This window comes from Pleurodeles waltl, chromosome 3_1 (genome assembly GCF_031143425.1).
Source record: "Pleurodeles waltl isolate 20211129_DDA chromosome 3_1, aPleWal1.hap1.20221129, whole genome shotgun sequence".
Lineage (NCBI taxonomy): Eukaryota > Metazoa > Chordata > Amphibia > Caudata > Salamandridae > Pleurodeles > Pleurodeles waltl.
Window position 1 is genome coordinate 290,520,939 of NC_090440.1, and position 288,358 is coordinate 290,809,296.

Here is a 288,358-nt window from a genome sequence, read left to right on the forward strand (position 1 = left end):
TGAGCTTCAGCACTTTCCTGTCGCAGGCACCAGGCCTAGCCACACAAGTGAGGTAGCATGCTTCTCAGGAGACTTGGGGGAATGCTGGATGGTAGGAAATGTGTGGCTTCACACAGATACCAAACGTTACTCACATAAATTTGTGGAAATGTGTGTTTTAGTCGTATTTTGAGGTTTGCAAAGATTTCTGTGTAAAATTACTTGTTGACAGCCACCCAAGTCACGCATCCCTGAACCCACCTTTTGTCTAGTATTAACACATGTGCACATTTGCTAGGTTTACCTAGGTGCTGGCTGAGCTACGGCCCAAATTCCACAGCTACCAACATTGCAAAAATGTGATGTGTCTTTTTTACGCTTGAGTCCTTCCCTGTCATGGGAAGTGGGCCTACCCTCACAAGTGAGGTAGCATTGTTATCAAAAGACTTGGGGGAATGCTGGGTTGTAGGAAATTGTGGCACCACACAGATTACAGACGTTTTCTTCATATAAATGTGTGGAAAATATATGTTTTACTCTGATTTTGAGGTTTGCAAAGATTTATAGGTAAAAATACCTGCTGAGCTCTATGCAAGTCACACACCACTGGACTCCCCTAGTTGTCTAGTTTTTAAAAATATGCAGGTTTGAGTAGACGCTCTACCTTTGTTGCACGTGGGGCCCTACCTATCATAGGCACTAGGCCTATCCACATAAATGAGGTAGCATTTTTATGTGGAGTCTTGGAGGAATACTGGGTTTCCTAGGTTCGCCTAGTTGCCGGCTGAGCTAGGGGGCATAATCCACAGCTACCCAATTTACAAAGTAAACTGTCAGTTTTCAGTGCACAAATGTGATGTGTCTATGTTGCGCATGCGGCCCTTTCCAGTTGCAGGCACTATGCCTTCCCACACAAGTGAGGTAGCATTTGTATCACAAAACATGGGGGGGGAATGCTGAGTGGTAGGACATTTGTGGCTTCCTACATATTCCAGAAGTTTCCCACACACAAATGTGTGGAGAATGTGTGTTTTTGGAGCATTTTGAAGTGTGCAATGCCTTCTGGGTAAAATTATGTGATGAGAACTACACAAGTCACACAACCGTGGACTCTCCTGGTTGTCTAGTTTAAAAAAATGTGCAGGTATCTAGGTTTGCCAAGGTGCTGGTTGAGCTAGGATCCAAAATCCACAGCTACCCACATTGCAAAAACAAAGGGTTGGTTTTCGGTAAACAAAAATGTGATGTGGCTTTGTTGCTCTCAGGGCTCTGTCGCAAGCACTAGGCATACACACACAGGTGAGGTTGCATTTATATCTGGATACTTGGGGGAATACTGTGTAGTAGCAAATGTGTGGCTCCCTACAGATTCCAACATTTTCCTTACAGAAATGTGTGTAAATGTGTATTTTTAGTTGAACTTTAAGGTTTGCAAAGGGTTCTGTGTAACATTACCTGTAGAGAGCCACAGAAGTCACCCCACCTTGTATTCCTCTAGATGTCTACTTTTCCAAAATGTATAGGTTTGCTACGTATCCCTAGGTGCTGCCTCAGCTACAGCAGAAAATCCACAGCTACCCAGATTGCAAAAAATGGTCAGTTTTTCTGTGGAAAAAACGTTGTGCCCAGGTTGAATTTTGGACCATTTCCTTTAGAAGGCACTAGGCCTACCTGTGGCATTGTATGTGGTAATTTCTGTTATTGGTCATTAAACTTCATTTATTATTTTCTTTCTATCTGTTCATGTATATAATATTTGGCAGTTGGTATGTTCCAGCCACCCCTGCTCCAGCTTTTGCATTGTCTGGAATCCTCCTGCGGATTCCATTCGGTTGGAGCTGGGAGCTGTGTACAGATGAGGCTGGAGTTCCTCCTACCCTTTTATCTGGAAAATAAAAGAGAGTTTTTCTTCATCAATTGGATCATTGTTCTTTCTTCTCATAAGGAAAATACTACACTACCCTCCTAAGTGGGGTACCATTTTTATCAGGAGACTTGGGTGACTACTGGGTGTGAGGAACTTTGTGGCTTCCTTCAGATTCCAGAGCTATCAATGACGGAAATGTGAGGAAAATGTATGTTTTTAATCAAGATTTGAGGTTTGGAAAGAATTCTGGGTAAGAAATCCTAATAAGAACGATGCAAGCTGTAATAAAGATGAATCTTGATGGTACAAAATGTAGGTTCTTTAATAGGAGTATCTTAGCCACATACAGATCTGGTCAAGCCAACAGTCAGCTCCAACAGCTTCTTCGGAATCCCTTCTCTCTCACACTCTACTCTGATGTCAGATATGACATCAGTGCCACATCAGTGCCAGAGAGAGATGAGATCCCTCACATTCTAATGCTGCATTGTATCATTACACTCTACCACACACCTTCCCCCTTTTTTTTTAGAACAATTACAAAACCCATGAGAACAAAAGAAACTATATAAAGGAAGAAAATATAATACCAAAACAACAAACTGTAAACTGGAATAAAATTGGGTTACATTTTCTTTGAAACAACCACAAGGTTGAGATTCCAGACTCTACCATCTTTAATTCTCACCGCATTCCTGAAGAGTTTGACCACTTCAAAAGGACCCATAAACTTACTTCCAGAATTGCTAACTCTAGGGTTTCTAATCAAAATCTTATCACCCACTTTCACCTCAACATTGCATGTGCTTTTCCTCCTATCATAGTTTTCCTTTCTTTTCACTAAGCACTTTTCCTCTTTCGCCCTTTCCTCCCTATTTCCGTCCCACCATGTAACACACTCATTCTTATCCCAACGCACCCAACCTGGTGCCAAACGTGTGTTAGCTTTCCGTCCCCTGAAAATTTCAAACAGTACCTTCCCTGTAGTGACGTGAGGAGAAAATCTATATGCATGGAGAAAATTCTTAAGACCATCTTTTTCCAATTCCTGCCAGCTGCAACTTCCAACTGTATACATTCCTTTATGCACTCATTGAATCTTTCTACTGTCCCATTACCCTCAGGATGATACAAGGAACATCTTTTATGCACAATACCCCTGGATTTACAATACTCTTCCATCTCATTTGAAACAAATTGGGGCCCATTGTCCGTGAGAATGGTGTTCGGCAAACCTTCACGGCTGAAAATTTCATTAAAGAAATTAATAACTTTAGTAGTCTCCATGCTACTACCCATCGCTATTTCTGCCCACCTTGAAAATTGGTCCACTAAGACTAGAATATAGTTGCAACCACCTTTAGCAAATATAGGTCCTACTACATCCACTGCCACAACATCCCACGGCTTAGAGGAACATCGGCGGAACTCTGGTTTTATAAACCCTATCACTGTTACAGCAATCATAACATTCCCTTACTCTCCTTTCGATCATAAGATCCATTCCTGGCCACCAATAATTAATATTAAGGCAAATTCTTGCTTTAGTTTTATTCATCCTTTGATGACCCTCATGTGCTAGCTCGATAATTTTTTCTCTCAACAATACCGGGACAACCAATTTTGTTCCACGCAGCAAAATTCCATTCTCCATAGATAATTCCTCTCTCACCTTCCAAAATCTGCCTAACTCTTTATCCCCCTTGACAGATGAACTCCATCCCTCACTATGGGGGTTATTACAACTTTGGGGGAGGTGTTAATCCATCCCAAAAGTGACGGTAAAGTGACAGATATACCACCAGCCGTATTACAAGTTCCATAGGATATAATGGACTCGTAATACGGCTGGTGGTATTAACACCTCCTCCAAAGTTGTAATAACCCCCTATGTTCCTTACACACGTGTTGTAGCACAGCATCTTCCATAACCACTCTCAACCACTCATTTTGTTCACCAATACCTCTTGTCACATTACACACACTAATGACATCATCTTGACTTTCTTCTGAACTTCTCTCAACTTCAGTACTCAATCTTGATAGGCAATCAGCAATCCTATTGCTTGGACCTGGTACATAAAACACCTTAAAAGCAAAGTCTTGTAGGCCAACAATCCACTTACTGATTCTTCCAGAGATCATATCCAGACCTCTCTTCATGAACACTTCTTTTTTTTTAAATTCTTTGACCTCATTCCCCATAGGCTATATGAGAAACCTCCTTTGCTTATCAACCAAGACAAAATAATTTTTTCTCGGCCAGGGGTTGCCCTCTCCTCTCAAACAATCCTCAGACTGTCCCGATTCCCTAAGGATTTCAGAGCAGGGTGTATAATCATTGGACAAGTAGCACAGAACCATTTTAATTCCTGCATTGAGTTAAGCAAAATTATATACATCAATGACCTAATTTCCAACTCAATAATGGTACCCAAAAATTCCCCCGCATCCTATCCTTTTCCCCCATTACTTGATCCAAATCTGCTGTACAAAAATCATCCGTAAGCCATTCTGCGTGGCCTGGAGGGGACTTCGACATCCATTTTCTTCAACATAGGAACTTCATGTCTATGGATGTATCCCGACCAGGCCGCCCCTGCCGATCATGGGATTGACCAAAATTATTAACTGTAAGGAGGGCTCAATTTCCCGATTCAATATACTAGAAATTGTTACACATACTCCTTCCCAAAAATGTCGAACATCAGAACATTCCCAAAACATATGAATATCTGTTGCTTGAATTAAACCACACTTTGGACATTTCACCTCCTGCCCTCCTTTCATTTTGGATAACTTCTCAGGAGAGATATAAACTCTATGTATCGTGTAGTTGTGATTTTTTCTCAGAGCGGCAGGTTTCACAATACCATAGAGCAATACTAGCGACTCTTTCCACCACCTCTTAACTGACTCTTCTGGGAAAAATTCTCTCCACAAGTCTATAGGAAGTTCAAACTCACCGTCTACCCCTTCTAGGATCCCCCAATACCAGGCTGACACTCTGTGAGGACCTACTAATGGGCTCGGAATGATCTCACTCAAAGGATTGGACATACCAACACCTTCCTTAATCCCCTTAGCCCATGCTCTTATTTGCAAAAACTTCCACCTAGACAAAGAACCCCCCGTTTTCAGCACCAATTCTTCCCAGGAAAGAAGAACCCCCTGCAGAAACAAATCTCCCTTCATGAACACTTCTACCAGGGGTTTGCGATCAGTAAAAATCTGAAACTCTTTTCCCCACAGGAATTTTTTTAATTTATTAATTGCCCAGAACACACTCAAAGCTTCCTTCTCTATTGTCGAATAATTCACTTCTGCTCCTCGCAGAGTTCTAGAGCAGTACACCACAGGTCTTAAATCTTGCTCCCCCAGGTCTTGTAAAAGTACTGCTCCTAACCCTTTCATACTCGCATCGGTCATGATCACACACATTTTCTTAGGATCAAATGAGCTTAAACTTCCAGCTGATGTCAATTCTTTCTTTATACTCTCAAACTCTACTCTGCACTCATCATCCCACACAAACTCCTTCCCTTTCTTCAACAATTTCCTCATGTTTGTGGTTTTGGATGCTAGATTTGGCAAGAACTTTGCCTGAAATTCAACCATTCCCAAAAAATGTTAACAGTTCCTCCTTTTTCTCAGGTTCCCGTAGGCCTAAAATGTTCTTAATAAGTTCTTCCTTAGGATACACCCCATTGGGAGTTATTCTATGACCTAAATATTCTACCTCCGGTCTAACAAATGAACACTTCTTAATTTTAAGAGTCAACCCATGTTCTCTTAAAATTCCCAAAACGTTCCTGATTATTCTTTCATGTTCCTCTTCAGTCTGAGCATGTATCAAGATATCCTGAAAACATTTAACGCCTGGTTCTGAGCCAAACAATATTATACATCAAACGCTGGAAAACAGCAGCAGCTGAAACCAGACCAAAAGGCATCCTTTTGAACCTAAAGGTCCCAAAAGGTGTGACAAAAGTGGTATAGTCCCTTGAGTCTTCATGTAACATGACCTGATGGTAGGCCGACGTGAGATCCAGCTTACTGAAATACTTGGACCCATGTAGCAAAGTCACCATTTCTGTTATATTAGGCAAAGGAAATTGGTCACTCACTACACATTTATTAAGAATCCTCAAATCGACACACAGTCTAATATCACCTGAATGCTTCGGTGCGACTACAATTGGTGATACCCATTCTGATGACTCCACAGGCTCAATGATTCCATCTTTGCACAATCTTAGTATTTCTCTTTCTACATCATCTTTCATGGCAATTGGTACAGGACGCACTTTGGAAACTACAGGAACTGATCCATCCTTTATTCTAATGCGGTGGACATATTTCTTAAGACATCCCAATTTGTCACTGAATACATCCTCATAGTCCTTAACAAACTTTGGTTAGACATTTCCTTTGATTTCCTGCACAGGAAATTCACCACCATCCTGCACTTTTTTGATGAATTCATCCCTCAACATTATCGGAGAAGTTGAGTTAGGATCTAAAATGACGTTCAAGTCTCATTGGTGCGGCCAACTTAACACACTGTCCCCTTTAACTGGAACATAAATCTTCCCAAAAATAGTATTTCCTCTGAATGAAATTTCTGATTCAAAATAGCCCCTCAGTTGAATGGTTTGGCCACCATATCCTCCTGGGATAACATCCGGTTCTTTTAAATGGATCTTATGAGTCAAATTTTCATCAAAAAACTTATTTGAAATTAGACTCAACCACGCTCCAGAATCAAACAATATTTCCACATCTTCATTTAAGATCGAAATTGTGTCTCTCGGATGATTTTTCCTTTGAGCATTTGCTGAAATCGACAAAATGCAATCTTCCACCACTTTCACCGATGTTGCACTTTTGCTTGACTTACAGCATTTAGCAAAATGTCCCTTTTTATTACACAACTTACATATGCTGTTGATTGCTGGACATTTCTTATATGAAGCAAAGTGACCTGCATTCCCACAACGGAAACATTTCAAATCCTTAGATTTTAACCATTGAGCATGAGTCACTTTATCTTCCCCTTTGTCACCAGATGCTTCTTTACTATGATCTTCTTTTTTTGCATATATCTTATTTACTGAATTATTCTTTCCTTTCTCTAATTCTTCTACACATGCCAAAGTGTGCTCGACACCCTTTGCTAATACAATGACCTCTTGCAAAGAAGGATCGTCCTTGCTCCACAATTCCTGATGAACTTTATCACTCGAGCATCTCAACATAAACTGATCCCTTATACGTTCCTATATGGTTACTCCAAACTTACAAGTAGATGCAAGTTTCCGCAAAGCTGTAATATAATCCTCAACACTTTCTCCTGGTTGTTGCTCTCTCATGCCAAAGTGATATCTTTCCAAAATGGTACTGACTTTTGGTAAATAGTGCAAATCTAATTTTTTTAAACAAATTTCAAATTCGTTCAGATCTGTTCCCTCATCACCAGTGTCATGTAAGTTCTCAAAAATGTCTTGTCCTTCGCATCCTAGACAATGCATCAGGAGAGCTGTTTTTCTTTCATTAGAAAGATTAGTTCCACACACCCTGGAATATTGTAGGAAGTTTTTTTTCCATTTAGACCATTTTATAGGATGTTCCCCTGGTGTAGTGAGGAAAAATGGTGGGGGCGAGATGTTTTGCATACTTCCTTGTGATTTATTTCCAAAACGATTTTAACGTTGAAAAATATGTGTTAAATATGCTTTTACTATAAAGCTTGAAAACGACCAAAAATGGGATTATATTCCTATTCACTTCGTTGTATGAATTTATAAACCAACAGATTGTTTTCTAGAGGAGGTTGGAATTAAGCACCTTCCTATTCACTTAGTTGTATGAATTTATAAACCAACAGATTGTTTTCTATAGGAGGTTGGAGTTAAGTACCTTCCTATTCACTTCGTTGTATGAATTTATAAACCAACAGATTGTTTTCTAGAGGAGGTTGGAGTTAAGCACTTTCCACAACAAAACAAGTTAGAGACGAAGAGGATTTGGCTGAAAATCAGATTCTGCACGCTTCACTGTAAGGTAGGAAATCTTCAATCTTCATTTAATAGTTGCTAAAAATAGCGCGCAAAGATGTTCAAGAAAGAAAACGTGAAGAGCGCGGCCAGGGATCTGCGTGCAGATAGTGTTGTTATGCGCGCGCTGAAAAACGAATCAAAATAACACAGAGCGGGTTAAAGGAATAACTGAACGATGCACGATGAGCATAGTAGCGCTGAAGTAATGAGCGTGTAGTGCTGGAAACAGTTAGTGTCCTTCGATCGCAGCTCGGTATTTAATTACGGGTGGTTATAAAAACACACAAAGGCAGCTAATAAAGACGCTCTAGAGCGTTTCTTAGCGCACACTCATAAAAAGGAAACGCTTGTAAATCCAACATACACAAGGTATAAAGCGTTTCAAATTTCAAAATGAAAGCGTTTCAATCCAAAAAGGGAAAGATGTTTCTCACCGTCTTGAATTAAATATCCAGCTCCCTCGATGTAGAAATCCTAACGGTCTAATTGTCTGGAAATGAAGGCTGGATTAGAAGTGCTGGATAAAGTAAAGTCCCAAAAATATAGTGTTAAGATACTCCTGCACCTCTCGTCGCCAAGTGTAATAAAGATGAATCTTGATGTTACAAAATGTAGGTTCTTTAATAGGAGTATCTTAGCCACATACAGATCTGGTCAAGCCAACAGTCTTCTCCAACAGCTTCCTCAGAATCCCTTCTCTCTCACACTCTACTCTGATGTCAGATATGACATCAGTGCCAGAGAGAGATGAGATCCCTCACATTCTAATGCTGCATTCTATCATTACACTCTACCACACAAGCCACCCCATGCTATATTCCCCCAGCATGCCACCTGAGCTAGGACCCACAATCCACAGCTAGCAGCACTTGAAAAAAGCTGTCTGTTTTCGTGCAAAAATGCAGGGGTGGGGGGCAGGGCCAACCAACCTGGCCGGTCAGATGTGAGCTTCGATGGCTCTGTTGAAAATCCCCTCAGGCCATGAGTGCAGGAGTGTTGTGGGGGAGCGTCATGTCGCCACCGACCCAGTAGAGCTGCTGTGTGTCCTGGGAAGGGGAGAGACCCATCGAGAGTGACCCCCCTGAGAGGCGTGGGCAGTAAAGTGTGAAGCCCCGGCCGGGCGGTCGGTCTGCCTCTTGGTGTGGGCCCGGAGGCGCTGAAGGAGGAGCGGAGCGGGCGAAATTGGGGGCTGGAGCCCCGTGAAGGAACCGGGAGCTGCTGGCGCCACGGGGAGGGGGGCCGTCCCCCTCGCCCAGTCCACGAGGAGTTGAGGCGGGCTCCGTTGGCATGGGAGCTCGCGCGGCAAAGAAGAATGGCTGCTTAATCCGGTCGTCTCGGGCCCGGTGATTCCTGATGCTGTGGCCTCTCTCCCGCTGGTGGTGGCGGCCTGGCGGCAGAGTGAGGACCACGGGTGGTGCCCTTGTGGGGAGGGTGCTGGCACCCTGGAGCTTTGGAGGTGTTAGCGCGGACTCCCCTGTTGTGATGGGGGCCCGCGCAGCAGCAACGTGACCACACCCTGGAGGGTGCTGAGGCCCAGGGAGACCGGGTGCTCCTGGAGGGGTAGGAGCTGAGGGCGGCGGCGCGAGTGAGGTGCCCAGCAGAGTCTGAGGGTGGCGCACCGGGGTGAGATGGTGAGTCCCCAGCGCCTATTGGAGGGGCCCCTAGGAGAGAGGAGCCGAACCCCCGAGAAGGCTTTGGGTGGTGGACCTACGAGAGAGCTGGCGCAACCTTGAGGGGGGGAGTGGTGCCTGTTCCCCCCTCTTCTCGGTGCATGTGCAGGAGCCTGGAGGGGGCCCCCTTGAAGAGCTGAGACACCCCAGCGGGACAGTCTGTGGCCCGGTGCGAGAAAGTGGCAGTGTGCATCTCTGAGCGAGCGGACCCCGGGAGGAGCATCTGCCTTGACAGAAGGCGCAGGCCAACAGGCTCTCCAACTATTTTACCCCAGTTGGAGCGGGAAGCGTAGGTCTGTCGCAGGAGGGAGAGATGGCGCGCACGAAGGAAGACCTCCTGGCCTCTCTTTGCATCTTCAAGGCCGAACTCTGGGAGGAACTTACGGCCGACTTTAAGGCGACGTTGGACACGTTTCAGGTAGACGTCAATGTGAAATTATCCTTACTTCAGGCGGATGTGGACACAGTTGGAGCCTGCACTCTAGATCTGGAAACACAGATGCAGGACCTTCAGCAGAAGGTTGCCCCGGTAAACAGTGAGATCACGAGTATTGAAGCACAACTCCACCTCGCCACGCTCAAGTGCAAAGAATTGGAAAATCATGTGTGCAGGGACAACATCAGAGTGCGGGGTCTGGAAGAGGGTTCAGAGAGGCCAGACCTGGAGGCATTTGTGGTTGCCCTTTTCTCCACCCTCTTGGGAGAGGAGCAGTCGGAAGTTCGGGTCGAGAGGGTGCAACTTGTGAGCAACTGGGCCGCAGGCGAAAGGGAGAAGGCCTAGAAACATATTGGTAAAATTAAGCTTGTTTAAGGTCAAGGAACGCATTCTCTTACGGGCGAGATGACAGGACACTGTCTCCTTTCAGGGAACACATTGCACTCTCTATCAAGACATTGCGCCGGCGATGCTGGCTCGATGGCAGCAGTTCCACCCTGTGACGGAAGCCCTAAGAGCAGAAAACATAAGGTATCGTTGGACATTTCCCTTTGGCCTGGCTTACGAGCTTCATAACAAGGCTTGCCACTTCACGGCCGTCGATGAGGCGGTGGCTGCGCTGGGCCTACAGTCGGAGAGCAAGGGTGGAGGCTTCGTCGCCGCTGGAGCCGGGCACTGGGGGGACGGCCCCTCCCCCTCAGTGGAGCAATGGAATTTTCCAAATGTCTTGTTTCTGTGATGGTTCTGGAGAGGTCCTGGGGGGGAATTTTGGAGCGGCCCCAGGTAGGGGTCCTTTTGGAGGTAGGGCGGCGGGGGAGAGGCCTCTTCATGTGAGAGACAGTCTGACTCTGAGGGGCTCGACATGGACTTGCCCGCTGGTGGCCTGATTTGGCGAGACCCCATTCTTGTTACTTTCGAGGGGCCCGGGGACGTTTCTCCATTCTTGTTGACTTGCGAAAGAGGAATGGTCTGGGGGGAGGAGGCGGTGTCATACCTCGTATACACAATGCAGAAAGTAAGGAAGTTTGCTATTCTGTGTTTTTTTTGTTCTTGTGTTTGTGTTTTGTAAGAGTTGTTTTTTCTATTTGGTCTGTGTTCATTATCCCTTTTTGTCACGTGGGGCCTGGGGAGCATACGGGACGCTGGGTGGGGGACGATGTGGGGAGGTGGGCGAGAATCCAGAGATGCTGTAGAACGCTTAGTCAAGAACTTTTGGGTTACTGTGATATAATGTTGGAAGTGTTATCTTGGAATGTTAAAGGATTGAACTCCCCCAATAAGAGGTCCCAGTTGAGGAAGCCTTTCGATAATCACCATTATGATATTGTGGCCCTACAGGAAACGCATCTGAAGAGGGGGCAGGGACACCGTCTGTGTCACAAACAGTACCCCCAGATATTTTCGGCTTCTGCGCCAACGAAACACTGTGGGGTGGCCCTCTTGTTTCACAGGTCGATTCACTTCCGGGAGGCGGGATCCAAGCATGATAAGAAGGGCAGATACTTAATGATAAAGGGCAGCCTGGGGGGGAAACAGTGTACAGTAGCTACTTTGTACGCACCTAACAGTGGTCAGACCCAATTTCTTCTGAAATTTCTGGGAGAGCTGGAGGGTTATGCAGAGGGAGAGATAATCTTATTGGGTGATTTGAATTTAGTTTGGGATTCAGCGATAGACACGTCACACCCACAGCGATCATAGACAAGCGTTTTTGCCAGATCAGTGAAATCCGCCTTACACCACATGGGGCTCTTTGACGCCTGGCGTGCCCTTAAATGCACGGAGAGGGATTACACCTTCTTTTCTCATTCTCATCGATCCTACTCGATAGATTATGGCCCTCATTTTGAACATGGGGGTTCGGCCCGCCATGCCGGCAGTGGCGGCTTGAGCCAGCTGGCATGGCGGGCCGAACCGCCATATAATGAACATGGTGACAGCTGCCAGCGGCAGCCGTCACCCACCGCCAGGCTCCCGCCGTCAGGCAGCCTGGTGGCGGGATGAAACACCATCTGCCCGGATAGCGGCGCTACCCTGCGGATAATGTTTCATTTCCCGCCAGCCTTTTCCCACCAGGAAAAGGCTGGCAGAGGGGGTGCCCCTGCACTGCCCATGCACATTGCATGGGCAGTGCAGGGGCCCCGGTGCAGAGCCCCTTCCCGCAGGTCACTGCCGATCTGCGCGATGGGTGCAACTGCACCTGCCGCACAGAGGCACTGACGTCCCGGACGAGCCTTTCTGCGAGCTGGCGGGCCGAAACAATGTTCATTATTTGGCCGGCGGGTTCTGGGGTCGCTGGCGGTCAGTGTATTGACCGCCAGCATGAACACAGCGGTTGTTTCCACCATGTTCATAATGACTCCCTATATCTTCCCGAGCAGGCCGCTGTGACAGACTCTGAGACCTGTGGCCATCCACCTGATTATTATTTCAGAACATGCCCCTGTGGAGGTTACTTTGGAGTGGTCTCTGGCACGCTCCACCGCCAGGTGCTGGTACTTCCCTAATGTCCTGATTCGTGACTCGGCGTCTCGTAACGATCTGCAAAAAGCTATCAGAGAGTACTTCCAGCATAATGAGGTGAGGGACACCACCCACCCTGTTGTGTGGGATACTTTTAAGGTGGTTATCAGGGGCACGTGCATCTCCTTGGCGTCAGCGCTTATTAGGTCAAAGTCTGAAGACCAGACCTCTTGGAAAATGAACTTAAAGCAGCTGAATGGGCCCATAAGCTCTCCCTGACCTGGCAGGCCCAGAGGAGGGTGGTCGCCATTAAGGGTAGACTACAATCTATTTATACAAATAGGGTGGAAATGGCACTGTTGAGGCTTCAGAAATCTCATTATGACAAGGGTAATAAGATGGGCACCCCACTGGCGAGACAGCTGCAAATTAAACAAGCTAAGGAATATATGGGACAAATTACCGACGAGCGCGGGGAACATTTCACTGAGGAGGGGAAGGCATTGGCATTCAGAAGGTTTTACACCCGTCTCTATCAATCAGATCACCCGTCTACCCAATCTCAGGAAAGATATTTAGACGGTTCCCAACTTCCACAGGTCTCCAGGGACACAGATGAAATGCTGGAGGCACTGTTTACAGTGGAGGAGGTCCAGGCGGCTATTGACGCACTCCCCCTGCACAAATCTCCCAGCCCTGACGGGTTTACTGCCCAGTTTTACAAGTCCTTTAGTGGGGAGCTGTCAGAACATCTTGCTATACTGTTTAATCATGTGAGGGGAGAGGGACTGGTGTCCCCCTCTATGGGAGAGACTCTGGTCATACTTATCCCCAAGGCGGGGAAGGACCCTCAGTTCTGTGCCTCTTATTGTCCTACTGCTCTACTTAACCTCGATACCAAATTATACTCTAAATTTCTGGCGAGGAGATTAGAGGATGTTATGCCGGAGTTGATTCACCCGGATCAATCAGGCTTTATCAAGGGTCACCAAACGCATGACAACTTGCGTCGGGTCATTCATCTGATGGAAAAGGTGGCTAAGTAATGGGTCCCCGCGCTTTTGTTGGCGCTCAATGCTGAAAAAGCATTCGATAGGGTGGAGAGGTCATGCCTGGTGGCTACAATGTGGCGATTTGGTTTCGGGGAACAATTTATAACAATGGTGATGAGCAACTATTCATGTCCCAGGTCCCGTATTCTGGTGAACAGTGTGTCTTCAGATTTTTTTGATTTATCGCGGGGTACGAGGCAGGGATGCCCTTTTTCCCCGCTGCTCTTTGTGCTCAGTGTTGAACCTTTGGTAGCGTGCATACGAGCGTGCTCCGAACTTCCGGGCATTAAGTTTGGTGCCGACTGCCAGAAAATCTCACTGTTCCGCAACAACATTTTAGTGTTTGGCACTGATACCCGCCCGTCGCTTCTGGCAATTCAAGAAGAGTTGACACTCTTCGAACAGGTGGCAGGCTTTAAAGTAAACATGGGAAAATCATATCTTCTTAATCTGTCAGTGCCCGCCGCTGTAATGGCCCAGATAACTTCCAGGTCCCCATTTACTTGGGCTAAAAAACAAATCACATATTTGGGCATTAAGCTGGTCCCTAGGGTGTCCGATCTGTTCTGAGCCAACTACCTACCCTTGCTCAAATCATTGCAAGAGGACTTTAGGAGGTGGTCATCGCTCTGGCTCTCTTGGCTTGGGCGTATTAGTAGCGTCAAGATGACGGTGCTTCCTCGCTTTCTTTATCTCTTTCAGAGCTTACCCGTTGACATCCCATCAGTTTTTTGAGGAGGCCCAGGCGATGTTCACAAGGTTTATTTGGCAGGGATTGAGGGCTAGATTATCTTACAAAGTGCTTATGTGCCCCAGAGAAGAGGGTGGATTGGCACTCCCCCGGTATTATCGAGTGGCTCAGCTGTGCGTTTTGGCTGAGTGGTCCCTCCGAGAGTCAGATAAGTTGTGGCTTCACATGGATAAGGCGGTGACAGGAAGGACTCTGTGGGATATCCCGTGGAGGTCCAGAGGGGCACACCCACAGAACGTTTACCTTAGTACCCCCACTGCCACTACCCTTAAGGTGACGAGGGCATCTGCGATTACTTCCTTCCCTTCGCCACATACCCCCATTCATTTCAACAAGGCTTTTCCTCTGGGGGAATCTGCGGGCCCTTCAATAGATGGAGGAAAGGGGGGTGCTTGCGGATTGCAGATTTATTCCTTGGTGACCAGCTCCGTTCGTTGGCTAACTGTTGCAGGGATTTTTATCTCCCATCTTCTGAACACTTCCATTATACGCAACTAGTGCATTGGGCCTCACAACCTCACATGCGGAAGGCGGCCACCAGGGAGCTTCTTCCAATGGAGCATTTTCTACAGCGAGGAGGAGTGGCGAGGGGCAGTATGTCTACGCTGTACAACATGTTGGCTTCAGCACATAGGGCGCCGGCCCCTCGGCACATCCCCTTTTAGGAACAGGTATTGGGCACTTTGGTGAGTGAGGAGCATTGGCAACACCTATTTCATGACATAGCCAAACATAATCGCTCGATGGGCGCCAGGGAAGCACACTATAAAATACTCTACAACTGGTACCTCTATCCAGAGAAGCTTAAGAAAATATACCCCCAGGCGTCTGACAGGTGTTGGTGAGGGTGTGGCATGCTGGGGGATTTTAGACATGTTTGGTGGGACTGCCCAGCTATCCGTCCCTTTTGGAATGAAATTAATTCCCACCTGAAAGAGATATTGGGTTACCCCGTGCTGACATCAACGGAGCACATCCTGTTGGGCCTTCGCGCCCCGGGGCTGAAACATCAATCGCAGGGAGATCGAGCCATTGGCTGGCGTTGGGGGCTGCAAAGACCACTTTAGCATCCTTCTGGAGGAAGGTGGACCCGTCCCCAGTGGCCCTGTGGTTCTCGAGGTTATGGCGAGCCTTGCCATGAAGCGTCTGGCTGACAAAATGGACGGCTCGCGCAGTGGTTTTGATTTTATTTGGGACCCCCTGGTCAGGTTTCTCTAACAGGGCCTTCCCCTTACAGCATGTAGTCCAAGCATTCGAGCGCTGCATCTTTTCCATGTATAGGAGCCAAGTGCAGAGAGTGGTTGAGTGTGATTAGGGCTGTTCCTTCGAGCTCAGGGAGGGGGCTCTCAGTTCCATGGCCTTTAACTTCGATTCAGACAAATCAAAGGGTTGAACACTTGTTCTGCTGTAAGGTTTTTGTAATTTGTTTGTTCAGATGCCGGAGGCGGATGGCCGGGTCCACCATTTGGGGGTGAAAGGGTGGTCTTAAGCATGTGTTTCGCTCTGATATTTGTTAACCTTGCCTTGAAATGGGAAGGACAGGGAGAATGGCACATAGTATGGTGGGACGCCTGAAGTCTTATGTACATGAGCATCTTTATTTTCTTGTACTGAAATATTAATATAAACAATTTTACAAAATAAATGCAGGGGTTTGGAATTTAATCATTTATCTTCTTGCCCATGGGACAAGTTGATTCATAAATGTACTTGTCCTGTAAAAAATATACTTGTCCCTTTGATGCCATGTTGTGCAGCAACAAATTATAGCATTAATCTCATTATAGAAGAGTTCTGATAACAGCTTCACTATTGATGCCAGGGCTAATACTGTAGTAGGGCTTGAATACTGGCAATTTCCTTATTTTGCCACCTTTGCGCAGATCTACATAGTGGGATTGGAGGAAGCAGTAAGCAATAGTCCCAGGGTTGGAATGCCTTTTTGAGTCTGTGCAAACCTGCTAACTTGCATATTTTAAGGATTTCACCAGCTGTTCTCTATTCTTTTCCCATACTGAAAACGATTGAAAATTTGCTCCTGACAAGGGCAGTAGCAGAATTTCTTTCAGGGTTGGAAAAAAAGTGGTTGGAGGGAAAGTGAACTTGTAAACGCTCAACAGATGTTCGCATGAGCAAATCTACACATTAACATTTTCTCATGCTAAAATATAGTTCACAAATATTTTCTAGGAGTACAATTTCCTATTCTTCTTCTGTAAATTCTTGTGAATTCATGAAATACATAAATCTACACTAATGCAAACACATATACCATGGTTGCATTTTTGTGACTTTCTTTAAGAACTGGTCCCCTTATTAGGCCTGGTGTGAACGATCTTTTGTTTTTATTACAACTCTATCTACCTATCGCCTGGCTTCACTATCAGTGATGGCATTCTGCTCTTTCACAATGCGCAAATTGGCACACAAAGTAGTTTCATTCAGTGCCAGAAACTACTGTGGCAATGTGTGTTTTTGAGTTTTTTTTCTTTTTGCCAGTGTTTGTTACAATAGTGAGGGCCTGGCAGTTCCCACAACAGTAACGTTTTACAAATGCCATGTCAAAAGCGCATTGGCAAAACCAAAAGAATGGCCTCCCTTTATGCCAATGCTTGTTTTTTTCATGTTGCATATAACTTTGTTGAAACTCATTACACTGATAGGTGAGAGCAGGTGGGAGGATGAATGCATGAATGATCGAGTGATCAGAGGATCACGGTTACATAGAAGAATGAGACATAAAGTTGTCTAGTTTGCACCAGAGTTTACCATTCTTTATTGGAGTTGTCTTCAAGTATAGGTTTAGTGACTTACAGGCAGTTCTGGTAAAATGGATCTATTCCCACCATGTGTGGGGGGATAGTTTGGATGATTCCCTCCATTCATTGAGGATACCTTTAAGGCCAGTTGTGACTAGACTGTCCCATAGGAGATGGTCCTTTTTGTTTAAGATCTGTATAATGTCAGTGGGGAGGATGCGCAGTGTAATAGAGGCTAAAGTAGGAGTCCATTTTGTATGTAGTATTTGAGATATTGTATTTCTGATATGCTGCCAGAACCTTTTGGTGGAGGTGCACTCCATTACCATGTTTTTGAAGTCTCCTGTTTCCTTCTCACAGCTCCAGCATGTGTCGGAGGACCGGATGCCTAGTTTATAAAGTTTGGCCAGAGTCCAGTGGGCCATATTAGTTTTCCAGTATCTGCTTTGTGTTAGTTATGGAGGTATTATATTGGAAGTGAGGTTACTCCAGGTTGATGGCCAGTCCGGTGAGACGCTTGAAGTGTTGTTGAAGTCTGATAGTAGAGTTTCCCACTTTTCTTGTGTTGGTTTATTTAGTGAGGTTTTTGTGGGGGATAGAAGGGAGTACAGTTTGGAAGCTAGGTGACCACCTTTGGTAAACTTTTCTAATGTGTTGGGTAGGTTAGGGGGGGTTGGAGGTTTATGTTTGGCTATAAGTGATTTTATTTTAAGGAAATGGTAAAAGTCTAGGTCGTTTAGGTCAAATTTGTCTTTGAGAGAATGGTATGGCTTCTGAGGGGGAGCAGATATCTCTCACCAGAAGAATATCTTTTTCTGACCATTTCTCTATATACATTGTTCTCCCTTCTAGTTTTAAGTTTTCACTGTGCCACAGTGAGGCTAGACATGAGTGTTTACTTTTATTGGGTAGCCTGTGCTGGATAGAATGTTTATAGAGTGGTGTGTTTACATTTTTTTGACAGTTAGAAATGAAGTGAGGGATAAGGGTGAGGGAGAGGCCATTTCAATAGCGAGGCATGGCGGCGAGGGGTTGGTGGTGGTTAGGAACCAGTGGCTCCCCTGTTTGCTAGGAAGGCATGTTGGTATCTCCGGTAGTCAGGTAAGTTTAGACCACCAAGTTTATTAGAAAGTCTCAGTTTCTTTAGGGCAATTATGGGTTTTTTAGACTTACAGAGGAATTCAGTAAGTAATGTGTCTATTTTAGTTTTAAAAAAAAGAGGTGGCTGGGAGGTATATGTGGGACATGTTGATTAAAAAGTTAATAAGGGGGTAATCATTATTTTGATAGATCATATTCTACCCCACCAAGTAATGAACCTGGTTGACCATTTGTCAATGATGTGATGATATCAAGTGTATTTTTCTCATTGAGCTCAATGGAGTCTTTAAGGTTATGGGTGAACCACATACCCAGGTGTTTTATCTTATCTGGGGCCCATTTAAACCCATTTGATGTGTGAGCTGTTGCAGTACACATTGAGAGGAAGAATCTCTGTCTTTTCCTTGTTAAGGCAGTAGCCTGACTTCTTACAGTAGTCATTGATGGTGGATATGATGTGCGGCAAGGCTGAGTCTGCCTGGGAGGTAAAAAGGAGAATGTCATCTGACTAGGTGACTAGTTTTTGTGGGCTGGTGAGAAAGGGATACAGGGGATGAATGTAGTTTCTCAAATCAAGGTAAATAGGGGTTCTATTGTAAGTAGAAATAGTAGAGGGAGAGAGGGCATCCTTGTCTGGTTCCTTGTTGGAGGTAAAAGGGATTAGACAACTTTCCATTGATGTTCATTCTAGCTTTTGGTTCTTTGTATAGAGCAAGGATCATTTTTGGGATTGCAGGGCCAAAGTTGAAGGAGGTGAGTGAGGCTTGGAGGGAGGTCCACAATACCTTATCAAAGGCATTCTCTGCATCTAATGCTATTGCGCAGGTTGGTTGGTGCAGGAGTTTGCCTATTTCAATAGCACAGCTAAAAGGTCTGATATCTGCGCTGAATCTCCCTTTGATAAATCCTGATTGAGAGGGAAGTATTATGTTTTTGAGAATAGGCTCTACTCTGAGGGATAGGTTCTTTGCGCATATTTTGCAATCTGTGATTATGAGAGCTAATGGGCCGGTAGTTCTTGGGAATGGATGGATCTTTGCCTTCTTTGGGTATAACAATTATGGTTGCCTCCGCAGCGGAGCCCTTAATGGAGCCAGTGGAAGAGAAGTAGGTGAATAAGTCTTCTAAGGGAGCAATTAGGAAGGCACCCCAAGTTTGATAGAATGATACGGGGAAGCCATCTGGCCCCTGAGCCTTCCTAGCTTTCATTGTTTTGATAGCGTTTATGACTTCTTTGCGAGAAATCGTTTGTTCTAGTGATTCTTTTGTTCTTTCATCTATCTTAGTTACATTAATTTTTTTGAGGTAGTTTAAGCATATGTCATAAGATGTGTTATTACTTTTGGAGTAGAGGGTATGGTAATATTTTTCAAAGGTATTTAGGATGTCCTTCTTGTTTGTCGATGTGATGCCATGTTCATTGGTTATAGAGGCTATTCTTGTTTTCAGGCGTTATTCATGTCTTGTTTTAAATACGGCTCAAGTATTTTGCCAGCTTTATTACGTCTACGGAAATTGATGCCTTTTTATTTTTGGACTATTAGAGGGGCTCTGTAATTTAAAATCTTGTTATATTCACATTTGAGTTTAATTAGATTGTTTAATTGAGTTTTGTCTTTGGTGCATTTGAGATCTTTCTCTAATGCTTTTATTTTTAGTTCTAGTTGGACTAAGGTTTTGTTGTCTAGTTTGTATTTCTTTGCCATAGATTTAATTGTGTGCCCGCGGATAGTGCATTTTAGGGCATCCCAGATGATTTGTGCATTTTGATCAGAAGACCTATTGAGTTCTATGTATTCATTGATCTCTTTTTTGATTATTTCCTTGAAGGAGGGTTCCTCTGTGAGGAGGTCATTCATTGTCCATGTTTTTGTTCCTGGTATATTTAAAGCGATATTGTACAGTCATGAAATACAAGCATGGTCTGAAACCAAGATCGGTTCAATAGTTGGGCAAGAGGTGGCTAGGACGTGAGTTTCATCAATTAGGATATATATAATCGATGCGAGAGAATGTATTGTGCGGATGGGAGAAAAATGAGTAATCTTTCCCTGTCGGATTGAATAGTCTCCATATGTCTTTAAATTCAAGAGGATTGCACGTGTTGAGTATTTGTTTATGGGATATGTTGGTCTTAAATTGACATGCAGAATTCCTGTCAAGGGTGGTGTGCCAGGGTAAATTGAAATCTCCTTATACAATCACTCTGCAGTTGAGCGGTAAAGTTGAGAGTTTTTTATTGAGATTAATCCAAAAGGTAGGGTTGTCGTTATTGGAGGCGTAGATGTTCATGACTATAATTTCAGTGTTATCTCTCTGTAATTTAGTAAGAAGTCATCTGCCTTCGGTGTCTGCTTCTGAGGACAGGATAGTGAGGCCAGAGGCTTTTGAGATAAGGGTGATCAGCAAATATGTTTTTGTTTGTTGCTTGGGGCGCATAATAAGTCACTAACCCATGCATTTTTTAGGAAGATTACCTCTTTCAGGCCACCTTGGTTTCTTGAAGGGGAATGAGGTCCCTCTTAAGTTTGTGTGTATAGTTCGGGATTTTCTGTTGTTTGGTAGGGTGATTTAGACCCCTGACATTAAAGGAGATTATTTTTATGTTCTGCATTTTTGTGGGAGGTGGGTCTTCTCGTCAATGTAATCAGCTAAATGCCAGTTGTTGTTTGCCGGGGAGGTGGGATAGGATGGGGGTGGGAAGATGGGTTTGAAGGAATGGTATGAGTGAGGGGAAACAGAGTGGGTGAGAGAGGAAGGGGAGGGGGCAGGAAGAAGGGAAAGGGGATAGTAGAGTAGCACAGTACAGGACAGGAGGAAAGATATGAAAGGTAAACAGAAAATGGAGAAGGAAATGATAGTATAGTGATTGATTAAATATTTGTGATGAGAATCTAGATACGATGGAGAAGTATCCTGTAGAAAAGTACCCTCTTTTTGGCATGGTTACCCCCACTTTTTGCCTGCGGTCAGTGTGTTTTGACTGTGTTCCTTTGGATCCTGCTAACCAGGACCCCAGTGACTGTGGTCTCTCCCTCTCAATCTGGTTACTTAGGATTTAGCACACCCCACAATTGGCATATTGGTGCCCCCATGTAAGTCCCTAGTATATGGTATCTAGGTACCCATGGCATTGGTGCACCAGGGGATCCTCATGGGCTGCAGCATGTATTATGCCACCCATGGGAGCCCATGTAAAATGTGTCTGCAGGCCTTCCTGTGTGAAAAGGTGCATGTACTCTTTCACTGCAGGTCACTGTAAATCACCCCATGGCAGGCCCTCCTAGCCCAGAGGGCAGGGTGCAAGTACCTGTATGTGTGAGGGCACCCCTGCATGAGCAGAGGTGCCCCCACAAACTCCAGCTCCATTTTTCTGGACTTCGTAAGTGCGGGTAAGCCATTTTACCCATGTCCAGCTACATAACGCTAACTCCGAACTTGGGGATGCTTGGTATTAAACATGTCGGAATCATACCCCAATACTGTTGCCAGTATTGGTTGTATGATTCCATGCACTCTGGGGGCTCCTTAGAAGATCCCCAGCATTGCTCCTACCAGTCTTCTGGGGTTTTCCAGTCACCCCACACTGCTGACACCCCACAGACAGGTTTCTGCCATCCTATTGCTTGACCAGCTCATGCAGAGGAAAGCAGAACAAAGAATTTCCTTTGGGAGAGGGAGGCAACACCCTCTCCCTTTGGAAATAGGTGTTACATGGCTTGGGAGGGGTAGCCTCTGCAAGCCACCAGTATGCTTTAAAGGGCACATTTGGTGCCCTCCTTGCATAAACCAGTTTGCACCAGTCCAGGGACCCCGATCCCTGCTCTGGCGTGAAAATAGGCAATGGAAAGGACAGTGACCTTTCCCCTGTCCATCACCAACCCAGGGGTGGTGCACAGAGTTCCTCCAAGAGGCCACTTGATTCTGCCATCTTGAATCCAAGGTGGGCAGTGGCCCCTGGGAGCATCTGAGTGGCCAGGTCAGGGGGTGATATCACAGCCCTCTCCTGCTAGGTGGTCACCCTGCTAGGTGACCAATCCCCCTTCCCGGGCTATTTAGGGTATACCCTCCCAGGGTGGGTCTTAAGAGTCGACATGGAAGATTCCAGCAGGCCTCCTCTGCATCATTTACTTCATCTTCTGGCCACCGGGACTGTAACTGAACCTTCCAGAAACCGACAATCTGCAACTCCACCGACTACTCCGCTCTGCAACATTGTTTCTCCAGCTCCTTCCAGCAATTGCAACATTACCCTGGCTGTGCATCCTCTGAGGGCGACGAGTCTTCAGCCTGCACAAGAAGCAAGAAGGAATCTCCCTTGGAGTGATGGAGTCACTCCCCTGTATCCGCAGGCACAAACTGCAACGACATCCGGCTGCGTGGATCTTCTATCCTGCAAAACTGTGTGGATCCTGCAACACAGGTGGTGGTCTGGAGTGGTGCTCTCGGTCCTTGCTGTCCAACTTGGGAGTCAGTAAGCCCTTGCTTCTCCTTGCAGGACAGTACCTCTGTGCACAGCAACTCTTGCAGCTACCAAGACTTGTTTGTTCCTCCTCCAAGGTATCTTCAGGCTCTGTGTAGCCCCGGCCTCCAGCACTCTTCCCTGCAAAGCACAGTCTCCTACCTGCTGCTCCAGCAACGGCGGACTCCTCTCCGGGTGTGCTGAGTGGGCCTCGATGCTACTACTGTACCTACTGCCTGTCAGTTTCCTGTGGGGGCTGCATCCTCATCTTCCAGCTCTTCTCACTGCTGAGGGTCACCTGGGACTCTCCTCTTTGGGTTGGGTCCCCCTGGACCTTGCTCGTCCCTGACAGCTCTGCAACTCTTCGTCTGTGACTTTTGCCTTTGCCAAGGCTTATTAGTGGTTTTCCAACACCACTGACGAACTGCAACTCTTTTTCCATTGTCGGACATCATCTGCATCACTTCTGGAACTCTTGTCCTGCTCCAGTGCTGCACAGCTGACTCTTTGTCTCCACCATCATCCTGGTCCTGTATCCCCAGAAGGGTGGGTAGTGACTCCTGCCCCAATCCGGACACTCCGACTCAAACTGGACTTGGTCCCCTTCTTTTGCAGGTCCTCTTCTGTCAGGATCCACCTTTGGTTTCTTCCAGTCTTGCTTGGGTCTTGCACAGTCCTTTTTCAAAGTTTAACTGTGGGTTTGGGGATAAACCAGGTACTTACCTCTTCTCTCTTGGTCACTGGAGGGCTCCCTGGTACTTACCTTTTAGGGTTCCTAGTTCCTCCAGCTCCCCTCTACAGATTCCAGTTCCTGGAGTGAGAGACTGCCTTTCGCATTCCACTTATTTAGCATATGGTTTGGTCTCCCCCTAGGGTCTTCATTATTTTCTATTATTTTACTGTTTTCTATAGCTTTCTATGCTAATCCGTGACTTTTATGTGTTTCCCCACCTCCTGGTGGAGTATTGCCTGTACAGTATTTTAGTAATTGTGTTACCATAATAAAGTATTTTTCTTTTTGTAACACTGTGTGGTTCTTTCATGTGTGTAAGTGCTGTGTGACTGTAGTGGTATTGAAAAACCTTTGCATGTCTCCTAGATAAGTCTTGGCTGTTCATCCACAGCTACCTCTAAAGAGCTCCCGCTTCCTAAACACTGTCTATATCTCACTAACAGGTGCTCACCACACACCAGGCCATCTACCTACATATCTGACAAAATCTAACTGAGGAGAGGCGATGGAGGCCACGAGTGGTCAAGCCTAGGTCCGGAGAGCAGTCTTGCCGTTCACTATATAGAATGGGGTGTGTATTAAGAATCACAGCAGTTCCTAAGTATGGTATGTTCATCTATATTGTATGGTGGCTGGAGTGCCTGGCGTTGTTTCCATAGTGGTGCCTAGTGAGTTAGTTGCCATTAAGTGGGAGTGGATAATAATCTGTATTCTTTTGTTTATGTTAATGTGTTTGCAGATATAGCAGTTGTAGTATAAATAGAAAGTGTGATATTTGTAGTGAGTGATGTGGCTATTTGTAGGATGGGTGTTAGTTGGTGACACGTGTCATTATTTCTGCTGAGTTAAGTTTTTCTGTCAACAGTTAGGGTTGTGAAAAATGGTACCAGATGTATTTTATAACTGTGCAGTGCAATGTACAGTTTGCAGTACATTCTTCACGTTCTGTCATTATAGGGCTAACATAATATCAACATGGTGTCAATGAAGAGCCAACAGAGTTCCAATGAGTTATCAGTAAGGTGTCTACCTAGAACCACCATATTATCAACCTAGTACCAGCATAATGTTCACATAGTGCCAGCATAATCTCAACATAGATTCAACACATATTGAAGTGAGTCGATCAAGTGACCACAGGTTACTGCATTGCAGGTAGAGAGGGCAAACGTTAGTGATTTTTGTATTGTCCAACCTGTGGGTCAAAACACAGTTTTGGTAAACAATTGGACAACAGCTGAGTACCCATTAGATGGCCCTAGATTTGAATGATATTATTATAAATATGAGGCTGGTATCAATAATAATTAATGTCAATATGAGACTTGATAATTCTAAATTAGGTTGAAAGTGAGAAGATGAAACATTGCAATAAATCTGTCATCGGACTGAAGGCAATTATAAAACATCCAATTTAACCAGGTCGTTAAAGGGATACAGTACCAGTCATTGAAGAAGAGAAGTGAAATCTTACTACTGGTTAGAGTTAACAGTAGGTTGTTAGGTTTACTGTTAGGTTACTAGGTGCTAGTTAGTTAGTTAAGGTTTTGTAGGCTGCTGACCTCTTTATTTATTATGTCTTGGTTTGAAGAAGTGGAAGCAACTCAAACAAATATTTCGGCCTGTTATAGTTGTTATGGAAGAATAAGCTTGTACGTCTGTGTGTCGATCCCATGGATCAATTAGAGTTATTCAGCATTATAGGAAAAATGTGAATTGGGTTTTGTTTAAGGCATTTGTGGGCAGCCCTGATTATTGTATGATACTAAGTAAATAGAAAGTTAGTGAAAGTTAGAAGGAAGGATGCGTGTTAAGTGCTCGCCCCTCCTTCGGACTTTTAAAGATTTTTTAAGAAGTCATTTTCAGGTCTTGGATTTCCACAACGTAGGAGTCCAATTTCTTAGGATCTTCAAAAATGATGGTTTTGCAGTTGTAAGTTGTTTTTATTCGTGCAGGACCAATAAACAAAAATTGTGTTGACAAATCTTTCTTGACAGTGTCTTTGGAGTAATCTTGAGCAATTCCAATTGAGGCACCTTGCTACTTGATTCTCTGTATTTTCTTCATCTTTATGAGGATGGCGTCAGTATGTCAGCAGTGGAGGGGTCTGAAAATGAGGGTTCTTGGAGCTTTGCCGTTTGCATGCTTATGTGTGTGTCTTCCAGGAGGTTTATTCATGATTCTATTTCAGAGGGTCTGCCACCCAGTTTTATCATTTCTTGTTTCAAAGATGCAAGGTCGCTCTGTACAGTTTCTTTGGTGGATTTTGTTGATTGAGCAAACAAGTGTAGCATGTCCAGTTTCTGCATAAGTAGATCTAGAGCATCAGAGTTCTCAGATTTAGATTTGATAGGGGAGTCTGGGATGGAGGGATCCTCCTTCTGTCTCTTTTTGGGCTGCTTTGGTGTATTTCAGACCTCCCCTCACTTCTTTGGGGTTGTGCAGTTTGGAGTCTGCCAATTAGAGAGGGAACCTTACTGTATAGTTCGCGCTGGGTGCACCTAGTGGAATTTCGGTAATCCTTGAGGGATTTGACAGAGGTGCTGAATGTTAGGAGGTAGGGTGAGGTACAGAAGGCGGTATCCTTTGTGGGTTAGTAACACTTAAATAATTTTATATGGTGCCACAATGCAGATTATTGAATTGCAAGGTACAGCACTTTGGAGTGTAAGGAATTATTTTCAGCCCCCTCCTGTGTGCCATTTGGGTTGATGCTGAGGTGGAGAAATTCAGGATCCAAATGTGTGTACTTTAGAAGTAAAAAGGTTCTGGAGCATGCTTTAGAGAGAGCTGTATGAAATGGAGGTGGCCGTCTTAAGGTCAGGCATAGAATGGGAGGGCCCATCCATATTTGCTCTGGTCAGTAGGTTTGTTTTTTATATTATGGGTTCCTATCCTTATAGAGCATTGTAGAGTAGTGCTACTAAGTGCTCACCTCTAGGGGTAGGATGTTCGTAGTAATGCTGGGATAGTCAAGTAGAGATTCATCCACATGGAGTCCTGGTGTTAGCCATTTTAGGGTAAGGCATTGTGAGGCAGCTTCTGGAGCACTTGGTTATAAGAGGTGTTTCTCTTGGAGTTTTTTCACCAAAACTGAGTGACTGAAAGCACCAAATCTTCCGATATGCTGGGCACTGTTTAAAGTGTCTGTGGAGGTGGTGTATCAGCAGAGCGGGACATTTTTGGCCCTCAGCACAGTAGAGCTCTCTGATTATGTGGCCATTTCCCTCAGGCAGTAGCTACACCCCCTCCCTTCCCAGCTGCTTAATGTGGTCCAGTAAAACTGGCAACCAAAGATTTTGTGCTGCAGAGGCTTGGGGCTACTTGTCCCATGAACAAAGTAATCTTGTTGTCCTTGACCCCAAACCGTATGTTCTGGTCCTTGGGCTATAGAAATTCTACACCCTTGAAAAATGTAATGTGTCCATGTTGCATTTTGGCTCACTTCCTATCGCACGCACCAGGCTTACCCACAAGTGAGATACCATTTTTTTTCAGAGGACACCTAGGAGCATAGAACAGTAGAACATTTGTTATTACCAATTGGATTTCCCTGCATTCCTGCCTTACATATGAAAGAGAGTGTATATGAAAGAAGACATTTGAAAAGTACTCTCTAAATCATATGCTAGTACGGGTACCCTCAAATTCAGAGATGAACAAATAACCACTGTACCTAAACTCCATATCTTGTGCCCATTGCAGAAAAACTTAGGTTTCCTTGATACCCATTATCCACTCTACATATTACATCATATGAATTAGTCTATACTTGGATCACAATGAAAAACCATTTTATGGCACAGCTCATCTGTTGGCTCTGGGTACCTCGGGATCTTGGAGAACCTACAAACTCTTTATATCCCCACAACCAGAAGGGTTTAACGGATGTTATGGTATATTGCTTTTGAAAATTGGCCATTGTTACAAAAAGTTACAAATAAATATGTTGTCACAAATGGTTATTTTTCCTACTTATTTTCAATACTTCTTTATTTTAACAGTTAGTTATCAGGGAAAAAAAACCTTGAGAGATCTACACACATGACCCCTTCCTGAATCCGGAATGTTGTCTACTTTTCAGAAATCAATAGCTTTCCTGATCACACATAGGTTTCACACTGCTGACCAGCACACAAAATAAAAAAAATGGACAACCTCTTTGAAAAATGCCGAAACTGTGGAAAATATTTTTTTGGGATTCAGCTCTGCAAATCCCTGAAAGCTGAGATGATGACTTTAGCAAAGCAAACCATTTGTTGGTGCCATTTTTAGGCCAAAATAAACCCGACACTTTTATCAGGAGCACTTTTTTACTACTTTTCCCAAAACACAAAGGAGCATATTTGAGACCCTTTGCATCATTCTTGCACCATGCAACTAGGTGCAAGAGTGACACAAACGAAAAATGAGATTTATGAAGCCATGCTAAGCCACCTTGTGTGGCCCTGTGTGGCTTCATAAATCTCGAGTACTGTAAGGCAGCGCAAATTGCATTAAAATTATATAAAAAGCCCTCTAATCTTCTCATCCCAAAACTGATGGTCTATTCGCAGCAATAGATAGCATACCAATAGCCTGCCTTTTTTTTAACACACATTGTCTAAAAATCAAGCATACTGATTTCCAGGGCAGCTCGATGGACTAATGTCACTCAACCACGAATGAGATCCTATGAAATGTACAGAGCAAAACATTTTCTCTCCAACATGCTACATATTTTACATAACCTACTATGAAGGAAATGTATTACCCTATCGTCCTCCCCTCGCTTTCCTTCATTACATTTGAGTCACCCGGGCCTCATCATACCAATCAGATGCTATTTTCTTTAATAAAATACCTCTCCACCCCCTTCACGCCTGTTTTTAGTTTGTCTCATCAGGAGTTTCATGCGTTGTCAACGATGGCGGGCCTCGTTGATGGATATCACGGATGACAAAACAGTAGTAGTTTTAAATAAGATTTATGGATTAGCTTTCCAACGGGACTGAGTGGGAAGTCTCCAAGAGCTGTAAGTGGAGATTGGCCGCCTATGAGGCAACAGCAGTACGAGAGAGTGCAGAGCGCCCTGACAAGGTCAGGCAGCTGTGCAACGTCTGAGGCACTGCTCCTGGGTGGCGGGCTAGCGATGCAGCCTGTGGAGAACTGTGGTGCTATGGCAGCTGGTAGGACTGCTGCAATTTTTACTCCTGTATTCTAGGAGGCAGTTATTCCTTTATCATCTCTGTCAATAGGTGATTGGCTGGACATCAGGGAGCTGGCAGTCAGGGATAGGCTCATATGTAGCTTTCTTTTTGTATTTAAGGAAGAGATTTGCTTAGGGTTTCTTGGATGCAGCATGTTATGTTATTTTGATTTATAAAGCGCATGGCTACCCGTAGGTTTTTCAGCACTGATATTGAGACAACCTAGACCACCCTGAGAATTATGCTTTGAAGAACCATGATTTTAGAGCCTTCTGGAAGGCTAATTCATTGTTGGTAAGGCGAATGCTGAGTGGAAGAGAGTTCCATAGCTTAGCTCCCTGATACCTTAGCGATCTTCCGCCCCTCTAGTCTTTCTAACTCTGGGGACCTTTGCTAGGAAGGCAGCAGTGGAGGATCTAAGGTCTCTCAAAGGAGTGTAGCAAGAGACTAAAGTCCTAAGCAAGGATGGACCTCTATTATACAAAGCTCGGTGGAAGTAACAAAGAGTTTTACATTCTATTAATCATGCAACAGGGAGCCAGTGAAGGGAGGAAATAGCTGACTTAACAGATTCGTACCTTGGGAAGTCTAGGAGCAGCCGAGCCGAGGCGTTCTGTACCACCTGCAGCTTCTGGATCACATACCTGGGTGATCCAACGTATAGAGCATTCCCGTAGTCGAGCCGCGAACTGATCACGGCCTGTATTATAAGTCTTTTGGGCTCAAAAGTAAGGATTCCGAAGACCTTCCTCAGAAGTCTAAACAGGCAGAAAGCGGTTGCAGAGACCTCATTGGCCTGATAAGCCATGGTAAGTTGCGGATCCAGCCACACTCTCTGGCTAATGCGGTCTTTAGGGGGCGGAAGATTGCTCAATTCTTCCTCGGAGGTGGTGTAATTCGGTTTCGCCTGTGCATTGTGTCCAAGTACCATAACCTCAGTCTTGGTATCATTAGGTTTAAGCCTGTTTTGGGACTTCCAAACTGTGACTGCTTGTAGACAAGGGGCAAGTGCGGAGACATTTGCGCTGGAATTTGTAGATTGTATCACTATCAGCTGTGTGTCATCAGCGTATGACGCTAGGGACAACCCAAAAGGCTTAACAACTTCAGCTAAGGGTAACATATAAATGTTAACTAGAGTGGGACTTAGAGAGGACACCTGGGGTACTCTGCAACTATTCTTCACTGGTAATGAGAAGTTTGACCTATCCAGGACCTTGTAAGATCTTCCCTTCAAGAAGGAAGTAATCCAATCTAAGGCAGATCCCTCGATTCCTATGTCTCAGATTCTTTCCAGTAGTATGTTAGAGTCCACCATATAAAATGCAGAGTATGAATAGGAAGCACTTAATTTATTCCTCATTTTCTGAGTCTGGGGGTCCTATTCCGGCAAAGCGTCCTGGGAGACGTGATCAGGCCCTGGATAACATTAACAGTAATCCACCTCTCATGCACCAGACAGAAGTACAATACATGATTGAGGAGGGAGTGTTGAGGACCTGGGCTTCAGTTAAGAGTGGGCGAAGTTCCAACCATTCTAGAAGGAGAAAAGAGTGGTTTTCCTCCTCACTTGGTTCGGAAAAGTCCTCATCCTCTTCAGGGAAATACCTCAGACGAGAGGAGATGTGGGACACCCTTTCTCATGTACGGCAGAATCTGGGGCTCCCCTCGTTCCGATTGAAGATTAAGGGGATTCACTTTTTGTGCAGTATGTCAGGCCTTCCACAATTACCATATCCTTTCATGGAGCAATTAAAGACATGGTAATAAGTGAATGGAAGGAGGCGGAGAAGGTTAATGTGCTGGGTTTTCTGCAGATACTGTATTTACTGGAGTGTGATGATGTGTTACCCCATTCCGTTAAGGTGCGTGTGAATCTGGCCCATTGAATCGGAAAAACAACAATTAATCCGGAAGACTGTTCTCCTGATCCTGTGGATAAAAAGGTGGATACTGGATTGAAGAAGGCATTCGCTGGGGGGAGAATCTGGCTCTTACGGCCAGCATATATGCAGCATACAGAGCACAATCTTTGGTCAACGACTTTGGTAGGTTGGCTGTGGCTATTCAGGAGGGGCTGGAGTGTTCGGATTTACTAGCTGTTATGCATCTGTAGGCAAGGCTTTTGGCAGATACTTCCTCTGATGTAGTCAAGACTTTGGATGAGAGAATAGAGAACAGATGCTGTTGAAAAATCTGCATTACTCAAGTTTGCGTTTTAGGGTAAATTGCTTTTGGGGGAACAGTTGGATTCCATAATTTCCAAAGCATTTAAAGACCATAGGCATACACTATCATATAAAGGAAAATCAGAGGCACATAGACTTTGGAATAACAGGGCTAAGTCATTCCCACAGCAAGAATGTAAACCATATAGTGTGCGCAGGCAAAAATACTAACCTAGGGCCAGATGTAGCAGCGACTCTCAATTTGCAACTCGCAAAATATTATGCAGAAAGGTGTCTCAGACACCTTCTGCGACTCGCTATGGGGTCGCAAAGACCCACCTCATGAATATTAATGAGGTGGGTCGCAGTTTGCGACCCCATAGCGAGTCTAGGCACTCACAGGGATGGTGGCCTGCTGGAGACAGCAGACCACCATGTCCGTGACTGCTTTTTAAATAAAGCTGTTTTTTTTTCTTTTTGCAGCCCGTTTTCCTTAAAGGAAAACGAGCTGCAAAAAGAAAAAATTCCGAAACCATTTGGTTTCGTTTTTTTCAGAGTAGGCAGTGGTCTATAGGACCACTGCCTGCTCTGAAAAAATATTTTTTTGAGCATTCACAAAGGGGAAGGGGTCCCATGGAGACCCCTTCCCTTTTGCGAATGAGTTACCATCCACTTCAAGTGGATGGTAACTGCGAGTTGGTTTGCGACCGCATTCGCGGTCACAAACCAACTCAGCATGGCGATGCGGTCGCAAATAGGAAGGGAACACCCCTTCCTATTTGCGAGTCGCAGCCTCAAATTGCGAGTCGGTACCGACTCGCAATTTGCGGCTGTGCATCGCGTTAGGCCTTTTGCGCCTCGCAAACTGCGTTTTTCGCAGTTTGCGAGGCGCAAGAGGCTTGCTACATCTGGCCCCTAGTGTTTTTCTCCTAGGAAGAATGCGGGGAAGAAAGGACAGGCAAAGAGGTCCTGACAATTACAGTTCTTAGGCCAGGCAGCTGTGGGGGGCCATCTCCTTCAGTTTTTCGACATCTGGAAAGTAGACATCTCAGACACCTGGATGTGGGGCATAATCAAATAGGGTTATGCAGTAGACTTAACACAGACTCCTCCTCAGACGGGTGCCAAAGTGACTCCTCTTCCGGTGATAGAGCCCAAGAGAGAGGCTCTTCTGAAAGGATAGAGACCTTGCTCAGGAAGCAGGCAATTGTAGAGGTCCCCAAGGAAGAGAGGGGAAGGGGTTCCTATTCAATCCTGTTTTTGGTACAAAAACCATCAGGGGATTTCTGACCAACACTGGACCTAAGGTAGGTCATCTCTTGGGTCAAGACATGCCACTTTCGAATGGTGATGGTGCAAGTTATTTTTCCTCTCATAAGTTCAGGAGATTGGTTAACCTCAATAGATTTAAACAATGTTTATCTTCATGTTCCGGTATAAAGTTCATCCCAGCAATTTCTGGGTTGCGCTCTGCCGTTTGGTTTTGATTCCTCTCCCAGGGTCTTCACCAAGGTTTTGGCACCTCAGGTGGATCTTCTGTATTCAGAGGGAATCTTCGTTCATCCATACCTTGACGATTGGTTGACTTAGTCAGTGTCAAAAGACAAAAGATCCTCTGGCATTGCACACAAACAGAGTGCTGGAGGTTTAGCAGATACATAAGTTTTGAAGAAACTAGCAAAAGTCCAATTTAAATATGGTTCAGGATTTGACTTACATAGGCACTCAATTCTTGACTGTTCAGGAGATGGCCCGCTTACCTCATCAAAGGATTGTCAAAATTCAGGAGTTGTGCAGCCAAAGGTACCCAAAGGTGGAGTGATGGCTCAAGGCCCAGAGAGATTTAGCCTTCACAGTCTTTCTGGTGCAGTGGGCACAGTTTCATCTCCACAAGATGATTGCATGGATTTTTGATCATAGGGTCCTGGCTTCCCAGGATCTAAAGCATAAGCTTCACATGTCCCAGTGGATAAAAGGACGAAATTGCTTGGTGGCCTTCCAGCAACAATTTGGACAAGGGAGTTCAAGTTTTTCCACCAGAGCTTACTGTTATCACAATAGATGCCAGTCACTCTGGTTGGAGGGCCTGGGAAGAGGCGATGCCGGTTCAAGGGCTTTGGTCTCACGCAAAGACAGGGCAGTCCTCGAATTGGAGGCAGCTTGAGGCAGTGAGGCAGGCCCTGTTGGCAATCAAAAGTCAGGTGATGGGTCAGACTGTACTGATTTGGCATATTACCATCAAAGCTCACATAAACAAGCAGGCGACAAGGTCCAAAGCTCTGAACAGGATACTCTCAGCAGGGACATTCCATCTTCCCTGGACTTTTCTCCTGCCCCAGCAATGTTCTCTCAGGGGGTTCATCAGTGGGGTGTACCAGTGGTGGATCTTTTTGCATCCCAGACCAATGCCAAAGTTCAGAAGTTCTGTTCAAAGGTATGAGAAGAGAAGGCATGGGCAGCTGATGCCCTATCTTGCAGGTGGCCAAAGGGTCTGATTTATGTGTTTTCTCTATTTCCCATGATCAGAGGATTTTTGGTGAGAGTGAGGCATGAGCAGGCTGCTGTGGTTCTGACTGCTCCCAGGTGGCCTCGGCCAATTGGTTTCGTGGGCTGATGCTCATGATGTTGGTACCGGGTTAGGTGATTCCAATGGACACATATCCTCTTAACTTCCCAACTCTACAAAAAAAATCATTGAAGAAGCTCCACCTGACAGTTTGGAGTTTAAGAAGAAAGCTCTGAGGAGACAGGGTCTCCTGGGTGACTTGGTACTTACGTTGCAAGCATCCAGATGGTCATCCACACAGAGGTCATACAACTGACACTAGGGATTGTTTTCTCATTGGTGTGAAACCAGGGGTTTTGTCCCTCAATCTATGAGCTTGATGGTGATTATGGATTTTTTGCAGGAGGGTGTGTGGTTGGGGTTGTCCATTGCCACCCTTAGTGTACAATGGGCTGCTATTCAGGCAGCTAGGGCACCATGGAAGAATTGGGACAACAATGAGGGTTTGATTTCTAGGCAACTGAGGGGTCTGTCCAATAATTGTGCTAGGACAGTTCGTTCCTTTCCCACTTGATATTTGATGCTGGTTTTCATGGTTTTAACCAAGCCTCCATTTGAACCTTTGAAAGTGGCATACTTGAACTACTGGACCCTTAAGACATTATTTTTTGTAGCTATTACTTCTGCTAGGAAGCTTGGTGAATTGGGGGCCTTGTCAAAGAGGTTTCCTTTTTGTAAGGTGTTTCAGGACAGGGTGGTTTTGGTTCCAGTTCCTTCTTTTGTTCCAATGTGTAATTCCTCTTTTCATAAGGGGCAGGAAGTGATATTGCCAGCCTTTTATCCATCTCCTTATTCAAAGGAAGAATGAAGCCTTGTTTGCAAATTTTGGGCCAGGTAGAAAAGGTGAAAAGCCAGCCAGGGCCACTTTGAGTAGATGGATTAAAACCTTGATTGGTAAGGTTTATGAGATCGATGGTAAGCCCTGACCTGTTGCATGGCTTCTTGCAGCTGCAGAATTGCAGGGTGTGTCCCTTCAGGAAATTTGTAGGGCTGCTACTTGGTCGGACTCCTCTACCTTTGCAAAGCACTATAGGTTGAGAGAAAATATCAATACTCGTGGTGTTTTTGGTTATAAAGTGTTGTCCTCTATGAAGGAGTAGAGGGGCAAAGATTATGTTTCAAATAAAAGTAATGCTGCTAAGTAATGTAAGCATTACTCCAGTCTGCAGAACAGGCACTGCTCTATGGATGTCCGGAGAAGAGGTACTACTGTCCTGCTAGTTTAGGGTCTGAAGAACAGGCTCTGCTGCTCTCGGTTGTATGGGGCATCAGCAAGACACGCACCACTGCCCTCCTGTGTAGGATATGCTGATGTAGCACGGCTACTGTTTTTGAGGGTTGACAAAAGGCACCAATGCCCCCTTCCTTGTAGGAGATCATCAGAAGATGCACTGCTGTCCTGCTTTATGGGGTCCCTCAGAAGACGCATTGCTGTTTTACTGAGCCTGGCACCGAGCAGAGGGGCTACTACAACCCGAGCGGAGTTATGACATGAGGCACTGTGTACACGAGTTTTGCATAGTTTCTACCACCACCCTGTATGTGTGAGGGCCAGTATAGAGGCACTAATGTACATCGGGCTCTGGAAACCAACCACTGCTGTGTTTGGGGCTCTGTGGAGCAGGAACCGCTACCCCTTTTTTATCCGGAGAGTACGTCCACACTGGCAGAGAAGACACTTTATCTGGGACTCTGTAAATGAGGCACATCGGTCTAGTTGAATCAGAGGTCTCCGACCGGGGAAATTATTTGCTGCCCTCCGCTATACGGTCTCGTTCCTTCCAGTGTCCAGTGCTTGCTGCTGGCGGAGGAGGAGGATGAGGAAGAGGAATGCAGCAGGGACTGGGATCATGTGCACGTCAGCGGGAGGAGGCCGCCCCCAGGTGCCTGGTCCGGAGACAGGACTCAGCCCTTCCCCCACCCCTTTCTCAAGGGTCAAAGGGGAAAGAAGTCCCGGCCAGCGGCAGCCCCCTCCCCACCCTGCTCCCTCCGCCTCATTGATCGCCCCTGCTGTCCATGCGCTGGAGCTGCGGAAGGGGGAAAGAGTCCCAAGGGGAGACTGAGAGGCCAACAGAGCACAGGCTGGAGCTGGGGGAGCTGGATGTGTCGGGCAGGGCATGCGAACAGGAGCCCGGTAAATGGCGGACCTCAGGCGACAAGCGTGCGGTCGGATGTTAGGGATTTGCCTTCTAATGTCAGGTGAGTGCGGGCAGCAAAGTTTGTTGTTGTGGGTCAGAGCAAAGGCAGAAAGTGTCGGACCGTGTATGGGTCAGTTTCGTGACCGGAAATACCCAAGTAAACGCATCTTCCGATACTGACCCCGGCGACGTGCTGCTCACCGACAATGTGAAACCTGTGCAGATGTCTCAGAGCGTGAGCCGTGCCGATCTGACCCCAGGCAACGTAGCTAAAACACGGGGCATGTGCACCCATACCTACCCTACCTAACCACCCCCGTGCAATCACCCTCATTTAAAACTCCCATGCAACCACCAGATAGTATATGTTCCGTGCAAACACGAGAGGCCATACAAGCCCCTGAGAATGGAGATCCTGTGCTTAACCCATGCAGTGCGGATCTTTTGCAAGCTCCAGCTACACAGGCCACAGGTAACTGGAATCCCGTGCAAATCCCGAGCCAACCCCAGTGCCTCACGCACATTACGCACAGAGTGCGTCTCATGCAGCCCCAGGAAATGTGCTTCCCTTCCCATTCCGACCTCATGGACAGCATCCTAAGGAGGAGACCCTGGCGGCTGTGTCCGAGAAGGTCTAATTTAACACGAGCAAGGGTTCCCTGCGAACCACGAGTAGCCTGCCCGAGACTTCCTAATACCCCTCCTTGCTGTCCACTGCTAACTGTCCGTACGTTTCCCCCGCCTCCTCAATCTACTCATCTGCAGCGGGTGCCGCGAAGTCTTTTACCCAGTCTTTCCAGGAAAGAAGTCATGCCACATTGTAAGATTCCTCAAACAACCCCAATCATCCGAAGTGTTTTAGGGTCTCGTTGAATTGTCTGAAAGTGGGGCCGGGCTGCTCTGCCCATCTCCGGGCATCTGTTTTTGATTTCACGACCCGCGTGTGCGCATTATATGTCTCAGCCCAGCCCCAGTTATTTTATTGCCTCTGAATTTGCTCTCAGGGTTTAATCCTACTCACCAGTGACATTATGTGTTTTTAGAGTTAGTTCATTTCTCCACCGTAATCTAGAGGTTCATTGATTTTATTTGCGTGGCATGCTTGTTTAATCCAGCAGTTAACGCATGTCAGCATGTGTGCTGAAGTACTACTAGCGATGCCAATGCTTAGTTACTGAAGTACCACGGACGCGCCGGCGGTGGTACTCCAGAGCGAACCCTCTAAACAGGCTGCCCGCTCCCTATGTTTATGTCCCTTTCAGTGTAGGTTTTCCTCGCTCAATTGAAAACTTGGTCGTGTTGGCAGACAATCCCATTTTAACAACATGCCACCCTCTCTCTGCGGTGTTAAACTGGTTAGAAGGCTCGCGTTCCCCACCTCTTCCAATCTCCTATCACAATTTTAACGTTCAGGTAGTTTAAAAGCTTGTTATCACCGCCCCCTCCCCCCCCCCCCCCCCCTTCTTTAGATTTTCTGTCCCTATTAACGTTTAGCTTCAGCCCTGTCTCGGATTTGATTCCGGGTAGTTTTCGAGTTTACCCCCACCCCAGTGTTTTAGAGTTCAGACAGAGCGAGAGTCTCTATGCCTGCTCTGCCCCCTTCAATGTATGATTTCAGGTGTTTTGTAACATTACGCCCCCCCCCCCTTTCCCTTGAGGATATTCACTTTTCGAACTTGGTTGCAGATAGCTTGTTTTGAGCCGTGTCCTGGGAGCATATGCCCTCCACCCAAAGGTTGTGGCTGTATTTAATCGAATCGGCAATGTTAATTTTTTTAACCTTGTGGCTGTGTTGCATTTCACCCTTTCGGTCACTTAGTTCTGTGGAGCTCGTGTGTTTTTGAGATCTGCTTGTAGTTGCGAGTGAAGTGTGTGTTGCTACAGAGCCAGAGTGTGGTGCAATGATGCTCGGACTGCTTTCTGTTTCCCGGGTTCAGTCAGAGATTTGTGATGTCTAACTTTAACGAGATGTGCCCAGTATGTGAATTACCATTGTTGAAGATCTGTTAGTGTTGTGCTGTCTTTAACAATTATCGCTGGGGCGCCAAGAGGAAGACCCCTGTGTGCGCTACGTAAATTGTTAGATGAGTATATTGCAGGTACATGGGGGGGTCAGTGGGAAATCAGGCTCTCGTTTTCATTTGTTTCGAATGCATTTTAATAAGTCGGTGTAGCTCGGCTCACACACACTGTTTTTAGAGTCTGTTGAAGAACTAACGAGGAAACACTTTGCTCATGGTCCAAACATATAAAAAAATACATTTTGGAATCCCTTGCTTCGTGCAGCTAGTGATTTTGTTCACGTATGGACGGATTTATAGTGAGCTGCGTTGCACAGAGTGTTATTGTATGATTAGTCTCGGTGTCTACCGGGAACTGGAGAAAGAGTCGTGGTTCTTAAAGCACAGGGAAATATGTAGCCCAGGGCTCCGTTTAAAACTATTTGGATAAGCATTTGGACAGTGTGTGTGTTGTTTCAAACGGTTCGAGCCCAGTGGTTAAGTTTACGGCTCTGAAACCAATAGTCTCTTCCCATGGTATGGTGTTGGCTTGCCAATTTAAAATCTGTGACTGTGCCCGGGTTGCTGCCTCCTATAAAGTAGACTAAGCATAAAAATAGAACAGTAGTTATATAGTATTGGAGGAATCCGTTCAAGCTATACATTGAATTCCGACCGGAGGACACGACTTCTGCTGGAAGGAGTATAATTTCTTTAGGTCGTATAGCTTCCGAAACGGAGCCCTAGAGATGTGTATTGGGTAGTGAACCCCCTCCCCCTTGGACGTTAAGCAGCCCATTAGTTACGCATTTCTGGAAACGATGTCAATACACAAGTTGGGAAGCAAGGCTGTCTAATCCCTGCGCTCCTTACAGGGCCCTGTGTGGAAAGGCCGCATGCTTTGGGTGTAGGCAGTGCCAAGTGAGACACTGAAATGGAGCCGGCAGCCCCCCGTCCCTGCCCAAAGGGCAAAGTAACCACTAGAGAATTAGTACATAATATCTCAAAAAACACTAAAACGGACACATAAACGGACCTCTTCACAAACGCAGGCTCCTGCTAATGATTTCTTGTAAAATCAGTCTTTTATGACTTTGCCTGTTCAACATCTTTTTTGACAAGCTTGTAAAATTAGCAAGCGGCTTCTACAATGTGCCTCGCTTTCACGATGGACACAGAACGAATTCCGTTCTAACCTGTAGTTTTGAAGTTTTTTTTTGCTATCACCTTTGCCTACTGGGAGGAAGTTTGTCATTTGTTCTCAAAGGTGTAGTTTTCGAACCTGGGACTCGTAGCTGGTTTAAAATGTGATATTTCCGCAGTGTGGTTTTTATGGGGCTGTTACAGCTTTGTGAGTGGGCGTTTATTGCTTTGTGTAGTCTCTGAAAAGGAGTATTTGAATGGGACATGGCAGCCTTCAGAAAAGCACCCCCAGTCTCCCATTTGTGCTGCATCCATTGAGTCTTTGAGGTGCACAACAAAATGACCAAAGCTCGACTGAGCAACTTCAGGTGGATGGGATGGGGGGGGTCCATAGCCTGCTAATAAGCTTACCGGACACCACTTTTAACCCCATACAGCAGTATCACACACAGAAGTTCACTGATTAATACAAAAACAGAAATGTGATCCCATCAGACAGCATCGCGGTTCCACAAACGTTGAGCAAAACTAAGTGAAATTCTGGCAAAACGCAGTAGGCATAAGTATAGCGGCAAAAGCCCTAAAAGCAAGACTTCTTAGTGTACACTCCACAATTTTGGAGCCAGCTCTCCAATGGTATCTCGTGTGCCCTTTCTTTCCAGTTAGAAAACTGCTGAAAGGCCCATTTGATTAGTCAGTCCTCCCATTCTCCAGCATATACAAGGACCCACAGTAATGCCCATGAAGGTATCTCAACGTATTTAAAGCATAACATCAACACATCCAAGCACTGGCAAGTTTTTTTTTTGTTTGTTTGTTTTTTGCAGTCTCTGGTGACCAACCTCTAAAGGATCTTTCTAGGTTTGAGAAGTGACTCTAGAAATCCTCCCCACCCCCAAACGCTAAGGACCATTACAGAACACTTTGACTTCCACACCTGTGCATTAGATTTCACGGTTATCACTGAAACGTGAATAGAGTCCAATATTCCTACAACACCAGCAGCCCTATATATTGACTGACAAATTCTCTCTCCACACCTCCCCCGAAAAGACAGTGGAGTTGATCTCCTCATGAAAAATCTGTCCCATCTCATCCTGTTATGCCTGTCCCCTGCTTCTTTTGATCACTTTATTGTGTAGGTCAAGGCCGACTTCAGTGATCGTATAGTTATATATTGTTATGTATCGCCAACCCGGCCCAGTTGAAACACTCTGACAATATTGACTCCATGGTGGAACATCTGAATCCACCTTCTTCTACCACTCTTTTTTTTGTGATTTAACTTTAACCTGAAAAATTAAACCTCCTATTCCCATAATATCTCTCAGATGCTCCTTTCCTAACACTCTTACCTTCCCCACACTCCTACATAGTAACCCTGTCAATGGTGTTCTCATCTTCAGTACTCTCCCACTCTACACCAGTGTTAGGTTGTTCACCCTCTCGTCACAACCTACCTCATCCCCTCCAAGTTTTGCTCTCTGCACCCCACCACCTGGTGTTAAATCTATTTCAAGGTGAGCCTCTTACTAAACACCCTCATGGCTATATTCACCAAGTTCAAACAGATGTCACCCTCTTGTCTAACTCACAATCCTTCCATTGCTTCAGTCCCATTCTTCACTCCACACTGGAAACGCACTCCCTCTTTACTCACCATCAGCTCCTGCACACCTAATATCGACACTGATCTCCTATCAAATTAAAACCAAAAATGCAAGTTCACACACTATGAAAATGACTACATTGCATGCACTGTGCTTTACTCTCACAGTATAGTCAGCACTGTATAAATATTGTAAATATAAAGTTGAAAAGCACCCCCTTCTTGCACACAAAGAAGTACTCTTGATTTACAGTGATTGGTTCCCTGAGCAGCCACTGAACTTTGAAATATTTTGCAGACAACTTGAATGGTAACTTAAGTGTGTTTCTTATATCTGACAACTAAACACATATGTTCTCCTCTTCTCTAGGAGTATGCTGTTTCAATGAGCTGTTTTTTGTGAAAGAGCCTCAGGATGTTACTGTTCCAAGGAAGGATACTGTGGTTTTAGACTGCCAGGCCCGTGGAGAAGCTCCTGTTACTATAACGTGGCTGAAAAATGGGCAGAAGGTTTCTGAGAATGAGCGAATCTACAGTTTGTCCAATGGCTCCTTGTATATCCGTGAAGTGGAAGGCAAGCGAGGCGAGCATTCCGACGAAGGGTACTACCAATGTCTGGCGTTGAATAAGTATGGTGCTCTACTGAGTCAAAAAGCTCACCTCGTACTAGCAAGTAAGTCCAGGTCTCTTGCTTCCTTCTTACAATTTCCTCTGGAATGCCAAGGTGGGCTCTAAGCCCAAATTCACGTTTATTTACATGATGCACTAAGTATTTCCTGTTTCCTTCAAATCTGTCTCCTCATCCGTTGAACCCCTCAAAGGGCAAAGGCTTCAGCGCAGTTTCAGGTCTCAGTTTTTCACAGAACACCTTTGCGCGGATTCAACGCACGTTTTTTAGCAAAACCCCCCAAAAAATGTTGGACAAATTTCGTCTTGAACCTAGGTTTCCAGAAAAATACATCTATGCCATGCCTAAATAATGCTTTCTTTAAGTTTCTTGGTTGAGAGTTGTGATGACGTTGTATTCTCACTAATGCTACAGAAAAGACAGTACACCCAGCCTTGCAAAGAGTGTCTAATATCCCGCACAGCATGTTTATAGACTCGAGGCAAGTTGGAAGCACTTTAAAATACAAAGATCAAAACTCTCGGCCTGTGGTGTTTTTTGTTGATGTCACACACATTGTTTAAAAGCATAAGACTAGATCTTGCATGGGAGGGAAAATAAATCAGCTTTTCAAAAATAATTCAAAACTCCATTAAAAAAAACTTCACCAGATCCCCAAATTTCAATAAAGGGAAAATGTAGCTGTCAAAATCTGTGGAATTACTCTTAGGTTTACTTGCACAACCTCCCAGTGCCCTTCTTTTTGTGTACACATGTGCTATCACTCTTTAATCGAAGATGGGGGAGCATAAATAACCGCTTTCTGTCTGTGAATGGTGACCACATCATCAGAGACCAGGATGCCCTCTATTTTTTGCCTATAGTAGCTGGTATTGGCTCCTGAAGCATTCATGCACAAGGGATATTATAGAGTAATCAAAAGACGGCAATTTGTGCTGAGAAAACAAGGTACAGGTGGAGACATAGGTCTTTAGGGATGGGTGTGTATCTGCCAGCACATTTCCGATTTCACTTATGTGCTGATCATTTTGAGCGATCTTAACTCAGTCGGGCGTCCGACAAACATTGCTTTAGGGGCACTTCTCGGGCAGGTGAAATGCAACCTCTCTTAAATAGCCCTTTCCCGATTCACATTGTGAACGTTTAGTTGCTTCACTTCCCCATCTCTGATATCTGTGCATAGGAGAGGCCCACTAGTTCATAGGTAGATTAGGTTTCAGTGGAGTAGATACTATAATCCCAGTGTCTTTCTGAGGGGAAGGCGCCTCGAGATGACTATATGTTCCGTGAAGTTGGTGTTGAGAATCTCCAATTGCAGAGTTTTTGCAGCGGTCTGTTAAGGAGAAAACATTGGTTGAACTTTTTCCCATATGAGGTGCAAGGGAATATCCACGCCCTGCGTTTTTTTTTTTTAAACAAAAAAATGCATTCTAGTAGCTGCATTCTCTTTATAAGTGTGTGTGACTGCATGATCCAGAATGCAAAGTAACGAAATGACTAAGGTACTTATGACTTTTGAATGTAGTGCGGCGTCTTGAGGACTCTGCAACTGGGAATATTGTGCCAAGAAGGATAAGGTCGTTTCAATTATGCAAATAGGTCCAAGTCCTATTCCTTGGGCATTCTATATTGTTTTAAAGAATGTTGTCATAAAAGCACCTGCGAATTTCCTACTAGCAGATCATCATTCTGTAGAGGTTGCGATTCCGGGGGTGTCACGAATGCTGAAGACAGCAGGTTTAGAAATGACTTCGACTAATATTGACATATCTTTGGAGTACAGGTTCGTTTTGTCGTATGTCAAATTGAAGAGGAACATTTTTTCAGGAATTAATTAAATTGGGAGGGGGGCTCAGGGCACACATCTGTGATGGAGCTAATATATTCAGTGCCTCTCAGTGCGCCTGTTTCCAGGAAGCAAACATAAAATGTCAAATCCCATGGCTTTAACTGGTACACGCAGCTAATAACGCCTTCAAAGCATGTTTTTGTTGCATCACTTTGTAGCCAGAGTCAATGAAAGTAGCTTCTCTATCGGCGTAATTATTTAGTTTGAAAGTATTCGTTGTAAATTGTTGTGAACCCAAAATGACTTTGTCTCGCTACTCAGGGGAAGGCAGAATCTATACATACTAAACAGCGGAAGAATAAGCATTAAATGGCCATTCTTTCTTCGCCGCAAAAGCACAAAGCTCCCCTGGTAGGTGATAGCAGCGGGGTGCGAGGATGTGCTTTTTGTGCGGCCTGCGCTGAGCTTTCAGCCCTAGATTAGCGTTTGCCTCAGAAGTGTAGCGCGCCGCGCGCCGTCGGTGGAAGCCCAGCCACTTTCATCTGCGCCACAGTCCGGGGCCTGGACACACAGGGAGATAAGGCCCCGGTTTCTCAAAGTTAGGAAGTAGGAGCCCAGGGTTACCCTCCAGGCAAGAATTCCTTTATTTCGTGTGTAAATGAAGAATCCGCGGGGGTCAAAGGTCAGAAACTGGCCGGGGTGAGGTTTACCCTCGCGATAAAGAGCAGGCGACCTTCCCCCATTCATTGGCCAGGCCTTTCAGGGGCTCTTCTGCTAGGTTAGTGATTGTTTCTCAGGAATGCTAGGTTCACATGTGCCCAGCCTGGCCCTTTCTGCCGTGTCGCTATGGGGCCTTATCTTCTGTGTACATCGGGGCAGGCCTGGCAGTCCCGCTGCTCGGCAATGCAACAGAAGAATTTGGACGATCGTAGTCAGTTTCTTTTTAATAAACTTCTGCAAATCTTTCTGTTTAGAAGGGAGGCTGCCACTTTTTAACCCTGGATTAGACGTTCGATATGTCAAAATGATTGTTTTACTCGCTTCATCCTTAAAGTGCAACCAGAACGTCACGCTTTCTGCTTTAAAAGGCCCTTCTTGGGTGTTCCCGAATGCCAGTGTGTAAGGTTAAGTGGGCAGGTTTAAAGCGTCCTGGCTCTGGAAATTGATTTTTTTTTTTTCAGTTCGAGAATAAGTGAGTTTTTTCAGGCTTATCTCTTCCTAGGGGTGGAGGCAGATGGGAACTGGAAAAAGGGCGATGCGGCCCATGTGAATCCTTGTGTGGCTCGACGAGGGGTTAAAATGACAATAAGTGACTATGCAACAAGTGTTTTTTTCCAAGTGTAATCCGCAGCCGAGTCGCTGCTGGAGGGTGATGCAAAGGGAGGACACTATTAACTGGAGTCATACGATGTCTTGTTTATCTTTTTTCCCACATTAAAGAGCACTATATTGGCTGACGTATTAGCAAAATGATTATTGTTAATTGAGATGCAGATGTTACAGTTCTGGAAAATGTAACATTCTTGATTGTGTCACTGTGATTTGGAGGCAAAGCATTCGAGTATTTATGCTCTAGCAGAACTAGTTGTCCTAGTACACTATTATCAGATGGGTGTAGTGTTGTAGTGTAGATCTGTGTTTTGAACATGCATATCCATGCTGGGATAGTGAAAGGAGAAATCAGTAAGGATTTGCCTGGAAAGTTAAGAATGGAAGGATAGGGGAGATAGGAACAGAACAGTTTCAGGTTAATCGGTGTAGAAACAGACCTGCCATGCAGTGAATGTACATTTTCATGTTTAAAACGGAGGGCAATTAAAGTTTCTCATAATATACATCTTCAAGGACCTGGGGTTTATAAAATGCAGTACAATACTACATGTAGCACATTTTATGTTTGATAGGACATTGTCAATAATATTGTCCGATGTTTTATTAAATTGCATGTTTATTATGTATTAATTTGGCTGGACTTGTAAACTTTCATGATTTTTATGAAAACATCGAATAAAGTGTTTTCTGATCTCCGAGATCTGACCGTTGCCGCTTAAGTAACAGGTGTTGTAACCCAACTCTGTATTTGTTTTTTTTTTAAAGCTGTTTGTGAAGGATGTAGGCTGAATATGCCATATAGACCATATGATCATGTGATCTTCAGGTTGCACACCGAGCTCTACATGTGTCACAGAATCACTCAAAATATCAAATAGGTTAACAGGTATTGAAGTTTAATTTAAATAGTGATAAAAGCACCTACATGGTGCTGCAGGCACTATCTGTCACAGACTAGGCCACCACAGTACGAGGAGAACACAGACTTCCATTGGAGAAGCCGGCCTCAGAACTTGAGTGGTGGTGTTCGGTGTACCTGCATAAACAGATCACTTGAGCTCATTCATTTTTAATTATTGTTATGTTGGGACGTCCCATTGCTGGTGCGGTCAAACACCTCAGTGGAAATGGATCAAGCCCCTCACACCTGCTAGCACTGGTATGATCCACGTAGAGGAAAGCAGCGATATTAAAGAGCCCGGGCAGTTCTGCATTGTGGCTAATAACCCACCAACTTGTGTGTGCGTGTCAGCATTACTGGGCCAGTCCACACCCGCCCTTGGGCCTAGTCACCAACACCACAAACTGGCGACCAGGACGATGGTGACAACCCACATCGCCCTTCAATACAGCGTGATCGTGCCCTCGTCCTCTTGTTTGAATTTAAGCTGGCTGAGCACTGGAACGCACCACATCAGGTGTGTGCCTGAAGCTTGTCCCACTCACCAGGTGTGCCACATCAATAGCGGCGTGATTCTGGCCGCTCATGTCCCCTGGCAGCCGCCAGTGTCCGCTGCCTGCTGAGCCGCTCTCCAGCGGCAACACAGCGTAGTACGCAGCCCTGGGAAGACGAGTGACCCCACCCACTGCTCCCTGCACTTGCGTCTCAGCGGTGAGTGCACATGGTTCCTGTGCTCCGAGAGGGACACTACCAACTGTGACCCCATGCCAGAGTGCCTCTCAATGCTCATGTGCAACTCTTAGAAGACAAGATTTGGCTAATGTGCCTTTGCCTGCTGCTACATGTACACCCACCGGAGAGAACTCCTTCAGGCTCAGGACGAAGACTCTGCTGCACCCACACATAAATTGAAATAAAGTTGGAGCCCTGTGCACCCACAAACCAGCAACAAGTTTGGACAGGGGAGAGTGTCTGCACAAACCTACACGGTAAACTACACAAAAAAATAAATAATAATAAAAAGAGGGACATTCAGGTCTGCATGCTGGTCCCACCAAAAGGAAAATTGCACAACAGACAGACACCACAGTCAAACGTTTGATTTACTAGCTATCAGCCACGAAGAGGCTCAAAACAATCCTTCGTGACAACTACCCCACATGCTGCTTGCACACATGCCTTTCCTGGCTGCGAGAGCTGCTACTGAAATCTCATGGCATCCATCTCAGCGCTGGCATCATTTGTGACAGATGGTCCTCCATCAGCACAGGCAGCAAGATTGGAGGCATGGGTGGAGAGACTGAAGAATTATTTTGTGGCGGTGGCGTTGGATAACAGAAAACGTCCCATGCTCCTACATTTTTAGGTTGCCACCATTCACAAGCTAAGCAAATCTGTGACGGAGAAAGGACTTGGTGGTTATCAGAATCTGAAACGAGCCATTACTGTGCATTTCGAACCGCTTGCAAACCCTGACTATGAGCGGTTTCTTCTCCGTCAGGTCAGACCGCTTCCAGAGGAATCTGTGGACCCCTTTCACGCAGGGCTCAAGGAGCTTGCCAGCACTTGTACTCTGCTCACCGCGGCCAACGAGATTTGCGCCCAGTTCATCAAGGGTTCCACCCAGTGAAGCTGAGAGAAAACATTCTGCAGGTCCCAGGTATGAGCATGGCGGACATACCATGGGACAGTTGAAGGACCTGTCAAAGGTGCAGGCGGCGCACGTGGAAGCAGCTTTGCAGCAACATGTAAAGACAGAACCGGTAAATGCTGTGACGACAAGGGGGACAGAAAAGGAAAAAGGTCTGAGCCAAACCAGCCACAATCGCCATAACATGCTACACATGTGGAGGGTTATACCCCCACCAAGACACTTGTCCTGCACAAGGAAAGCGTTGGACCAACTGCAGTAAGCCCAGTCATTTTGCAAAAGTGTGTTGCAAAACACCACCAAGGCCAAAGCAGTTAACAGTGCTCAAACCCCCACGATTCCTGATGAGGAGGGGGACATGGGGGTGCTGTATATGTCATCCATTCGATGCAGCCCAGAAGAAACCCCAGAAGGTGCATTCCAAAGTGCAACATCTCCTTGGCTGGCCACCAGATTATAGCCCTCCGTGACACAGGAGCGTCAAACATCCTGGCACAGTCCGTCTTACAAACTTTGCCCATTCGCCCAGTGCTGCTTCCCACAACCACTAAAGTCTACGCATTTGGATCATCAACACACACTTCAGTGTGGAATCTGTGTTGGGTGTGTGTGTGGCCCATATCGGTGTTAGGTGTGTGTGGGGCCCATATTAATGTTGGATCTTTGTCCCCCATGTCAGTGTTGGGTCTCTATGGCCCATTTCAGAGGGGGGCATGTGGCTTGCATCTGTAGAATGTCATTGTGACCCTTACGAGGTTGGAGCCTGTGTAGTCCATATCGATGTATGGCCTGTGGGACCAGTACTGATGTTGAGTCTTTGCTACTTGTATTGATTTGGGTCCTGTGCAGCTGTGACTGAGTGTCCTGTGGCCCATATCTTTGGGGGGGGGCCTGTATGGCTTGTGGTTGCGGGTGTCTATGTGGACCATATCTTTGCTGCTAAGGTCAGTGTGATCTTCATTAATGGGCTGTAGTGAAATATGTGTTTTGACCAGTGACTGTTTGTTGCACCACTTTGCACCTGGATTAGCTGTCCAGTGTTTACCAGTTAGAGACTACATTTTGTATTCAGTTTAGCCGTGGATTCGTTCTGCCTATTGACTTTATCATAGTATTAGACACTGCCATGTTAAAGACTGCAAGTGATTTTCCACATTGTAAACTGTGCATTCTGTCTTGTTTCACTGCTTTTTCTCACCAAGGGCTTTGGTTGATAAGGATGTACTCAGACACTAGGGAACGGCCTTGTTTTGACTTGACATCTTGGGATCGTGGCCAAACCCCAACATGTTATTTTCAAAGCATACCTAAACTAGCCACCATGTTTGAATACTTCTTGCAAGGGTTTTTTTCCAGAAAGCTCCTTTTGTTTTTTTAAGATATAAAAAGACCCAGTGCGACAGTGAGAGATGGAGTGGCCTCAATCAGGATTCAGATGTCGGATGCCTGGTATAGAGTTCCCGTGAGGGCGGGGACCTCTCTTTCTCTCGGTCAAACAGGGTAAACGGCTTGCTGGCATTAGAAAGAGGAAGCACCTGACAGGCCCTAAGGTGTTGCATTTTTAATTCATTATTTGCTTTGACTTATAATATATATACATATATTTGCTGTGTATATTGCAGTGGAGAATCTTTTTGGTATGTTTTCATTTCATTGCTGTGACTATTTTTAAACGTGTACTTTCAACATGCTAATCTCCTTTTAGGAACCTTACGTGGTGAAATAATAAATGTCTTTTTTGGACTAAGAAGTGCATTGCAGAGATTTTTGTCAGCTCGGTCATTAGTAAAAAGCAGAACATGGTGGGACCGCTATCATTGGTAGGACCGCTGTGGACTGTATCAGTATGTAAACAGTGTTTCCTGTGTTAATGTGTGAGACCAATGCGACTGAAACCTGTGAGAGGACCAGTGTGATATCACTAGGATACTAGAGATGTCTCTGTTGGTGAGTAAACCAGTGTGGCTGAAATTGCTTTAGGTTTGCTTGCCAGGTATTGTTCCTTGACCAGCTTGGTGGAAAATGGTGCGTTATCAGCATGATGACATTAGTGCTAGTTCTAGCATGGCAGGATCATTGTGGCTGATATTGGCGTAGCTGTTGTAGAGGGTAAACCAGACTGGCTGGTGTCAGTTGAAAGAATAGTGGGCCCTTTATGAATTGGGAAGGGCCTACATAAGTCTTTCAGGTGGGGGTACCGGTGTGAGCTGCATTGATTAAGGAGACCAATGTGTTTTATATCCATGTGTGAGAGGGTAGACCACTGTTGCCATTATGAGTGGTAAACTAATGTGGCTTGTGTCAGTGGAAGACTAGCTTGTCTGTAAAGTACCAGTGTGCCTTGTATTTATGGTGTAGACTAGTGTAGTGTTCAATAATTAACTGTGACACCAATTTGGCTTGTATTTTTGGGGAAGGCACCTGTGGCTTATAAAAATAGAAGACCAGTGTGGCCTATGTTAACATTTTTTTTAGGGTGAAAGGGCAGTAAATATCTGTTTCATGCAGTGTGAAAGTTGTATTGTCAGATGGCCTATTGAAAGGTCGTCGGCATTGCCATCATGCCCACAGCTGCTCAGTTTCTTTATGGTGGGGGGTACAAAGGGAGTGAGAGGAAAAAGGAGGGATGCATGAGTGATGTACGTCTTTCACATTGAAACAAGGCCATAACCATCCCTTTCCGTTGCACTCCCTGCTAAGATTAGTGAACTCCCAAGTAGATGCTCTTAATATAAAGGCATCATAATTACGCTTGTTGGTTTTGTACACAAAGTGGTGTTTGGTGGTGTCTGTAGGTAGAAGATTAAATTATGTTTCAGGCTGCTACTTATTGCACAAGTGGTGCTTCGTTTAAGAAAAAAATTTATGTCACTGTATTGTGCCAGACCCATTAACAGTGGGCTAGGCTACATCAACAAGCTTGATCTAAAGAAAGAGAGTGCTTCGGACTTTGACTTTCCTCATTTTGAAGCACAAGTAAAATTCAACTAACTTTTAAAAACATTGTTCATTGATTTTAGTACACAAAGAAGAAATGTATATTAAATATAGCAACATAAAGGGATCACATGTAACCCAGAAATCCCGCAGTGGCATGTCTATCCCAAAACACACTCGGCCCAACCACAACTGCTACAAACGTGTACTTTTTAAGCCCGCTTGTGAGTCAAGAATGCATACTTTGATACTCCTCTGTTACACAGTATCATTCAGACTTTATATCAAGACGGTGCCATTTACAACAGATGTATTCAACAAAAGTTAAATGATCCTCAAGTGTGTAGAAGGGGGGCAACATTCCTGCCCATCATCTGAGAGCTTTCAATAGATTATTTTTTAACTATTGTGCACATATACAAATTCATACATAAGGCTTTTAATATTGGCATTCACTGAGACTCCCAAAGATGCACCAACCAAAGATTAATTATGTTGATATTTACTAGATTCTTTATCAAAAAGTGTACTTTGTTTTCCATCTGGCTGAGACAATATTTCTTCTGCACTAGCTGAACATCAAAAGCATGTACAGCTCCAAAACATAATCTTCCAATCTTGTGCTGGCTGACTCCTTGTTGTGTGGAAATGATATGACCACCTATTATCATTTTAAATGTCTCCCACACTCCCCTTGAGACCATGAAGGCCACTCGTTTACCTAGTTGTCATAAATCACCACCAATCCAGTATACCAGAACGCCTCTAGTCTGTCTTCACAATAATATACTTAGCCTGGTTACTCAGGTCTGAATCCACGTTTTATGCTGTGCCATCTGTCAGTGTGCAAGACCAGCCTTTGAAGTCTTTGCATCTTGACTAAGATCAGTGTTGGGTTCATCTTTTATTTGGCTTTCCTCTCTAGTCAGTTATGTACGTTTATTTCCAAGAGTTAAAACTTTTTTTGTTGTTCTGCTTTAATAGCAATTCCCCTCATCTTGTCCTTGTCTGGCACCAAAATGACGATATTATAGGTAATCTCCTTAAACGTTGTTTTGTGTCTTTGTTATGTGGGCCCGTGTTCGGTTTACAATTCATCAGCGTGATTCTTGATGCTTTCTGACATTTTGCTCACTTTATCAGCCCCCCATAATGTATAACTACTCTGTTTTGTTGCATTGCCGAAATTGGAGAACATTACTTATCAAGTAGGTGAAGACCAACACCATATGAATCTTTGCCAATCTGAAGTATCCATGATGCTTGCATTGATGTATACCATGGAGCAAACACTCCTGAATATCTATGCTAGACCCTATACGCTCAAGATCCTCCACTATTTTTCCAAGCAACACAAAACAATTTCCATGTGTCCACCCCTTATCTACTGTAGCCTACAAGCTGCAATATATAGTCCAGGCCAGGCAACGAACTGCTTTCACTAATCCATTGAGCAGTCATCATTGCATTGATGTTTGGGACCTATTGAAATTATACTTCTGTTTACTCTGTATGCTAAGAGCTAGCTTTTTTTTTTTGTTTCGCTGGAGAAGCTAGATTACTCCAAGATAGCTTCCATTGTATATTTGGTCTGGGCCCAGATAACACCCAGAGTAGGTCTTTGCTCTTTCCAAAGTTCCTGGGATATTTTTAAAATCCCCATCCCCGTCCACTCCCCACCCCCCCTGATACCAACAATGCAGCCTGCTTCCTGCCACGGTGAACAACAGTTAGAGAGTCTCTGTCTGTCACCCTGCGTGCTAGGCACCTTGGGATCCACAAAACAGCTCCTGACATTTTATTTAAATTTTAGTATCTCTTCAACTATTATTTTATATAATCACACTTCTAGAAACGATTCACTCTTAAAGACAAATTGATGAGATGGCATTTCATTAGATCCAAAAGTAGTCTATCAAATAAGTCCTATCCATTACTGCGCAGGTTTATATACCCATCCTTGGAGCCCACATTGACTCATCTAATCCTTTTTGTTGTTTTCACGACTGTTTAAGTTTGAGCCAAACTATTCGTCCTCAATCTTAATTTGATAATCCTTTCCATCAACAAAGTTTTTTGGTTCATGAGCAGTTTGAAATTCATCATATTTTTCGACTCTGGACCCAAATAGTCACAGTTATCATCAGCGAAAGTCATGGAACCCGAAGTCAGATATCTGCCAGTGAGCCAACATGTGTTTTGGGGAGTGCTGCTGCTTCTTCAGGGCTCACTCAAAATCTCAAATCATGATCTCCTCCCGGAAATACATGTCCATTCAATACTGTTTGTTAACTCCTCTCTTTATGTTTACTCTACCTCACATCTCACAGGTGTTTGATCGAACAATACTGCAAAACCATACACCTACACTTTGGCACTATAATTGTATGTACAGACACAGTTCAGCAGAGCAAAATATGGTACTGGGAATGGTTGTAAATGCACGTTTTCACAGTTTTAACCGAAAGAGTTGTAGGTAACATACAACATAAATAGATACAAGCCAATGATCATTGTGTTGATGGAAAGGCAGAGCTGGAGACTTTATAGCGGTCCCTGCATTCCAGCAGTCTTGACAAGGGGCTGACATGAAGAGCCATGTTTGGTGGTCCTTATCTGCTCTTTAATATCCACCCATCTTTCTGTCTGTATTCTCTGGTTGTGCTTGATCAGTCTCTGGGTGTCTTGATGTATCTAGGTATAGTACCAAGTTGTATCGGCTGCCTGCTCTATGGAGAATTGTAGTGATCTCTATCTTGGACCAGGACAGAATCTGCCCACACATTATTTTGTAATGGTTTTCTGTCATTTCTTCCACATTATGTTACTCTGGTATAGAGCTGAGAGGAAGCTCTCAACGTTGCCTCAGAAGAGTAGCCCTTTCTCTTTTTCATGTCACACAAAAGCTTGAATATTTTACAGGTACCGAAGAAGCGCGTTATTTTACGATGCTACATTTAGTTAAGGGGTTATTAAACCATCCGGGTGACCTGCCAAGGGCCCATCACCCTCTATTGCAGGCCCTTTATGGCAGAGCCCAGCACTAAAGCAGAGGGTGCCTCGCCCCCAGCCATTGTCCCTTTTCTGCATGGCTTATCCCAGGGATTGTTGACGGGGCATTCACCGTGCCCTCTTTTGTCCGCCTCCTCTGATTATCTAAGAAAAGGGATTTCACTTATTTGCCGGAGATTTGTTGTCACGTCTTCACAAGTGTAACAGCTGGGGCTATTGCTGAAGATCAGGACAATCTAATATCGGGACAAAAGAGAAGCTGCCCAAACCTGAATTCCTTTTTACTCAATACCTCCGAGAAACAAAAAGTTTTGATTTTTTTAAGTTTAGTGTTAGCGAAGTGTTGGTGAAGACTTGCGTGACTTTATAACTTCTGTATTTCTCCTTCCGGGGTACCTAGAGGTGGTTCCGCCTATAGGCAATTAGGGAAATTCCCGAATTTCTATTGAGTCCACCGCTTTTCTAAGCGGAATCTGGGCTCGCATGAGGTCCCACACACTCATCAAATTTTTTGGGGGCTTTTTCTGCTCTTCTGTACTTTAGAACATAACCCAGAACAGTAGGAAGCTTGAACAAAATCCTAAAAGCGACTTGCGAAATTTGACAATATATATCTTCTCATGAGACAGTGACTGAGTCATTGACATATTCTACTTATACGAAGATTGTGTTTTCTTGAGAACATATGGTTCACGTTTCAAAATCTAATCTGCATTTTTCTACTGTGATGCTAATTTACTTAACGATAAACTTTTGCTTTATGGAGTCTCATTCCTTATCAAGTGTTCTGGGGCAACTTTAAAGATGCCAGAGTATCAGGGTCAGCTGTCTTGGACCTTTTCGACGCGTGCGAGTGGGGGCGATGATTATGTTGTGTAGGGGGTTCCCGAAATGTCCTCTTCTCTGAAACTCCCTCGGGGAAATTTTCTGCTGGTTTACTTCATGGTCGAAACATCTGGAATGCAAATCAGTTGTCTTTGCCGTCTTCGGGTTTTAGAATGTGCGGGAACACTATAGATCTGCCTTACAGTGATTTGCGTCTCCTGCATGCTGAAGTGGGTGTGTGTGTATTCAGGGTGGCACAGTGGTGTACTAGCACTGGTTATAGTATACAGTGTCCTCACTGAAAGGCTCCGACAACCAACCATTCGCCTTCCGCGTTGTACGTCTTTCTGACCCAGTGCGTGATATCGGGTTATTGCATTTCCATTTGAACCATCCTCCTAAAGTGCACAATTAGGAATTGCTTGAGGTTGGCACATATAAGCGCTATATGCACTAACCATGGGAGTTACACTGACTGCTACCCCGGGGAACTTTGGAGACCGTTTCCTGGTAGCTGTTCTCTTGGTGAAAGAAGGCACGGGGGTTTAACCTTCCAGGCTGCAATTAACAGCAAGGAAGCGCCTGACCCAAAGGTCATTGTTCTATTTCTTTTTTTAAATGTTTTTCTTGCAGCGTCTTGCTCTGTTACCAGGGTAACTGTTTTCTTATCAGATAACGTTCTGCTTGCTGGACCTTTGTCCAATGAACATGCGCCTCTGGCTTTCCCTTACTCAAGCCACGCCCCGGGCTTAGAATCAAGGCTACTTGAGCTAGAAAAAAAAACAGTGCCCCCTGTTAAGAAAGTTGAAGGTACTCTGTGATCTGCAGCGGTGGCTAGTGGACTCTGACCTTGTCGGGCCTTGTAGGGGCCATATCAGTTAGGCGAATAGGAGGCACCAAAGCACTTTTTCCTCGTTTGCTTTCAAAGCCCAAATTACTCCATCGTTTTTAGGTTCGTTTAGAGGCAGGTGGTTCCCTTTTTTTTTTTTTCTCCTCTCAAAATCACAGGTGTTTGAGACATTGCAGACTCCAACGGTTAACCCTTAGTCACATATGTACTCATCCTTGTTTTTAAACTGATCTTGTTTGTATTTCAGCCAAATAGTTGATACCACGCAGCAGTGCAACTCCCAACTCAAAGCAGTCACATATTTAGATATGTCGATTTGTGGTGAGCTTCTGGGCATTAGAAGGTGGAGGAAGCCGCCATCTCCGCCCACTGTTACGGCCTCTTCATTAGGTAGCGCTGCTGGGTGATGGCCTCTGCATCCCTTGAGAGTGGATAAGGAGTTGCTCAAAGATTGGTAAATACACACAACCGCTGCTATAGTGCAGGTGTCCTTTGTGCAGAGTGCCGTACCAGTCTAGCCTAAAGAAGTCTAAACTACTCGTGTGTCTCCTATTGGACGAGTGAAGACATCCATACTAAGGTGGCAGAGTGTGTAGTATAGGGTTCTGCATAGCAAATACTTCTCTGTCAGGTGTACGGGAAAGACTTCTTTGGGACTTTAAAAATTGAGTGCATTGGACCATAGTACCATTCAGCATACAGCCCTTGGTTGGTCCACTTGTACAATATATCAAGCCCTACGGGTTTTTTTTCCAAGTATCCTGCGAGAAAGAGACTCTTATTGTTTCAAAGACCACTTTACTAACACAATATTATTGTTCTACTCCTCCCTGTGCTCGTGATCGCAGCCGATTGTATCTTTCAAAGTAATGAGCACTACATAGCAGCGGCAGAGGTGTGTTTACTCCTCGCATTTTTCAGTACCTCACGTTCTGTTATGGAGAGCTGGCTTTGGCCCTTATTTTGTGTTGGTGTTTACTCGAAAAGTAGCTTGGGAAGTCTTCTACGACTCAGTCATTTTGTGTCCCAGTGAGACACTTGAAGTGCAGCTTGCAGAATGTTCACAGTGCATGAGTAAAAGTTCCTCCTCCAGCCATGGAAGACAAGGGTTAAAAATACCTGCCATGTTTGTACCCAACTAAACTTCAATAAAGTGTGAACGGGAGAATGTGCAGGAGTAAAATCTATAGGCGACTAAGGGGCACTTTCAACTATGCAGCAAACGGGCACGCAAGCCCCCCTTCTGTAAATCTGTAGCAGCGATGGTGGCTGCAAGTTTCATTTTAGCACTGTGGCATTTGGGTATCGCATCAATGCGGTAGAGCGCGCACTGTGCTTATGACCCATTTAGTATTCCACCATCTAGAGATCCCAAGAGCGTAAGATATACACTGCTTACCTTACCGTTTTCCATGGGACTTTGGTAGAGTGCTCAGAATTCTTCAATTACCCTGTGGATTCTCTTAATATCTGCAGAAAGAACCAGATATTGAGGTTCCCAGCGGGTTTCAAACTGCAAACATATAAATGTAATATTTTCACAACTTAGGTGGCTTAATTGCAGAGGGTGATTGTCCAGTTTACTCTCTGATCACATCCACAGCATGCACAGGCTAGAAAGGCCTTAACGTAAAGATCACTCATACTTTTCTGGTAATTTGTTTTGTGTTTTGTTGAATGTTCCATTTCCCCTTGCAGACCCCTCCAATCACCAAATGGATGCTGTAAATACATACATTCAGACCTTCGGTTGGTTGGTAGTTGTGATTGAGTGACTGTCTGGTGTGTGACTGTCTAAACATTAGATTATCAGGTTTCTAAAAAAACAGTGATCATATAGTGTATCCACTTGGTGAGAACTAGGCTTGCATCATGAAGGGGTTGTAGTATGGTCGGTTGTGTGATACTGGTTCTGTTCTAGAGCTTTTATCTATTAAAAGTGACATACATCTGGGAATATATCCAGGGAGCATAGGGTAATGTTGAAAGAGAGTTCGGGTTGATAGGAATCTGTCTAAATTTGTTAATATCAGTAAAGTTAAAATGCTCATTGTTAAAGAATTAAACCCATTGAACCGAATGGTTTTTGTGAGTGTAACTTTAGAGTCCCTAATAAGGTGGGCGTGTTGACTTTTTGAGAGGATGTGCATAATATTGGACGAAAATGCAGGGTTGCTAAAATAATCTTAGGTGAGTGCACCCTTGGAAGATGGCTCTGTTAACTTGGTGGCATGGACCGGGATACGTTTTAGAAGGTTGTCTGTTGGGTTCCGAAGTTTGCAAGTTAAATCCATACTCTGAAGCAGTAAGTACCCATACAACCACACACACACACACACACACACACACACAAGTGATACTGCCAGACAAATTTCACTGGTGAGCCAGTATCTCGGGGCAGAGAGACGCACAGTAGTGATCCCCCTAGCATTCTTGGGCATGCAGTGTTCCCTTTTAAAGAGACCCTCGTCCGTTTAAGGGCCATTTTTTAGAAATCTGACATGTTTGCCTTCCAGCTTGTTTTAGCCTCAAAAATTAATTTCAGTATCCTCAAAACATGGAAAACATTAACGTGTAGGTCAAATCCTGAGAGGGCGATTGATAGAAATGGGATGGAACACTTGCCTCCAATAGCAAAGATGTCTCTGCTCTGGTGTATTTTGGTAAAGGAAATGGTCAAATCTGTAGATCAGTGAATGTGACACTAGCTGAAGATTTTAGATTTTACAAGGATTGGTTTGAGCAGTTGATGTTGGTACTTGAGGCTGCTCTTTAGTTCTCAATCAGATTGCTAGAAGCACTGCCCCTAGTTCCCCCAGGGCAGTGCCGCGCCTTTGGTTGTGAGAAGGCTGTGATCATCCTTGCAAGCACTGTATACCTTACATGTGATACTGTAGCTGCCATGTTACAGACCCTGTTAAATGTCTTGTACTCAGGCTTCCATGTTACCTGGCCGTGCATCTTAAGTACAGGGTGCCACCAGGTGGCTTTCCCAGTACAGCAGCGCCATGGTAGTCCTAGCCAGTAAGTAGAAAGGTCCCAAGTTGACTGACTGGAGGTCGTCAAGGAGGCAGACTACAGGCCCCTGTTTACTCCGTATCCTTCACTCTCCCTATAATGAGGTGTATCTTAATAGAACTGTAGTGTACATTGTGTGGTAAATACATTGACGGATTTAGGTTTATTTACAAAAATGGACAAAATATGTCTTCCATGTGAGTATTTTGTAAATTTGTTTTGAACTGGCTGATCTGTACAATAACCTTTTTTGCATGAATGAGTGTTTTGGTGGTTACAGATGAACTAAATGGGATTATCCTCATTACATTAGGCATTTACTGCCCTATTTTGGATCCGCAATCTGTAGATATAGTTAATAAAGTTTGCAATTGTAGTTGAAGTGTAGACTTTCCTCTGTGTACAGTACTACTTAAGTATTTTGAAAAGAACAGAAACCAGAAATAAAAAACCTGAGCTTTGTGGCCTAATGCAATGTAGTAGTCCCTTCACTTTTCTCTGCCCATCCTTTATTTCAGTGATCACTAACCAGGAGCAAACATATATATATATTTTTTTTTATTGGATTACTGATTCTTAGTTGAGATTTGTTTTCGTTGTAAACAAACCTGTAAGGGCTGTGCAGAGGCATATGTTGCATTCCCTCACAGTGGAACTTAAGAGGTACCACACATTTTGCAAAGTATGAGTAGGTATCCAGCAACTATTAGTGTTTACTCTGTGGCATGTGTTGTGCTCTTCAGATGCCTGAGTGGTGGTCTTTCGAAAAATATGTGTGCCTTATTCACTTCAGATAGAGATTACACTGTGGAATGCTCCTCAATTGTGATGCTGCCTCTAAGGATTGAGGGAGGCAAAAGGAACCACCCCCTGCTGCCCCTATTGCTCGAAGTCTCTCAGCTAGTACAGACACCTCTTTAGAGTTCACGGCAGCCATATTCCGGTAAAGTCTGTTGCAAACTAAATTAAATTCGACATGGGCATACTACCTAAGACCACCTTATCTGTGCAGCCTTAAACGAAAGAGTATTTTACTCTTGCACTGAAAAGCTGAATATTAGCAGGCCATATAAAGTATGCCGATTGATTTTTGACTCTTTTCATCCACATTTGCAAGACCTTTATTTAGCTCTACAGCCATAGGTCAAAGGCCAGCACCTTCTTCAGCCACAAAGGAAGAAAGATCTGCAGACGGTGCATCACTGGCTTTTGTGTACAATTGTACAGCTGATTGAAAGCCACCTAAGATGGATTGCAGATGCTCCATTGTCTCTGTGCATCCTAAGTCCAAATGGCCATATACAAGAAAGATTCTTTTTTGAAGCTACTTTTGCCTGCAACTTAGTCCCTCTCAACCATTTTTTCTAAAGTTAGCTGTATTCCATTCTAAAAGTGCCAAACTAAATGTCCCAGGTAATAATGTTAGGACGTTACCTTTCATTTCTCTGAGTACTAGCGTAAACAACACTATTTCTTCATCTTTGGCTATATTGTGTGCGATCTTTATTTATTGTGTAATCCGCATAGATTCACGTGAAGCATTATTGACAGACTTCTTCTATAGGTGAATTCAGTGAAAAGTGATGGTTGAAATGTCTTTTGCGAAAACGGTTTTGATTGAAAACGTGGGCACTTAGCACTACTAGTTGAACGTTTTTTTCCTTGAAAACCTTTAATTTGCAAATCACACAATCTTGCCTTTACGAATCTCTAGGTCTGTATATAATACTAGTCTATCTGCCGCCCTCGAATAATTAGAGCATGATGCTTGTCACAGACCTTGTCAGACTTCTGTTCACCATAAGGTAATTTATTATGGCAATTATATTAAATCTGTTGATACTGTTGTGATTTGAACAGTGTGACTAGATATCTTACTACTATAACTGCAGTTCTACAATATTTGAGGCTCAATGTATGCCACAGATCTTGTCGTAGTGGTTTTATCATATTGCAAATTAAAATCAAATATTATTTTGGTTATAAAACGGTTTTTAATATTGCTACGTAAATGTTTTATGTAAATAAAACTTTCCGCCAAGTTTTTTCTTAATAAGTAGGTTTTGTCTACTAACAGTAGTATTCTTCTACCAAAAGGTATACTGCTACAAGCCTCATAGCTTGCTGTTTAGAGATACACACTAGTTGGGTGTGATAGAGGTGACGGTAGGGCATCAAAGCAGCCCATGAAAACCAAGAGCTGATAAAAGATGTTCCTGACTAAATGAATAAACTATGCTGAGATGGCAGTAAACCTTGTTATTTGGCGCTCTTTCTTGGTGATATTTCCTTCTACCTCAAACGAAAATTCCAAGAACTTAATGGATAACAAGCTACTACTGCAGGCAAAGCGTTAAGATAGGAAGTCCACACACCGCATATGTGGTTTCCTCTGCTACACAAGTTTGTTAGTGAGAGAGAAAGTGAGATTGCAGCCGAAAGTGTGAAAGTTGGGAAGCTTTCTTACAACACCGCTGCTACCATGTGTTTACCATAAGTCCCAAAACACGTATCAATATGTATGTCTTGCCGGGTGTGCACTGGTGGAAGATGTGGCCTGTTGGCCAAGTTTTCGGCTGCCAAGTCTGCAGTGTCAAGCACTGACGCCTGCCTACCTTCCTGCTTACTGTACACAGCACTGTATATTTCTGTCTCGGATCCATTTTGTGTAACAATTGGGAGTACTTATAACCACATTAAAAAGTATAAATTCGCCATGGGTTGCCTCAGAAGACTAGCGGCGCCATAATTGATGCCGTTCTGAAGTCCTGAGAGGCAAGCCTGGGCCCACAGAAAGAGCCGAAACAAAAGGGAGAACGCTGACAGCTGAAACAATGATCTGGGCCCCGGGAGATTTCAGGGAACTTTAAATAACCAGTGGGGACCTTTGGAGGGGCGCACGGGTGACCCCGTGGGTCCTACGCTGGGCTATTCAAGGGAAACAGGCCTTTGTCCGATGGTGGCCAGTGGTCAGTGAACTCTGGCCAGCCGCCCCGCTGCCCCCAGACCAGCAGCTGTTGATGGATTCATGGGCGCTGTCATGACGCACATTCTTCACTCGAGGGCTTGCGGAGAGAGGGGGTAGCTCTATGGAGAGCCTTTCAATTTGAGGGAAGAAAGGGCAGGCATTATATGATTGAGTGGATTATGTGTGGGTCACATCCCTCTGTGCACTTGCAGGTTTTCAGTGTGTTCCTGCGCCCATGGGAGGTTGTGTAAGAACTTGGTGCTGTGCGATGGACCCTTAGTTTTGAAGTTTGCTTAGCACTGCGGACGGAAATTTGCCTGTTCACTAATCTAGGCAAATCGATACAGTAACTACCTTAGAGCGTGAAAACAATGGCCTCTGTGTCACGACAGAAACTGTCTATGTGGGAAACATAATTTTACCAAAATTCTGTGACGCGCATTTGTATTGTGCATGTCTGCCATTTGTTATGAGTCATTTTTATCAATGTGTGCCCTTAATGATGCTGTGATTTCCTTTGACCAGACTGGGTGAATGTTGTCCATTGTATGAGATTGTGTGTTGTGGCGTCTTGAGATCGTCAATGTTTAAATTGATCTGTTGCTTGGTGATGGATTATATTTGATATTATCTGGCTGTTTTGTTTTTATATAATCACACCTTTTGAAGTTCTTTTCTATCGCTAATGTGCATGTATGGGGTCTCATTAAAAATTACCTTATTCATCTGATATAAACTCCAACGCTGCAAACGTGTAAGTCTTTTCCCCCCCTCACCCCCCTCCCCTCAAGCAGCCAGTAAGGATACAATGAAAGGCTATAGAAGAAGAACCGAAAAGCCGCGTATTACATACAAAGCACTTTAGGGCCAGCATATACGCAGGGCCACTGGAATGATGCAGCAGGACAGGGCCGAATTATACGGCAGGGTTGAGTTATGTGTTAGAAAACACAAATTATGCGCCATAATGCGTCACATTTAGTAATATTACTAGGTCATTATTTCGTCATTTTTAAACTTAGTAAAGCTGTCTGGGCATTGGTTGCATTTGTTTCATACCAGATTAACACCCACATATAGCAATAAGCAACAGAAAGGTGACCAGTAAAGTTTTGCAAAGGGCCTTCCAGGGCAGGCAATACGTGTCGCTGCATTTTTAGTAACTTTTGAACCGTTAAAGCTAGAAACATTTTTTTTTTTTTTGTGGCAAAAATCTGCAGATTATTCAGCAAATAAAAAACTATGCAAAAATCGTCGCACAGTCACATAATTGCAATGGCCCTGCATATACGCCTGTGGAAGTAGACCCCTCAAGTTTTTTTTATACCACAGCACTCGACGACCGTGCCTATTGTCAGAAACCAAATTGCTGCCACGTGCTGTTGACTGCTATCCTCATTTGGGCTACAGGATGGTCACTCATTAAAAGTTTGGGATTAAATATGTGCAGTAATATAAATTCTGGTATCTTGGGTACCATACAGGCTATATTCCACATGCGGTGCATAGCACAACCTCTGCCACGGCCTGTTTTATGTTTAGGAGCTGCCTCTCTACTTTTCAGTTGTGAAATTATACTGCTCCCTCAGATGCACTGCAGTGTGATGGGAGAGTGGATAAGATGCAGAGGCCAGTTTGCCTGATAGGAAGTCATTCATGAAGCAACCTTCTGGCCGTGACAAGTGTTGTATCAGTCTGAACTGCCCCTTGTCTTTCTTGGGGCCCACTCCAGTTGGCAAAACAATGACGTTTTTCTAAGGCCATTCTGTGAACGGCCCGTGATCCTACTTTCCCATATCTCTTTGAACAATTTTTCAAATATTCAGTCCTCCTCCTTTCCCTTGGACCTTGGTATCCCAATTTAAAGCCTTCCTTGAAACCCTGTAGCAAAACCTCTGCCTTTTCCTTGTCTCCGTACCCCCACAACCAATAAGCCAATATAAGCAATTTAACTAGTGTGTGTGCTTTTCCTATAGGGTCTTGTGCTGCCCTGCCTCTCCCCTCTGTCCATGCTGCTGGAACGACCCCCCTGGCTGTCCTTAACCCCCCCTCCATCCCCTGTTAGTGGGCCACATTGTTTGAGCTGGTGCTTTTCTTCACATTTCGAGCATTTGTGGCAAAAATGATAGAACTCTTTGTTACAATCCCCCCCCAATTAAATACCAAACATATAACCCTTGCAGTCACCGTCCAGCTGCCCGCACCCCTCCATGGCTGGGACACCCTTAAAAGGGCTGAAATATAACTGGTAACCCACTGGCTATAAAGACCATTGGTGCTAGTCTACTGGGTGCCCAGCTATTTAGCCAGAAGTCAGTAGTCAGTTCACCCCATTTTCTTTCTGCATCCTCCGCCAGACTCACCTTAAACTCCTCATATCTAACTCTAGCAGACCCACCGAGCGTTATGTGAGGCTTCTGTATCTCATCCTTGTATTTAAACAGCACTGTGCATTTCTCTGGGTTTTTCTCGCAATAGACGCTAGAGTATATTAAAAATGCCCCTGTCAAGCTCTCAATAGTAGCCAGCACTCTGGGCCTATCTGCTCCCTGGCTTTCTGACTTTTATTACCTGTTCTCTGCCCCACCCCTGCTTGGAATATCCACTGATGACGCGCTTGCATGGGAGGAGACTTAAGTCCTCAAAATGTGCCCTCTGGCCACTAAGCGCCGCAACCGCTGTTCGTCCAGCGCTGCTGAGTCTCTCCTGAACCTGTCCCTCTCTCCCACTCAATCTTCTGTTTTTACGCAACCAAGTGAAGCAGCCTTAGAAATTAAGTCTGCATTGCTATCCACCCAACGTTCTTCTCGCAGCCCGCCTGCCCCTTTGTATTGACCCTCCCATTCCCCACTCTATGCCTCTGGATCTTCTGATGCTGTGGCGAGTAGGCCACTAGGGCCACCACCACACCTTCTGCTGAGCACCTTTTCGGACGGGCCTGCCTCGCTACACCTAGGACTTCTAAAAACACTTGGGTCCAACAAATCTTCTCCCCCTGCCTTGTGGAGGGTTCCGCAGTGCCTCCTCAATGCACACCCCACCCGCAATTATCACTGATGTACCACCCCAGTCGAACTGCCACGCCTATCCTAACCCCTTGCTAACTTATCTTCTCTTAATGCCTTACACTCCCATATACTACTCCCAGACCTCGAGTGACTACTGCCAACACCCGTTAGGGCAAACTAATTGGAGAAAAAATGCCTATACCCCACCACTGTGTTGCTTTTCAACCTAAAATGGCATTTGCCCTTAATGTTGCCCACAAACTAAACCCCCTTTAACACCTTCCTATTTGGTATCTCACCCAATTTGGTCTTGCAGTCCCCTGGACTGCACCCCTACACTGAAACAGCCGGAAAGAGGTGGCAGACCTTCATAGTCAACCACCACATAAGCACCCCTTTTAGTAGTAAGAATTATGGTAAACTAACTGCTCACAATGTAGTTGAGTCGGTCTCTACAGTTGTGGAGTGTAATCCGGTAATGTCCCAGTAAATCAAATTGTGAGCCGCAACCGCACCATTAAAGTTTGATTTCTTCAGTCACAATTTTTATCAGCTAAAATTTTAAGTTAAAAACAAGCATATGGCTTGCTGTGTTGGAGGTGAGATTTAATGAGCCCAGGACTCAGACACGATCCTCCCCGCATGTATGGGCGGATTCTGCAGCTGAAGCCAGATTGCATGGAGCAGTGGTGGACTGCTTCTTTCCACCTCCCTCATGCTGAAATGTGACTCCAGCCACCAGCAGCTGAAAACAGGATCCGCCTGCGGGCATCCCTCTTTACTGTCATTAACGCAGAGCGCCAAGAGACCCTCACTTTCTACAAGGGTCCGGTAAACGCAGCTTAAACAGTTGAAGGGCCACACGCAAGCGATTCGACCTCAAGCATCTTATTTCAAGAGCCATTCTGGGTCATAACTTTTGCCTTTCCTTGTAAGGGTGAATTCGTCGAAGAGAGGGTTGGGGTGGACACTTTAGGTTAATAAACCTATTCACATTTTAGCTCACTATGCATGATTGACATTATTTCACATACACTCTACTTTAAAAAGGGATTATTTCACGCTGTGTAAGGGACACGAAAGGCGAAAAGAATTGCGGCTTAGCAGTGAGGAATATAACTTGTTCTATCAATCTTTCTCTTTCTTACACTATATGGTAAAGTATTGTATTAAGTCGAAAGCCTTTCCACTGGAAGTGCAGGAAGTAGAGAGAAAGTAATAATAAAGCTTGGAGGAAGATAGTACAGTACATTCAGTAAATATGTGCGCTGTATCCAGATTTACACCCGCAGGACAATATTTTTTTTCTCAGTTTTTGTGTTTCTTGCCTCATAACTATTTTGCCATCCTGAAATGCACATTTGTTTCAGAGCTACATAGCCAGTAAGCACGTAACTCTGCTTTTTGCCCAATCTTGCTATTCTAAATTTCCAAATAGAAATTCTAAATAGTTCCTTAATCCTAAAGTTCCAGGAATTTTAGCTAACACTGGGAACAGTCTTACCTTTATAAGCTACTTTGACGTGGTGTGAGTGATTAGCCACAACACCGCGTATTCCTGAACTGGTATCGATTTGGTGTGGACACATGCCAGGGACTATATTGCTGCATTCAAGGGTACAGTAACGGGTGCCCCATTGATTGTGGGTTGCCCATTCCCTAACTCCCATTGGACATTTGCTAAATATTAAACATCATGAAACATGCTCTGCTGCTGAAAAGATCACTTTTGCTGGCTGATGGTAAATCACATTCTTGGATATGATTTTTTAAAAAAAATATATTGTCATCAGATTGTAATGTTGGGAACCCAAGTCTGAAGAATTGTGAAGGTTCCCTTGGCCCAGCGTTTAGACCATGCACCAAGCTATGCCATTATCATTCATAGTTCATTTTATGGTGTTTACAAAAGGCAAGGCATAAACCATGCATGCAGATAGATATGCAGATGTTAATCTGAAGTGTGTTTGTAAGTGTTTAGGGAGAGAAGAACCATCATGACCCACTTGCTGCTGCACGTTTAGTGAACCCTGATCCTCCCTACACTCAACAATGGTAATAAATAGGATATAATCTGTCCACCTAAATATACAGTGCACATGACAGGTAGCTGTGTAAAACGGTCCTATGTTTTTGTCAACAGGCTCCGATGACATCTTAAACCCTGAGGCTAAAGGCTGGGTGATTTGTAAATGACACCAGAAACAACCCAAGATGAAAAAATAGAAAATAGATACATTTTCATATTAAGTGTTTTATTTTTGAGTAGACACTTAAAAAAGGTATTTTTTCAAGTAAGGCAGTGCTTAATGAAAATGTAGGTAAGCATGTGCGATATTAGACAATAATATGCTTTGCTGAACACATTCTGTCTGTGGAAAGGTGAACACATTCTGCCTATAGAAGGGAGACGTTGTTGAAGGACCAACTGAAATCTGAGTTTTCAGGTGCTATTTATTATTATTCATGAGTACAATTCTGAATGACACTGTTAAATCTCCACAGAGTGGGCTGGGCTGTCTTTATGATGTCATTTCCGCAACATAAAAAAGTATTTCATGGGTCCCATTGAAATATGTTTTAATACTACTACATTGTGTGCAACAAATGCATGTTTATAATAGAAATATCACAAAAGGGAAAGAAATCCAAGCTCAGGTTTGATTTTGTTGAGAAGTTAAAATGAGTGTGGGTACCATGACAACATCTGAAAACAAAATGTCCATGTTGTTTAGTGGGGGGGGGGGTTACCCCGTTCTTGTCCATGAGAACATTTCTGATGGGCGAGGGGGGAACTCTCCACTTACTGGCTTGTCCATGAAAAGAACTCTGATTGATTAGTGAAAAAGAGGCCCCTCCTTTATTTGTTCATGAAAAAAGCTCTTGGGGATGAAGAGCGAACTCACAGGTTTCTTGTCCACGTGGCCCGACACAGGGGACGATGAGGGGACCCACCACTTCTTTACTCTTTCGTAGCTTTGTTTTTCCATGAAAACTATTCATGTGATTGAAAAGGACAAGCGGACTGTAGATTAAAAATGTGGTAGTGGGAGCTAGAAACCAAGAACCTGTTTTCTAGCTTATGGTTCTCGGTAGCATGTACAGTGAGAGTAAGCTCTTGTTTTACCTGTGGTCACCCACAACCGCTCTCCACAAAACGTCCCCTTTGTGAATACTTACCGATGTTCAATATGGTATCTGCTGGCAGTCATTATGCAAAAATATTTTCTGTTCGCTTTTGTACGGTGATGTGATGGGATGCCAGTAGGATTGATTTTATATGATGCTGTTGTACTCCTACGCTGAAAAACTACCACATTTTGATATGTACCCATATAAAAATCCATAGAATGCGTATAACGTTCAGTATACCTTAATTTCTTTCGTGTTGTTCTTTTGGACATGTTTTCCGATTGTATGTTTTTTTTTTTTTTTTTTTAAACTGTCAGATAGGGATTGCCTTTCACCTTGCCGCAGCATTACTGGTGGGTTTCTACTCCTCTGTCATAATTCCACTCACTTTGTAGGCTTTAAAATACTGTGTTTATTAATAGAAGGCTAGTGTGGCCTGAACGTGTTCACATATTACAATGTCATGTGAAGAATATTTCACTGTCGAAGAAAGTGCTTCAGTGAAGGTAGCTTCCTGCTTCTGCCTTACGTACATTGTGGAGCCCCGTGCAGTATGCCCTGTGTCCCCGCTGTTATACTCTGCGTTCCTGCGTTTTCTAAAAATAGGCTATTAATAGCGCACAATGCCTGACACGTATGCCAGAGATTCTTGAAAGCACATCAGTTGAGTGGTTTGGTAGATGCACCTTTGAAGACCTCAGCGGCTTTCTACACTGCCTTGTTGTATATGTAGTGCAGGCTTCGTTTTTCACACTTTCACCTTGATGTATAGTAAAGAAAACATTATTTTTTTAGTGATTAACCAAAAAGGGTGTGGGTGGAGGGACATCCACTGTGGTATGCGGAGAACTTCAGGGACTAGCTCCCCAGGACCAACCACACATTTTGCAGTTCCTGAAGAATTTTCTCTCGCCTCAGAAACCGTATCAGCTCAGGTGATTTCCTGAAACAGGGCCCTGCTTCGCTCCAGGTACTGATATTTTTGTATTGTTAATTAAACCCCGTCCTTTAGCAGCCTTAACACTAGACAATCCTCCACATTTTCAGTGATCTCTAAATTTCACGACCGTGGGGTGCATTTCGGTAGAGCACAGTTGTTTTTTTCCCCACTTTCATTGTCATCAAATATCACTAAAATGATTTGAGAGTCTGTCGTTGTTTTAGGGTGTGGAGCCTCGACGTGAAGTTAGGTTTCTGAGTTGATGTCTTAGAATGAGGTTATTTTTAGTGGTGTCACAGCCCAAGGTCAGATTTCTGACTTAAGGTCATACATTGAGGCTTTGGTTCTTTACTGATGCCATAGCCTAGGGTAGCTTTTTTTGGTTTGATGTCACAGCCCGAGGTCACTTTTTTTTTTTCTTCAGTGGTGTCACAGCCTGGGTCGTATTTCTGGAATAACTTGGTGAGCTCCACCGACTGAACATCAACCTGTGATCCCAAACATGTTGCATTTCTGTCTCTTTAAATCAGATTTTGGCTCTGGCTATCTGGTTTCTACTGTACCGCACATACTCAGATGAGACACATTTCTTGAAAGTTTTTAATTTTTTTAAGGGTCACTTATCCAGAGCGCCAGACCTCAAGCCATAGCCCTCCCAAATGCACCCCTGGCTGCTCTAATGAAAATAGTGTCCGACTACTTCTTGGTGTTTGTCCGTGCTGTATTAAATGCCTACAAAAAGGAGTTTCCCGGCTCTGAATCTTCTTTCGCCCTCTCTGGGAGAAGACATTTCTGTGCTGACAAAGTAATTTTTGCTGCTGGTTTAGTGCTGTAGAAGCTGTGCTGCTCGGTCATTGTGTTTTGAGGATGATGGCGCCACCGGGTCGTTGAGTACTGAGAAAGATGATGGCTTGACTAGTTCCTTGTACATCGAGGAAGTAGTCATGCTATGGATCACGAAGTCCTGATTAAGTTGCTGCCTGATGCTGTCGGGTCGTTGAATTGCTGCTGATCAAGGAATGTTTGCATGGTTCAGGCTGTGCTGGGGGTTCATTGAGAAGTCTCTGTGGTGCTGATACTTTGGGTACTTAAGAAGTCGCAGCCCTTAGCTACTGGCTGATTCCGTGTGGAAGATGCAACGTACAATGCTGACTTTGAACTGAGGAGTAAACTGCATTCCTGGATCACTGAGGATGCGACCATACTCAGTGGCTTATTAGTGCTGACTTAGGACTGCTTTGGCTTTTCGACTGCTGAGAAGTGTCTGCAGTGTGCTTCTGGCTCATGAAATGTTGAGGAAGGAAAGATGCCACTGGCTTGTGGGGCGTAGGTTTGTGCTGCGGGCACGTGGAATGCCTTGCTGTGCTGCTAGCTCTTTCGGTGGTGTAGCGTGGGGTGCTGCTGGGACGCTGCCTCTGGGAGAGATATTGAGAGCAGCATCTGCCAGGACCACACCTTCTAATCTCCCCTCCCTCCCGCTTGAGTGAAGGCGACAGGTTGCACTTCTGAAATATGACCTGCGAGTTTCTTTTACCCCACTCCTAGGAAGGCTGACATGTTTTGATTTGGCTTATTGAAAGCATTATAGGGATTTCCAACTGGCTGTGGGCCAGGATGTCACACTTCACTAGCAGAGAGCTCGACTTTAAAGAGCACGTGCGAGGCGCCGGGGTGCTTCTTTTTCGGGCTCTCATCCAAGCCAGTGGGCGTCTAGTTTTTACAGTGCTAACAGCACCGTGACGGTGCTCTGAACTGAAGGCAGGAGATAGGCGTCTTTGGTTCATCGCCCCCTACGTTTAGTGACCCTGCTATGTTGCGTGTCTTGTGCACGGTGCATGATTGGAAGGGTGGGTAGGTGGCTTTGTGAGGGCATGTCATGGGCAATCTCCTGTGTTAGATCCCACCTTAGCCGAGACGCCCCTTCTTATATGGTCTATCCAGTATAGGGGAAACAAGCAGTTTTCTTTCTATAGTCCGACATCTCTAATAATCACCAACAAAAGTCATTCAAGAATGTTACTTTGCTGATGTTTGCTTGGGTTTTGAGATGTAATAATGCATTATTGAAGGAATAGCTCTGTTAATTCCTTTGCATTTATTGACATATCGACGCAGAGACAATATTGGGTTACCTCTTGGTAAATTTTGTCTCAGAATATCGTGAATGTAGAGTTGCCTGATCACTCCATCTTTGCAGGTCAACTTTATTACCAACCCTGGGCTTTTCCTTTTACACATCATAAGGTACATCCGACCCTTTGGTTTAAGTGACGCAAGCAAAGAGTGCAGCTCCCATAGTGCACTCCTTTGTTAAAGATCTAGGAAGGAAGTTTGGTGCCCTGCTGGCATTCAGCCATGTGGCAACGCTTTTTATGTGTTTTAGTAAAACTTGTCTTGGACTGGTCAATGTGTGTAATTATATATGGAAGAGTTTTACACTGTGGATATTATTCTTTATGAGTAGATTTCGTCTAGCGGTTAAATTACCGATTTTGGAACTGAGCCATACAATGTATAAGATGGCTGTGTTGGTCCGTCATGGTAAGAACCTTGCCAAGTTTTCTGAAGTAAGCAATGACCATGTCAAATATTTATATGTAGATTAAATATACTTAAATGTATCTTATGGACATCTTGAAAACCTTGTGTGGCTCTGACCCGAGCTGTGGACCAAGGTTCAGCACCTTTTATCTACCCACATCTCATTTACCATTCTAAAGAATTGAGAGTTCTTAGAAATGGGTTGAACAGCAAAATTGAACACTGTTTAAAACAAGTTTGGGTAGCACTTATAGGTCATGTAGGAAAATTCCTCCTAATGCATGATCACCCATGGATTGTTTACTGTAAGGCGATCAGGAATTGCTGCAAAAGTGGATATGATTGTCACCGGGAACTTTTTTTACCAATTTGAGGAGTCCCCCCTACTCTTTCCCCCCCCCCCAACAAGCTAGTACTGGGCATAAATGTGGCACCCCTAGGTACCTAATTCGGAACACTCTTGACCTGTGGAAGAACAGAAAAAAAGACTGCATCTGCTGTTTAAGACCTGTGAGGAGATCTGAAGTTCTAAATCTGCTCCCACTTGCACCCAGGACAAAAAAGTGAACCCCGAGAGTCAGTTACATGAACTCCATGTTAATCTACAGGGACACAGTAAACTGCAAGAAGCTTTTCGTGGAGAGTCCAGCTGCCCTTTTCCAACTGGAATCGACCTGGGCTCTGCTCGTGGCTTCTGCTGGAATGAGTCTTTATTCCCAAGTGCTGTCCTGGAATGCTTGGCTGTGTCAAAGTGCACTCATAACATCCTGAAAAACCTGGGACTTTAAAAAACGCTTTTGCTCCAAAGGCTTTCAGTGGACTGGTAGAAACCTGACAAGTCAATCCGACAAACGTGTTGCGTTGGGCCAAAGATTCATGTACCTTCGGCTCAGAGCTTTTCCGCCACAGCAAATCTCTTTCAGTGAGGTGTGTCAGAGAGGTTTCCAGCCTCATGGAGCCATGTTTAGCTACAACTTACAGCCTTACCATGCTGGAGAGACCTGAGCGCCGAAAGGATGACAAAATCCGACAGTGAAATCTTCACCCAGTGAAGGCTCCAAAAGTATCAGGCCAACGAGGGACCTTCTTTAGGCGAATTGCTCCTGCTCAGAGCTTTCAAGCCAAATGTCAAGGGCTTTACCAGGGCCTTGTCTGATGGCTGTCTTGCCTTGTAGAGCACTTCTTGGCTACAGCCTGCCCACTCAATATTCCTGACTTCCTTTTCAGAGACTAAGTCAGAAGATAAAACTTCAACACAGGTTGCACCTGGTTTCTGTATCTGATCCACATTCCAACGCAGTCGGTCTTAGGTCGCGCCAAGGTACTGGACAAACGCACCCAGATGACAGAGCATGGCACTAGTTTTATTTAAAACTTTTTAAAAATCATACATCCAGTTCCTCTTGTTTTTTTAAATTTATTTTGGTATAATGTTGTTCATTAAATTATTCTCATTTTTTTTTTATTTTTTTTTATTGAGGTAAGAGTCTTTTAAATGTGGGGAATTTTCACTCTTCAAGTGATTTAGTACTTTTTAATGCTTTACACTTTTTCTTAGGTTAAACCTGTCTGCTCTGCCCCATAGGTGCTGGGAGTTGAGCTCAGGTTTAAATTACTAAAACTTTTACTGGACCTAACAAGATAGTGACATTATTACTTGTAGTGGACTCACATCCACCCCAACCAAAAATCCACTTGCTCACAGGCCTCGATTGCATACTAAGACATTTTTAAAAAAGCATACTGCACTAACAAAACAAAACAGGCATTGGCAAAGCCGATAGTCCTTGCATTTGGGACCTATTGGTTTTGCTAATGGTTTTAGCCAAGTTGTGCAGCACCCTGATGCTCTGCAGAACGACTAAAAATAGTGAAAAGGTTGCTTGTACCTTCAAAATAAGTCAAGCACTTTTTTCCCCTTTTTGTTCACCGTTCCGAGTTGGATTGGTAAGCAGAGAGGAAAAAAAGTAGCACAAGTTGGTGGCAGTAAGCAATGCTTGTAGGAGGAAGCAACATGGAGGGCAGGAGTGGGGAAGCAACAGGAGTGCGGGATGAGGAAGTAACAGGAGGGCTGGGAAGCAACACGAGGTAGGCGGAAGCAACTCAGGGCACAGGTAGGGGAAGCAGCACAGAATGTGCATGTAGGGAAATGGCAAGAAAGGAATCTAGAGTACAGGAAAGCATATAGGTGAGAACGTGGAGCTGAGGGTGGGAGAAGTGCACAAGTGAGAAAAAACCCTGGGGGGAGAAGCACATGAAGGCAAGTGCCTCAGAGTGAGGCTGGGAGAAGCACACAGTGAGAGAAAGAGCAACACTAGTGTGGCGGAGTGGGGGGGGGGGGGAATGCACGAGGGAGACAGCTAGAGAACACGTAACTCTCATCGACCGCTTAAAAAGAAATGAGTAGAGCCAGTAAAAAGAGCAGTTAAAGGACAAAAGTAGTGTGCCCATACTTCAGAGGAGCAATAGATGCACAAAAATGGAAGGAAAGCCTACACAGGCTAATAAATAAGAAGCAAGTAGATAAGTGACAATGAAGCCAACTAATAGGAAGCAATTGGTAAGCTGCAATCCCTCTAAATTGACTATCCATTGACCCACGCTACATAAACTGAAATCACTATGCCGTCTGCAAATCTCAGATGTGGTTTTCTGCCACCACATAAGGACCCTGGCTGTCAGACCGCCAGCACCATCGGAATCCATGTTCTCGATGTTCTGGCGGAGATCGTAAACCACCAGGGCAACGTATCCAGTATTATTTTGTTAGATTTTGCCTACACCGCACATGCGAAGTCTTATGTTACTTAAAAAAAAAAAAAAATCTTTAAAGGGATTTAGAACCCTCCCCTACTTTGCCCCTTATCTACCTGAACTTCCAGTTTGTTCATTCAGACGTCACTTGAATTTACTTGCTGTTTATTTGCTAGCAGATCACATCCTGCACTGTTCTGCTTTCTTTTCTGCTTTTGCCAATGCTGGAGAGTGCCCGAAGTACACCTTCCGTTTTTTGGTGATTGGTTACTTGTTACTGTTTGTAGGTGAAAAGAATAACAACGCAAGCCAATTTGCTTTGAAATGTGTGTAAACATATCGGCCATTTTGCAATGGAGTATCGAGTGCAGATGTAGAGCAAGCAGTAAATGGGCTCATTATGTTGTTTCCGTTATTTAATAATTATATTTCTGATGAATAACAGTTGTAATTATTTGTTTGTTAGTTTCTTAAATTACCAGTCACAAATTTTTTAAGAAAAGTCATTTGTATAATTGGGCGACATTTTATGTTGAAGTGTTATTCTCTCAGTGACTCAATCAATCAATCATTCGCATTTATAAAGCGCGCTACTCACCCATAAAGGGTCTCAAGGCGCTGGGGGGGGGGGGGGTCAGTGCTCGAAGAGCCAGGTCTTGAGCTGCCTTCTGAAGGAGAGGTGTTCAGGTATGGCGCGAAGGTGGCTGGGCAGAGAGTTCCAGGTCTTCGCTGCCAGGAAAGAGAAGGATCTTCCTCCGGCGGTGGCTTTACGGATGCGGGGTACGGCTGCCAGGGCCTGTCCGGCGGATCGTAGAGTGCGCGGAGGAGTGTAGAAGGAGACGCGGTTGTTGATGAGTTTGGGTCCGAGGTTGTGAAGGGCTTTGTGTGCGTGGGTGAGGAGTCGGAAGGTGATCCTCTTGTTGACGGGGAGCCAATGGAGTTTTTTCAGGTGTCCTGAGATGTGGTGGTGGCGAGGGATGTCCAGGATGAGTCTTGCGGCAGCGTTCTGGATCCGTTGGAGTTTCCTCAGTAGCTTGGTGGTGATGCCCGCGTACAGGGTGTTCCCGTAGTCCAAGCGACTGGTGACGAGGGCGTGGGTGACGGTCTTCCTGGTGTCGGTGGGGATCCAGCGGAAGATCTTGCGGAGCATGCGTAGGGTGTTGAAGCATGCCGAGGTCACCGAGTTCACCTGTCTGGTCATGGTGATGGATGAGTCCAGGATGAAGCCGAGGTTGCGCGCGTGGTCGGTGGATTGGGGAGTGCTGCCTAGGGCGGGGGGGCCACCAGGAGTCATCCCATGCGGTGGGAGTGGGGCCGAGGATGAGGACCTCCGTCTTGTCGGCGTTCAGTTTCAGGCGGCTGTCTGTCATCCAGTTCGCCACTTCCTTCATTCCTTCATGTAATCTGGTCCTGGCTGAGGTGGGGTTGTTTGTGAGGGATAAGATGAGCTGGGTGTCGTCGGCGTATGATATTAGGTCGAGTCCGTGTTTGCGTGCAATGTTCGCCAGGGGGGTCATGTAGATGTTAAAGAGAGTGGGGCTGAGGGAGGATCCTTGAGGTACGCCGCAGATGATCTCCGTGGCTGTGGATCTGAAGGGGGGCAGGCGGACTCTCTGAGTCCTTCCGGAGAGGAAGGAGATGATCCATTCGAGGGCCTTGCCTCTGATGCCGGCGTTGCTGAGGCGTCGTATCAGGGTGCGGTGGCAGACCGTGTCGAAGGCTGCGGAGAGGTCCAGGAGTATGAGGGCCACGGTCTCACCCTTGTCGGTCACGGCTCTGATGTCGTCCGTGGCTGCGATGAGGGCGGTTTCGGTGCTGTGGTTGGTCCTGAAACCGAACTGTGTGGGGTCGAGGGAGTCGTTGGTTTCCAGGGCGTTGGTGAGTTGAGTGTTGACAATTTTCTCAATCACTTTGGCGGGGAACGGCAGGAGAGAGATGGGCCGGAAGTTTTTGAGTTCGGTGGGGTCTGCTGTGGGTTTCTTTAAGAGGGCGTTGAGCTCTGCGTGTTTCCAGCTCTCCGGGAAGGTGGCGGTGGTGAGGGAGGCGTTGATGACATCTCGGAGGTGCGGTGCGATGATGTCGTCGGCTTTGTTGTAGATGTGGTGTGGGCAGGGGTCCGATGGGGATCCGGAGTGGATCGAGTTCATGACGTGGGTGGTCTCCTCGGTGGTGGTTGGGCTCCAGGTGAGGATGGTGGTGATGTCGGTAGAGGGTTCCGGGGGGGGGTTCGCGTCGGTGGTCGGGAAGCTGTTGTATATGTCGGTGATCTTGTGGTGGAAGAAGGTCGCGAGGGAGTCGCAGAGGTCCTGTGATGGAGGGATGGAGTTGTTCTCTGCGTCCGGGTTGGAGAGCTCTTTGACGATGCCAAATAGTTCCTTGCTGTTGTGGGCGTTGTTGTCAAGTCTGTTCCGGTAGGCTGTTTTTCGTGCGGCGCGGAGGTGTTGGTGGTGTTGGCGGGTGGCGTCCTTGAGAGCTGACATGTTCTCTTCGGTCTGGTTGAGGCGCCACGTCTTCTCGCGGGCGCGGCATTCTTTCTTGGAGTCCTTGAGGTCGGGGGTGAACCAGGAGTTTTTCTTGTGGTTGTTGGTGCTGGCTTGAGTTTTCAGGGGGGCCAGGAGGTTGGCGCAGTCGGAGATCCAGTTGGAGAGGTTGTTGGCGGCTTCGTTTGGGTTGGTGGTGCTGGTGGGTTGGTTCTGGGAGAGGGTTGATGCGAACTGATCCGTGGTGATACGATTCCAGTGTCTTCTTGGTGGTTGCTGGGTGTGGAGGTGCACAGTGGTCTTCTTGAAGATGAAGTGGACGCAGCTGTGGTCCGACCAGGTGAGTTCGGTGGTGTGGCTGAAGGTGATGTGTTTGCTGGAGGAGAAGATGGGGTCGAGCGTGTGTCCGGCGTAGTGGGTGGGGGTGTTGACTAGCTGATTCAATCCCAGGTTGGCGAGGTTGTCCAGTAAGGCGGTGGTGTTGTTGTCGGTGAGGTTCTCCAGGTGAAAGTTGAGGTCTCCTAGGAGGATGTAGTCGGTGGACGAGAGTGCGTGAGGGTTGACGAAATCTGCGATGTCTTCGCTGAACTTGGTGCGGGGTCCTGGTGGTCTGTACATGAGGGTGCCTCTGAGGGTGGTCTTGGGGTCGCTGTGGATCGTGAAGTGGAGATGTTCGGCGTTGGGGAGTGAGTTGTCGGTGTCGGTTGAGATGCGGATGGAGTTTTTGTGTGCGATGGCGATGCCTCCTCCGATGCGGTTGGTGCGGTCTTTCCGGATGATTTTGTAGCCGTCGGGGATGGCTATGGCGATGTCGGGTGCCAAGGAGGGATTCATCCAGGTCTCGGTGAGGAAGGCGATGTCCGGGTTCGTAGAGTTGAGGAGGTTCCACAGTTCGATGGCGTGCCTGTGGACGGATCGGGTGTTGACCAGGATGCAGTGGAGATAGCTTCCGGGGGGGGTCGTTCTTGGCGGGAGCGGTGCTGGTCCGTAGGCAGGTGAAGTGACAGTTGCTGCAGGTGAAGGGTCCGTGGGTCCGTTTGGGGTGGGCGTGGTAGCAGCCCGGAGTGCGGCCGGGGTTGAGTTTGACGAGGGTGGCGGAGTCGTAGGTCAGGCGGGGGCCAGGGGTTCGGGCGCCGTGCGCGGACGGGCGCAGACGGGCTTGCCTTAGGCGCGCCAGCGGCGCGGCCGCCATTTAAGGGGGCGGCGGGGTCAGGCGGGAGGAGGGCGGGTGGGGGGAAAAAAGCGGCGGGAAAAAGGCTCTGAAGGCGAGGAGGCCTAGAAAAATGACAAAGTGCCGAAAAGGCGCAGAAGCAGGAAAAACGAGGGGGAGACGGCGGGAGGGCAAGGGGGGCGGCACTCAGAAGATGCAGGCACTCTGGGATACAGAAGGAAAAAAGGGGAGCGCGATCACACAGCACAGGCACTCGGGGATACAGAAGGAAAAAAAGGGGAGCGCGAACGCAGACAAACGGCAACACAGACACTCGGGGCACAGTCAGCGATGCAGGCAAAAGAGAAGGCAGAACAGGGGATCTGGATCTGGTGGCGCTGTGAGGACAGGGGAGCGACCTACCCTGGGGTCAAGGGTAGTCACAAGTGCAGTTATCTTGCAAGCACTAGAGTCGTGATTTAAATGCTGCAGCAGGTGCAGTGGCACCAGTCCCAAAGGTTGTCAGAATTCCTCTAAACACCAACTGTTGCTATAATTTACTACTAAACATGCAGTCACAAGTGCAGTTATGTTGCAGGAACAAGGGTCATGATTTTAGTGGTGCAGCAGGTGCAGTAACACCGAGGCCAAAAGCTCTAGGAACCCCTCCAAACACCAAGTAATGCTATAATTTACTACTAAACAGGCAGTCACAAGTGGAGTTATGTTTTAGGCACTAGGGTCATGATTTAAATGGTGCAGCGGGTGCAGTGGCACAAGTCCCAAACATTGTCAAAACTCCTCTAACTAACAAATATTGCTATATTTTACTACTAAAGTTCAGTTAACTTGCAGGCACAGGGGCGTGGTTTTACTGGTGCAACGGGTGCAGTGGCACTGGTGTCACAAGGTGTCACAACCCCTCTAAACACAGATTATTCCTAAATGTTCCTACTAAACCGACATTCACAAGTGCAGTTACCTTGCAGGCATTAGGGTCATGATTTTAGTGGTGCAGCAGGTGCAGTGACACTAGTGCCACAAGGTGTCAGACCCCCGCTAAGCACAGACTATTGTGTTATATATATAATTTTTTTTACACTAAACAGGCAGTCACAAGTGCAGTTACCTTGCAGGCATTAGGGTTGTGATTTGAATGGTGCAGCAGGTGCAGTGCCACTGCACCCAAAGGCTCTAGCAACCCCAGTATACACAAATTATTACTAAATTTTAATTCTAAACCGGAAGTCGGAATGCAGTTATCTTGCAGGCATTAAGGTCTTGATTTGAATGGTGCAGCAGGTGCAGTGGCACCGGGGCCAAAAGTTGTGATAGCTGATCTAAACACCAAATATTGCTATATTTTGCTACTAAACAGGCAGTCACAATTGCAGTTAAAAGGGGCATGATTTGAATGGTAGAGCAGGTGCCGTGGCACTTCACTAAACTACACATCACTATACTCGAATACAATGTCATATTAAATAAGGTACAAATTACAGTTTGGAACCTTGGGATATTAATTCAACATATATATCACAACATAGATAACTGTTGGCCATTTATCACATTTAAAACAAACATTAGTATAACTTTTTTCTAATATTACTAATCAAGTTTCTGAGAGCGAGTACAAAAGAAAAGGTGAAACCTATTGGCTTTGCCAATGCTTGTTTATCGCGCCTTGATTGCAGAGGAGCCCAGGGACACTGCTTGGGAAAAAAGACTCAAGTTGTCTTTCCTCAGCTGTATAACTACAGTTACAGTACCGAAGAATCCTTTGGCCAGCTGTCCTTTGTCAACCAGCCTGGTGCCACTGTGGCCTAATATATTTACAATATGTGTGGTAATCTAGAAAACGGGTTTATTCCCTTTTGGCTGGAGGCTGGTAAACAAACATTTGGGGCAGCGGCGTGTCGGCAGTGAGCCGCATGCAACGATGGACCTCGTGGAATGTTCGGCGCCTCCCCCGGGCAGGATCTGTGTTTGCGCTCAGCTCTCCCACTGGTATTTCACAGATGGCCGATGCCAGCTTAAGCCTCCTGGCCTTGGTGTGTTAACATGGCCGATTGATCCGGCAGCCGCAGGCGGCCCTGTTATCCGAGGTGGGCTCACGATGACCCCAGCTTGGAGATTTCCTTTTCAAACGCAGGCTTCGTAACTGAGCTCAGTTCATTGGCAGCGATTCCGCCAAGCCATTTTTAGATGCCACCCTGTAAACTGCGAGATAATGAAAGCACGCCGAAATCTACTGGAGCACAGTGTCGGCCATCTAAAGAATTTTGGGGCACCGGACAAGTCATATTTTTAACTCCCTGGTCTGAACAACTTTTTTTTTTTTATTCTTTTTTTTTTTTTATCCACGTTCTCCTAATTCAAGCCCCCTTGATGACAGAATATTTATTTAAATATTCGTTACATTTTTAGGAGCTGGGTCACACCGACAACGGAAACATATTTTGTGTGGGGCCCAGATATCCTTCAGACGACATAGACATAGCCAGAGAGCAGGAGGATGGTACAGAGAGAAAAATCACTTTGTTGGTCGCCCGCCTTGGAAGATGGTGCTCCTGGGTAAATGCCTACTTCGCCATCCCTCAAAGCGTCTCTGCCGAGGGCAAGCATTTGATGGTGTAAAGATTTGAAGGGACACATTTGCCAAGATCAACACGTAATCGTTATTTTAGAAGCGACGAACAGGTTTATTGTTTCGTATGACTGAAGGAAGAGGAATAATAAAAAAATGTAAAAATCCAATGAAGATTTGGATGCCAAATCAAGGGAAAAAAACACCCAAATTTAAGATGGCCTGGGTCAGACCCAGTCCTACGTAAAGTACAGCTGGAGACACTTATGTTGTGTTATGAGTGTTTATGTAGTGCATAGACAGCTTTATAGGCCTGAAACTTTCCAGTTGAGTGGCAGTTTGGATCGTTTGAACGTTGTGTTGCTACCAGTGCGCACGTCACAGCTGCATTGAACATTTGCGTAGTGTTCTGATTGGGTTTTATTAGGTGTGTGATGCATGTGGGTGAATTGCTTCTCTTTAATGTGACTTAGGTTCGAGGCATACATACCGCTGCTGGAGTGATGGTGGAGATGTGTGTGGGACATTCGGCTTAATGTTGAAGGAGCTTGGGTGTTGTCTCATAGTGGATTAAGTTGTAATATATTAACCCAGCACATGACCTGTCTGACCTGTATTTGATAAGCATGATTTATATATATATTTTAGTTTATGCTTTCCTAAGCTTTGTGAGTGAGGGAATATGTTGTGGTGTTACTCTGAGGCATATTTTAGTAGACATGGATGCTGTGAAAGCTGGAGTACTGTGTAACTGGTGTTGTGTAATTCTTATATTTCTGCTTAACCTTTTTATGGAATGTTTTGTATTGCATAACTTAGTACCGATCACAGTTGTGAACTACATGTGAGCTTACAATAAGGATTATCTGTGTTCTGTTAAATATTATGTGGCATGCTCTGTTTAATTTTTTCTGTTGGATGTTGGACTGACCTTCGAGTCCAGGGCCAGCAATACAAACGGTAGTTTGGTTAGATTAGATGCCCATGGCTTCGCTACCGTATGGATTGAATGGAAATCAGTAAAAAGTTACAGGTAGTTTCATGTGAGGTAAATGAATGTGAGCGATGGACTACGCCAGTGGTTCCCAACCTGTGGTCCGGGGACCCCTGTGGGTCCGCGAACCCTTTTCAGGGGTCCGTGACTGCTCTGAAAATGTAATAATATTAGGTCCACAGCTTCATGGGGGGGTGGGGATCCCTGGATTTCAAAAATGATTCAGTGGGGGTCCCCGGGTTCCAGTACTGATAAAGTTGGGGTCCACAGAAGTCAAAAGGTTGGGAACCACTGTACTACGCCATTCCCAGCAATTATACTCAATGGCGGTAACTGTTCTCGCACTGGATCAGGATTTCGGCACAGCCCGCTCCAGGTGTTTTTTTACAGGTGATAAAGATGACCCAGAAATGACCTGTTGAGTAGTCAGACTACTTAGGGTATGGAGCAGTGATACTTGGTGGACAGCATTAATGGGGTGCTGTTTACGTGAGAGAGCACTAACATTCAGAAGGATGTTAAATAAATGGACGAACACTTATTTGAATGATAACTAAAGTAGAAAAGCAAATAAGATGTCCCGCACCACTTAACTTTGGAACTTTATTTATTTTTAAAGGCATCTTCCAATAGACATGTAAAAATATGGTAAAGTCTCTTCCAAATTCAAGAGTGTACTTGAGAAGCATTTCACCTTAGAACATAAGATTATATCACTGCATTGAGACACATTTTATTTAAAGTTATAGTTCTCAAAAATGAATGTAGAAACATTCATTCCTTTTCCCACCGTTACAACAATGCCAATAGTGAACTAAGAGGCAAGTAGGTTGTCATGTGGACCCTCTAAGTGGCCTGGATTCCTATTATACAAGGACAACATTACAATGTATTAAATCAAACACAAGAGGTTTTGTACAGGGAACACCCTGAATTAATGTATTTCAAGTTGCCCTTATATGGGATAATGAAAAAAGAGGATGCAAAGTGAAATAGAACAATTGCCTAGGATCACCCAAATTTCCTCAAGTGGGGAAGCTGGGATTGCTCCTTTTATTAAAAGAAAGAGGGCCCCTGAGCGTAATGTATGGAAAGGGTCAGAGGCAGGAAAGACTAAATCAAACATAAGAACAATATCGCCTGCCCTATAGATTTACATGATGCACTAGTCAAAACTTCAATACTTTTCAGTATTTGTGTTCAGCCAAATCTTCAATATAAGTATGCATGATGTGTTTCATTTTCTTTTTTATTTATTTTCTTTTTCCTTTTAATATATAAACATAATTAGACACTAATGTCTTATACGCCCACCTTACAACCATCTGTCCCCTTCCTCACCCAAAAACACCACACTTCCACCCTGCTGGCATCAATGCGGCTCCAGGGCATACCACAGACCATACATTTTGGTCCCTGGGAAAATATTAGCAAGTGAGTTTGGCCTGGAGCATCCTTATCCGTTTTAAGGTTGTCTGGCTTCAGATCTTTCCTCTTGAATTGTCTCGTGGGCTTTCGCAACAAGCTTAACCTTTTTATGCACTGCCTCGAAATCTCTTCATCTTCTGTTCTGTCCTATTGTATGAAGTAAGGCGTGTACGCAGTCTTCTTGGTGTTGAAAGGAACATGATTAAATAATTTTTTCAAAGGGATTGTTTAAGGTAATAGTTGAATGTAGCAATCCCTAATGATGTGCAAAACATGTCCCAAACTCTGCCTCGTAGAAGATAAACCTGTTTTAATTTAAAGAGTATTAAATGCGTGGTGATCTGATAACTTGGAGAAACAAGGCCTTGTCATTAAGAAAAGTGCACAGTCCCATGTATTTGAGTGATTCGCACAGAAGTGTAAGCAATTTCAAATCTCTTTTCATCCTCCTGTGAAATTAATACAACTGCTTAAAGCGTGGCCACCATAGAAGCCAGGACCCCTGCCAACTTTAGTGTTCAGCCAATGGTGTCTTCCAATGCTGCAGACTGCAGATTACTTGAAATAGTCTACATGGAACTGTTTAAGCTGCTAAGCAGAACTAATTCTGTATGGAATTGTAAGACGCCTTGAGAAAGGCATCTACAGGATTAGGCATCAACACTACAAGGTAATCACTTGGCAAACTACTTAAGGAAAAAGCTCTGCTGGCATGGTGCGGAGCAGTGTGCCCTGCTGCCCCATGTCTCAGCCAGCCACACAAGAAGCATGGCTTTGAAGCAGCCACCTAATAGTGCCTTGTTTGAATGCCACCTTCTCTGTCTAAGTCTGTGCTGGGGGGAGATCAAGGAACTCGCATGTGATAAGTCCATTAGCCTGTATTGCACATTTCTGTCGCCACACACTGCTGTGTATAACGATAGAAGGGATGAGAAGGGAAAAGGCCATTTGAGATGCTTTAAAAGGGGCCAAGATCAAATCTGCTTGCATCACAGAGTAGATGGATAGCTCTTTTGGTTAAGCGAGTCGACAGCCTGCTTTCACGCTCTAAGCAGCATATCAACCTCGAAAATCTTTGTCTATTTAGTTAAAGGAATTCTAGCTTCATGCCGTATAATAAGGAGAGAACCGAGGCCGCCTTGTCTAAAGGGAAATGTGGATTTTCTAGACAGGCCAAGGACTCTGATAGGCGAGTGTTATCAGACTCTCGAATATCTGGCCCTTCTTAAAATGTCTACATTCCCCATATTTTGGCCCACCATTTGCCCCAAACCACGGTCCTCGGTGGCTATCTCCATGTGTTTGTGTAGGACATTTGCCTTTGCAGAGGAAGGGTACATGTTTCCGCCTTTGGCTTTGCTTGCAACGCAATACCTCCGCAAACGCCAAGATGGCGCCTCACAAATCATTGGAGGCCATTTGTAAAACTACATTTGCAGTGGTTCCAGTCGGTGCCTTGGGATACTCAAGTCAGTGTATTTCTAGCCAGTTAAGTAGAGCTCACAAAATGACCCTGGAATACGTAACTACTGAAATATTTCTCATAAATTTCGCCCAGGAGACTGTTGGGGAAGAACTGTCACAGGAAGCTGTGAATCACGTTTAAGGAGTTGGTGCGAGGACTGGGTTGCTGGCCCATTGCTGAGTCCGAGTTATTTGCTCACTAATTAAATAAGGCACATTTAAGGAAAAGGTGTTAAGGGGCGCTCCTCCGGCCAGGGTTTAGAAAAAGAATTGAATGTAACAGGAATGGTGCAACATTCTCACAGTTGCCTGCAGCCCCCCTTTAGAAGGTGCTTCCCGCCCCTCCGTGAGATCTGAGCCTTATTGCCTTTGCCTGTCTCTAAATTGCAGTAATATATCACCGACTTCAAAAGCTTGTATCTTGACTTTTATTGCAGAGCTGCATGCACTGCGCTCCAGCAGACTTCACTGAGAAGCCATGTAAAACACACATAGGCAAGCAATGGCAAAGCCAGTAGGCCTAACTTTGTCAAATTGCCTCGCAAACAAGCCCCCAAATCACAGTCAGGTACGATGTTACAATAACGCTTTAAAGCTGCGACATTAAAAAAGAGACGGAAAAGTAATCTCCATGCAGGCAGGGGAAAACAGGCAGGGGATAAAGTTAATGTTAGAAATATATAAAATAAAAAAGCACATGTTGTACCAGTTTTTTCACTGAAGAGAAGGAACTATTTTTAGGCGGATTTGCACAGGCTTTGTACAGTGACCCTAAGTGAAGGGACTCAGTGGGTAAAGGTTACTGTTTTGCTCAGAGGCCATGGATGGTCTGTCCGACTGTCGGGAAAAAGCCATGTTACTTCAAAGGAGTCAGTTGGGGCAAAGCTTGCCGATTTCTACTGCTTGATCTTACTAGAGCGTTGAGCTTCGCCGTGAGATGCTGAGTTGTACTGGAAACCAAAATCGGTCCTAGCACAAAAGCTTTAAACTAGTTCAAACCACTAGGTCACAACTAATGTGGAGCAGTGGAGGTACGATTGGGTCACTGTGGCCTCTTTCTCAGAAGCAGCCCTCCTCGCCTTCAGACCACAGTGGCCAGTCCGGCACTGATCCCGCTTCACAGCTTTCCCAGAGCATCAGAAGACACAGCCTCTCCTCTGGCTCTGACTGTTCAATGCAGCTGAACTCTTCCCTTGCAGAACCCACATTGAAGGTCTCAATCTAGGATCATCTTATCCTCTTGTGATTGCAAGTATCTACCTCTACCAACCACTGGAGATAGTTACTGAATGTCGGTAGCTTAGGAACGTGTCTGCCTAATCTTTAAAACACTTGTTGCTTATTTATTTATGTATTTTTAATTAAAAAGAAGCAGTGCAGAACCGCTGTTCTTCATTGCTAAATGCACCACCAGTCTCCACAGTGAAAGCTTCATCTAATCTGGGCTACTTGGCCACCAGGTCAAATATCTGCATGCCATCCATTACTTTAGAGCAATGTGGTGTGATTGTGGACAACTACTAACACGTTCTGCTTGGACACATCGCCCGGTTTTTCTCATCAAAAGACAATCTAGAAGCTTTAGCTATCACCATCACCTCACTCTCCCTCAACCAGCCAAACCATAATATTTTGAGGGCTGCAGCTGAAAAGTGTGATCGCAGCAAGGGCTCTCAACGGCTCGTTGGTATTAGCTGTAATGGTAGACAAGTTAGTGATTTTGTATGATTTTTTTCCTCGTTTCCAACAAATAGAAATTGAACAAATTGAAGAGTACAGTGTTTGTTGAAAAGGGTAGCTCTTGACTCGATAGATCAATCCACATCTTCTATTCCGTGCTCTCGGAAGCTGCCAGTCATAGGAGTAGCAATGGATTGGAGCTTGGGCCTGCTCTCCACCAGAGGCTAGCTGTTATCAAGAGATGATTTCAAGTTTTCATATCTGCTTTAGCCTGGTTGTTAGTCAGGTTTTTACAACTGACTTCATTTTTATCTAACCTTATCCTACAGTCCTGCTCGCTGTGAGCCCGATATGATTGGTAGAAAGGATGCTTGGACCCGGGTACTTCAGGTTCACTCTGTCCTTCTGTTAAGTATCATCCTAAACATCTTCTGTCTTTGATATGAATCTGTGGAAGGAATCATTGGGCCTACCAAGAACCCAGAAAACACAATATTATTAGTAGTAAACAATCAGCAAATTTCCTACACATGCGGAGTCTGAATACCAAGCTGCATTTCTGTATCTAGGAACATGCAAGTAATGCGAGGCCACCTCACCTCGCCGTGTGATCCTGACAAATTATTTATTATCTCAGTTGCCATAGATGGCAACACTGGGATTATTTACAAACTGGCAAGGCAATGGTAGTAAGCACTATACAAGAAGAAATGTACATCAGTAGTTCAGATTGTGTCTTTGTGAATAACAAAACACCACAATCAGGTTAAGAAAATGATGACCTGCACCATAGTTTTTTAACGACCGGGCTTTTTAACGCCCACAGTTAGTCAACAAACAGAAATCCATTTTTTTTTTTTTGGTACCGTGTTGCACAGTGGGAGCTATTTGTTAGTTTTAGAGATGTTTTTAGAACAACTTTACAGTCTACGACCTAAAGTATGAAAATTTGTTGTCACAAGTGCACTAATTTTCCCATACACATGATGCCCTTCCAATAAAGCATGCATTGATAGATAAAATATCACAGGGTGGTGTTCTACATGGTTTTAAATGTGTCTTTAGAATGGTACCCTGTGACCTATGTATTAGTCTAAGATTTAAAGAGGGGCACATAGTTGGCATACGTCCATGTATCTCCCTCTGTACAGCAACGTCGCTTCTTGATGGACCTGTTTTGCTATAATTCAGCCGATCTGCTAACCCTGTAAAGGCAGTGTTGGTTTGTTACAGAGCTTCAGTGCTGATGCGATGTGGGTCTGTGTCTGGAGTTTTGAAGTTTGGCCCAGTAATAAGGCCGCAGTTGGTGAAAGCAAAAAGGCCTGACAGTGTTCAGTGCCCCCCATCCCGCAAGTGTTGAAGGAAGGGACTAATGTGCATGGAGACCAGGGCTCATTTTGGTTATATGTAACGGATACCTCGTATAACATACTGAGACCATACAGGACTGAAAACTGTTCAGCTTCTAGTCAGATGTCCCGAGATCACAACAGCAAAACCCGAAGCGAACGCGATGGAGCGAAATAGCCAATAATCGATGTTGTATTTAAGTGGTTCTAGAGCGAGTTGCTTGCAGAGGGTGTGTGTTGGTGCGGAAGCAAGGCCCCGTCATGTGCCTCACAGCAGTTGGCTCCTTCCAAGCCCCCGGACTACACCAGATGTGATTGATTGTCAGTATGGTGGGAGCTGGAAGGTCCCCTCTGCGTTTCAGGTTGTGGAGAAAGCGAGGTCTTTGTCAGGGCAAAGGTGAGGGTTCCGGGGCAGATGGCCAGAACCCCTCCCCAGTCTCCCTGTAACCGCCGGTACGTGTAGGGCGGCTTCTGCCCTGCCAGCGCTTGCAGGGGTCGCAGTGCGGAGAGCTGAGGACATCGGGTGTTCAAGGCGAAGATTCCAATGGGAGGCGAATTTATTAAAAAACGGGAGAGCATTTTATTCCCGTCGAATGCTACAGATATCATTGCAGAGTCCTTTCGGAGCTAGTTCGCTTAAGGCCACATTTGGAGGCCGGACCAGGGATTTAGTGAGATTTTATAAGGTTAAGGCCCAAATTTATACTTTTTTAGCGCCGCATTTGCGCCGTTTTTTGGAGCAAACATATAAAATGCAATTGTATTTTGCAAGATTGCGCCGTTTTTACGTCAAAAAATGACGCAAATGCGGCGTAAGAAAGTATAAATATGGGCCTAAATCTCGCGAACCGCTTGCAGTCACTGTTAATTTTCCCTCCAGTTTAACTGTTTTCCCAGCACGGATGAAGGGCTGTAGATGGAGTAAGATGTTTGCTCAACGTGTGGAAGAGCTGTGGCCGACATTCATCAGATTTTGCCCCCTCTCTTTGCCATGCCACTGCACATGGAGACGATGGGGGGCACAGAGGCCAGCTTGCCTCTCTGTCCTTCACCTCCGAGGTAGCCGCCCGAGGCCTTCAGTGGCCGCACTGGCCTTTGCGTGCCCCCACAAATAGCCTGGATAGTGAGGAAAGGAAGGGACGCCATTCGGGATATGAGGCCAGTTTTCGGATGTGTAAGCATAGGCGCATTGCCCTACTGTATTTTTCAATCCCTGATGAGTAATAAAATCTGCCAACCTCTATTTTTGTCTTATGGCTTTGTCTTTTTGGCCTAGTGTCAGAGGATTCTGTTTGTCTCTAACTTTTGTCTTGATGTTTCTTTTAGCTTCTTCCCAGATGACGTGGTGGCTTTGACTTTGTAAATTCAACAAATTGAGACTTAAAGCCTCCCTGTACCCACTTTTTGGCCACCCACGTAGTCGAGCCTTCATTATTTTTATTTTTTATTATCCTTCGATTCTCCCAGGAATTGTGTGATTTGGTTGGAGGAACGAACAGCATCTTTAAAAGTCTATTCAACATTTTTCACAAAACTTGTACGAGTTGGCCACTGTGTTCCAGTCGATGAAAGCGGTTCCCATCGTCTTGCGGAGCCCACTGGTCCATGGATGAGCTTGTGTTATAAAGTGGTGGCTGACTCCATAGACCCGAGAGAATCCTCTTCGCTTTGTGATTTTATTAACTTCACAAAACATGAGCACTGTGTTTTTTTTTAAATCCCAAAAGGATTTCTTTTTATTTGGGATTAAAGGGTATAAGATGCACAGAGCAGGGACCTCACAAAGGAATTGAGGAACCACTGGAGATAGTGAAGCTAGTTTGGCCACTGTCAGTCTTTCATTTGGAATCTAAATCTTCTGGGAATAAATTACTGTACAAATGGGACTTCAAAGGCATTCATTACCTTGATAAAAGGAAACTATAACTGTTTTATGTACTGTACATTGTCAGGCTTTTAATCTCCCACTGATAAATCCAAAGGCTTGGCGGGTTAACGTATTGTTTCTTCGAAGAAGCTTTCCATTTATTTTAGCACAAATGTGATCAAAGACTGGGACTGTGAGCTGTGGCGCTGAAAATGGTAATTGTGCCCCAGGATTGAAGCGTTTAAAGTGCCCCACTTGCCTGGTAATAGAGGGGATTGAGCTGAAAAAGTCTGGAGAGCGAGTGGAAGGGCACATTGAGGAGCACTTGTTTGACGAGGTTTAGCTTACCCTGGAATTAGAGATTTGTAGTTTTTGCATGAAAACGCAGATCAATAGGCAATTTTCTTTTTCCTTTTTTCTACAAGGCTCATCGTTCCTTCTTTGGTTGTTTGGTTGTTTGCTAGATGTTTGTCACCCCCGCCGCCCCTCCGGCCCTCCACACTTGGACACCCTTCACTACTTTCAAACCGCTGGGAAAAGAGAGTGTGACAAATAGCATAACTTGTAGTAATGGACAGCTGGTACCGTGTAGTGGGTGGATGGTCTGTCAATTCACTTTCAGTGTTCTAGTGTGCACAAACCACTAAAGGTTCAGGGTTTAGTGGCCTTAATGGTAACGGAACAATGTTAAATAAGGGGTAAAGCATTGCCTGCCTTATATTGTAAGGATGTTGCAAGTCACCAAGGATCTCCATAACCATATAAAAGAATGAACTAGAAGACCAAGTTCCTTTATAAGATTATGGAACTGCGAGGTGACTTGCAATATCCTTATCATGTACGCCGGGGGTACTTAATCCCATGTAATAATTGGTCACACTGTTAACTTTCCCACAAACCAATTAAAACCTTGGTGCGTAGCCCTTTAATATGAAAAAGCGAGCATGTTCATAAATATGAAGAGTAAAAATAAAACTGGTAGTGCAAAATTAAACACATCAACAACCTGTTAAATATTTGTTGCATGCAGATACTGGAAAGGGTTCAATACAAGTCAATTTTAGTTTTAAAAAAAAAAACTGCAGTAGCTTGGAATGTGTAGAAACATGCAGAAAGATTCTAGCTTTTCTCTATCTAAAGAGTCCAAAAAAGAAACATATTTTCTCTACTGGTAAGTTATGAAAATAAAGCAGAAGAAAGAAAAGCAACATTCCATTGCTTTAAATGGCTGCTTCAGTTACGCCTCATGACCTGACATGCCTTTCACCTCTGGCTCTGGCAGCAGGCATTCGGGACATCAGAAATCAACTGTAATAACATGACGGTAACGTTCTGATGTCTTTTCTCTATAATCGGCGACTGGGTTCATCACTAGTCACCGGTTATAAAGGAATCAGAAACTACTGTTTCTACTGGGATTGCAGAATCCCATGTATTACATATAGGATAAAGTAACCCCTGGCACACATCATTAGGATTTTGTCCATGGAGGAGTTCTGCGACCATACAGAGGAAAAAAGTCTGAAGGCTGAGTTCCTTTATTGCGTCATGAAACTCCAAGGATGACTTACAATAGTACCCTTAGTATGTATGGCAAGGGGTTAAGTCCTTTATGATACATGGTCACGTCGTTAATTTTTCCACTAACTGCTTAAATCTTTGGTTGGTTTGCTTTTCATATGAAAGAGATACTGTGTTTACAAACGTAAACAATACAAGCAGAGTCTCTGGTGTAAAATTATAAACGCATCAAGAAAGCAGTTAAATAAATACATGCTGCAAAAAAACTATCAGTTTAATAGAAGTAAGATTTTTAAAAAGTGTTGTATATCAGAATGTGTAGAAGCATGCAGAGAGATTGTCTTTTCTATAATTACATGGCATAAATGTCTCCTTTCTGTCTTTCTCTGTTCATCTACAAAAGCAGCAGCAAAAGGAAAAGCTGTGCTTCGTTTTGTGTTTTTTAAAAGTGCAATGTTGCTTATGCTTTCTGAACAGCCTTTCCCCTTGGCTGCTGGCAGTAGGCATTGTGATGTTAGAACTCGGCCTCATAAGTTAATTCAGGTGAGTGACCTTGTAATTTCGTTATTTAGTAGGTGTGTCACCTATCCCCTTAATAAGAAAATAAGAGACTTTTTTTTTTTTTATGCAGGGAATCCAGGGTCCCACATATAATAATTATTATGAGCTCTGCAAGATGCGTGGAACCTTACTCTTTGGTTGGATTATACCAACTATCCATGTATATTCAACAGCCACTTGCTCTATTGGATAATACATGTGCAGAGGAATTGGCGTTCAAGGGGTTAACACCTTTGCTCATTTGTGTTAGAGGTATTACTTATTGACTATTTTATTTTTTTTTTTAAGTGCAGCCTGTTGGAGGTCGAGGTGTGCATGTGTTTGCACTATTTGAGTACCAGGGGTACGAGTCTACAGGTAGGTTCCCCCCCGCGTACGTTTGATTAGTTTAATGAGAGCGGCTGGTCTTGGTTGGCGGGAGGGCAGGGGTTGTCACTGGAAGTGACCGTGTGTGGGTTAAGCCTGGTTGGAGCTGTAATGCTGTTTCAGGGTCGCTATTCCGGTGTATCTGGGGGTTTTCAGTAGGTGGTGGTCGCGCACCGCTGCAGCCTGTGCATGGAGCGGATTCTAGTCAGGCCCTGCGTGTCTCTGCCGAGCTGGAAAGAGCGCGCCTTCGGGCTCATTGGAGCCTGATTCGTTTACACCGGGCCTGCTGGACCAGTTCACTTGTGAGGAGAAATCACTCGGCCTTTTCCCTGGAAGCCTGGCATCTGAAGCCTCGGAGAAGCTGTCCGCTCCCGATATTCCTGAAAACACCTACCGCTGCGTGGGGAACCTTTCCAGCATCTGTGAGCCGGGCTGCTCGCCGTATGGACAGGATGTACCGTTTGACGGTATTCGCATGCTGCGTTGCAGCGCTGCAGAGGACGGGCACCAGTAACCTTCAGTAATGGTCGAAGCGTAAAACATGATAGGAAGGCCCTCGCTCTTACGTGTAAGTGAATAAAAACTGCAGAAACCAACAACGAAATGCAGGTTTTGTTACCCAGCCGAATTGGAGAACGAAGTAGCAACAAAGAGAAAAAGTTTTCGTTAGATCACAAGTTGGCATTCAAAAATTGAAAGGTCAGCGGCCTCCAAATGTAGTCCTGAGCTGAAGAGCTACTTCTCACACAGATTTTGAAACAAACTTTGGTACATACCCTTTCCACGAGCTGCGTTTTTCACTTCGATCTTTGTCAGGTTGCAGGGAAGTTGATTGGTTACTTCCATTGTCATTCAGAAGGGAGGGCCACCTACATTTTCTTGTACTCACAGTGAAAAAGCCTTGGATGGAGCTTACATCGTGCATGCAGTGGTCACTGCAGCCAGCCCTGATCACTGGGCTTTGAGGCATGTTCTGTGATGCTGCACGTGGCCGGAGTACAGAAAAGCACTTCACAACCTATCAGAGTCAAGAATATCCTCATATTTTCGGTGGTCACAACTGTAAAACAGATTTTTTTTTTCCAGGGGCATCTTTACCAAGACGCTGTTAACAAGTCCCCGTTAAATCCACTACTGTTACGAGAATTTGGAAAATTATTTTACAGATGTGGCTAGAAGTAGTAGCCTTCACTGCCTCAACTGAGGATCCAACTCCTAGTAATTCCCGATTGTACAATGTTATTAACAAACTATGAATTCAGTGCCTTTCTACACACGTGGGTTTCGGTGGCAATAAATGCACTAACCAGCCCAATGAAAAACTATCATCAACTGAATTACTTGTACATAGGATTACAAATGCATTAGTTTAGCAGAAAGAAAACCTACTGACAATCGCCCATCTCTATATTTAAAACAACATTACCTGATAGGGAGGGCCTCTGCTTTCCATGTACGGAAAGAGCCAGCAGGCATCCATCACTCCGACACACCTGCAGCTAATCTAACTCTACAGCAACGGACTAACCTGACGCCTCTGAAGGCCATTATTGCTGGAGGCCTGTCAGTTACATGCCACACCCTGAGACCCCTAGAATTGTCCTGCCCCGGTCCCACATGACCCTCTACTTGTTAAGGATTCTCCCAATGTTGCTTTATCCACTCCACAGTGGTGATGCACCAATGGACCACAGAGTGATGGAGACCTGAAGAAGCAAAGGATGTAAACAAACTCCTTTATAGCCAGTAGTTATTTTCTCGAAAAGGAATCTAACAAAGTGGGAAAGGGTGTGTGCTCGTCCTAGATCGAACAGTGGGACGTCTTGGTGCAGGAAGGGTCCCCCGACACAAGGGAGCAGATCTGCAGTCAAAGGTTTGAATCCTGCTGGGGCATGCAGCCTCTCAGCCTTCTAACTTCAACAACATGAGTAGCATGGAGTTGGGAATAATGGAACCTATCACCAAGCACGGATTCTGTTTGTAGTGTGCATCATCATTATTATTATTATTATTAATCACAGCCAGGCACAGTGGATTGGCCTGGCTGATAGGTGAGCACTGAGGTTTGCGGCTTTTATTGTTTGTTCCTTAATTATATTTTGTTGAATGTAACTAAGAAAATGTTCAATAAAAAGATATTTTTAAAAAAACGATATTACTACTATTTTTATTAATTCAGGTCTGGTGGATCCTATGCACACGAACTTCTTGTTTCTAACTTTTTTTTGTGTAAAAGTGTGTTACTTCTAGAAGCTTTAACGCTGTTAGCCCAGTAGGAGGCCTATTCTGCCAAGGTCTTGATGGTTTTTGTGGACCAGGTCATGCATTGTACCAATAACGTGTCTCGTATTGAGAACGCTTCACCCTTTCACATTCTGTGTCTTATAGCAGGTTCAGCTTATGTGGGGTACATTTTTATGTCCTGAATGGAACAGAACTCATGTTAAACTAACCTTTTATCATCCGAAAGACACATTTTGATAAGTTGATGTGTACATTAAAGAAGACTTTGATGTGGCCTGCAACCAACGCGTTGATAGTTCTTTTTGTGTACAAAGGACGCTTCCGGTTTCAGTGTTTTGCTTTGGGTGTGCGGCCCCCATCTTCCCTATGGATCCTCATGTTAGGTAAAACCGGAGGTCATTGGCTATTTCTCCATCGCCCTTCATGCTGGCCTGCACCTTCTGTGCCTAACCACCCGGAGAGCTCCCCTACTGCGAATACTGGGCAGTAAGTAAATTAGAAAGTAATAGACCTTGACAGCAGCCGGAAGGGAGCGATTGCGGTTAACTTGCAGCTTTGTTTTGTGTTGCGAAAATTATGTTAGCATGTTGACGGAAGGGATAGTGTAGTGCAAATCAGATCCTATCGTCCATCCTTTAATTAAGTTTAGGGATGGACTCTAACCAGGCTGGCAGCTTTCTGGGTCATTTCTGAAGAGGCCGGGGGTGTTTTATGCAGCTTTGTTCATGCATGTCTTAGGTTCCATAGACCTCCTCCGTGAAAGTAGGATGGATGTTAAACCATGACTTTTTGAAAAGTGCCTGTCCATGTTCACCTGATGTGAGAAAGCGTGGTAACAACTGTTTCCTGTTGGTTAATACTGAGGGGCAGTTTGACGGGATTTGTTAGGCTGTGTTATATCTGTTTTTGATGGAACTTTGGAATTTTGAGAGCTCTGCCTTGTAACATCTCATCAACAAACGTTTCCCTCAGGCTCAAGAAAATGAAGTATTTCTGCCCTTTTCATCTGCCATTCTGTGCCACATGGGGTGCACTCTGGCCGCCATAGGAGTGAGTGTAGGTGTGTACCTTGATGGAGTATCCAATGAGGGTGTCTGTGTAATAAACACAGCTAGATCAAATGAAACGAGGGGAGGACTTTGAGGATACAGTGTCCTTTTGCTTTAGACTTGTCTACTTCTGATTTATTCCCTGCACCCTCTAGGTTGTTTCTCATCCTGAATCAATGTCACCAGGAAACCTCTTCCTTGTCCCCATTGTCCATGGCAGTTAGTACATGTGGAATTAAATACCTACATTCTAGCCTGTTTGCTTGCTTTCAGGAGTACCGTCAGCAAACTCCACCAAATGTCTATATTCGCTCATCTATACTTGTCTCTGACATACCTAATGAGAATTAACCCAGATATATCCCAATCCTCTGGTATTTTTTAAATTTCCTTACAGTACAAACATGTTTGAGAACGTATGCAAAATGTGAGAAAATAATGGCATATGTCTCAAATTTTATTTTATATGGTATTGACAGCCACTGCCCCATAGAGGGCAAAGTTGTCCCTCTTTCAAAGGATATGAAAAATGTTACAGCTTCTGCTTTCATTGTTGGATTAAGTGCCATCTCTGTACATTTGAATTTTAGGGGACCTAAGTGAGGGGAACATTTACGTTTCTTCTATGGCTACCTGGCGCCTTAGAGAGGATTTCAGTGTCTGCGAGGTGAATTGTTTTTAGTACTAAGAGCTGTAAATCTCCAAATTGAGACAGGTCATTGTGTTGATGTGGTTAAGGTTTGTGTATACTCTGAGGCTACTCTTTAGAAATGTATGTAAATAAATCTAATTTAAGGGTGACCTGCATATTCTATTTTTGTTAGAAATACTTGTACAATCAGCGAGGGCCAAATTACAGGCATTTATGATTGTTTGAAAGTAGGAGATGAACATTATGTCTGCTTATCAGAGAATGTAGAAGTATGTGCTGTATTGACCTCTTGCTCCTAACATTAACACTAAATACTCCTCCGGTTTCTCAGTCGCAGTCCTAGCTATAGATTTACATAGTATTTTCTTAAAGTAGAGTGCAATTGACATCATGGGAAATTGGGAACATTGAGAATTGTGTGGCGAGGCTAGTGCCAATTGGATACAGTCTGTCACGTTTGAATGACCCTTAACCTGCTTCAAAACCCTTTTAGAGGTCTGGGCTGTCAGGAAATCTCCATATTTCCGCACTGGCCAGTCTCTGTTCATGTTACAGAAGACCTAAATTATACAAAATTCCCACAATATGCAGACTTTGCCTAGTGTCCATGGTCCACAGCAGCCACCGCCAGACCGTCCTCCATTTCGAACACAGAGCATAGATTTAGATGCCATCCAGGACTTGGTGATGGCCAGAGTTTGCATGCATGGTTTGAAGAGCATTTAGGTGGAATAGGATCTCTCGGGTTACTACGTGTTCTCATGGTTTTAAGTGGTGCTCTGAATGTGGAGATTGGGCCAGCTCTTCAGTAACAAAAAGGGAGCGAGAGATCAAGATTAGCACCCTTTTATGCTCCCAAAAAAGTTCCTCTTTTTTCATTGACAAACTTCTCCAACTCCAGCTCTTGCTCCATGCCTCATGCAATAGAAGACTTAAGCTCTAGCTCCTTAATGTACAAAGTGCAGAGATACTCTCCATCTTCCACTGTTTTGCCAAATGTTTACTTTTCTGTTCCTCTTCAGTTCCCCATCCATTAGGGAGCCCATGTCTCCATTATAATTAACCCAAGCCATTTTATCCCAAAATATAAAGCTAGATTTGTAGGTGTTGTACTCGAATACCTGCATTTCTTTGTACAAGTTATCCTTCTTTTCCACTGTTCCTGCCACAGAGAGCAAATAGATCCCTTGTAATTAATTGGTCTAAATGGCAAAGTGAAATATCAGAGTTAGGAGCTTTCCTCACTTGTGCTACAGCATTTACTCAGGAATCTCTGCCTAATTTTGCACTAAGTCCATGTTGGGACACAAGTGCTCAGTTGATTAATTTTCTGTACTGTTATCGCAAGGAATGTACTTCTCTATATCCAGAATAACCATGCATCATTTCAACTCTGTTCTTGTCAGAATCCCTCTGGAGTCAGTCATCTAGGAATTTCATGTTTGCAAATATTCAAAAATATATCTTTGGAAATGTATTACATAGATTTTTTTAGTAGTTTATATGATGATGCAGTTAAGCTGCGATATTTCATATTTGTTCAAGTGTTAGGATCTCGAATTTGTTATTTGTTCTTAATGTGTGAAATAAGACAGTTCTGTGATGTACAGCTTCACTTAATGAAATTCATGTGTTTTCTCTATTGCCTCTAAGCCAGTTTATTACTCCTATTTATGTATTAATATTTGAAGCTTATTTGTGAATTTAATTACAGTAACTTACCTTAAATACAAGTATGCATAAAGAACGCGAACATTCTCATCTTATCATACTTTATTATCATGTTAATTTCATATGGTTAATTTGATATGGTTCTCAAATTCCAAGATTTTATGAATGCTCTTTTGGTGTTATTACCTGCAATTTGGTATTGCAGTTAAGTGATAAGCAGTTTCATGTGAAAGTGTGAACACGTGTTTTCTAGGACTGTATCGCATCTTCTCCTTCATGTCGGTGGTATAATGAACTTTCTATACAATCTTCGTCATCGCTGAAGTGTCAGATGAAGTATTAGACTGTTTGGTTAGAAGAGAGTAACTAGGGTAGACTCCTCTTTTCACACAGAGAGAGAGAGAGAGGGCATCATTGTGAATGAATTGGTCAAAATGCTGATGAGCTGTGGTTAAAAGACACTTCAAAAGGCGTTTTCTCGGACCTTGGCATCTCCCTCAGTGGGTCCATTAGTTTGTAGTAATAGACTTGTCTGCTATCTGAGAACATCTAGGTCTTGTTTCAGAGCCACCACCTGAGCATGGGTTCCTAAGGGTTTCTGCAAGGGCTTGAGAGGGTACCTGTTATTAAAGAGGCTTATGCCCTCTGGCAGTAACACCAGTGTAGGGAGACCAGACGTCCCGGATTTCCCCGAACTGTCCCGGTGGCCCGACGCTTCTCTCAATTTTAAATAAGTGTCCCGGTTTTTGGGACAAAGGTCAGATCTTTAAATAAATGTCCCGGTTTCTGGGACAAAGGTCAGATCACCTAGGGAGGCATAAGTTTTAAAAACGCCTAAAAAGTATGAAATAATTAAAATACATTATCTGTTACTGTCAGGCAACACAGTCCCTTGTCTGTTCCCAGTAGAGACGGAGTAGGGAGCCGAGAGAGGTGGGGGTGGGTTTGGGGTGCAGGGTGGGAGGTCAAGCCATAGCTAATTTTATATATGTAGTCTTTTAAATGTGTGTGTGTGTGTGTGTGTGTGTGTATATGTGTGTGTGTGTGTGTGTGTGTATATATATATATATATATATATATATATATATATATATAATGTGTTCGATGGCATGTGTAGCTGCAGATACACATCCTGTGCACAGTCCGCAATATATATATATATATATATATATATATATATATATATATACACACACACACCTGTATAGGCACACCTTCACAGAGCTATGCAAAAGAAAAAACGGGACAGGCCAGATATAAAAGTGAGAGTAAAGTATTTAGTCCTTCTTTTATGTCTGACCTGTCCCGGTTTTTGCTCCTCAAGATCTGGTCACCCTACAGCAGTGCCCTTATGAAACCCATAGGTTCTTACATCCAGGTATTGGACAGACCAGTAAGCTGCAGACACTCCCAGTCGGTAGAAACTTTGGTGAGCGAAAGAGAAGTGTGATTGCGAAGGACACTGAATTCTCCATGCTTCGTTCCCTTGGAAATAGAAGTCGGAATGCGCTGTGTTGGGCCTCATATCCACTAGGTAAGCGTGCAGTTTAGCAGGGAATGAAACCCTCAGCAGGACTCCTTTCAGAACGGAGCTGAGTGCAAGCACACAATGGAATTCAATAACCTCCATGCAGCTGGCTGATTGGCAAGCCGGAATTAATGCATTCATAGCCTTGATCGCACGCAGCTTTCTTAGTCAAATAAATTAGTATCCGGTAAATAGGATTAACAAAAGGGAGATTGTAAGATTAGTTGGGCATTATATCAGTGGCTCACACGTTTGCACGAAATATATCAACACTGAAACGTTACAGTAGACACTCGACCAACCAGTCTTGAACCATCAAATTGTAACTGTATTTATGTCCCCGACAACGACATAAACACATCCTACAGTGGCGTAAACGCGTTCTGTAACATAATGATGCATAGGCCCTTGCAGCTTGTGTCCTTCACGTAGTGGTTAACAAGCCTCCCTCATAGGTTTGTTTATCCAATTATATGAAATATGTTTACAAAACATTTTATTACCCCACATCTCCCAAAACAGTTGTTTACCTAAAATTGCTTTTATAATGGACAGGCGTGTGAAGGCGGAGTGCTCCCTGTCATACATTATTCAAATTCGGCAGTAACCTTCAATACTGTGCTTGATTATTTGGTTGTGGGAGCGAAAATCTCTATTTTCAGGTAAAATATAGAAGTTTTATTTTTTTATTTTTTTTTAACACTTTGCATTTTTTAATTTTATGTCGGAAGTGGAAGAGGGGATGCAAATCCCTCTTTTGCTTAGATCTCTTTAGTGTTTCCATGTGCGTCAGTGGTCTTCCTGGAAATCAGTTTTCCAAAATTGGGCTGTTTGCAGACCCATCTCGAGTAAAAACTGGTTGAGTTTTATAGGGGATAACAACCGACTATGCAAGTGAGCCTCATTTACATTTATTATATGCGCTTTTCTTCTCGTCGCTATGAAGGCGGAGATCCTGTACCTTGTTTTTTCTCCGCGTATTGTGATGTTCTCACTAGGGATTTTTTAATGGTTCACTGTTTCCCATTGCTGGTGGCACGTTGCCGCAAACGTGCCATGTTGAGGCGCCTCTTGCAACGATGATGGTGCGGATGGCTACCGACCTTGTAAACCGAGCTCTCGCTGCGGTTCTCGGAGGGAGTTCAGCGGTGATCATGAGCCGCCACCATGAGGTGGGCGTCCAGGGACCGAGTCCTGAGCCCGCATCCTCATTGTGGTTAATCATAAGGGAGTCCCATACCTGTGACCTAAGGACTTCGGGTACCAGTCTGGCGGAGCGGCCCGCAAGCGACTTGTGGTGTTTTCTCGACAGACACCAGGGCAGGGGTGTTTGTAACCGGTTGCAGTTTGCCTTCTGTCGCTTGAGGTGTTTTTATCACCCGTACAGTAATGGCAGTGGCTCTCTTTTAGCCGACTGTAAGCATGGCCTAGGGGAGAGGGCCGGAAGAAGATTCTGGAAATAGTTGTATTGCCTTCTCCGGGGTTGTCTGTGACGACAATGCACATAGTGCCTTGCGAAGTTTATGGGGCACAGGCCCTCCGACATCAGAGCTTTAAGGGGCGCGGGGGGGGTGGGGGGCGTGGCGATGAAGTCAGTAGACGTGTAGTCGTCATTATCATGACAGTGCCTTGTGTTCAAGGGGCAGCGGCACGAGTGGCCAACGTTTCTAACCGCATTTGCAAAGCCATTGATGTGGCTTTATCGTGCTAATGCGTTAAGCATTTTTGTGCATGCCGCTACCATGTTAAGGTCAAACCTGCTGGCTTTTCCAGTACTTATTTGGTTGAAACCCTTCAGCATGCAGGTATCTGTGTGTCAAAGTATTCATGCGTACACGTTCAGTTGTCAGCAGTTGCATCGCATTAGAAGTCAATGCATCACACACACACACACATGGATATATCTTATACATATACACACAATGCAGTGGCTTGCAGTTTTCATTAGAATTGTAATTTTAGCCATACTGACTCGTTTGTTTTCAACACTGCAGTAAAGCAAATTAAGGGATTGCTCACTATATAAAAAAAGTATGAATTTAACGTGCGGTGATTCCGTTTACTTTTGAGACGTTAAACAGCCCCTCACGCATTGTAATGCAAGCACTCCATAGATATAATGATACATAAACAATTATTAAGAATAATGCCCCTGGGAGAAGCCAAAGCCCACTCTATATCTCAAATAATCTATAGGAGGAGGCAATGCAGATAGCTTTGCTTTGAAACCCAACAAAAAAATCAAATTTTTCAGTGTGTCTCAAAGGTAAAAAAAAAAAAAAAAAAAGGTACGCACACACATCTATATATATCTATATATATATATATGATCTTAGTGATGCAGGTACATAGTGGCCTTTTTATAATTGCTAAGTGCTCTAGTTCTGTGTTACACACCTGGCTCCCCAAAACTTGCTCCGAGCATGCGCAGTGTCACATTGCTGCTGCTGTGGTAGCATACTCCATTTTGGAGACTACAATACTCTCGAGCAGTTGATTTTCTAGAACTATCTATGGAACTTTTTCCTGTGATGATAATCTATTAGATGTGTCTGGCTGGTCAAAGAGCCTATATTTTCAATCAGTATGAAATGCTTGGTTTGAGCCCTTTAAATAATCATTCACTGCATCATTACAGCAATTTGCATTGATCTCCGCTACATCAGGGGTCTCATGTACTGCTAGTCCTTGTGACTGACTTACTGCGGCAATAGACTGGAAGCATTTTGTTACCTACATATTCTCATGCAGTAAATGCAATTTATAGCTCGGTACCGATTATCCACATAGTGTTTTCTGCATTATGATTTAGTCCAAAAACACACAGCCCTTTCTTCTTTTACTTGAAAGTGTAGCTTTCAACAAAGTACACTTTTAGGTCGCAGCCCACCAGACAGCGCAGCCATGTACACCATGGCTAAAACCAGTGCTTGAAATGGAAAAAAATAAAGTGCAGGTACTCTGTGCCACAGTACCTGCTTGTTTCTGAGAGGTGCCGGCAGTCTCCAATTCAAAGTATTACGTTTTTCTTGAGATGTGCCGGTACTCTCTCTCTCTCAAAATAAAAAAGTGCCGGTACACAGTACCGGCCCAATTAAAGCACTGTCTAAAACACATTGGCATATCCAATAGCTCTTGCATAGGCGAGGCCTGTTGGCTCAGCCAGTGATTGTTGAAGTTGGTTCTGTTTTAAAATTCCTAATTGACTAGTTATTGTGGGTGTGGATGAGGGCGTGTGTTTCTCAGTACTCTGTTTAGTGAATCTAAGTACTCCCTTTCGAGATTTACCCTTATCCCCGTCATCCCGGCAAATAGTCTCCGCTCCCTCTAAGACAGTAACTACATTAAGTTCGCCCTGTTCTGCAGGATGAGGTAATGTCGCTACTTTTGTCGAGGTGGGAGACTATTTGCCCTGCAGGAGCCTTTTATTGGAGGGCCTCCAGATGCATTAAGGATAACCTAATTTGTCTGTTTGTGCACGGACCACAATGAAACACCATCATGGTGATGACTTTTTCTGCTTCTTTATGTTTTCTGTCTGACAAGAAATTCAACCTGATTTTGACAGTTGTTTGTACAGAATGTTGTATAAATCCTATTTCCAAAAGAAGTAGTCTGAAACATCTTTTTGTTTCCATTTTTTTCCTAGGCATGTCAGCTTTTGAAACGCAGCCAATTTCTATCGAGGTGAAAGAAGGAGGCGTGGCACGATTTTCTTGCAAAATAACTGCAAACCCTCCCGCAATGATCACCTGGGAACTGAATCGAACAACTTTGCCTCTGGCTATGGACAGGTGTGTAACAAAAATATATCGTTTGTCCTCCTTCAGGGATACCGCGTGGTTATTCTAAGCAGTCTACCACACAAACTTGAGACAAACTCACTTTAGATGTTCACTTGCATTTATTTAGAATTAAATTAGGTCAAACGTACCAAATTCAGTAACTTCTTTGTATCAATACCTTTTACAGAAATGGAATGCAGTTTGTGAAAAGAGCACTATGAAAACTGTCTAGTGTGTATTAAACTTAATTGGACACAATACCGAATATTGAAAGTAATTAAACACGAAATAGTGAACAATGTGCCTTGGCTCACAATCATCTTCAATAAATAAGCTGCGCCAGAAAGTGAAAGTTTAATGCTGTTACCATCCCATGCTGGTATCTCTTTTGGGGTTATGGCAGTTTGGAAGGAAGGATGAAAGTATTGTTTGTTCTTTGACCTCTCATACCCCAATCAGGACAGCACTTATCACCCAGGCCAGTTCACTGAACTGTTTCCCTCTTGCAACATGTCGAGGGCTCCTTGTTCACCCTCAGAAAACAGGCGCCAGGGGACGACGACTGGGGAAACAACTTAGAAAAAGTGTTGCGCCTCCTCATTCCTATTGTGGTGTCCCAGCATTCACTGGGACACCAGCACAGGATCCCCAGCAATCCTGGTGCTGCTTTCATGCTAAATGTAGCATGCAAGCAGCACCAGGATTGGTATGAACAGCTCGGACTGATGCTCAGGCACAGCCCTGGGGTCGGTGCAGTTTCTCCAGCCCAGCTGTTCAACACAGCTAAGTCCACATGTGCGTTTTGGCAGGCCTGAGACAGCAAGCCGAACACACATGCGCTCTTAGGTGCGCTCTCTCCTCTCCACTCCCACCTCTTGTGGCCCAGCCCCGCTCCTCCCTGTACTGCTGGCTGAGCCGACGGATGAAAAATAAAACAATAATAAACTATCATATTTTTCGTCTGGGGGCTCAGCCAGTGGGGCGAAACACCTTCGCAATTGTGGAGGAGCCCCCCTTCGGCCAGCACAACAGGCTGTGACTGAATAGGGTGAAGAGTGCCTCCCCAATCCTTTGCGGGGGGAGCATCATGCACCATTGTTTTCCATAAACTCAAAGTACTTATGTAACATTTTTGGTGGTGTGCATTTATAGCCGTTCTTTAGAATGGCACGTAGGGGATGGCTCCATCAGTTTGAAATAGAGCGGGCCTGTTCTGTCAGGCGCCTGATGGTTTTCATTGGTGGCCCAACGAGTCCAGGGCACGGGGGGGAGAGGGGGCAAAAACTCCAGATAGCACCTATTTTTGCAAATGGCAGGTGCTCCTGGGAAGTCCCTAGAGGACCCAGGTGTGTGATCTCCTTTTTACAACTAAAGGGGCAATGGGGTTCTGCACACTCTTTGCCAACACCTTTTCCTACAGTGCCACTCCCAGTTCACTACATCACTATTCACAAGAGATGGCTTATGCACAGTATCACCATAGATGATTACTTGTGTTGTAAAATGGTGCTACAGTGAGCCATTTATGTATCCACGACACTGAAAAAATTCCCTCAAGATGCTTTTTTAGCGCAGCTGATCACATCTTTAAATCTAGTGAAAGTAGTACTGCAAAGTGAGGACAATTTAGTTAATTATGAGGTGTTGCATATACCGTGGTGTAGTGTGTTTTTTTTTTTTTATGTTCCCACAACACGGACTACTTTACCATGTTTTCATAAACGGGACTGTGTGTAGTATTTATTTGGCTGAGCCATGGAGTAACATTTAAGCCATTGGATTTTTGAGATGATATGTAATTTTCACCTGAAATAGTGCTCTCGGCAGCAGTTCATGATCATAAAAACACACTGTTAGTAAAAGAGGTTTAAAAAAGAATATGAAGTACAGTGGGCTTAAAACTCATTGAAAGAATGTTGTCTGCTATGGTTCGGTGTACACTAGGCCTAAAAGATTTGGGTAAGCAGAGTGGTGTTCAAACCTTTAGGACACAGATCCTTCCAGTCCCCGCCCTCCTCCAGGTAATGTCTATAGTGGTGCGAGATTTTGGGAGGAAGGATTTTTTTTTTTTTTTCCCAAAGAAAATTGTTCATTATGGCAGCGTGTAAAATATGAAATAATTACAAAAAAAAGTCATGAACAGTTTTTGTAGTACACCTCAGTGTTAATACAAGTCCTCATTTAAAGACGATATAACTTTTTTGGATCTCACTTCATATCAAAACAAAAATGAGCTGAGCCACAGAAGGCTTTGCCGGCCACTCACCTGGGTAAGGTAGGTTCAGAGCAGGTTGCACCGCTGCAACCTCTTATGCACCAGAACACAGGGAAAAACATATTTTGAGAAGAAAGTGTTCCTATTTTTTTTTTATATTTTTTTAAGCTCATACTAAAGCAGGACTCCTTTATATTTGTAGTTTCTGGTAGACCTCTGTTACTGGAAAACACAGGAGTTTTTATTACAGCATTGCTTTGTGGTACCTCTCTGTTTAATGTTGAAACATTTGCTGCATTGTCGATCAGGTCTCAGCTAAATATACATCCTCGTGTAAAACATCGACATGTTTTTCTTTCCTGCCAGGATAACTGTCTTATCAAGAGGAGTTCTCCAGATCCATGGTGTTGACCGTAGAGACGCTGGGAATTACCGCTGTGTTGCTACCACTATTGCAAATAGAAGAAAAAGTGTTGAGGCAACGCTCACCGTCCTTCCAGGTAATGAGGCCTCTTGCGCTGAGACATAGCAGTTGTTGTTCCAATCCGTTTCCGTAAATTAAGGAATGCCACTGCCGTTGCAGTGATGGAGGACTTGGAAGTTTGTCTTACACCTGCTAATACTCACTTTTAAATTCAGGTACCCATCTAACATGACTGACAGCCAAGCCTGACTTCTTACTTTTCTTATTTTTAAACAGCATCTGATCCAGAGTCTTTCCAGAAGCCGGTCATCCTTGCTGGACCACAGAATATAACTGCTACTCTGCATCAGACGGTCATCCTGGAGTGTGTGGCCACAGGACATCCAAGACCTATTGTGTCATGGAGCCGGCTAGGTATGTTTACGTATTACTAGTATCTGCTTCGCAGAGGTGACGGACTAACATGCATTCCTCACTTTTGGTACAATGCTCCCAGCAGCAGGTAGGATGCTTGACACGGAACAGCTCAATATAGATTGGTTGAGGATGGTTATTTAAGTCTTACGGCACATAATTCCTCCAGTAAAACATGGTGAGAAATGACTGTTCTTGGAAGTGCATCGCACACCGCAGGTGAAGCTATTTGATGTGCTGTGTATTCACTTTGAAAACACAGGATTCTCTAATTTCATAATGTTAATGTGTGGTAAGTTTTAATGAATCTTAAATTAAAATAAAAGTACCTTAAACTGCTGGCCTTTGGAACAGACTGTAACAAAAGGTTATGTGACTGATTAGTTAATTAGAACGTTGGGTAGATGCCAAATAATCATTGAGAGCTGCTCCCTTGATTCACCAGGAATATAATCAAAGTAGGGTTTTGGCCAGGCAAAGGTGACCTGAGGAGGCACAGGTTATGATGAGAATCATTGTCCTGTTGAGACTCTAGGCTTCCCTTGGATGAATGAAGATGCCAAGAATTATACACCGGTTACACCTCTTCAAGGAGATGCCAAATAACTATTGAGAACCTTTCTCTTCATTCACATGGGACTATAATCCACGTAGGGTTTTTGGGCAGGTAACCATGACATGAGGACACACAGGTCATTGGTTGAAGTCAAGACCCTGTTGTCTGAAAGAGATGAGTGGGAAAGGCATGTTGTGGTAGAGGAGGCCATCTGCTCTTTCAGTGTTCTGCTGTGTGCTCAGCAAAACTGATGGTAAACGAAAATTGAGCTGCTAACAGTGTCGTTTATTTCTGAATGTAAAGCAAAGGAGCTCTGCAGGCTCTGCTTTCAGGAGGAAAACCATTCAAGGCAGTGGGGGACAGCACAGAGAAATATCCCCAACTGTAGTGCTTTGTACGAAGAACCTATTAGAGATTCTGATGAGAGGAGCTAGAGTGCTGTCAAAAATACGGAGCAGGGGTTTGTTTGGAAGAAAAATGGGGTCTGTCCCAAGCACTATGTAATCTTGTATGAGCTGCAGTTAGAGATTGCAGCTATTTTAAGTGATTTTTAAGACTTAGCGTTGCTCTGGCAGCCGGGTTTTTAAAGAGTTGATTTAGAATATAACTTTAGGAAACTAAAATAACAAAAAATGAGTAATTAAGCCGAAAGGGCACCTAAGCAGTTAAAGTCCAGTTCTTAGCTTGTGAATAATCGTAGGTAGAAGTTTTCGCAAAATCTGTACATAAAGAGCTGGATGATCTAAATGGGGACTTTGTGAGGAGCGTGCTTTTCTGCGGTCTGATGACGGTGGGTCCTTTGCACATTGCTAAACTACAGAAAGTTTCTTGATGTGACGCTTGCCTGAGGGGTGTTTCTAACTCGGACCTTCTCTCGAACAGATCACAAGCCAATTGATGTCTTCAACACTCGAGTGCTGGGAAATGGAAACCTCATTATATCAGATGTGAAGCTGCAACACGCTGGCGTGTATGTTTGCCGCGCATCCACACCAGGCACACGCAACTTCACAGTTGCGATGGCAACTGTCAGTGTTTTAGGTAATTTTGTTTATAATGCATTGGAATATTAAAAACTTAAAATATATTCTTTTTTCACCGTGATCTCTTTGGGCGTGGGTTTGCTAAAATGGCGATTGTGTATTACATTTCACGCCTAATTAACATATTTTCTTTTCCGAATGAATACAATTTTCCTTTCTGAATGAATACAAGTATCCAGTGTAATCTCTTTTGGTCTTTTACATTTCTACATATGTCGATGCAATGCTGCTGTGATTCAATACACAGGGAAATCCTTTCAGCTTAAATTACAAGAGAAGGGTGGAAAGGACACGTGTGCAAAATCAGTGCACGTTGCACAAACTACAGACTTGGCACAAATGATTTTCTTATTCTTTTATTTATTATTCTTTTATTTTTTATTTTTATTTTTTGCACCCAGCTCCCCCTTCGTTCATCGAGTGGCCGGAAAGTTTGACACGACCCCGAGCAGGCACTGCCCGATTTGTGTGCCAAGCAGAGGGGCCTCCAAGCCCTAAAATATCCTGGCTGAAGAATGGGAGGAGAATACACTCCAATGGAAGAATCAAAATGTACAACAGGTGAATATTGTCCTCGCCGCAGGGTACATCAGAAGGACAGTCAGTTTCCTCATTGAAGCGAGAGAGACATCTGGGTTTGATGGACAGAGCTATGAGAGATAATGAAGTGATAAACGAAGATGGAGTTTAGGAGATGAAGAAACCAGTGGGAGAAAGTGTTTAGGGTGAGAGGTGGCCAGTTTCATTCGAGGAAGAACCAAGGACCAGTGAGTTGTGGAAAGCAGTTGATTACAGATCAGCAGTCTGGGGTAATGGGGGAAAGGCAGGAAAGTGTAAGGACTTGCCTGCTTACCTTACTGATGCAGGGTATGGTAATAAGACACAATGTAAGCCTTGCCCCGGCTGTATTTTCAATATTGCTTTTATCGTTCTCCCTTTTACAATACAAAATGAATCTTCTCCTGGTTCTTGTTTGGAGCGCTCCCCCGAAAAGTGCTGAGATTATGTGGTTTCTGGGGGCAGTATGTTTTATTGAAGATTTCTAAATAAACAAATATTTATCTTCTCTGTACTTTAGTTTTCAAAAGCTCTAGTTTGAGACTTTTTTCTCAGTTTTAATGGCTCTTTATGCTGTGGTAGTCAATCGGTCGCCCTGGCTTTAGATTCCCATTTTCTGTTGTCATGCATTAAAAATTACTTAGCAAACTCAAAACTTGAGGGCTGGCATTCTTTGTTACAACAAGAGTCGTGCAGGGTCTTTATGCCAGCGGTCCTAGTTGCGGTTTAATATTGTTCATAACTATTAAACGTGCTATTATGGTATGGCATAAACCATACATGCAGATGTGTGGAGTATAGCATGTTAATATGATCTTATTTTGTATCAAAGAGTTGTGGTAACATAAACGCCAAGAATGAAGCCCTGGTGATTTGTAAATGTCTCCAGAATCCTGAGATGGCAATATGGGACCATATTACACTTGTTACTCTTAATATTTTTATAGTACATGTTTATTAGCTTGGAAGAGGTGTTTTCTTCGAAGTGCAGTTAATAGCAGGCACTTATTAGAATGATAATGTTTATTTTGTTTACTTTTCGTTAATAAATTGTTCATAAAACAACGTGCACTGATTAGGACCAATTAATGTTTATTTTGTTTGTGGCTGCAGAGTTTACCACAAATGCTCAGGAGTCAACAATGGTAATAAATACCATTTTATACTCTACACATCTACATATATGCTGTATGTATTTGTGTATGTTCCATTATCATCAACACTTACAGTTCAGGCAGTATTAAAAACGACTACTCTCGATGGTCATGACATGTCCTTGATTTGTCCATATGCTATCCTCCTCAACATGCCCATGGTGATTTATTGTTGATGAAAAGAAATGTGAACTTGGCTATCTTGTTTTGTTTTTGCTTTTCAGTAAGTTGGTGATTAACCAAATTATTCCAGAAGATGATGCGATGTACCAGTGCATGGCTGAGAACAGCCAGGGATCAGTGCTGGCCCGGGCCCGACTCATTGTGGTGATGTCTGAGGACCGGCCCAGCGCCCCACGCAACATTCGTGCGGAGACCATGTCCAGTTCTGCCATCCTCCTGGCCTGGGAGCGTCCCCTCTACAACTCCGACAAAGTCATTGCATACTCTGTACACTACATGAAAGCGGAAGGTGAGCGATACAGACAAAATGCATCTTAATCCGCATTGTGCCCCTTTCCCTAAATATGTCAAAGTAAGGAAGAGTCATACTCTGGCTTCTTTGTTATCCCCATTGCTGGTTGTTGACAAACAGTGGTTCCACTCGCTTTTGTGCTGCCAAATACTGCAAAAATCCGACTTTTGTCAATTCTTAGCAATTTACGTTTTTGCATATTTAATTTTGTGAACGTTTTAGAAAAATAGGGGCCAAGGTATATGTCGCAAATGTTGGGGAAAATCTGCCCAATAACCTATGATGCAAGAGAAAATGGGCCAAATAAGCTTCCCTTTCTGTTGCCATGATGGTGGAATGCTCTGCCTAATAACATTAAACAGGAGGATCAGTACCTTAAATATTGCTCTTTCCTTAAATGTGCCTCTTCAGTTTATCTTCGGTGGTGGTTGTCTGCCGTAGGTGACCATGAACTCCGCATTATAGCATCAAGGGCCTTTTTATTTTCAGTGTGTGCTGTAAAAGTCCATAGCATTGAAATTGTCTAGTTATCTGCATGTGATGTCATTGATTGCAAGGGTTGCTGCTTGGAGTGGGCCTTAATGCCAGAGGTACACCATTTCCTAATGATGCAGGATGTGGGGCACGTTTTCCAAACAACGCCACGTGGTGAATCACTTGCGCAGGGCACCATGCATGTACGTGGCACAATGCCATCTGTGGCTCTTATGTAGGTTCACCTTGCCCACTTTTCCACTCATGAAGATTAATGACGTGCAGTGTGGAGGCTCTTCGATGTGCTAATATCTAAGATTCTGTCTAAAAATTGGTTGGGCTATTTCAAACCAAGACATTGGGGGTAGGCCTCTTCAACAAAACGAATTGTGCCTGTTTAAATGGAAATAAAGACCACCCTCTTCTCTAAGCCTTGTGCAGCTGCCCACTAGTGAATGGCCAAACTGCTTTTAGTGAATGGCCAAACTGCTTTTGTAATTTTGAGTTTAGAAGTTATTTTCTTGTAAGTTTATCTAAACCCCAAAGGAGCTTATTAGTTCCACAAAAATGTGTTGCGATAATGCCACACCTGCAATTGGTGGTATTTTGCAGATGCACAATTACTGCACCATTCCGAGTTTCATACCTTAGAAGTTGGTAATGTGCTAATTGTACGTGTACGCCGTTCCAAAGTGCACAGAATCTGACTTTGCAGTGTGTACTTGCACACTTTGCTCCAGACTTTTCATGTGCCATTAGCACGCCAACTCCTGTTTGCGCCCAAATCAGTATTTGTACAACACAATGCTTGTCCATTATGCAGAAAGTGTTTCCCTGGGTGATTTTATTTATCCTACTCTTCACCTGCTGAAAAAAAGCTTTAAAAATCTTCTCAAATCTGCAGGAAATGCTTGTGCTCGTATAAAAGACAGGCGGGTCTCCTCACGTCAAATACAACTCCGAGTTCAACTGTTACTTGATGACGCCTGGCCTAAGCCCCCTCTAGAACTTCGTTCTCCCATTAGTACCAATTTGGTATTAGTTTATTTTTTTCTCCTATCACCTGATAACAACTTCCTTGTCCCTCTCCTTATCATTTTACTGATCCCGTATTCTGAATTGCTTCAAATTCTAAGCTACCCCGTTCACAAGATCCAATTTCCCGGCATGAAAGATTAAGACATTGGGTAGAACAATTTTGACGTGAACTTAAAAAGCACTGGCCCATCACATCTCAGCCCCAGTTTTCACGACCATTCTGTGCAAACCTCATATGAGTGCCAATTGTACTGCCAACCTGCCTCTTTCCACATATTCCTACGTCCATTATATGATAGAGTGGCTCCACAGCCATATCACTTTCCGAAGCAGACTGATTATCCTTGAGTGTATGGTATATTTACACATCGGATCACTGTTTGGGGACTCAATTTCTATGTACTTTTCAGATCTGTAAAGGTCTTTGTGATAACTGAGCCTGTCTGAATTCTACCGGCCCTTTCAGAGGTTCCCGCGGACATAAAATATCTAAATTTTCAGGCATGTTAACTTTTTAATTTTTTTTTTAATATAGATATAGTCAAAAATTTCAGTCCACCAAAAATCCTGTCTTGCCACCCCATCTGAAAGCGCAATAGAGCAGGATTTTTGTAGGGTGACTCTTAAGGATATTTTTATTTCATGTTCAAAGTGTTCCTCATTTAAATTCGCTATGAGAACTGTTTTCAAAGCCCGAGGTACAGAATAAACAGTCTTACGCTAATTTGTGTTTCGCTTAATGGTCGTTTTTTAAATCCTATAAAACAAAAGGATATTGCATAGAAGTGCCTAAGCCTGCTACCCACAGCAAAAAAATCAAAACTCATTCAAATAGACAGAGGGATGTTTTTTTTTTTTTATAAGGTGCCAAATCCTTACAACTGCAGAACAACGGAAATATCTAAAAGCACTAATTATGCTCCATTTCAATAAGTGTACTATTTTCGGTTTGTTCCAGGAGGTGATTAAAGACAAAAGACCATGTTTCTTAATTCAAGACCCTTGCACGCAGATTTGAGAATTTGCTGGGAATCCTTGGCAAATCCCAGACCCCACCGTGCCTTGCCCGCCATGCACACACACAAACAAAACAGAAAGATTCAGTGTTTCATAAAGTTAGTTAAAGAAACCAACAGGTGGGTGTTTTGTTAAGGGGGATATTTTGCATTTTAATCGTGTGGTCATAGTCCTCCCACATAATGAGGGCCCGGCGAGAGAGCATGCTGGAAGCGGGTTAATTCCTTGTTAGGGGGCTTTGAAATAGGACAAAAGAACCCCTGATAGTGGTGGAAGGCCGGGCTTGTCCCCTTTTATGTCGGTTTCATTAGGCCTCGGTAGGAAGCCCCATGGATTCATTCAGGCACCAAAGAAGCCCTTTTAATTTGAGCTCGAGGGTGCCATTCGGTAGGTCAGAAATCACGCCACGCCAGTCCTAATTAACAGGCCATCGTCGGCTCTGTTGTGAGATGCTGGTAATCTTGTCTAATTAAAATGCTATCACGTTTATTCATAAATGTGGGAAAACCTAATAGCAGAGTTTGCCTTTGGTTTTGTTTGTAAATTCAGTTGTGGAGAGGAGGGCCCAGGCCCTTGCAAGGTTTTGATTAAGTGGGCATGCCTCCACCGTGAAGCATGGCGGCTTTCAGCAAGGCTTGTTCCACTTTACAAGTTTGTTCTATAGGAATTAAACCTGACAAAGGCAAGCACCACTCTATACATCGCCATGCATATTTTAATATGAATTGCGCTGAATTGTTTTTTTAGAGGACGCTCATTATAAAGCAAGCAATTTACAGAGGAGCATTCTCTACTAGTCCTATTGACATCTTTTAATCCAATATCATAATGGGTTTCTCAGGGGGAAAATAAGATCTCTCTCAGAATGGGCTCTTTTTGTTTGTTTTTGGTTTTATGAACAGAGTAGAGCCATCACATTGCCCATACCCCCATCATGATGGCTCCCTAAATAGGCCTTCATTGAGTCTGGGTTTAAATGAGTGGAATTAAAGATGCCTTTGAGCTGCAGGGCCATTAGAGATGTCTGCTGGATTAAGTCTCTCCTGCTTTATTGTGACTGTTTCTTGAATGAATATTGAAGCAGCAGATTGAGAGGGCTCTGCAGTTTTTCCGAACCACTCTTAGGAGGAGGAAGGCACAGTAGATGTAAGGCACACAAGGTGGGCTACACTCCAGAAGCCGACACAGAAGAACACACATAACCGCGGTGGGTGATCTGGCCGCCCGCCTCGCCCGCAGTGACTGTTTTTTTAAAGGGCGGATGTTTCATTTTTCTCAAGTGCCTGTCTTTTAATCATCTTTGTCCAGGTTTCAACAACGAAGAATACCAAATAGTTATTGGAAATGACACCACGCATTACATCATAGACGACTTGGATCCTGCCAGCAACTACACTTTTTATATCGTAGCCTACATGCCTATGGGTGCCAGTCAGATGTCAGATCATGTGACACAGAATACCCTGGAAGATGGTAAGTGAACGCGCTACTGTGACGGATCTTGGTGTTTTAGTCTAAGAACAGATAACACAGTTCTCTCAGACCCCTGTGCATCTTTCAGTTCACTTCATATTCTCCTTGCTAAGAAGAGCGAACCTGATGCAGGCAGTAAGGCTCAGCGTCCTGTTTGAAGTCTTGCTCGGCCCATCACTGATAACAGCATAAACTTTCAAAGTCCTCTTGACTCTTTGGAAGATAGTTCCACCCACTGGGAGTGCACAATGCAATCTATTCTAGTAGAAGGTATAGGGACCTGGAGAGAGTGTATTTTGCAGTAGTCCCCTGTGCCTGTTGATGAATTGAAATTCGAGTAGGCAGAACAGATGAACCTGGTGATTTTTCTTGCAGTCCTTGTGCATGTTCCACTTTGTATGCATCAGTCCCGAAGTCAAGCGTTGCATTCCTGGCATCAGGCTTTTAAAGTCCAGATCTCTTGGATGCTCATAATCCATTTTTTAGAAACTTCCAAGTAATAATTTAATGCTAAAATTGGTGAGATGCATAGCCAACGAGAAGCTACTTGGGGATTAATGAGGGCCACTTCTGCCACTGATCTGTCTTTTGTAACATACTTGCTTCTAACTCACTGTTACATTAAGAATGCTCTGTGTTTTCTGTTTGCAGTTCCCTTAAGGGCGCCTGAAATAAGTTTGACCAGTCGAAGCCCTACCGATGTACTCCTCTCTTGGCAGCCAATCCCTCCAAAGTTCCGAAGGGGCCTTGTGGTGCTTTTCCGTATCTCATTTCGCCTGAGCGCAGAGTCCTCCATCCACATTCTAGAGCTTCCAGGATCCACAAGTGAATACCTCTTAGAAGGGTTAAAGCCAGACAGTGTCTACATGGTGCGAATTGCAGCAGCAACAAGCGTGGGCTGGGGTGAGCCTTCTGTGTGGACGTCCCATAAAACGCCAAAAGCCACAAGCGTGAGAGGTATTTTATTTCTTCCAGTACTTACCAAGCAATTGAATATTTTGTGTTTAATGGACGAAAAATATCAATCTTGACACTGCTAGTAAAGAAAAGTGAAAATGTTTCTATTTTAAGTGGAAAGAAAATGTACAGCCATGAAAAATTATTGACTGATTACCAATTTCATTTTGAGCAGTCATAATGTATGCATTGTCTCGCTGTCCTCAAATGACTATTTTAGGTTTCCTCATTTTCTGCATCAGATAGGCTAGTACAGTATATCCCTGCAGAAAATGCAATACGTATGCATCAGAGCATTAGTGAATATTATTTTCGGAATATCAATATAAGCCAATTCTTAGATTTTGAATAAAAAGAACCACTGCCAGAAATCTGCGTAATCGGCCCAGACAGGCACTTAATAGTCTGATTGTTGCAGCTGATACATTGTCTACAGTGAAAAAGCGATTTAAAGGAAATTTAGAAGACAGAACATTTTCATAGTGGCTGGTGAAGCCAAGGAACTAGGAATAGTAGTTACCTGCAATATCCTAGTTCTACACTACATCATGGTTACCAGATTTGAGATTGCATACATTTCAGGTTGTTGGATCATGGTTTCCCCATGATGTGGGTGTTCAGAATTTAAATCATATCTGTATGGATCACCTCTAATTGAATTTTAGTAAGATGTGTACATTTTCATTTTTGTTTTACGTTTGTCCCTTGTTTGGGCATCCAGAGTGCCACGTTTTGCTTGCATGCCGTTAGAACAGGAAATACACGGGGTAGAGTATAAGACTCAAACAATGAATTCTAAGACTGATGTAGGAACAAATAGTTTCAGCCATTAATTGCAAGAAAATGCGAGGTTTCTATTCTAATTCAACAACTTAAGGCCCTATTTAGAGTTCACCTCTAGGATGCTATGTCAGAACATGACAGATACCCTGTCTGCTGTATTAAAAGTGCCATAGGCTATAATGCTTCAGTTACACGGTGGACAGACCGATCTCTAAATACGGACCCTAGCGTTTTGTTTCCTTACGTCCTTGCATGCCAGCATTGAATTAGTTGTGTGAGATTTCTATGACGTATAGCTTTGGTAGGTTGTTCAGATTTAGAGGCCATTCTTGGTGTCTTTTGTTACTTAGACTAAGCGTTTATGCGTATATTTATTCATGCCTTGATGTTTACAAAGCTCAGATTTAGCTTGAAAGCTGTTCCATGCTTTACAAGAGCAGGTACATGTTGGTTGTCAGAAATGTACCTGTTTAGTCTAGGATCTTTTAAGTGGTACCATTGTTGGCCAAATTGTCGTCTTACCTCGAACCTGTGTCTGGCAACTCCCTCCTCCTGGACCGGGTGGCAGAAAAAATAACTTTGTTTCTCATGTAAACCAGCCCTTAAGTCTCTGCCAAGGTTTACTACCAGCGCCAGAAGCTAAGCATTTACCATAAATGATGTTATAATGTCTAAAGTGGATATCTGTGCTGTTTTTGTTACCAATTAGCAGATCTTTCTGGCTTGAGTAAGCAATTCCACCACAACTTACAAATAACACATGTATTTGTGTTTGAAATGTTAAATGGCCTGGGAGTGGCCCGTAAGACGCGGAAAGAATAATCAACGGATGTGTGCAAGCTTTCTTCTCGGCCAGATCCCGATAACTAACAGAAGCAAATTGCAAAAGGTGTTTCTATGAAATTGAGAGCACACAACATTCACAGGTAACTCCATATATACACAAGTGGGACCATTTCACTTAGTGGCAGACTAGGCTATGGAAGAACAGTCTGACCACTTCCCCCTCACAAAGTAGCACAGTATTTTATTCCAGCAGGTCTGTACTTTAGAATTCTGTGGTGTATGCCATTTACTGCTTGCTCCATAGTGTACACTTTGTGCTGTGCTCTGAAGATAGGGCATTGTTAATTCTGAGAAGGATTGTGAGTTTCTGTCATACCTTTGCCTGTGGAAGACAAGGGGGTCTAGGCTGATGCTGCTTGCCAAGTGACTTGCTCAGGTATCCTCAAATGGGCACATGGTAGGTCCTGTCCGCCTCTGGAGGAAATCTCTTGAGTGTCTGTAAGGAACATTTCAAATTCTGTGACACTTCTATAGAAAGGGTCACTATTGGCAGTATTTGGAATGTGCCCTTACTCTTAGCGAGTGCTTTGTTTTAGATTTAAGGCACACGCCTCCCATGCGAACTCTCTCTTGTATATAAAACCTTCATTCTGCACAGTAGACGCCCAGAAAGGCTGATGGGTGCTGGCAGTTGCAGTATGGGTACTTATCAGACATACGCACTCGGGGCTGAACTTGTTCTTCTACTTTGAGACTGTACGAACGCCAACACCATTATGCAAAGAGGATCTCCGCAGCACAGTCCACTCTAATGGCTGTCACAATTGACTTCCGGTCTAGACCGTTCTCTTCTATGCACTAATGTGTCTTCATGGGCCACTCTTTTAAAATCCAAGTTATTTGAAGCGACAGAAGCGCAGCTTAGAAAGCAGTTAAGTATGATTACATCAAAGTATCTTTGTGCTGTAAAGATTGTGTTTTTGATGTGTCATGTTTTTTCTTTAGCACCGAGGTCTCCAGAACTTCACCTGGACCCTCTAAACTGTTCAACGATCGTGGTGAACTGGCAGCAGGACCCCGATGACACTGCAGCCGTGAGAGGATACAAACTTTTCTACAAGGAGGAAGGGCAGTTGGAGACTGGGCCCTTTCTGTTGGATGCCAGGAACCTCAAGTACACAATTGTGGGGCTAGGTAAGGCATGTTTGTGATGGTCTTAATAGGGCAACAGTAGAAACAAAACAAACAGTTGGCTTGAGCAGGCTCAGAAAACACCAGAAGTTGAACAATAGCCCAATATGTTAGAATGAGCTAATTTCATCAAAGTTGTAAAAATGTAAGACTAAATAGGCTTCCTCATGTTTTAAAGTAAGGCTGATTTTTATTTTGAATTCTGTCTCAGAAGCATATTTTTGCTTTTGCTTGGCACTAAGTTTGTTTCAGGACTACACATGCTGGGACATAACTTCATTGTGGAACACGTGTCTGGTCAGCACTGATGTTCAATGGAATCCACTGGGAGCAGTGGAACGCTTCTTCTATGTCAGATTTCAACTTTTCCATGGACTGCACCATATAGAAGATCCCATTGCTGTCCATGTAAGCTCTACATACCAGGTTCTTAAATCATCTTAAGGTCGTGGCAGTGTTGCAAATGGTGGTAGTTGGCATCATCTTTCTTATTAAATCTTAGCGTACTGGGTCTGACCTGATAATGACTTTCTGCTAAATACTTCTAACCATAGATTCCTCACCTTCGAGTACCCTTCAGGTACCAGGCTGTATCTGGAAAATCTTTGTAGAGCAATGCTTCCTCCCACTACTAGGTGGCACCAAGCGGGTCAGCGCTGGTTCCTTACCACTCCCGAAGTGCTAAAGAAGAGCCCACTTAAGCTCCACCGAGGTTCGTTGATGCAAGTTCTTTTTTTTTTTTCTTTTTTTTTTGCTCTTCCTGTTTCGTAGGCTTCCGACATCTTCTAAACATCATATTAGGTAATGATGTTCCTACATAAAACTATAGGTTTTAAACCATTCTGTGACTATCAGTCATGGACCAGCACAATGTGTGTCTGTGCTCAGCCACAATTTGAAGTTGTGTGATAAATACTCTCTCAAGCACTTACAGGTGATCTGGGACTGAGCAATGAAGCTGTACGTCGACAAACATAAGGCAGTTTCAGCTCTCGCGTAAGCCACACTCCAGTGCGAGGTCCCGTTCTTGCCATACCCGTGAGCATTTCAGGGATGGTACAGAGCCAGCGCCGAACCACATTCCTGGGGTGGCCTTTAATTTGGAAGTCTGAGCTTCCCTTCTTCAGGTTTTTGACGAGCCCTGGCATATTGAAAGGCCTGAATTTCAGTAGATTTACCCACTGTTACCATTACTATGTTTTTCTCGGGTGGAGAGTAAAACTCTTTGAATTAACTTAGTCGAGAGATAGAGAAATTAACAGTATAATTTAACAGTGTGCAAAAAAGACAAGATTGAGGGCCTTTTAACAACAGTCATTTAGGTTTTTGGAGCAAGGAATAGCTTGATTATTCAGTGGAATGCTCCCTTGCATTCAAAATAGACGTGAGGATGAATTTTGCTGTAGTAAATAGTGCTAAATGCCACAGAACACAAATGGCAAGGGCAAGCAGCTACTAGTGCTTGCTAAATGTATTCTTGGGTAGGATTTTCCCCATACTTACTACTGACATTTAGCGCTATTTTTATTAGCATAAAATGCATTCTTGTTCCCAAATGGATGAGAGGATTCATTTTGCACTAAGAAACAGTGTTAAAAGCATCAGAATGCAAATCACACGTGAGGAGCTGCTTGCTAAATGTGCTCTTGTGGTAGGAATTTTCCCCCTGAATTATAATTGATAACTTCAGTAGGAGTAATCGCTTAATTATTAGTAATTCTGCATCAAAGAGTAACACAAAACAACCTAAATTACTCTGTCGTTATCGAAATCCTGCTCAGGCCTAGTAAAGAGGTGCTGTGTCCGCAGAGCATGTGCACCAAGTCTTGCCAGATCCCCAATATCTAGGCCGCACAGCAAGGGAAAGCTTGGGCCCACACATACGTGGCATCTGTGAATGCCCAATATTTCGTGGATGCATCACACACCATCTACACATCGTTCAGACTTCGGTTAAAATGAATCCTTGGCAATTGACAAAGGTTCGATTCTCAGCAGAGCTAACACAGACGTTAATGTTTTTGAGGTTGTTAACGTGCGTTTTAACTGCATCTATAATTCGTGTCAGGATACTGTTCTGGTTGTATTGGGAACTATGTAAACAGATAGAATGCGTTATTTTTCAGGTATATACGGTATATTCTATTGAAGATATCTCATGTTCGTGCCCCTCACGCACCGAAGGAAGCACGTGCGAACCCTGTGCGACCTTATTTCTGTGGTGAGAAAGGAGACTTGTCCACCAGCCAACACTGAGCGTGTGAGGAATGAGGAACGCAGGACAAATTCTGGGCCGAAGTGAACACTTCCCCCTTACTGCTCCAAGGCCATTTTACTGACAGTGACGCTCATTTCCAGCTTTAATGCAAACACAGAGCTCCGCGTGCTGGAGAACGTGTGACCCCCCCACGCTTCTATTGGCGCTGGCATTTAAAACCGACCAGGGATATATGAAAAAATAGCGTAATGAAATACGACCTCGAGCACGGAATTTGTCAACCGTGAAAGTCTCGAGGGTTAAACTTCTCACAAAGAAAACGGTTTTCGTAAGCACAAAGACCTGCACATGATACCATAATTTACGTTTCGTGGGGGTGGGGCGGTGAGATTATGTTTCCTCGGCAGACATGACATTTTATCTGGTCCGTGGGGGTCTGTGGCCACCACATGTTTGTTTAAGGACTAAACGGTGTCCATTTCTTGAACATATTATGTCAGTTATCACAGTTGACCTGTAACCTTAGCACGGTAGAGTGTCATCATAAGCCAGGGACAGATGTTCTTATTTACGGCACTCATATCACACTGCTGAAGCACACTGTGGGGGAGACTCTCCCTCTGTGCCCACCACAGTCGCAGAAGGTGGAGACTGCCAATGGTTTAAGGAGGGGGGGCATTTTTCAACAGAATGTTTACTGGAGACTGACGATAAATATGCACAAATTGCCGAAGTGCTGCATGTTATCGTAGAAAAAAAGCCATATTTTGGTGGACGTTTATGCTTTTGACCTGCATTTCAAATCATAGGCCCAGTTCCGAATTCCGCACCGGCCCCGCGAAGGTCAGCAAGGCCACCGGTGCCAGAGGTGGAGCCTCAACCTATCGTCGTATCCGGCTCCGAGCCAGCTTCATTTTAATCAAGACCATGTCCAGATCTTGATGTGCTGCAACTATAACTGAATCAGACTCAGACAAGATTCTACACTCGTACTACACAACCATATTGGCTTGGTCTCAAAGTCAACCATATGGAGAAGACAAAGATGGGTTAGGAAAGCATACCTTTGGATGGCGACAACTGTACATTGACAAAGGATGCCAGCGGTTTGGACACCTCACCTCATACTGGTCTGGTGAACCCCCCACGCAGTCTGCCAATCCCTCTAACAATTTTGCTCTTTTTGAGGATATGTCAGGGGGCTTGGTGTATCGCCAGTGTCAGGCTACACTGCCAGCACAGCATGCCTCCCAACTTCTTACGGTCAGGGCCGTGGGCACTAGAGGCAGTGGTCTAGCCATAAGGGGTAGGGCACATCCCAGTTCTCTTGCCCTTTGGAAATAACCTCTGAACGTCTTTAGTGCACCCTTACTGTTCCACAACCATCCAGTAGTAGGCAGGATCAGCCGCTTTCTACAAAGGTGGCAACAAATTAAAGGAGACAAATAGGTCCTATAGATTGTCCAGCGGGTGTGCCACCTCTACGGGATCACTTCTAGGAGGACCATAAGTCTATTATATGCCAGGAGTAGGGGCAAAGGAGCCATAGAAAGGGTAAAGGCCTTAGAAGTGGGAACTGGGTGTTGTTTCCTACTTCCTTGTGCTGAAGAAGGACGGAGGCCACTGTACTTTCCTAAATATTCGCCCTCTCAATGCCTTTTGTGCAAGGATAAATTATTCTTGATGCAGGTTCTGTCTGCCCTGGATCCCAGAGATTGGATGGTAGTGCTGGACCTGTAATATACTTACTTTTACATCCCTGTCCTGTAGCCCGCAGGTGCTGCATGCAGTTCAGTGTGGCCACAAACACTTTCAGTTTGCTGTGCTCTCTTTCGGCCTTACCAGTGCCCTGTTCACAAAGCCAATCTGCGGAGGTTGAGGGTACCAGTCTTCCCCGACCTCAGTGGGATGGCTGTTGAAGACAGGTTTTACACAGTCAGTCATGGACCACCCCAGTTGATGGGAAACCTCTTGACTTCATTGGGGTTCTAAATCAATCTTCACAGAGGCTTCCTTTCATCTGAGTTATCCTCAATATGGTGCATTTTCAGCTTAACCTCCAGACCATTGAGCACAGAACATTCTGATATGATCATGATGTTTTAGCATCTATCCTGGGTCTCGGTGAGAATGTCTCTGAGGCTTCCTGGCCTGCTAGCCTCCAGCATGTGGACCATGCCATATGTCTCATGCAAGCCTTGTAGTGGGATCTGAAGTCTCAGTGGATCCAGCACCAAGGACCAGCTAAATTCCATTCATGTGTCTAAAGACACTGAAACAAAACTGTAGCAGTGGCTGCTCAGCTGCAATTAAACCATTAGCAGAGCCTCTCCCTTCCCCATCCAGGGTTGATGGTGGTGACAAATGCATCACTACTGTGTTGGAGAGGTCATTTCGGAGGGATGGCGAGGAGTTTCGTCCCTGGTGTAGACTTGTCTCCACATCCGCTTTCCGGATCACTGGGCAGTTTGCCTGGTGTTGGAGGTCTTCCTGCCGTCCATCAAAGGAAGGCTGGTGCAGGTTCTCTCTAACAAAACCATCACCATGTGGTACTACCTGTACCCCTGGAGCGGTCTGAATCATGAGGGGATTTCTTCTGCTGATGTACCACCTGGTGGGATCTTTAACACCAGGGTGGATGAGCTCAGCTGGTAGTGCCTAGTGGATAATGAATGGAAGCTACATGTTGGGGGGGGCAGGGGGTCAAAGGGCATTTCCCAGCAATGGGGAAAGCCCTGTTTCGATCTCTTTATCACTGCCGAGAATGCATAATGTCAGCACTTTTGCGCGTTGGCGTTTCTAAGAGTTTCCTCCTAGCATGGGGCCCCTTTACGATTTTCTGCCTCTAACTCCTGAAGAAGATCTGAAACGACCATGCCCAAGTCATCCTAATGGCTCTGAATTGGGACACGAGAGTGTGGAACCTGAAAGTTCTGGGCTTCAGCATCTATCCATTGATCAGGCTGCATTTTTGGGAGGATCTTCTGTTGCAGCAGCAAGCAAGGGACTATTACCTGGGCCTGTGCAACATGCAACTCCATGCGAGGGGATTGAGTGGCAGCAGTTGGTTTCCTTTGAATGCTCTCCGAGGTTGATGTCATTTTAACACCCAGGCGCACCCCTCCACAAAATCTGTGTACGCGAGTTGCTGGGACATGTTTGTGGCTTGGTGCTGAATCCACTAGTTGAATGTATTGCAAGCAAATCTGAGGGATGTGTTGTTGGCCAGCAAATCTTGGCTCTGGCACAGTTAAAGGTTAAGTGCCAGCCGTTTAAGCCTTTTTATGTTTGCTGGACCAACCCTCCTTGTTCAAATCACCAGTCGTAATGTGTTTCTTAAAAGATTTACAACAAATGTTGCTGCCTAAGTCCTTTGTGATGCCACAGTGGGACTTAAATCTGGTCCTCAGGTTTGTAATGAATACCCAATTTGAAGGAATGCAGAGTAGTCCATTGCGTTTACTTACCTTAAAAATGGTCTACCTAGTTTCTATAACAACTGCGCACTGGGGGAGTGAACTTCAGGCCCTTTTGGTCGGGCCTCCCTACGCCACCTTTTTTTTCTGGACAAACTTGTGTTAAGAACTTCAGCTGCAATCCTATTTATTTTATTTATAAAGCACACACATCATCCCCAAGGGGACATCCCCGTGCCAGAACCAAACAGGGAAGCTCTGCAGATAAATGCCCCTAAAGAGGGTACACCCATGTTTTCAAATGCTTATGAAACACAAGAAGGTCCTCCATAAGATGCATTTTCAGAGGAAGGGAATTCCAGTAATGAGTCACCAGATGTCCAAAAGCGCAGCCACCCATCCTGGCTTTCCCAATTTGGGTACGACAAATCAGGACTTGGTGGGAGGAGCGCAGCGCTCCACTGGTCTTATGAAAGGCCACTCTGCCACGCAAAATAGCAAGTCCTGACTCATAAAGTGACTTGTGCACATAGCAAATTAGTTTAAACTTGGCTCTTCTCTGCACTGGCAGCCAGTGCAACTGATTGAGGCATGCTGATGCTGAGCTTTTTTTGGGCTGTTACATATCCATCTGGCTGTTCATTCTGTATGAGCTGCAAGCGACAGAAGAGATAGTCCGCCATCCCAAGGTATAAGGCATTGCCATAGTCCAGTCTGCTCAGAATGAGCACCAAAGTGACTGTCTTGTGTCAGGCTATAGGGATCCTTCTGAATACCTTCTTTACATACACATTCCACACACTGAGTTTACTTGGTGCTGCATAGAAAGGGAGCTGTCTAATACGACTCACGAATTCTTGGCAACTCTTTGGTAATGGAATCGCACCAAGGGATGTAGGCCACCAGGTTTTATTCCATACTTTTTCCTCCCCTCTGAGCAGCAGGGCTTCAGCTTTTTCTGTGTTTAACTTCAAATAATGTGAACACATCCAGTTAGCTCCTTCCGAGAGACAGCCCAAAAGATTCTCACAAGTTTGAGGCTGATTCCCTTTGATGGTATTAATGAGCTGTGTATCATCCACATAGGAAAATGTCTCGAAGTCCCAAGATTTGACAATATTCGCCAAGGGGGCAACATAGATGTTAAACATAGACTGGCTTAGAGGTGAACCTTGTGGGACACCACAATTAGTCTTCCTACCAAAGGTGGCGATACCTTTATAAGTTGGATACGCCAAGGGGACAACATAGATGTTAAACATAGACTGGCTTAGAGGTGAACCTTGTGGACACCACAATTAGTCGTCCTACCAAAGGTGGCGATACCTTTATAAGTTGGATACGCCAAGGCAGTCTTGTTGAATAGTCCTTTGCATTAAAATCTGGTACGCATTGCCTCCAGAGGTCTGAGGGCTCACTCCACCAGAACCAAGGCTGCTAACACTGTTGGCGTGCGCAGTGTCCGACCTGACTATCTGATAGGGAGCTATGTGAGCATAAGTGTATAAGTTCATGAAGCACTGCTGCCTCAACAGCTAGATCCATTGAAGGGCATTTTGCCCACTCCGTCTGCAGGACTGTTTAGTCTGAGCCATTCTGCAGACCCACCACATTGGGAGGTTCTGCTTTAGTGTCTATTGTAGCTAGAAGTATCCATCATAAAAACAAGTTACTTACCCTTGGTTACTCTCTTTCTGGCAGATACTCTGGCCAACTGCAGACTTTTCGCTGCATTCCCACCTCTCCTTTCTGTTACAGTCTCTTCTATTTAAAAAGATTCCAATTTAGGAATCTGCAAACTGATTTTACTGATTCACCAATGGGCTCTAAGTCTGAGGGCGCGGACGTGTTCATAAAAGAAGCTGAGGTCAGCATGCATGTGTGATGGCGTTCATTAGTGGCTCTGCTCACCACCTCTGTAGTGGAATGGCTTTGAAGCAGCACCACCTGCTGGTGTGCACGAGCACTGCTTTTGAGTTTATTGCTCCAGTCTGGCACCTGACGATTTTCACGAGGTGAGGAACCAGCGGTGAGTTAGAGTAGTGGTTCCCAAGCTTTTGACTTCTGTGGATCACCGCTTAATCATTACTGGAACCCGGGGACCCCCACTGAATCCTTATTGGAATCCAATGACCCCTCAGTGAGTCATTACTGAAAGGTGGGCACCTAATCTGTTAATATTATCAAATTTTCGAAGAAGTCGTGGACCCCCTGAGGAGGCTTCGTGGACCCCCAGGGGTCCCCAGACCACAGGTTGGGAACCACCGAATTAAAGTGTTTACCAGAACAAACGTTAAAGAAGGTAAGTAACCAATGCCGAAAAGGCCTTTTGTGTATGTCTGAGAGGCGAAATGAATGTTGGCAGGCATAAATGAATTTAATACTGCGGATTCCCTCACCATGAGTGTGGACAAATGCGCCATTGTAACTCATCCAAGAGGGAGGAAGTTAGTGGAATAAGGAGTGGTTAGATTTGTAAGTTTGTGAACTTGTTTATTTGTGGGCATTAACAAACTCCGACCTGACCCTTTCCCACCCTGGAAACGATTGGAGTTTTACTCTAGCAAAGGGATGAATTAACTTACATTCTAGTATGGAAAGAGAAACCGATCACCTTCAAGAGATGTTAAGAAGACATTTATTTATTAGGGAAAATGTTTTTGCTTGCGGGAAAAAAAAAATGTGCATTTCTACATTAGGCACTATTTCACAAGTGCTTAAAGCTGTGTTGTGTAGTATTACACATCGGGATAATGGGAGACCCGAGAACATGCCACATGCCGTGCAGTAGTATGCCTGGAAACATGCGCCTTGCGCGGCTCCTCATGGGTTCTAGTGTTAATCAAGGGTGGTGGGAGCACACTGCCTCAGCAATTCGCACTAGTTCTCGCGTTGCATTCTGGTAGATGCAGTTCATAGTGATTATGAAATAATCACAAGTAGGTTTTTGTTGTGCTTAAAATATCGCTTGTAGTAAATCAGGTAAAGTAGCACTCGAAGCATGCAAAGACTCTTTTGGTGTAGGGGGGGGCAAGGGGAGCTCTTCCACCTATGAGCCATTGAGTACCTCTTCATGAGTGTGATAGGCGGCTCGGAGAGCCTCGCCATTTGTGTCCAACTCTTCTGTGGAACATAAGTTTCGAATAAGATAACGGGGCAGTCTGGCCGGTTTTGTGCTTGCCTGTGCAGGTGTGGATTACATTTTGTAAAGCCTCTCCTTGCTCTTTTTTCATCTGCCACAAATATTGCATGAATATCATGTGATGAGGGTTTGGGTGTTTCTGTGATCAGCCTCAGTGGTAGGCTTATTTACTTAAGAATTGGCCCTACTATGGTTGAAACGTGTGACCATTCACTACATGTGTTTGCTCATTGCTACTAAGCTTTTTTTTTTTTTTTTTTTTTTTTAAATCCCCTAAGGTTGCCATGTTCCCATTGTAAGCCAAAGGGTCAGTGTCCGCGCAAAACTCTTTTGCTTACAGATTCCACTGCCTGGCAGTGGGAGTGTCCAGTCGGCAGTAGACAGTGGCTCAGATTGTACCCAACTGGACACGACTGTAAGTGTGTTAGGCCGAGCTCCAGCGGACAGTCTCGCGCTTCTCCACCGGATCTTCAGAGAGGATGACGCCCCCTGGTGGGAATATTTATTCAAGTCAGCCATCCTCATGCTGTTAGTCTGGTGTGAAAATAAACTACCAGGCTCTGCGATTCGTTCGTGCAGGGGTCAGGAAGGGCGCAGTGTTTAAGCACCGGGAATCTGTCAGAGTTGGAGGGAAGTTAGTTTAACAAGATAGTCACAGCTGACAAGAAAAGAGTCTGTCCATGAAGAACAATTTTAAAAGTAATGTTCTAAGAAAACGATCTGAAGATTCTCAAACTGTGGCGTTTGTGTGCTTGCCCACTGCCAATCTCTTGGTTGTGCAACACAAAATACTGCTCTTTGGGCAATGATCAAGAAAACTATTTAAAGAACAGATTATCAGCGCATCTAAAGCAGCGTTATCGCTTCATTATTGTTAGATAGCATGCTGTATTTTGGGCTATCCAACGTGTGTTCACGAGGACCAGCATTTCAAAGCATCCACGCCGATAACATTTGTGAACTAAAAAGAAACTTTAGTGGTCGTCTTGAAAAACTGGGGCTAGTCCTTTCCTCGTAGCCCATTGAAATGTGAACATATCTCGTGTGGCGACTGCTGCACACATCTAGAGAAGTTAAAATAATGTTCTCAGGACACAACGGATATATACAATAGACATATAAATATAATGGTAACAATAGCCCTGAGGCACGTTTCTTTTGAGAACATTAGCTGTACTTTTCTGTTGGTGTTATGAGAAGTTTGTTTATGAAGACAGTACTTTGTTCATGTGAACTTGTGCATAAAAACATAGAAAACGAATAAACTAAAGCTGTTAGAAACACAGATTTAATTTACCTGAAATAGACAAATCATATTAAGATTATTTGTTATAAAATCCTGTTGACTCGTGAGTGGGAGCAACACTTCTGTAGCCAGGCTTACACTTCTTATAATGCCTGCTTCAGAGGCTGGAGATCTAATTTTGCAGCGTGAAATTAGTACCAGCCAGGTCATCGCTGCTTCAACAACAATTTCTGACTGTAATTTCTCCAAGCTGGGTAGGCCTTAAGTAATGAGGGAATGAACCTCGTTACTGGGTTAGGGTGTGCTGGGATAATCTGTTTCTACGGTAAAAGCTGACACCAGATTGAGGACGGCTCTTACTCGCAGCAGGGTATTAAAATTCAACTATTCAGGACTCTTTGTGTGCAGTTTTTAATTAAGGTGTGCTGTGTTTGTGTAGTTCCTTCAGTACCCACTGCGTACAGGAATGTTGTGACTAAATATAAAATCTCGCACGCCATTCATCCAGGATCTGGCGTTAATTGGAGTCCTCTTCAACTCATCACATGGTAAACAGAACAGTTTATGAATATAGTCAATTTTATTGATATATATAGGAAGCACTTGATCTAGTGGGGGACTAGTGGGGTCAAGTTCCTGCAGTAAAGTACATGATATAGCCAGCCTGTCCAAAGGTACTATACAGCTCACAATGGGTACAGAGAGGAGAAAGGGGAGCCTGATAGAAATTAGACAAACAGAAGTGTTTTCAGGGCATTTTTCAAGTAACCTAATTCATTTGTATTTCAGGACTGCCAAATAGTGCAACTGTCTAAAGACCAATTGTCAGTTTACCAAGACGTTACCGTTGGCTTAAAGTTGGAGCATTGCTTAGCAATGTTTGGCTTTATTGGCACTGTCATTTGCTTGCTTCTTATTAAATGGCTTGCCTTGTCAGTCTTGAGTTTGTCCCTCCCCTGGAGCATAGCCTCTTTATTTGTGTCCTTCCACTGCTCACTTTTAGGAAACTGTGTTTTTTGCTTAAGCTCTCCATTAGAGTGCTTGTGTTTTCCATTTGTCTCTCTTATGTGCCTCTCTCCCCCTGCGCTCCTTCTCTTCTCTCACCTATGTGCTTCTCTACCCCAAGCACTCCTTGTTACTTTCTCTCTCGCTTATGTGCTTCTCACCTGTCCCCTTTATTGCTCTCCCACGTGTACTGCTTTTCTGCTTCCCCGCCAACTCTCCTTTCCCTCCAGTCATATTTTTTTAACTACATTAAAAAAAAAAGAACTTGTGTAACTTTAGAGGTGCATTAATGCATGGTCATGCACACAAGATTGCATTATGCACGATTCATCCCACATGTATGTGCATCAAGACTATGGCCACTAGCATCTGTCACTGTTCTTTTGACAAATCGTTTTGTTCATGCTGTATAGCATCATAATTTTTTCCGATGCTGTAAAGCATGAACAGAAGGTATTAACTGAGCCGGTGGCTGAGCTAGTAGATCTCAAAACTGAAACCTATTTGGCTTTGCCAGTGGTTGTTGGTCCGGAAGTCCTCGAGGGACTGTTTTCGAATAAATGTAGTTCAATGTGAGATGCTTAGTTTCCAAAGGCGACCAAAAGCAAATGCTGCAAGTTACCCTTGCTCCAAAGAGGTAAAAAAATCTTAAGGGAACATAAGAATAGATGTGTTATTTAATTGATTGTTTATAGCTAAGGAAGACGATTTTAATCATCACTCTCTCTCAAATAGGGGAGTAATTCTTAAATGTTTGAGATCCTGATACAGGGCTCTTTCTACTGAGACCCACAAACAATGTAACTGCAGCATTTTCTGCCATTTTCAGTTTACAAGCCCTTGTACGCTGTTAAAGAACTTTAGCCTACGTTTTTGTGTTTTTAGACTCCCACTCTGATTACTGTGCCTTCCATGTGAATTTCCAGAATTGCAATTTTTTATTTTTACCTTTTATAGAACATACGTTTCACTGTGGCGTCTATCCTTTTGCTTAATACACAAACTGAAGGTTCTCAGCTTAACTTTTAGAAAAATCATATTTGCCATCTGAGAAATATGAGGAGTGGTCTAAGGTTCAGGATATGTCTAAAGATCTGGGTGGCCCTTGGCATCTTGCACTGTGTGGGGAGATGTAAGTTAGAGCTAGGTCTTTGACGCTCACTGCTTGATGTGATTGAATTGCTTGTGGGTGCTCTTGTCGTAACACAGTTTATCATCTGTTCAGGAATACCCGTTCAGCCAAATGAAAACCCACCCAAGGTCCAATTTACATGTATTTTATCACTTATTTTCGAATAAAGTGACTTATCCGGCTCTCAAATGTAGTAAGTTCATTACAGTCAGGTACATAAACATACTATCCACCCTCCCCCACGCAAACACACTCACATAATTTACAGCGCGTGTCCTGTAACTCCAAATAACATGAATTATTGCCTGCGATTCCTTGACAGTGGTGGGTTATGAAGTCAAGAGCCCTCCGGGCCGCCCATTGCCGAGTGCTTCATGTGTCTGCTGGTTGCGTCCACAGTCCAGGAGACGCACTTGAGTGGCCTCAACCACCCTGCTTCACAGGCCCTTTGTGGCTGTCCTGCAGATCTATTCTTTAAGAGGAAAGTGAAAGATGTAGTCATTTTCTTAAATGATTGCGAGCTCTTATCGCTCAGGATTTGTGGCTTCTTCCTTGCTGGAGAAAGGAAGATTATTTGTAGGGGTCTTTGTCTTGGAGTCCCATTGTGCGGCTTGGTGTACTCCAAGCCGAGTGTGGAAGATCAAACTCCCGCCACGTTAGATTGTTCGCTCAGCGTAATTGTCAAGCATTTTTTGTTGCTAGTTATAAATAGGCTCATTCTTTGTAGGCCGTTCTTGGATATCTTCGTCTTGCCATCAGATAGAACTATACAGTATAAGATCATGACACCCAAGAGCACTACAAGTTGTGTTAACCTTTCATGGTTCCAAATTGCTTTTATCACAAGAAAAGATCTCCAATATTTGATACGTCTCAGCCCCGATAAATGAAAGGAAACTCTAAAATGAATGCTTTTTTGATTTTAGAAAAATTGTTAATTTTTAATGCAAGCTAAGACGACCACATGCAGGCCTATGGTGATCCCATGGGGCTTCCGTGACTGTTCAGCTAAGCACCGAGAGTGGTAGGGAGCCCACCACTAAGATGATAAATAATCATTGACCGAGCTGGTAATTGCAGCTTTATTGAAATAACAGTGTTTTCAAAGGTCACTTTATATAATATACTAATATACGTAGACCTGGCACTGCATGAGCTGCAGCCCCCCCCCCCCCCCCCCCCGACCCTCGCTACCTCTGAAGTGAGCTTTTTCACAAATTAGGGCGACTGTTTTTCATAAATATTTGTAACCAGTGAACAGAGAAATGAGGGGCCCCTTCTGTCCCATAATTCTGGAAATATTGCAGCTCCCCCTCTGATCCTTGCTTACCACTGTTTTACCACGGACGAATCCGGCCTGAGCATGGTATGTCATGCAGTGCTTGAGCGCTGGGGGGCATTCATTTGCTTCCTGACAAGTGTATATGTAGCGTAGCATCCAATGAGCGTCGGAACCTGGCAGTGCTCACCGGCGACCTTTGTTCCTTCCGAGTCATGGTGGCGGAGGGTCACCTGCTTCCCCGACGCCTTCAGCAGTGCATCCCAGCCTCCCACGTGGACATGTCCGGGTAAAAGAGACCTGGAGAAATCGCACAAATTTACACAACAAGAACATGTCCGCCAGATCCTGGCTGCAACCAACAAATTATATTTCCGTAACCGTTTTGTAATTAGCCGGGCTGGGGTTTGCACTATAATCTTGTGATTAACCTATGGACGACAAAATGTAAATACTGCCTTGACGGCTCCTAATCAATATTTGCCAGCAGATTTATGAATTGGATGTGGTTCCAGATAATCAATGCTGGCGTTCATTTAGAGGAGTTTAATTTACAGGGAAGGATACTACATTGGGAAAACGTGCTGTTATTCACGTCGGGTTTAAGTACTACTGCAGCTCTTCGTGCACCGACACAGCGAGTGGAAGTGGCCACTGCGCTGCACGCGGCGGTGTACAAATGGCTCCTCACAATGCTGCCTGACGCCCAGGCCACACCTTCAAACGCACCGTCAGTGTCCCAGGCAGAGCGGGCACCCTTCCACAGTGCTCACTGTAAACCGAATACCCCAGGTGTGCTAATATCAGGGCTAATATTAGCAAAGTAAGTAATAGGTATTTTTCCAACTGCAGAAGGTCGTGTACTCAAACCTGCGACCTTTTTGTTACACACAGATCTCTGGAGTAGGTTCATTAGACCACTGGATTATCTCGGCTTAATATACGAACAACTTCTTAAAATAAAGTGTACATGTAGTGGTTAAAATAGGTATTGGTTCTTATTGTTAGGGTCATGTAGTTTATTTATATCTCCCCACCTCCATCGTGAGAAAATAACCAAATGTCAACATCCCCCTTCCCATACATCTGATTTTAATTCTCTGTTCTCTCTCCAGGTTGCAGTTTTATCCTCTTACATTATTTTGGGTGGGGAGGGGTGTGCTCTATCCAAACTGCTCTCATTTAGAATCAGCACTTTGAAACCTAATGTCTAAATACTTTAGTGGTAAATTTCCCACATGACACCCATACCATCCCTTGTTCCCGCAACCTCGCTTTTGCCGGCGCTTGCCTACCTTTCCTGTTAATTTCTTCCTCAGAAGTTCCTGTGCTGGGCAGGTTGTTTCTTGGCGTATTTTGATTCCCTTCTCACTAATCGGGACACCTAAGTCCTGACCTCGCCCTCTATGGAGTGTTGTGGCTGGAAAAGTAAAACCGGTTGACGGACACTACTTGTTGCTGTTGTAACAGTTTAAAGGGAAGTGCCATAATGCAAAAATACTGAATTCCTAAACCCCTCCACCTCCCCATGCAAAAGTTAGAGTTGGCCACTGGATCCTGGCGTAATAGATAGACCATGGGCTGAAAGTAGAGTGAAGTGTTGGGTACACTCAGAACCACAGGGGTTATGTCACTCTTAAAGAGTAGTAAGCTGCCTGGGCTACGGGTGAGTGCTCAGGCATCATTCATTTTCTCTAGGTTGGGTTGTGTGGGGGAGAGGCAAGGGGAGGGGGGGGTCAATTGTCGATCTACTGTTCAATCCAGGTCACCAGTGATCCAACAGGCTTGTGATATCAGTTTTTAATCTCAATTCAGTGTTGTTCATCTCATAACAGTAAACACACATAATTGCACACACAGTCACCCCACAACTCATCCTCTGTAAACCACTACTTTGACAGTCTCAGCATAGAGCAGCCAAGAATATTGTGTGTGTTGCTGAAGCTACCCTGTTGAGCCAGGCTAGCGCACTCATGACAATTTGAGGTACTTAAGTAGAATGGGCTCTGCACTGGGAACTCCACTTAAATGAGTTTTTACTACTAAGCCAGTGCATATCTGATAAGAGTATGACACCTTCCAGTGGCTTTAGTGCTGGAAGGACAGCTGCATCGACCACTCGGGCAAACCCACAGCTTTGAGTTCTACTGCAAATGGAACTGTAAAAAGCAAGAGCCATCGCTGTAGTAGAAGTGCTTACTCCCAGGTAAGCACTCGTACTACATCTACTACTGCCTCGCGTCGAGGCCAAGCAACCACTCCACTTAATATGTGAGGATATGCAGAGTCCAGCTCTGGCTCCAGAGAAACACAGAATTAATCCTCTCCTCTCCTCTCCCCTTGATGAAGTAGAAGGCTCAGACTCTGAGGGGATTCGGGAGACCTTCAAAGATCAAACAGATGAGTCCCAGGGTGGTCAGTGACACCATCACCCAGGAGGAAACCTTGCACCTTCCGCCCCATTCTGAGACTTTGCAATCTAACTCCCAAATTTCTCATTGGTTAACCTATGTGATGCCTAAGCTTCTCCTGTCCCCGCCCAACTCACGTTTGTTGTTGCCTGGCCTATTAGCCAATCTCCGTTTGCAGCTCCATGCACTTCGGTACTGGGGACCCCCAAGCCTGGTACCGGAGCCAATAAATGGGGTGTTGGCTACTTAAGGAAAGGAAGTCCAGAGCAGACCAGTAATGTCTGCAGTAGCCGTTGTTTCAGTGCTGTGCGCAGCTCACCTGGTAGAGATAAGCCCCACCCCACAAGGTCTTACCTATGCCAACACTGTCCACATACTACACTACTGCAGCCACGGAATTCTGTCCCTTCGCACATTTTCCCACCCGGACTTCATATGTCCGGCTCCTCGTTGAGGCATCTCCCTTTTGGCACGGTTCCTTTAATATTGCTCCCTGTTACACTGTCTTACCACTGGTGTGCGTAACAATGTGCATTCTGCATCATGCAACTCCTTCACCACATCCACATGGCTCCCTCTGGACCACTCAACTCCTTCACCACATCCATATGGCTCCCTCTGGACCACGCAACTCCTGAACTACATCTACACTGATCCCTCTGGACCACTCAACTCCTTCACCACATCCACATGACTCCCTCTGGACCACTCAACTACTTCACCACATCCACATGACTCCCTCTGGACCACTCAGCTCCTTCACCACACGCGCATGGCTCCCTCTGGACCACTCAACTCCTTCACCACACCCACATGGCTCCCTCTGGACCACTCAACTCCTGAACCACATCCACATGACTCCCTCTGGACCACTCAACTCCTGAACCACATCTACACTGGTCCCTCTGTACCACTCGGCCCCCCTACACTGCTTACCTGCGTCTTCCCCACACTTCACCCTCTCTCTTCAGCCTAGTCCACTGGAGCTGCCCTTCACAATTGGCTAATGACACGACCCCCGAGCACTGAAGCAGGCATCGCCCGCTCCGCTCCTGCACACAGCACCCTATTCACTCTTAGGACCTAGGTGCCTCGGCCCACAACAGCTATTGATTTACCGAGAGACAGCTGGCATTTTAAGCAGCCACTGACCCCAAACTAACAGTGGCCGCCTTCATCCTGCAGTTAGGCAGACAGGACACAAATTATCTTTCCAGGTTGCTGTCTTGGTCACCTAGGAGTTCATGGTAGTTTCACGGGTGGGGAGAGGGGGCAGCAGCAGTAATACCTTTTCACCGAAGCTGCCACCTCCTTAGCAGCAACAAAAAACACTTGAAGGAAACTCAGAGCAGGCCCTGTGGAGCCAGTACACTACAAAGCTGTCACTTGGTGTTCAGGTCACTCAGTTCAGTAATACCAAACTTACAGACCTCAGCATAGGTAGTGTTGAGTTAGCACATAGTCGGTGTTCAGACCTGGAGCCGGTACATTTTGTGCAGAACCCAGCAAACTCATGCCTCAACACACTGAGCTGTTGAGAGGGTTACTACATTTCTGAATCACAGTGCCTTCCTTCATACTTTTGTTCCTGCCCAGTTGCTAACTGGGGTGCACAGCAGGTGTGGCGGGAGCTGCTGTATCCCAGGGATCCAAGCATTGAACTGGAGGTAGCGTTTGGCAAAAAAAGCCAAGCTTCACTAGCTTAGGCAAAGCCAATAGGTGCATGCTGCATTAGCACATTAGAGCAGAGTACATCAGAGAGCGCCCGCAGTAGCGGACAGCGAGGGCTATATTTGAAAGCTCGACCCTCGTGCAGTTCAGTGCCAGCACTTTAGTGGCGTTGAAAGGATACACTTAGACAGACAACAGCATTAGGTGAGAGATGAATATTTCACTGGGCTTTGCCAAACGTCAGACATAGGGGCTGAGTTTGGCGTGTTGGATATCCCGTCTGCCGTATTACGATCCCATAACATCCTGTCGAGATCGTAATACAGCAGACGGGATATCCGTCATGTTTGCGACGGAGTTACCTGTCCGCAAAACTCTAAATCAGGCCCTTAGTCTCAAGTCAGTGGCTGAGGGAGGCGGGTCGAAGAAAGCCGAAAACTGAAAGGGGTGCCCCCAAAAACTCACTCTTTGTATATTGTTGGCAGTATTTCTGTCAAAACAGTGTGAACCAGTTTACTGCACACTCCGCTTGGATCCCTTGTGTTGTCGTTGTGTAGCGCACACTTGACATCGAAAAAATGTGATCCTGTGGTGAAATGTACCTTCCCCCATGACTGCAGTTGTTGCAGGAACATCCTCCTCCCCATCATCTGCTAAGCAAGATATTATATTGCCATAGGGGAGTGGGCACAGCACCTACTCAAACACCCATCTCGCATAGGTTCCAAATATGTTGGGTCTGACTGTGTCTTTCATCCTTTAAATGCTGATAAACGGAGCCCTATTGAACTAGTGCCCCCTCGAGATTTATAAGCAAGGATCCTAGTTTTTGTTTCTATTCATTTATTTATTTTTACAGAGAAAACACATATATTCCAGAACTCATTTATTTGTGAAATATGGATAAAAACAGAAATTATGATGTTTTGAGTGCTTCTGAATGCTGCTAGTCATGGTTGCCAAACAGCTGTGCAGGTTGACACGTGAGATAGTTGGAAAAAAAGGTGAGAGGACGTTTCAAAATGAGGCTTAAACAGCCCTCGATGAGGGCCAGATCGATAGTAAAATGCGGATGATTTCATGTGAATACACTTATTATCTATGGGTCGGTATATGATTGAAACCTGTGAGGCATTCAAGTGTAAAATAATTGGATAAATAAATGTGAAAATATATTAGTTTCACGTTCTTCCAGAAAACCCAAAATAATTTTGGCTAAACAGAGACAAAATTTGCAAAAAATAAAAAAAGATAAATACAGATGGAAATGCCAGAAAATACCATAAAACCGGGAGCACTAGTTAGAAGCACGTGCTAGTAGCTGGAGTTGTGCGCTACATAAATAGTCAGTAATATCACATTGTGGAGCAGCCAGAGAGCCCAAGACACATTTTAACACAAATATTTGAGTAATGAAAACTATGTTAACCCAGCACTCAACAAAACAATCGCTATCATTTATTAAAGCAACTTCAGGTCAGTGGACTATTTACTCACCTGATTATGTCTTTACACTAAACCTCTTATCTATCAATTTTCCTGATTGGTTACAACAGACCTGTCCGTATTACTTATCAGCTAAAACATGAAGGATTTGTGATGTGGGAGGATGGTCGATTTCTTTCCCTCGCGATAAAACCAAGAGCACAGGGACAGATTGCAACATTTAAAAGGGCTATTTTCATCAGCGCCTTCTGTGACCTCTTGATCTCCCAAGGACCAGAGCAGTTTTCATTTATGCACGCAGAAAGACACCCATAGATCCCCACCAGAACATGTATGTATGTAGTCCCACAGAGGAAGAGATACGTCAAACAAGGATTAAAAAAAAAAAAACACACACCTTAATTAACTGAGTGAGAGATAGTGTATAGTGTGCACACAATATGTGCGGAACGTTTGTCGCGAGTTAGGTTCACGCAAACAAATGGGGTGCAGAGTAGGGGCCATATTGCAGCTGAAAACCCACTAGCTTATCTGTTAATGCAGCCTTGCAAGAGGTGTGTCCTGTAATGCTCAGTTGTTCATAATGTTCCTTGATGCTCACTTTCCAGGACCGTTTTGACCGGATAATGTTTCCAATGTTAAGACTGATCAGATAAAACAGAGGCCACCAATTCAGATCAGAGATCGGCCAACTTCTGAATGTTGATCTCAACCGGGATCCATTTATTTTCATATCAAATGAATGGCTAAATGAATACATGGATGGATTTTTAAAGCACAGGCAAATATTATTTAGCCTCCCTGGACAGAGGTGCGGATGACCCCCAAGTTTACCACCTTAACACCTCGTCTTTTGTCGAGTAGTCTTTCCATGCGGTGAAATTGCTACATCACTACAAACGTCAGAATATGGGAAGGAAATGCAGTGATTACAATTTTTAGTTTTCGTTTGTAGCCAGTAGAGACAAAACGAAACCTGGATGTGTCCTAGAAGTATAGGGCTCGATTTCCAAAATGTTTTGCATTGCAGGGTGCAGAGAAATGCGTTTCTCCTCATGGAAAAAAAATGCATGTGAAATATTATAGGCGAAAGAGAAATAGGAGGTAAGGAGGCGCAAATGAATATTTGTCCCGCATGTCATTCTTTTGGCCATTAACACTGTAGTTGCCCCTTCGGGTACGAGTTAGCATAGACATCTACAGACTGACTGGTAGCACATATAAAGAACACACCACCTGACTTGGGGTGGTATGAGGTATACCAGGTTGCACCCATTTCCAAACTAGAAGTATGCAACATCTCCATGAACGGTACGAGAGATTTTTGTGGATACCCACAAATATTTACGCTATTGTAGGTGTAGGCATGCGCTGTGTAGATTTAGGCTTTTTATGCCTCGTACCGCATCACTGACCATAAATTACATATTATTTTCAGCTTATTCCAACTCTTGTACGTAGTGTAGAATATTTGCTTTAAGGTTGTCTTGAGAGCGCTCCGCTGCAAAATATGCAGTGCCTCCCAGTCTTTCTTCTCTCTTTAGTCTTATGTGCACGTCAGTTCATTCTGAATTTGGCCAATATCTAGCCACCGAGTTAAACATTTCTGTTTGAACTGTAATACCACGGTAAACGCCACGTTGCCAACGCTTCTCGTTGTTTGCTTTTTAAAATCATCTTTGTCTCATCCACTTCATTTATAATGGAGTGGTTTAATTAAACTTTAATGTCTTTGTCAATTTTTGAATTACACCACCAGGCCCTTCAATAATTTACTGGTGCAGGCAGTAATCAAGTTTAATAGGCTCTAAAATACTGAAAGCCATAACATCTCGATGAGTAACATATCTGCACATCATTGATTTGGATGATGCACGTGACAGAGCACCACAATGGCTGATAATAGGAAAAATCGAGTGGCGCTCCAGGCTGCTTTGAATTAAATTCAGGGTCATGGTTTTGCTTCCGAGCTGTTTGAGTCACTACACATGCTGCACTTGGCTAAAATCTGACTCTGCACAGGGTAGAATAAAACCTTTAATTTGCGTCGCTCCCCATTTTAATGTGTCTTTGATCCCTTTAATAAGGGGAGAGGCACTTGGTTCGACTAATAATATCCAAGCAGTTGAACGTATCATTACATTGGGAGTAGAATTGTGGAAATGCTAAAATAGACTGCCACACCTTTCCTGGTGTGTACAAACATATCCCCACACAGATGGACACACTTACATGCACTGGCTTTCTGCCTCTCTCTTGCTCTCTCTACCCTTGTATCATTCAGGAATACCTGTTGTTTAAAACATGTTCACAATTGTGTATATTTTATAATGATAATTATAGCCTCTTGGGTTACACTTTGTTACGTTGTTTGCATTTGTATGACGCTAACTGCCATTGTTAGGGCATCTTAGCTTATAAAATGAAGATCCTTAAAGGTTCAGAAATGTTCCTACTCTTTTATTCTGGTGTAAACCTTTACTTTTGACACAATGCATTACGCTTTATTGCTCCCAACAGCTGCAGTTGAAAGAAGCAAAACGGCTTTCTCTTTGGGGCTTTCATGTTCCTTGTGATCTTCATTTTACTTTCAATCTCCAGTCCATATAATAGGCATCAGGTTGATCTTTGAACTTGTTTGCTGCTGCCACAACATGGGTAGGATTTCTGTTAACTAGCTCCTCTCTTAACAAACTATGAAGTACTATTGCATTTTTTTATGAACATTGGAGTTTGGCATATTATTTTGGGGGCGGTGTTTAAAGGACATGTCACTCTGGCAGTTCCCTTTTGCTGCGGCCTTGTAGTTCTTGCGGCTGACTTTACGCCATCAGGATATCATTACTTCTTCGTGGTCCCTCCAAGCTAAGCTGTGGGCTCCGTGACCGCACAGATTGCCCTGGTGTGTGGGGCAGTGAGAAGCCGAACAAGTCCGCTCTTGGGGAGCCCTACACAGGCTCCAGTGGCCGCTTGATGGAGAAAGGCACCGAGTAGGTCAATACATCAGATAAGCAGGATTCGGTCAGTGTGTTAAATATGGATAAGGAAAGAGGTCTGTATAGAGGAGTCAGAGCAAAAGTACAAAAGAGAGAATAATTTTAAATAATATGATGAGGCGTTCCCTGTCCAGCCTCCATCTCTGCAACACACTAACTCTTGAGACTGTCAACCTTAGCTCTCTAATTTTAAGTTTCTCAAAAATGGTTTACAATTCTCCATTTATCTCCATACAAGTAATTTAACCCGACACCACAAGTAAGCCTTGAGGATGTCCCAGTATGTCTTAGCTGCCATCACTGTCCAAGCTATCTTCAGTTTATTTTACTTTAATTGTTTTACTTGGTTTTGCATATGTCACCAACCGTGAGCCAAGGGAATTCTGTATATATTTTTATTCACGGATCCCCTTTAGGAGCTAACAGAATAAACAAAATTTGAAAAAGGGAGATTTAAACCTTGGATAGGCTTGTGCTACATTTTTAATGTAATGCCTATGAGCCAGTAACAAAGCATTTTTGCATGAATAGGATTAGCATGAATTTGACAAACATTAGAGCCAGGTAACTATACAGTAAACCCTGTGTTTCTAGAGCACAAGTAATAAACAAGTTATTTTCCAGAGAAAAACCCCGGAATTACTGACTGTCCCTGGTCTTGAAAAGACTGGCAGTCACCCTTCTTTTACCATGTGTTGGTGATGCGCCTTAACGAAGACAAATTACTGTGTTGTGTTTTAAGACACTCTGGGTGGATTAAGAACTGCTACTGGCAGCTACAAGGGACATGCCCTCACGGAGTTCAGGGACCCCAGACATCCTGATTCAGGCTCAGCCTTTAGTGGGCAATGCTATAACCTATGTAAAATGTTCCTTCTTGCAGCCTTCCTGTGCACGGCCAGTTTCTGCCCGGCTTTTACCTCTCCCAGATAGTGGGGAAAGTTCTCTCTCTATGGCTTCGGCTCCAGTGAAGGGAGAGTGGTCTCCCTGCCCATTGCCAAACCACACAGTGCAACGACGTGATTGGTGGTTGTCGTTTCTAGCATTGCAGAGGCCTTCGGGGATAAGTGGATCAGTTCATGTCTTGTCTTCCAAACTCAAAAATGAAAACCAGATGGGATTCAATATTCAAAAGTCCCAAGTCGTTGGCACCTCAGAACAAAAAAAATATCTTAACAATTACAAAGACGTGAAACTCTCTCTACTGCTGAAGAGGTTTAGCCGAAACTCCATTGTTACTGCACTTGCCAGTCTGTAGTCATATTCTTCCACTTGTCCTGCCATTTAGGCGCTGGATGGGAAGCTGCAATAATGCATGTCAGTGTGCACCTTTTGATGCAAACCTTGGAGCCAGTGACAGGGTGTTTGGGATCATTCAGGATTTTAACTTCCTAGAGTATGTCGGCTGCTTTTGCATAAATAAAAGCCTCGGTGTTTGTTGGTACACTTCACGTTAGTTTCTAAGCTTTCATAGAGGGGGCAGCTCCCTTAATAAGCTGGGCACTGAAACGGAGTTCCTTTAATTCGTTTTGGGGACCTCTCCTCAAGAGGGCAGGCTGAAACCTTACTTAGTCATTCAAGCAGAGCCCTCGCCATTAGACTGGTGGGTTTTGTGCGAGGGCAGGAATAAGAATGCAGAGATTATCTCTTCTCCTGCAAACAGAGAGAGGGGCTAACACACTGCAGTTTTCGAGGCCCGGAGTTGCAATCTAAAGCCCTGCTGCCTTACTCCAAGAAATGGACGGCTGATAAACCACTGTGGGGATTTGTAAAATTGCAGTCAAACTGGTAAGAGTGTACCCTGATCTTTAAAACAAACGGAAAAAACACAAATAATGTAATCCACAGAGCCATGAGGGCTCCCTAACAGCGTATCTTGTCTCCGGCTCCTTGCGAGTACTGAGCTGAGCTCTGTCTTCCAGACTAACTTGGAGCAGGCTTACCAGTGCGGCCTGCTTGAGTTGGCAGCGACCTGGCAGCATACCCATGCACTGGCCTGTGGCATTGGTCGTTGGGCCATGCTGGCTGGTGGTCCACGTCCAGCCCCAGAAGCTACTGCAAGGGCTTCTGGAGAGTTTGCTGGAACCATTAAGGCAGGTTTCTATGTGCTCAGGTGCGCAGAAAGGTGCAAGCCATAAAGACTTCTGTCTTTAGTTGGTCTCCCACCCGCAACATTACTACTACTACTACTTCTAAGCGCTGTTCACACGACTTTGCTTGGCTGTCTCTCCTTCTGTGAGAAGGATTGCCAGTTCCCCTGTTCTGACCAGATGTGCGGAGTGCTCACTTACTCCCCACCAATCCTGATGAAAGCTGAGAAGGCTTATCTGGTGCCCCTGTTCTGACCGGATGTGTGAGTAGCTCCCTCTGGTGATCACCTTTAAGTAGTATTTGTTCCCTTCTTTTAATTAGCTATTGTACAGCTGGCTGGTTCCTTTGGCCGGAGTGGTTGTCATGACTGTCTGGTTCTCTTCTTTTAACCATCTCTCACAAGTATTGTATGATCTCAGCATAATACCCCTCTATTCAATTTTTTCTGTTTGCATTTTTTATAAAATCACTTTGAATCACAAGGATCGGACATTTGAGGGAATTAGGACATATAAAAGTGTGTAGAATTGCAATATGGTATATATGCAAAACCTGGTGGTGGAGAACCAGACACTTAACCTGCAGTTGGCAAGAAAGGAGAATGTCAGTGAATCCCCACATTCCCAGGATGATCAACAGCTAGGAACACCTATTTGAGCCAGGGTTCCCCATGTCACTTGTAATTGCTTCTTTCACTAGTAACTTTACACTGTGGGGCTTTTCATACCAATCTTAGTATTGAAAAACAAAACTATAGGCACAAAGTGCTGATGGCTGTAAATCGAGGGTTTACCGAGTTGTCACTTATGGCATAGAGCGACGTTACTCAAAGTACGGCCCGCGGGCCGCCAGCGGCCCCACGGACCTATCTTGGCAGCCCGCGGATGTCCGAGAAACGCCATATAATAATGGCCACAGTACATAAACATAGAAGAGGGCAGCGGGAGCATGCGCAATAGTGGCTACTTCGCGCATGCTCCAGCGGCCCTCCTCTATGTTTACCTAAGGCGGCCATTAGTTATGGCGTTTCCATGACGATCCTGGCTAGTGGTAGGAAGCCAAAGCCCCTTAAAAGTTAGCGCTTGCAGCTAACTTTTATGGGGCTTTTTTGTCTGCTTCCTGTCACCGTCTCCACGTCTGCCACCCGCCCGCCTGCCGTGCCGCTGTACATTTGTGGCATCTTTACAGTGCTTTATTAAGGCAGGTAAGGCTCTTTGGTTATTTATTTATTTGTTTTTAATGTAGTGTGTGTGTTACTGGGGTAGGGGTGAGAGCAGAAGATGCTGTGTGCAGATGGCGCTGTGTGTGATACTGGGGTAGGGGTGAGAGCAGATGGCGCTGTGTGCAGATGGCGCTGTGTGTGTTACTGGGGTAGGGGTTAGAGCAGATGGCGCTGTGTGTGTATGGCGCTGTGTGTGTTACTGGGGTAGGGGTGAGAGCAGATGGCGCTGTGTGTGTGTTACTGGGGTAGGTTTGTAGTTATACCTGGATTCAAAATGCAGCATTGTTTAGCAATGTTTTGAAAAAGGGGGCGGGGTGGCTGTGCCCCCTATAAGCCCCCCCCCCCCCCCCCACCCCCCACCCCCACTGTCACTTCAGTGCGGCCCTCGGCCGCAAACCATACTGCAATTTTGGCCCCCGAGCAAAAGTTTGTGAGTACCCATGGCATAGAGCCTAGCAGCAGCTATGGAAGCACCATGTTTTCAGTCAAACCGTGGATATTTTTCCGGTAACGGTGTTCTTTAAATGTAATGTACATGTCTGGCTTAGGACAGCACTAGACGCTACAAATAGATGCTTACAGGGTACACAACGTTTTCCATCTCTACTGTGCTCTATTGGGTGGTGTCAGGTCCACTGAAGAACGTAGGCACACAGTTTGCAGACCAAGACTGACATACTCAAAATGTCCACCTATTCACCCTTACCCATCTGGTGGCAATTCATGCTGACCGGTTACAGTTTTCTACTAGAACCACATATACCATTTGGGTTTTAGGACATTATGCTATGTATGGCAGTCTTATACACCAAAATAAACTCAAATACATAAAACTAGAAACTGTTACTCAGATCAAAGACCCCTCTGGAATATTCTTTCCAGTGTCTTTAATGCCAACATCCAGCAGAAACCATTTGTAACAGAGCCAATGGATTTTCCAGTACAGTCGATTTTCTGTGCTATGTATCTGTTCTCGGCCTTTGTTTCTTTTCCAGAAATGAAATGTACTTCCCATCTGTGAAACCCCTCATCCAGGCCTTGGCATTCGTTTGAAAAGTTGTATTTGGGTGTACTAAGACCCCCAAGGGCATCAGGACACCTCACATTGATGCAGTTTAAAAGTTCAGAAAATGCAAGACATACAAAGATCCCTCATTATCACGTGCTCTTACACGGGGGGGTGAGTACAGTGCAAGGCACAGCACCCAACGTAGTGAGCCAAAGACACATGTCACAGCAATACAAGTTGCATGTTTCTTGAATGGCAGTGCCTTGCGTTACTTATATTTACTTGGTTGACCATAAAATTGCAAATATTAAGTTGCGCTATTCTGAAACAGTGCCTCACATTAGGTGTATTTGCTTGGAAAAGTCGAGAGCAACCAATTTCGTTCATGATGGAATATCAAGTATTGAGGTATGTGTCAAGTAAGTAAGAGTTCAGGGAAGGCTGAAGTAAGTCGAAGGAGTTGAGAAGTCTGATGGACGCTGGCCTGGAACTCCTCACCCTCGGTGCTTGCCCTCAAGGACTGCAGTAGCTGAGGGTTTCTGGAGCTCTTTGCCCCGAAGGTGAAAGCTGGTTTTGCTTTGGCTGTAGGTAAGCCTCCAGAAATGGTCAGTTTCTGCAGGAGATACATGGGTTTAGTCTGGTGTACTGCCCTGTAGAGTAAACAAGCAGATGTGGGGGTGCGCCCTGCCCCAGTTGCCATTTGATTGAGAAGACGGTGTGACCTGGACATGCTTGTGAGAATTTGACACAGGCCTGGCTGCAGCATGCGAGGCCGCCTTTACACCCTTCTTCTAGCTGGACATGGCTTACCTCGGACTCTGTGTTCCCCCAATGGAGTGAAAATGGCTCCCCCTACCTCGAGCAGAGGTGGCAATGTAGCCTTACTAGCTGCTGCTCGGTTGCCTCCCAGTGGAGCCCAGCACGCTCCTGGAGCTCCGGCCTTCGCAGTAAACATGCCCCTCAGGCCTGGGAGCTCGAGGAGGGGGTGGGGTGAGAGAGGCAGGGGTCAGAGTTGGTCAGGTCACAAACCCACAGATGTTTTTCCAATGAAACCGCGCTCCTCCCAGGGAAGTCACTGAGCTGCGGGAGGTGATAGATGGTGTTTTCATTTTGCTACAAAAAGAGGTCAGCATGGCATGGGGAGCCTGCGACAGTGGGGCAGGGAAATGTTAGTTCTAAAAGAAAATGTATTTCATAGCCTGGGGCGAGGTTTCTTCGCACTATATATATAGATTGTCTGCTAGTGTGTAAAAATGTATTGTTCGCAGGAGGCTTCCGAAGACGAGGCCTTCGATCGGGTGCTTAGGCACAGATATTAAACCCAATGTGGCAGAATTAGGGGTTTGCTTGCTTCATATTGATTTGGCGTGCTCGGGTGGAAAAGGCTGCCAGTGACCCTTCCTCAAGTTGAAATCAATTTCAGCTGAAATGTGCTCTGTAACTAGGATTGACCCATGGAAATGAGGCAATGCTGCAATACAGAGATCAGAATCACATCAAATGTGTTTCTGGGCTGGATGAAATGACTAAATGTCATGTTGGCGTCGTGCATTTTTGTAGTGTTAAGCTAGTTAAGTGTATCCACTTTTGCCAACAATGTTAACCGAACAGAGGGAGACAGTCATTTTCCCGAGGTCATGCAATTTTGGTCAAATTTGAAAAATAAGATTATAATCCATTCTCTTTTTTTCCAGAGCTAGCATTATGCTCACTGGGGGCCAAATTCACCAGCTTTTGTGTCCTAAAACAAGCACTCAATCCCACCACCTAGTGCCCATGGCATCTCTAGGTATCCGCCCATGCCTCGTACCCAAAGCATGGTGTGTCATGTATCCACGCCAGATAATTTCCATCGTAGTGGAATTTCTTTAGTGCTTGTGTTTTTAATATACAACTCAGTTGACTGTTTTCAGTGCTACTGCTGTGAAGCCTTTCTCAGTCTCATCCAGTCGGCTGGGGATGTGGCCAGGGAATCTGTTTGGTCATGATCTGCTGCATCTCAGTCTCCTCGGGTTTACATCGGGCTGTGGCAGGTTGTGAGGTAGAGTGTTCCTCGCAAGTACGAAGCCAAGTAAGATGCAGCTGTCTGAGAGGGTCTCTTGCCATCGCCGTGTCTGAGGGGTGGCTGTCATTTTCAACCACAGAGCAGGACACCCCGTTTTCTCCCATGACAAAAGCTCTGAGTATCCCCAAGAGCTAGAATGTCAAGACCAGGACACCCCACGGTTGCTGGGCTAGGCGATGAAATGCAGCTGGAGAGGTGGGCGAGACCGGCCACGTGCACACCGAAGAATACACAGGTGTGTGCACCGGGGCAGTGTGCACTGAAACTCGCACTGATCCGCGGTGCCGTCTCCTTACCTTTCATTGCATACCCGACTGTATTTACACGTGTGGTGGGTGAGTGGAAAGGCATGCGCACGTGTGAAAGAGGTAATTTTCATTCCATAGTTATATATCTTGTTGCCTAACCAGTGTAGCTTATGTGGGCAAAAGCGTGCTTTACTTAGGACGAGCGTGCTTTCTCTGTGGGCGTGCGCGGGTTATCTTTCTAGTTGACGAGTTTATTGGCAGCAGTGTAAAATAAATGACAGCGCCGCCCGTGGCCCCGTTTCCACTGCACGTGCTCGCTCGTCGCCTGGGGGCAGCAGCTTTCGTGGTATCTGCCAAATGGTTATCCCATCTTTTCGTGGCCTCTAGAATCCATTCTGGGGTTCTGCCTCGCTGTTCCCACCCTTCCCCCCCATCCCAAATTCCCCTGGCCCTCTATTGCTAGGAAAGGACTTTAGCCAACCCCAGATTTAATGTCAAAGGTCACGACCCAGATGTCACTGCGGCCCGGGCTGCTGACCCGTTCCCTGAATAATGGCCGCGAGCTTATTGTACTGAGGGGACCGGCTTGGGGGCAGAGGGAGCAGGGCCAATGGCTGCGCCGGCCGGCGCCCCTCGAACAATGGACATGGGGGTTACACAGAAACCCCGACACAAAAGAATACATTAGGAAGGACATTTGGCCGGAGCGGCCCCGTCCATCCTGCAGCTTATGTAGGGTCGGAGACTGGCTTTATCTTAAAGGAGACGTTACACTGTGACACAAACACCGTTTTACCACGGGGGGTAGAAAGTGTATTCGCGCTCCATGATTTTTCCTTCCCGCCGAGACACTCGAGTTACGGTGCTTCGGGGCAAAAGGGATTATTTTTGACCCCGTGTGCAGTTCAGATCACAAGCCTTCCTTTTGGCTGGCGCGCTGACTTGCATTGATGGGAAATTTCCATTTCAAAGAGGGCAGTTATTAACAACTCTACTCTAGAGTTTTCAAACTCCGCAGTTTTAGCTTGGGGAATTTAACCAAAAGAATCTGAACATCTCTGTGTGGTTTGCCTTGCCTTCTTGTTACATTATCTGTTTCCACTTCACACAGAATAAGCTCGAGTGAGCCTCTTTCTTCCAGCATGTCCGTTGTTTTGATGCTGTCGGTGCAGAAAATAAGGAAAATCGCCTAAAGCTAACGGTATACTTCACTATACTTCGTTATATACTTCTAACAACAAATATAAGAAGGAAGCGCTTTGAAGCGCGTTCTAGAGCTGCTTTATAAGCCCTAAAGTAAACAAAAGCAGGAACCTCACATTACCAGTGCAAATAGATCCATTTTATGAAGTTCCATGTACGTGCCATGCCGGAGTCTTTCCAGAACCTTCAAACATGAACAAAGGGTCGGTATTTTTCTTTTGAAACAGTGACCACTCTACCTGCACCGCAAGAGCTGGGGTGGATGCTGGCCTTGCCTGAAAGGGGCTGCGCACATGTCTGTAATGTCGGCTAGTAGAATGAAAAAGAAAACATCATCCGTCAAACGCCAGTGTCTAACCTGAAAATTACCTTACATACCAACATCCATTTTAGATTAACAGGGTGGAGATATCGCCTAATAGCGTTTCATATAAATAGGTGGCAGACACCGTCCAATGTGGAGTTCTGCTCATTACATGTACTTGTTTGGGAGATAGTTAAATACAGCCTCATTTATGTGCCTGGCCTGGATACGGCAGGGCAGCCTGCTAATATGACTGACTGTCTGTGTGGTATCAAGGATACTACTGACAGCCTAAAGTCTGTGATTGAGAAAGGTAACACACCCTGTTTGTGTATTATACCAGCGTTCGGTCAGGGAAGGCCGTGCCTGATGTACGGCAGTCATTCTATGCCTATTCCTGATGAGCTGTCTGCCCTCCTCGGCCCATCCCCGGCCTTTCCATGGCTTCATTGAGCGCTTGCTGTGACAGCGGCCTCTACAGCTTGAAACACATGCTTTCGTGGTCCTGACCTCGGATTACGTGGTCATTTTATCTCCTTCTGACCCGTTGGCTCCGGCCTGGCTCCTCTCAAGGCCTCTGCGCAGCTTCACGCCCACAGCTGCAGCGCACAGAAACAATGTCTCGGCGCTTGGGAGCATTACAGCCCGCTTGGAGATGGTGCCTCCTGAAGGCAGGCAGGGCTGGTGCTGAGCCAGTCACGTGACACAGTGCCCTAGATGACTCTCTCCTCAGCCCTGCTACCCTCTACCTCCCTAGGCCAGAGCTCTCCGAGGAAGCGCAGGTTTCGGCTGTGGTAGTTGACACCGGTAAATAGGCTCGCAGTCCGGCCTGAATCCATGCAGCGCCCTGAAGCCCCCCACCCCCTGCAGCTCATGGTAACCCCCTCCATCATTATCATCCAGCATCGAGGGGGCAGCGAGCGGCACACGTCTTTGTACAGACTTGGTGATTCACGAAAAACAATCGACCTGTGTTGTGCCAGAGCACCGCTGAACAGCGGCGAGGAACCGGACACGAGGTTGTTCCCGAAGCAATGCTCCGAGCTCTCGCCGCCCTCCTGCCCTCGTCATGGGTCACTCTGCCCTGCATGTGTGCGGCGAGCGGCCGAGCCGCGGTACAGGGCAGTAGTACCAGGACCACTCGTAGATCTTCTGCCAGTGATCTGTTAATGTTTTTTTTTTTGGGGGGGGAGGGGGGGAATCTAGTACAAAGATCTAAAGATCCAAAGAGTGGGTAAGATGATTTGTGGCATGTAAAGAGCGGGCGCATCTTTAGTGTTTTCTTCCCCACAGAGACCGATCTGAGAAATCAGCCCTCTCCGCACCCGCTCCTCGCTTCAGCGTTGCCAGATGCAATGTGCTGGCTCCCCCTAGTGGACGCCAAGAGTACTGTAAGCTCGGAGGTAAGGTTTCAGAAATAATCTGTTCTGAATCACATGCTTTGAAAACTCCTGCTACAGCGTGGCTGGAGACTGAATAGTGTTAAAAAGCTTTGAAAATAATTCCACCCCCAGTGTCGACTCAATGCTGTGATTGTAACCCACGCTTTTTAGCCATCAACCTGAAGAAACCTGTAGTGGTTTGACACCATTTACTCTTTTGACTGTAACAGGCAGCGGTATTTTATAGAAAATAAGTTTAAATACTAGTGCTACAGGTGGGTAACTGGGCGTTCACAATCGCGCCGACTAGGGAGCGACATTAGTTGTTCATCAAACAAATGTACCACGCGTTAAAAATTTGTTAAATTTTAAGATTGCTGACGGCTGACCAGACTCCGCCATTGAGTGGCGGTGAGTGTTTCAGGGAAGTGAACCAGAATGTTAGGTGGCATATGTAGCTCCAGATATACATGCTGTGCATTATACTTCTGCCATCTAGTGTTGGGCTTGGAGTGCTACAAGTTTTTTCTTCAAAGAAGTGTTTTCGAATCACAGGATTGAGTGACTTCTCCTCTTACGCCCATTGCACATGGGCATCGATTCCATGTTAGATTGTTTTCTTTCCGCCGTCGCGTTCGGACGTGTTTAATTTTGCTCCGAAAGTTCGATTCGGAAAACTTTGAAAATGCTTTATTTTCATCGGTATTGTATCGATCATACATCTTCCATTGACGCATCGGTACCGTCGGTGAAGACAAGTCTACTCAGCTTTCGGGGCGCGCACGCGGCCAACTTGGGCCTAGTAGGGCCGACCGCGTGGAAGCCTCATGGCCCAGACTCCATTCTGGTTCTGTCCTCGGTGCCATGCAAAATATCTTTATACAGACCAACATCTCGTCTGTAATCTTTGCCTTTCCCCAGATCATCGGAAAGAAAATTGTGAGGCCTGTCTATTCTTCCGTTCCAAAAAGACTCTTCGAGACAGGAGGGCACGAAGACTCAAAATGGCGTCCAACAGCTCTGAATATTTCAATGTGGAGGAGGAAGAAATCATGCAGACAGCAGTTTCCGTTCGAGGTTCCGACTCCGAACAGGAATCCAAGGAGGACAGACCGGTCACGGCGGGACAACATGTGAGTACGCCTGCCCATGTACCATCACAAAGACCGAAACATAAGGCCTTTGGTATGCCACTGCCGGAAGGCCATGGCTCGGCCCGAAAAAAGACATCCGGTGACCAAACTGCCAGTTCGGCACTAAAAAAGGCCACTCATCCGAAACCATCGGAGACAATAAAAAGCTCTGTGTCCGACTCGAGCGAACACCATTTCTCGCAGTCAAAAATTTTAAAATTCCTTTCGGAGCCGAGAACATCCACTGCACTATCTTTTTTGATACAGAAAAAGCTGGCTTCGGAGCCGAAAAAAGCAGGTTACACAGAGGAGCATGGACTTTCAAAGAAACTAAAAGAAAGCCACAAAACCTCTGAAGAGGAGTCTCAAGTACAGCCAGTACTTGAAGTAATGGACGAAAGGCAAGCCAGGATTCATATTCACAAAGAAACAGGAAGAATCCTAACACCACCTCCTCTAAAACCAAAAAGAAAGCTAGCTTTTCAGGAGGAGTTGGACTCTATGCAGCCACCAGCTAAAGTGCCTAAGCAAAAGGAGAAACCACCACCACCTCCTCAGTTCTCTCCTCCTCATTCTCCTCCTCACTCTCTACACCTGCATACCTGTCCTACACCAGTGCAGTCACCATCACACTCTTTTGACTCACAATCCATGGGATCTTTATGATCCAGATCCCATTCCTAGCAATGACCCAGACCGCTACTCCTCTAAGCCTTCACCACCGGAGGATAGCACTGTGTATAATCAGGTTATAGCTAGAGCTGCAGCTTACCATGGGGTCACCATGCACACTGAACCGTTAAAAGAGGATTTTTTGTTTAATACCCTCTCTTCCACACATTCAGAATAACAGTGCCTCCCCATGCACCCAGGCATGTTAAAACGTGCCAATCAAATATTTAACGAGCCGGTTAAGGCACTTATAATTACACCCAGGATAGAGAAAAAGTACAAATCACCTCCCTCTGATCCTGATTACATAACACAACAAGTTCCTCCAGATTCAGTTGTAGTCAGCGCTGCCAGAAAAATGGCAAACTCCCAGTCATCAGGAGATGCACCCCCACCAGACAAGCAAAGCAGAAAGTCTGACGAGACAGGGAAGAGAGTTGCATCCCAAGCAGCGAATCAGTGGAGGATAGCTAAATCACAAGTACTGTTAGCTAGATATGACAGGGCACATTGGGATGAGATGCAAGACATAATTCAGCATCTCCCCAAAGAACACCAGAAGAGGGCACAGCAAGTAGTGGAGGAAGGGCAAGCCATTACAAATAATCAAATTCGATCTGCCCTAGATGCAGCAGACACCGCTGCTAGAAGTGTCAACACTGCAGTGACAATACGAAGGCATGCATGGCTCAGGTCTTCAGGTTTTAAACCCGAAATACAGCAAGCGGTGTTAAATATGCCATTCAATAAAAAACAACTTTTTGGCCCAGAAGTTGACACAGCCATTGAGAAATTGCGCAAAGATTCAGACACTGCAAAAACAATGGGTGCACTATATTCCTCACCATACAGGGGATCCTTTCGGAAACCTCAGTTTAGAGGTGGATTTCGAACACAAACCGCAGAGGCATCCACATCGCAGGCAAAACCAGCCTACCAACCACAATACCAACTAGGTGGTTTTAGGGGCACATATAGAGAGAGCAGTATCCCAGAAATAAAGAGAAATTTCAAACCTCTAAACAAACTTCACAGCACCCTAAGCAGTGACTTGTCTCATCCCCTTCCACTCCAAACCTCTCCTGTGGGGAGAAGACTACAACCGTTCCACACCAATTGGCAAAACATTACCACAGACAATTGGGTACTATCAATTATCCACAATGGTTATTGCCTAGAATTGATAAAAACTCCCCTAATCATTCCACTAAAACCACACAAACTATCCACAGAACACATCAATCTGTTACAGGAACAAGTCAAATCTCTATTACTCAAACAAGGAATATAACCTGTGCCACAAGATCAGGTAGGGACAGGAGTTTATTCACTATATTTCCTGATTCCCAAAAGAGATGGCACCTTCAGACCAATATTAGATCTCAGGACCCTCAATCTTTACATCCTGCCAGAACATTTTCACTTGGTAACTCTTCAAGATGTAATCCCACTACTCAAAAACACGATTTCATGGCAACATTGGACCTCAAGGATGTGTATTTTCATATACCCATCCATCCTGCGCACAGAAAATATCTCAGGTTTGTCATTTAAGGAAAGCACTATCAGTTCAAAGTGTTACCCTTCGGAATAACAACAGCTCCAAGGGTATTCACAAAGTGCCTAGCGGTAGTCGCATCCTACCTAAGAAGACAACATGTACATGTCTTTCCATATCTAGACGATTGGCTAATAAAATCAAACAGTCATACGCAGTGTCAAAACCATACGCATTACATAATACAAACCCTGCACACGCTAGGGTTCTCAATAAATTAGCAAAAGTCGCATCTACAACCTGCACAAATACAACAGTATCTGGGTGCAATACTAAATACTCACTAGCATGTCCAAATACGCAAAGAATACAAGCATTCCAAAACATAATCACACAGATACAGACAAATCAACAGTACACTGTCAGATTTGTTATGAAGATTTTAGGGATGATTGCATCATGTATTGCAATTGTTCCACACACAAGACTAAACATACGGCCCTTACAACAGTGCCTCGCACAACAATGGTCACAGGCACACGGTCAACTTCAAGATCTAGTATTGATAGACCGCCGAACATGCATGTCCCTTCAGTGGTGGAATTCCACAAATCTAAACAAAAGGCGGCCATTTCAAGACCCTGTGCCTCAGACCATAATTACAACAGATGCATCAATGATTGGTTGGGGAGTTCACTTCAACAATCACAACATTCAAGGACAATGGGATGCCAATCACAAACAGCTACACATAAATCACTTAGAATTGTTAGCTGTCTTCCTAGCACTCAAAGCTTTTCAGCCTCTTACTCAGAAGAATGTCCTTATCAAAACAGACAACAGGACAACCATGTATTACCTAAACAAACAAGGAGGAACACATTTGTCCCAACTCTCCCTTCTAGCCCCAAAAATTTGGATATTGGCAATCCACAGCCAAATTCACCTAGCAGCACAATACATTCCAGGGATACACAACCAATTGGCAGATGTTCTCAGCGGAAATCATCAACAAACACATGAGCAGGAGATTCACCCTCAAGTACTTCAAAAATACTTTCAACAATGGGGAACACCAAACATCGATCTGTTTGCCACAAGCAAAAACGCAAAATGCCAAAACTTTGCATCCAGACACCCACATCCCCTATCCAAGGGCAATGCTCTATGGATCAATTGGTCAGGGATATTTGCTTACGCCTTTCCCCCCTCTCACACTCATTCCATTTGTAGTCAACAAATCGCATCAAAACACACTCAATATAATACTCATAGCACCAACGTGGGCCCGTCAACCGTGGTACACAACATTGTTAGACCTGTCAGTAGTACCACACTCCAAACTCCCAAACAGACCAGACCTGTTGACACAAAACAAAGGGCAAATCAGGCACCCAAATCTCAAGACACTCAATCTTGCGATTTGGCTCCTGAGGTCATAGAGTTTGGATATTTGCAACTACCATCAGAATGTATGGAAGTGATTAAACAAGCAAGAAAACCCACTACTAGACAGTGCTATGCTAACAAATGGAAAATATTTATATGTTACTGTCAATCTAAACAGATTGCCCCTCTTACAGCATCAATACAGGATATTGTATGCTATTTACTTCATTTACAGAAATCAAATTTCGCATTCTCTTCCATTAAAATACACCTCAGCATATTTACAAAATATACGGCACAGCTCTTTATTTAGAGTTCCTGTTATTAAAGCTTTCTTGGAAGGCTTAAAACGCATCATTCCACCCAGGACACCTCCAGTTCCCTTGTGGAATTTAAACATGGTGCTTACGTGACTTATGGGTCCACCATTTGAACATATGCACTCATGTCAAATGCAATTCTTAACATGGAAGGTTGCCTTCCTAGTCGCAATTACATTGTTGCGAAGAGTCAGTGAAATTCAAGCCTTCACTATTGAAGAACCGTCCATAAAAGTACACAAACATAAAGTTGTACTAAGAACAAACCCCAAATTTCTTCCAAAGGTAGTTTTGCCTTTTCATATAAATCAAACAGTGGAACTACCAGTCTTCTTCCCACAGCCAGATTATGTGGCAGAAAGAGCTCTACATACATTAGACATTAAAAGAGCACTAATGTACTATATAGACAGAACAAAACCATTCAGAAAAGCTAAACAGCTGTTTGTAGTTTTTCAAAAACCTCTTAAAGGTAACCCCATTTCAAAACAAGAATTAGCAAGATGGATTGTAAGATGCAAGCACATTCTACAAGAAAATAAGGTGCTACAATGTTTTTTTTAGGAAATATACCAATGGCTGAAATATGTAAAGCAGCTACTTGGTCAATACCACATACATTCACTAAAAACTACTGGGTAGATGTTTTAGCAACACAGCAAGCCACAGTAGGTCTAGCTGTACTCAGAACATTGTTTCAAACAACTTCAACTCCTACAGGCTAACCACCGCTTTTATGGGAGGACAAACTGCTTTGTAGTCTATGCACAGCATGTTTATCTGCAGCTACACATGCCACTGAACGGAAAATGTCACTTACCCAATGTACATCTGTTTGTGGCATGTTCCGCTGCAGATTCACATGCATCCTCCCACCTCCCCAGCAGCCTGTAGTCGTTATAGTTAACATCACTAGTACATATGTGTGTGTATATATTTATATATATATAGAGGGAGAGAGAGAGATTTGCATTAGCATGGACATCTTTTCTTTTCGCCTATATACTCTATCACTCCTACCTTACCCTCTGCGGGAAAACAATCTAACATGGGAGTCGATGCCCATGTGCAATGGAACCGAAGAGGAGGAGTCACTCTATCCCGTGACTCAAACACTTCTTTGAAGAAGAACAACTTGTAACACTCCGAGCCCAACACTAGATGGCAGAAGTATAATGCACAGCATGTGAATCTGTAGCCGAACATGCCACGAACAGATGTACACTGGGTAAGTGACATTTTCTCTGTCTCTCTCTCTCTCTATATATATATATATTATTTTTATTATTAATAAAGAAACTCCTACACTAAGTAGTAAAGAGGCAGTCCTTGGGGATTGCTTACAACTTATTTTAAGATTTGTCTCTTCCCTGATTTTCCAATCACATTCTTGAAACCGATACACATAAACTATGCCTCTCCTCGCATTACCCTTTATCCGATTGCCTGTAGACTTTGAAAGGGGATTGGTAGGATTTTAAGGTTTTACTTTATTGTATTGTAATATCATTTATATAGCGGCTGCTAATGCTGAAATTAGACTACTTGTTAACAATTAATGCTATAGGTCATAAGTGGTTTGCTTAATTCCCGGCGAAGGCTGCTCCTCGTGCAGTGACAAGGTGCAATATCCTGAAGAGGAGCTGGATTCCTGGAAAGGCCCGGCACCCCGCCCCCTTCAGCATAATCTGGGATGAATCTGCGAGAGCTGCTGCAGTCACGTGCCTGTGATTGGGGGACGGGTGGGGGGGGAGTGTTACTGGCATCTCCTGATAGAACGGGGGCTGTTGTGCTGACACCCATGATCGATTCCTGCAAGTCCGGCATCGAGGAAAGCCTGGGATTAGGGCCGCGAGACCACCACGTCAGAGACCATTCTTATCAAAGGACTAATAAAAATAGCTTCTTTTAAATAGGGTTTCCTACCACACTCGTTTCTAAGCGCTGTAAATACGAGATTATCATCACCCATTTTTTTTGCCAGGCCATAAACTCTGGGGTACAAAGGTTTCCAGATGACTCCGTGTCACCAAGGACGTAATGTTCTTCTTGGGCTGTTGTTTACCAACCAAAAGCATTCTGGTAGTTATAGGTCCGATTCCCTGGAATTAATTGTACTAAAGTACAAGACTACAAGGGCCAGTGAAACGAAAACCCGGCGCCGGAGTAGTGTCTCCTTGGTGACGTAATTACTCATCTTGTACCCTTACTCTGGCAAGAGTGGTAAGTGTCTGACTGCGCCTGCCTTCTCGGGCTCCAGAGGCACAGACCTCTGGTATTGTCCGGTGGTGCTAAGGCCAGTACTCCGTCCAAAGCTCGCGCTCCCTCCAGGCGCTGCCTCGCCGCGAGGCCTCATGAAACCAAGCCTCGGCTGACTCTGCCTTTCAGGCACCGACCTCTTTGACATGGCCAATCGTCTTCCGGTCATCGGCCTCGGAGCCCTCCCAGTGCAGCCTCACACGAGGCCTTAAAAAAACAATGAACTACATCAAAAAATTCATAACATTAATAAAGCTTAATAAAAAAAACGTTATAACGTTTAAGTGGCGATAAGCGGGGTCTGTTGATTACATAATACTGCGATTATATAATCGGTAAAGTCGGCAAATCCATTTTATGATAGAGGAGAATTACGCACGACAGAAAAATGCAAGATGTAGTAAGAAGCAGATCAATCAAATTAAGACAGACATCCTAAATGAAGTAACTGGAAGCGGGGATTGATTGGTGCTGTTTGAACTCATATTAAAAAAGACTCCGGTTTGGTGCCCTGAAATGAGAGTAGGGTGCGGGTGTGTAGACGGGAGAGTCTGGGAGGCATCGCTGACTCTCACCGCTCCCACTGGCCTCCATGCTTTAATGCACTGCCCTCTAGCGGCAGATTCATGGAACCTTATTTTGCAAATTCCAAACATGAGGAAAGCAGCGATGCAAGTTTGCGCTCCGTCACCGGTCATAGCTTCTGTATCATGTCACACAGTACAACTGTGGCTCAGTTTCTTCCTCATTGTCTGCATTAACACCTCAGGCATCATCATGGGCATTAGAAGGCAGTTATTCATGACTTATGCCAATGCTGGGGTTTCTTTCACCCCTGCCTTCCTGTAGAATGTGACAAGGAAGGTTTTAAACACTCTTTTCTTTTTGAAATGGTATCGCTGTCCGTGAAGCATATGCTTCTACGTGTATCAAGGTTTAAGCTATGGCCTTCTTGTATCGAATCGTTTCAATTAACTTTACCGATCAAAAAGCAAAAGTCTGAGTTTTGATTAGTTGTTGGACCCCAGGTGAAGAAAACATTACTGGTGGCTAACACTTGGACCTTTTACCACCACAGGGAGTTACGTAACAGCGGCATTTCGGCCCTACGCCTGCATGCTCCCGAGTGGGAAGCAGGTCCGCCCTGTCCAGCATGTTCACTGCTGTTGGATCCATGCAACACCTGCTCTCTGCACCATGCTCCAGGCAGGCTGCCCGATTAGGATGGGCCTGCGAAAACCCACCCAAGGAGTTTTCACGCGTTGAAGCAAGCGTCTCCGTTCAGGGTCTGTCTAAACCACAGTGAGGTCCCTGCTTTGGGGCTCATTTCTTCTTTATCTCTCGCTTCGCTAACATAGTCTAATAGGTTAAATAAAGTGGGCCCCCATTAGCGGTACTTGGACGTGCATTGGTGGTGTTGCCCTCCTCGCCAGTGAGTCTCCCTGGCACTCGCTTGGCGAGGGTGAGACTGAAGGCGCTGTGGCTGGTCATTGTGGGGTTCCCCTTAGGTCTTCAAGTGAGGGCGTTCTCACGAGTCTCGCGATCGTCGGGACACCCCCTAGCAGTCTAGCTGTTTCCTGGGGTTTAACTGCTCAAGCCGAATAGTCTCCTTTTAAGACTTTGCAGGCACGAGACCTCCTGAAATTCTGTGAAACTCGAGATTCCACCTCAGTCGCATCCGCAGCTCTGTTACTCATAATGTTACCTCTTCTGTGCATCTTAGAATACAAGATTTCCTCTGAGATGATGAAGCATTTCCAGTCGCGGGCTCCCCATGCCCGTGGCATTACTGTACTTAACGTGGCCTCGTTTATTTGCACCGTGGGTTGCATTTGGTGGCAGCTGTCGGCTAGTACTTCTGTCTCACCATGTAGCATCGAAGTAAAAGGCAGTTTGAGAGATTTGGGGTCGGTTTTACTAAATTCGAGGTGGATGATGTCACAGTAGGTTTCAAAGCCCAAGCAGACGTCAACAATTAATTAAAAAGAAATGCATATTGTTGGTGGTTCTGAGAGACGCAGGACAGCTTAAGACAAATTTCTTTTTTTTTCTTCTTGACTTGATATGGAAAATGTCCTTGCGCTGCTTAACGCCTGCAATCAATACCCCACACTGCTGGATTGCAAATACTGAACAGAGAGCGCTGTTCTCCGGGGACACGATAAAAAAAATCATTATTCAAGACGACGCGCCATTATTTAGCCTGTGTTACGATTACAATATCGAAAGGGGTTCGGCCTTGTGAATTGTTTTACCAGGAAACGGTGTCACTCGAGCCTTCGAGCTGCGGGACACGTGTCTTCCTGCAGCCGCGTGCTTCTTTGCAGGAAGGCAGGCCTTGTTCTAAACGGCCCAGTTATCAGCAGGATTATTGACTGCAGCTAGCGCTTCTTGCGTAGTGACAAGCTGCGGACGTTATTGGAGCATGCTTTCATCTGGCACCGTAAACGTGTGACCCTTCGTGTGAAACAAACTGTGAACAAGGCTTTTTGGGGCCGACAGCCCAGGGGTGACCCCTGACATCCATCTAGGTTGTACTTCACAGTAACTGGGCTGTTCACTGAAAGAATATTTCTAGCAGGTAATCGGCATAGTGACACATCTACAGACTCGTGGCCCCGTGTCTCGCAGAAATGCAGTAAAAAACTCCCAGGAGGCACCTGAAAGGAAGAGGGTGGCAAGAGTCTGGTCCGCCATTTGTTTTCCCTGTGCTCCTATTTACAGGCTATATAGCTGGGAAAACCGATTTTAAGCAGGACTCTTTCCACCGACTATATTTCTCTCTAATTGATGGACATTTATTTTGATTGAAAAGTGTTCCTTTCTTCTGGTTCCCTCATCATTGTCTTTAAAAGCAAATGGAAATTTAGATAATTAAAGATTTGCCACCAGAAGTTAGGAAGTTTGAATCCATGAGAAAATACGCGGCTCCTGAAACCTACTCTTGTCCTGTGTGCCAGGATGGTAGAATGAATAGATGGTAGAATGAATAGTTAGTAGAATAAATTGTCTGCTGTAGCCTGGCTTTCAGCACCTTCATCCTCATCGAACTGCGGTGGGGACGCAGCGGGGCAGAGCCATTCCTGTTTCTGCTGCCAGGTGCAGAGGGTGGCAGGGATACCTGGCTTTGCCCACGCCCGTGTTGCACACTTGGTCGTGTAAGACTGATCAGGTGTCCTGCTGTTGAGCCCGGCCTATTCCTTTTATTGTGCGGCTTTCTGCACGAAGTCATCTGGACTGGCATCGTCGATTGAATATATTCATAGCCTCGTGTTTTTGTGCCTTCTCCTGGTTGATCTTTGTTTAATGTTTCTTTATCCACGCATATTTTAATGTTTTTTTTAAACATTCGTTGTCATCCCCAGGGGTTTTATGAAAAGAAAATGGAGGGTGATATTTAATCTCCATTTAGTAGTCAATAGATACTAGCCAGCACGAATGACGTCATAACTTCATGTTATAAAGACAGTTCTATGTAAATAACACAGTTGGCACACAAATTAAGCAGCTGGGGCCAAAGTGAAACCCCGCACACCCCAGATTAGTCCACTATATAAATGTTGCCCTCGCATGGTCCTTCTGGTATTCAGCTGCTACAAACACCACTTGCAACAAAGTTCAGGAACAGTCCATATATCCAGTTGGAAAAAGGCACGTGCATCCCATGTGCAATATGTTAACATGCTAAAGTTACGTGTTCTACATTATGCCAGTCACATTTCAGAAATTTGAAAAGGCAGAAAGTGTATGGGATTATTGGGCGAATAACAAACTACAGTGAAAAACACATAATCGTCTGCCCTGAAGAAGTTCCATATTGTTGAAAAGGAATGGAACGTGTTGGCTGCTATGCCTGAACTGATGAAGAATAAAGAAAAACTTTTTAACTGACAACTGAGACTTTGTCAGTTCATTACGCTATAATATTGTGACTTTCCCGAGTTGGATATATACATGATACAGTTGATCAGTTCCAATAATTGCAGAACTTTGAACCTTTATATTTAGCTAACTATATACTGGCACGGAAAGATGGTGCAGTTCATCAATTTGCAGAGTTAAATGGGCTTCTTTTACGTTGGTTGCTATGTTGTTATGATGCAAAAACAAAATATTGGACAGTTCCACCATTTAGTGCCTTTTTATTATTTAGTCTTAAATATAATTTAGGGACAAGAACACAGTGAGTTCTTAAACTTATTATAGCTACAGATATAAAACGGATTCATTGTGGGGCTTAGAGTCGTATGAACCAAGTAATTTGTAACCAAATCATCATGACCAATCAACAACCAGTCATAGAGCAAAACTCAGCCTAACTTGGCCCAGCCATGTGATTGTAACGGGTACAATGCCTACTGTTTCACAGTGCCATTGACCTCTTTTCCTGCCTTACCAATTGCACACACTTGATACTGCAGGACAGATTAGAGTGAATGGATAAAAAAATTGCTACAGCACCTGGGTACATTTCTGAAATAATTCTGCTTTTAGGCTCCTTTAGGTTGTGAGGCATGTAACCGGCACAGGTCCTGGGACCAGATCCTTCTAACAAACATTTCTCTTTCTGTAGAACCCAGACGGAAGTACCATGTGCGACTGCTGGCTTACAATAACATGGAGGAAGGCTACCAGGCTGACCAGACTGTCAGCACGCCAGTTTGCACCTGTAAGTAGTCCATGGATTGGTTTCATTTGCCTTCATAAGAATGAGAGCACAAGGACCATGAGCTGGCGAAGTCCTGGGTGTGAGCGCACTGTTAATTAGACCGAGAGTGGACAACAAGAGCTTTCCTATTTAAAAGCTGAAGATCTTCTTTGACATAATCCTTCAAGGTCACAGAGTTAATGTCTACCGCCTCTTAAAGCCTAACACCCCTGCATTAACCTAGATAAACACTTTCTGTGCATCTATTTTCATTTTGCAAAAAAAATGTAATCTGCTTTTGCAGATCTTCATGAAACCATGTAATATACTACATAACTAACCTTGTAAAAGCAATATGACACGACATTCCTCTTATAGTGTGGTATCTTTTTAAAGGGTTATCCAGTGAATGATGTCGCAGTACATCTCAAAGTCCAGGTGGACATCATAATACAAAGCAATACTCTTGAATGCCTATTTCTGGTGATTGTTACCGTAGAGGGGGTGGGTAAATAACAGTTTATTTTCTGTACAGTAAACGGCCCCTTTAAAAGTATGCTGTTTCTTCCTCAGACCTGGTGGATATGTGGAAGATGATGCAGATTTGACATCTACATAGCTCTACCACTTTGTGGTGTTCTGCTAAAATCCACGCACTTGATTCTGTGGGTGGACATCTTCAAAAATAGATGAAGTTGTGTAATCCAACAGTTATACAGGGGCTCTGTATTATGAACAGGGGTCAACTCCTCAATGTTTGTTTCTCTACATGGATGAATAAACCGTAATTTTAATGAAGAGAGTAATGCTGGCGTGCACCCCACAAGTCATGACCTGTATCAATCTGTACCCCTTCATGTTTCCCTGTAAGCTTGGTTTTCCACCACAGATTTCCATGTTAATAAATGTTTAACTTTGTTGACCCAAACAGCTCAGCACGACCACATGGTACCACCACCTCCACCGCCCCATCATCTCTACGCGAAGGCCAACAGTTCGTCTTCCGTCTCTCTCCACTGGGGAAGAGCGGCCTTCACCTCAGCGGAAGTCATCAACTACACCGTCCGCTGCAACCCCGTGGGCCTGCAGAACGCCTCACTGGTGCTGTATCTTCAGACGTACGTACACTGCTTGCAGTTGTTTTGGGGTCTGAACCAATTGTCACGGCAAAAAAGTAGGGGTTTGTTTTTACCTTAACCCAGCAGCCCTCGATGACCATCACTGGTAGACACTGCGCCATTGGACTTGATGATACAAAGTCTTGGAAAGTAGATAGTCTATGTGCTTCCACGGGGAGGGGACAGGAGATTTTGTTTAACATTTGCTGCTCGAGAAGCTCGTTTTCCACTTGCAGTGTTTTTTGAAGGGAGTGTTTTCACTACCTTTTCCTCATAATTTAAGCTTAAAAATTGAGTTTTCAGTGACTTCTTCAGCGACCTTTAATAGTCTGACCAGGTTATCTGACCCGGCCCTGAGTCTTCTGAGGTTTTTGTGGAGGGTATTGGAGGAAGAATGCCGTGTGCCTCGTGAATTGTCTGACCCGGAGCGCCCAGAAACCTTGCATTACACCCACTTGTATGTCAGTGGCACACAGTGCTTTTGGCTCGCACTTATTTACTAGTGTTGCTGTCTTTGTACCTTTAACTTACTTGTCTCCAGACCCGTGTCCTGCTCTTGGTCCTAAACATCTCACTTAGTCAGCAAAATCTGTAGATCTGTGTTTTTTGTTGTTACTGTGCTTAAAGCTTCAGTTGGAACACGAGGTCAAATGCAACACGTCAGTGGGTCTCTTTCTGATCTCATCTGCCTCATTCCTTTGGTCCCAGCAGCATCATAGTGCTTCCTTCAATGCCTGGAGTGTTTTTTTCCACCGGTGAGCAACGTATTGCTGGGAGGCAGTCCAGCATGAATCTGCTATAGATTCAATGCACGTTTTATCCTGAAGCTAGTAGTTGGATCGGGAATTGTTGCTAGCAGTTAATGGAGTAAGTTAAGTTAGATCAGTGGGTAGTGACAGAAAGGCATGTCTGTTATCAGACCGGCTTTGTGACATACCCACGATGCCCCTCACTGCTGTATTATTTTCAGATACATGTAGGATTTGCGGAAGTTTTGTAAACTTTAACTCCAGTTAGAGGATCCACATGGCCATTGTCGAAGCCTCAGGTTTGCAGTGGATAATAGCAGTATTGCTGGATATGATAAATCGCAGACAAGACATTTGTTAAATATAAATGTTGTCTAGGAGATACTTCTGTCCAACGAGAGGGCTCCTTTCGGATTTTGTATTGAAAGACTGCAAGCAATGCCAGACGCTTGCTTAGCACCACCTACGAAGAGATAGATTGTTCCTACTGCAGGAGGGGCACATTTAATACACGTTGGAACAAAAAATGCTCTGTAAGAATAGAAAGCTGCAACTGTCCCTGCTCATGAACTTCCTGGTTGAATGTAAGTTAATTAGATCCTTTAAACATTTAAACACAGGAAGTGATGTTGAAGAAAGAAGATGGGCGATTGAGTTCTCAGCCACTGAAACAGCAGATGCCTGTGCTTAATTAAACAAAAACTTTTGCAGGCTGTACTGTTCAAACTCTTCTTACGTTCATGTGTTTTATGAATTGCTTATTATTTCACCCAGCATTCTTGGGGTTCAGGCACATTATTGGACTATGCCAGGGGCAATTGAGCTGGTGAAACCTTAATGATTCTCTTTTTCAGAATCTGATAACCCATGTGCTCTAAGTTGTCTTGTTATTTACTGGTACTCTGTGTATGTATGTAGTTGTATGTGTGGCACACACCTAGCTAGGGAGCAGTGTGCACTCTATTTTTCTCTGTGGTCGAATTCCGCTTTGTGGTTCTCTGGAGATGGCTAAAAGCAATTTTGGTTTTGGCAGTTTTTAGACCCGGGGTTGGCAGTGCAGCTGTCAGACAGACAGACCTATTGCTAACAATTTACATAGTGAGCTTTAGACCTGCCCCTTTCAAAACTTGGCTTTCTTTAACCAGCTTCTTGCAGCCATTGGCTGGCGACTGTCAATCACGTTTGGCTTGTATTCTTCCACCTCCACTTGAGTGCTTGTACTGAACTACATGAGAGACCCTCTCTGTCTCCCTTCTGTCTGTGAATTAGCACATTGAACCCAGGCCTTTTGTCTTTGTCAGTGCTTGTTTTGAGGTTCCTATGTTTTTAGCTAACCAATAAAACCATTCAGCTTTGTGCAACACGTTTGTAGCCGTCCGAGGTCCAAGTCATGTCCGGTTGACTGAAATGATTTTTTGTGTCCTGTCATTAATTGATCAGAGGGGTCAGCTGATATTTTACAGGACATAGGGCCATATGTACGAACACATTTTCCCATTGACACAGAATGGGAAAAACCCTTTGCTAAATCTGGCCCATAGACTCTACCTTAAGATTATTAATATTTTTTTTTTTCGGCCACCGGGTTCGGGCAGCTCTTCAGGTGCTCCGGTACCTTCACACTACAGTGCTCGAGAACTTTGAAGCTTTTATGTCGGCTTCCCACTGTGCCTGCATGATGATCTGAAGTGACACTCTAAATGTTGGCAATCAAAAAAGTAGAAACAGTGGACTTCTACCTAAAGGTCCTTCTTGGGCTGTAGTCTAACACATCCAGATAATGTATAAGCTGCACTGAATTTCAGCTTTGAACCGGAAGCCTTGGTATAATTTAAAATGCAGACCGTAGGGCTGAAAGACCCAAACACCTTTATTAAAAAAAAAAAAAAAAAAAAAATGGCTGGCTCAAACGAAAGTGTTTTATTTTTTTTTTCCAGTGAAAGTTATTTTATATCTGTAATTTCATTGAGGATGTTTATGGTTAAACCGAGACGTGTAAATGAACGCAACCTATGCTTAGGATAGGTCCCAGGTTTTATAGGAAGAAAGCAGCCGCAATCATACACTAAATAAATGTAAGCCAATGGCAGCTGATCGGTTACAATGAATGTTGTTTTTCATTCACAGCTCAGAGACTCACCTGGTAGTTCAAGGGCTAGAGGCAAATACTAGGTATGAATTTGCAGTGCGGCTGCATGTGGATCAGCTTTCCAGCCCCTGGAGTCCAGTAGTTTACCAAACCACACTTCCAGAAGGTAGGTGGCTCACTCAGCTTATCAACGCATTGTGAAGGCATCATTATTGGGCCTTGTAAATATCCTTCATTTTCTGCCTTCCAGAGTACTGCTTTCCTTATAGGTTTGTACATTTTCAAGTTTGCATAAATCTGACATAAAAGTGATAGATTTTCAGTGTGAAGCATTGGCGGTTTATTAGGTCTTTTTTTCCAGTCCTGAGTGTAAATAAGGGTTACTGTCGGTTCTCTAGTGAGTTACTGTCACCACTGGTGTTGTGTGAGTCCTTGGGTAGTGATGCACGTCTGAAAAGGGCTCCTATTTAGGCCTTGACTCTCTTCAGAAGGAATTTTGAGCTGCAAGAGCTTAACTTGGGAGATTGGGACATAAAAATTGTCTAGGAACTCAAGATACCGTTCTACTCTATAAAATTACAACCAATAAATGACAGCTGTTAGCTAGAGAGTTAGGCCCTGATTAAGAGTCTGACGGTCACTAGACTGTCAGTCTAGGTGGCCGTCAGATCGCTGTCAATGCGGCGATCTGAGCGCCATATTAAGACCACGGATGTTGTGTCACGCCAGCATAAGAGATTGTGGCAGTCCTAATCTGCCAGCAGCGCTGCCCTGGGGATTACGACCTTGTACTCTGCAAGCGATTTCATGGCGGTAGCACCGCCATGAAAAGGCTGTCAGAACAGTTGCAGGGGGCCCCAGGGGATCCCTGCACTGCCCATTCACTTGGCATAGGTGGTGCAGCGGTCCCCCTGGCCAGCACCCTCGCAATGTTCACTGTCTGCAAAGCTGGTGCACCCTGCATCCTACAGCATTGCCGCTTGCTCGATTACGAGCTGGAGACAATGCTGTAGGGTGTTTCCTGCTAGGACAGAGGTGGAAACTCAGGTTTCCGCCCGCTGACCTAGCGGGAAACTCTTAATGGGCCCAGCGGGAAGGTAGCCACTATCTGGGGAACCTCAGCGTCGGAGGTTCGGCGGGCGGCCTAAACCTTAGTTTGGTGCCCCTGAAATTTGGAGTGAACGGAGGCAAAAATAATGCACCATGTTGACTAATTTACCTAGCAAGGAGAGGCAAATTATGCTGCATATTGTCTGAGCAAACTCTGAGGCACAGTCTATGGCATTATTATTTAGCTAGTTTGGCATTTAAACAGGTGCTGATATAGAAAGGACCCCACAGCTCAGCAGAAATCAGGCATTTAAATCTGTACTGGCATTAAAAAGTACTGAAATATAATGGAAAATACCTAGAAATCTTTCATCAAATCCTATTCAGAATACTATTCATAAGCAACTAAGGATTATGTGGCAAGTGCGGCAAACCCATAATTACATGGAAAACTCTGTGGCCACTGAATTATGCATTTGTATGGCCCTGAATGTAGGTTTTTATCTTCACAATAGAGTAAAGATCGGTAACATTGAGGATAAAGAACAAAAACCAGAAGGCCCAAGCATTATCTTGGTCAGAAACTCAACCACATATGTTGATATAATTTTACTTTCTCTACACAATTCATAACATGCAACCTTCAGGGAGTGGTGATCATTTGAAACATTCTCGCAGGATGGATTTACTGAAGCAGTGAGTTGCTTGAGGCAGGTCACTATAAAAATAAAAAGTAAGACTCGTGAAAGAAAAGGCAGTAGGATGTTTTGCACATATGATTTAAATACCTGTACATAAACTGTATACATTTCAAAGTATATCAGGGACTAGGAAAGCACAAATGAGCCACATTTTAAATTCTGGGTGTGATGGAAACAAAGATTTTAAGAGGATCAAAATGAACCAAGACAGTTTACTTGGTGATGCACACATGCTGTGTACTCACTGAAGCAAGTCTTAATTATCATTTGTGCAGTATGTAGTTTTAGCACTGAAACTATGTGCAGATTTTGTGGGCATTTTAATCAAAATGTGATATTTGTAAATGACATTGGCTACCTCACCGTGATTTAGTGATATATCTGCAACAGTGTCCTCTAAAATATACCACAGACACATACTACAGCCTTACCACTCCACTGCTCAGTGGGCATGGCTCATTTGCTGCTCTTTCTTTCTTTGTGAAGCCTGGATTTTTCTCAATCCCTATGACTTCTGTGATGTAACATTGATAGCAGCATCTCCACTCTGAAAATTGTTCCTGCACCTTGAAAGAGAGTAGTGGGGGAGAGCACCCAGCCCTGTTCATGGGTCCACACATCCTGCTTATGGACAGACTTTGAGTTGTGTGTAATTGCAGGCCTAAGCAACGCTAAGAAATACAAACACTGGAAGGGCAGCACCTCCACTCTAAAAATTATTCCTGCACCAGTGGCGTAACAAAGGCCCCCGTGGTGCCGGGATGGGCGCTCCAGGGGGCCCGCTCAGCCCAGCACCTGGCCTGAATGAGTCCATGTTCTTTGCAGGGGGAGGCACTCCAGTTCCGTTACGCCACTGCACAGATTCAAAATACCATGAGGGACATTCGACCCAACAGGCTTCCATGGTTTTGTTCGTTTGTCTTCCTGCGGTATTTCAAAATAGAAAGCGGCAATACGTTTAGGCCTCCTTTAGCTGGTCCACAAGCTCTTGGTTATGGGGTAACTGTTAGTGTTCCACTTCTGCTGTAGGTTCTATCAGTAGCTGGCACTTACTGGAACAGGAGTATCACGTGAGACAACACTTGCGTGTGCCACAGCTAAAAAGAGAGAAGGTACTTAGGAATGCAGGTGTAAGAGGCCGAGGTTCTGGATTCGAATTAAGGATCTGGTGTAGATTTGGACAGAAGGGTTACTCCATCAGAACGGTGACCGATATCCCATCCTCCGAAATCTAAATCCGACCCTAAGACTGCTCACTCATGGTAGCCCTTTCCAGAGTAATCTAGTAGAATGCTCTCAGCTCATGTAAGGCTTTTCTTTACCTCTCCTAACTCTTTCTTCCAAAGAAGTCGTTTATTGCTCTTTGCCATGTCAGTAGTCCGCAGGATTGTTTACCCTAGGCATAGAAAACGGATTTTACTGTAAATGTCGATGGCCAGGGTCCCAGACCCAAGGGCGCCCTGAAGACATGTGGTTGTATGGTTGTCCTCCAGTTGCCACAGAAATGCTGTATAGTTGGTAGTGAACCAAAAAATTAAAATAAAGTGTTAACGATGTTAACCGTAAGTGTGCTGTTGCGCCTGAGAACCCTGCACATCATTTATTTGCAGGACCTTCAAAGGGTTTGACCTGTAACGTTTTCACCTTGTGTGTTTCCACAGCTCCAAGAAGCCCTCCAATGGCCGTGAAGGTGACTTTGATCGAGGAGGGCACTGCACTCGCCGCCTGGAAGCCTCCAGAAGGCCTGGAAATGTCTGTAACTGGCTACACTATTTTATATGCGTCCAAGAAAGCGTGGCTCGGTGGAGAGTGGCAGGTGCTTCATATAGATGGTAAGTTCAGATAGTTAAACTACGCTCAAGACAAAGCAAAGCATTGTGAGGACGGATGATAGCCGTAAATTAAACCAGGTTTAGAAAGAATAGTGGAGGGAATCATCTAACAACTTCACTGGTAAACGCTTGGGATAGGGATCTTTTTTGATGCAAAATATCAACAGTTAAACTGATTTTGAATTGGTGTTGAGCTAGTAACTTACGTCTTCAAGAAAATAACATTACCTTTTGGCTTCCGCATTTGGAGTTGGAAGGCTATAAGGGTTTTGATAATGCTATTTATTTACTGTGCAGCAAACCTTATTAAATTCCAGTGAGTGGACCCACAACATATGCGCAAATCTGCAACTCTGCAAAAAATGAGAATCACCACCACTTAATCCGGATATGAATAACAGAAAGCTATAAAAAAGAAACATTCAAAATATCATGCCCCACCCCACTTTGCAGCAACAAAATGTACAGGTCTACCGGCCCTAGCCTTGGCCGAAAACAATAACCTGCCGTTTCAGTTTGTTTAGTGATAGCAAATATATTTCAGTGAATTCACATTCAATCTAAGCTGCACATTTCTAGAAAATAACTCTTGAGATTTCTTTTATTTCTATCAGTGTCCGGAAGCGGTGCAGTCCCGTTAGCCATAAGAGTATGATACATATCACAGCGGGGGAGCGCGAGCTCAGAAATATGCAGACCAGTTGACGCTGGCCCCTCAGTGGCCCGTTTCACGGAGGAAGAGATGGTAAACTGGGCCTTTCTGCCTGCCATGAACCGGCTCGTTTTATGGGCTCCAAAGCAGGATGTCCCAGCAGGTGACAGAGGGAAAGCTATTAATTTCGATTTATTGAAAGCCAATAAGCACTGCAATCGCTATTCCTGTAGTTTGGCCTGTATTTCATTGGGCAAAGGTCATGGAAAAATTCTGGCAGCCTGACAGGTTTATAGCTGGGGCTCTACCATGCCAAAGGTTATGTCAAAAAGACACGTGATCCAGCTGTTGGGAGGATATGGGGAGGTATCTTGTTGCACAGTGCTCAGAAGGACTGTAGAACTTGCACATTATAAGCAAAGGTGGTAAATGCCTTTGTAGAGAGTTTTAATCACAGGGAGCCTCCTATTGACATATTGACAGGGGTCCAGAGCCAAAGCATTAGTGTGTTTGTAATTAGTAGGAGCTCATCACGACAGATACTGCCCATCAAGCCAGGTGCAGGGTGTATATTTAACAGCTTGTACATTTTAAAGAGCACACATATGGTGCATTGCTTGTCTTTCTTCCAGGGCCTACTATATGGACAGGCGTCTATATGAATGTATAAGAAATATCTAATTGCTTCACTTTCAAGTAGGGGTTTGGAAAATAACTCTTCAGTTCCTTCTCTGAACAAAGATCACAAACTGAAAAATGAATAAACAAATTAGTGAGTGCTTAATTGAAAAAGTAAGGGCAGGGTACATAGTTTTTCTTAGGAACCTGCTGTTGCCTCTTTCGAAAGCGGGTTTGCAGGATTACAATGCAGCCTGGGCATCACTCCTCCTCGTACTCTCTCCCAGCACCCCACATTTCCTGTCTCTTTAGTTTATTCTTGCAGCTCATTTTTCTTCCCTGCTTTCTCCCTTTGCCACTGTTTTCTCATTCTTCTTTTTCTCATTTTTTTCTTCATTTTATGCCTCTTTCCTGCCCTGAGTCAGTCTGAGGATGGAAAATAAGCCCCAATCAAATGATAGGTGCCCACCGCCTGCAGCCCCTGGTTCAGATTAAGCGCTGCATTCCAGTTTACTAAATACAGCATCAGCATGCTGCTGATGGCTATACTGCTGAACCTGACTTATAGGCATGAGCCGGAGATGAGGGTCACCAGGGAGAGGGCCTTTAACAACCAGTACAGCTCAAGGCATAATACTATAATGCTGCTAGAATGTTCCACCCATGAGGGGTAAGAATGTTGGAAATTTAAAAGGGAGAAACAGAAAACTGCATTTGGAGCAGAAGGCCTAGAAAAGCCATTATTGCCCCTGGGCCGCCCTGTTTCTTCAATGGAGCTCCCAACATTCCAGTGCTCTAAGGATATTTCCAACAAAAGAAATGTGGAGTGACGTACATGTAGGAGTTTGCATGATGCTTCAGCTGCAGTACTGTACTGCTGTATTCAGTAGGTTTCATACTAAGCATAGTGCCACAGTGAGGATCAAGATATACTTTCATTGCTGAAGAAGTAATGTACCCAGACATACATCTTCTCCTTTTCTTGACATATCGCTACAACTAAAGTATGGATTTAAACTGAAACACCAATGTTTTCAAATAGAAAAATGTTTGTAGCATGTGTTATTGTAGTTACACATGTTCTGCATACTCCTGACATCTAGTGTTGGGATCAGACGTTTGTAAGTTGTTTTTCTTCAAAGAAGTATTTCAGTGTCACACAAAGTTTCTGTGGACTGACCACCACCAGGTGTGTAACCTTTGACTATCCCCCAACAATGACGCCACTGCATGTGAGGCCTGCGTGACCTCCGTTCATAGAAAACCCTTCAATATTGACAGTATAAGCAGGAGGCACACCACAACATGCAATGACAAGCATCCTATTACCCTCCTGACGTTCATGGAACATCTTTCCCCTGGCGTAGAAGAAAGCAAGGAGGCCAGGCCTTCGGGCAATCAGCTCCAGCAGCTGACTCCTAGCAGAGGCCATCTTCTCCTCCGCTTCCGACTCGGAGGCCAAAGATCAGCAGGCTGCCATCGATTCTAAACTTTCTGGTCCTCGAATCAAGACCTCGGCAAGGAGCGTGAGTATAGCTGAAGCTGAGTCACACACCACGTCTTATAAGAAGCATCGAGTCAAGGCAGAACACCACCCTGGAGGGGTCTGTAGTTAGCTTTTTAACAAAGACGCACTATGAACGATCTGACTGCGCGTCTGCTCTCTGAGTGACTTCAGTGTCAGTTGTATAGTTTGCAGGCTTGGCAAAACGTTTGATCATTCAGTTGTGCGCAGTGATTTTTCAGAGAAGGGACTTGTTCCACAATAATGTCAGTTGAAAGATAAACCAAAACATATCCTACATTCTAGCCACCATTATTTGTTTTTGGTCCTTTGGCCCCCCATAAGAAAGTTGCAGCCTGTCTGTGGTATAACAGAAGTACCAGCATTGTGTCTCCGTTCAGGCGCATAATTTTACACGGGTGCCCCTATTACTGATGGTCAGGGCCAGATACATCTGTCATCTAAAAAGAATTGCCCTGTATCGGGGCCATGCGCATGTCTCCGATAGATGTGTCTTTGGAGTGCTGAAGGAACAGTCTAGTCAAACACAATAATTACGTTCACATCCACATACATGATCTCATAGGTGTTGGTACAAAGCTGCTGGAATGGAATGTGGAGTCAGAGGAGTAGACTCGGGTGAACACTCTGCCCCCAGAAATCTCGCCCCAATGATAGGCTGCTCCAGTAACATGTCACAGAGTATACCAGCGTAAAGCAAACTACACGAACCATTTATTCAATTTTAGATCCATTAAAGATAAACTAATGTTTCAGTCTGTACAGACTTGGAGCACAGTGTGAATGACAATGGACGCAGTGGCCAGAGCGTGTCCTGGGCTTTGGCTTACACCATGGCCTATATTTTTAGCAGTTGTCAGCATGCTTCGAGAGAGTACTAATTAGAAAAGCTCTGTCAATTCCCCTCTCTCACACTGGCAGCTGTTTGTGTGCACATTGTAAAATTCTCACCTTTGCAAGACTGCACCGGACTGAGATAACAATTCACATCTATCCACGAGATGCAATCTGGGTCAGTCCCTGAGATACATGGTATTGACCTGGGCTTCTAAGGAAAAGGCCTTATGTTGTGAGCTTAGTCAGTGATACTACTGGGCGAGCCATACCAAAGACAAACTGGTTGGCTTGTTGCACCTTAGCTACCCCTTAGCAAATCCCATAACCACTGCGGGCACACTGTGCCCATGTCACTTACAGGATAATTTCTCTTTCCTGGAACGTGTTATCAACTTTACCTGTGTATTCCTTTGGGCACCTGTCTCTAAAGAATACCATTATGGGAGTATTAACCTGGTTAGCCAACTGGAGTGCAGCTGGATTGGTTGCCATGGGGAAGCAGTAATAAGTAACCACTGACTGCCCAAGGTCTTCAATGAAAAGAATGTAAAACACAGACCACAGAAGTTCGATCCATAAATGCTAGTAACATAACATAAACAGTATAAAAGTGTTCGGTGCCATACCCTGGCCCCAGAAGGAACTGGTAACTTGTTATACCTATATAATTTTACCACCATTTTTACTTACCTGCAGTTGAAGACAAGGCCTTGTTTCTGCTGACATAGTATTTACTTCTTCGAGTTGTATGCGAGTTTCTAACCCATGTCCGCCTCTTAACATAAGCCTTGACTGCTCATCTTCCGTACCTTTGGGACTCGAGTGCCTGAAATGGAGTAACTCGGTTACCTAAGTGGAGTACTGTGTGCCGTGGAGACCACTGGGAACACAGCGGGCATTCGGTTGATTCAAAACCCTAACGGCATACCTTGGCGCTATCAAACACGGATGGCATCTTCCACTTTCAACAGGGAGCCCCTAACGTGTCCGAGTGCATTACTGTACATACAGCGCATGTAAGTCATTTGTAGTTTGGCCCCACAGGACCCCATCAGTCGAGTCCCGGATGCGGTGTGTCCACGTGCAGCAGTTGTGTGGAGCCGAGAACAGAGAGCTCTTGTTCGTCGCAGTGGCTGATAAACGAGGGACTGTTTGCGCAAGCAGAGCTTGTTTGCAGCAGGAACCATCTTCCCCCTGCTTCTCAGGGAGAGTTATTGCCTTAACACATCTTGACGGCTGTAAATCAGCGCAGATTCCAGAGCTGCGTGAGCAGGGCAGTTGGTTTCAAAGGAGGCATTGAGAAAGGCCCCGCAATATTTGAGCCTGACCTTTATCTGGTGGCGGTGTAAATATTACTCTCGGGAGGACACAGATGACTCGTGTTCTTCTCCGGGAAGTATCTTGTTGGAGAAACCGATGTGCTTCTAAAGTTTTAAACCCGTGTTTGCCTGAAACGCGTTCCTTTGTTTGAATTTACAGGCATATTTCACAGTTACGCATGGCTGTCCTTCTGTGCTTGTCCGTTTTATGTTACCGTGACTTGGGGGTCAGGCCCAAACGGCTCCACATGTCTGCGTGCAGCGTGATTGCGTGACGCAAGGTATTACCTGCTGCCGTCGCTTATTAAAGTTTAACTGTCTCTTGGGGTAGGGAAGGCCTCAGCATATCTGCTCTAAGTTTACAGGCTATAGTATCCGGCTCAGGGGTCTGTCCCACCCCCTAAGGATCTTTCACTGTCAGAGGCCCTGGACTCACTGCCCTCCTCTGTTCCAGGCTTCTGCATTACCATCATTTCCAGGATTCAGTTACTCTCCAGTGACTCCGTCTCCCCAGAGCCTTGTCCTTCATCTAGGGACCTTTTCTTTCTCTAGGCTCTGTAAGGAAACGCCTCTTCTCGTATGGTCACCCCCACGTTTTTAGCCTAATGCTACTGGTTTTCAACTCTGGCAGTGCATTGAGGCCACCTAACCAGACCAGAGCGTCTGTGCCCTCACCTTAAACTGCTTTGTTGAGTTGGCTCTTACCCAGTTGGCTGAGCTAACAACCTGTAAGTCCCTAGTAAATGGCGGGTATGTTAGAGGGTCCCCTCATGGATTGTAGCACTGGTTGTGGTACTTTTGTCTGGAACAGAAGTAAAATGGGACTCCCAACTCGCCATTTGCTGGCTGGAAGAACAGTTTAACTGCTGTCCCTATTTTGCTATTTAAAGCGATGACAAAAATAAGACTCCCCTCTCCCCCCTTGGTATATGTATTAGTCCTCCCTATAGCATATCTATTGAGTCTTGAGGCAGAGTGCAACATATTCCATGGGCAGAACATTTAACTTTTCATGTTTTGACAGTGATCATGAAGAAATGTCATTTCTGTTGTGGAAAAGCCTGGTCGCCCGATTGGCAAATGCAGTTACACATTGACTTCTCGGCTGTGCTAACTCTGGAACAGTGTAACCAAAGTGGATCATTCATGCATTACGCTGGACTTAATTCTCAGGTTGAATTAAATGTAACAAGTTGCAGTTTGTAACGTTAGCAAAGTTGCCACTTTGTTACCTTCAGTCCCCTTACTTGGCTGCACATGGGGTCTTGTGACCGAGACAGCTTTCTGCCCTCCTGGGGAGACATGCTAATGACTCCCATGAAAGGATGCAATAGGGATGTACTCTCGCAGGAGGTGTCTCCGCCCTTGAAGGGAGCCACACAGCTGTTGGCCCAGAACACGAGCTTCAAAGAAAAAGCTGGCTTTTAAGGGCAAATGGGCAACCCTTGGAAGATGGGTTGCTCCATTTTTTCAGACAGACAGGCTGGCACTTGAGACAGAGGGAAAACCTGTTGTTGAACCATTTTTCCAGGAGTGTGTATCCCCTTTCATAGCCACACCTCATGGTTAGGCCAGGAAGCTCCTAACGCCTGGAGGAGAGGGGTCCTACTTTATTGGACGCAGATACAATGGTGCCTCCTGGGATGCCCAGATGCCACACTTCGTAGGAAGTGCTCATCAGGTGGGAGGGGACCTGGTATTCTACTGGCTACCAACTGCAGCCTGCTCTGAGGGCCTTTTCTGAGTATAAGTAGGGAACCCCTGGCACCCTGAACTCGTATCTCAACTTGACTGGAAAAAGGACTGCCCTGCTGCACCATCTAACCAGCAAAGAGATGCTACTCCAGTGTGGACTGCACCTGCTGAACCTCGTGGCTACCAAGGAGAGTGACTGTGACTTTTATGTCCTGCTTGAGGAGTAGTCGTCTTCACAGCCCAGCCAAAGACAAGAGACTCAAAAGGTCAGTGAGCTGGTCTCCTGTTTACAGCACAGAGACATAACAGCTGAGAAGCCTACTGGGGTAAGTTGGTAGCCAAAAGTCTTCAACCCTCTGCAAATCGCTGCTGTGTGCAGCACCAGAAACCAGGACCCAATGCTCAAAGTTGCACTAAAGTTCACTGAGTCCAGGAGTGTCATCGAAGTGCAGATGGGACCACCAGAGTTAAAGCTATTTACCCAGGAAGGATTGGCCTGTTACCACGATATTGGGTGACCTGTAGTCCAGTGGCAGCTGGGCTCCTGCCAGCATCGAGAGGACTTTGAGGGGTGTCGTTACTGTGACCAGCACTGCCTCACCCCCTTCGTGGACCGAGGAGAAGTTGCAGCAAGACACCAGTCAACTGCATTGCTTCCACAGCATCCTTTGAGCATCTTCTGCAATATTCATCTCTTGCATCAGGACCAAGACTGTAGGAAAACATTGCAAAGAATAAAAGTGCTTGGAACTGACTAAAGACTGTTTCACCTACTGAGGTAACTGGGTCTGAGGAACTTGTTAGAGGACCTAACGGAGTTGGTCACCTAAAGTGACTTAGTGGCCGCATTACAGCTAGCCTAAACCTTTTGGTGAAAAAGTGTCCAAGTTTCGAATTAATTGAATTTGCCAATGCTTGTTCATGATTGAGTAAAATAACACGATGCACTGTATTTGTAAATTCTAGATCTCTGAACCCTCTGGTGGATCTTTGTCATTCTGGTGTCCTATAATACATGTAATTCCAGTCTGTTTTTATAAATTGGTGTTTTATTTCTTTGGAGTCTTTGTTGATTTCTTCTTCAATTGTTTTGGTGCTGTTTTAAAGCTTTACAGTTGTTTCTTTGAGTAAGCCTTGCTGCTCAGAGCTACAGCTACCCAGGGTTGAGCTGAAGGTTTGACAAACGAAACCCAAGGGTCCTAAAGGGGTTAAATGTATTACACTGTGAAGTCGCACAACCACTCTGTATAATGCACCTCATTTCCTCACACGCTCTCACTTTAAATGAGCTCTGTCACATTTAATTCCTGGGGCTTTGCAGCTAGGTTCTGTCATACTCATACATCAGTGAGTCTCTCATAGTACCCTGTCTTTTATCTAGAGAGTTGCCCCTCTGCCGGGGAGCAGTCACTCTCCCAGGAGTCTGTCGCTCTTAGAAGGCTCTGTCATCATCCTTAATTTTAGGGCTGTGCTGGGGTTCTCTTAGTACCTTAACTCTCTTAGTATCAGAGGTGGCTTTTAATGTCATGTAACTGTATTAGTATCACAGGTCTTGGTTAGTACCTGATGACTATGTCCAAATCTCAAGGATTTGTCAGCATAAACAGTCAGTCAGTAACCTAAGGCTTTAGTTTTGTCCGTTTTTGGGGGCTACTGAAATATGCAAGTCTATATGGGTATTTCTAAACACAGCATATACCCTCAGTGTAAGTTCTCTTGGCACTATATGGGGACGCAAATTATGGTCCGAAGAAAAGGCTGTAATTAGGCATCAAGCAGGCAGGCCTTGACATTTTTTTGGGGACATATGATTAGTCTGATTATTTCTGGAGTGTTAAAAGGTGAGGGTTCCACAGCCTTGCACGTTGATGTACGTAGGATCTACCACCCCAATCAAAGCTTCTCACGTTTGGAACCATGATGAGGAGGTTAGATGAAGACCATAAACTGTGCGACTCATTGGAAAGCCGAGGGCTAACTGCCAGGCCCCAAGCTGTCCATTTAAAGGAGATAAAACTGAGGTTGAAGGTGAGAAAAAAACGAGTTTTGTCAGAGGCCACAAGTGAAGGCCCTATGATATCTTCAGAAGTGGTTACTCCCTGCAGCCCCACAACTTTATCTAGGAAATAAAGTTGCTAATGTGTGTTAGCTATGGCTCATGCTCCACTTTCACCGAAATGGCAAATAAATGAGAGAGCATTTTTTTGAAGGTTGAGTTTTCGAAAGGGTTCTAACTGGACCTTTAATCTGCTCAGATTTCCAAATGTCTACAATTTTAAAAGAATAAAAAAGGGCCAGGCTTCAGTAAAATGAGTGGGTGGGTTAGTGGTCCCAGGATCAGACTGGAATGCACCAGGGAAAATACAGCTAGCTGGAAGTCATGCTAAACATGCATCCAGTGCAATCAGGAGATCTGTGCTGTCCTTGGAGCACTCTTTCAGAACAATGGCTTTCATTTCCACACTACTCTTGGCAGGTTTGGGCGTTCAAGGGTTCCATCACTACTATGGCTCTGTCAACCTCATTTCATTCCCAGTGCTCTGTCACATTAGGAGGACTTGAATGCTACGTCATACCGCTTGTCTCAAGACTCTAGTCAGAATCCCAAAGCCAAGTCCCAATACCAAGATCTGTTGGCACTTCGCCCTAGGGCTCTGTGAGTATCTGTAGGCTATGTCCATATAATTGACTTTGTCCGATAGTCTAGTCTGAAACTCTTATTTATACTTCTGCTTGTTTGACCTATAACTACACCAGCATCTTAAGCTGTGAACAACGTGTATCGCCTCGCTTAAGGAACTTATTTCTTGGTTCTTGGTGGAGCCGGGAATGTGCATCAGGCTCATGAGAAAGGAAGTTTTACCTTAATGCACTTGTAGCGTTTTAAGAGTATGATACATATGCTGTTGGTATAAATGCATCAATGTTTCTTATTTTTAGGAGCGATCACCATGGCTTTACTGGAAAACCTAGTGCCTGGAAACGTCTATGTTGTCAAAATTTCAGCCTCCAATGAGGTCGGAGAAGGACCTTTTTCGAACGCAGTGGAACTGTCCGTCCTGACCAAGGAAATGCCAGAGATAAGCCAAAAGTCAAAGCGGTTGGATTCTGCTAACAATGAAGGTGAGTACACGGAGCTCTGCTGCATTTCACAAGCAGAGGAAGTCTAGTGATGGCATGCACATTTAAGTACGTCCACCCCCAGACCCTCTACGAGGGCATCCAGCCATCCTCGCTGAGGGCATCCAGCAGTACCCACATCTAGGGACATCTAGCCATTACCCTTCTTTAGGGTCATCAAGGCATTTCCAGCTCCTGGGGATTCCAGCCTTTAACCATTATCCTGAATAATGTGGCAAAGATAATGGGTTTTTTACTTGAGCATGACGGGTAAAGGGCGAAAAGGAAAGTCAGTATCTTTTCAAATAAAATAATCATTCATGCATTATCCCCATAGTACATACCCGTGTTGATTTGAAATAGCATTTTTTCAAAGTTTTAACTTCCATTTTGTATTATTTTACTATGAGGCTCTTCACGCTGCCAATCTTCTGCTATTATATAGAGAATGTAAGTAGATGAATACTCTTGGCTGTGCCTCTTCCTCCAGGGCCAAACGTACCCCTCATATTTATTAACTGTTACCCAGTGATATCCCATCTAGTGCTGGGAATACATCTCTTGTGTTCTTCTAGTGAAAATGCCCACTTTGCATAAATTATTTTATTTATGAATTTTAATCAAAATGTCAGTATAAAAAACAGGGACTGCGAGTTAAGTATCTTGCATTTCCTTTGCCAGATTGAAGCCTTCTTGCAGTGCAGCTTTGATTACTGTTGTGTAAAAGCCGAGGTTTTTGGCATGCTAAGGTTTGTTTTTCATCTAATGTTGCAGGTTTTTCTGGCTACTATTCCCTGGACCAGAAGTCGATGACTGGGATCATTGTGGGAGTCTGTATAGCACTGACCTGCATCATCCTCTGCATCCTTATCCTCATCTACCGGAGCAAAGCCAGGTAATCTTCGTCCGCTGGGGGTCTTTGTGGCTTTGAACCAGGAGGTTTGTAATTGTTGTACTGTACATGGAGCAACAGATCCCCTAGTTCACTAAATAGGGTTGTGCAATCGATTATCCCATCAGAAGTGCTTTAAATGAGGCTAGACACACAACAATATATGAAAGAGAAAAGAGGGTAGTAAGGGTGAGAGGCGCCGCACCTCTAGGTAGTAAACAAAAAAATGTTTTTGATTTTTTTACAGAATACAGAAGTATAAGCGAAGTTTGGTGCAAAGCGGCCCGGTGCCTTACTACCCGGTAGGCACCAAACGGGTGCTAGAAGTACCCTAGAACAAAGTGGGACAAGATGGCCACAGCACACAGAGAGTAATGTCCAACAGTAAAACGAGAATAGGTAATCCTGGTGTCGTAATTAGTTGGGAGAAGTATGAAGTTGAAGCGAGTCTCAAATCCTGTTTGCAGATGGTATCTTTATTTGTAAGTGTTAGAAATCATTGAGTCATCATGGAGATACAGCCAACACGTGTTTCGTCACACAGGTGACTTCATCAAGGCTGGGGCAGTTAGCCAATATGGGTGATGGTAGTACTTGGTAGAGAAGTTGCTCAATGATTGATTGAGTGGGCTTAGTATAGTCATAAAGCTGTAATTAGTATGGCTGCGCCAAGCAGTTGTAGGTGCGTAGGTGGGGAGCTTGTATGATACTGCAGATAGAGGAGACCGCCATTCTGCTTCCCGGTTATGGTGACAGGCTTATCAGGGCCTCCTCTATCTGCAGTATCATACAAGCTCCCCACCTACGCACCTACAACTGCTTGGCGCAGCCATACTAATTACAGCTTTATGACTATACTAAGCCCACTCAATCAATCATTGAGCAACTTCTCTACCAAGTACTACCATCACCCATATTGGCTAACTGCCCCAGCCTTGATGAAGTCACCTGTGTGACGAAACACGTGTTGGCTGTATCTCCATGATGACTCAATGATTTCTAACACTTACAAATAAAGATACCATCTGCAAACAGGATTTGAGACTCGCTTCAACTTCATACTTCTCCCAACTCATTACGACACCAGGATTACCTATTCTCGTTTTACTGTTGGACATTACTCTCTGTGTGCTGTGGCCATCTTGTCCCACACAACAATATATTTCTAGGAGTAAGACGTTGTTGCAAAGCTGACTCCTGGAAATGAAGGAGTAGGTGATACCTAAGCCTGGAGTAAGACACAAGCAGTCACACAAAAAGCTTTGGTGATCGGGTCTGATTATTCACATGCAAGTCACATCTAAGAAAGGAGTAAAACATAACTACTCCTAGAAAATAAGCTTTGTACCCTGAAAAAGGTTGCAGGGATGGGCAGAGCGTGACCGCCAAGCAGCCAGTGGAGCGCCGCTACATTCAGCTACTTGGCTTGAGGGAGGGAGAGTGGGATCCTAAAAGAGGGTATAAGCAGGTTGTTCCATACTGTCGGTCACTAAGGGGGTCTGAGTGGTCAGCCTCCTGGCTAGACTGAGAACGGAGTCCTTGAGAGGGAGAACCGAAGCTAGAACCAGGCTGCTCTGTACCGCTAGGTGACATAAAGCACTGATGCTCTCAGCCAGATACCTAGACTCAGTGCTGGCAGAGAGACCTAGCCTTGTTCCTGGAAATGGCTACAAAAGATGTATTTGAGTTGTTGGGTGTTTTAATTGATTGCTTTCATCATGTGCCATTGATTCATTTATAGAAGCCTACAGATTCCCGTTGACATTTCCCCCACTTCTTTTACAGGAAAACATCAGCCCTTAAACTGGCCCAGCAACGGAGCGAGCCCCTTCCCCGTGCTAGGATCGTATTGGCCCATCCGAGTCAACTGGAAAAGGCTCTGAGCCAAGTGGAGGAAAACGGCGAATCCTTGATGCCGATGATAGTTGGAAACAACTTCATCGATGCAAAGGTAACGTGAGGATGAAACTTACTAGATGATCCCTGCGCCTGGTGCCGCGCGTGGTTAATATTTGTTCTACATTCAGTGGTGGTGGGTGCAGGTGGATGCTGGCTTCTACCTAAATCAAATTGGAGTTTATCTTGGCCAACCAGATGCTGTCAGACGTGCATGTGTAGTTGAGCGACTGCATCCAGGATTGGGCGGCATTAAATGTGCTTCCTTGCCACTCTGAGCTGAGCTCAGTTAGCCACTGATCGGCAGTCTAGAATTTATATAGAGTGTAGCTGCCACCAGAGCGCTATGGGAGCACTCTTACTGCCTCGAGTGATTACCGGCGGAGCCCCGTGTTTGAGAGAGATGTGCTTGTAGGATGTGCTCCATGGGAAGAGATTTGTGAACTCTCCTGCCAGGTGTTCTTCTGTCTGCAAAGCCAAGTAATGATGATGGTACGCATGCAAATGTATGCGTGGTAAGGGTCCAGATTTCACGTTGTGCCTAACAGTGATGGTGAGCTTGTGTCTTAAGTGCTCCCGATTTTAGCATGTTTAGAGACCTGAAGCCCTGGAGATGAAGTGCTTTGGCCATCAGGGCACAGTTCTAATCTGGACCTTCGCACCAGACAAGACTGAGTCCTGCTGATTTTGAGCGCTAGACCCACCTCCGTGGCTCTCGGGTGCCCCGAGCAGTGCCTAGCTAGAACAGATCTGGGGTACACATATATTTGGTGCGGAGTCCTTCATCGGGGATCGCGCTGTATTTCTAACAACCTCATTAAGGCTTAGGATAGCAACACCAGAATGCACCTGGGGTGTAAGATGAAAGGCCGTGAAAGAATCTGCTGTTTTGTTTGTGACTTGCGTTGTATGTTTCGTGCCTGTGCGCGTGCAGGAAGGTTCAGAAAGGGAGAAACAAAAGTTTATTATTTCCCCCCAGGGAGGATCCGATCTGATCATAAATGGCTACGGACCAGTGAAAGGGGACACCAGAAATAAAAAGTGGCTGTTTTTCAAAGATTGTCGGAAGAACAGATCCGCCGAGGTACGTGAACTCAGTGTTGTTCTGTTGCAACCTTATTTTACTAATTGTAGTTAAATCCTAGAAGATTGCCATGGAGTGACTTCTCACCATGTAGAGAGCGAGTGCCTTTTAAAAATAGCACATCTTTTATTGTGTATCTCCAGACATTGCTAAACTTCCCATTTTAAATAACGTCTGTTCGCTGTAGCCTGGAAGCAAGGATGTCGGGGAAAGACTAAAGACATGCACACTAAGTGCAAACGTGGATGACCATTTTTACGCGCACACCAAATGCACTGGGACTTTTGGTTTTTCCCCACTGTGCATCACTAACATGTCACTGCAAGCGTGAAGGTGTATGGTTGGCGACCTCCCTCGCCTGCTCCAGAACAGTCGATTTAATTTGTAACATTGAAATATTAGCAAAACATTTTCTGCCACCACACTTCTGTCAATATTGGCATAAAAGGTGGGTTTAAAAGGAGTCCACTAAATTTACAGAGGCATTTATTTTAATGAGGCATTTGTCTTCTCTGTGTGAATTCCACGCATGCATTTGGAATTTTGGATTATGGTGGACAATGCAATGGCTGATAGATTGGTGGAGCACTGCCATCTTGTGGCATAGATTAATAATACCACGAACATCCGTAGTGACATTGGAGTTCATAAATTCTAGCTAGAACAGTGGTTCCCAGCCTGGGGTCCGGGGACCTCTGGTGGTCCTCGACTGATTAGAAAATTAACTGATATTAACAGATTCATCAAGTGTATATAAAAAGTGGCTAAACGTACGGCTGAAAATTTAAAAACGTACTGTAAATGTCAAGGAATTAAAAAATCGAGGCTAAAAATTAAATTAGTATTCTCACATTGATTTGTGTGAGCAGTGCAGATGCATCATATCCAGTTAGGGTTAGTGACACTTGAAAGTGGTGAGATGTAAAAGTTAAAGAAATGGCCGCCCCCACGCCCCTTATTGTTTGTGGTGTGGGGGTCTTATCAGTGCCTCTTCATTGTGTGGACATCGCTCTGGTGCATCCCACTGGTGTGTGCTTTGTGATGTACTGCATATATCTCGCCTCTGGTTTGTTTTTTAGGCATTTTCCATTGGTGTAGTCTGTATACTAGTGCGTACCTCTATTGAGCGGTATGCATGCTTTTAAGTGGTACACAAAATGATGCATATATTATGCAGTATGTGTTGGTAGTCATTACTGTGGGGGTAATTGTGATGCGCACACATCTTTACTTTACAATCTTTACAACCTGTATTGTCTCTGTGCCTCCATATACTTCCTTAGTTATTTAGTGTGAAAGATGGTGAAGATTATGTCACAGGACTTATATTTCATTTCTCCCTACCCTTCATGTGCCTTGTGCACACTGTCCCTCGTGCACCCTGGCTTGTGTCCTTCATGTCCTGTGCTGACCCCTGGACCCTTCTTTGTGTGAGAGGGTGGGTGCTACTGGATGACCTGCACAAGAGATTCCTGTAACACCAAGCTGCCATAGGGGCTGCGATGAGGTGGCCAACAGCTGTAAACCTGTGCCCACCCCGTGATCTGGGCACCCTAGCCCCCAAGCTGGTGTGTACATCCACTGGTTGGTTCAGGCCTGCTAGATCCTACCCTTAGTGTTGTCCAGGTGTCCCTGCTTTGGGCCCCTCTGCTGCTTGGCGGTGAATTTAGTAGTTGAGAACCTGCCAAAAGGGCAACCAGGGGCCAGGAGGTCATTCGCAATCCCCATCCCCTCTGAGTAAAGGACTAAATGTCTGTCATAACAGATCTGTACTAGCATCAGAAAGCTGTACGCTGTCCTTGTGGAACATGCCCTCGCCCTTCAAAAATTTGTGTGGGATATAAAAAAGACGCCCTAGACCAGGGCACAACTTGACCAATTCAGAGTTCAATCGCCGCATGGATACATTGATAGTCCGGAACTTTGTCTCTACCCCAGTTGCAGCGGGGCTCCATGTGCTACCACGCAGTAGTTGCCTCTGTAAAATCTTTTGCGAGCTGTGCAAGTTCTTAAAAATTGCCTCCCTAAGGGCCTTTTGCCCCAGGTTTACCATGTCGTTCCCTCCAAAATGCATAATTTAAAGGTCTAGGAACTGAATTCCCTTACAATCCTATGCTATCTTGATCAGCTGCTGTAACTGTGTGATGCTCAGGCCTCCGATTCCACACCACTGAAAGGACACGTCTCATAAAGGTGCTGGTTTGGGCTTACAGAGCTGTTGCAAACTGTAGGCGGCCTGCCGGATGAAGGTTTGACCAAGAACCCACACTACACAAGACTGCAATCTACTAGAACAGAAAAGACAGAAGAGTGAGAACACAATAATACAGTACGATTGCACAGTCATTGTAAGTCAGGGCAAATGTATCTTTTGTAAGACATTTATGACCAGTGGCCTATTTTTTTTTTGTAACCTCCTCGAATGACATGCCTGTGCCTGCGTCCACTGTGGCCACACCTTTTCTAAACGAATGTTAAGAATAGCTGGTCGGATTGACCCCGGCTGCCCGAAGTGTGGCGGACAAGACTGCTGAGAATTGATAGCGTGATAAGCACTCCCCATTACGCCGATCACCTCCGCTGTGCCCGCTGCCAGAAAGGCAGAGGTCAAGGAAGTGGGCACCTAAATACTCCCCCTCCCCAGCGCGGCACAGGCAGAAATGATGCAACTCTATTACTGCCCCCCTTGTCTCATGAGGCGTGGGGGCTGAAGCAGGTTGGCCTGCCTTACGCCGAGATGGCACACAGTGGCCCGGGTCCTAAACACCACACCACCCTGATTGGGGTGTTGCTCTGTCCATTCATCCAGACCAGGCATTGCAGACACGACAGCACCTGTTCTCATCCTCTACGCCCACCAGCTGTGGCAGCAGAAAGAGATACAGCAGCACCCTCGCACAGCCTCCTATCTTTTTATTTACCAGTACAAAAAATCTGCTTCAAATGTGCATATTTTTGAAGTCGGTCGACATAAGATTGCCATATTTTTATCAGACAAATCTCTGACACTCCCCATGTCCGTAACCCCAAGAGCGTGTGTGGTATGTGAGCCTTCCTCTAGTGAAATTATCGAGATTCACTTACATCTAAAACAGGGTCATGATGTGCATCACAGCCTCTTGTGCAGTGCTCTTACGGGAGTGATGGCAATACTCAGGAGAATGGCTATAAAAGGGGTCAGTTCAGCCCACTGTAATGACACTGAGAGGCAGTGGCCAGTGGGTAACGTTTTGATCTACTGCCACCTGATTTCTACTGATACACCATGGTGATAGTGTTAAGCTTATAGGGATGCCCAGTGCTATGCCCCCAGTAAGAAGCACAGTTTTTTAGGGAGTCTAAAAGTCAAGTATGTGACAACTGTGAAGCTTCCTTAGAATATAAGGTACCTTAAGGGGATAAATTAGCTGCACCAGAAACAGGGGCCTAAGTTATCGTCATCCCCTTTATAGTGAAATCAGTGCAGGCCTGCTCTCTTTGACGAAAAATTATTGTCCCATTATGTAGTGGACTAGAAAATGCAAATTTGAGCCAAGTTAGCAAGGGCCCAATCAGTTATAGGTGAGAGAGGTATTTCTCGTATGTGAAATGACCTGATTTAATTGCGATAATGTATTGGGGCTGCTGGCGTTTAGATGATGTTTGTCAAAGACGGCAGAGATGGAGGAGATGTAATTGGACTGTAAAGAACTGAAAACGGATTGTGCTGGCCTTTGTATTTCCTTTATGTCAAATTGAAAAGCCACCTCGTTTTAAAGCAGCAGTAAGAGCACAAATGGATTGTAGATTAGATAATGGAATCTTCCAAACTGGAGCTCGCTCCCTGATGCTTGTGCCCAACTCTATGCCCTTCTTTTTCACCAGATTTGTAGGTGTCCAGCGCCACTGTCTCTCTGAAGTCCAGCTCCCCGAAGTTAACACTGCTAAGGTGGTCCTCTCAGCCTTACAGGCTGCCAGCACGCACTTTAGGACCCCAGACTCCGTGCTGCCAGCAAGTCCGATCTCACCCAGTTGTGCCACTAGCAGAACAACCAGTTGAACAGCCTGACCAATCCTGGAGCTGCTCTCATGCTGTCTTCAGCATGAGATAAGCGCCAGGATTGGGTAGAGCTGGCTAACCCAACGCTCCTGTGCAGAACAGGAGCCTGTGTCTGCGATCCGCCGAGCTGATTAAAACCACTCGGATTGGTGCAGTCTGAAGTGCACATGACGGGCTGGCTGTCGCAAGATAGTCTGCATTCAGACCTGCGCACTCCGCACATTACTTGTTAGTTATCCCTGCCCTGCTGCCAATAATCATGAATCATCCCCGCCCTGGCTTACACTCCATCTACAACAGAGCTGGGCACAGTAGTGACGGCACTTTAAAAGAAAATGGTATTAACTGTTTTGTTAATTACATTGGTTGCTGCACTAGCAGCAGGCGGGGCAAACCTCCTCCACCTTAAAGGAGGAACCGTCCCTGATCAAACAGAATATAGTATGATAGTATGGAGTAAGTGTGGCTTCAGTTGAATTTAGAAAAGCTCCAACCTTCCTATTAAAATTATTTTTATATTTGTTTTCAAATTAAATAAAATGTGTTATCATTTGTGTATGTGTTTGTGACAAATGCTTGTTTCTGTATTTTTTGTGTATTGTTTTGAAGATCAAATCATCCACAACAGTGGTTCCCAACCTCTGTTCCGGGGACCCTTGGGGGTCCGCAAAGCCTTTTCAGGGGATCTGAGACTGCTTAGAAAATGAAATAATATTAACAGATTAGCCTCTCTCCCTCCCCCCCCCCCCCCCCCCTTCTATAATGACTCTGGGGGAGAGGGGGTACCCAGATTTCCATAAAGATTCACTGGGGGTCCCCGGGCTCCAGTAATAATAAAGTGGGGGTCCACAGAAGTCAAAAGGTTGGGAACCACTGATCCACAATGTTAGGCAGGGGTCCACGGCTTCCAGTAATGAATCAGCAGGGGATCCCCGGTTTCCATAAATAATTCAGTGGGAAGGGGGGTGGGGGAAGCACATAAGTCGAAAGTTTGGGAACCACTGTTCTAGAACACATGCTTTTAGAAAGTATTAACACAAGCTGTTAAACTGAAACATTTCTCCTTCAGCTCTACGTATATGCATTTCAAAAGTATATGTTTGAACTTTACATTCCGAAGCTTTTTAAATTGCACATTGTGTTTTGATATTTGAGAACAAAACCGCCTTATCTCTAAACTGATTTTTATTTTTGCGTTTGCAGCCCAAGAGGAGAGCTGTGAAAACAGTGTGCCTGTACCAGGCAGGAACAGCAGTATTGATTAGCGAGGCTGATTCCCCGGTGTCGCCTGGTCAGCCCACCTTCCAGGTGGGGTACCGCCTTACAGCCGACACGGAGCACTCGGCCAACAGCGATGGAAGCCATGAAACCGGCGACTCGGGGAGATACTCGCACAGCTCCAGTGACGAAATACACATGTACTCAGTACTGAGTACGACCCCGCCGACCCCCAGTTCTCTTACAGGCAGTGAGTATGGGGAGGGCCAGGCATCGAGTGCCCGTGACCCTCCCCTGGGGCCTGAACAGACTACCTCTTCCACTCTCCACACGCAGGCCACCGAGTCGGTTCTACAGAGGGACGAGCTCCCGGCCTAGCCCCCCTCGGGCCGTCTTCAGCGTTCGTCTGTTCAGAGGACAATGAACACCAGCCGAAACTGAGCCCCAGAATCTCGACCACGCATCGGGTTCTTCAATTCCGCTGGGATGTTCGGTTCTGTTTTTTGTTTTACTCACTCACCTTGAATGTTCGCGTGTCAGGAATGTGTAAGAACAGTTACAGATTCTGACTGGGTTTCTAGAAATCCCCATCACTGGAGCAGAGGGAGCTCGTTCACGCCCTTTGCTGGATATCTACCTCACTTGGCCAAGTGGTGAACTGAAAACTGCTGCTTTACCTCATTCGTGTTATAGTTGACTCCAGCTACACAACAGATGATACTTCCTAGTGGTGTTTTATTTTTTTATTTTTGTTGTCGTTCAATGAATGTTTGCTCCAAGGAGTTGTCTGGGCAGAGTGAGGAGGCCACTGACTAGGAGCTCTGACTTCAGCATTAGACCTTTCAGATAGGAGACAAGCCCAGCCGTGCTTACCCGACAAAAACCACGCGGGGAGAAAACCGCGCCATTCGCAAAGCGGGATATTTAACCCTGCACGCAGGCCTGTAGGTGCTGTGTGCCAAGGGACCTCCTTTGAAAAGGCCAAACTGTGCCACTTCTCAAAGTAGTGTTACCATTCCCTTCCTATCCAAGTCTTTATCAAGTAATAACAAAATGTCAAGATGGGAACTGGGTAATAATCAGTCGTGGAATCTTAATATTGTTCTACTTTTGAGTGATGTTTCCTTTATAACCTAAAACCTCTGCCAGAAAAATAGTTGTACATACAAGGGGCCTAGAAGAAAATGTCCACATTTCTTCTAGGATTTGAGTTAGGATAATACTTTTCTCAGTTAGACCTCGAACTGCTGTAGAGCCCCATTATCATAACAAGACTTTACCTCTAAACATATAGACTCAGTGAATGAAGCTTTAAATACCTTCGTACTTCCCAGCAACCGTGCCTTCCCTTATGTTAAAAAAATGCAACCTTGCCTTATCCTCGTTGGTATAAATGAAGTTGCTTCGAAGTGCATAAAGATGCCTTAATGTTGGGTTTTAGCGAAACGTTTGGACTCTAAAGTGATTGCCATTCCTGATTGTATCTTGGGGTGTGTGTGTGTGTGTGTGTGTGTGTGTGTGTGTGTGTGTGTGTGTGTGTCCATTGTTATTCACAGTATACTCAGGGCCCTTATTCCTGGCCTCAGTAGAGCAGGTGTTCATTAAAGTCCCATGTGCCTCATTCTTCTAGAGCTCAGTAGCAATTGTTTGTAACTTTCCGTTTTTCTTCTTTGGTCAGTGAACTATCAGAGCTCCGAGTGAATGGTCTTCTGGAAGGATAAAATTCCGGTCTCATGCCCTGACAACTCCTGTTTTATACTACCTCCTCTTAACGTTATTTTAGTGTTATACGTTTTTCCTGGACTCAGGGAACAACTTTTTTTTTTTTTTTTTTTTTTTTTTTTACTTTAAATTTGCCCTTTGGAAACTTGGGCAGACTGACAGGGTATCACGTTAATTTTTTTGTTAATAGAGATATACTTACTTTGGACACACGTAGTAACTATTTTATAGAATTATGTACCAGTACATAATCACATATTCATACAGAGTCTTTGAAGGAATAACCTCATACCAAAGAATCTTCTCTAAAAGGAAGTGAAAAAGAGTTGCATATTTTATTCAACAAAATTGTTTGTTAAAAGTATAGGTTAAAGATCCTCTTGTATAAATAGTTACTTACCAAAAAATAGGGCTTATATTCATTGTAGTAGTTGAATGAATAGAATAGAATAGATGTATATTTCTGCAATTGTTGCCAGATTTCTTGTTACTAGAACACCTAAAGAAATTTGTACATATGTCCACCAGCAGAAAGCTCCAAAGATTTCCAAGTGTAATTGCTTTGGTTTCTTCTCTTCAGCTTGCGGTCCTTGAACAATACAGTATTAGAAGTCATATTTTTGGAACACAGTAATCCGCTTGTTAAAGAAGAAATCCGATTCCACCAAAGATGTATTTTTTTGGTCTCATCTAGCAATATTTTTAGTTCACAGCAAAATACTTTTTTGTATTTACCAATTGCGTGCTTTCTGATGAGCAAAGAATACCTCTGTAAAGGCCTTCGTGCAAGGGTAACCAGTTCTCACCCAAAGACTTGTTTGCTGGAGGTTTGGGTAAAGGTTGTTGGTTCATATACAGTGAAGCATTGGAACATCACCCCTCAGCCTGGTGAAGACCAAAGACTAGTTAGCAAGATCTAGGCCTCATAATCATCATGAAGTTAATGTCGCTGATAGATGTAAGAAGGGACCCCTTCCATTATCGCCAAAGACATCAGCGACTAACTCTACCAAAGACCTGTCCCAATAGCTTGCTGTATATGGACTGAAAATTCCTTCTATTCAAGTACTTCATCAGTACAACAAAGAAAACCAAAGATATTTAAGGTTACCTTTTGCATGGTAGGCAAGCAAATCAAAAGTTTGTGTTATGTTTTGTGTGTTTCTTTTTATGTTAACCAACCTTAGTATACGTCTCCAGAGCCTCTGTACATGTCCGATCATAACACTCCTTTTTTGTGACATCCAGCACGACATCTCCAGGCCCTTTTGTACATGTCAGATGTGCACACGTCCTATTGTTGGACATGGAACACTTTCAACAAGCAACACTGCTTCACATTTCTGTGCTTTAGCAGCAGCTGGACAATGGACATTCTGGAGGCCCAGTCTGCTCGGCACTGTGCAGTGTCTACTGTGAACAATGGATGAAATACTGCATATTTCGGAAGCGTATGTTTCTACATCACGTGGGCAACTTTGGTGGCCAGCCAGGTTTTGTTGGTTAATCAAGACACATTCCAGTGCAAAAATGCAGTGACTGCAACATTGTTTTTAAAAATAAAAATTGCATCCCAAAGCTGCAGATATTTCTGTATGCTTGGAGGATTTCCGTGGTGCTTGTCGCTCCTGCTTACACACCAGTTGTGCTAAACTGTGAACTCTACATGAAGAAATTGGTTTGGATCCACAGGAACCGGGTTCTGGAGATGTACAGGCTCCCCGTGTCTTATATTGCATTTACATACATTTTCAAAGATGAACCTGGCTTTGGAATTGTTACATTTTTTTAAACTGATATTGACTGAATGTTTTAAAGTGCAGACGATTCAGAGTTGTTGTCATGTACGCATAGAAAGGGTGGCAGTCTGCAATCTTTATTTATGAACAATAACGATTTTTAACCCAAATTGTGAATTGTATGTGGTTGTTAAGAATACTGAACAGGTTTTTTTTAAAACAAGTTTGCAGTTGTTTAACTGCAGCATAGAAATATTTTAGATGCACTTTGGATAGGTGTGAAAAAATATGGAGCTCTCAAAAAATGGCACTATCTGTTCTCTGCATGACTGTTGAACCAATAGAAGTATTATCAGTTATACATTCCACCGATTTAAATTCCAAAGTAGTCTGATACTGACCATTATTACTGTCCTGCTAAATTAGATTAGTTCATTTCTTGTCTAATTAGTTTTCATGTAGCCTAATCCTCTTAAAATAACTTGCGGTGGCTGACCATGGTACAGTCATTTATAATTAAAAATATTTCACTGACCATGACAGATTTTCATGATTCTTACTAGCTACATTTTTGCAAGGTCGGAGTTGTAAAAATATTCTAGGGCTGGCTTGTTTAATACATACCTGGTGTTACAGTCTCTCTTGTATTAGACAAGCCTTGTTGTAAGCTGTGCGTGGTAACAATGAAGGGAGCTTTAAACTTTGAAACCGGATCGAGTGCAGCAATGGCAGGTTTTTCAAAACAACTCAAATTAAGAAAAGGAAGGTCTTGGGATCGTGCAGCCCGCAAAATATTTAATAGTGGTTTTAGACTAGCTCCCCAGGACGCAGGTCAACTTTGTAATGTATTACTAATCTGTGAGCAAGTCCCGGTGGCACATCATTTTTCCACACGTCTGATCAACGCTCCAAAATTAACTAATTTCTAAAACGGCTATGTTGATGCTTAATAATAACCACGCTCATTTGGCCGAATTGTAATCTGTGTGAAAGATACCGGCCTGATGACATATTAAAATACAGCTAACCCGTAGATAGAGTGAGCCCTCGGTCCCAGCAGGGCCATCGGAGGTTTTCTAGTCGGGAAATGTGTTAATGCATTATACAGTGCCACAATAACTCCGGGTTCCATCAAGTTATTGTTAATTGAATTTGCTGGACTTCCAGACTGCCTTGTTTTTATGCGTACATGGCACCACAACGTGATTTTAGAGAACTGTACACGAAGCATTTGTTTATGTATGTAAACATTTTATGGATTTTTTAAAATTTTGTTTTTAAGTGTGAATTTTCTTTTAAAAGCCACGTCGGCGTATGGGTCCCCTAGATTATTGCTGCTTACTTTCCTTTTTCAAATTGTGGTTTACTCTCGTAAGCAGTGCTTTCCAGTCACCTTTGGGAAGTGGGATTCTGTTAGGTCTGGGAAACCTGTGAAAGCAGAGTGGCATCTGCAGAGGGCAAAATATGCCATATTTAAATAGTATTTTAAAGGAGAAGGGCAGATTACTTTACCACCGTATTGGAACACCAAAGCTACATGAATGACATTGGCTTTGCTTTGATGCAATCACTGGAAAATATAGACACAGCATAAGGAGGGGATATGATAGGTCTCCCTTTGTCAACAAATCAGCCTGTACTGCTATTAAAGCAAAACAAAATTCTCACAATTATATATCTGGAGTGTAAGAAAAGTAACATTACCCACAAGTCCAGATTATCTCGTCTTCGACACTGCTGACTAGAGAATTGCTTGTTTGATTACACCAGGCAAATCGCAGATGTACAAAGATGGGCCCACGTGGTGGATCTGTTCTGTGGTACCTTCTAGGACACTTTGTAGTCCATCTTTCCTGGCCCCTCTCTAGGACCTAGTGGATCTGCTGTGGCGCCTTTTAATAAGAATCTGGATGGGTGACCACTGGAAAATCGATGTAGAGTTTGGTGGGAGTAGGCTATAGATGTGGCTTGATCTCATCCCCCTCAGTCTCAGAACCACGCTCCGTGCTCGCTCGGTCAGTTTGAGCAGTCTGATGGACAAGAAGGCATGCCATATTAACAGTCCCATATTTAAGCAACATTTTACTGAGTAAATGCATAATTTTAACAAGGAAATTAAGAAGCAGCAGGCTATGGACCCCCGCCCACACGCTAAATGAAGCTGAGTCTTCCATTTCTAGGAAGCGGCTTTTAATGGGGAAGACACTTGAGAGAAGTGGAGGGTTCAGTCAGGTATCTCATATTGTGGTGTTCTGAATTCTCTCACTGCTTATACCTTTTTTTCTTGTAAAGGATACAATGGCTGTCTTGTAATGGGAGAAGGGGCTGAATTATTTTAATTTTATATTTAACTCAGGGGATCGGCCCTCTTAGCCCACTTACAGGTGGAAGCCAGCGTATTCCTTGAATTTTGAATGTATCTTCCCACTGTCTTGTTTTTACATACCTTTTTCTTTAATATTGTGGGTTTTTTTTTGGTTTTTTTAATTATTTTTATTATAGTGTTCACTATATGTTTTCTAACATGTTTTTTTAGGGCCGTTTACGTACTGCCCCAGCGATCATGCCAAAAATGAATAGAAGTTTAAATGCCAAAAATGTTTATGGAACCATTGTAAAATTAGTGTGATTATAAATGGATTGCACAGTTTAAATAAAAGTTTTCTTACTGAAAAGTACATTCATATCCTTTTTCTTATTTGATTGTTTTTGGGCGAATTGGGTGTTTGTTTGTGTTCATGTACGGAGTGCATGTGTATGTATGTGCGCACTAATGCCTGTGACTCAAGTTCAGGAACCCATCATTCCGTTAGCTGCAGTTTTGAAGCTTTGGAGGTAATAGACACTGAACTTTCTCTTATATCTACGTCCTTGGTTCCCAAAGTTTAGAATATCTCTGTCCTGAACATGGGACTGAAATTGTTTAAAATCTTTTAAAGCGTATTCAGTGTGTAACCTAAATCCTCCTGGTTGCATAGGTCCTGCCTTCTGCAGGCGTTCCCACCATGTTGGGGTGTGGAGGCCTGAAAGGACTAGAGTCACTGTTATGACCCTATTGCAATATTTCACCGAGACACAGTTAAAGCCCACTTCTCTGAAAGCTTTAGCTAATAACTGCATTATTGTCGCTTGGAAAGCCCCTGAAAATCAGATTTTAGTTTATTTTAAGGGTGCCATACTGTGTGTTTCGCCTTCACTTCACAGCATTGTGCAGTGCACATGATCCCCAGGTGATGTGAAAGTAATAAATTATCAATCGGTATGTCAATATTACTTTATTCAGTTGAAGATAACCATAAAAGTCCATTAAAATCAAGTTCATCAAATTACAAAACGATCACAAAAATGCATCTACATAAAAAAGGGACAGATAGTAAATTAATTAAATGATAAGTAACGATTAATTGCTCATAGGATGTTCTTGAGCACACTACATTCTCAGGGATTCAACAAATATAGTGAAAACAAATTCAATAGTTACCCAGGGCCAAAAGGATAAAATCACATGATCTAAAACAAGCATGGGAAAAGCCACCATAACTTGCACAGTGTTAATTCTCAGACGCGTTAGCATATACCTATGATATCATTAAGGAATTCACATGAAATATGAATCAGTCAGTGGGTTGACGGCGAGCAGAGTGTAATTGTGCACAGAGGCTTTTAAAAATCTTTTTACATTTTAAAAGTTTTTGGCCGAAGTCTAAAAAGTTGTCCTTAAGATCATACTTGACAGAAGCAGGCAGGCTGTTAAGATTTCCAAACAATTCAAGAATGCCCAGATTGTTGCTTATTTACCCAATATATACTAGCTATTTGATTTTCTTCGCCTTGCCAAAGCACAGACAACCTTTCATAATCTGTTGAACAAGGGTTGTTTGCGTTTCCAACAAAATTGACAGCCTTTGCAGAGTTTAATTATATTATTATTATAATTAAATATATTTAATTGTATTAATAATATAATATTCTGCCAGCAGACAGATGTGCACATGTACCACACTAAGGAGACATGCTGGCTCAGGATCTCAGGTTTCAAGCCCAGAAGTACAGGCATCAATAATAAAAAGGCCTTTCACAGGGACCCCCTTTTCGGACTTGCAGTGGATGACACCCTGCAACACACAAAGAAGGCCAACGAGACCGCAAGAGCAACAAGGACTCTGCAGTTCAGGGGCACGCATAAAAGGGGCACCCCCAATAGAAGACCCACAGGCAGAGCACCTTTTAATACAGGGCAGCAACAGGGGTCTTCCATCCAAACCACACAACCACAGGCTTATCAACAATGGCAGCATCCTGAAAGGCAGCCCCTTTCGAGGAAGGGCAAGAGGAAGGAAACCACTCCCCAAGGGGCGCAGGATCTCTAAGCAAATGACTCCCAGGTCAAGAGCACCTAACACACAACAGTGGGGGTGCAGAATCAAGGAGTGGAGAAACAGAACCACAGACAAATGGATCCTCAGGCCCATATTTATACTTTTTGACGCTAAACTGCGCTAACGCAGTTTAGCGTCAAAAAATTTTGCGCCGTCTAACGCCATTCTGAAGCGCCATGCGGGCGCCGTATTTATGGAATGGCGTTAGACGGCGCAATCAGACCGGCGCTGCCTGGTTTGCGTGGGAAAAAACCACGTAGACCAGACAGCGCCGGCGTAGGGGGAAAATGGCGTATGGGCGTCTTAAAATGGGGCAAGTCAGGTTACGTCGAAAAAATCGTCGTAACCCGACTTGCGCCATTTTTTTTCGACGCCCATCCCCCATCAACATGACTCCTATCATTGTAAAGATAGGAGTCATGCCCCCTTGCCCAATGGCCATGCCCAGGGGACTTCTGTCCCCTGGGCATGGTCATTGGGCATAGTGGCATGTAGGGGGGCACAAATCAGGCCCCCCTATGCCACAAAAAATTAAAAAAAAAATACTTACCTGAACTTACCTGAATGTCCCTGGGGTGGGTCCCTCCAGCCTTGGGTGTCCTCCTGGGGTGGCCAAGGGTGGCAGGGGGGGTCCCTGGGGGCAGGGGAGGGCACTCTGGGCTCATTTTGAGCCCACTTGTCCCTTAACGCCATGCCTGACCCAGGCGTTAAAAAGCGGCGCAAATGCGCCGTTTTTAGCCACGCCCACTCCCGGGCGTCTCTTTTGCCCGGGAGTATAAATACCACGTAAAGGCCTGGGAGTCATTTTTTAGACGGGAACGCCTCCCTTGCATATCATTAACGCAAGGAAGGGGTTCACGCTAAAAAATGACGCACATTCCGGGAACTTTGGCGCTAGACGCCTCTAACGCCATAGTATAAATATGGCGTTAGTTGGCGTTAGTTTAGCGTCGAATTTGCGTCAAAAAAAACGACGCAAATTCGGCGCAAACGGAGTATAAATACGGGCCTAAATATCATCCCCTACGGATAATGCATAGAACTAAAAAAAAACATCCCCCACAAAGACCTCCAAGGGTGAGGCCTTTCAAAAGAGAAGAACTAAAACAACTCAGAACAGAGGTGAAAGAACTACTCTTAAAGAGAGCCATAGAACTTGTGCCAGCACGAGAAAGGACGGGGAACTACACACCGTACTTCCTAGTCCCAAAACAAGATCTAACCTTAAGGCCAATCCTGGACCTCAGGTTTATAAACAAATTCACAGGAGCACAACACTTCAAGATGACAAGCCTGCAGGAGGTAATCGCTACTGCAAAAGAGAGATTAGAGTGCTACCCTATACCTAAAGGATGCATACTTAAATATTCCCATGAACCAACGCCACAAGAAATACATCTTGTTCATGTTAGACAAGGAACTTTACCAATTCACAGTTCTGCCCTTCGGCATAAAATCTGCACCAAGAATCTTTACCAAGTTTCTCCCTGCAGTAGCAGCACACTTAAGAAGGCAAGGAATTCACATTTACCCATACTTGGACGACTAGATAATAAAGGCACAGTCAAGGAGCAAATGCAAGAGGGATGTACAAAAGGTCATACACCCATTACAATGCCCTGGGGTTCACAATAAACACAAAGAAGTCATCACCCTGACCAGAACAGGTCAAGGTTTCCTAGGAACCCCACTAAACTCCCAAGAGGACAAGGGCGTACCTAGTCCGAAAGAGGGTAGAAGCCATCGAGAAACAAACTCTCCTATACCAGAGGGGTTTGTCTGTGACAGTGAGGACTGTCATGAGGCTCATGGTCATGATGGCATCACACAAGATTACACATGAAACCCATCCAGAAATGGATCTGCACCAAATGGTCACAAGCCGCTGGGAGGATCTAGTGGTTGTCATAACACAAGTGCAAAAGGAGATACAATGGTGGAACAAAACAAACAAGCATAGGGAGAGCTTTCAAGACACCAGCTCCAACTGTGACCATAACAACAGACGCATCACACATAGATTGGGGAGCTCACACTGGCCCTCTAAAGGTATGGGGCCTATGTAATGACTCTGATGCAGTGAAACGCATCAACTGCCTAGAACTCAAAACAATCTTCCTAGCCCTAAAAGTCTTCCAAGCACACTTGACATGCAGAACACTTCTGATACAAATGGACAATACAACCACCATGTACCACCTGAACAAACAAGGGGAAACAAAATCCTTCACCATATCAAAGCTAGACCAATACATTTGGCACTAGGCAATACCACACCAAATTACTCTCCAGACAATTCACCTACCAGGAGACCACCACACAGAAGCTGGCAAACTAAGCAGAAAGGAGAACAGCTCATGTGAGTGGGAAATAAAGTAAGAAGTCATCCAAAGGATTTTTAACACCTGTGGCACACCAAACATAAACTTGTTTGCCACAGCAACACACGCCAAATGCCAACACTTCACCTCCAGGTTTCCAGACCCCCGGTTGAAGGGGAATCTTCTGTCAATAAATTGGTCAGGAAACTTTGCATACAGCGTAGGAAGCTGGCCTGGTTTGTGGTGGACACCTATGGTGTTACCAACCTACACCAGGTCCAGGTATCCCCTATTAGTGAAGTGTAGGCAGTGTCTAGGAAGCCAAGGCTTGCTAGAGGTAGCTGTGGATGAGCAGCCAAGACTTATCAAGGAGACATGCAAAGATAATGCAGTACCACTATAGTCACACAGTACTATCACACATAAGAGAACCATACAGTGTTACAAAAATAAAGGTACTTTATTAGGGTAACACAAGTACTAGAATACTGAGTAAGCAGTCCTCCAACTGGAGGCAATTAAACATACTATTATGTACACAATAGCAATCAGTACACAGCATAGAAAGCAATAAGTATTGGCAAAAGTATAGGTAAACAGTGAGTGCCCTAGGGGAAGGCCAAACCATACAGAGGAGAGAGAGTGTTGAAATTGGAGAAATGGTGCCCAAAGACCACATTTAGCATATGTACAATAACCAACCTATTAGTAAAGGGGTGCACTCACAGGGAAATCCCTGAACTGAATTACCAAGTAAAACAGACAAAACAAACATTGACATATGAGGCACTCGCTAAAGTAAATTGATTAGTATTGAGTCTTAGTACTAACAAATTATTTGGAACCTGTAAGACAAAATGAGATAATCATTGGCATAGCCACAGATCATGATTTCCAAATAGAGTCCATCCATGAAGAAAAGAGAAGAAACGTATTAGATCTCCAATGTAGTTCTTCAGTCTTCGTGATGAAACAGTCGAACAGCCAACACGTGTTTCGACCTGGGTCACTGCATTTGATAGAATGATAGAATTATTTATTAGATCTGCTTCTTCAATATATTAAAGGTTTACGGACATGCTGTGATTAGTCTTCAATTTTACGCTCATGACGGCGGTACAAACGATTGAGGTGCTTTTACTTAATTTCACGAGTAGATATAACTTCTATGCTCTGAACGGTGATACTTAGGATTATGATGCTCTTATTTTAATTGTTTTGATAAGACATAATTTTAACCTTAGAATGGCGGTACAAACGGTTAAGATGATGCTTTTTTTTTTTTTATTTTGTCTGGATGTCTCACGCATCTTGGACTGAGATTTTGGTGTACTAAAATTGAGCTGTTTGACTGGCAATTTCACAACGTAAGGATTGTACTGGTGATCGACGTATCTGTCATTATAATTAATAATCTTTACGGTACTTTGAGTTTTCAGGTAATATTGTTAACTAACTATTGATAATTGATTCAGCACGTTCACACGGTTGTAGATAAGGGTCTTTCTTCAATACTATTGTGTCATATATATATATGTTCAATGGCATGTGTAGCTGCAGATACACATGCTGTGCACAGTCCGCCATCTGGTGTTGGGCTCGGAGTGTTACAAGTTGTTTTTCTTCGAAGAAGTCTTTTCGAGTCACGAGACCGAGGGACTCCTCCCATTTCGACTCCATTGCGCATGGGCGTTGACTCCATCTTAGATTGTTTTTTTTCCGCCATCGGGTTCGGACGTGTTCCTTTTCGCTCCGTGTTTTGGGTCGGAAAGTTAGTTAAAATCTCGGAAAAAAATCGTCGGTATTGTTTGCGTTCGGTATCGGGTTAGTTAGAACAAATCGACACCGAATTTTGAAGAGCTCCAGTGGCCCTTCGGGTTTTTTTTCGATCCCCCGTCGGGGCCTGGTCGGCCCGGCCACGTGCGACTTCAAGGCTGATGGAACGGACCCCATTCCGCTTCTGCCCAAAATGCCATAACAAGTATCCGTATACGGATCAGCATCTGGTCTGTAACTTGTGCTTGTCCCCCGAGCACAAAGAGGATACTTGTGAAGCCTGTCGAGCGTTTCGGTCGAGGAAGACGCTGAGAGACCGAAGAGCCAGGAGACTACAAATGGCGTCCACGCCGACAGGTCAAGAACGTTTCGAGGAGGAAGAAGAAGCTTTCTCCATCCGCGAGTCGGATTCTGAAGAACTCGACGCCGAAGAAACACCCCAAACCGTGAGTATGACGTCGAAAATCCAGACTCACGAGAAGTCCACAAAAGCCCAGGGGACGCCACTGCCAACAGGCCATGGCTTAACCCGAAAAATAGGTGACCGATCCAAGGCACCGAAAAAGGGCATGCTGGTGTCGAAGTCATCCGACTCCAGTCGAGATACCGCCACACAGCAACCTCGGAGCCGAGACAGCGGCTCCGAGAAACTTCGGCACAGAGACAGCGGCACCGAAGAATTTCGGCACCGAGACACCACGCCGAAAACAAAGAAGGTTTCTTCGGAGCCTAAAAAGACTTCCGAAAAGGTTTTGGTTCCGAAACATCCAGCCTCGGAGCCGAAAACTAGTTCCTCTACAGAGGAACAAGGATTAACCTCCCAATTACATAGATTTGGAGAGGAGCTTCAAGCTGGAGAGCCTGACTACACGCAAAGAAGGCTTCATATTCATGAGGACACAGGGAAGATAACCACTCTTCCCCCAATCAAAATAAAAAGGAAACTTGCCTTTCAACAAAAGGACAAGCAACCACAGGCAAAAGTGGCAAGGAAAACAACCCCACCACCGTCTCCACCACCATCAATACATGCATCACCAGCAACAACTCCACCACTGATGCACTCACCAGCTCATACTACATTGAGTCAGGATGATCCCGATGCATGGGACCTTTACGATGCTACAGTGTCTGACAACAGCCCAGACTCCTATCCCACAAAACCGTCACCACCTGAGGACAGTACATCCTACACACAGGTGGTCGCAAGGGCAGCCGAATTTCACAACGTCACCTTACATTCGGAACCAATTGAGGATGACTTTCTGTTTAACACCCTATCCTCCACCCATAGCCAGTACCAAAGCCTTCCCATGCTCCCAGGAATGCTAAAACATTCAAAACAAATATTTTAGGATCCAGTTAAAGGCAGAGCCATAACTCCAAGGGTGGAGAAAAAGTACAAGCCACCGCCAAAAGATCCAATCTATATTACAACACAACTAACACCAGACTCAGTAGTTGTCGGGGCAGCTCGTAAGAGAGCCAACTCTCATACCTCAGGAGACGCACCACCTCCAGACAAAGAGAGCCGCAAATTTGATGCTGCGGGAAAAAGGGTTGCAGCACAAGCAGGAAATCGATGGTGTATTGCCAATTCCCAAGCACTTTTGGCAAGATACGACAGAGCTCATTGGGATGAAATGCAACATTTCATCGAACACTTAACCAAGGAGTTCCAAAAAAGAGCGCAACAGGTGGTAGAACAGGGACAAAGTATCTCAAATAATCAGATACGGTCTTCCATGGATGCAGCAGATACAGCTGCAAGGACAATAAACACTGCAATCACGATACGAAGGCACGCATGGCTGCGCACTTCAGGGTTCAAGCCGGAAATCCAACAAGCTGTGCTCAATATGCCATTTAATGAACAGCAATTGTTTGGGCCGGAGGTAGACACTGCCATTGAGAAACTCAAAAAAGACACCGATACAGCCAAAGCCATGGGCGCACTCTACTCCCGCAGAGCAGAGGCACATTTCGAAAAACACCTTTTAGGGGAGGGTTTCGAGGTCAACCCACAGAAACCACAACCTCACAAACAAGACCTACTTACCAGGGTCAATATCAGAGGGGAGGTTTTCGGGGGCAATATAGAGGGGGCCAATTCCCAAGAAATCGAGGAAAATTCCAAGGCCCCAAAACTCCGCAAAATAAACAGTGACTCACAAGTCACACAACCCCATCACATAACACCTGTGGGGGGAAGACTAAGCCAATTTTACAAACTTTGGGAGGAAGTAACAACAGACACTTGGGTCTTAGCAATTATCCAGCATGGTTATTGCATAGAATTTCTTCAATTCCCTCCAAACATCCCACCGAAAACACACAATATGTCAAAACAACATATAGATCTTCTAGGACTAGAAGTTCAAGCATTGCTCCAAAAGGACGCAATAGAATTAGTACCAAATCTACAACAAAACACAGGAGTTTACTCACTGTACTTTCTAATACCCAAAAAGGACAAAACTCTGAGACCAATACTAGATCTCAGAACACTAAATACCTACATCAAATCAGACCACTTTCACATGGTCACGTTACAAGACGTAATCCCACTGCTCAAACAGCAAGATTACATGACAACATTAGACCTAAAAGATGCGTATTTCCATATACCAATACATCCTTCACATAGGAAATACCTAAGGTTCGTATTCCAAGGAATACATTACCAATTCAAAGTGTTGCCATTCGGGATAACAACTGCGCCAAGAGTTTTTACAAAATGCCTGGCAGTAGTAGCTGCACATATCAGAAGGCAGCAAATACATGTGTTCCCGTACTTAGACGACTGGTTAATCAAAACCAACACGCTAAGACAGTGTTCACAGCACACAAAATATGTCATACAGACCCTTCACAGGCTAGGTTTCTCCATCAACTACGCAAAGTCACACCTTTTGCCGTGTCAAACACAGCAATACTTAGGAGCGACAATCGACACAGCAAAAGGGATTGCCACTCCAAGTCCACAAAGGGTTCAAACATTTCACAAGGTAATACAGGCCATGTATCCAACACAAAAGATACAAGTCAAAATGGTAATGAAACTCCTAGGCATGATGTCTTCATGCATAGCCATTGTCCCAAACGCAAGATTGCACATGCGGCCCTTACAACAGTGCCTAGCATCACAATGGTCACAAGCACAGGGTCAACTTCTAGATCTGGTGTTGATAGACCGCCAAACATACATCTCGCTTCTATGGTGGAACACTACAAATTTAAACCGAGGGCGGCCTTTCCAAGACGCAGTGCCACAATACGTCATAACGACGGATGCTTCCATGACAGGGTGGGGAGCACACCTCAATCAACACAGCATCCAAGGACAATGGGACATACATCAGAGGCAGTTTCACATAAATCACTTGGAACTGTTAGCAGTATTTCTAGCGCTGAAAGCATTTCAACCCATAATAACCCAAAAATACATTCTTGTCAAAACAGACAACATGACAACAATGTATTATCTAAACAAACAAGGAGGGACACACTCAACACAGTTGTGCCTCCTAACACAAAAAATATGGCATTGGGCGATTCACAACCACATTCGCCTAATAGCACAATTTATTCCAGGGATTCAGAACCAGTTGGCAGACAATCTATCTCGAGATCACCAACAAACCCACGAATGGGAAATTCACCCCCAAATACTAAACAATTACTTTCAAATTTGGGGCACACCTCAAATAGATCTATTTGCAACAAAGGAAAACTCAAAATGCCAAAACTTCGCATCCAGGTACCCACAAGATCAATCCCAAGGCAATGCTCTATGGATGAACTGGTCAGGGATATTTGCGTACGCTTTTCCCCCCTCTCCCTCTCCTTCCATATCTAGTAAACAGGTTGAGTCAAAACAAACTCAAACTCATACTAATAGCACCAACATGAGCTAGGCAACCTTGGTACACAACACTACTAGACCTTTCAGTAGTACCTCATGTCAAACTACCCAACAGACCAGATCTGTTAACACAACACAAACAACAGATCAGACATCCAAATCCAGCATCGTTGAATCTAGCAATTTGGCTCCTAAAATCCTAGAATTCGGGCACTTAGACCTCACACAGGAATGTATGGAGGTCATAAAACGAGCTAGAAAACCTACCACTAGACACTGCTATGCAAATAAGTGGAAAAGATTTGTTTATTACTGCCATAATAATCAAATTCAACCTTTACACGCATCTGCAAAAGAAATAGTAGGATACTTACTACATTTGCAAAAATCTAACCTAGCTTTCTCTTCCATTAAAATACATCTTACGGCAATTTCTGCTTACCTACAAATTACGCACTCAATTTCATTGTTTAGGATACCAGTCATAAAGGCGTTTATGGAAGGCCTAAAGAGAATTATACCACCAAGAACACCACCAGTTCCTTCATGGAACCTCAACATTGTCCTAACACGACTCATGGGTCCACCTTTTGAGCCCATGCACTCTTGTGAAATGCAATACTTAACGTGGAAAGTTGCATTTTTAATTGCCATCACATCGCTAAGAGTGAGTGAAATTCAAGCATTTACCATTCAAGAACCATTTATTCAAATACACAAAAATAAAGTTGTTCTACGGACCAATCCTAAATTTTAACCAAAAGTAATCTCACCGTTCCATTTAAATCAAACGGTAGAATTACCAGTGTTCTTCCCACAGCCAGATTCGGTAGCCGAAAGAGCACTACATACATTAGACATCAAAAGAACACTAATGTACTACATTGACAGAACAAAACTAATTCGAAAGACAAAACAACTATTTATCGCCTTTCAAAAACCTCATACAGGAAATCCAATTTCAAAACAAGGCATTGCTAGATGGATAGTTAAGTGCATTCAAACCTGCTATCTTAAAGCTAAAAGAGAACTGCCTATTACACCAAAGGCACACTCAACCAGAAAGAAAGGTGCTACCATGGCCTTTCTAGGAAATATTCCAATGAACGAAATATGTAAGGCAGCAACATGGTCTACGCCTCATACATTTACCAAGCACTACTGTGTAGATGTGCTAACTGCACAACAAGCAACAGTAGGTCAAGCTGTATTAAGAACATTATTTCAAACTACTTCAACTCCTACAGGCTGAACCACCGCTTTTGGGGAGATAACTGCTTACTAGTCTATGCACAGCATGTGTATCTGCAGCTACACATGCCATCGAACGGAAAATGTCACTTACCCAGTGTACATCTGTTTGTGGCATTAGTCGCTGCAGATTCACATGCGCACACCCGCCTCCCCGGGAGCCTGTAGCCGTTTAGAAGTAGATCTTAAACATTTGTACATTTGTAAATATATTACTTAAAACTTTATTATGTACATACGCATTCACTCCATTGCATGGGCACTATTACTAGCATACAAAACTCCTACCTCACCCTCTGCGGGCAAAACAATCTAAGATGGAGTCGACGCCCATGCGCAATGGAGTCGAAATGGGAGGAGTCCCTCGGTCTCGTGACTCGAAAAGACTTCTTCGAAGAAAAACAACTTGTAACACTCCGAGCCCAACACCAGATGGCGGACTGTGCACAGCATGTGAATCTGCAGCGACTAATGCCACGAACAGATGTACACTGGGTAAGTGACATTTTCCATATATATATGTTCGATGGCATGTGTAGATGCAGATACACATGCTGTGCACATCCCGCCATCTAGTGTTGGGCTCGGAGTGTTACAAGTTGTTTTTCTTCGAAGAAGTCTTTTCGAGTCACTAGATCGAGGGACTCCTCCCCTTTCGGCTTCATTGCGCATGGGCGTCGACTCCATCTTAGATTGTTTTCTTTACGCCATCGGGTTCGGACGTGTTCCTTTTCGCTCCGCGTTTCGGTTCGGTAAGATAGTTAGAATCTCGGAAAATTCGACGGTATCGGGTTAGTTACAACAGATCGACACCGAATTTTGAAGAGCTCCGGTGGCCCTTCGGGGTTTTCAATCCCCCGGCGGGGCCTGGTCGGCCCGACCACATGCATCTTCAAGGCTAATGGAACGGACCCCATTCCGCTTCTGCCCCGAATGTCACAAGTATCCTTACACAGATCAGCATCTGGTCTGTAATTTGTGTTTGTCTCCCGAACACAAAGAGGATACCTGTGAGGCCTGTCGAGCGTTTCGGTCGAGGAAGACATTAAGAGACCGAAGGGTGAGAAGACTACAAATGGCGTCGGCGCCGACAGGACAAAGACACTTGGAGGAGGAAGAAGAAACCTTCTCCATCGAGGATTTGGACTCGGACGAGGTCGATCCCGAAAAGACGCCAAAAACCGTGAGTAAGACGTCGACACACAAAACACACGGAAAGTCCACTAAAGCCCAGGGGACGCCACCGCCAGCAGGCCATGGCTTCACCCGGAAAGTAGGTGACCGACCATCGTCACCGAAAAAGGGCACGCATGTGTCGAAGGCATCCGGCTCCGGTCGAGATACCGGCACAGAGCAAACTCGACCCTGAGAAAGCGGGTCAGAGCAATTTCGGCACCGAGAGGGCGGCATCGAAGCGAGTCGGCATCGAGAGACCGGAACACCAACATTTTTTCAAAAAAAGTGGCGTCGGAGCTGAAAAAGACTGCCGAAAAAGTTTCCATACCGAAACATCCGGCCTCGGAACCGAAATCAAGTTTGGACTGTCCTCACAAATGCAAGGACATAGGTTCGGACAAGAACTAGAGTCAATGGAGCCAGATTACACTCAAAGAAGGCTCCACATCTAAAAAGACACAGGGAAGATAAGTACTCTTCCCCCAATTCGGATGAAAAGAAGACTTGCCTTCCAAGAGAAAGACAAGCAGCCACAGCCAAAGGTGGCAAGACAAGTAACCCCGCCACCATCTCCACCACGTTCAACACAACCATCACCGGTAGCCACTCCACCACTGATGCAGTCTACAACTCATACTGGAATGAGTCAGGATGATCCCGACGCATGGGATCTTTATGATGCGCCAGTATCAGATAACAGCCCAGACTGTTATCCAGCGAGACCGTCACCACCTGAGGACAGTACAGCATACACACAGGTGGTGTCAAGAGCAGCGGCGTTTCATAATGTCACCCTGCATGCAGAGCCTATTGAGGATGACTTTTTATTTAACACACTATCATCCACACATAGCCAGTACCAGAGTCTCCCTATGCTACCTGGAATGCTAAAACACTCCAAACAGGTGTTTCAGGAGCCTGTGAAGGGCAGGGCCATAACTCCAAGGGTGGAGAAGAAATACAAGCCGCCACCAACAGACCCTGTATACATCACGCAGCAATTAACACCAGACTCTGTGGTAGTAGGGGCAGCTCGCAAGAGAGCAAACTCACACACCTCAGGAGACGCACCACCTCCAGACAAGGAGAGTCACAAGTTCGACGCTGCGGGGAAAAGGATTGCAGCACAAGCAGCCAACCAATGGCGCATTGCCAACTCACAGACATTGCTGGCGAGATATGATAGGGCTCATTGGGACGAAATGCAACATTTCATTGAACACTTGCCCAAAGAGTTCCAAAAAAGGGCACAACAAGTGGTGGAGGAAGGACCGAGCATCTCGAACAATCAAATACGCTCTGCAATGGATGCAGCGGATACTTCTGCTAGGACAGTAAATACAGCAGTGACCATAAGGAGACACGCATGGCTGCGTACATCAGAATTCAAGCCAGAAATACAACAAGCTGTGCTGAATATGCCATTTAACGGACAGCAGTTGTTTGGGCCGGAGGTGGACACTGCTATCGAAAAACTCAAAAAAGACACAGATACGGCCAAAGCCATGGGCGCACTCTACTCCCCACAGAGCAGAGGCACATTTCGTAAATCACTGTTTCGAGGGGGGTTTCGAGGACAAAGCACGGAACCCACAACCTCACAAACAAGGCCCACTTATCAGAGCCAATATCAGCGGGGAAGTTTTCAGGGACACTATAGAGGGGGACAGTTCCCAAAAAGTAGAGGGAAGTTCCAAAGTCCCAAAACTCCACAGAACAAGCAGTGACTTCGACGTCACAAATCCCCAACACATAACACCAGTGGGGGGGAGACTAACCAAGTTCTACAAACAATGGGAGGAGATAACAACAGACACTTGGGTCCTAGCAATTATCCAGCATGGTTATTGCATAGAATTTCTAAAATCCCCTCCAAATGTCCCACCGAAAACACACCATATGTCAAAACAACACATGGATCTTCTACAACTGGAGGTCCAAGCGTTGTTACAAAAAGATGCAATAGAACTGGTACCAATTCATCAGAGAGGAACAGAAGTTTACTCGCTGTACTTTCTCATACCCAAAAAAGACAAAACTCCAAGACCTATATTAGATCTCAGAACATTAAATATCTACATCAAATCAGATCACTTTCACATGGTGACACTGCAGGACGTAATCCCATTGCTCAAACAACAAGACTACATGACAACACTAGACCTAAAGGATGCATACTTCCATATACCAATACATCCTTCACACAGAAAGTACATAAGGTTTGTATTCCAAGGGGTACATTACCAATTCAAAGTGTTGCCATTCGGGATAACAACTGCGCCAAGAGTTTTTACAAAATGCCTGGCAGTAGTGGCTGCTCATATCAGAAGGCAGCAAATACATGTGTTCCCGTACCTAGACGATTGGTTAATCAAAACCAACACACTAGAACGGTGTTCACAACACACAAAGTATGTCATAGAAACCCTCCACAAACTAGGTTTCTCACTCAACTACAACAAGTCACACCTTCAGCCGTGTCAAACACAGCAATACGTAGGGGCGACAATCAACACAACAAAAGGGATTGCCACTCCAAGCCCACAAAGGGTTCAAGCATTTCACAATGTAATACAGACCATGTACCCAAATCAAAAGATACAAGTGAAGATGGTGATGAAACTACTAGGCATGATGTCCTCATGCATAGCCATTGTCCCAAACGCAAGATTGCACATGCGGCCCTTACAACAGTGCCTAGCATCACAATGGTCACAGGCACAGGGTCAACTTCAAGATCTAGTGTTGATAGACCGCCAAACATACACCTCGCTTCAATGGTGGAACAATATAAATTTAAACCAAGGGCGGCCTTTCCAAGACCCAGTGCCTCAATACGTAATAACGACAGATGCCTCCATGATAGGTTGGGGAGCACACCTCAACCAATACAGCATCCAAGGACAATGGGACACTCAGCAGAGACAGTTTCACCTAAATCACTTAGAACTACTGGCAGTATTTCTAGCGTTGAAAGCATTTCAACCTATAATAAGCCACAAACACATTCTTGTCAAAACAGACAACATGACAACGATGTATTATCTGAACAAACAGGGAGGAACACACTCAACACAGTTGTGTCTCCTGGCACAAAGAATATGGCATTGGGCGATTCACAACCACATTCGCCTAATAGCGCAGTTTATTCCAGGGATTCAGAATCAGTTAGCAGACAATCTCTCTCGGGATCACCAACAGATCCACGAATGGGAGATTCACCCCCAAATACTAAACACTTACTTCCAAAAATGGGGAACACCACAAATAGACCTATTTGCACCAAAAGAAAACGCACAATGCCAAAACTTCTCATCCAGATACCCACAGGATCAGTCTCAAGGCAATGCGTTATGGATGAGTTGGTCAGGGATATTTGCATACGCTTTTCCCCCTCTCCCACTCCTTCCATATCTGGTAAACAAATTGACTCAAAACAAACTCAAACTCATACTAATAGCACCAACTTGGGCAAGGCAACCTTGGTACACAACACTTTTAGACCTATCAGTAGTACCTCATGTCAAACTACCAAACAGGCCAGATCTGTTAACTCAACACAAACAACAGATCAGACACCCAAATCCAGCATTGCTGAATCTAGCAATCTGGCTCCTGAAGTCTTAGAATTCGGACATATAGACCTCACACAAGAATGTATGGCGGTCATAAAACAAGCAAGGAAACCAACCACAAGACATTGCTATGCAAATAAGTGGAAAAGATTTGTTCATTACTGCCATGATAAACAAATACAACCCTCACACGCATCTGCTAAAGACATTGTCAGCTACCTACTGCACTTACAAAAGTCAAACCTAGCCTTTTCATCCATCAAAATACATCTCACCGTAATTTCAGCTTATCTGCAAATTACGCACTCAACATCACTTTTTAGGATCCCAGTCATAAAGGCTTTTATGGAGGGTCTGAAAAGAATTATCCCACTAAGGACGCCACCAGTTCCTTTGTGGAACCTTAATATTGTCTTAACACGGCTCATTAGTCCACCGTTTGAACCCATGCACTCATGTGGGATACAATACTTAACATGGAAAGTAGCATTTCTAATTGCCATCACATCTCTAAGAAGAGTAAGTGAGATCCAAGCATTTACCATACAAGAACCCTTTATTCAGATACACAAGCATAAAGTAGTTTTACGAACAAATCCTAAGTTCTTACCAAAAGTCATATCACCGTTCCACTTGAATCAAACAGTAGAACTATCAGTGTTCTTTCCAGAACCAGATTCTGTAGCTGAAAGAGCACTACATACATTAGACATCAAAAGAGCGTTAATGTACTACATTGACAGAACAAAACAAATTCGAAAAACAAAACAATTGTTCGTTGCTTTCCAAAAACCTCATACAGGGAATCCAATATCCAAACAAGGCATTGCCAGATGGATAGTTAAATGCATTCAAACCTGTTATCTCAAAGCAAAAAGAGAACTGCCTATAACACCAAAGGCACGCTCAACTAGAAAGAAAGGTGCTACCATGGCCTTTCTAGGAAACATTCCAATGACTGAAATATGTAAGGCAGCCACATGGTCTACGCCTCATACGTTTACCAAGCACTACTGCGTGGATGTGTTAACAGCACAACAAGCTACAGTAGGACAAGCAGTACTACGAACTTTGTTTCAAACAACTTCAACTCCTACAGGCTGAACCACCGCTTTTGGGGAGATAACTGCTTACTAGTCTATGCACAGCATGTGTATCTGCAGCTACACATGCCATCGAACGGAAAATGTCACTTACCCAGTGTACATCTGTTTGTGTCATGAGACGCTGCAGATTTACATTCGCCCACCCGCCTCCCCGGGAGCCTGTAGCCGTTTGAAGTTGATCTTGAACATTTGTAAATATATCACTTTAAACCACATTGGGGGTCATTCCGACCCTGGCGGTCCATGACCGCCAGGGCGGAGGGCAGCGGAAGCACCGCCAACAGGCTGGCGGTGCTTCCTGGGCTATTCTGACCGCGGCGGTAAAGCCGCGGTCAGAAAAGGGGAACCGGCGGTTTCCCGCCGGTTTTCCCCTGGCCCAGGGAACACTCCATGGCGGCGCTGCTTGCAGCGCCGCCATGGGGATTCCAACCCCCTTCCCGCCAGCCTGTTTCTGGCAGTCTTCACCACCAGAACCAGGATGGCGGGAACGGCTGTCGTGGGGCCCCTGGGGGCCCCTGCACTGCCCATGCCACTGGCATGGGCAGTGCAGGGGCCCCCTCACAGGGCCCCATACAGATTTTCACTGTCTGCATAGCAGACAGTGAAAATCGCGACGGGTGCCACTGCACCCGTCGCACCCCTGCAACTCCGCCGGCTCCGTTCGGAGCCGGCTTCCTCCTTGAAGGGGCTTTCCCGCTGGGCCGGCGGGCGTCCTTTTGGCGGTCGCCCGCCGGCCCAGCGGGAAAGTTGGAATGGCCGCCGCGGTCTTTTGACCGCGGGGCGGTCATTCGGCGGTAACCGCATGGCGGGCCGGTCAGAATGACCGCCATTATGTACATACATATTTACTCCATTGCATGGGCACTATTACTATAATACACAACTCCTACCTCACCCTCTGCGGGGAAAACAATCTAAGATGGAGTCGACGCCCATGCGCAATGGAGCCAAAAGGGGAGGAGTCCCTTGATCTCGTGACTCGAAAGACTTCTTCGAAGAAAAACAACTTGTAACACTCCGAGCCCAACACTAGATGGCGGGATGTGCACAGCATGTGAATCTGCAGCGTCTCATGTCACGAACAGATGTACACTGGGTAAGTGACATTTTCCTTATCATTTTGTATTTTTTATTTTCACTTATTTTTTCTCCATTTTTCTTCATATTTTTTTCTTCATTTCTACTAAGGGCAACAGTGCTTCATCTGGTGCATGACTAGATATATCACTGTGTTATTAGGCAGTTTTCTTTACTAACTTCAATGAGTAATTCTTTCTGTGGTTGCTAAGGGTTATGACTGAGCAGTACTTTGTGAGCTTTACACCTTGATGTGTTCTAATCAAAGTTGTTACAATATTCTTCTTTTTAGTTCTCCTTTCCCACTGGGCTTTGGTGGAGGTTTTATACAGATTATGTTCTAGCATTATTATGCTTACATGGTGTCATTTTGATGAAATTTCAGCCCTGAGGAAGTCGGTGGGGTCATCCCCAAGACGAAACACGTGTTGGCTGTTCGGCTGTTTCATAAGGATATTAAGAACATGTTATCTGGCTGTGGCTGAGTGATTTTGTCATACATTGGAGAGCGGAATGTGCAATTAATTGAAATAAATCACGAAGACTGAAGAACTACACTGGAGATCTAATACGTTTCTTCTCTTTTCTTCATGGATGGACTCTTTGGAAATCATGATGTGTTGCTATGTCAATGATTATCTTATTTTGTCTTATAGATTCCAAAGAATTTGTTAGTACTAAGACTCGTTACTAAGCAATTTACCTTAGCGAGTGCCTCATATGTCAATGAAGGCCACACCATATACCAAGAAAGTGGAATGTGAAAGCCATTCTCCCACCCAAGGTTGTGGAATAAGTAGAAGGGAGCTGGAGGAACTAGGAATCCCAAAAGGTGAGTACCAGAGTGGCCCCCAGCGATCAGGAGAGGTAAATACCTGGTTTTCCACAAAACCAACAGGAGAACTTTGGAAAAGGATTGAGCAAGACCCAAACAAGACTGGAAGAACCCAAAGGTGGATTCCAGCAGAAGAAGACCTGCAAAGGAAGGACCAAATCCAGTTTGTGGCAGGAGCCACTACCCACCCTTCTGTGGATGCAGGGCCAGGTCAATGAGGGACGAAGAAGACCAACAGTGCAGCACAGGAGATGAAGAGTAGTTCCTGAAGTGATGCACGTGGTGTCACATGTAGTCTGTCGGGTTGCAGTTGGTCAGTGGTGCTGCAGGACCACCGACAAGTCTTGGCAAATGCAAAAGAAGAAGTCGAGTTGCAAGGCTGGAGAGGACCAGCAAGGCCCAGGGGACTCAACACAAGGAGGGGAGTCCAAGGTGCCCCTCAGCAGTTGGGAGAGTCACAAGAAGAGGAGGCACCCCCCACAGGCAACCCACTGGCAGCAGGCACAGTAGTCTCAGTGAGGCCCACTCAGCACACCTGAAGAAGAGTCTCACATTGCTGGAGCACTAGGAGGGAGACTGTGCTTTGCAGGAAGAAGTGTTGGGGACCGGGGGCTACATGGAGCTTGAAGATCCCTTGGAGGAGGAGCAAACAAGCCTTGGTAGCTGTAAGTGTTGCGGTGCACAGTGGTACTGTCCTGCAAGGAGAGGCAAGGGCTTGCTGTCTCTAATTTGGACAGCTGGCAGAGAGGACCAAGACCATGACCTGCGATGCAGGATCCACACAGCTCCGGAGGACAGCAGAACCATGCAGCTGGTTGTCGTTGCATTTGGTGTCTGCAGATGCAAGGGAGTGACTCCTTCACTCCAAGGCAGATTCCTTCTTACTTCTTGGTGCAGGCTGGATACTAGTCGGCCTCAAAGGATGCACAGCTGGGGAAATGTTGCAGTTGCTGAAAGGAGCCAGAGAAACAATGTTGCAGAGCTGAGTTGTCGCTGGAGTTGAATATTGTTTGCTCCTGAACAGTCCACTTGTGGTTCCAGTAGCCAGAAGATTAAGTAAACAATGCAAAGGAGCCATGCTGTAATCTTGCACATTGAATCGGAGGATCCACCCAAGAGGTAGACCCTAAGTAGCCCTAATAGGGGCTTTTGGTCACTGGCAAGGTGTCCACCTATCAGGAGGGGGCTGTGATGTCACCTACCTGACCCTGCCACTCACATGCTCCCAAGGGCCTCTGCACATCTTGGATTCACTATGGCAGAACCAAGTGGCCAACTGGAGGAGTTCTGGGCACTACCGGTGGGGTGGTGATGGACCTTCTGCTCCGACTCTTGCATTTGCCAAGGCTTGTTGGTGGTTTTCCAGCACCATTGTCTGACTACATCACGAATGCCGACATAGGACATCACTTCTGAAACTCCTCTCCTGCTCCTGTGCTGTATTGCTGACTTTCTTCATCCACTGTTGACCGGGTCCTGCATCCACTGAAGGGTGGGTAGTGGCTCCTGCCAAAACTAGACAGTCCAACTTGAACTGGACTTGGTCCCCTTCCTTTGCAGGTATTCTTCTGTCAGGGTCCACCTTTGGTTTCTTCCAGACTTGTCGAGGTCTTGCACAGTTCTTTTCCAAAGTCCTTCCGTTGGCTTTGGGGGAAACCAGGTACGTACCTCTGCTCTCCTGGTCGCTGGGGGGCACACTGGAACTTACCTCTTGGGGTTCTTAGTTCCTCCAGATCCCTTCTACTGATTCCACTTCCTTGGGTGGAAGACTGCCTTTCACATTCCACTTTTAGTATGTGGTTTGGCCCTCCCCTAGGACCCTCACTGTTTGCTATTGCTTTTACCAATGCCTATTGCTTTCTATGCTATTTCCTGATTGCTAATGTGTATATAATAATGTGTTTACTTACCTCCAGGTGGGGTATTGCCTATATAGTATTTTAGTATTTGTCTTACTATAATAAATATCCTTTATTTTTCTAACACTGTGTAGTTCTCTCATGTGTGTAATTGCTTTGTGACTATAGTGGTATTGCATAAGCTTTGCATGTCTCCTGGATAAGTCTTGGCTGCTCATCCACAGCTACCTCTAGAGAGTCCCAGCTTCCTAGACACTGCCTACACTTCACTAATAGGAGATACCTGGTATAAGGTGATAACACCATAGGTTCTCACCACACACTAGGCCAGCGTCCGACATTGGTGGCAGCGGTGGGATAAGACACCTGCAATTTCCTTACTACTTTGACACTAGTCACTTTCCACAGGAAAGACTAGTACTAACTGTTAGGTGCACACTGCACCCAGTTGTCAGGATTTCAAGTCTCCTAAGTTTGGGTAAGCTAGGGATCTAGCATAGCCTTTGCTCCAAACTTTCCTAGAAAGCCTAGTTTTTAGAGTACTTAGGTACACCTACACAACTCTAGCAAGAATGTCTTCAGTAGAGCTCAACTCTGAAGCCCCAGTCTCACTGTGAGGGTCTTACCTTCCAAGAGCTGAGGGAAATGTGTACCTCTAGAAAACTGAAGACCGGGAGAAATCCCAATAAGAGTCTACTTCTAGGGTTACTCCTCCAGGCTGGCCAGGACAATACAGGCAGCCAGGAGGAGGAAGTAGAAACTGACCCTCCAGTCCTAGGCAGGGTAGACTTAAGCTACACTGGAGAGGATCAGGAAGAACCTGGGGAACACCACAGCCCTGTTAGGAGCAGTGCAGGCAGTGGTGGGGTTGGGGCGGGAATCATTCCAGTAGGCCCACCTTTACTCCTAGAGATAGATCCTCCCCTGTCCATACCCACTGCTCCACCTCAGGGGAAGATTCCTTGGACAGGGAGCTTAGGAAACTGAGGTTAGAGGAGGCCAAGCTGAGGCTGCAGCAACAACAGCTGGTCCTAGATAGGAAGGCATTTGCAGTGGAGAGGGAAAGATAGGATTTGGGGTTAGCACCCCATAGTGTCAGCAATCTTAGCTTTAGGGACACCGGAAGGACTCTTGTGATTATAGGAACATGAGCAAGATAGTCCTTACAAGGTGGGAGATGATATTTACAAATGGTTCACTGCTTTGGAGAGGGCCTGTAAAGTTCAGAAGGTCCCCCAAAGGCAGCCGGCAGCAATCTTGTGGCTTTCCTTCTCTCACAAAGGCAGAGACAAATTCCTCACTGTCAGAGAGGAAGATGCAGATAATTATACAGCTCTCAATAGTGCACTGTTATTGGTTTTACCACGGAACAATATATGATCAAGTTCAGGGTAAAACTGGGTAGATTTTGTGGACTGCTCAGTTAAAGCTCTGGAAGACTGGTTGCATGGGAGCAACGTGAGTGACTGCCAGGGCTTATACAATTTGTTTCTGAGAGAGCACATTTTGAATAATTAATAATCTGATCATCAGCATCATTACCTGGTAGACTCTGATCTGACCTCTCCCCGAGAATTGGGAAAGAAGGCAGACAAGTGGGTTCACATCAGGGTGAGTAGGGTGAGTAGCAAAACTCACACAGGGGGTGACCACAAAAAGAAGGAAGCAGGTAAGCATCAAACTAAGGGTGGGGACAAAGATAAAACTAAAGAGTCTTCATTAGGCCCACAAAACTCCTCTGGGGTGGGAATAAATCCTCTTCCTCAAATTTTAAGAAGCTTGGTGCTACATTTGTAAAAACAAAGACCATAGAGCAGGGGACAGCTCCTGTCCTAAGAAAGGCAACGAGCCCCCCCCACCACTAACACCACCACTCCTACTCCTTGTGCCCCTAACAATAGCAATAGTCGTGGTAACAACAACAACAGTAGTCAGTCCAAAAGTGTAGCTGGGCTCACCTTGGGGACTGTAGTGGGATCTGGGCTAGTCAGAGAGACAACTGAGGCTGTGTTGGTCGCTAATGGGGGCATTGACCTTGCCACCCTAGCTGTCTGTCCCCTTAATATGGGTAAGTACAGGCAGCATCCCTTAATACATGGTGTTGAGACTGAGGCCTACAGGGACACAGGTGCCAGTGTCACTATGGTGACTGAAAAACTGGTGTCCCCTGAGCAACACCGACTTGGTCACACGTCCCAAGTGACTGATGCTCATAATCACACTTTGTGCCACCCCATGGCTGGAGGGGACTACTACCACTAAAAAGGTTGTAGTGTCCTCTGATCTACCTGTAGAATATCTGCTATGTAATGACCCGTAGAATGTCTGCTATGAAATGATTTGGAGACTTCAGCTTTGGCTGAAGTGGAAGTGGAATTCCTTGGCATATCATTGCCCTCACCAGAGAACAGGTAAAGAAACAAAGGGAACAGGGAGCCCTAGAGCCTGGAACAATGGCCCAGGAGGCTCCTAAACGAAAGAGCAGAAAGAGTAAAAAGGTAACTACTGCTCCAGCCTCCAGTGAGGATTAAACTCCTGAGGGAGAAGAATCTGTTCCTTGGGTGGAACCTACACCACAGGAGCTGAAGGCTGACACAACTGAGCCTTTGGGTGCGGGGCACCACCAGGGAGGAACTCGTATGGAACAGAAAACCTGTCCCACTCTGGAGAGCTTAAGGCAGCAAGCTGCAGCACAAGAGGCAGGACATATCAGTGGCACCCATGTGGTGTACTAGGATAACAGCCTCCTATACTCAGAAGCAAGGTACCCTAAACCTGGTGCCACCAGAAGACTGGTTATCCCTCTGAAGTTTAGGGAGTTCCTGTTAAGCCTAGCACGTGATATTAGCCTAGCAGGTCACTTGGGGCTGAGCAAGACTTGGGACAGGATTGTCCCTCACTTTCAGTGGCCCCATATATATCGGAAGACACCAAGGAGTTTTGTCACCCCTGTGTCCCTTGTCAAGCCAGTGGTAAGACAGGTGGCACTCCAAAGGCCCCTTTAATTCCACTACCAGTGGTTGGGGTGCCTCTTGAGAGTGTTGGGGTGGATGTTGTTGCCCTCCTAGACCCTCCAACAGCCTCTGGCAATAGATTCATACTGGTGATGGTGGACCATCCACCAGGTATCCAAAGGCCATTCCTCTTAGGACCACTACAGCCTGCAGTGACCAAAGCCCTCCTGGGAATTTTCCCCTGGTGGGTTTCCCTAAAGAGGTGGTATCATACAGGGTGCAAGCTTTGTCTGCTTACCTGAAAGCCATGTGGAAGGAGTGTGGTTTAACTTATAAATTCACTACCTCTTACCATCCACAAGCAAATGGACTAGTTGAGAGGTTTAATAAACTCTCAAAGGCATGATAATGGGACTCTCTGGGAAACTCAAAAGGAGGTGAGATGTCCTCTTTGCCTATAGGGAGGTTCCTCAGAAAGGAGTGGGCTACAGCCCCTTTGAACTTCTGTTTGGAGACCCTGTTAGGGGTCCCGTTGCTCTTGTAAAAGAAGGCTGGGAGCAATCTCTCAATCATCTAAAACAGGACATTGTGGACTATTTACTAGGCCTCAGATCTAGGATGGTCGAGTACAGGAAGAGGACTTCCAAAACCCTTCAGACCAGCATAGAGTTGCAAAAACAATGGCATTACCAGAAAGCTGTGCTGACTGTACCACCCAGGACAGAACATGTGGCTCCCAGGGCACTCTAAGACAAATGGAGTGGACCACACACTATTGGGGAGAAAAAGGGTGAGGTCACCTACTTGGTCTACCTAGGAACTCCTGAAAGACCCCACAGGGTGCTTCATTGAACCGCCTGAAACCCTACTTAACAAGTCTGACATGACCTTGCTCATGGCAACTGATGAGGGATAAGAAGAAGAGTGATCCTCTCCCTGACCTAATCTCCCACAGTACAGTAGATGGCTCAATAGATGAGGTTGTGCTTGCAGACTGCCTCTCTGAGTCACTAAAAAAACTGCAATAACCTCCAGGAACAGTTCTCTGAACTGTTCTCCCTCACCCATGGCCAAACAACATAGTGTGAACACACCATTGACACAGGTGAAAGCCTGCCTGTTAAAAGTAAAAGTTACAGGTAGCCTGATCATGTCAGAGAGTGCATCAAATCTGAGGTGCAAAATATGTTAGACCTAGGAGTTATTGAGCCCTCTGACAGCCCCTGGGTTAGCCCTGTAGTCCTTGTCCCAAAACTACACTCACAAAATGGTCAAAAGGAGATGAGGTTTTGTGTAGACAACATGGGGTCTCAATACTGTGACTAAAACAGTTGTTCATCCTATCCCAAGGGCAGATGAGCTCATAGATACACTGGCTTCTGCCAAGGATCTGAGCACCTTTGACCTGACTGCTGGCTACTGGCAGATCAAGTTGTCAGAAGATGCCAAACCAAAAACTGCATTCTTCACTCCTAGTGGGCACTATCACTTCACAGTGATGCACTTTCAACTAAGGAATGCGCCTGCCACATTCCAGAGGTTGGTGAACAAAGTTCTCCAAGACCTGGAAAGCTTCAGTGCAGCTTATCTCGATGATATAGCTCTCTTTAGCGCCACCTGGGAGGACCACCTGGTCCATGTTGAGAATGTATAGGAGGATCTGCAGAAAGCAAGCCTCACTATCAAGGTCTCAACATGCCAGATAGGACAGGGAAACGTGGTTTATGTGGGCCACTGGTAGGTGGAGGCCAGATTCCACTGCTACAGGGCAAAATCCAGATCATTCTGGATTGGACTACCCCTACCACATAAACCCAAGTCAGAGCATTCCTAGGCCTGAAAGGGTACTACAGGAGGTTCATTAAGAACAATGGCTTCATTGTAGCCCCTTTAGATGATCTCACATCTAAAAGAATGCCCAAGAAAGTTTTGTGGACAGCTATCTGCCAAAAAGCTTTTGATGACATTAAACAGGCCATGTGCTCTGCTCCTATACTAAGAAGCCCTGACTTCTTCAAGCACGTTATTGTGCAGACAGATGTTTCTGAGGTGGGGATAGGGGCAGTAGTATCTCAACTGAATGAAGAGGACCAGGACCAACCTGTAGCTTTCATTAGTAGAAGGTTGACCCCAGGGAAAAGAGTTGGTCAGCCATAAAGAGGGAGGACTTTGCTGTGGTCTGGGCTTTGAAGAAGCTGAGGCCATACTTATTTGGCACTCACTTCTTTGTTTAAACAGACCACAAGCCCCTCCTATGACTAACACAGGTGAAAGGTGAAAATCCCAAACTTTTGAGGTGGTCCATATCCTGACAGGGAATGGACTCTACAGTGGAACATAGCCCTAAGAGTAACTACTCCAATGCAGATGGACTCTCCTGATATTTCCACCTAGACAATGAAGACTCAACTGGGCAAGGTTAGTCTTATTGTCCTTTGTTTGGGGGGGGGGTTGTGTAGAAAAGTACCCACATTGTTCGGCATCATTACCCCCACTTTTTGCCTGCTGTCAGTGTATTTTGACTGTGTTTACTGGGATCCTGTTAACCAGGACCCCAGTGACTGTGCTCTTTCCCTTTAACGTTGGTTGGTTAGTACTTAGCACACACCACAATTGGCATACTGGTGCCCTCATATAAGTCCCAAGTATATGGCTAGTATGTGGTACCTAGGTACCCAGGTGTAGGAAGTTGGCTCTTTATGCACTATTTCAAAGTAAGGAATAGTATGCACAGAGTCCAAGGGTTCCCCTTAGAGGTAAGATAGTGGCAAAAATAGATAATTCTAATGCTCTATTTTGTGGTAGTGTGGTCGAGCAGTAGGCTTATCAGAGGGTAGTGTTAAGCATTTGTTGTACACACACAGGCAATAAATGAGGAACACACACTCAGACAATTCCAGGCCAATAGGTTTTTGTATAGAAAAATCTTTTCTTAGTTTATTTTAAGAACCACAGGTTCAAGATTTACAAGTAATACTTCAAATGAAAGGTATTTCATGTAGGAACTTTAGGAACCTTGAATTAGCAAAATAGCATATACAGTTTTCACATAAATGACATATAGCTATTTTAAAACTAGACACAGTGCAATTTTCAACAGTTCCTGGGGGAGGAAAGTGTTTGTTTTTGCAGGTAAGTAAACCACCTACGGGGTTCAAGTTTGGGTCCAAGGTAGCCCACCGTTGGGGGTTCAGAGCAACCCCAAAGTTACCACACCAGCAGCTCAGGGCCGGTCAGGTGCAGAGGTCAAAGTGGTGCCCAAAACGCCTAGGCTTCAATGGAGAAGGGGGTGCCCCGGTTCCAGTCTGCCAGCAGGTAAGTACCCGCGTCTTCGGAGGGCAGACCAGGGGGGTTTTGTAGGGCACCGGGAGGGGACACAGGTCAGCACAGAAAGTACACCCTCAGCGGCACGGGGGCGGCCGGGTACAGTGTGCAAACAAGCGTCGGGTTCACAATAGGATTCAATTGGAGACCAAGGGGTCTCTTCAGCGATGCAGGCAGGCAAGGGGGGGGCTCCTCGGGGTAGCCACCACCTGGGCAAGGGAGAGGGCCACCTGGGGGTCGCTCCTGCACTGGAGGTCGGATCCTTCAGGTCCTGGGCGCTGCGGGTGCAGTGTCTTTACCAGGCGTCGGGTCTTTGAAGCAGGCAGTCGCGTTCAGGGGGAGGCGGTCAGGGATTCCCTCTGCAGGTGTCACTGTGGGGGCACAGGGGGGTCAACTCTGGCTACTCACGGTCTTTTAGTTTCCGGGGAGTCCTCCCTGTGGTATTTGTTCTCCACAAGTCGAGCCGGGTGCGTCGGGTGCAGAGTGCAAAGTCTCACGTTCCGGCGGGAAACGTGTGTTGTTTCAAAGATGCTTCTTTGTTGCAAAGTTGCAGTCTTTGTGGAACACAGCCGCTGTCCTCGGCAGTTCTTGGTCCTTCTAGATGCATGGCAGTCCTCTGAGGCTTCAGAGGTCGCTGGTCCCTGTGGAACGCGTTGCTGGAGCAGTGTCTTTCGAAGTGGGGAGACAGGCCGGTAGAGCTGGGGCCAAAGCAGTTGGTGTCTCCGTCTTCTCTGCAGGTTTTCAGTTCAGCAGTCCTCTTCTTCTTAGGTTGCAGGAATCTGAGTTCCTAGGTTCTGGGGAGCCCTTAAATACTAAATTTAAGGGTGTGTTTAGGTCTGGGGGGTTAGTAGCCAATGGCTACTAGCCCTGAGAGTAGCTACACCCTCTTTGTGCCTCCTCCCTGAGGGGAGAGGGGCACATCCCTAATCCTATTGGGGGAATCCTCCATCTGTAAGATGGAGGATTTCTATAAGTTAGAGTCACCTCAGCTCAGGACACCTTAGGGGCTGTCCTGACTGGCCAGTGACTCCTCCTTGTTTTTCTCATTATTTCCTCCGGCCTTGCCGCCAAAAGTGGGGCCGTGGCCTGAGGGGGCGGGCAACTCCACTAGCTGGAGTGCCCTGGGGTACTGTAACAAAGGGGGTGAGCCTTTGAGGCTCACCGCCAGGTGTTACAGTTCCTTCAGGGGGAGGTGTGAAGCACCTCCACCCAGTACAGGCTTTGTTACTAGCCACTGAGTGACAAAGGCACTCTCCCCATGTGGCCAGCAACATGTCTGGTGTGTGGCAGGCTGCTAAAACCAGTCAGCCTACACGGGTAGTCGGTTAAGGTTTCAGGGGGCACCTCTAAGGTGCCCTCTGGGGTGTATTTTACAATAAAATGTACACTGGCATCAGTGTGCATTTATTGTGCTGAGAAGTTTGATACCAAACTTCACAGTTTTCAGTGTAACCATTATGGAGCTGTGGAGTTCGTGTTTGACAAACTCCCAAACCATATACTCTTATGGCTACCCTGCACTTACAATTTCTAAGGTTTTGCTTAGACACTGTAGGGGCATAGTGCTCATGCACCTATGCCCTCACCTATGGTATAGTGCACCCTGCCTTAGGGCTGTAAGGCCTGCTAGAGAGGTGACTTATCTATACTCTATAGGCAGTGTGAGGTTGGCATGGCACCCTGAGGGGACTGCCATGTCGACTTACTCGTTTTATCCCCACTAGCACACACAAGCTGGCAAGCAGTGTGTCTGTGCTGAGTGAGGGGTCCCCAGGGTGGCATAAGATATTCTGCAGCCCTTAGAGACCTTCCCTGGCATCAGGGCCCTTGGTACCAGGGGTACCAGTTACAAGGGACTTACCTGGATGCCAGGGTGTGCCAATTGTGGAAACAAAAGTACAGGTTAGGGAAAGAACACTGGTGCTGGGGCCTGATTAGCAGGCCTCAGCACACATTCAAATCAAAACATAGCATCAGCAAAGGCAAAAAGTCAGGGGGTAACCATGCCAAGGAGGCATTTCCTTACATAACCCCCCCAAACGAAAGAGGATGAGACTAACCTTTGCCAAGAGAGTCTTCATTTTCTAAGTGGAAGAACCTGGAAAGGCCATCTGCATTGGCATGGGCAGTACCAGGTCTGTGTTCCACTATAAAGTCCATTCCCTGTAGGGAGATGGGCCACCTCAACAGTTTTGGATTTTCACCTTTCATTTGCATCCGCCATCTGAGAGGTCTGTGGTCAGTCTGAACTACAAAGTGAGTACCAAAGGGGTATGGTCTCAGCTTCTTCAGGAACCAAACCACAGCAAAGGCCTCCCTCTCAATGGCACTCCAACGCTGCTCCCTGGGGATTAACCTCCTGCTAATGAAAGTAACAGGCTGGTCAAGGCCATCATCATTTGTTTGGGACAAAACTGCCCCTATCCCATGTTCAGAGGCATCTGTCTGCACAATGAACTGCTTGGAGTAATCTGGAGCTTTGAGAACTGGTGCTGTGCACATTGCTTGTTTCAGGGTGTCAAAGGCCTGTTGGCATTCTATAGTCCAGTTTACTTTCTTGGGCATTTTCTTGGAGGTAAGTTCTGTGAGGGCTGTCACTATGGATCCATATCCCTTCACAAACCTCCTGTAGTACCCAGTCAAGCCAAGGAATGCCCTGACTTGAGTCTGGGTTTTTGAAGCTGCCCAGTCCAGAATAGTCTGGATCTTAGGCTGGAGTGGCTGAACTTGGCCTCCACCTACAAGGTGACCCAAGTAAACCACAGTTCCCTGCCCTATCTGGCATTTGGATGCCTTGATAGAGAGGCCTGCTGATTGCAGAGCCTTCAAAACCTTCTTCAGGTGGACCAGGTGATCCTGCCAGCTGGAGCTAAAGACAGCAATATCGTCAAGATAAGCTGTACTAAAGGACTCCAAGCCAGCAAGGACTTGATTCACCAACCTTTGGAAGGTGGCATAGGAATTCTTTAAACCAATGGGCATAACAGTAAACTGATAATGCCCATCAGGTGTGGAGAATGCTGTCTTTTCTTTTGCTCCTGGAGCCATTTTGATTTGCCAGTACCCTGCTGTCAAGTCACAGGTACTTAACCCCTTAGCTGCTGGGCCTTTTCCCCCCCAGTGCTGAGCCCTTTTTTGGCTATTTGGGGTAGTTCGCGCTTAGGGCTTCATAACTTTTTGTCCACATAAGCTAACCACGCCAAATTTGCGTCCTTTTTTTCCAACATCCTAGGGATTCTAATGGTACCCAGAGTTTGTGGTTTACCCTGGAGGAGACCAAGAAAATAGCCAAAATACAGTGAAAATTTAGTTTTTTCCAAAAAAATGGGAAAAAAGGCCCGCCGAAGAAGGCTTGTGGTTTTTTCCCTGAAAATGCCATCAACAAAGGGTTTCTGGTGCTGAAATCACTATCTTCCCACCTTTCAGGAACGGGCAGACTTGAATCAGAAAACCACATTTTCCAACACAAATTTGGCATTTTACTGGGACATACCCCATTTTTACTATTTTTGGTGCTTTCAACCTCCTTCCAGTAAGTGACAGGAATGGGTGTGAAACCAATGCTGGATCCCAGAAAGCTAAACATTTCTGAAAACTAGACAAAATTCTGAATTCAGCAAGGGGTCATTTGTGTAGATCCTACAAGGTTTTCCTACAGAAAATAACAGCTGAAATAAAAAAATATTGAAATTGAGCTGAAAACAACAGCCATTTTTCTTTATGTTTTACTCTGTAACTTTTTCCTGCGATGTCAGATTTCTGAAAGCAATATACCGTTTTGTCTGCTGGACTCTTCTGGTTGTGGGGATATAAAGGGCTTATAGGTTCATCAAGAACCCTAGGTACCCAGAGCCAATAAATGAGGTGCACCCTGCAGTTGGTTTTCATTCTATACTGGGTATACAGCAATTCATTTGCTGAAATATGAGGAGTGAAAAAGAGGTATCAAGAAAACCTTTGCATTTCCAAAATGGGATCAAGATAAGGTTTTGAGGAGCAGTGGTTATTTGCACATCTTTGAATTCCGAGGTGCCCATACTAGCATGTGAATTGCAGGGCATTTCTCAAATAGACGTCTTTTTTACACACTCTCTTATATTTGGAAGGAAAAAATGTAGAGAAAGATAAGGGGCAATAACACTTGTTTTGCTATTCTATGTTCCCCCAAGTCTCCCGATAAAAATGATACCTCACTTGTGTGGGTAGGCCTAGCGCCCGCGACAGGAAATGCCCCAAAACACAACGTGGACACATCACAGAAAACAGAGCTGTTTTTTGCAAAGTGCCTACCTGTAGATTTTGGCCTCTAGCTCAGCCGGCACCTAGGGAAACCTACCAAACCTGTACATTTTTGAAAACTAGAGACCTAGGGGAATCCAAGATGGGGTGACTCGCGGGGCTCTGACCAGGTTCTGTTACCCAGAATCCTTTGCAAACCTCAAAAAGTGGCTAAAAAAACAAGTTTTCCTCACATTTCGGTGACAGAAAGTTCTGGAATCGGAGAGGAGCCTCAAATTTCCTTCCACCCAGCGTCCCCCCAAGTCTCCCGATAAAAATGATACCTCACTTGTGTGGGTAGGCCTAGCGCCCGCGACAGGAAATGCCCCAAAACACAACGTGGACACATCACAGAAAACAGAGCTGTTTTTTGCAAAGTGCCTACCTGTAGATTTTGGCCTCTAGCTCAGCTGGCACCTAGGGAAACCTACCAAACCTGTACATTTTTGAAAACTAGAGACCTAGGGGAATCCAAGATGGGGTGACTCGCGGGGCTCTGACCAGGTTCTGTTACCCAGAATCCTTTGCAAACCTCAAAAAGTGGCTAAAAAAACAAGTTTTCCTCACATTTCGGTGACAGAAAGTTCTGGAATCTGAGAGGAGCCTCAAATTTCCTTCCACCCAGCGTCCCCCCAAGTCTCCCGATAAAAATGATACCTCACTTGTGTGGGTAGGCCTAGCGCCCGCGACAGGAAATGCCCCAAAACACAACGTGGACACACCACAGAAAACAGAGCTGTTTTTTGCAAAGTGCCTACCTGTAGATTTTGGCCTCTAGCTCAGCCGGCACCTGGGGAAACCTACCAAACCTGTGCATTTCTGAAAACTAGAGACCTAGGGGAATCCAAGGAGGGGTGACTTGCGGGGCTCGGACCAGGTTCTGTTACCCAGAATCCTTTGCAAACCTCAAAAAGTGGCTAACAAAACAAGTTTTCCTCACATTTCGGTGACAGAAAGTTCTGGAATCTGAGAGGAGCCACAAATTTCCTTCCACCCAGCGTTCCCCCAAGCCTCCCGATAAAAATGATACCTCACTTGTGTGGTTAGGCCTGGTGCCTGCGACAGGAATAGATCACACAACGGTCAATGTTGGTCCTTACGTGAGGCAGCTGTTGACCCTGGGGTGATCCATTCCTGACACAGACACTAGGTGTAGGCACTCAAGTGGGGTAGTGTTTTTATCAGGACAGGTGAGGAGTCACTGGGTGGTAGGAATATTGTGGATCCCAGCATATTCCTGTAGTTTGTGTGACCGAAATGCGAGAAAAATTGAGTTTTTTTTCAACATTTCAGCTTTGCAGGGTATTCTGGGTAAGAAAACTTTGGGGAAGCCACACAAGTCACACCTCTGTGGACTCCCCCGAATGTCTAGTTTCCAGAAATGTTTGGGTTTAGTGTGTTTCTCTATATGGCCGCCGAATCCAGGACCAAAAACACAGGTGCCTGCCTTACAAAACCAGTTTGTTTTGCCATGGATAATTTTGATGTCTCCACAATATGATTTGGGTGGTGGAATTTGGGGCTGAACTAAATTGGGGAGCTCCCAAGAGAGCACTCTCTCTCTGCTTGCCGCCGCATTCACCTGCTCTCTGGGTTGGCCTAACCCACTATTACCCAGTTGCACAAACAGCTTGCGAAGGGACAGCAGGACTGTCCTCATCACCTCCCTCATAATGTACTGGAAGAGGAGTTATCGAATGGGACTCCTCTGACTGAAAAATCACTCCCAGAGTCTGCGCCATTGTCCTATCCCTCAGATGCTGTCTCAGTATCTGATGTCTCAGTCTCTGATCCTATGTCAGAGCGGTCCTCTATAACCCGAGTGTAGGCAGCAGTCATCCATCAAGATGCCATCTCTGCTATTGGCTAAACTGTTGCTCTAAAACACTAGCCTACGTAGACAGTCACAAAATCGATGGTGTGTGAGATACGTGCAACAGTAGAGGCCACCTTACCTGCGCTTCTTCCCTCAATCAGCACGTACTTTCAAGACACTCAAAAAACACCTTGTCACATACCATTCGTCACAGTCTTTAGCACCTCCTGCGCCCAGTCCAACAATCATTATTGGTGCTCCCACTCCCTCCTCCTCGGATTCCCTCATTACCACCCAGCAAAAGTGCCCTTCATCTCTCCATAGACTTTGCTAATGTACTCAGCTATTTACATAAAATACAGATTTGCTCTTTGCAGTAGGCATATAAACCTTCTGCGCTTCTTTATGGCACTAAAACTGCCACTAGACAAGTCGGACCCTTTTCCCCCCAGGGAAACCACACACATATTGACAAAAGTGATATATATATGACAGCCAATCACCTGAAACTCAACTCAAGCAAAACCAAAATAATCCTCTTTGGCCCACACAAAAACACCTGGGACCCCTCATGGTGGCCCACCACGCTAGGCCCTGCACCCACCCCCGCCAACCACGCACGCAACCTCAGCATCATCCTAGACTCCTCCCTCTCGATGACCCAACAAATCAACGCTCTCACCTCCTCATGCTTCAACACACTCCGTATACTGAAAAACATTCAAATGGATCCCCATAGAGACCAGAAAAACTGTCACTCACGCACACATCAGCAGCAGGCTTGATTACGGAAACGCCCTCTACGCCGGCACCACTCTAAAACTCAAGCGCAAACTACACGCATCTAGAACTCAGCAGCACGACTCATCCTCGACCTCCGCCGACACGAACACATCTCTCCACACCTCAAATCCCTCCACTGGCTCCCCATTGACAAAAGGATCACCTTCAAGATCCTCATCCTCGCACACAAATCACTCCACAACACAGGCCCTGCCTACCTCAACGAGAGTCACCTTCCACACCCCCACACGAAACGTCCGCTCAGCTGACCTCTCTCTCGCCTCTGTCCCCCGCATCAAACACACCACCACCGGGGGCAGATCCTTCTCCTACCTTGCACCCAAAACCTGGAACGCCCTCACAACCCACCTTCGCAAGACCCAAAACCTACTTCTTTTCAGGAAGGGCCTCAAAACCTGGCTTTTCGAACAGTGAACCTCCCAGCCCCTTTCCCTCCCCCGCCCCCCCCAAGCGCCTTGAGACCCTCACAGGTGAGTAGCACACTTTATAAATCTCTTTGGTATATATAGATCTACCTCTATATATATATATATATATCTATGTACATAGATATATCTATAGATATATCCATGTACAAAGATATATCTATCTACATAGATATATAAATATAGATCTATATATAGATCTATTTTTTTTTAGTTGTTGTATGGTTTCCTTGGGGGCCAAAATGGCCCCCAGGGAAACCCTACAACATCTAAAAAAAAAATTGCCCCCACAGGGGGTCACCCTTCCCACGGGCGACCCCCTGTCATTTTTTTTTTTTTTTTATTATTTAAAAAAAAAAAAAAAAACAATCCCCTGGGGGGGGGGGCACCTACCTTTTTTTTTTTATTAATTATGCCCCCGGGGGGGGGCGGCCCGTTTTCCGAGGGGGCCGCCCCCCCAAAGTGAAATCCCTGGCGTCTAGTGGTGTTTCCTGGCCCCCGATCGCAGCTGTGCTGCGATCGGGGGCCAGGAAACACTTTCAGGAAGGCCTCGTAAGAAAGGGGAGACACTCCCCTTTCTTACGAGGCCTTCCCGAACGTGAGAAAGGCCGTTTTCCCCATCAAAGCAGGAAGCGGCCGCAAGGCTGCTTCCTGCTTTGATGGGGAAAACACCTTTGCAACGTCAGCGCGCCGCGAGGCGCGCTGACGTCACAAAGGGGCGGGTGGGGGGTCAGGGGGAGACACGGAAGCTTCCGTGTCTCCCGGGGGGGGTTTAAAAAAAAAAAAAAATCCTCGGGTGCGACGCACCAGAGGATTTATTGATACCGTTCCTGGTGTCGGCCACTGGTCGTGACCCGCACCAGGGAGGGTGTGTGGGCGTCGGCCAGTGGCCGACGCCCGCACCTAAGCGGTTAAGTATTTGGCAGCACCTAGTTTGTCAATCAATTCATCTGCCCTTGGAATGGAATGGGCATCTGTCTTGGTGACAGAATTAAGTCCTCTGTAGTCCGCACAAAACCTCATCTCTCTCTTTCCATCTTTGGTGTGAGGTTTGGGGACTGAGACCACTGGGCTAGCCCAGGGGCTGTCAGAGTGCTCAATCACTCCCAATTCCAGCATCTTGTGGACTTCCACTTTGATGCTTTCCTTAACTTGGTCAGACTGTCTCTGAATGTTTTGTTTTTGACAGGCATGCTGTCTCCTGTGTCCACATCATAGGTACACAGGTGTGTCTGACCAGGGGTTAGGGAAAAGAGCTCAGCAAACTGTTGAATGACCTTCTTACAGTCAGATTGCTGTTGGCCAGAGAGGGTGTCTGAATAGATCACTCCATCTACTGAGCCATCTTTAGGGTCTGTGGAGAGGAGATCAGGAAGAGGTTCACTCTCAGCTTCCTGGTCCTCATCTGTTACCATCAACAGATTCACATCTGCCCTGTCATGGAAGAGCTTGAGGCGGTTCACATGGATCACCATTTTGGGGGTCCTGCTAGTGCCTAGGTCTACCAGGTAGGTGACCTGACTCTTCTTCTCTAGCACTGGGTAAAGGCCACTCCATCTGTCCTGAAGTGCCCTGGGAGCCACAGGCTCTAGAACCCAGACTTTCTGCCCTGGCTGAAATTCAACCATAGCAGCCTTTTGGTCATACCAAAACTTCTGGAGCTGTTGGCTGGCCTCAAGGTTTTTACTTGCCTTTTCCATATACTCTGCCATCCTTGAACGTAGGCCTAGTACATAGTCCACTATATCTTGCTTAGGCTCATGAAGAGGTCTCTCCCAGCCTTCTTTCACAAGAGCTAGTGGTCCCCTTACAGGATGGCCAAACAGAAGTTCAAAGGGGGAAAACCCTACTCCCTTCTGAGGCACTTCTCTGTAGGCGAAAAGCAGACATGGCAAGAGGACATCCCATCTCCTTTTGAGTTTTTCAGGGAGCCCCATGATCATGCCTTTCAATGTCTTGTTAAATCTTTCAACAAGACCATTGGTTTGTGGATGGTATGGGTTGGTGAATTTGTAAGTCACCCCACACTCATTCCACATGTGCTTCAGGTATGCTGACATAAAGTTGGTACCTCTGTCAGACACCACCTCCTTAGGAAAACCCACTCTGGTAAAAATACCAATGAGTGCCTTGGCTACTGCAGGGGCAGTAGTCGACCTAAGGGGAATTGCTTCAGGGTATCTAGTAGCATGATCCACTATCTCCCTGAGGCTGTGGGAGGACCCACTATGTCCACACCCACTCTTTCAAATGGGACCCCCACCACTAGAAGTGGAATGAGGAGGGGCCTTTGGGTGTTCACCTGTCTTACCACTGGCTTGACAGGAGGCACAGGAGACACCAAACTCCTTGACCTTCTGGGACATGTTGGGCCAATAGAAGTGGTTGACTAGTCTCTCCCACGTCTTGGTCTGTCCCAAATGCCCAGCAAGAGGAATATCATGGGCTAAGGTCAGAATGAACTCCCTAAACTCCTGAGGCACTACCACTCTCCTAGTGGCACCAGGTTTGGGATCTCTTGCCTCGGTGTAAAGGAGTCCATCTTTCCAATAGACCCTATTTGTTCCTGTTATCTTTCCATTGGACTCTTCAGCAGCTTGCTGCCTAAGGCCTTCAAGAGAGGGACAGGTTTCTTGCCCCTTATACAACTGCTCCCTGGAGGGTCCCCCTGGGCCTAGGAGCTCAACCTGATAAGGTTCTAACTCCCGAGGCTCAGTTCCCTCAGAGGGCAGAACTTCTTCCTGAGAAGAAAGGTTCTCTTTTTCTTGTTGTGTTGAAGCTGGTTCCCCAGTCTTCTTTCCTTTCCTCTTGGAGGGTTGGGCCGTTTTTCCAGGCTCCAACACCACTATTTGACCCTGAGCCTTGCACTGTGCCCTTGTCTTGACACACACCAGTTCAGGGATACCCAGCATGGCTGCATGGGTTTTTAGTTCTACCTCAGCCCATGCTGAGGACTCCAGGTCATTTCCAAGCAAACAGTCTACAGGGATATTTGAGGAGACCACCACCTGTTTCAGGCCATTGACCCCTCCCCACTCTAAAGTTACCATAGCCATGGGATATACTTTAGTCTGATTGTCAGCGTTGGTGACTGGATAAGTTTGTCCAGCCAGGTATTGACCAGGGGCAACCAGTTTCTCTGTCACCATGGTGACACTGGCACCTGTATCCCTCAGGCCTTCTACACTTTGCCCATTAATTAAGAGTTGCTGCCTGTACTTTTGCATATTAGGGGGCCAGGCAGCCAGTTTGGCTAAATCCACCCCACCCTCAGAGACTAGCGCAGCTTCAGTGTGAACCCTGATTTGCTCTGGGCACACTGTTCATCCCACTTGGAGACTGGCCATTCCAGTGTTAGCTGGAGTACAGTTAGAAGTGGAACCTTTCTTGGGACAGGCCTTGTCTCCAGTTTGGTGTCCAGGCTGATCACAGATATGACACCAGGCTTTTTTGGTATCAAAGTTTTTACCCTTGTACCCAAAATTGGATTGTGAAGAGGCTCTGGGCCCACCATCCTGTGCAGGTTTTTGGGGCCCTGTAGAAGACTCTTTACTAGTCTTTCCATTGGATGTCTCAACACTCTTCCCCTGGGGAGTCTTTGTGACCCCTTTCTTTTGGTCACCCCCAGTGGAAGTCTTGGTCACCCAAGTCTTGACCCAATGGTCCGCCTTCTTTCCCAATTCTTGGGGAGAAATTGGTCCTAGGTCTACCAGATGCTGATGCAGTTTATCATTAAAACAATTACTTAACAGGTGTTCTTTCACAAATAAATTGTACAGCCCATCATAATCATTTACACCACTGCCTTGAATCCAACCATCCAGTGTTTTCACTGAGTAGTCAACAAAATCAACCCAGGTCTGGCTCGAGGATTTTTGAGCCCCCCTGAACCTAATTCTATACTCCGCAGTGGAGAATCCAAAGCCCTCAATCAGGGTAGCCTTCATGAGGTCATAGGATTCTGCATCTTTTCCAGAGAGTGTGAGGAGTTTATCCCTACACTTTCCAGTGAACATTTCCCAAAGGAGAGCACCCCAGTGAGATCTGTTTACTTTTCTGGTTGCACAAGCTCTCTCAAAAGCTGTGAACCATTTGGTGATGTCATCACCATCTTCTTTATTAGTTACAATCCCTTTAGGAATTTTCAACATGTCAGGAGAATCTCTGACCCTATTTATGTTGCTGCCACCATGGATGGGACCAAAACCCATCTCTTGTCTTTCCTTTTCTATGGCTAGGAGCTGTCTCTCTAAGGCCAATCTTTTGACCATCCTGGCTAACAGTAGGTCATCTTCACTGAGGCTGTCCTCAGTGATTCCAGAGTTGCTGTACCCTCCTGTGAGGGAACCAGTATCTCTGACTATCACATTTGGAATCAGGGTTTGAGGAGCCCTTATTTCCCTAACTAGGACTGGAGGTGGGACTTCCTCCACATCACTAGTTTCTTCCTCTAGGAGGTCATCCTCAGAGGGGTTGTTTTTAGCAAACTCTGCCAAAAGCTCCTGGAGCTGTAATTTGGTAGGGTTTGAACCAGCTTTAATATTTTTTAATTTGCAAAGAGACCTTAACTCTCTCACCCTAAGATGGAAGTAAGGGGTGATGTCGAGTTCCACCACATTCTCTTCTGCATTAGACATTATGTTTCTAAAAGTTGGAATACTTTTTAAGAATCTAAAACTATCTCTAGAACTTAAGCCAAACTTTTACAAAACTTTTAAACTCTAAAAGAAATGCTAACAGAGACTAACACAAGGCCCTAGCAGGACTTTTAAAAATTTAGAAAAATCAGTTTCTAATGACAATTTTTGGAATTTAGTCGTGTGATCAGTTATTGGCTGAGTAGTCCAGCAAATGCAAAGTCTTGTACCCCACCGCTGATCCACCAATGTAGGAAGTTGGCTCTGTATGCACTATTTCAAAGTAAGGAATAGTATGCACAGAGTCCAAGGGTTCCCCTTAGAGGTAAGATAGTGGCAAAAAGAGATAATTCTAATGCTCTATTTTGTGGTAGTGTGGTCGAGCAGTAGGCTTATCAGAGGGTAGTGTTAAGCATTTGTTTTACACACACAGGCAATAAATGAGGAACACACACTCAGAGATAATTCCAGGCCAATAGGTTTTTGTATAGATACATCTTTTCTTAGTTTATTTTAAGAACCACAGGTTCAAGATTTACAAGTAATACTACAAATGAAAGGTATTTCATGTAGGAACTTTGAATTAGCAAAATAGCATATACAGTTTTCACATAAATGACATATAGCTATTTTAAAACTAGACACAGTGCAATTTTCAACAGTTCCTGGGGGAGGTAAGTGTTTGTTTTTGCAGGTAAGTAAACCACCTACGGGGTTCAAGTTTGGGTCCAAGGTAGCCCACCGTTGGGGGTTCAGAGCAACCCCAAAGTTACCACACCAGCAGCTCAGGGCCGGTCAGGTGCAGAGGTCAAAGTGGTGCCCAAAACGCCTAGGCTTCAATGGAGAAGGGGGTGCCCCGGTTCCAGTCTGCCAGCAGGTAAGTACCTGCGTCTTCGGAGGGCAGACCAGGGGGGTTTTGTAGGGCACCGGGAGGGGACACAGGTCAGCACAGAAAGTACACCCTCAGCGGCACGGGGGCGGCCGGGTACAGTGTGCAAACAAGCGTCGGGTTCACAATAGGATTCAATTGGAGACCAAGGGGTCTCTTCAGCGATGCAGGCAGGCAAGGGGGGGGCTCCTCGGGGTAGCCACCACCTGGGCAAGGGAGAGGGCCACCTGGGGGTCGCTCCTGCACTAGAGGTCGGATCCTTCAGGTCCTGGGAGCCTCGGGATTCCCTCTGCAGGTGTCGCTGTAGGGGCTCAGGGGGGTCAACTCTGGCTACTCACGGTCTTGTAGTCGCCGGGGAGTCCTCCCGGTGGTGTTTGTTCTCCACAAGTCGAGCCGGGGGCGTCGGGTGCAGAGTGCAAAGTCTCAAGCTTCCGGCGGGAAACGTATGTTGTTTCAAAGTTGCTTCTTTGTCGCAAAGTTGCAGTCTTTGTGGAACAGAGCCGCTGCCCTCGGGAGTTCTTGGTCCTTCTAGATGCAGGGCAGTCCTCTGAGGCTTCAGAGGTCGCTGGTCCCTGTGGAACGTGTCGCTGGAGCAGTGTCTTTAGAAGTGGGGAGAAAGGCCGGTAGAGCTGGGGTCAAAGCAGTTGGTGTCTCCGTCTTCTCTGCAGGTTTTCAATTCAGCAGTCCTCGTCGTCTTAGGTTGCAGGAATCTGAGTTCCTAGGTTCTGGGGAGCCCTTAAATACTAAATTTAAGGGTGTGTTTAGGTCTGGGGGGTTAGTAGCCAATGGCTACTAGCCCTGAGGGTGGCTACACCCTCTTTGTGCCTCCTCCCTGAGGGGAGGGGGGCTCATCCCTAATCCTATTGGGGGAATCCTCCATCTGCAAGATGGAGGATTTCTAAAAGTTAGTCACCTTAGCTCAGGACACCTTAGGGGCTGTCCTGACTGGCCAGTGACTCCTCCTTGTTTTTCTCATTATTTCCTCCGGCGTTGCCGCCAAAAGTGGCGCCGTGGCCGGAGGGGACGGGCAACTCCACTAGCCTAAGTGCCCTGGGGTGCTGTAACAAAGGGGGTGAGCCTTTGAGGCTCACCGCCAGGTGTTACAGTTCCTGCAGGGGGAGGTGTGAAGCACCTCCACCCAGTACAGGCTTTGTTACTAGCCACAGAGTGACAAAGGCACTCTACCCATGTGGCCAGCAACATGTCTGGTGTGTGGCAGGCTGCTAAAACCAGTCAGCCTACACAGGTAGTCAGTTAAGGTTTCAGGGGGCACCTCCAAGGTGCCCTCCGGGGTGTATGTTACAATAAAATGTACACTGGCATCAGTGTGCATTTATTGTGCTGAGAAGTTTGATACCAAACTTCACAGTTTTCATTGTAGCCATTATGGTGCTGTGGAGTTCGTGCATGACATACTCCCAGACCATATACTCTTATGACTACCCTGCACTTACAATGTCTAAGGTTTTGCTTAGACACTGTAGGGGCATAGTGCTCATGCACTTATGCCCTCACCTATGGTATAGTGCACCCTGCCTTAGGGCTGTAAGGCCTGCTAGAGGGGTGACTTATCTATTCTCTATAGGCAGTGTGAGGTTGGCATGGCACCCTGAGGGGAGTGCCATGTCGACTTAGTCGTTTTATCCCTACTAGCACACACAAGCTGGCAAGCACTGTGTCTGTGCTGAGTGAGGGGTCCCCAGGGTGGCATAAGATATGCTGCAGCCCTTAGAGACCTTCCCTGGCATCAGGGCCCTTGGTACCAGGGGTACCAGTTACAAGGGACTTACCTGGATGCCAGGGTGTGCCAATTGTGGAAACAAAAGTACAGGTTGGGGAAAGAACACTGGTGCTGGGGCCTGATTAGCAGGCCTCAGCACACTTTCAAATCAAAACGTAGCATCAGCAAAGGCAACAAGTCAGGGGGTAACCATGCCAAGGAGGCATTTCCTTACACCAGGGCATTGGGACACCAGGGTTTCTGCATGGGCTGCACCATGTATGGTGCCACCCATGGGAGCTCATACAAAATATGTCTTCAGGCCTGCCATTGCAGCCTGTGACAAAAAAGGTGCATGCACCCTTTCACTACAGGTCACTACACCAGGTTATTGTAAGTCAACCCTATGGTAGGCCTTCCTAGCCCAAAGGGCAGGGTGCAGGTACCTATGTGTGAGGGCACCCCTGCATGAGCAGAGGTGCCCCTACGAACTCCAGCTCCATTACACTGGACTTCGTAAGTGCAGGGAAGCCATTTTACCCGTGTACTGGACATAGGTCACCACCTGTGCCCATCTACATAATAGTAACTCAGAACCTGGGCATTTTTGGTATCAAACATGTCAGAATCATACCCCAATTCTGTTGCCAGTATTGGTTGTATGATTCCATTCACTCTGGTGGCTTCTTGGAGGACCCCAGCATTGCTCTGGCGTGAAACTGCACACTGAAAAGGGGAGTGACCACTCCCCTCTGCATCACCACCCCAGGGGTGGTGCCAGAGCTTGTTCAAGTGGGCACTTGCTTCTACCATCTTGAATCCAAGGTGGTGTCCTGCTATTTGATGGAGTTTGTTTTGACCAATGACTTTGTGTTTCACCACTGCGCATATTAGTTGCTCAATGTTCACCAGTAGCACATGGTATGTTTTGTTCAGTTTAGCCGCCTATGGGCTTTGACATTGCATTAGTCTGTATTCTGCCTATTGGCTTTGACATTGCATTAGCCATTACTTTCTGTATTCAGTTGAGCCGCCTATGGCCTTTGACATTGCATTAGCCATTACATTCTGTATTCTGCCTATTGGCTTTGACATGCTGTATCCAGTCTAGCCGCCTATTGGCTTTGACATTGACATGCTATTAGATATTCTGCCTATTGGCTTTGACATGATGTATTCAATTTAGCCGCCTATTGACTTTGACATGCTATTAGATATTCTGCCTATTGGCTTTGACATGATATCATATATTACATTTTGTATTCAGCTCCGCTGCCTATTGGCTTTGACATGATATCATATATTACATTTTGTATTCAGCTTAACTGCCTATTGGCTTTGACATGATATTATACATTGCATTTTATATTCAGCTCCGCTGCCTATTGGCTTTGACATGATATTATACATTGCATTTTGTATTCAGCTCAGCTGCCTATGGGATTTGACATGATATAAGACATTGCATTTTGTATTCAGCTTAGATGCCTATTGGCTTTGACATGACACTAGACATTGCATTTGATATTTAGGTTAGCTGCCTATTGCCTTTAACATGACATTGCATTTGATATTTAGGTTAGCTGCCCATTGCCTTTAACGTGGAGTTAGACATTGCAGTTGAGAATCCAAGCTGTATTTTTCCAAGCTGTGTTTTTGCACCAGATGAACCAAGATGTTTTGCTCTCACAGTAGACTAGACCTGATAAGAGAGGGTACATGGGCGTTGTTTTTCCTTCGCTTGAGCTTGGGAACAGGAGTAGTCTTGGAGACCTGGCCAGTCTCCAAAAGGCTTGCTCAGTTTCCCAGGTCTGAGAGGAGGGGGCACACCTTTGTAACGAATGTAACAGGCTGCAGAGAGTGAGATTCGAATCTGCCGGACCTCGTGCTGGAGCTTGGCGCCAGCTGCCAGCATCCCGTGTGGGTAGATGAAACTCTTTCTCGCGGCTGACAGGGGTCATCAGCTTGCAGACCTTAGAAAGATGTAGCTGTAAATAGTTCCTACACGGTGAAGTATTTGTTTTGCTTTGCATTCAATATCTTATAAATATAACCTGCTGTGTATATTGCAAACTGATATATTTTGTTTGATTAACGCGGACTTGAAAGCTACTAATTCGTCATTCATATAACAACAATAAAAGTCTTCTTTGACCTCAGAAGTGCATTTCTGTTGTGTTATGTTAGTGCTTAGAAACTAAATAAGAGGAAAGCACTACAGGTGGGAAGAGGCCCCTGGAAGCATCTGAGTGGCCAGGTCAGGCAGTTGACTTCACAGCCTGCTAGGTGACCAATCCCCCTTCCTGGGCTATGTAGGGTCTCCCTCTTGGGTGGGTCCTCAGATTTGACACGCAAGAATCCACCAGGACTCCTCTGCATCATTTACTTCATCTTCTGGCCACCGGAACCGACAATCTCCAACTCCATCGACACCTCCGCTTTGCAACATTGTTTCTCTGGCTCCTTCCGGCAACTGCAACATTTCCCTGGCTGTGCATCCTCTGAGGGCGACGATTCTTCAGCCTGCACAAGAAGTAAGAAGGAATCTCCCTTGGAGTGAAGGAGTCACTCCCCTGCATCCACAGGCACCAACTGCAATGACGACCGGCTGCGTGGATCCTGCATCACAGGTGGTGGTCTGGAGTGGTCCCCTTGGTCCTCTCTACCAGCTTTCCAACTTGGGAGATGTAATCCCTTGCCACTCTTTGCAGGACAGTACCCTGTGCACCATGACCCTTGCAGCTACCAAGGCTTGTTTGTTCCTCCTCCCAGGGATCTTCAGGCTCTGTGTAGCCCTGGCCCTCAGCACTCCTTCCTGCAAAGCAGTGTCTCCTGCCTGCTGCTCCAGCGACGTGGGACTCCTTTTCAGGTGTGCTAAGTGGGCCTCACCGCGACTCCTGTGCTGCTGCCCATGGGTTGGTTGTGGGGGCTGCCTCCTCTTCTTGTGACTCTCCCAACTGCTGAGTCACCTCAGACTCCCCTACCTAGGTCGAGTCTCTTGGACCCTGCTGATTCTCTTCAGCCTTGCAAAGCCTTCTTCTCAGACTCTTGCACTTGCCAAGGCCTGTTGTTGGTTTTCCAGCACCACTGCCTGACTGCATCACGACCGCTGACGTGGGACATCACTTGCATCACTTCTGAAACTCCTCTTCTGCTCCTGTGCTGCACTGCTGACTTTCTTCATCCACCGTCGACCTGGTCCTGCATCCACAGAAGGGTGGGTAGTGACGCCACAACCGGACACTCCAACTTGAACGGGTGCTTGGTCCCCTTCCTTTGCAGGTCCTCTTCTGTCAGGATCCACCTTTGGTTTCTTCCAGTCTTGTCTAGTTCTTGGACAGCCCCTTTCCAAAGTCCTCCGGTTGGTTTTGGGGAAAACCAGGTACTTACCTCTTCTCTCCTGGTCGCTGGTGGGCACCCTGGCACCTCTTGGGGTTCCTAGTTTCTCCAGCTTTCCTCTACTGATTCCACTTTTTTAGTATATGGTTTGGCCCTCCCCTAGGGCCCTCACTATTTGCTATTGCTATTACCAATGCCTATGCTATTTCCTGATTGCTAATGTATACATAATACTATGTTTACTTACCTCAAGTAGGGGTATTGCCTATACAGCATTTTAGTATTTGGTTTACCGTAATAAAGAACCTCTATCTTTGTAACACTGTGTTTTTTTCATGTGTGTAAGTGCTGTGTGACTATAGTGGTATTGCTAAAGCTTTGCATGTCTCCTAGATAAGTCTTGGAATGCTCATCCAAAGCTATCTCTAGAGAGCCCTGGCTTGCTAGACACTGCCTACAGTTCACTAATAGGCGATACCTGGTATAAGGCGCTAACACCATAGGTGTTCACCACACAACAGGCCAGCTTCCTACCTACAAAGTCAATTAAGGGGGCTACAATGGAGCCAGAGTTCTTAATGAACCTCCTATAGTAGTACCCTGTCAGGCCTTGGAAGGCTCTGACTTGGGTCTGAGTGCTGGAGGCAGTCCCATACAGAATTGCCTGGATTTTCCCCTGCAGTGGTTGGATTTGACCTCCGCCTACCGGGTGGCCCAGGTTAACCACTTTTCCCTGCCATATCTGGCACTTTGAGGCCTTGGTAGCGAGGCCTGCTCTTTGCGGAGCCTCCAATACATTCCTAAGGTGGACCAGTTGATCTTCCCAGGTGGTGCTAAAGACAGCTATATTGTCTAGATATGCTGCCCTGAAGCTTCCAGGCCCCAGAGAGCTTTGTTCACCAACTTCTGAAATATAACAGGTGCTTTCTTCAGTCCAAAGGGCATCACTGTAAAGTGATAGTGCTCACTAGGTGTGGAGAATACTGTATTTGGTTTGGCGTCCTCTTACAACAAATTAATCTGCCAGTAGCCAGCAGTCAGGTCAAAGGTGCTTAGATACTTGGCAGAAGCCAATGTATCTATTAGCTCATATGCCCTGGGGATAGGATAAGCATCAGTTTTGATTACAGTATTGCGACCTCTATAGCCCACATAGAACCTCATCGCTCTTTTACCATTCTGAGAGTGGGGTTTTGGGACAAGGACTACAGGACTAGCCCAAGGGCTGTCTGAAGGCTCAATAACTCCCAGGTCTAGCATCTTTTGCACATTAGCTTTGATTCACCCTCTCACATGATCAGGCTGCCTGTAAATTATGTATTTGTCAGGCAGGCTGCCACCTATGTCATTGGTGTGTTCACACTATGTAGTTTGACCAGGAGTCCGAGGAAACAGTTCAGAGAACTGTCCTAGGGGATTTCTGCAATCATCCTTTTGTGACTCAGAGGCAGTCTACAAGTACAGGCCCATCTACTGAGCCATCCACTGTATTGTGGGAGAAGAGTTCAGGGAGAGGGCCACTCTTTTCTTCCTTTTCCTCATCAGTTGCCATGAGGAATGTCATGTCAGTTCTATCATAATAGGGCTTCAGGCGGTTCACATGAAGCACTCTGTGGGGATACCAGATAGGTGAGCTCACCCTCTCTCTCCACAATAGTGTGGCCACTCCATTTCTCTTGGAGTGCCCTGAGAGCCACAGGCTCCAGAACCCACACCTTCTGTCATGGCTGGTAAACAGTTAGCATAGCCCTCTGGTCATGCCACTGATTCTGCAGTTCTTGGTTGGCCTGAAGATTTTTGGAAGTCCTCTTCATGTATTCGGCCATCCTAGATCAGAGGCTTAATACCTAATCCACAATGTCTTGTTTTGGGGGCTTCAGAGGTTGCGCCCAGCCTTCTTTGTGAAGGACAAGTGGACCCCAAACAGGGTGTACAAACAAAAGTTCAAAGGGGCTGCAGCCCACTCCCCTTTGAGGAACCTCCCTGCAGGAAAAGAGGAGGCAAGGTAACAGGATATCCTACCTCCTTCCGAGTTTCTCTGAGAGTCCCACTATCATGCCTTTGAGGATTTTGTAAAACCTTTCCACTAACCCATTGGTTTGTGGGTGGTAAGGGGTGGTGAATTTATAAGTGACACCACTCTCATTCCACGTGGCTTTAAGGTAAGCAGACATGAAGTTTGCAACTCTGTCTGATCCCACCTCTTTAGGAAAACCCACCTTTGAGAAAATTCCCAGGAAGGCTTTAGCTACTGCAGGGGCTAAGAGGAATGGTCTCTGGATACCTGGTGGCAGGGTCCACCACCATCAGTATACATCTATTTCCAGAGGCTGTTGGAGGGTCCATGGGGTCAACAATATCTACCCCAACCCTCTCAAAGGGTACCCCAACCACTGGTAGTGGGATTAGGGGGCCTTTCGGGTGTCACCTAACTTGCCACTGGCTTGGCATGTGACATAGGAGCTACAAAACTCCTTAGTGGCTTCAGACATGTGGCCAGTGAAAGTGAGGGGCAAGCCTGTCCCAAGTCTTGCTTTGCCCCAAGTTGCCTGCAGGGAACTGTCATGTGCAAGTGTTAACAGGAACTCCTTGAACTTCAGAGGGATGACCAGCCTCCTGGTGGCACCAGGTTTAGGGTCCCTTGCTTCTGAGTAAAGGAGGCTGTTATCCCAGTACACCCTATGCGTACCACTGACATACCTGGCCTCTTGTGCTGCAGCTTGCTGCCTTAAGTTTTTGGGACAGGTTTTCTGTTCCATGCTGAGTTCCTCCCTGGTGGGCCCTCTGCACCCAAGAGCTCAACTGTGTCAGCTTGGAGCTCCTCTGGTGTAGGTTCCACCAAAGGAGTGTCATAGATGGACTCTTGCTCTAGGCAAGACTTCTGCTTTAGGGATGACAGCACTTTTGTTTGTAGGTGACTAAGCCAATTCTACAAGTCCCAACTGTCTGCCATACCCTCCCAGCTCACAAGCAGTACCTCACCAGAAACCCAAGTAGTAAAAGGTGATTTGGGGTAGCTTTTGCGCATGGACTCCAATGTGACATCTCCAGGGAGTTGTGGTTAAACGGAGATTACCCTTTTCTCACATAAGCAATAAGTCTCAGTCACAGACAGGCAATGAAGGAGCTGCAATTAAGTTTTCAATAGGTTTTATTAACAAGACTGCAATCTACTGTAACATGCATGGGCTGCAATGATTAGGATATTGAACAATGCAAGAACCAGAATTGTGAAAACAAGAGTTGTGACTATAAAGACCCCCACCACCTTGCAACAACATGATATGTGAAATAGGTCCTAATATGATGAACCTAATCTCTAACCCAAAGAGAGCTAGGTGTGTTAAACCTAATCTGCCATTACCATGTCCATGAGAAGAGCCCCCCCCAACCCTCTTTACTTTGGAGTGCCCCCCGCGCCTTGAGACCCTTGCGGGTGAGTAGCGCGCTTAACAAAATATCTGATTGATTGATTGATTGAATGAGGTCTCTAGATCAGATTCCGTGGGAATACTAAGGCTGCATCTGCATCAAGGCGACGTGTAGCACAGATAGCATTGATGGCAGCTGGTAGGAATCCCTCTGATAACCTTGTCTGTGTGAGATGTATTTATACAGATCTTGTAGGACCCCTGACACTGGTATGTTACCAAACAATAGAAAAGAAGGCATGCTTGGGGTGGCAATTATATAAACAATTCTCTGAAAAGTACATTATGTTACTGTCACACGTGTGAGTGGGAAAGTACATGATGCAAATCCCTACTTGTATCACTTTTATTTGACGCTGATAGTGATGCCTTCACAGAGTGGCACTGATAACGTGAAATCCAAACATCTTCCTAAATATAAACATTGCAGCCATCTTGGAGGAAATAATTAAATAAGTGTGCTAAAACAGAGCAGGCTAAGTAGGTTAAAAGTCACTAGGTGACTGGGGCACAGGCCTGCAAGCCAGAAGGCTAAGTTATCTCCTGCTTCCCAATAAAACCAATTAGGATCTACTACACCGTCCCCATTGCCAGAACAAGTATTACGCCACAATGATGATGTCAGAGAAGGCGAATGAACCCAAGCTAAAATGCTCTGGACTAAAACAAGCTAAAATCATATTAAAACATAACTAAAATCTAAAAACTTGTTAAAAATAGCCAAAACACACGAAGAGACAAAATGATGACCATGACGACCACAGCAGGCCAAAGTTAAAGGCAATGTTAGCAAAACTTTGGAACTTTAGAATAAGCCAATGGTCAAAATTATTTAACAGTAGTCATGATTTTGAAGAATGTCTTTGAAGCCATCGAAAGGAAGGGTATCCAGGAAAGAAACTACATTGTCAGATCAATGACAGGATTGCCAGACGGATCCACGGAGCAGTAGTGTGCAGCAGCCTCACATGCAGGGTCACCTGCGAGGACAGCACCATCCAAAGTGCCTAAAGGAGTCAGATAGTCCACCAAGGGCGGCTTCTAAGTGGCCCTCATCAGGAACATCAACAGTTCTTGGTCCACAGGAGGCACTGGCGGAACAGCAAGGCACACCGAAGATAGATGTTCAAAGAGGCACAAGGTGCAATGAAAGACTGATTGCACACATCATAAGACTGGTCAGAATGACTGACCAATCATGCTCCAATTCTTCTGGCAACGAAGCACCAAAAAAATGCACCATACAATCACAGCACAGGTGGGCTGGCAGTAGTACCTCCATCACTCTGCTTAGCTGTGAAGGCACAACCACTGCGTATCAAAAACAGCAGCAGTAGTAGTATCCTGCTGATCAATGCCAAAGTCACAGGAAAGCCACCAAACACACTGGAAAAGAGTGACTGGATGGCTGAAGGAATTAATCTGAAGGCACTGTGGAAGATGGACACGAATCCAGACCGGACAGCCTTAAAGAAGTACGCAATCCCCGTAGTGTTTGAAGTATTGAATATTCTGGATACCAGCTCTCAAAAGTGCATGGGGAAGTTGGTATTTAATAGGGATTGTATCTTGGCTGATGATCTTGGTATTTGGAGAGCATACGTCTCTCTAACCGATGTCAACGCAACTTGTTTCTGGAACAGTAGTGCCTTTAGGCTGCTCAGCTTGTCATAATTTACATTAGTAGTATCAATGTGAGGCCACACTTCTGCTACTCTTTTCTCTTGTGTGAGGGGGAATAGAACATGTCTGCAACACATTTCAATCTTAGAGACTGAAATTGTGTAGGCAATTCCTGGAGTCATACTGCAACACCTTTGTTCGTTCAGGACCACATATGAAATACTTGACAAATCAAAGGGACGGGAGTACCCCTCAGAAAACAGGCCAAGTTTGTGACCCCCGCATTGCAAAGGCCGTGAAGGCACACCTGTTTGCAGATCATTGAATGACTAACAGTAGTCTCACATTTGCTTCTGCTGAGAAAGACATCTATTTCGCTGTTCAGACATTTATATTCAAAGGGCAACTCCCACTATTCTTTAATATAGCTATTGCGTAGCAGCACTTATCTGCCCACAGCAAGATGTTTCAGGCATTTTAAAAACCAAAAGGTGGAAATGGGCAGATTTATAATGCCATGCACAAGCCATACTGTCGGACTTTCTGCAACCTTAAAAGGCAACGTTTCTATATGAAGCATAATGAAACTCACTTCCTTTTTAGCCATTGTCTGTTGTTCCCTAGATAAATTAAAAATAAGCAAACAGGTCACTACTGTTAATGTATTTCCATGGAATGCAGCCATTTTTCAGAATCTGTAGTGTCCAACCTAACTGCATGATGGAATGCAGTTGACTTTGTCCCTGGTGTAAAACAGACCTGTCATTCTGAATGATGTCTTTGGCAGATGACTCTGTTATTAAGAGAGTATATTCTGTTGGACGGAGTGTTCATGCCATTATTGACAACAGTCATAGCCTTTTCCAAATTTTCCTTATCTCTCTGCCTTAAACGCGCAGCTGCTTCCATTTGAGAGAGAGTCCAGATATCATTGTAATTAATCTTTTAGAGCAAGGCTTTCTTGTTAGTGTATGTCTTCAGATAGCATATTAAGATGTTATTTAACTGCTGAAAAGGTGTTAGTCTGTAACCATTATTGGCACAGTTTACCCACACTGTATGTAGTAGATATACCAGAGTGTTGACCCGACCCAAAGTAAGGGTCTGGCCAACTAATCTTGAAACCCCCTGAGGAATTTACAAAACACACCTGACACCCATTTGAGTCTATTGGCCACAATAAGCACTTGCCAGGACTAGAAAGTGAAGAATTATAGGTACCAGCCTGAACCCTTTCATCTAATTCTTCCTCGTGACATTTAGGAAGAACTGCCAATGAGTGAATTTTGCCAGTGTGGGGATACTGGGAGCATTAATTTCCTTTATTTTTTGCTAACCCTAGACAGGATGTCTGTTGAATTGTGTAATTTAAAAAGATAATTTGGACAGGAATAAGGCACTCCCTAAATAAAGCTTCCCTACCCTGAATTTGCCAATCTTGTGTTTCCCCGTACATTATTTACATCAATAGTGTTCTTTCAGTATTCGTATCCTTCAACTGCAAGTTAGGAAACAAAGGAATCTGAATAAATCAATTTTGTGTTTGCCAGCAAAAGCTTCCTAATTTTAGAAGGTGGTAACTTAAGTAGTATGATTCTGAATTTTTAATGTCATACCCAGAAAAATATGTAAATTTAACTGAATAGTGCGTTGGGCTTCCCACAGGTGGAGTTGAACTGTTTTCCCACTCTGTGTAATTGAATACTGATCTGTGTCTAGTTGCTTAGTGCAAGTAGTAATGTCCCCAATTATTATAACAGAACCTTTCCCCATATTTCTTTGTGTTAGTGTACACATTATCACTTTCAAATACAGTATAATCCTGCAATTCAGCTAGCCTGGAATCAACTGTTTGAACATCTCAGGCATGAGAAACAACCACAGGTGTAATTACATCGACTATAGACATTTTGAAAACATGGAATTTGAAGGACCTCAGTAGGACTGTATATATATCAAATGGAACTTTATCCCACACAATCCCATCAGGAATTGGTACTGCTGAAATGTTCACAAGGGACAAGCCCCTTCGGACCTTATGTGAGGAAATATCTGGACTTAAAACTTCATCCACAGGCTCAACAGAAGAGTGGTCAGGAAGACACTGACCCTTTATAAGGAGAAAGAAAACAGTCATGAAACCAATCTATAGTAGAAAGGCAAGCAATATCAGAAATATCCACAAAAAAATCCATGGATAAATTAAATAGTTATCTTTATGTACAGCTTAAGTGTCTTTGAAACATTTTCATTTGCAGGTGCGGATGAAGTCGAAGAAAAGTCATCAAGGCAGGTGAAATACCCAGAAGCAGGCTCTGCAAACAAGGAGCCGGTGCATTACTGGTGGATGGATCCACTTTGCGTGGAGGTTCATAGTGGATGATGTAAGTTGGTGTGAAGTTGGAATAGAAGACAGCCACATCTTGGACAGTTCTTGTTGGTGAAGTGGTAACAGGAATCAGCAAAAACTCATTTTCCGCCCTCCCCATGCTCGTGGAGGCATTTGTAGCATTGTTGTACATGCTGTTGTAGTCAGAAGTTCTTCTTTGAAGAGGTATGTGCTGTTGGGTAGTGAGAGGGGACTGGGAACTACTAAAGGGACCTCAGGGTCTACTGTACAAGATCGGCCACATGGTGTAGTTTGATGTTGTCAATGGTGATAAATCTTTTTACCTTGAAACCAGGCAGCCGTAGTAGGATGACAGTTCTGGTACCTTGTATTCCCAGGACTTGGACCGGTGCTGTGTAGGATGGGCCAAATTACTTCTTCACAGCAATCTTCTCACAACCCAGATCCCTGACTTTAGGAATCCAGCCTGTAGAAGTTGTTGGCAAATCCCTTATTCCCAAGGTGGCAGCACTGGCAGATGAATTATAATCACGAAATTGCTGAAGCTCCTGTAAGACAGTGAGACCTTCATTTATGTAAAAAGGTGTATCTGCTGCTACCAAACCAGGGCCATCTAGGTCTGGGACATACATAGGTACCCCAAAGAGAACCTCATAAGGAGTGCTTCCGCCCAAGGACCGTCTTGGCAGATTATTCAGTGCTCTCTGGACCCCATATAGGTGATGAAGCCATCTGTGGCCAGAATCTAATACTCTAGCTGTTAAAGACTGCTTTAGATCTCAATTGATCCTCTCCACAACCGAATTTCCCCCAGGATGGTTGGGTGAGGAGGACTGGAGTTCAACACCCATCGCCCTCATAGTGTCCCTGAATGCCTTAGAGGCAAAGGCAGGACCCTGGTCTGAATGGAATGCTGCAACCACATATGTACCAATAAAGATCAGCAAGTCTTCTATAACAATTTGAGCATCAGCTGACCACTGAGGCCATACCCACAGGAATCTAGAACAAGAATCTACAGTGACTAAGATGTATTTGTATGCACCATCACGGTGTAGAGGACCACAATGGTCCAGGTACACACATTGTAGTGGCCGATTGGACACTAAGAGGGATGTCTGCGGTGGGCATTTGATATTTCAGCCCTTTATCTGTTGGCAAATGTCACAGCAAAGAACATATTGCTTGGTCTGTTTGTATAGACCCGGCCACCAGAAACATTTTTGTAAGAGTGTTATTGTGGCCACAATACCAACATGTGCAGAGGCGACACCCTCATGCGCTGCTTTGAATAAATCTAATCACTGATCTTGGTTGGGGATCACTCGATCTCCAACCCTAGGAATCGTTGCAAAGGCAACATTCTGTGCACTGATGTGGTATGAGTATTTTGTAGAGTATGCTTTTGGGAGAGGCTGGCCTTCAGCCAAAGCTTTCATGACAGCCAGTAATTCATTATCCAATCTCGTCTGGGGACGAGCCACTGCAGCAACAGAAGCCGTAGCTACTGCGGATTTGGCTGCTTCATCAGCCAAAGTGTTGCCAATAACGTGTACTCCTACGCATTGGTAGCCCAATGTATGGACTACATGAGCAGTAGGTAGCTTATCCTTAAGATCAGCTACCCTCACCCACAGAGTTCTGTGTTTTATGGTGTTCCCCTTTGAGTCCCTGAACTCGTTCAATCACCAGTGATTAAGATAATCATTATAAAACTGGACACAGTAGTACGAATCCCAAACAATCAATGTGAGTTGTCCTGGAGCCGTATGTTTCAGTGATAGGATAAGTTCTTTAAGTTCAGCCAGCTGAGCTGTATAGTCCCTCAGGGTTTGTGTTTAGGTATTGTGAGGGTGGAATATACCATCCTTCATCAGTCTGCTCACAGCTGAGTATTGATGTTCAGTACCTACGGCTGGTTGTGCTGAATCATCAGTGTAAATGACAGTATGGTATCTGTCAAGTAGCAAGATGTCTAGAGGTGCGGGGTACTCCTGTTTGTATTGGAGGTTTGAAGTTTGGATCAAAGATGTAGTCAACGGCAGTCAAGGAGGTTGCCTATTGAATCCAACATGGATGTAATGCTTTAGCAATGCTATGGTGACGACCTCTAAGGCTGGCTCCGGGGTAACGACAATAATGCACCTCCCTTGGGCAAGTGGCATCTCTTTGATGACAGCCATCTGTACTGCAGTTAGAATTTTTTCTGTGGCTACAAGGCGTTGTTCTGCATTGGAATATAAATGTGATTCAGAAGATATGGGCACTGTGTCACCTTCATTTAAGTTGACATAAGTGAACCCAATGGCACCAGCAATTATTCTGATGACCAAATTTGTTTTGTTGTCACGGGTGTGTAAGTGTTTTGCTTCTAGCATGTCCTGTTGCAATCCTCTAAGGATGCATGTGTGTTCTACTGTACAGTGTCTGCTAGAAATTGGGCGTATTAAGTCATAAAGTGGCTTAATGTGTTGTGCATAATCAGGAATGTATGTTCTGCCAAAGTTAAAGAACCCAAGTAAAGACTGTAGTTTCTTGATAGTATTTGGTGGCTGAAGTTGATCACATTTTCCTAAAAAGTGTGGGGCCAGGCTCTTGCCCTCGTTTGATAGCTCATATCCCACGAACAATATACTGAGAAAGGCAAAAAAAAATTCTAATTGAATTTGTATCCATTGGCTGTGAATCGTAGAACGATCCGATCAACCCTGGCAAGATTAATGTTGAGGTCGTTATCTGTGAGATAGATGTCATCCACATAGGAGAACGCCTCCTGATCAATATCATGCAATATTGATATGACACAGGCTGAGAACAGCCCTTGACTGTTCTTGTAGCCTCGGGACAAAGGACAAAAGCGTTTTTGTGAACCAAATGAGAATGCACTCAGATCCCAACATTCGTGTGCTAAGTTTTGGCAGAGAAAAACATTGGAGATATCCAAGGCTGTTTTGTATTTCTTACGCACTATGTTGTTAATTATTGCTGTGCTGTGTGAATTTTGTATTGTGTATGTGCGAGTATGACTTTTTAAGTGTCTGTAATCTAAGACTATTCTGTATGAATGGTTGGGTTTTGCAATGGGGAATAATGGGTTATACATTGTGGGGACATAGGGCTCAATTACACCCTGGTACTCGAGCTGATTGAGGATCTCCCTGACCGGAGCTTTGGCTTCATGTTTAACAGGACATTGGGGCTGGGCTGATGCTGAGGTGCAGACCTGATCGGAATTACGTGGTAAGGAGAAACCTTATCCCAACCTACACGCTTGTGGTATAGGGCAGTTGCCTGCGCTAAAGCCCAGTTGACAACGTAGAGTTGTTTTACCACTTCTGGAACAAGATCAGAGAAAGAAGGCAAAATGACATCTTCCCCATGTGGGAGCTTACGGATGTGCGCAGGTGGCTAGTCTCTTTTGGCCAGTAGGATATCACAACTAAGTTAATTTCAGAATATTACACTAATGGTGCGCTCTATGTCTCCCTCTATTTGGATGTTGAAATCATAAACCCTGTTGGATGGGAGAACGCGCCCATCTGCAGTCTCGAATGCAATGAAGTTGCTAGTTGCTGTCGCATCCAGATGATCTTTCAGACTCTGGTGACATATTGTGACTTCTGCCGTGCTGTCTAGCAGTGTCACCACCCACGTCTCGTTCTCCAGTAATGTTCTCAAGTTTATTGGCATTTTTAACTGAAAGTGCTGCCATCTTTTTCTTTTTAAACTGTGGCTTTTGTTATAGGGACTTGTTTTCTTTTTTTGTCTGAAGACCGTGTTGAGTCTTTTTTCTGTTTCACGTAGTCAGGACGTTAATCTGACCAACCCACTCTCTCACTACATCTGTCCGGTGCGTCCTGAAAGGAACGAGAGGGACGTGAATCAGTATATCTGTCAGGAGCTTTTATATTTTCTCTATTTCTGAGATTATATCTCCTTTTAGAGTTCTCCTGGTGTGGAGAGTCAGCTCTCTGACTTCGTCTGTCTTTAATTTGCTTTTGTTTATCCCAGCACTTTTTAGAACCTCCTGTGTTTGTTTGGTACCTTCCTTAGGGGTGGTACTCTGTTTTCCAAACTATCCCGTCCTATACTAGTATAGGTATTGGAAATTATTTTTAGTAGCTGTTTCTCCTGTTACAAGTGTGGAATCTCTTGGAGACGCTGGCATATGGCCAATGCTACCAATTCCCCTTTAATGTTACTAAATATTATTGAGGACACTGTGTCGAAGTTACGCATCAGTTTCATCCCCAAATCTAGGGCCGTAGCAGCCTCGTGTTTCAACACTTCCAGTAAGTTGGCAAATGTCGGGGTACCATGTGTGGTAGTTTAAATCACAGCAAAGACTTTACCCCATGTGGTTCAGTCGTCCACTGAGGGAACCATTCTGAAGGGCAAGCACATTGTGAGAATTCTATGTTTTTTCCTGTGGTCCCGTATGGGGAAACACAGCTTTCAGCTGATTAGTTTTTTGGGCTATCCAGAATGGGATTTTCTGAAGGGAAGGAGATGCAGTACATTTTTCAATAGGTTTTATTAACAAGACTGTAATCTACTGTAACATGCATGGGCTGCAATGATTAGGATAATGAACAATGTGAGAAACAGAACTGTGAAAACGAGAGTGGTGACTATAAAGAACCCCAATACCTTGCAACATGAGATATGAAATAGGTCCTAATACCCTAGCATGTTGAACCTAATCCCTCACCTGCTAAAGTATTAAGAAATTTTCCTGATTTATCCACTTCTTAGGGGTGCCCTTCACTCTCCCTCCTATACTTCTGTCCCTGGTATACTCTACTTCAGTTCTTCCTTTACCAGCCCTCGAGGTGGTGGTTAAGCCCTTTGTACCCTTCCAGTAGGGCTTCCCCCAAAGTACGGCAGAGTGGTCTCATGATGAGAACTTTACACAGCCAGATCTGGATATAGACTTATGTAGAAGATATGGGCAACATGATAAGGGTCATAATCTGCACCCTGGGGAGTCCCCGCCCCTTCCTTTATCCACTGGGCTGCAAATATTTAGAGGTATGCCCCTTAACACATGCATCGTTGTATTCCCATCTGTTGGAGGGTGGGTCATTAGTTGTGTGGCGTGGACAAGTAATGAGTCCGCACTCGACCATCACTGGGAACCAAACACACCATTGTAGCAGTTGACTCTCATAGGGTAGCAATGCAGAGCAGTCTAAGGCTTACTCAAGGGAGGTGGTGTGGGCTATTCACAAGCACACAAGAATAACAAGCAATAAATGATTGTCCAGTCTATGCTTTTTCTTTTGATGAAGTAAAAGTACATTTATTACGCACACTGCACACTACTCAATACTATGCAACAATTTACAAATATACACAAGCTGATAAAATTACTTTTGGATGACATTGCATGATCGTTCTTGTCTCTCCCAAAGGGAGATATAAACCAACAACCCACATGGCAGAACATTCACTTGTATTCCAATGCAATATTTGACGGTAAATTGAAGTGAAAGCACCTAATACTGGCAATAAAGTACATCTTCTTTGATCACTAGTGGCTGTCAGTTTCATTACTTAAATAATCATCAACAAGGAACATGTCTAGACAGGTTGGAGTGGTTTGTGCTGTTAGGATTACCCTCAGCATGATCTACGTAGTCTACCCACACCCCTAAAGGGTGTGGGCCAAGGTTCATCATATTCCACAACGAAACATTCAACATAAAAATGATGTACAGTTGACACAGTCCCTACAGGACATCACTTGGTTGCTAATCATTAAGTAAAACCATCTTTCACCCTTAGAGGGTGCCTTTTCATACGAACCTACACAAGTTAGCCACAGCACTGCAGCCATACATTTGTAAGCAAATTCAGCACAATGTGCTGCACTTTAACCATAGTACCTAAGGAACTCAATTTCTGTAACAACACATGTAATTACAGCCTTTCACCTCTAGAGGGTGTTCACCATTGTAACAATCCGTTGTTATCAACATTCAGGCCACAAGGACTGCAGCCATGATCTTCACCCACTAGAGGGCGCAGTTCCACCGCCCTGAAACAAAAGTTCCAGCTGGGACAGACCTCTGAAATACACTGGAACTCTTGAGGGGTTATCCTTTCCATGTCCCCTGAAATTAAGGGTAGGGACATTTGATAACTTCCTGGGAGGAGGCTGCTCCACCCCTGAGCCTCCCCCCACACGTGGTGATAATTTTGGTGGGGACCCTGTTCTCCTAGGGGTCACCACCATGCCAAACTAGTGTTTTTTGCCTCAAGACTTGGGCCAGGCACTGCAGGGCTTTATGGGGCACTCCCTCTTGAGCATGCGTAACAGATGAGTGGCTCTCCCGTTGCTCCTGGGAGAGCTGCTGTGGGGGTTTCCTATGGTTTGTTTTCTTTTTTGTGTTGGGGCGTGCCCGGTCCCACCCGGATACCCTGTGGTCTTCAACAACATGCACCCCTAGCTTCTCTCACCAGCTCCCCATTCAGCCAGCACCTTCACGTGCTGCAGTGGGAACTGGTTCTTCATTTGGAATCTGCAGATGCATGTGGTGCTGCGCCTGGGCTGGCCACATGGGGGAATGCGACAGCACTCCCCTCTCCTTCTCCAACAAGCCCTTACCACCTGAAGCACTTTCCTTAGGTTTTCTGTTATAGAAGGTTCCCACTGACTCCCTGTGCCAGCCTTTCATCTGGGTGCCTTCCTTTCTTCTTTGCAATGCTCTGTCCTTGCACCAGCCCGGTCTTTTTCCCAACTGGTCCTCAGGAGGTGTAAAGGGACCAACTTACCTGATCCTGGGGTGTGCCCCGCTGGATCTGGGGTCATTCAGGGACAGAGTTCTTGCCCCAGTGGGGAGTTAGGGGGTTCTTCTTTCCAGTTGTCCATAATGCCTGTCTTCAGCCCCAGGGTTCTGCAGAGAAGCACAGCCAAGAAAGAGAGCCCTCCCCTGTGCAAGACCTCTAAAGTGGGGGCGGAAGTGTCCAGCAGGGTTGCGCTTCTGCCTATCATGATGTGCCACATCACTTTTCGGCCCTTCTCCCAACCTTCCTGCACAGTCTACTGGGATAGCTTAAAATGGCACCTTCCAGGAGACAGTTGCCACATGTGCTCTGAGACTATGAGAGACTCAACCCCTCCTCCCTGACATTCCTGCCAGGGCGTTTCCCAGCAATTCCTCCAAGGAGCCCCTCCTCGCTGAGGGACCTGGGGCAGGCCCGATTCATGGCACGGAATGAAGCTGGCTGATTGATGCAAGGCCCTACAGATGGACAGAGCAGTAATCAGCCCTAATCCTGAGATGAGTCAGAGAAAGATGACATTCCTGGATGACAAATAAGCTGTATAAATATGCTTTTGTAACCTACTGTGTTATTTTTTAGGGTCGAGCCTGAGTTGCATGCGCTTGCGCATGCGTTTTGCTTGCAAGATGCTTTAGGAGTTAGAAAAGGGCTTGGGCCCCATCCATGTCACGTCAGTGTCTTTCATTGGTTCGTGGGCTTGCCTGTTAAAATCTGCTTGCTTTCATTAGTGGAAGGCAATCATATGTCATGCCTTTTCTGGTGGTTAGCCCTCCTCGAGCACAGCGACCAAGTACTGAAAACATGCGAGGCTCGCTGTTTCCCGTCAGGTTTGTGGACTACTTTTTATTTTTTATTCGCAGCGTGATCTCGCTTGGCAGAAGTCGAGCGCTTTGCATAACATCGACCCTGTTACATAGTTAATTGCACTTTTGCCGGTTATGTAGATAATTGCACTTTTGCCGATAGGTTTCACTATGAGTGAACTGTAGCAGCGCGATCGCGCTGTTTTTTTCCATTCAATGTGGCAAGAAAAATCTGGTTGGGCGTTTAGAACTGCTATTAGCTCTAACGCGGAGAAATGTAAGACCCTATTGCATTGCAAATGCTTGTTTAATACAGGTTACAGTGTACATTGGTGCAGCTTTGGGGTCTGTGGACCCTAGGGAACTGGAGTTGCACTCTAGGCCAGCCTTTCCCATTGATATATAATGGAGTGTCACTACGATCAATACGCATTCATCTCATAAGGCCTACTCCAGGTCACCACCCACTCTGCATGGTCCTTTCTGCACCAGACTACCTAAGCAAATTTTTTGGGCTGTGCACACCAGGAATCCTCCCAATGCATCCCTCACATGGGTGCATACGTGTGTGCACACGTGATCAAGTGTAACCAACCCTGGACCTCCTACACTTGCTACGTCACAGCAGCCTTTGCTTACCAAGGTCACCCCAGTTGTAAGCATGCGCAGTCCATTTTACCATAACTTTACTGTGGGTGAGTCCCAAACTGTGAGGCTGCCTCACAGTAAAATGTCACAACCCAGGTGATCCAAGAGTGAAAAATCGGGGAATACCAGATAGTCAGAACCATTCTCTCACACCATCTGTCTGTGATGTCAGTTCTGAAAGTAAGTGATAACTTGCCAAGTCAATCCCCAGACCAAGAAATTTGTAGGAGGGTGAGACTGAATCGCCGACACAGTGATGGCAATATTGAAAGAACTGACCAAAGATAATAAAATCAGGGGTCAAATCAAGAACAGTTAGCCCCTTTAGAAGTATCTCTGACACCAGCCAGAATGACTCAGTACAGTTGCCCGGATGCTGACTTTGTCACTAAGGCAGGTAAATCGCAGTTTAAAGAGCCCCCTGTGAGAAAGTAGCCTCTTTCTAGCCTTGTTACCCCCACTTTTGGCCTGTTTGTGAGTGTATGTCAGGGTGTTTTCACTGTCTTACTGGGATCCTGCTAGCCAGGGCCCAGTGCTCATAGTGAAGACCCTATATTTTCAGTATGTTTGTTATGTGTCACTGGGACCCTGCTAGTCAGGACCCCAGTGCTCATAAGTTTGTGACCTATAGGTATGTGTTCCCTGGGTGATGCCTAACTGTCTCACTGAGGCTCTGCTAACCAGAACCTCAGTGGTTATGCTCTCTCTTTACAAATTGTCACTAACAGGCTAGTGACCAATTTTAACAATTTACATTGGCATACTGGAGCACCCTTATAATTCCCTAGTATATGGTACTGAGGTACCCAGGGTATTGGGGTTCCAGGAGATCCCTATGGGCTGCAGCATTTCTTTTGCCACCCATAGGGAGCTCTGACAATTCTTACACAGGCCTGCCACTGCAGCCTGAGTGAAATAACGTCCACGTTATTTCACAGCCATTTTACACTGCACTTAAGTAACTTATAAGTCACCTATATGTCTAACCTTTACCTGGTAAAGGTTGGGTGCTAAGTTACTTAGTGTGTGGGCACCCTGGCACTAGCCAAGGTGCCCCCACATTGTTCAGGGCCGATTCCCTGACTTTGTGAGTGCGGGGACACCATTACACGTGTGCACTACATATAGGTCACTACCTATATGTAGCTTCACAATGGTAACTCCGAATATGGCCATGTAACATGTCTATGATCATGGAATTGCCCCCTCTATGCCATCCTGGCATAGTTGGCACAATCCCATGATCCCACAGGTCTGTAGCTCAGACCTGTGTACTGCCAAACTGCCTTTCCCGGGGTTTCACTGCAGCTGCTGCTGCTGCCAACCCCTCAGACAGGTTTCTGCCCTCCTGGCGTCCAGCCAGGCTTGGCCCAGGATGGCAGAACAAAGGACTTCCTCTGAGAGAGGGTGTTACACCCTCTCCCTTTGGAAAATGGTGTGAAGGCAGGGGAGGAGTAGCCTCCCCCAGCCTCTGGAAATGCTTTCATGGGCACACATGGTGCCCATTTCTGCATAAGCCAGTCTACACCGGTTCAGGGACCCCTCAGCCCTGCTCTGGCGCGAAACTGGACAAAGGAAAGGGGAGTGACCACTCCCCTGACCTGCACCTCCCCTGGGAGGTGCCCAGAGCTCCTCCAGTGTGCTCCAGACCTCTGCCATCTTGGAAACAGAGGTGCTGCTGGCACACTGGACTGCTCTGAGTGGCCAGTGCCAGCAGGTGACGTCAGAGACTCCTTTTGATAGGCTCCTTCAGGTGTTGCTAGCCTATCTTCTCTCCTAAGTAGCCAAACCCTCTTTTCTGGCTATTTAGGGTCTCTGCTTTGGGGAATTCCTTAGATAACGAATGCAAGAGCTCATCCGAGTTCCTCTGCATCTCTCTCTTCACCTTCTGCCAAGGAATCGACTGCTGACCGCGCTGGAAGCCTGCAAAACTGCAACAAAGTAGCGAAGACGACTACTGCAACTCTGTAACGCTGATCCTGCCGCCTTCTCGACTGTTTTCCTGGTGGTGCATGCTGTGGGGGTAGTCTGCCTCCTCTCTGCACTAGAAGCTCTGAAGAAATCTCCTGTGGGTCGACAGAATCGTCCCCCTGCAACCGCAGGCACCAAAGAACTGCATCCCCGGTACCCTGGGTCTCCTCTCAGCACGACGAGCGAGGTCCCTTGAATCCAGCAACTCTGTCCAAGTGACTCCCACAGTCCAGTGACTCTTCAGTCCAAGTTTGGTGGAGGTAAGTCCTTGCCTCCGCAAGCCAGACTGCATTGCTGGGAACTGCGACTTTTGCAGCTACTCCGGCCTCCATGCACTTCCGGCAGAAATCCTTTGTGCACAGTCCAGCCTGGGTCCACGGCACTCTAACCTGCATTGCACGACCTCCTAAGTTGTCCTCCGGCGACGTGGGACTCCTTTGTGCGACTTCGGGTGAGCACCGTTTCACTCCACTTCATAGTGCCTGTTCCAGCACTTCTGCGGGTGCTGCCTGCTTCTGACAGGGCTCCTTGTCTTGCTCGACGCCCCCTCTGTCCCCAGACGCAATTGGCGACATCCTGGTCCCTCCTGGGCCACAGCAGCATCCAAAAACCCTAACTGCATGATTTGCAGCTAGCAAGGCTTGTTGGCAGTCTTTCTTCAGGAAAACACTTCTGCACAACTCTCCACGACGTGGGGGATCCGTCCTCCAAAGGGGAAGTTCCTAGCCCTTGTCGTTCTTGCAGAATCTTTAGCTTCTACTGTCCAGTAGCAGCTTCTTTGCACCCACAGCTGGCATTTCCTGGGCATCTGCCCATCTCCGACTTGCTTGTGACTTTTGGACTTGGTCCCCTTGTTCCACAGGTACCCTCGTTTGGAAATCCATCGTTGTTGCATTGCTGATTTGTGTCTTTCCTGCAGAATTCCCCTATCACGACTTCTAAGTCCTTTGGGGAACTTTAGTGCACTTTGCACTCACTTTTCAGGGTCTTGGGGTGGGCTAGTTTTCTAACCCTTACTAATTTCTAATAGTCCCAGCGACCCTCTACAAGGTCAAATAGGTTTGGGGTCCATTCGTGGTTCGCATTCCACTTTTGGAGTATATGGTTTGTGTTGCCCCTATCCCTATGTGTCCCCATTGCATCCTATTGTAACTATACATTGTTTGCACTGTTTTCTAATACTATTACTGCATATTTTGGTATTGTGTACATATATCTTGTGTATATTTGCTATCCTCATACTGAGGGTACTCACTGAGATACTTTTGGCATATTGTCATAAAAATAAAGTACCTTTATTTTTAGTATATCTGTGTATTGTGTTTTCTTATGATATTGTGCATATGACACTAGTGGTACTGTAGGAGCTTCACTCGTCTCCTAGTTCAGCCTAAGCTGCTCTGCTAAGCTACCATTATCTATCAGCCTATGCTGCTAGACACCCTATACACTAATAAGGGATAACTGGGCCTGGTGCAAGGTGTAAGTACCCCTTGGTACTCACTACAAGCCAGTCCAGCCTCCTACACCCCCCCCAAAAAACATGCTTCTGTTGAAAGTCCTGTGGATTCAATAAGATTAATTTTCCAATTTTTTCCCTGCGAGTAGGAGGCTGGCGGAAAAAACTGCATGCGCTGAACAAGAAGTGTTCCGTATCTTCAAAAAGCATACTAAGCAGGTTAAAAAGGCAGATGAGACGTTCCCTCTCCTCAAATCCCCAAAATAGGAGGTAAAAATGTAAAGGATAAAAAGATCCAACCATAGAATAACAGAAAGAAAAGTTCAATTTAGAGAAGAAGCAGAGTCTTTACAAAGGTCCGAGCTGTTAACAAAATCTTCTGGCCCTACCTTCCCAGTAGTAGGTACTGCCTCTGGACCCCCAGGGTCATAAAATGAGGAAACAGTAGAGGCGACCGTGGTAAAGGCTGCCACTGTGCAACCTCCAGGTATGCCGCCAGCATTGAACCCAATGGCTATTCCGTTTGTGGAACTGGCTTGAAGAAAGGTCACTCCGAACTGTCTAAAGTAGAAGGAAAAAAACCATTATGGTGTAATGTGGCACATGCACGTTAGACTTTATTCCTCTCTTTGATGCAGATATAACTCTAAACAGATCATCTTTGCTTCAATACTTTTTTGAGAGCCTGAGTCCTTGAGGCTGATTCAAAGTGCTGATATTGATTTGGTCTCCTTGTTGTATTCTGGATTGGGTCTCAAATCAAGAATATCTTGATGTCCAAGCTTACGGTTAATACAATATCACAAAATGCTGAATGTATGCAATGCAGGGACATCAATGTTGTTCCAATTCTAGAGGAAAAGGGAAGACACACTGGTGATGGGGGTCCCTCCTCAGGGTGGCGAAGGGGGGTAGTGGACGGTACCCTCTTTCTCTCTCAATTGTGGGTCCCCGTTAGGTTATTAGGGGTTGATAATTTAACTTTGGGGGAATGACAGGCCGATGACATTTAGAGAACTGTAGGAAAGTACCATCTTTCTTGGCATCGTTACCCCCATTTTCTGCCTGCTGTCAGTGTATTTGACTGTGTTCACTGAGATCCTGCTAACCAGGATCCCAGTGATTATGCTCTCTCCCTCCTAACTTGGTAACTTGTAGCATTTTCACCTCACATTTGGCATACTGGTGCCTCCATGTAAGTCCTTAATATATGGTACCCAGGTATCCAGGGCATTGGGGTACCAGGGGATCCCCATGGGCTGCAGCATGTATTATGCCACCCATGGGGAGTCCATGCAAAGTGTTCTGCGGGCCTGCCATTGCAGCCTGTGTGAAAGGGTGCACACACCCTTTTTCACTACAGGTCACTGCAAGTCACCCCTATGACAGACCCTCTTAACCCAGAGGGCATGGTGCAGGTACCTGTGTGTGACTGCACCCCTGCACTAGCAGAGGTGCCCCCATAAACTCCAGTGCCAGTTTCATGGACTTCGTGAGTGCGGGGACGCCATTTTATGCGTGTGCTGGACATAGGTCTCCACCTATGTCCAGCTACATAAAGGTAACTCCGAACCTTGGCATGTTTGGTATCAAATATGTCAAAATCATACCCCAATACTGTTGCCAGTATTGGAAGTATGATTCCATGTACTCTGGGGGCTCCTTGGAGGACCCCCAGTATTGCTCCTGCCAGCCTTCTAGGGTTTTCCGGGCAGCCCAAGCGGCTGCCACCCCTTAGACATGTGTCTGCTATCCTGCTGCTTGAACAGCTCAAGCCCAGGAAGGCAGAAAAAATGATTTCCTTTGGGAGAGGGGGTTAACACCCTCTTCCTTTGGAAATAGATGTTACATGTCTTGGTAGGTGTAGCTTCCCCAAGTCACTGGTGTGCTTTGAAGGGCACATTTGGTCCCCTCCTTGCATAAACCAGTCTACACCGGATCAGGGACCTCCAGTCCCTGCTCTGGTGTGAAACTGGACAATGGAAAAGGGGAGTGGCCACTCCCCTGTCCATCACTACCCCAGGGGTCGTTGCCAGAACTTCTCCAGAGGGTCCCTGTGTTCTGCCATCTTGAATCCAAGGTTGGCAGGGACCTGTGGGAGCATCTGAGTGGCCAGGTCAGGCAGGTAACGTCAGAGCCCCCTCCTGATAGGTGGTCACCTGGCTAGGTGACCAACCCCCCTTTCAGGACTATTTAGTGTCTCTCTTTTGGGTGGGTCCTCAGATTCGGCTTGCAAGATTCCAGCAGGACTTCCCGGCAAACTTACTTCAACTTCTAGCCACTGGAATCGCGACTGAACCCTCCAGGAACAGACAATCTGCAATCACGGCGAAGACTCTGCTTGCAACATTGTTTCCACTGCTCCTTCCAGCTTCTGCAACATTTCACCAGCTGTGCATCCTCTGAGGGCGGCAAGTCTTCAGTGTGCATGAGAAGGAAGAAGGAATCTCCCTTGGAGTGAAGGAGTCACTCCCCTGCATCTGCAGACACCGACTGCAATGATGACCGGCTGCGTGGATCGCCTCTCTTCCTGAGCTATGTGGCTCCTGCAACACAGGTGTCTTGCAGCTGTCAAGGCTTGGTTGCATCTCCTCCAAGGGATCTTCAGGCTCCCGGTAGACCCAGCCCCCAGCACTCTTTCTTGCGACGTACAGTCCTCTGCGTGCTTCTCCTGTGGAGTGGGACCCTTCTCCAGTAGTGCTGCGTGGGCTCCTCTGTGACTCCTGGTTCCTCGTCCAGTGGGTCTTCTGTGGAGGTTGCCTCTTCTTCTGTGGAATCTCTGCCTTGCTGAGGGTCCCCCTTGGACTCCCCACATGGGTTGAGTCCTCCTGGACCTTGCAGGTCCCCGGCAGCTCCACTTTTGCTTCACTGCTTCTTCTGCCTTTGCCAAGGCTTGTTGGTGGCTTTTCCACACCAGTGACTGACTGCAATCTTCCATCTGGCGTGGGACGTTGACTGCATCCTCCAGGAACTCTTCACCTGCTCCAGGGCTGCATTCCTGACCGTCTTCATCTAACTGTCGACCAACTCCTACATCCACAGCTGAGTGGGTAGTAGCTCCTACTCCTCCTGGACTCTTCTGTGACTTCTGGACTTGGTTCCCTTCTTCCACAGGTCTTCCTCTTCAGGAATCTACCACTGCTTTCTTGCATTCTTGTCTGGGTGTTTCATTTTCTTCTTTTCCTTCCTTTTGGGTGGTTTAGGGAAAATCAAGGAATTTACTCCTTTCCTCCTGGTCGCTAGGGGGCACTGTGGTACTTACCTTTGGGGTGTCCTAGTACTCCCCAGCTCCTCTCTACACATTCCACTGAACTAGGTGGGGGTCCTGTATTCGTATTCAATTGTTTTTTAGTATATGGTTTGGGCTCCCCCTAGGTCTCTATTGTCTAACTGCATTTGCACTTTTTTCTGTCACTTTCTATGCCTATTGCTGATAACTAGTGTATATATTTGGTGTGTTACTTACCTCCTATTGGAGGGTTGCCTCTCTAGTACTTTTTGGGATTGTGTTAATAAAATAAAGTACCTTTATTTTTGTAACACTGAGGCCCGTATTTATACTTTTTTTGCGCCGCATTAGCGTCGTTTTTTGACGCAAAAACGGCGCAAACTTGCAAAATGCCATTGTATTTTGTAGGTTTGCGCCGTTTTGCGTCAAAAAGCGGCGCAAATGCGGAGCTAAAAAAAGTATAAATACGGGCCTGAGTGTTTTCTTTCAAGCGTGTAAGTGCTGTGTGACTACAGTGGTATTGCATGAGCTTTGCATGTCTCCTCGATAAGCCTTGGTTGCTCATCCACAGCTACCTCTATAGAGCCTGCCTTCTAGATGCTGCCTACACTTCACTAAGAGGGGATACCTGGACATGGTATAAGTACCTTAGGTACCCAGCACACACCAGGCCAGCTTCCTACAAGAACCAATAAAATCCTCCGCTCAGATGGTTGACGCTGGATACCTAGTCTTCTAAATAGGGTGCGATGGTCTAAGTAATTGCTGTAATCCCATAATAAGTAATGAGTTTAAGGTTGTGTCTTGGAATGCAGCGGGGGAAAGAATAGCAGGGAGAAACTGCAATTTTTAAATACATTAATGGCAGAGATGATTTGTCTCCAGGACACAAGGAACTATTGTGTGAAGATTATTACACATTGGACTGTAATGCTGGGCCCTCCAGGAGGGGGCATGCAAACGGAGGATTAGCATGCTTGCTGTCTAATAGGTTTAAATGAAAGTATGAATATTATAGAGATGCTAGCTACTTGATTATGGACTTAACTTTGTGCTCTTTAGTAGGTGATCTGGGTGCAGCTCCCCTTTTATTGGTAAATGCTTACATACTTCCTGATGCTGCCTATGACGTTCTTTTGCATAGAGTTTTTTACTTTATTAATACATCTCTCGACAGCAAGCAGGCTACCCATGGGAGATTTAAATTATAAAGTTTACAATTATCTTCTGCACCAAGTATGTGAGGTTGAAAAAGAGGAAGCTCTGTGAATTCCCCCAAGCAATTTTCCACCAGAGAATAGAACCGATAAGAGAGGGAAACTCCTCCTTGATCTCATGAGCGGTAGTAATTATATTATAGGACATAGGATGATTACAGGCCTTAAAGGTAAACTAGAAATTACCCTTGAAAATCTTGAAGTCTGGGTAGGGGATGAATTGGAAAGCTTCAGTAGATTTATGAAGATGCTGTTAGAGTAGGAGTTACCCGAAAAGCCACCAAGAGTAGGTTGAAGGCAATTCCTCGTCCACTCCTCCTTCTAAATAGGGAAATAAATGCCTTAGTAAGGAATCAATGTATAGGGTATTTCCCTGAAAAGACTACAAGGCTGTCCCTATTGAAATGGATAAGGCATTTGAAAGGCTGCGTGAAAAGAGAAGTGTGGGACAGGCTTTGGTTCAGCTTAAGGGAAGCTGTAGTAAAACACAAGACATTGAGTTTCTAGTCACTGGTCGCAGAAGGATTTGGATCAAGATTGAGGTCATCCCCTCAGCTATTGACAAGGCTAGTCGGATTTATTTCATTACTAATCTTTATGCCTCCCATGGGGTGGAGGTGGATTTGCCTATGGTAAAAGTGAGGTCCTTCCCTTATGACTTTCCTTCTGAAAAAGAGCTTGAGCTGGCTATTCGAGAAATGCGTTCCTCTGCTGCGATGGGACCAGATGAAATACCAATTTCGGTAATAAATCAAGATGCCCCAACCTGGTGTAAGATATGATTCCTGGTTTTTAAAAGTTATCATAATAAAAAAAATCCCCCCTCTGGGTCGGGAAGGGCTTGAGTCACACTGTTTATCTCCAGGAATTTATCGTCAGATTGCCGTTCTAGATGTGGTGAGAAAAGTTTTTGCTAAATGCTTACTGACCCGGATAAGTGAGTGAGCCAAAGAATACACAATCATACCTTTGGAGCAGACTGGGTTTCGGAGGGAACATGGTACTATCAATAACATAGCGGCCCTTCAGGTGATCAATGAAAAATATGTAAAAGCGAGAGGAGGAGTGATCTACGCGGCTTATATAGACTTGTCTATAGCATTTGATGAAGTGGACCAGGCCTTGCTGTGGAGAAAGCTTTCTAGATTGGGTATGCTGAGTACCTTATTAGATCTGGTTATCTCTCTACACTCCTCCACCTGGAGCAGAGTATTATTAGGTGAGGATAGGGACCTGTTTCAAGAAATAGCTACCCTGAAAGGGCTAAAACAATGGTGCCTCTTAGCCCCGCTCCTCTTTTCGTTACATATTTCAGATCTACCTACACATCTATCTTAGAGTGAGGGCTTTGCCCCAATAGTTGGTGGAAAATCTATAGTTTGCCTGTTACATGCAGACAACTTAATAATTCTGGATCTTACCCCGAAAGGATTACATTTCCGTCCACAGGCACTGAAACAGTTTGCAGATGCCAATTTCTTAAACATTAACATCTCAAAGTAAAATTATGTGCTCCCATTGGGAAAAAGAAACCGAAATATAGTAATTTCCAATGGTCCTTGGGGACACAAAAGTTAGAAACCGTGAGATTGTATACTTTTTTGGGGAAGATAATGTGTGGGAATCTTAGTGATAAGGCCCATATGGAAAATGACATGTGTAAAGCCAGGTCTCAAGAAAAAGGTTTAGGCACTCTAAACATGGCAACTGGACGGAGACACTTTTTGAATCTTGTAGAGGACTACTGAGCAAAAATCCCAGCCTCACTACTCTATGGTTTGGAACAAATTGATGTAACCAAATGGGGATTTCTGGACTTTATGGAAGGTAGAATCCTTAAAAATTAGGAGCGAAGAAGATGCAATAAGGTCCTTGTTAAAGAAATAAATCTGGGTGGATAACAGGGGAAGGTTTACAATTTGCAGAAACTTCTTTTATGCTTCAGTTATGTTAGGATTAGATCATAACCTGGTGTTCGCTCTAACACTGCCGCAATTAGAAACCAGTTTAAAACAGGCTACGTGGTCCTTAAGATTTCGGCTAGACAAAAAAGGGTGCCATAGATTCCCCTGAGGCCCATATACCTCCAGCTATCTATACTCTTTGCCTCTGAGTTATTACAGTCATTGTATGCACCCTCAAATGAAGTGTTTTGCTACAGGATTTTTACCTTTTAAAGAGCTTTTTAAATTTGTAATAATTGGATTTCTCTCTTAGTATTGTGATAATTTAGTAGCTCTTACACTTATTGTCCACTGAGAAATGTATTGTGTCTGTACCTCAGTATTGCAGCCTTTTAGTAGCTTCTAGACTTATTGTCCATTGAGAAATGTATTGAGTTTTATGTGTAAAGTATATGTACTTTGGCTATTTATTTCTATGTGGATCTCTTTGAGAGTTCCATAACATTAAAAAAATAAAACTTTCAATTTGGGAAAATCAGCTACGCAGGGGGCATGTTACATTTTTAGACTGGGGACACCCCTAGGGTGAACAGCCTGAAGTGGACACGACTTAAGAAAATCTACCATTGTGTGTGTGGTGGAATTTAGGAACTATGGACAGGGTGATGTGATGCCCACTCCCCACAGGAAGTTGTCATTCAGAGAGCGTAATGACCCCAGGGGTATGTAGCCAATTGGCTACTACCCTTCGCTCTCTTTAACACACCGTAAATTGAGTGTTTAGGGGACCCCCAGGTACGAGATCCTCAGATCTTTGCTGGGCACAAAAAGAGTGGACATGAAGCCTGCTAAACCTGAGGAGCATGACTGATTTGTTGCCAACCCTGTTGGCCTGCCTGTTGCACCCGATCCTCGAGGAGCAACTGGCTTGTTCTGCAGCTGCAGCCTCCAAGAAACTGGGAGAGCTGCCAGTACTTCGCAAATCGCCAGGATGAACTCCCTTGGAGTAGAGGAGCTGCTTCCCTGCATCTGCAGGCACCCAAGAAATAACTGTGAGGACCACCAAAAACCCGACGTCGGACATTACCTCTGCACCCTAGCTGCCTAGCCCAAACTGCGGTCCACAGGCCCTCTAGAGACAAAGCTCACCCAGAGTTTGCCCACTGTGGACTTTGAGATGGCGTATACAGCCTGTTTCTGCAGACCCCCCCTTCAACCACGAGTGACCAGGAGACAAAAGCCAGATGCCTCAGGACACCTCTGCACCTGTCCGCCCCCGACCGAGGAGAAGAGAACTAAGGGTATACCCGTGCCTCCCAGCCTCATGAGACCGGAGCCCATTGTTGGCTTGGTCAGACTGGAACCCCACTCCATGCCTGCAGACTGTTTCTTCAGACCTTCTGCAACCGCGAGGAACTCTGGCACCTAACCTGGCACCAAAAGACACCACTGCACCCAATGTCCACAGCCCAAGGAGAAGTGGACCGACGGTGTTCCAACTTGCAGCAACTTTCCAACCAGACCGTTTCCCATTGAAGTGAATGGGACACCCAAAGCTGTAACACACCCCAGCACCTGGATGCACCAGAGCCTCCTGAGGTGACCTGTTTGTGTGGCATTGGACCCTCCCCCATTCTCACCTTAATTCCTGGAGAATACTCCCATAAGTCGCTGTGAAGTGCCCGAATGCAGGACATGTTTTTCCTCCATAGGATAACCTTTCCATGCCAAAAAATTGCAGTGTCAACTTTTAAAAACTGTAAAAATTCTGACCTGGAAAAGTACTCGCCTGATTCTGGTGATCTTGGTAGCTAAATTTATATAAAAAATGTGTTATTTTTATAAATTGGTGTCAGATTTCTTTATTGAGTGTGTGTCTTACTGTATGAGTGTGCGGTTTACACGCTTAGCACTACTCTATGATATGCCTAACTGCTTGACCACACTACCCAACAAGAGAGCATTTGGATGTCACTTGTGTCTCTGTGATACCTCTGGGATTTGTCTGTACTCTTTACACAGAGTACCTCATTTTGGTCCATTATATAAAGAGCCAGCTTCCTATACTATTTAACTATTTTGGACGACAAGTTTATTCCTAAAGCTAATCACAACAGTCATTTGTGTCCATTTTTGGCATATTGCCGACCCATTCAATCCTCTGCATCATGGATATCTTGTCATGAAGTGAATAACTGACATTTGTTCTTCCACCTTGTTTACCAGCTGTTCGTGACTCAGTTTGAATTTTGGGACCTCTTTCAGAACAATGGTACATGGTGTAATCTCAGGTGGAAGATGTAATATTGGATTGCTTTTTGGGGTAGAGATTAAGGAAGCTGTGATAGAGTTGTTTTCCAGTCATGGACCTGGAGCAGGCTGTGCATTATCTGTTCTCTGACTGTTGACTGCAAGGTTTGTGTCACAAAAGTCAATCCAAGCTTTGGGGGTTGAACTAGAGGCATCAGATTTAATGAGTGTCATAGAGTGTACCTTGTGTGTCGGTGCTTTTAACAACTGAGATTCAATAGCAGTCTGTCGATTGATGATTCAATCCATGTAAGTTGTAAATTGACCCTCTAGAGATTCCAATCTATGATTAACTGATGAAACTTTCCCTTACTTGGCGTGAGCAAGTCATGCTGGTTAGCCAGACAAACTGCCTCAGGAGCTCGTTTCCCTCCCCCCGCTGACGGTGTTCGATATTTGTAAGGAAACGTCTCTTTTCGTATGGTCACCTCCAGGTTTTTAACTGATGCTGCTGGTTTTTCAAATCTGAAACTGCAGTGAGGCCTACTAACCAGACCTCAGTGCCAGTGCCCAGACCCTATAGTGTATTTCAAATTGGCTGTCCCAATTGGAAATGGCTAAGTTACCTGTAAGTACCTAGTATATGGTACTCATGGCATGTAAATTAGAGGGTACCTGAGGGCTGCAGCACTGGCTGTGGCCCTCTGGTGTGGTTCTCCATGTAAAACGAGTCCCCCAGTCCACCACTGCAGACTGGTAGAGACTGGTAAAGGCAATGGCAAAGCCAGTACTTCCCATGTACATCTGCGAAAGTCACCGCTCTGGGAGGCCTACCGAGTCCTAAGGCAGGGTGTCAAGTATGACATGGGCAGGACATATATTTGACATGTCCGGGCAGTTACCTCGTGAAACTACAATTTTTACTGTGGAGAGACTTAGTCGCCCAATTGGTTAGTGCAGAGTTACATGCTGACGCCTTAGCTGTGCTAACCCTGGATCGCTGCAACCAAAGTGGGTCATCCAAGGTATCAAACAACTCTTTACGTTAAGCTCGGTCTGATTCTCATGTCGAAATGAATGTTACAATTTTGCAATGTGCAACTTTTGCAAAGTTTCCACTTAGTTTTTTTTTTTTATGTGTCTTTATTCACATTGTTCTTCTCCGGATGTCAGCCCCAGTTCCAGTGTTTCGCCCTCTTGTCAGGAACTGTGGGTTAACAATACTTGGGAAGTTTATAGCAGCTCTTCGGATCTAACCCATTCAAGCCTGGGTTTCCAGGTTGCCCTTTGTTGCCTTCAGTTCCCCGTGCCCATACTGTTTGCACAAGGGGTCCTGTAGCTAAGACAGCTTTCTGTCCTCCTGGGGAGACATGCTAGACATGCTGCTGACTTCCTCTCCGTAAAGAAGAGCAAGAGCTTAGAGAGGAAATGGAGGAAGGCTTCTGACGACACATGCAAAGCAGAATATAGAAATGCGATTTGTCAATATCATGAGAAAATGAGAGTTTCCAAAGCAAATGGCCAAGTCTGCTAACTCCCGGAAGGAAATTTTTAAGATCTTGAAAAGTTTTACCGAGCCCCCCCCACAGCTTGCCCCTCTTTAGTGGCACCAACTGAGCATTGCAGCAAGTTGGCCTCTTTTTTTTCAAGACAAAATTATGATCATCTATTCAGCATCCTCCAATGATCCCAACACTACAATGGCTGGCCTCGGGGACTCCCCTGCTGCCCCTTCTGAGTGCACCCTCCCAGCCTTCCCTCTCCTCTCTGTTGACCAGGTTGAGGACTTGTTATTGGAGGTAAAATCTGGGTCTCCACTGGACCCCGTACCCATGCACATCTTGAGGCAAGGGGCTGCGTCTATCGCTCCCTCTCTGACTGCGGTACTCAATCTTTCGCTATCACAAGGTGTTGTTCCCCAACAGTGGAAACACGTAATAGTCATGCCACTCCTTAAGAAGGCCAACTTGAATACCTCAAACCTAAGCAACTTCAAGCCAATTTTCCTTTTACCTGGAGTCTCAAAACTACTGGAGAAACATGTTAACAAACACCTTTCGGCCTTTCTCGAATCTCAGTAATTGTTGCATCCCACTCAGATGGGCTTTCGCCCTTTGCACAGAAGCAGCATTGTTAGCTCTGGTGGAAAAGCTCAGAAATATTTTAGACGCAGGATATTCAGCAACTATTATCCTATTTGACCTTAGTGTGGCCTTTGGCTCGGTAGATCATTCCATTCTTTTACAGAGGATTTCTGATGTTGATGTCATGGATATAGCCTTTAGTTGGCTTGCCCTCTTTTCTGCAGAAGTGCCTTTTTCAGGTCCAGGATCAGGTCTTCATTTCTGCCAGCCTTCCGTCATGTTGTGGGGTGCCTCAAGGCTCCTCTTTGAGCCTCACCTTATTTAATATTTATATGCGCCCCCTGGCCACGATTGTTCAAGCCCATGGGTTGTTGCCGGTGTCCTATGCAGAGGACATGCAGTTAGTTATGTCAATCCTCCATGACGGTCTTCCTGGTCAGTCCCCTCTATCCTCATGTCTACAGGAGGTTGCCTTTTGGATGTCAAATTGTAAATTGAAACTCGACGAGGATAAAACTGAGATTATGCTGCTGTGCAGCAACTTCAGCTACCTGATCCTAGCTCCCTTCCAGATTATCTTTGTGGTCTGCCCAGTCCTAAAGAGCCAATAAAGAGCCTTGGTATATGTGTCAGAACTCCACGAAGCTTGCAGGCAGCTGTTTTGGTACCCTGAAAATGCTGCTAATGGTTCTCCACCTTCTTCCTGCTACAGCTAGATGGTTAGTTGTGCAGTACCTGGAGCTATCTCGGCTTGATTATGGGAATGCTTTGTTCCTTGGCTCTCCGTGTTATGTCACCAGAAAGCTGCAGATGGTGCAAAATGTTGCTGCACGCGTGCTGCTGAATATCCCCAAACACATGTCTGCCTCCAAGACCCTGCGAGACCTACACTGGCTCCTAGTGGTTAGCTGCGTTCAGTTCAAGACTCTGCATGATGCGCAGGGCTGTTAACAACAAGGGCCCTGCTCTCCTCCGTTCTGTTGCTATTCCATATCTTCCAGAGAGATCTCTTCGCTCATCGTCTGCCCATTTCTGAAGGGGCCCAGGGTCTACAAGGCTCGAAGGGGTGGCAGGTCTACCTTGTATCTGTCCCCCAGACTTTGGAACCTGCTGACTCTAGACCGGCACCTTCTAGAGCATGAACTCCCTTTCCACAAAGCGTTGAAGACCTGCCTCTTTGATTGCTAACTCTTTACTTCCTTGGTCCCTCCCCTGCCTTGGGTAGCGCTGGAAGGCCTTTGGGTAGCCATGCACTCTACGAGAACTCAGGAATAGAATAGAATAGAATGACTCCCAGGAAAAGATACAATAAGGGCGAACTTTGGCAGGAGATGTTTCCTCTTTCCTGCAGGAAACCTCTAGGGTGTTAGCCCCAAAAGGCAGGTTTCAAAGTAGAAACTGGCTTTGAAGGTCAGATGTGTAACACTAATGGGGAGGGCTGCCCCACTATTTACACAGACAGGCTGGCACGGGGAGCGGATAGGGGGAAACCAGTTGCCAAACCGTTTTCCCCAGGAGCGTGTAGCCCTGAAGTACTACACCCTGGGGTGGGCTAGTGGGGTCTCACCATCTTGGGAGTGGGCATAATGGTGCACCCTGTGAAAGCCAGATGCTACACTCCACAGGAAGTGGTCACCTGGTGGGAAGGAACCTGGTAGCCCAATGGGTACCTACTACATCCTGACCTGGGGGGGATTTTCCAAGCATAAAAGGGGCACCCATGACACCCAGAACTCAGATCGCCACTGACCTGAAAGAAAGACTGAAGAAGGTCTGCCCTGCTGGTCCTAAGGAACCAGCAAAGAGAGGCTGCACTATCGAGGACTGCACCTGGTAGCTAGTGAAGAGAGGGACTGTTCCTGCTGCGTCCTACTAAAGGAGAAGTAGTCTCCAGAGTTCAGTAAAGTGAGAGACTCTAAGGGCTAGCCAACTGGCCTCCTGTTTGCAGCACAGGGACACCACAGCTAAAGAAGTCTGCTGGGGCAGTTTGGTAGCCCAAAGTCTTCAAGTCACAGTCACCACTGCTATGCAGCATCTGGGCCCAAGACACAATGCACAGAGTTGCACTCAAGTTTTCTGAGGGTCCCAGCAGCTCTCCTGACAGGTGTACTGTCGGAGAGCTGCTGGGAACCTCAGAGGACAAGCTATTGACTCAAGAAGGATTGGCCTTTGACCCCGACATCGGGCCACTGGAAGTCTATTGACAACTGGACTTCATCGAGACCAGAGAGGACCTCTTAGGGCATCAACCCTGCAACCAGGATCCCTGCACTAACTTTGTGGACCGAAAAGTGGCTGCAGGAAGACTCCATGAACCGTGTCGCATTCACAGCATCCTTGAGCATCTTCAGCATCCTGTATCCCTTGCATTAGGGCAACACAAAAGGATGATGGACAGAGTGCTGAAACTTTTCAAACTCTCACCCCCAGTCACAGATCTGGGTTTAATCTATTGTTCTTTTGCTCACCATACCTCCCAAGTTTGGACCCAGGAAATCACAAATGAGTTTTGACCCTGTACCCCATGGGAAGAGTCTGGCCTGAACTGCCAGGCCAGGTCCTCCCTGGACTGGAGACAAGCATCCTGGGACCGGTTTCAGGGTATCACCCTTCATCAGCCAGGCTAGCTTGAATCCAGTGGCACAGTGAGCATGAGACCAATGTCTGGGCATACCCTTCCCACTAAGGGTGACTTCAGCAACACAAAAGGACCCTCACAGAGTAGATTCATCGTTGGTGGTAGTGGACCATGTCACCGGACATCCAGAGGTTATTCCTCTTAGGACAACCACTGCCCCCACAGTAGCTACAGCCCTCTTTGGAATCTTCACCAGGGTTGGGTTCCTTAAGGAGGGATCTCAGATAGAGATATGCATTTCATGTCAGCCTGTCTGAAATCAATGCAGAATCAGTGCGTGTAACCTACTGGTTAACCACCCTCTCCCATCCCCAAGGAAATGGTCTAGTTGAAAAGTTCAGCAAGACATAAAAGGCATGATCTTGGGTTTGCCTGAAAAACTCAGAAAGTGATGGGATGTTTTCCTCCAATGCCTGTGGTTTGGCTACCAGGAGGTTGCTCAAAAAGCAGTAGGCTTTAGTCCCTTTGAGCTACTCTTTGGACACCCTATAAGAGGTCCACTAAGCTTGGTGAGAGAGTGTTGGGAGGGATCCCTCAAGGAGCTCAAACAGGACATAGGCCCTCATTGTGAACACAACGGTTTTCACCACCGTATTCAGGCCGGCGGTCATTCTACTGAACGCCAGCCCCCCTGGGAACCCACCAGCCGCATAATAAACATTTTGCTGTGCCTGTGGGTGGAAACACTGTTTCCGCCCGCCGGCACAGCAGAATGCCTGGCCGGGACATTGCCGCTGGCTCCACATGGAGCCGCCGTCAATGCCTCTGTGCGGTGGGTGCAGCTGCACCCGTCCCGCAGATCACTGCCCGTAAATCGGGCAGTGACCTGCGCGATGGGCAACTGCACAGGGGCCCCTGCACTGCCCATGCCAATTGCTGTCGGAGGCAGCCTGGCGGTGGAGGAGGGCCTCCTATGGCTTCTCACCCGCCAACGGCACGGCGGGCTGAACCGCCGGGGTTCATTATGACCCCCATAGTGTACTATCTGGTAGGCCTTTGCTCAAGAATGGCTGAGAACATGAAGAAGGAGAATAAGAATGTGTGCAGTACCTGGAGCTATCTCGGCTTGATTATGAATAGAATGTGTTGACCAGTTAGGAGCTTGTCAAGCACTTGTGTGACCAAAAGGTCTGAAAGGTGGAATACAACCTAGGCCAGTTGGTGTGGGCCTTAGAGCCTGTGGCACTCAGAGCACCGATTGACAAGTAGACTGGGCCACACCCAATCATAGAGAAGAAGGGGGAAGTCACCTACATTGTTGACATAAGCACCCATAGGTTCCATCACAGGGTTATCTATGTGAACAGGTTACACCATCACAGGCCAGACAGCACCATGCTGAAGGTGATAGATGGGGGAGGGAGGAAGAGGAGAGGGAGCCTCGCTCAGACCTCTTATCTTCCAATTGCCAATTTAGTACTGTGGAAGGAGTACATCTTCTCTTCCACCCAGACAGACCAGCAACAAAGGGACTGCTGTCAGTTACCAAGGCAGTTTGCTGGATTGATTTCCCTGACCCCAGGTATGACAAAATGGTGTACCCATGATGTGGACACTGGGGACAACTTGCCTGTCAAAAGCAAGATATATAGGTTGTCTTACCAGGTCAAGGCTAGCACTAAGGCTGAGGTTCCGCAAATGCCAGAGTTGGGGGTGATATAGCCTTCTAGTAGGTGTTGGGCCAGACCAGTGATACTGGTGCTAAAGCCCAATCCCAAAGGAGGGAAGCCTAAAATGAGGTTCTGTGTGAACAACAGAGGCCTCAAAGCAGTCACCAAGACAGATGCCCACCCCATACCAAGATCTGTCAAGCTCACTGATCAGTGGGGGACAACAAAATATCTGAGCACCTGTGACCTGACGTCAGGTTATTGGCAGAGAGCCCTCACTTCAGAAGCTAAGGAGCAATCTGCTTTTTCTCTACGTGAAGGCCACTTTCAATCTAAATTGATGCTCTTTGGATTGAAAAATGCACCTGCCACCTTCAAGAGGTGGTAAATCAAGTACTGTCACATCTGGAAAGTTTCATTGCAGATATCTTAAAGAGATAGCTGTCTTCATTTCCACCTGGAATGATCACCTTGTCCACCTCATGGAAGAGCTTCAGGCCCTGCAGCAGGCAGGCCTGATAATCAAAGCAGGTGCATGATAGGGTAAGGCTCTGTTGTGTACTTGGACCTCCAAATAGGGGGATGTCATGCACAACCTCTCTCACTCAATATACAGACAATTCTGGCTTGGGAAGCTCCTAGGGCTTTTGTGAAGGGTTATGGTACCATAGTACCACCACTAACTAAACATACCTCCAGGAAGCAACCCAGAAAGGTTATGTGGACTAAACAGTGTCAAAAGACCTTTGACATCCAAAAGGAAGCTCTATGCTCAGCACCTGTCATAAAGGCATCTGACTTCAGTGAGGAATTCATTGTTCAAACAGATGCCTCTGAACATGGGACGGTGGCAATGTTGTCATAAGTGAATGATATTGGCTAGGATCAGCCAGTAGCCTTCATCAGTAGGCAACTTCTCCCCAAACAGCAGCATTGGAAGGCCATTGAGAGGAAAGACTTTGGAGTGGATTGGTCCCTGAAGAAGATGAGACACTACTTGTTTAGGACTCACTTCAGAGTTCAAACTGACCACAGATCTCTCAGATGAGAGGAGAGAACCCCAAGTTGTTGAGCTGGTCATTTCCCCACAGGGTATCGACTTTTTAATGGAACACAGACTTGGAACCAATGTTCCCTCTAATTTTTTTCCACTGTGTGCGGCAGTGTGCGGTCTCTGTGCGCTGCAGCCAAGGATACGTGCGCCAAGAAATTGACCATTTATGCGCGTGCAACTCATAACTAGCCAAGATCTTTGGCATTAGCCTCTCCATACCACTAAAGCAAAAAAGGGATATCATTGCTCCATGCAATAGGGCATCAAGGCAGTTTTGTGACCTGGTTGCACACCCCAAGGACATGACCTGTTAAGTGCCACCTACACCCCAGTTAGAGAAAACAGAGGAACATTGCCCGCGGCCTTTAAACGCTGTTTTCATTGACTTCAATCCAGAGTCAAATATGAGCATTTTCTGCAATAGGAGAGCACGACTATCGCTCTAAAAGGCTTATTTGATCTGAGAAAGTGATAATGCATATAAACAACTATGAAGTATGACAATGATGGAAAAGTTGATAACAGCACATTTCCTACTGTTCTGAAGCATTTCCTAGCTCATTAACCATTAATTTTCAACATAAATATCACTTGCTCGCCTGTATGCTAAAGTACGCCAAATGATGTTTAAAACACTCCCCGCGGCCTTTAAACACTGTTTTCATTGACTTCAATCCAGATTCAAATATGAGCATTTTCTGCAATAGGAGAGCACGACTAACGCTCTAAAAGGCTTATTTGATCTGAGAAAGTGATAATGCATATAAACAACTATGAAGTATGACAATGATGGAAAAGTTGATAACAGCACATTTCCTACTGTTCTGAAGCATTTCCTAGCTCATTAACCATTAATTTTCAACATAAATATCACTTGCTCGCTTGTATGCTAAAGTACGCCAAATGATGTTTAAAACACTCCACGCGGCATTTAAACGCTGTTTTCATTCACTTCAATCCAGATTCAAATATGAGCATTATCTGCCTTAGGGGAGCACATATATCGCTCTAAAAGGCTTATTTATTAACGTGCGCGCTTGCCGAAAGGGCCTGCGCGATGGGGGAAGGAAAGGTGCGCGCGCACTTGCGCCTTACAGGGAACATTGCTTGGGACTGACCATATTAATGCAGATGCTTTTTCTATGTTCTTTCACTTAGATGATGAGAACTCCAATGATAAGGATTACTTGCTTATCAGCTTTCGTCTGGAGGGGTGACATTTAAGGAAGGCCTCTTTTTGCATGGTCACCCCCAAAGGCTTGTACTGATGCTGCTGGTTTTTCAACTCTGAGAGTGCACTGATGCCTTCTAACCAGACTTGAGTTCCAGTGCCTGCTAACTTCTGACTAGGACTACTAAAGTTGATACTGTACAGTATAAAACAACTCTTTACATTAAGTCCTACTTGATGCCCAAGTTGAAATTAATGTAACTTGTTGCAGTTTACAACCTTGCCCAAAGTCCACTGTGCCCATTTACGATTCAACACAGGGCATATCCCTGAGTCAGCTTTTTTCCCTCTTGGGGAGATGTGCAAATGATTCCCAGGAAAGGACTGTAGGAAGCTGGCTCTTTATGTAGTGGACCAAAATGAGGTACACTATGCAAAGAAGCCAAGCAATGTCCAGAGGTATTGAGGAGGCACAAATGACATCCCCAATGCTCTCTTTTTGGGTAGTGTGGTTAGGCATATCGGAGGGTAGTGCTAAGCATGTAAGGCACATACTCATGCAGTAAGTTAGACACACACTCAAAAAAGAAATCTTACACAAATTTATAAAAATAACATGTACTTTTATATAACATTTGAAACCGAGTTCACCAGAATCAGGTAAGTACTTTCCAAGACAGGTATTTTTACAGTTTTTAAAAGTTGACAATTTTTGGGTGCGGTAATGTTATCGGGGGAAATATGTAATGGGAGGAAAATGTACTGCATTCTGGCACTTACAGCGACTTACGGGACTGTTCTCCAGGACTTGAGGTGAGTATGAGGGAGGGGCCAAGGCCACACCAACAGGTCACATTGGAAAGCTCTGGTGCATCTTGGTGCCGAGGAGTTATGGCATTGGGTGTCCCATTTACTTCAAAGGGGAACGGTCCAGTCATAAAGTTGCTGAAGAGATGGACTGGAATGTCAGCCCAGGGGAACCCACAGGGGGCACGACCCTTGTGATCCTCTGGTATGTAGGGACAATGCCAGTCCATTCCTCCTCGGGCTGTAGGGCGCAAATGAAGTGATGTCTTCTGGCATCAGGTGCGGTGCTGGAGTTCCCCACGGTTGCAGGGGGGCCTGCGGAAACAGTCTGCAGGTGTGGACTGGGGGTCCAGTCCAACCAAGCCAATAGGTGGGCTCTGGTCTCACGAGGCTCCGCCCACTTGATAGACCTACACTGGCTCCCCGTCAACAAGCGCATCACTTTCAACCTCCTGACATACGCTTACAAGGCCCTTCACAACATGGGACCTGCCTCAACCTCTGCATCTCCTTCTACACATACCCCAGCCAACTCCGTTCTTCTTAACTTGCCCTCAATACCATGCCTAGGATCTGGAAGGACACAGATGGAGGAAGATCCTTCTCCTACTGTGTTGCGCAGACCTGGAACACACTGCTGCTTCATCCCAGACAGCAGGGCTGGCTTTAGTGCTGGTGTTGCCCTGTGCGAGAGACTTTTTTTGGCACCCCAACCCCATGACCAACTCCTCGGAAACCATTACTACCTCTTGGCAAATGAGCCCCTCATCTCTCCATAGCCCCCATTTCACATAAATTTGTTTTAAAGCGCTAGGAAAGGCTGGCTGGCTTTACTAATCCACTTAGTTATCCACTCAAAATATAGTCCTGTTATTTGCAGCAGGCACCTTAACTCTCTATGCTATTTTATGGCGAGTCAAAGCTGCCATTAGACAAAACTCATCTCTCTCTAGCAGAAACATTAATCACAAGAGGTATCTTGAAATTTTAATTGCTTCCTGAAGGCTGGACGCACAACAAAATTTTCAGCAAGTGCTTTTAAATCGCAAGTTTTGTAAGTTATTGCTAAACACAGAGCCCCCCTAAAGTCAGCAGCGCCCCCACATCCAGGTCAGCACCCGGTGTGGCCGCACCACTCACACCACCCTAAAGCCGGCCCTGCCAGGCAGTCACCCTCGCTGTTCAGGAAGGACCTCAAGACCTGGCTTTTCAACTGACCCACATCCCCCTCAGCGCCTTGAGACCCCATTGGTGATAAGTCGCACCTTACAAATATTTGATTGATTGATTGATTGATTGATTGGGACACCCTTGGTTCTCATCTCCTCGGTCCAGGGTGGACGGGTGCAGAGGTATCCTGAGGCATCGGGTTTCTGTCTCCTGGTCCGTCGCGATCACAAAGGGTCTGCAGAAACAGACTGCAGAAGCCATCTCGGATTCCACAGTGGGCAAACTCTGGGTGGGCTTCATCTCTGGAGGGCCTGGGGTCCACACTGACCCTGCTGGCCCATTTCTGCTTGGGCTAGGTGGCTCGGGTACAGTGGTGATGTCAGGCATCAGGTTTTTGGTGGTCCCAGTCCTCACAGTTCTTTCTTAGGTGCCTGCAGATGCAGGGTAGCAGCTGCCCTACCCCAAGGGAGTTCTTCTTGGCAGTTTGCGAAGCATTGGCAGCTCTCCCAGTTTCTTGGAGGCTGCAGTGGCAGAACAGGTCAGTTGCTGCTCAAGGGTTGCATGCAGCAGGCAGGCCGACAGGGTTGGCACCAATTCAGTCATGGTCCTCAGTCCTTGAGTTCAGCAGGCTTCTTGTCAACTCCTTCTTTTGTGTCCAGCGAAGATCTGAAGTGCTGGTATCAGGGGGTTCCCTAAATACTCAATTTAGGGGGTGTTACGTGGATTGAACGGTAGTAGCCAATGGGCTACTTGCCCTCGGGGTCACTTCATGCCCCAGATGCCCATTTCCAGTGGAAAGTGGGCATAACCCTGTCCAGAGTGCCTGAATTCCACCGCACACAAGATTGCGGAATTTCCTAAGTCATGTCCACTTCAGGCTGGTCACCCTAGGGGTGTGCCAGCCTAGAAATGTGACATGCCTCCTGCATAGCTAATTTTCCTGCCTGTCCAGGTGCCAGATGGGCTCTGGGGCAGGGGGATTGGCATCTTCCTCTGAGATAGGCCATATATGCTTACCAAAGGTGGTGGGCTTTTTGAAGCTCCCTTCCTTGGAATGCAGGTCATCCAGTGGAGAGGGGTGTTCCAAACCCCAGCCCGGACAGGCTTTTGTTTCTGATCTCCTGAGAGCGAAGGCTCTCACCCTGCGGGGGCAGATTCTCATCTGTTGGTGGCAGACAGGCCAAAACCAGTCAGTGAGGTGACCAGCAGTTGGTAAGTTTTCAGGGGGGCACCTTCAAGGTGCTCTCTGGGTGCATGTATTAATAAATCTATCACTGGAACAAATGAGGGTTTATTAATATGAGATATTTAATACCACACAGCCCTAGTTTCAGTGAAGCCTTCATGTTGCTGGGGAACTTGTATTGACCAGTGTCCAGCTCATATATTTAAAATGGCTGCACAGCACAATTACTATGTCTAAGAATCGACAAAGACATAGCAGGGGCATATCTGAACATGCAGATATTCCATTCCAACACATGTAATATAATGCACCCTGCCTTAGGGCTGTAAGACCTGCTGTAGGGGTGACTTACAAATATTACTGGCTGTGTTTTAGGGCTCATGGCACACAGAGTGTGTGTCATGTTGTGTTTTCACTTTTTGGAAGCACTTTGTCATGCAGCATGCTTTGGCAGTCTGCATAAGGTTGGTGCTGGGTCCCTTAGAGCAGCACAAGTTGTGCTGCAGCTTTTAGGGGCCCGCTTCAGTACCCCTGCCCTGAGCACCAGTGGTACTATTTGCTAGGGACTTACAGAGGTGCTAAAGGGCCTGGTCCCTTGGTGATCAAGTTACTAGGTGTGTTGATATAGGGAAGGAACAATGGCACTGGGGACCTGGTGCAGTTCAATGCACTTCAGTCAGAGCTGCACCAAAAAACAGGGAAAAAGTGAGGGGGGTACTGCAACCAGAACCTAGCCCCCTACAAGGACACAGTAGACGTCTGCATTGGGGAGAGCTGTTACCTTTCTCTAACAGGAAGCCACACAGGGTTAGCCCAAAAGGCTAGCTTCAAAGGACAAGCCACCTTTAAAGAGAAAATGGGGAACATTTCTGGGAGGGGCTGCTCTACTGTTTCGGCAGACTGGGGGCAGAGAGGGAAAATCAGCTGTCAAACTGGTTTTTAAGGAGTGTATGGCATCCTTGGTAGCCACAGCTCTGGGTTGGGCTAGGGAGCTCTATAAACGAAGAGAAGAGTTCTGCCATGTTGAAAGTGGACAGAATGCAGATCTCTGGGATAGCTAGATGCCACATTTCGCAGGAAATGGCGATCAGGAAGGAGGGAACATAGTACCCCTTTGGCTGCTGACCACGTCTTCATGCGAGGACATCTGCAGGGCACAAAAAGAGCACTCCTGGCACTCAGAAATCCAATCTTGTTGGACTGGAGAAGAGGACCAAAGAAGGACAGCCCTGTTGCCCCAAGGACCACACTGCATCCTTGAGCATCTTCAGCCTCCTCTACCTCTTGCATCAGGACCATTTAATAGGAGTCTATGGCAAGGAGATACAACGACTGGGACTGACTGGCAACTGCTTCTTGACTTGAGGTAACTGTTGTTTTTGAGGAATTTGGTGATACCCCTGACTGGCTCCCTGCTGAAGTAGTTTGTCTAATGTAGTTCTAAGTAAGCGCATTGATACTTAACCAAAGCTTTCCTCAAAAAAAGTTTCGAAGTGTAATATTTAATTTACAAATGTGTGTTCGTGGTTAGATAAAAAGTGCAGATTTACTGTACCTTATAAAAGCTGTATCTTCAGAACCCCCTAGTACATCGTTTTCATTTTGGTGTCTATAGTTACATAAAATACAAACTATTTTCATTAATTGGTGTCAGATTTCTTGAGTGTCTTGCATATTTCGTCTTCATGTGTTTTGGTGCTGTTTAATTGCTCTACACTTGTTTGTTTGTCTAAGCCTGACTGCTCACAGCCACAGCTACCCAGGTATGAGCTACATTGTTCACAAACGAAACCTACTGGTCCTCAAGGGGTTGGTAAGTGTCTTACATGGTGAGGTCACACACCTACAGAGGGGTTAAGTGTGTTACATAGTTAGGTCGCACAACCATACCATGTGTTTCCTCACAGTTTTGACAATGTAATTTAAATTTGTGTTCCTTTATTGAAAAGTGCGTGTTACTGGCATTTTATAGGAAACTTTCTATAAAACATTACAAATGCTTAATATTCCATTATTTTTTCTATTTACGTTTAACTAGGTTTTCACCAATAATATGCAATAAAACATTTTTTTAGGGAAAAGCTATAGAAACCCTCTAAAAAGGTACATTTTACTAGTTTATTTTTTCCCTCACACTGAAACTGACACACACCCAACCAATGTTATAGCCAATGTTGTAAGCAAAGCTTTGTTATAGGCGCGGGAATTTCCCCCCGGTGCCTCCAATGTAAACAGTAGTACAACATTATGACAAGCTATAGACTGAGCTCTATTTCTGAAGCATGACGCCAGCATAACTCTCTCACTAATCCAATCTCAAAGCTGGCAATTCCACGTTTTGAGACCAAACCACACCATTTTCTGTAAATTCCAAATTAGTTTGGCATGTATGAACTTTGCAAGGGGAATTAATAATGCTAAAACTAGACACAAATAGTCCTATAGTCGTATGAAAAACATACATAGCTGGACCAACACATACAAAATTATGCTGGAACCCATGGTCATATGTATTACCTTCAGCCATTCTTGTCCCATTGGCCATATGCATTTTGATTGCTGCGATTCATACTTAGTGTGCTAATAGGCACATAAACGAATGAATGGAAAATTACAAAAATGTTGTTGACGTGAATTGCTGCATTCAAATGAATAAATGTGTTGGTATATTTCAACAATATAAATTAAATCTTTCAGTTCTGTCACTCTGCTGCACTATAAAACATTTTCTTTAGTCAATATCGATTCTACTAATAGATTTTTTAATTGTTTCAAAATCTAGATAAGGATTATTTATTGCAGAAGGGCTTCCTCCTGTAGCTATTGTTTGAGCCTGTGATAGAAGTTCTGTCCAGTCTTCCTTGCACGCGGATGACCTTCTCCTATTCCTTAGCCACCCAAAACAATTGGGCCTGCCGGAGGAGCGTCCCCTCTATCCCACCCCAGCAGCAGCAGCAGCAGCTGCAAAACTTCAACAACGAAAAGATAATAAACTGTGTTTATTATCCTTTTGTTGTTAAAGGGGCGGAGCCATGAGGGACGACGGGGACGAGGTGTGCACTCCCCTCTGTGCACACACACATGCACACAGTGCCAGGCTGGAGAGAGCAGGCACAGGCTCCCATGCTGCCTGGGAGTGCCCTGGATGGGCACTCCAGCCAATCCTAATGCTGCTCTGAGCACCGTCAGGATTTGCCGCAGGGCGGACTGGGAGCCTGTGCTTGCTGAGGAGACAGAGACGCGGCGCGGCAGAGTAAGTAAGTTACATTTTTTTTTTTATTTAATGCCCCCCACCCTCACGCCGTTCCACCCCTTTAACGCGCAGCGAGCCGCGACTGGGCCTACCAGCAGAGCAGATTTTATATGACTTGGATTCCACAAGGGTCTACGACTTAACTGGTCCAAATCTAGAATAAATCCTATTGAGGAGGGGCGAAAAGTAAGAGAATGGACTTCTCACTTGCTTTTGAAAGGTGGAACTGAAGGCGTTAGATACTTTATAATGTTATAGGCATTAAGGACCAGCACATAGCAACATGGCCTCACTACTGGATACCTTCAAGAGAGATCTTCTTAATCGGGTACCTCTGTTGCTGTCCCTCATGAAAAGACTGCCGTTGGTTAAGATGGTAGCATTCCCAAACATGCTATTCATAATGCAGAATATCACTATAATGTTGTTGCAATTCTTCAAGTACGTAACCTCAATGGTCAAAACATTCCTCTGGGACAACCGTTTTTTCCAGAGTGGCTATGGCCAAATACTGTAAATTGACGTTTGATAAAGGTCTCTGCTCTGCAAACCTTTAGGCCTACTATCCTGCATCTTAAATTGCAATCATTATGGCTGCATTTTTAATACAGTTGCAGACCCATCATACTAAGCTGAATTATAGGTGATGGACATACACCTATCCAAAAGTTCTATACATCATGCAGACTATCTCCTACACAATCCTGTCTCAATTCTTCATCTCCTAAGCTTGATGGTCAGAACACTCCTCTAGAACAAACGAATTTCCAGAGTGGATATGGCGAAAGACTGTAAATCGACCTTTGATGGAGGTCTGTGCATAACAATCTAGCAGTCATTAACAATTGGATATTTAGTGCTGGTGCAGATCCAGCAAAGAAACTCGAAATATGAGTGATGGGTGGACATACATCCATACATTTCTTATACGGGGGTGTCTACTTGTGGGCTCCTGCCAGCTACTAGTGGGTTATGGGGGCAGCAAAATATTCTGTATGCATCATACAAAGTAATTAACACAGAAATTAGCAAAGTAAAGCCCTCTCTTGCCTCAGGTCATGGTGTTGAGGGTTTTTTAAGGCTGAGATTTGTTTGGTATTTCTACACTGGGACAGTAGCTACTCACAAGTACATGAATGAAGAATTAGGCAGTCGTGGCTCGCTCATTTACAAGGTGTGGGTGCGGAGTGCGGGGGTGGGGAGGGTGGGCGTGCGAGGGAGTAAAATTTAATAAAAAGATTTTTTTTTTTTTTAAAGGACCAGATCCCCGCACCGCTCCTCTTTCTCCTGTTGCTGCAGGCAGGCACAGCCTCGCAGCCTGCCCTGTGGCCAATCCTGACCCTGCTTAGAGCAGCATCAGGATTGGCTGGGAGCACCCAGCCAGGGCACTCCCAGGCAGACTGGGAGCCTGTGCATGCTCTCTCCAGCCCGGCAACTGTGTTGCTGGGCTGGAGAGAGCCTACTGCACATGAGACTGCCTCCGAGACGGCCAGCCAAACATACATGTGCAGTGAGGGGAGTGCTCAGTGCACTCCCCTCAGTGCTCGTCAACCCCGTGGCCCCGCCCCTTTAACAAACAAAATGATAATAAATATGGTTTATTATAGTCTTGTTTGTTAAAGGTTTTGCAGCTTCTGTGCTGGTGGGGGGGTGACGCTCCTCTGCCCTAATGGAGGAGCTGCCGCTGGAATTAGGCCTCCTCCAATCCCACTTTCCCTGTTTTTTCACTACCTTTTCACTTTATTTAACCACATGTAACCAACTCCTTGAATGTATACTGCTGGATCTATACAACTCTTGTTATGCCCACACCGGACTTACTCCCTGCACTCAGGTACGCATAGGAGGCAGACCTTGGTCCTCAGGAAGACGAGGTGTTGCAAACAACCCTAGTTCTCCCTAAAGAGTTAGCTACTGCATCCAGCATATGGGTTCATACAATTCAAGTACCTTCACCATATATAGATCTGACACATGGGAAAAAACTCCTCTGTGTTTAAGATGCTAAGCAGAAGACGTAGATTTCCTTCATATGGTGGTCACAGCATATTCCTCACACTGAGACTTCGGATGGGCCTATTTGATATGGGGGAAGTGGCTCAAAGATGGCAGTACCCAAAAGAATCCCTAGCTCACATCCTGCGTACGTGCCGGACGTTTGGTTCGGAGAGAAGGTTGCGGCTAAAACTATCATTTAGGAATCGAACATTTGGTCTTGCGAGGAGGCAATCGAGCACTGCTTTTAGGGCAAAGACTGTAGACTTATAGCGAAATTCTCTAAATTTATGGATAAAATTATTGAGAGGATCACTAAACAACTAAAGACAAGCAGTTCAGTTGAAGTAAAAAAAAAACAGGACCTGTAGTACGCACACAGCACTTTTATAATTGATTGCATAATTTTCTGTAGAGAAACTAAATGTAATATTATTTTCCTTCCTATTCAGGAAACACACGCTGTTGAAGTAAAAATCATGGGACATGCATTGTGCATATAGCACTTTTCATAACTGTGTAATTTGTTGTAGATCGTTTAAATGTAACATCCTTTTGCCTTCTGAGCCTATTTAGTAAAAACATGCCACTGACGGCTGATTTATTGCACCTGTACATATAACCAATAGGACTTGACCTTTGTACCTTGCACTTGTTCAAAGTCGTCCATGTCACGTGATGCAGATGATGTAAATTTAAATTTTCCTCTTATCTTACTGTTCTGTGATTTACAGTCATCAGACAATACATTGTGTTTTGTTATTTTATTTGTTTCTTTTAGGAGATATGCACTTTTATATTGTACTTTCTTTTATGAAAAAACTGTTTTGGGTTATACTATATTTAAATGGTTTTAATAGACTGTCAAATAAAGGATTAATATTATTACTTCTTAGATGCCTTTGAAGTGACAGAGGGGGCCTTTTCAGTGGTAACGTCATCAAATTATCCTTGTGTTCTAGCAGGTATCCTTAACCCCTTAGCTGCTGGGCCGTTTCCCCCCCCCAGTGCTGAGCACTTTTTTGGCTATTTGGGGCAGTTTGCGCTTAGGCCTTCATAACTTTTTGTTCACATAAGCTATTCACGCCAAATTTGCGTCCTTTTTTTCCAACATCCTAGGGATTCTAATGGTACCCAGAGTTTGTGGTTTCCCCTGGAGGAGACCAAGAAATTAGCCAAAATACAGTGAAAATTTCGTTTTTTCCAAACAAAATGGGAAAATAGGGCTGCCGAAGAAGGCTTGTGGTGTTTTCCCTGAAAATGGCATCAACAAAGGGTTTCTGGTGCTAAAATCACCATCTTCCCACCTTTCAGGAACGGGCAGACTTGAATCAGAAAACCACATTTTTCAACACAGATTCGCATTTTACTGGGACATACCCCATTTTTACTATTTTTGGTGCTTTCAGCTTCCTTCCAGTTAGTGACAGGAATGGGTTTGAAACCAATGCTGGATCCCGGAAAGCTAAACATTTCTGAAAAGTAGACACAATTCTGAATTCAGCAAGGGGTCATTTGTGTAGATCCTACAAGGTTTTCCTACAGAAAATAACAGCTGAAATAAAAAAATATTGAAATTGAGCTTAAAACAGCCATTTTTCTTTATGTTTTACTCTGTAACTTTTTCCTGCGATGTCAGATTTTTTAAAGCAATATACCGTTACGTCTGCTGGACTCTTCTGGTTGTGGGGATATATAGGGCTTGTAGGTTCATCAAGAACCCTAGGTACCCAGAGCCAATAAATGAGCTACACCCTGCAGTTGGTTTTCATTCTATACTGGGTATACAGCAATTATTTTGCTGAAATATGAAGACTGAAAAATAGGTATGAAGAAAACCTTTGCATTTCCAAAATGGGCTCAAGGTAAGGTTTTGAGGAGCAGTGGTTATTTGCATATCTCTGAATTACGGGGTGCCCATACTAGCATGTGAATTGCAGGGCATTTCTCAAATAGACGTCTTTTTTACACACTCTCTTATATTTGGAAGGAAAAAATGTAGAGAAAGATAAGGGGCAATAACACTTGTTTTGCTATTCTATGTTCCCCCAAGTCTCCGGATAAAAATGATACATCACTTGTGTGGGTAGGCCTAGCGCCCGCGACAGGAAATGCCCTAAAATACAACGTGGACACATCCCATTTTTTTACAGAAAACAGAGCTGTTTTTTGCAAAGTGCCTACCTGTAGATTTTGGCCTCTAGCTCAGCCGGCACCTAGGGAAACCTGCCAAACCTGTGCATTTCTGAAAACTAGAGACCTAGGGGAATCCAAGATGGGGTGACTTGTGGGGCTCTGACCAGGTTCTGTTACCCAGAATCCTTTGCAAACCTCAAAATGTGGCTAAAAGAACATGTTTTCCTCACATTTCGGTGACAGAAAGTTCTGGAATCTGAGAGGAGCCACAAATTTCCTTCCACCCAGCATTCCCCCAAGTCTCTCGATAAACATGATACCTCACTTGTGTGGGTAGGCCTAGCGCCCGCGACAGGAAATGCCCCAAAACACAACGTGGACACATCCAATTTTTTGACAGAAAACAGAGCTGTTTTTTACAAAGTGCCTACCTGTAGATTTTGGCCTCTAGCTCAGCCGGCACTTAGGGAAACCTACCAAACCTGTGCATTATTGAAAACTAGAGACCTAGGGGAATCCAAGATGGGGTGACTTGTGGGGCTCTGACCAGGTTCTGTTACCCAGAATCCTTTGCAAACATTAAAATGTGGTCAAAAAAATACTTTTTCCTCTCATTTCGGTGACAGAAAGTTCTGGAATCTGAGAGGAGCCATAGATTTCCTTCCACCCAGCATTCCCCCAAGTCTCCCGATAAAAATTATACCTCACTTGTGTGGGTAGGCCTAGCGCCCGCGACAGGAAATGCCCCAAAACACAACGTGGACATATCCCATTTTTTGACAGAAAACAGAGCTGTTTTTTGCAAAGTGCCTACCTGTAGATTTTGGCCTCTAGCTCAGCCGGCACTTAGGGAAACCTACCAAACCTGTGCATTTTTGAAAACTAGAGACCTAGGGGAATCCAAGATGGGGTGACTTGTGGGGCTCTGACCAGGTTCTGTTACCCAGAATCCTTTGGAAACCTCAAAATCTGGCTAAAAAAACACGTTTTCCTCACATTTCGGTGACAGAAAGTTCTGGAATCTGAGAGGAGCCACTAATTTCCTTCCACCCAGCATTCCCCCAAGTCTCCCGATAAAAATGATACCTCACTTGTGTGGGTAGCCCTAGCGCCCGCGACAGGAAATGCCCCAAAACGTGGACACATCACATTTTTTCATAGAAAACAGTGCCTACCTGTGGATTTTGGCCTCTAGCTCAGCCAGCACCTGGGGAAACCTAGCAAACCAGCGCATTTTTGAAAACTAGAAACCCAGGAGAATCCAAGATGGGGTGACTTGTGGGTCTCTGACCAGGTTATGTTACCCAGAATCCTTTGCAAACATTAAAATGTGGCCAAAAAAACACTTTTTTCTCTCATTTCGGTGACAGAAAGTTCTGGAATCTGAGAGGAGCCACAGATTTCCTTCCACCCAGCGTTCCCCCAAGTCTCTCGATAAAAATGATACCTCACTTGTGTGGGTAGGCCTAGCGCCCGCGACAGGAAATGCCCCAAAACACAACGTGGACACATCCCATTTTTTGACAGAAAACAGAGCTGTTTTTTACAAAGTGCCTACCTGTAGATTTTGGCCTCTAGCTCAGCCGGCACCTACGGAAACCTACCAAACCTGTGCATTTTTGAAAACTAGATACCTAGGGGAATCCAAGATGGGGTGACTTGTGGGGCTCTGACCAGGTTCTGTTAGCCAGAATCCTTTGCAAGCCTCAAAATGTGGCTAAAAAAACATGTTTTCCTCACATTTCGGTGACAGAAAGTTCTGGAATCTGAGAGGAGCCACTAATTTCCTTCCACACAGCATTCCCCCAAGTCTCCCGATAAATATGATACCTTACTTGTGTGGGTAGGCCTAGCGCCCGCGACAGGAAATGCCCCAAAACACAACATGGACACATCACATTTTTTCATAGAAAAGAGTGCCTACCTGTGGATTTTGGCCTCTAGCTCAGCCAGCACCTGGGGAAACCTAGCAAACTAGCGCATTTTTGAAAACTAGAAACCCAGGAGAATCCAAGATGGGGTGACTTGTGGGGCTCTGACCAGGTTCTGTTACCCAGAATCCTTTGCAAACATTAAAATGTGGTCAAAAAAAGACTTTTTCCTCTCATTTCGGTGACAGAAAGTTCTGGAATCTGAGAGGAGCCATAGATTTCCTTCCACCCAGCATTCCCCCAAGTCTCCCGATAAAAATTATACCTCACTTGTGTGGGTAGGCCTAGCGCCCGCGACAGGAAATGCCCCAAAACACAACGTGGACACATCCCATTTTTTGACAGAAAACAGAGCTGTTTTTTGCAAAGTGCCTACCTGTAGATTTTGACCTCTAGCTCAGCCGGCACTTAGGGAAACCTACCAAACCTGTGCATTTTTTAAAACTAGAGACCTAGGGGAATCCAAGATGGGGTGACTTGTGGGGCTCTGACCAGGTTCTATTACCCAGAATCCTTTGGAAACCTCAAAATTTGGCTAAAAAAAACGTTTTCCTCACATTTCGGTGACAGAAAGTTCTGGAATCTGAGAGGAGCCACAGATTTCCTTCCACCCAGCGTTCCCCCAAGTCTCCTGATAAAAATGGTACCTCACTTGTGTGGGTAGGCCTGGTGCCCGCAACAGGAATAGATCAGACAACGGTCAATGTTGGTCCTTACATGAGGCATCTGTTGACCCTGGGGTGATCCATTCCTGACGCAGGCACTAGGTGTAGGCACTCAAGTGGGGTAGTGTTTTTATCAGAACAGGTGAGGAATCACTGGGTGGTAGGAATTTTGCGGACCCCAGCATATTCCTGTAGTTTGTGTGACAGAAATGCGAGAAAAATTGAGTTTTTATTCAACATTTCAGCTTTGCAGGGTATTCTGGGTAAGAAAACTTTGGGGAATCCACACAAGTCACACCTCTGTGGACTCCCCTAAATGTCGAGTTTCCAGAAATGTTTGGGTTTAGTGTGTTTCTCTATATGGCCGCTGAACCCAGGACCAAAAACACAGGTGCCTGCCTTATGAAACCAGTTTGTTTTGCGATAGAAAATTTTGATGTCTCCACAATACGATTTGGGCGGTGGAATTTGGGGCTGAACTAAATTGGGGAGCTCCCAAAAGAGCACTCTCTCTCTCTGCTTGCCGCCGCATTCACCTGCTCTCTGGGTTGGGCTAATCCACTATTACCCAGTTGCACAGACTGCTTGCGAATGGACAGCAGGACTGTCCTCATCACCTTCCTCATAATGTAATGGAAGAGGAGTTATCGAATGGGACTCCTCCGACTGAAAAATCACTCTCAGAGTCTGCGCCATTGTCCTATCCCTCAGATGCTGTCTCAGTATCTGATGTCTCAGTCTCTGATCCTGTGTCAGAGCTGTCCTCTATAACCCGAGTGACGGCAGCAGTCATCCATCAAGATGCCATCTCTGCTATTGGCTAAACTGTTGCTCTAAAACACTAGCCTACGTAGACAGTCACAAAATCGATGGTGTGTGTGAGATACGTGCAACAGTAGAGGCCACCCACCTTACCTGCGCTTCTTCCCTCAATCAGCACGTTCTTTCAAGACACTCAAAAAACACCTTGTCACATACCATTCGTCACAGTCTTTAGCACCTCCTGCGCCCAGTCCAACAATCATTATTGGTGCTCCCACTCCCTCTTCCTCGGATTCCCTCAATACCACCCAGCAAAAGTGCCCTTCATCTCTCCATAGCCGCCCTCCACCCCGCACATACATTTCATTTGTATTATAGCGCAGGTAATGGCTGACTTTACTAATGTACTCAGCTATTTACATAAAATACAGATTTGCTCTTTGCAGTAGGCATATAAACCTTCTGCGCTTCTTTATGGCACTAAAACTGCCACTAGACAAGTCTGACCCTTTTGTAGCAGAAACATAATCACAATACTTACTGGACTTTTTTATTGCTGCCGAAAAGCTACAGTTGAAAAGCGTCAGTTGAAGTATGTGCATTGCTTTGAAGACGCAAGCTGCAACTGCAAGACAACGGGTGGCAAATATATATATATATCACTTTTATATGTGGGTCTGGTTTTCCTGGGGGCCGATCGCAGCCCCCAGGGAAACCGCACACATATTGACAAAAGTGATATATATATATATATATATATATATATATATGGATCTATCTCTCTCTATATATATATCTACATAGATATATCTATAGATAGATCTATATATATATACACATATATCTATATATATCAATAGATCTATCTATAGATATATCCATGTACATAGATATATCTATATATATAGATCTATACATATATATATATATATATATATTTTTTTTTTGTTTTGTTGTATAGTTTCCTTGGGGGCCAAAATGGCCCCCTGGGAAACCCTAAACCCTACAACTAAAAAAAAATACTGCCCACGGGCGACCCCCTGTCCATTTTTTTTTCTTTTTTTTTAAATAAATAAATAAAAATAAATTAAGCCCCTGGGGGAGCGCGATCGCGCCCCCCCCCCAGGTGGCACCTACCTTTTTTTCCGAGGGGGCCGACCCACCCAAGTGAAACCCCTGGTGTCTAGTGGTGTTTCCTGGCCCCCGATCGCAGCTGTGCTGCGATCGGGGGCCAGGAAACACTTTCAGAAGGCCTCGTAAGAAAGGGGAGACTCTCCCCTTTCTTACGAGGCCTTCCCGAACGTGGGGAAGGCCATTTGTGGCCGTTTTCCCCTTCCTGCTCCGATGCGCGCTGACGTCACAAAGGGGCGGGTGGGGGGTGGGGGGAGAGACGGAAGAGCCTCCGTGTCTCCCAGGGATCAGAAAAAATCAAATAAAAAATCCTCGGTGCAACGCACCCGAGGGTTTATTAACCCCCTCCCTGGTGTCAGCCACTGGTCGTGACCCGCATCAGGGAGGCCGACGCCCGCACTTAAGAGGTTAATATAGTCGATTATCTGGATCGGATGCTATCTTATCAAAGTGAAAAAGCTAAACTCCACTACTACTCTCGCTCAGTCACTCACAAAGCCAGCGGTCCACCATTGCACATTCATATCCGTTATTCTTCTATCTCCAGAAGTCTTCAGCCTGACTGCGTACAGTTCACATAAAGCAAAACCTAAAATTTGCAAGTCTGCAAGTTTAAGAACACTTCCGGGACTCCAGACTCTCGGAGTCATAATGTATACACACACAATGCAGCCTACAGAGATCTTTGTTTTCATGGCTCATATTTTGTGAGGAATTTTTACCTTACCTCAACTTAGAAAACTTCCACCAAGGACTGAATTCAATCACTAAGCTGGGTCTTGTTTGTACGTATAGGTGCCAGATTTCAAAGTACCATTACCTAACAAACACTGACAAAGCCAATAGGCCACGCCTATGCAAGACCTAATGGCTTTGCCAATGTGTCTTAGCCATGTTGTTCACCAGTGTGGCTGCTGTTCAGCATGGCTAAAGGTTAGTAGCATAGAGGAGAGTGGTGTGGAGTGTCGTAGAGTGGAATGGCAATAAGTGTTGGAGAGTAGAGTGGCAGAGAGTGTTGTG

At 45.2% G+C, this 288,358-nt stretch overlaps 1 protein-coding gene across 1 annotated transcript; it reads left to right on the plus strand.

The window, feature by feature from the left end:
• Positions 1–35,208: 35,208 nt before the first annotated feature.
• On the plus strand, positions 35,209–191,343 carry PRTG (protogenin). Its single transcript, XM_069222426.1, has 20 exons — positions 35,209–35,454; positions 40,516–40,818; positions 100,672–100,816; positions 103,389–103,522; positions 103,723–103,860; positions 105,299–105,457; positions 105,861–106,020; positions 107,396–107,643; positions 111,484–111,648; positions 112,300–112,605; positions 115,180–115,368; positions 158,696–158,791; positions 159,702–159,888; positions 162,765–162,892; positions 166,139–166,309; positions 175,896–176,078; positions 176,850–176,970; positions 178,753–178,918; positions 179,843–179,947; positions 185,190–191,343. Exons 1-20 carry the CDS (start codon positions 35,394–35,396, stop codon positions 185,580–185,582), a joined length of 3,558 nt encoding a protein of 1,185 aa, XP_069078527.1. The 5' UTR covers positions 35,209–35,393; the 3' UTR covers positions 185,583–191,343.
• Positions 191,344–288,358: the final 97,015 nt, after the last annotated feature.

What these genes read in the sequence shown, in the direction of transcription:
- PRTG (XM_069222426.1), top strand. Translation starts at nt 35,394, where the DNA reads ATGGCGGACCTCAGGCGACAAGCGTGCGGTCGGATGTTAGGGATTTGC. An exon ending in AAAAGCCACAAGCGTGAGAG is followed by an intron (nt 112,606 to 115,179) that starts GTATTTTATTTC and finishes TTTTTTCTTTAG; the next exon opens with CACCGAGGTCTCCAGAACTT. An exon ending in GCAGGTGCTTCATATAGATG is followed by an intron (nt 166,310 to 175,895) that starts GTAAGTTCAGAT and finishes TCTTATTTTTAG; the next exon opens with GAGCGATCACCATGGCTTTA.